At 45.3% G+C, this 288,358-nt stretch overlaps 2 protein-coding genes across 7 annotated transcripts; one reads left to right on the forward strand and one right to left on the reverse strand.

Annotated features, from left to right (window-relative positions):
- Positions 1-12,129: 12,129 nt before the first annotated feature.
- On the reverse strand, positions 12,130-177,121 carry ABHD4 (abhydrolase domain containing 4, N-acyl phospholipase B). 6 transcript variants are annotated; one of them, XM_069238256.1, is made up of 8 exons: positions 177,014-177,121; positions 66,103-66,141; positions 50,525-50,613; positions 49,336-49,708; positions 43,376-43,530; positions 42,930-43,041; positions 35,363-35,549; positions 12,130-15,122 (listed from the first exon to the last, which is right to left on the reverse strand). In XM_069238256.1, exons 3-8 carry the CDS (start codon positions 50,562-50,564, stop codon positions 15,033-15,035), a joined length of 957 nt encoding a protein of 318 aa, XP_069094357.1. In that variant the 5' UTR covers positions 50,565-50,613; positions 66,103-66,141; positions 177,014-177,121; the 3' UTR covers positions 12,130-15,032. The 6 variants fall into 6 exon arrangements, with proteins under 6 accessions (XP_069094357.1, XP_069094356.1, XP_069094354.1 ...); XM_069238255.1 differs by lacking the exons at positions 66,103-66,141; positions 177,014-177,121 and adding an exon at positions 56,672-57,509; XM_069238253.1 differs by lacking the exons at positions 66,103-66,141; positions 177,014-177,121 and adding an exon at positions 57,162-57,478.
- A 405-nt stretch (positions 177,122-177,526) lies between these two features.
- DAD1 (defender against cell death 1) lies at positions 177,527-209,016 on the forward strand. The gene is made up of 3 exons (XM_069238259.1): positions 177,527-177,830; positions 186,838-187,010; positions 208,878-209,016. The coding sequence occupies exons 1-2, from the start codon at positions 177,620-177,622 to the stop codon at positions 186,966-186,968; spliced, it is 342 nt and encodes a 113-aa protein (XP_069094360.1). The 5' UTR covers positions 177,527-177,619; the 3' UTR covers positions 186,969-187,010; positions 208,878-209,016.
- The last annotated feature ends 79,342 nt before the right edge of the window (positions 209,017-288,358 follow it).

Here is a 288,358-nt window from a genome sequence, read left to right on the forward strand (position 1 = left end):
AAATCCAGCACTAAACCTGAACCAAATTCAAACACTTGCCCTGGCCACACATATTCACTGTTGTATTTAACTTGTTGAACACTATGGAAGGAGTATTGGCCTTCAGTTATGTGCGCTTTATGTTAGATATGTATGCCCTTTTTCCTTTGCACACCTCATTCATCTACACATCTTCAATCCCATCTCTTTCCTCCTCAGCACCCTCTTTTCAATTTCCTTTGAATGCACTTCCTTGCACCTCCCTCACTTCACCACTCCCAAACATACACTGCACTCACTCACAGTTAAGTACTTTCTTTTATTTTCCTTTTCCTTGTACATATTTTGACATCTGTGTACACCCTTTACATACTTATACACAGAATTTCAAATGCAACTGGAATTTGTCTGTCTCTGAGCAACAGGACGAACATCTTCATTATTATGCAGTTTGATATTCATAGTCTTAAGCTTTCCTAAACCATGAAACAACAATGGGAATTGTCTTACTATTTCTTGGTAAGCATTCATGTTATAATTCACAGAAATCAGGCCTATGCTAGTAAAAGTTTGTTCCAAACAGAACATGTTTGCATTCCTGTCGGGAAAGCCTTTTACACGGGTAACTGATCATCAAGCTTTACATCTTTGCCAAACCAAAAGCCAAGATGCCTCCTCACACTGAACAATAGGGATTGATGTTGCAGGAGTACGATTATACAATTGTGCATCATCCAGGAAAGAATCAGCTTCATGCTACCTGCCTTTCGAGAGTGCCTAAACAAGGCCACAGTACCCAATTTAAGATGGCTGAAGCCTACATTTATTTAATTGGCAAGTGAAATATACCAGCTGCTATTTTCTTAGCCCAGATTATCACTGCCACAAGCCATGATAGTGACATGCTTAAGTTAAAAGACAATTATACATAACTCAGTAAAACAAACACACTCGACTTCTCACAAACAATGGTGAATATCAAAAATAGAAAAATGTCAAAGATGATTTGTCCATAACTCAGGAAGGAGTTATACTGTGAGGGTCGAGAATCCTTATTCCGGAGACCCTGTGACAGAAAGTGATTGAAGAGGCTCATGAAGGACATTGTGGTATCGTTGCCACAAAAAGCGCTCTCCAAGACTGAGGGGGTTATTACAACTTTGGAGGAGGTGTTAATCCGTCCCAAAAGTGACGGTAAAGTGACGGATATACCACCAGCCGTATTACGAGTTCCATAGGATATTATGGACTTGTAATACGGCTGGTGGTATATCCGTCACTTTACCGTCACTTTTGGGACGGATTAACACCACCTCCAAAGTTGTAATAACCCCCTGAGTCTGGTTCCCATACTTTAATGAAAGAGTTGAAAAGAAATTCAGGGCCTGTCATATATCCAACTGCCTTCCTACAAATGTTACTCCACATACTCTGAACATGTCTCCCTAAATATGCATGGCAGAGAACAGCCATTGACCTCTTTGGTCCATTTGATAATGGACATCACTTAATGTTGAGTGTTGATGAATACTCACCTTTCACGTTTGTTGAGGATATCTCATCTACACCTCACAAACGGGTCACTGAAAAGCTTGATGGCATATTTGTGACAAGGGGCATTCCAGCCATTGTGAAGTCTAAATCTCGCCCACCGTTTGGCAGCATGGAATTCAAAGAGTTACTAAAGCATCTAATCATAAAGCACCAAAATAGTACACCTTAATGCCACAGGTCAATGGACTTGTCAAGCATTTTAGGAGTACATTAAACAAAGCAGTGCACCATGTAACTCTTGAGAAGCTCAGTTTGAAAACAGTACTAAACTCTACTCTTATCGTTAACACCCCACTCAACCACAGATGAAAGTCCTGCTGGTTTCCTGTTCGGAAGAGTAATGACAACCAAGTTACCTCAATGGACCACCAAGAGAGACAACAGTTGAAAACATGATTCGTACAAGGGTCTTGGTTAACAAGCAGAAAATGAAAGTGCATGCAGACAAAAGGTGACATGTGAAGGACATCTCATTTAGAAAAGGATATCTGGTGATTGCCCGACAGATACAAGAGAAAATCTGATGCTCACTATAATGCCAAACCTTTCCAAGCGGTGTCCACCAAGGGACACATGGTGACTGCCCAGCACCCTGGGAACTCTGTTACGAGAGACTCTTCTCACTTCAGGCCTATGATTCATCAGTCTTCAACTCAAAATGGTGAAAGAAAGACTGACTTTGAACACTCAGTGACTGCTGCTACCTCTTTAATATCCTTGGCAATTTCAGACACTGAGGATGACAACTTCTAGCAACTAGATCAGGTCATATGATCAAAGCACCAAGAAGATCGATTAAAGAGATACAAGTGTATTTGTTTCTATGTAGATGTACAGATTTTATAAAAAAAAAAGAAAAAATTCATTTAACTGAGGGGGAGATGTGGAGTCTTGCATGTTTTAGGATGGAACCCTTTTGGCTCCAAATAGCCTCCGTATCAGTGTGACGTAATCGCTAGAATAGAATGTAATGAAAGCATTGTTTAGAATGTGGGACTACAAAGGTACACGCAGAGGAATAAAGAAGTGTGATTTACAGCTACTTGTGTGGACTAGTCATTGGTGGGTACCAGGCTGTGGAAGACACTACACTCCGGTGAAGGTGCAGGAATAAAATGTGGTTCAGCATCTTCCCTAGCTTAGGGGGAGACAGTGTGCTGTGAAGCTTTTCTGCTCTTTGTTGAGGAAAGAGTTTCCTTTAAGCCATGCCCAAAACTGCTGCAATTAATGCATGATATGATTAGTGAAATGTTTAAATATGAATAATGGGCAACCCTAGCACAAAGCCAAACATCTGATAAAAACAATCAGCGCTGAACAGAGGTTGAATGGTAGCATTAAAGTCTGGAAATTGTTCCCTAGTACCAAAAACCACAAGAACGTCCAGCCGAAAAGCCTTATAGGCATGTATATTTATGCATTTTAAAGATCTAATCAGAAGCAGCACTCTCACATTTAACAAGCTTGGAGGGTCTAAGCCATCTTGACATTTTATTACCTGAGAAACCTGTTAAAAAAACAGTTTAGGATAGACCATAGAAGTAAGACCACATTCCTTTAATTGTACCTTGATGTACCTGGAGGAGCAGCGCCTACCTAGTTCTCATACAGCGACTAGCTCCACAAACTCTTTGGTGTTTCTCATCTGTCATGAGTCTGATAAGGAGGCAGGGGTGTAGAAAACAGGTAGGGGATTCCTAGAAAATTCAGAGTACCCCATTCCTGATGAATGCCAAACATACTTCTCCGCACCAGAGGGGTACTGTGCATTTAGAAGAGAAGTCCCTTAAAACTATTTTGGATTTGGCCAAGTGTTCTTTATTGTTGGCTCTCTTCTGTGATCCTGCTTCGTACTGCTGTGGAGGTGTATCTGTATTAGACCCATTGGTCTGCTTTACTAACAAAATGTACTATATTATTCATGGAAGTGCCTCCTAGGAGACGCAAGTCGTACAAAATAGGCTGTGACCATGTTTTGCTTGAAATTCTTTAGGGGAACTTCAGCCTTCTCACTGCAGGCAGTTAGTCCAACCTGCTTTACACCAGAAAATCTCTATGGCCTCCTCAGTGCAGTGAGCTGAATGACTACTTCAGTGTCACTGGCCAGGCTACGGGTCTAGTGTTTCAAAATTAGTGTGATACATCTAAGATGTTATCCACCAACTGAGAAAGAGTGCTTCTTATGCTTCGGTAAGTGACTTGTGTCTGAGCCAACAATTCCCCAAAGCACATAGTCATACCTGGTGGGCAAACATAAGACACTACAGGCACAAAGAAACAAGCTGTCTAAGACAAAATATGTTTCCGCCTTTCACATGCACATACTTCAATGTCCTATTTTATAGCACCTGGGCACAACTTCGTTGAAGACGTTTACACACCCAAGCTCTTTTGAGTGGGTTGCACACTGAGGACCTTAGGATGTGCCAGGTGAGATTATGGGTCCCAACAGGCAACATCTAGCTGAAGAAAAGAGGATTTCTCCAATGTTGCCATAATTGGCTTAGTAAGGGGCAGCAGAGGACAGAGACCGAGATTCTCAGAAAGCAAAATGGACTTATTCACTGTGGTGGTAAGCGTAAGCGCAGTGTATTCTGCTTTTTCTTGACTACAACTTTCAAATAAACTATTACATGAGGAATCTGCAAGAGGAGGTGTCTACAGTCCAAATGTACAAATATATGGTCATAATATGCTGAACAATATTTTGCGACCAGTAGAGATTTTTAACTAACGACCTACATACTAATCCGAATCACACATACATTGTGACTATTAATGAGGCAGAATGCAAATTGCGACTCACTCCAATTAGAGGCCATCTCAGGGATGGTGGCCTGCTGGGGCCAGTGGACCACCATGTCTGTGATTCATTTTAAACAAAACAATGGGGGTCATTCTGACCCCGGCGGTCAAGGACCGCCGGTGCCGGGGTCGGCGGTAGCACCGCCAACAGGCTGGCGGTGCTCCGCCGGGCATTCTGACCGCGGCGGTACAGCCGCGGCCAGAAACGGAAAGTCGGCGGTGTACCGCCGACTTTCCGCTGCCCATGGGAATCCGCCATGGCGGCGCAGCTTGCTGCGCCGCCATGGGGATTCCGCCCCCCTCACCGCCATCCTGTTCCTGGCGGTTTCGCCCGCCAGGAACAGGATGGCGGTGAGGGGTATCGTGGGGCCCCCGTAAGAGGGCCCCACTTTGAATTTCAGTGTCTGCTCAGCAGACACTGAAATTTGCGACGGGTGCTACTGCACCCGTCGCACATCCTCCACTCCGCCGGCTCCATTCGGAGCCGGCATCCTCATGGAGGGGTGTTTCCCACTGGGCTGCCGGGCGGCCTTTTGGCGGTCGCCCGCCAGCCCAGTGGGAAACACAGAATACCCGCGGTGGTCTTTTGACCGCGCAGCGGTATTCTGGCGGTTCCCTCCAGGCGGGCAGCTCCCGCCGCCCGCCGGGGTCAGAATGACCCCCAATGTTTTTAATGTAATTTATTTTAAAAGTTTAATAGTTAGCAGTGGTCCCCTGGACACCTTTCTACTTTAAACAGACTTTTTTACATTCACAAACAAGAAGTGGTCCCTTCTGTGAATGCATTACCACCTCCTTTTAAGTGTTAGTGAATTTTTCATTGTTTGCAACCAGATTTATGTAACAAAACAATGATACATTAAGTTACCAATTCAGTATTTGGAAGGGACTCCTAAATTGTGCCCCTTCCAGATACCGAATCGGTATCCATATGAAATGCAATTTTAGGAGTCAGAAAAGCTTTTAGGCCTCCCTAAATGGGATTAATATATAGGACAAATCGTTTTTAAGATTGTTACTGCTGAAGTAGAACATTTGGCACCATTAAAATGTTTACTACATCTGGCCTTATGTTGCCATTTTAGATTTCAGTGCAAACTGAAAATCCTCATATTTCTGGAAAAAACATTAAGATGTAGAATCTGCTGTCTTGATTTCCACTAACTGTGGTGAAGGAAATTCAGTTGATTGATTCAGCTCTGCATTTACAATTTTCTTCAAAAATCTTAGGATTTTCAATTGCTACAAGACTGTGTATCAGGCCCTATATTTAACACCCAAAGAGAACTAAAAACGCAGAGGCAAACAGGGGGAAAAGCAAACAGGTTTGTACCCAGGGCACCCTGTCGCCAAAGCACGAATAAACACCTGGAGTGGTACTAGCAATTGGACGCACTATTACTGCCTGTGCCCACATTATGGGAACAAATGTGCTCTGCCCAGCACAAGCACAAACTCTGACACTTTGTGACTGACAAAAGAAGAGCAGATCAGTAAAAGACAGTTTGAAGCCATGGCTCGGTCCTTAACTGCCAGCAGAGCTGGATACATTTGCAAATGTGGTCATGTAGGTGGATGCCCAAGGTTACACTGACTGTGCGCCACTTTATATGTGGTGTGCAATCAGTTGCACCCATGCCATATGTCAGACCAGATTTGGAGCTACGGGATATGCAGAAGCTACTGGGCCCCAACTGTGGTAAATGAAGTTGCTTCCACAAGTTTCCTGGGGGTCCTACTTACGACGGCTCTGCAAACTATGCAAGTACACCCTTTCTGCACCAGACTCATGGTAGCAAGGGCGAGCTGTCATTGGTGTCTTAGGGAGCAGTGTGTGGTAAGAGCTCAGAACTCCGCAGTGGAGCAACAGACACAATATAATACATTCTCCGCCCCGTCCTCATTTTAGTAAAAGATAAAGTACTTTTGCAACAATGATGCCCAGTAGAGTAACCCACCCACTAGGGAGTCCTATCACCACACTAAGAGTTGGTATAGTGTCTATAGCCCTTCGATTTCAGTCCTAGGCACAGGTCGGGCACAAGGGCAGTTCCCTAGGTCTCCACTTACTTAGAGCAGTTTGTAGTTCAGTTTAAGAGTTCGTACCCAAACAGAACGGATTATTTAGGCAAAGGTAACTGCTCTTTTCGCAGAACATGGTCTGCAGGTCAACTTTAGTCTTTTGAGTGAGGCCCCGTTATCTGCTCACCTATCCATGGGCCAACGGTGTTGGTGGTCGCTCCTGGGGCCAGCACTCTCAGCAGTGTCTCTGCTGACGCAGGAAAGCAGTAGCAGTTTCCCATGGGGCTGTAGCCGTGGTGAGGGACGGGCATGGCAAGACTGCTCAGCAGGCACCTGATCAGGCAGATTTAGCTTCCAGGCTGAGATCAGGCTAGTGCTGGTTCTGAAGTTACAGCCCCAGGCCAACATCTGCACCTGTTTTGGCAGGGATGTTAGCACCTCGTAGGGATTTGCTTCATAGCTTGATTTCTGTACGAGGTGCACTGGGGCAGCCGCAATGCGAGATCTCTCATGACATGGGTCACCTCCACCTTTGCTCCCAAGTGAAGTCAGCGACTACTGGGTGCTGCTCACACCGGAAACACAACACAGTTGGCTTCCCCTCCGGAACATTCACTTCTCCTGCAGTGCAACACACAGGCAGCCCTTGGAGGATTGTAGGCACTTGGCAGATCATCTTCTCAGGTAAGATGTGCAGAGCACAGACGACTTTTCCCTCTATGAGACTGACTGTCAGGCAGACAACAGCCCCGGTCAGACAGCCACTCTTCAAAGACTCTGCTGAGCACTCCCTTCCTTGATCATGAAGACCTTGGACTTGGAAACAATTGGGCTAATTTGGGTCGCACTTTTTACACATTTTTCAAACACAGGATGTGGATTTTCTGCCTAAGGCTGCTGAACCAATTTGTAGTAGTTCTTTTTCAAATGTCTTTTTTTCGGCTATTCCTTAGACACAGCCTTTGTGCAAGGTGATAGTACTCATGGCAGGTAGCAACACCGCTGGCTCCCAGTAGGAGTTTCCAAAACATGGGAACAATTAGCTGTGAGATCTCTGAACCTCACTGTCATCCGCATTCCTGAAGCAGTAACCAGGGACACACAAAAGGGTAAGCCCTGCCGAGAAACAACAGAAAACACACTAGCCTAATCCTCCACCATCTATCAAATGCCAGTGCTCAGGCTTGAGACATGAACTATTCAACCAACTTTTGCTAACTTGGTCCTCCATTTGAACTTCTAAGGGAAATCTGGTCTCGATCCTCCCCAACTTCAGTGTCAGGGTCTCCATCCTCCATATACTTCTCTGTCCTCAACCTCCATATTGTGCCATGATAAACTAGGGACATCCAAATTATAGCCTGCGAGAAAGAGGTTTATTAGTTGGGGTGGATTGGTACCACCCACAAGTAATAAATGTCACTATTCTGTTAGGTCCAGTCAAAGGTTACAGTAATTTAAACTGGACCTTAACCCTAGTAGATACAGCACATTCAGACACGCTTAACTTAAAAGAAAATGTATAAGACATTTAGTACCAAACCATTTAAAAAGTTGAAAATACAGCATAGTAAAATACCACTCCAATTATTAAAAAAATAGAGTCAAATGTAATGAACAAAAGCATATCAAAACAATATAAACCCAATAAGGGGAACCGGATATATGATTTTTTTAAAGATGAAAGTGGAAAAAACATCAAGAAAAAGTAAAGTGCCAATGACAGTCAATGGTCACAGTAGACCAAGTCTAGAATACCATTACAAATTGACCACAACGAAGCCTGGGTGGGATAGCCCGAGTGAATTGGTTTCAGTGAAATTCTGGAAGTCAAAAAAGTTTCAACATGTTTTTAAGTCCCTCTGGTCTAGATGAAAAGTTTTCAAATGTTTCCAAACTTTATTCTGGTACCCAAACCACCATAGCAGAATACATTCAAGCCTCCAATACTTCAGGGGAGGCATTTAGAGACTCACAGGCTGCGAGGCAGAGGTCAGGAACAAGATCCAGTCCGTGCCCAGTTGCTACTAGTCAGCTGGGCACTTTGGGGAAAAGGCCTTTAGCAGCTTTTTGGGTACCTGTAAGCACACAGGAGGAAAGCCAGCCGAACCTCAGAGACCACCTCAGGGTACAAGTGGGAGCAGGTCAAACCCTTCAGGTCTCCAGATGTCTCAAACAGCAGGTGCCATTCTTCTTCTGTTCAACCACAAGTCTGGAAGGTGTTCTGAGAAAGTCTGGGTGAGGGTCTAGCTTTGCTGTTTTCACAAGCCTGTGAGCGAAGGACCCCAACATACTCCTAGACCCTCTCTGACTAATGGAGTAAATGCTTCCAGGCTGTGACCTTCCAACTTTTACGGTCGGTCCTGTTTGTCTACTGTACACAAACCCAAAATGCAATGTATCAGGGAAAATCTAAGATGGTCAGTCTTCAGCTACACCGAACTAGAGCTCTGAAGGTTTTGGTGCTTAGGGGAGTGAACTATGGAATTCACCACTGTACACCCACAACAAACCATAAGATAAAGGTCTGATAATCAAAGGGCAGGGTCCCTCATCCCTAAACAGGGGATACACAAGAATTGTCCAAGCTCTCTTTGAAGGGTGCAAAAGGCTTACATGTGCCTCAGACAGTCATGAGGAATTTGACACTAATATCAACAGGAGGGGCACAACAATTGCCCTTCTGCAGGGAACAAATGTGTCATCCCTGCCCATTTGGGGCAACCTGTCAATCGAAATGGTCTACTGTGCAGCTCCTGGAAGAAATGATTAAACCTCCTTCAAGCCAAGTGTAGGCTGACCAGCTGCAGAAGACTAAGGCAGGAAAATGGTAACTTTCTAAAAGTTACTTTTCTTTAATAGTGATTAAAAATCAGACATCACCATTGAATTAGATTTGTAATAACTTTTAAAAATAGCAACTTAAAATTCTGGTTCTCATAGGACAGTCAGAGCCTTCCATAGTGAAAACAGCTTTTGAGGTTTTGTCACTGTAGGGACACGGTCACATCAAATGTCTATGTGTCCTACTTTTAAATACTACATTGTGGGCTACACTGCCTTCATAAAATTGACTTGCTAATGTTCAAAAGGGTGTATTTTAGCTGCCAAAAGGTTGCACTGCAGGTTTTCACTGCAGCAGGCCATGTTTTCTTTGTCATGCTAACGAAAGTTATGTTATGTGAATTTGTGGAGTGTGACTAATCACCAGTGAGGTATCCAGGTGCTGAATAGGGCAGGCCAGAAGGGAGAGGAAGAGATCATGCCTGTATCATCTGGAAAAGCCCTGTCTTGATGTTCCTTCAAAAGTCCATGGGCGGGGGGTTTCTGAGGTATTGCGGGAGGACGTTCCAGGTCTTGGCTGTGAGTTATGAGAAGTAGTGTCCTCCACTTCTGGTCTTCTTGATGTGAGGGAGGTGTGCTCTTGCCAGGGGCACAGGTCAAATGTGTCTGGTGGGTTGGTAGGAGTTGAGGCAGTGGTTGAGGTACACTGGACTGGTGTTGTGGAGAGCTTTGTAGACATGGGTGAGTAGCTTAGACTTACATCTTTCTTGGACTGGGGGCCAGCGGATATTGTTGAGATGTCGAGAGATTTGGTTATTTCACGGGGTGTTCGGGATGACTCTGGCGGCAGCACTGTGGGTGGTTTGGAGTTAGCAAAGAACATTCCTAAGCAGAGGGTGTTTCTGTAGTCAAGTCTACTTGTAATAAGAGCTCTGGTGACTGTTCATCTGGTGTTAAGTGGGATCCACTTGAAAATCTTACGTAGCATTTGCAGGATGTGGAAGCATGATGAGGCGACAATGTTGATCTGTCTGCTCATGGAGAGCATGAGAGGAGTGTCCAGGATGATGGTAAGGTTCTTGGCATGGTCCACAGGGGAGGGGGAAGGTCCAGGTTTGGAGGGTCACCAAGAGGTGCCCCAGGGGGAGGGGCTGTTGCTATAGATAAAGACTTTAGTTTTGTCCGTTTTGAGCTGGAGGTATTCGTTTTTCATCCATGCAGCAACCTTGCTCATACAGTTGTTGAAGTTTGCTCTGGCGGTGCTGGGTGAGTCAGTAAGGGAGAGGATAAGCTCTGTTTCATCAGCGCAGGATATTATGTTGATGCACTGGATGATGTCCGCAAGGGGCATCATGTATATTTTGGAGTGATTGGCTGAGCAGATCCTGAAGGGACTTCGCATAGGGGTTTCTTGGGTTCTGAGGTGTAGGGAGACGTCCAATTCATTGAGTTCTGTCCGTGAGGAAGGGAGATATCCACGAGGGCCGGTTCATAGATACCTAAGTGCTGAAGCTTCCTGATGAGTTGTGGGAAACCATATCGAAAAATGAGGCAAGGTCAAGGAAGATGAGTGTGCCCGCAATGAGAGCTGTTACTGTGCTGTAGTAAGATGGGTGCGAAAACCAGATTGCGAGGTGTCTAAGAGTTGATGAAGTTCTAGGTGGTCTGCGAGTTGGGTACTGATGGCTTTCTCAAAGACATTAACTGGAAGAGGCAGGAGCAAGATGGGTCTGTAGCTACAGAGGGGGTCAGGCTCTGATATTGGTTTCAATAGGGTGTTGACCTCTGCATTTTTCCACCAAGATGGGAAGGTGCTGATGGTTATGGAGGTGTTGATGATAACGTTGAGTGTGAATGGCACAAGAAGTGCTACAGTCCTAATGTGACATTTAACCTTCTATGTCATAGGTATATTTTCTGCACAATAGATTGTGACTGTATAAGAAAATTAAATAGGCCAGTCGGGAACCAGCCAATTTATACATGTTTTAGCGGTCAGGGCACATACACTGGGCACTACCCTGCAGAGATCCAGAATGCAGAGTTTAAAAATCTGCAACAAAATTCAGCAATCAAAATGCAGGTGGCCACACAAAAAGGGCATTTTCTCACAGATCCCACTGGCCTCAGTACTACCATACATGTGGTGTACACACTGCACGTTCTGGGTCTGACATAACAGCAGAACTTTACACAAGAGGAGTTAGTTGGTTTGCCTCTCCCTGACACAGCACACCAATAATTAACTAAACACAGTACGCTGCCACCACCTCTTATGTGATGTAGCCACGGGGTTGACATTGTGACAGCAAGCTTGGTGCATACTTCTGTTTCACAGAACAGGTTCTAGACCTCATATTACCAGGAACAGGCCTATGTCTCTACATATATGTCAGATTTGCTGGATGCCAAGGTCCTTGTTAATGAAGGGAAAACAAAAGTTATAATAGAAACAAGATTTTTACACGTCACCTGCTATGACAGGCAAATTTGATATATGTGTTGGAAATAAGGTCATAAACAATAAGAAATATGCAACATAATATATTAGGAATTAATGTGGACATGTGTATAAAAGCACTGGTGTTTTGTTTCATTGCTCGTTTACTATAACATTAAAAATCTAATAAAGACATTTATTACAAAGAAAATATAAGTCAGGATGCCAGTTTTAATAAGCAGTCAAGAGCTCACGACACCCATTTACCATGCAGGTGGCATTCTCATCCCACACAACGTCAGTAAAATGCAGTGGATACAGGGGCCATGTTGTAGTAAGGACCCTGGATTGCAGTGATGGCAGCATTCTTGTCAATCTCTTTGAATCACTTGTTCACTTCTTTTAATCATGCATTGGCTGAGCTTCAGTTTTAGAAGCTTCTTGAAGCTGTGTCCACAGATGTGGGCCCATTTCTAAATGCCTGCTTTGGCAATATCCGCTGCCCAGTCCTTGCTGTCACCCAAAATAAGGCAAACACAAATTACTTTTTTTAAAGAACAAATGTTTTATTGAATTAGAAAACTTGGCATCTCGTGGTAGACAAAACACTGCCAGGGAGCAAGCTCTTTGAAAATAAAACTTACAAAAATAGTCACAAACTTCAGAACGTTTCCAAATATTCTTTATGAAACATGGAATACAAGTAGTAATAAATGTGAAAGGGGGGAAATGTCTTTCATGTTACTCAAAAGGCCTCATAACATAAGTTAGCAGCTGCTTTTATAGCATTACACAATATGTTTAACTCAGCACTAATTATTTCTTCCATAATTTTAGTACATTCAAGGACAGCAGGGGCTTCACTTAGAACAGACAACATAGTGGGACCTCCTCGCCCACCAGTAACAGAGCTGGACTGAAGACTTTGAAAGGTTTTAATCGGGTCAGAAGTGTAGAAGACACATCTTTTTAAAAAGCGCAGGGACCCTTAAGGTCATTGGACTCTGAAGCCCATGACTTACAACCTACTGTTTCACTCTAAGATCTGAAGAACGGATCCTTTTAGTGGGCTAATATATGAACATGCAATCTACAAAACCCTAATACAGGCTTATCTTAAAGAGCAATGCTTCAAGCACCTGCTGGTTTATTAGCTATTGTAAAAACCGAAACACAGCTCTTTCCTGGGTACTGATTGCCCTTCACACTCCTTCCTTTTTTGACATCCACAAGAGAGCTGTTATGATGAGCCTCTGTGCATAAGACCAACTCCAATGACTAAGTTGTGCGCAAGAGCAAAGCTCGTCTTTTCTCAGCGGTTTAACTGATGATACACAGATGAAAGGCCCACTTTATCAAAGTTCTGAAAGGATTTAATCTAAATTTTGAAGGGCGAATTGACCTACTGCAAGTCTCTAGTCTTACAGCAACTAAAACAAACTATAATAGAAACAAGGTTTTTACACATGGTAACTCCATAAATGCTTTGTCCCCAAGTTGATAGCACCCCTTAGAATCGGAGCAACTGAGAGTAGTTCTTAAAACAAAGATTTATTCGAACCTTGCATTGTTTGTGCAGCCTTCCAGACACTGCCTGGTATGCTATCTCCTTTACTTCCAAAGCCAGTAGTGCCAAAAGGCTAATCAGGTCACTATGTGTGCGCTTTATAACCCACAATACTTATGTGCATCTTTTTACATTGGCTATATTAATAATAATATTTATACTATTCACAATAATCCAACATAGGGAAGAATGCCATGCAAATGGGTCAATAAAAAAGTAATCATACAGAAGCATATTATGGCGTGACACAGGTTCCAATGAACAGCCGCCAAAAAGGTAAAAGAGCGGCCACCAGATCTTGCTTTTTTCACTCGCTTAGTTTTAGCAAGGGCAAGATTTGCAGACTTCTTGAGAGGTTGTAGAACTCCAGTTTGGATTACATAATTGAAATAAAACTGTTTTCTCTTCATTTTAAAAAAATGGTTTAAGGTTCAGGTGGCATCTCATTGATCTCAGTCAACGGAAACCCCTTGTGCACCTTTGCAAACAGTAAGTAGAGGCACTCTCTATTTTTATGAATAGAACATCTTTCCACAGTGAATATCACTGTGCAAATGTTATTCACCAAAAAATAAACGGTGCCCTATGCAATTTGGGATGGTTAATTATCACAAAAATGTAATACTTTACACAATCTCCAGGAAAATACATGAACAGCATATGTCATTTCTGCAGATATAATGCCCATCACAAAATGAAGATGTTTCAGATATAGTTATGATAAAAGGCGGATCTTAGTACCTTCAATTTTAAAGTTTGAGAGTGTTTCCCCTTAAATGAGTTTGTAAATCTCACTGCGCCCACTCATTCCAAGACCCAATATTCAGCCTGAATGGGCTCAGTTGATGATCCTTTATTCTGTTTCCCACAATGCAATAAATCTAAATACTTATAAAGGATCTTTCACCAGAGAAACAAGATATTTCACTACTGATTTGGATTGGACAATTGCACAGAAAGATAAGATTTGGTGCAAGAAGTGAATTCCCAAACACAGGGACTCAAAGACTAACCTGAGGACACAACCGCTGTGCTATATTGCCGTCCCCATGTTAAATCATCTTTATAAGGCTTACCCCTTTTCCTACCTTTTGGATGGCAGCATAGCTGTATTTTAAAAAAAATAATAAAAAAGAAAGAAAAAAAAAATCACACTGGTCTTTTTTTTAAAAATGGCAAATTTATCGCAAACTATCTTGCTAATGTCATAAGAACTGAAAATAATTTTGTCTAGTGCAAACCGTCATTGTTAACTGCTGACCAGTGGATGACAACAGTTACACATTGAGCTTTTTTGTGCTTCCTAACTTTGAGAATAATTAAACTGTCACAGAGGAGATAAGGGCATGGTATGACTTTATATCAGGAAGGATTTCAAGGGATAACTTCTTACACCTTTGCCTAATGTACATTTTTCCAAAGCCAGTTTTAGAGCAGAGATGTTAAAAACGATGGAGCAACTGCATAGAATTTGTTTTGAAGACAACTGGCATGAGAAAGGGAAATGAAATGCAAGTCCAAGGGGAGAATGTGCATCAAAACAGAAGCAAAAGATTTAATAAGAAGGGAGCCGCATTCCACTCAGGATCGTCCTGCCAGTGTCCCAGGAGATACACTATGAAATTTATGTTCATGTTGGGTAGAGTGGTTTCCTAAAAGCCCAGATCACCATCCCTCCCACACAGCTGGTTATGTGAATGTTTAGAGGAAAGTGACTAGAAAGGCTAGTTTGGGGATTCTTTCTTGTGCCCTGTGCTTTCAGGCGCCTCTACCATAAGGCAAATGTACCACCAACCCATAGACAGCATTTACAGGAAGCATTCTAGGTTTCTAAGTAGTTCCTGCTTGAATGTTTGCACTACTGTTGAATGGAATCCGGGGTCAGTCCACAGCCTCACAGATCTCCTCCACAACCTCATTAAATGCCTGTGGCTGGTCAGCATACACATGGTGGGAAGCTCCTTCAATGGCCTGAAAGGAGAGAGGTGAAGAAGGGCAGACCAGTCAAAACAAGACAAAATATTTTATGATACCAGAATGCACCAAAGCTAAACGCAAACACAACATCTAATAACCTGAGAAATCTAAGCACAACTTCACCACAATATACTGCTCCACAGAACCATTACAGGGTATCATTATTTGTGGGGCAAAAAGCAAAAGATGAAACGGTCACCTTGATCATTGTTAAGCATGAAGCCAAGAAAATGGCATGAAGCAAGGTTGAAGGCTTTCTGCAAAGAGAAACAATCACTGCTACCAATTGATGATTCGCCTGTGCCCCATCCAGACACTCCATCACTGCATTGTGTTAAATTTGTCTTTTACTGGTCTGTTTTGACTATTAAAAATAACAGTTTGATACCCAACCATAACAGCAGTGTTGCAGCTTGCAATGTGTTACAAACATCTTCTTTACATACTACTGACATGTATTAGTCATAACCCTAATAGTTTAAAATGCTTTTTAAACAATATGATAGTCTATAATCAAAACTATCATTTTCGATTCAGCTTTAATTGCAATCTCTCGTTTGTTTAAACTGAGCCTGGTCCATACCCGTGCGTCGTGGAGAATTTTAGAGGAATACATTAGACTCTATGGCTAGAACAAAATGCAAACCCTTGGTTAAATGCATCTAAAATACTTTTTAACAGTACCTTTGTTTTAACAAATTTTTCACTGAGGAGCAACCAGTACAAATTAAGAGTGCCAGTGGTACAAGCAAAACCTGATTGTCAGTCATCTTAATAAGCATAATATATGGGCTAAAGTATCTTTGCCATACATGAAAGATATTGCATGGAATAGTTCTGTGACTACATGGGAGTAACAAGACTGAATTCAGAGTTCCTTAATAAGGAACTAGAACCTCGAGGTGGCTTGCAGTATCATTTTAATATGCAGTACAGGGTATTTTATTCCGTATAATATATGTCATACATAACACTTCCCACAAACTGGTGCCTTGATCTTTTGTATGAAAGAGTTATTATATTTGCAGACATGAAGAATATAAGTAGCATCTGTAGTGAAAAATAAACAGATTAAAATCAGTTATTAATTTGTTGCAAAACATTATTTAAAATAAGTTAAAGATAATTCAGATTTTAAGAAATGCTGAATGTGTACAAATACTCGGAGATTACAGTGTTATTGTAATGCCCTATGTGGAAAAAAAAAAATATGTTACTATAAATATCTTGTTTCTGCTGGTCACTCTTCAATTGAGAAAAACGGATTGGAAGAATTAAAAAAGCCATGTCTCCTTTTCGTTGCTTAAAGTGCAACTGTAGCCTGCCTTTTACCTTGGCTGCTGGCTCTAACAGCAGACATCATGACGTCTCTAGTCAACTGTAATAACGTAAATGACAGTTCAGAATATATATTCTTACTTAAGGGACCTAGAGGCGTTACAACTCGACTCTAATAAGGAGAGACAGGCTTTTCTACAGGGATTGCTGGCCCCACATACAAGAATGTCAAGACCAGTGTTTTGAACAGATATGCACAGAATGACATTTTACCAATTTACATAGTTCGGCCTAACATTAGACATGTCCTCCTATCATAGAAAACGTCTGGCTTATTTTCGATTGAATCTATTCCCCTCCCCCACTTTTGTTAGGATGGCACAAGACGTCTGAGCTCCCTGTATGCTCTTGTGATTTGGCTCCTATTTTGCATGCATTGTTTTTATTTGTCCTTAATAACCAGGCTACAATAAGATTTTATTTGTCCGCTTTTATTACCAAAGAATTTCAGTCAAGTGCGGCCAGACTTATTGTTCTTGCAATTTTCATCCATACCAGATGTATGTTTAGGATTAAACACAAAGCGCTCCGTCCCTGCTGTTATCTCACTACAGGCTTATAACCACGCCCATGTCCTACCCATCAGTTTGGTTGGTTGGTTCGTCAGCTCGCCTTTAACAGTTCGCTTGATTTAATTAGTAAAAGACATGCAAACGTCATGCCTTTTCCAGTGTAGAGCCCGTCTTGAGTGCACCGCCCAACTACTTAAAACATACGAGGCTCCATGTTTTCCGTATGGTTTCAGAATGAATTTTTCTCTTTATTTAATAGGCAGCACGATCTCACTGAGCAGTAGTCGAGCGCTTTGCATGATGTCGACTTGGTTACATGGATAATTGTACTTTTGCCACATACATGGATAGCTGCATTTTTGCTGATAGGTTTCTCTGCGAGCAAACTTATGTTTCCTTTTGTGTGTTTGCTTTGCACTAATGGCGGCCGTCTGCTCACTTATGTGAAACTGTTTTACTTTTCAGCTTATGTGGCAAGAAAAGTACGGGTAGGAGTCTACAACGCTAATAAATTTAACTTGAGTAAATGCAAGACCCATTGCACTGCAAATGCTTGTTTTATCTGTTGTGGTTATCAAGTGTTTTAAATTCAAATTCTTGAGGGGGCATGGCCAAGATGGCGACCAGAGCGGACGTGTAGTACGAGAGCTCCGCTCACGCCAGCCAACTATTCATTTATCCTGTCACTGTGCGGCCCCAGGGGCCAGGCACGGCGACGCTGACCACCCCCCCCCCCAGACTCAGCGGTGAAAGCTTGAAACCTCGGCGAGCTCCGCTCTGCGGCCAGCAGTGCGAAGTGAATGGGATCCGTGCTTCGGTGGGTGGAGCCTCATATTAGTGTGACCGGCTAGGCCGTGTACGGCCCCAGGAGCCAAATACTGTGGTGCTGATCCCCCTCTCCTCCCCCCCCCCTCCCCTGGAGTCAGGAGGGGAAGCTGGACACCGGGGCAAGCTCTGCTCCGCAGCCGGCGCCGTGAAGCGACTGGGAGCTGTGCTGCGGTGGGCGGGGCTTCATATCAGTGAGATCGGTGTGGCCACTACAGTGTGATTGTGAATGCCAGGGGTTCGTATTTCTGGAACCCTGGAGGGTAGGCGACCCTCTTTACAGAAGATTCACGCAAGGTCTTCGCGTGGGCAGCAGACACATCAGGAGTAAGATAGAACGCAGATGGATTGAGCGTCCTGCCCAAATCCCAGAAGGAGCTGCTGTTGACGAAAATCGGCATCTTAGTGGACCCTCGAAGGTCCGATTGGTGAGTGGAGCAACGCTACTGGGCCCGACTAAACTGGAGGGGGGGGGGGCATCTTAGAATTTGCTGCCTGTTCTCCCCCCTTTGGTTGGGGAGGCCCTGCAATTTTAATAAAAATGGAGCCTCATATCAGTGAACTACTCCTGCAGCAGCAATCCTCCTTGCTCCAGTGTCAAAGAAACTGGAAGAAGCTGTGCTTTAAGGGCGCCCAGGAAAACAAAAAGACGTGTAGACCCCCTGCACGAGTACTTGACAGATTATTTGGAGTGCTGTGCCGGGGATGCCCTCCCAAGACAGTCGTTTGATAGCAGGGCCCTGGACTTTGCGGCTCTGATCCCTTTGTCCATGAGAAGATATCGGGTCCTCCAGTAGAACACAGCGCGTCCACTATAAATGCATCTCGCCACCTGCTCTTATAAAAACTTGCCATAAGCCCTGGGCTAAATCGTAGTCGCCCATTGCAGAGCGACACATGATGATCAGCACCAACTGCATAATATGCAACACCAGAACTATCTAACACATTCGCGGTGTGCGCAATAAATCTTTGATCTCAGAAAACTTCAATAGCTTTGTAAAGGGGCTTGCGGAGTCCGTGAATATTGTTATCGGTAGTCACCATGGTTAAACCCAAATCAACTAAAGTGGGCAGCACTGCAGAAGACAGTACGTCTTCTGCCGCGAGCATGCCAGTTGCGCAGTGTACAACTTTACTACAGGTTGGGGAAACATTACGCACTCATTCCCAACAGTTTGATAAATTACTGCAAGCAGTGTTGGACACTAAAACATCACTTGACGGGAAAATAGAGTCGGTGGCGCTGGAGGTCACATTGCTCCACGCGGACCACTGCAAATTGAAGGACAGGGTGGATGGCACAGAATTGGTGCTCAACACAGTTCAACCAGATATTGCCAATATGAAAAGTAAAATTCACTGGATGGAAGAAGAAATAACACAACTGCAGTGCAGGGCGGAGGATGCAGAAAGCCGTTCCCGGCACAATAATGTAAGATTTATGGGAATTCTGGAAAAAGCAGAAACATCTAAAGTTGAGATTTTTTGGGAAAGATAGCTGAAAGACATAATGAAGGAACAAGATATTTCCACAACACTGGTTGTGGAGAGAACACACAGAATCCCGGGCAGACCACCGAACCCTGGGACCACCGAACCCTGGGACACACCCACCCCCCCCCCCCCCCCATCCCTTGATCGCGCGGTCTCTTAATTACTGTGATAGAGACCAGGTCCTTCAATATTTTAGATCATCAGGTCCCGTGAGAATGGAAAACTGCAACATCACGGCTTACCCAGACTACACAGGTGGAGTTCAATGTAAGTGTGCATCTTTCATAAAGGTCAAACAGCTGCTCAGAGAAAATAATATAATTTACTCACTCCTCTTTCCTGCCTGCCTTCGTGTAGTGAATGGAGATAAATCCCTTATTTTCCCGACTCCAGAAGATGCTTGGACATGGCTACATGCAAAGGGCCTGGTTGCATCAACTTAGGAGGATGTGGCACAAGAGGAGTGGATTGCACCTTGATACCGTAGGGAAAAAAAAGGGGGGAGCAGCGGCGCGCCCATCTAAATTACAAGCTGCAAGTGTACAGGCGCACGCTGTGAAATAAATCAGCTTACTGGCAAGCCCGACATCAATCTCCCGCTGCAGATCTGACCCAGCAGAATCTGGCTCATTACACAGCAGTCGAGTTCACCCCCTCAACTCTGCAGTTAGGCCCGGACCTCACTCCGCGTGCAGCGGATGACCTATAAGCTTACTCGCTAGGGTGCTTGGCTCACATGGTTGGCTGTGGAAACAAGTGCATGGGAAAGTAGAAGTAGCCGTCCACAATCGTTCCAAAGAAATAATAAGAGGATCAGCTCAGTAATAGATATGACTGAAAACTTTATTGACAACAGAGATCTTACTCAAAGCGGCATTAGAGCATCTACAAATTAAGTTGACACAGGTCCTTCCGGGGTCGTACAGGCCTGTATGTTGGCTGAAGCGGGTCATAGCCAGTGGTCCACACAATACACTATTCACGCCCCCAAAACCCGAATGGGTCCCCGAATGGAACTAGTTGGAACGGATGGTCATTTAGGCACCGGTTGTGCCACTATGTTACAAGTTGGGCTCTGCCCAGTAAGATTTTTTTTTAGTTATATGTTTTTATTTTATTTCCAATTCATTTTCGAGTAATGATTTGTATATTTTGTTTTCTCTTTAATGTTTTCTTTATTGCTCTGTGGAGGAGATGGGAGGGAATTGGGGATTGTGAGATGGTAAAACCCCTGTCCACCTGGGCTGTGGATGACAGAGACGTAATGGCTTATGTAATATGATACTTTCGAATACATATAAATGATGGCCACATACAATGTTAAGGCCATGGCGAGTGTAGCTAAAAGAAATAGGATACATTCATACCTAAAACGCCACCATATACACACTGCAATATTACAAGAAACGCATCTCATTTTGGCAGACCTTAAAACAATTGAGTCAAGAAGGTCCGGATCAGTATATGGCACAGGGACATCCACATATGCCAGGGGAGTTATGATATGGATTGCCCGGGGGGTCCCCTATACAGTAACATGCAGTGTAATAGACAAAGCAGGGCGATACGTTAAATTAGAGGGCCTGCTAGACGGGGACCAGCTGGTGATAGTAGGACTGTATGCCCCAAATGTTCGACAAGGCGAATTCCTGTTGTCTACTACTACACGTTCGACAAGGGATCCTACCCTACCAAGCATATGGGGAGGGGATTTAAATTGTGTTCCACATGTGGATAAGGATAGATCTCACCCCCCACTAACAGATGCTCTTGTTTGTAAGATTTCCCAAACATTGCAATCATGGATGACAGACAGTAGCCTGGAAGATGTTTGGAGACATTTACATCCACATGATAGAGAGTATTCATTTTACTCCCCTGTACATTGTTTATATACCAGCATAGATTTAATACTTAGTTCTCCAGGACTGTTACACAAATTCAAGAGTGCCACATATATGGCACAGGTTATATCAGATCAATGACCCCTAATAGCAAATATTCTTTGGGGTAGACCGCACATGTGTATCCCAACCTGGCGCCTTCAACCAAGAGCATTATTAGACCCCCCAGTTTCGTAAGGAATTAGGTGACCAGATAACATCCTATTTTACACTTAACGGAAATAACTCATCTACTCGCGCCATCGAGTGGGACGCACACATGGTGGTGATAAGGGGAATATGTATATCATCGGCAGGAGGTGTGCGACGTACTTTGACGCTCGATCTCCAGAAATATGAACATGAGCTGCGTGAAGCGGAATGTGGAATCACAGAGGGTAGGTTGACGGACGAAGCTCTTGCGCAATTACGCACCCAATGGAACGAAGCAGATCTTAAGACTACGACATTACGATTATCGGCACCATATAGCTTGCATGCACGCAGAAGGGGACCGCTCAGGGAGACTGTTAGCATTGTTACTGAAAGGTAAAAACAGCGTCGTACACCCATAGGGGCCATTCGATTGGACACGGGGATCATAGTCAATACTCAGGTGGAGATTAATGACGCTTTCAAAGATTACTACAGTGTACTGTATAGGTCCCAACCTACCCCCACATTAGAACAATTCGAAGAGTTCTTTGCGGGGCTCCCGTTGACGAGACTCACGGAGACGCAGGTACAGACTTTGGAAGATACGATAAATCTTGAAGAAGTCCAGCGGACCCTGCGCCAGATGGCTCATGGCAGGACAGCTGGCAATGATGGCCTGCCAGCAGAGTACTACTGCATCTTTTAGGAGCAGACATTGGTGCCATACCTGGCAGTACTGATGGAGGCCTTTGAATTAGGACATCTACCAGAGTCCCAGCGAGAGGCAATCATAACGGTTTTACCCAAATCAGGACATGATCCACTAGATGTTAGGTCAGATCGACTGCTTCACTACAGAACGTAGATTGTACATTACTAGGAAAAGTGCTGGCTAACCGATTGCTCCCTTTGATGACGGATCTGGTGCATCCAGATCAATCGGGTTTTATACCTGGCCGTAACACTTTCATTAACATACGGGGCCTCTTAAGATTGGTGGCAGAAACTCCAGAAAGAGAATATACGAGGGTTGCAGTGTCATTAGACATTGACAAAGCATTTGACACTCTGGGATGGCCTTTTCTGCTGGAAACATTAAACCAAATGGGGTTCGGTAAGACATTCATTGGATGGGTGGAGGTCCTGTACTACCAACCATTAGCGAGAGTCAAAACAGGCGAAACACGATCCAATAGATTTACAATAGGTAGGGGCACAAGACAGGGTTGCCCATTATTGCCAATACTGTTCGCTCAGGCGACTGAACCACTAGTGGTACTGCTGCGAACCAGGGCCACCGAATGGGGTGTACTGGACGGCCATACACACCGTATAGTATCACTGTACGCAGACGACACTCTAATGTTTCTACGTAATTATAATGAGTCCTTATCGGGCTTGCTTAATCTGCTGAACTGGTTTGGCGACCTTTCTGGATTAAAGGTGAATTGGACAAAGTCCTGCTTATTCCAGAAGTGTGTGGTTCCGGAATCTCTTTGCACGGAACCTTTGGCTTGTGATCTTACATGGTGTTATACTACATTCAAGTACTTGGGCGTGAATATATTCCACACCCAGACGGACATCAGGGAAGGCAACTTGGGACGTGTGATTAGATCTGTTAGAGGTTCCTTATCCTTCTGGTGCTCGCTCCCGCTTTCACCTCCCACTGATTCTTCTCAGTGCTTTTTTAAAAACTTTGTCTAGTCTGTTGTCTGACCTAGTGTGGGGCAAGGCCGCAGATGGGTTGCATTCACAAATTTATACTAGACACTAGAATTGGGCGGGATGGGTGTACCTCAATTTGAATTATATTATGCTGCTCCGCAACTAAAATGGGTGTTACAATGGCTGAGTAACCCCACTAGCGCAGAGACTCAGATGGTAAATACTTGCCTGGGACATACTAATATATTACGCTGGCTATTGGCCAACGATAATTCGCGAAATGTGCACAATGTATTATTAAAAGTTGCCCATTGGGTATGGCACCGTTTTGTGCTTGTTGGTAATAAGACTCCCCTATATTCTCCTCGGATACTTTTGTTGGCTATTCCCACTGTAGAGAAGATTGCAGGACGACTGGGTTTAACAGTTTGGCACATAAAAGGTATACAATCGGTAGGAGACGTTTATGTGGAGGGGCACTTGGTGTCCTATGAGGCACTGTCTGGTTCTTACGATCTGGGACAAGGTCAATTTATAACATATGGCGCACTGCGACAGAGAATACGATCCACATGGAAATGTGGAGACACTGAACCCCTGATGGCCCGTATTCTCCATGACCTAATAAATGATCTAGAAACAGCCACTAGTATATCCAAGATATTCAAGACTCTTTTGACCCGCCCAGAACAAGCTCAGGATCAGGCCAAGAGAAGATGGGACGCAGTCCTGGCAACACCATTATCACAACAAGCATGGGGCGAAGCACTGTCGTTGATACAGGAGGTATTCCGTATCCCTAGAATGAGATATGCACAATTCAATTATATACACCAAACATATCTGTCTCCGCAAAGGCTTCCTAGCATGTTTCCTCAGGCATCACAGGATTGCCCTAGATGTGGTGCTTCAGACGCCACTTTTTTTTCATATGACCTGGGAATGCTTGCCAACATTGAGAAGATGGCATGATATAACGTCACAGGTTGCCGAATGGCTGGGCGTCCCCTTGTCTCCCACGCCTGAGTCCTGTCTGTTGGGGATCTGTCAAAGATCCAGGGGTAGTATACAGGCAGACAGATGTGTAGACTTAGCGTATGTCTTGTTCAAGAGGCTTATAGCAATGTATTGGAAGGCACCAAGCGTTCCATCCATGCACCAATGGCAGACGGAATTGTTACACTGGGCGCGAGCTAAAGTGCAGGTGCTACACTCACTCCAGGAAAAAGGAATTATGATCAAGGGAAAAGACATATGGAACACTTTCATTGTCAAACTGGAAATGAAGGATGATATGCGTCCCCCTTGAGAAACTAGTAGCCAGATGTTTTCATTATATGCAAGAGGGTACGAGACGCAGGAGGACGTGGGTGCTCTATGTGCGTTTAGCGAGCTCTTACAGTGTGTACAACTATATACTACTATCTTCCCAACATGGATGTGTCTGTTTTGGGAGCTGATGTGGGCAACCAAGATCGACATACCCAATTTACCTAGATAATGTGACAGATCAAAGGACGCTTTACGGACAATCACTCTAATTCCCCAAAATAAACAAGTAATACGCATGCCAAACATCATGGAATACACAGAACATACCACACTGGGTCTGTACATATTGTGGCAGTTCCCTCTCTACTCTTTTTCCCAACCCTCATTTCTACTGATTACCTCTCCTGTCTACTATCCATTAATCCTTCGTGCCTGGTCTTCTAGCACAAGCATTTTCATACATTATTTATTATAGATGGAGTGCTCCCCTTTATTGGAATGAGTAACTCACTGAGCAATGTTTGTTGGTTTGATTTATTTTCCTTTCTTCTTTATCTTGGTATATCTCATTGGTTTAAATTATACAGATACAATATCCAACAGTTTGTTCAAGAATTATTAGTTCACTACACAGGTCTAATGATGTGTAAAATGTATTCGGACAAGAAATACGAACTAAGCGTGTAACTAGGCGATTATATTTGGATATGTACCTGATATTCTTCTTTGTTGTTTACATAAAAAGCAATAAACAGAAAAAAGACGCTTTTGCAAATCACTGAAAAAAAAAAGTATAATAATTCAAATTCTTAAGATGTATTGATTCTGAAGGCCCAATTTTACAGTTTATCTTTTAAAGTCTAATGAAATGTCTGATTGTTCTTATGTACTTTTATGATTTGCTTTGATTAAATTGAATAAAGTAGCATTTAAGAATGCAGCTCTGGTCGTCTACACTCACATGCGTCTTTAGATTTTACAGCAATACTGTTGGCCAATAAGCAGCAAGTTTTAATACATTACAGAATCCATCTCAGATAGATTTCACATAGCTTTTACACAACACCATTGTTCCAAAAGCTATAAAACTGATTTTGAGCCCCTACTCTGATCAATCAGTGTTAGAGCTTTTCTTGCATTAAACACGTAGAGGCCTCCTTGTTATTTTGTTACTCATGTGAGATCTTCGACACAGTTAGCCAGTTTTACTCATGATCAATTTTGGAAGGCACATCAAGGTCAGATATATGATGAAGAGCAAAAATTCCACCAACAGCCAGATAAGCTCTGACAACAATGGTCGGAATGGAACAAGTCTCAACAATGAGAATCTATACACTTGTGGTAAGACTCTTTCTTCTAATGAACTCTGTGATTCAGTGGTAGAGGGAGACCTGAACCCAAACTGTTGCAAACAGATGATTGAACACGTGTTAGTCACTTACCTTTTTCATCAAATAAATGTAAAACAAAAATGTTGTTTTTACAAATCTTGGTCGAGTTTCCATTTGTAATATTCCTGGAGATTGTGACTCTTCAATGTGTTTACTCCTGACTGCAGCAATAACCTCTTCCGAACTCCCAAGCACCAGGAGGCCTTTCAACCTCTTTGGAGAGTTAAAGGGAATACATCGCTCGTAAACGTTGTGTAATGCATTGTTGTGGTGTTTTCCAATTTAATCCATATATTCTTCTCAGATTAAATGAATGGCTGTTATTAGGTGTCTGGTGCATCAAATTAACAATTACGTTTGTCTCACACCAACACAGGGCTGTTTAAAGATTTACAAGAAAGAGTTGCACTGTATTTTCCAGACTTGAACATTCACTGTTTGCATCACATCTACTGGTGCCCGACTACCTGTCAAGTACAAGAATGCCCGCAGAGCCAATACTTTTAACCGAAGAGCAGCCAGAACATTTTAGGCATTTCAATGTAAACCTCTCTCCTCAACCAATGGTACCTTTGATTATACATTAATGCATGTAAAAATATGATGGATGAAATGAAAAATCAAAGCATTTCTTGGGGTCACCACCCCACCATTTCTCTAGCCTTCCCCCCTACATTACAGCATTGTTTCTTTTCCTGCACCGTTGGGTGGTAATCTCAGAACGAATAAACTGATTTTGAGCTCTATTCATTCTGTTTTCATATCACTGATAGAGAATCAACCCAAACTAAAAACAATTTTTTTTCACATTGGTTCATGAGACTCAAGAAATGCATCTTCAGAAAAGGCAAAGAATGTTTAGCCACTTTAGGAGTTGATTAACTCACTTTGAGGTTGAGTTTCGGCCCTTTTCCTGCTTAAACAAATTCCTACTACAGAGAAATAAGAATTTTCAGGATAGCCTCATGGCACATTCCCCAGTTATCATTATCACTCAGTTTCCAAAACACTGCTGTGTTCCTGAACCACTGTCAGGGTGCCAGAGTTGCTCAAACATGTCTTTTGTTTGCTGCTTCACCTGCCTGCCTCATTGTTGACATTAGAGGGCAGGGTCTTCATAAAAGAGCCTGGATTCACTCAGGAAAGAATTAGGTTGTTTATTCCATGCTAGGCCCTTATGCTACAGTCACAGCAGGTCCTGTCAGGGCTCATTTGGGGCATAGTGACCAACACTCCTTCTTAAGTCACTGTTGAATGTATTACTGCCTGAAAGTCCGTGTCTCATTTTCAGAGTTTTGCTTACTGTAAATGGGATTTCCTGCACCTTCTCACTGTCTCCAGAGCATGGTCTCCACTGCGCTGTCGTTGTAACACTAACTCCATATCACTGTCCTTAAGGTCAGGACAGTACACTGGGACACGTTATCTTAGTTTCTAACTCCCCTCAGATAGTCCTTTGCCCTTGCCACACTTTACTCACCCTCCTCCCTGGGCTCCTGCTGCCCAGCATCCTGTGCTGATACCCACCTGCCTGTGGATTTAAAGGTGGGTTCCCCCAAGCTAGTCCTTTATGTTCACACAGTTCCTGTCCTTCTCAAGATGAGCCTTCTCACTATCCAAAATGGCTCTCAACTGCCACCAGAGTTTTGCTCCATTTGTGCACATGTCCTTAACACCTTGCGCCAAAATACTGAGGTTAGAAGGCAGGAAGTAGACACTCAGGAAGGAGGTTGTTCTTTATTTCATTTTAGTCCCTTAAGTTCACCACCACTAGGTAGGTCTTTTTAGGGCTCCATCCTGCCTCCAACTGTTCCCATCTCCAAGCTTTCACTTCACACAAAACACCAACATTTGATCACATCATTCACTTTCAGCTTTCAGTCTTCCAGACACCAACTTAGATACACAGGGAATAGGGACACACGGGTTATACCACACTTCACTTCTTACAAAGAACAGCCATTCCCTTGCACATAAAGTATTGAATCAACCATTTGCAATCACTCAATCTCAAAGATGTCTATCCTACATTTCCATCCAGCCACAACCTACTACATTCTGCAAAATCCATGCACACACACAAAGACAACAAACAGCAGTCACAGTACCTCTGCAATTTGTCAAGGCATAAGGCTCTCCACACCCCATGTCAAACAAATAAGACATCAACTGTTTTGTGACTACAATTACACAACAGTCCAAGATGTGCACCTCTTGCAAACTCCTCAGACAGAGTCACACCACCACATCTGCACACTCACTATGACACAATACATACTGCACACAAGCCATGTAGTTACAGACACTCAGTCAACTAACAACCACAGCACAGAACCCACCAACTTCCTTCAATGAGTTTCCCCATAATCCTTAAATCTACACATTCAAGGCAAACAACCCAAAAAAGGAATGTTTAACTATACATCACCTAGATTCAAAACTCCCTCGATCAGACTTCAACACAGCACTTTGCATCACAATATCCCCACATTCACCTCAGTTTACTGAACTACGCAGGGGACACAGACATAACAATTCTCACACTTTCTCCATCTTCCAAAAGCAACACACACAACCTCAGAAGGACAACACACTCCACCACACACTTACACAAAAGTGCGTCCAGCACTGCAGCATGCTTAACACCCAGTTACAGTAGCTGACCAGACCATAAAAACCAAGAACCAGGCTGAATAAAGTACTTAATCTGCACCCAAACAGGTCAAGATGTCTTGCGAACACAATTACAGCCTCCAGTAGTTGCATACTGAAATTATTGACAACACAACAATCAAACAGAAGCCATCAATACAATCATTAATACCACACCATGTCAGCAGGTAAAGAAGTACTTACCTACAGCACAATAGAGATGTTACCATTCAAACAACTTTGAGCAACACCTTTACATGCAAAAATACATAACACACACCAGAAGACAAATACAAACACTGCAGTACCACGCATCTGCCAAATTTTCCTATTCTTACAGAAAGATTAGTACCAGAGCACACTCTGTGTATTGAGACTGATAGTCTCAAACTTCGCCATAGTAGTACCCTTTCCCACATTTTCACTAAGAGGGGTAATTCCCTCTTGCAATCTCTAGCAACAAGGTACTTCTCGTCTCTTCTCTCACATCGCATCCATGGGGTACTCCCTTGCAGCTTCTGATGACAGGGTACTACACTTTCCCAACTTTGCATACCATTGGTTACTTCCCACATACAACCTACTCTACTCTTCTCCAAATCTGCATACCATGAGGTACTCCAACTTACATCCACTAGCAACATGGTACCACTTTTTCCCCAGTTTGTACCAACACACATGTACTACATTTGCATCTCTTGCAATGTGGTACTACTCTTCCCCATATTCGTGACTCTTGGACATACACAAAGCAGCATGTATCTACACAACTAACATGCAGATGGGTACTATATTCTCTTTCCCAAACTGATAACTAAACTTCATATGGAGTTGAAAGTAAATGTTCACACGGTACTCACACAACAATCTACAGGTTAGACGAGTTACAATTTAAGCTTTAAAACCTGCCTTGCAGTACTAAGCATTCAGAACACCACAACCATTAACAAACTGCAATTCCCAAACAACATTAAGTCAACTTACACAGAAAGTTACTAACCCAACATGCATTAAAAATAAGATGTATATAGCAGATGTCAAATACGTAGGAATCAACCAAACAGTTCCCCAGCCTAGTGAGCCCCACCAGATGGTGTGAACCAAAGCATATTTTTTAACAAAAACAGAAAGAAAAATGTGAACATAATGAATACCAAGGAGCCCCGCTGACTAATTGGATGTCATGATTTCACATTGCAATTGGACGAATGCCAATCAGGAGATGTTCAAACTACCATCAGAATGCAGTATACTCTCAAACAACAGTCTTATTTCTATCTTCGGTGTCTTTGGTGATAGTCTTACTTCTGTTTTTAACATAACCAGGATGCCTTGAGTAGTCTTTTCTCAACATCACCAGACCTGTCACAATTAAACATAGGCTTACTATCCTCCTTCATGATGTCAAAGTCTACATTGCCAGTACCTTCACTCTGTCACCCAGTTCTGGAATTCAAGACATCTCTATTGAGAAATTAGTGCTGCTATACCCCAATCACCACATCCTCTTCTTCGAGCACTGACTGACTTGCATTGGAGAGGATACTCCACATTTAATTTGTGCTGCACATTGTCACCAAACCTTTGTCCACCTCCTTGACACAGAGAACTTGCAGAAGATGTGCCATCTCTTCAGGTCACTCTGTGCTGAGTACCATGAAATATGTGCAAAACACACAGGACCCTTCAAAAGGCATTGACTATCTTGTGCCCAATCAACTTATTTGATTGATCAAATCGCACATTCACCAATACCTCTCCTTAAGTCACTATTGAATGTATCATTGTCTAACAAGCCATGCTCATTTCAGAGTTTTGCTTACTCAAAATGAGATTTCATACCTCTTCCTACTTTCTATAGAGCATTGTCTCTAGAGAGCTGTCCTTGTAACAATGTCTCCATATCATTGTCCTTAAGCTCAGGATAATACACTGGGACGCATCTTCTTAGTTTATAACTCCCTTCAGCTTGGTACCCCTTGCCCAATTTTGATGTATGCAGATGATGGAGTTTTATTGGCACGCATGTCCAGAGCACTGCAATCACTGGTCCAGTCATCTGGTGACTAATTATTCTAAATCCCAAAGCGTAGCCCATTAACAAGTATCTTCGTAGGAACAAATCACCTTTCCAATACTAATACATTTTCTTCCCTGGGAGGGGTGGGAGGTTTAGTTCCACCTGGTCATGGGCACCAATATATAGTTGGCCAGAGAACTCATTGTTTAGCCTCTCATCCCCTCCAGAGGGTGGGTCAAGTGTTTGCTCTTATGTTAAATATCTACTTCATGCAATGCTTATCATTTGCCACTTATAGGCAGGACTCTACAGCATTGGGGACCACTCAGCAATACAATTGGAGGAAATTGTTTCTGCCGAAAACTTCTATCTGTCCCTCGCTCCACATTCTATTTGTCATAGTGAGTTGGAACTAAGCTATGTAAATGGCATTGTTCAAATTTGCCCTCCGTTGTTATGGCTTTTGATTTGGAAAAATTAGGAGGTGTTACTAACAAGAGATATAACAAATACTTTTTAACCTGCAATAAAGACCTTAACATTCCTTGGTTAGTATTTGTTAAAAAAAAAAAAAATCTCTGGAATCTACTGGCCTACCCCAGGAATTTACCAATACCAAAAGATATGCTACGTTGGACAGGAAGCAAGTTAAATCATTATTGCTAACCTATGCTCAGGAGAAAAGGTTAAGTGCCGAAACCTTGAAAACACCTATCTCGACCTATTTGTTAGTCAATCATGTTAACACTCTTAGTAATTATTTATTTGCTGGGAGAGGAAGATGGAAATGTTCAATAAAAATAAAATACTTACTCTGCTTCCCGATAGGCTTTCAAAACACCTTCAATCGCTTGCATGCCCATGGAATAATAAGCTTTACCAGTCAATGCTACATTATATTTTCTTCTGCAGTTTTTAATCGGAAATATTCTAAAATGTTCTTAATGCCTTTAATTAAGTCTAGATAATTAACACATTGCACTCAGTCACTGCTCCTTTTACTACAACTGCATTATGATGAAACTTGTTTTATGTAAGTTTGTTTTTACGGGCTTCTGTAGGTTCTAGACAATCGATACACCTTGATTAAGTTGATGTGGTTTCAATTGCATGAGTGCACCCCAGAATGATGTATTGTAGTTGTGTTTTTGTTGCACTATATGTAAGTGTTAGACCTGACAGCCTTAGGGTAGTCATCTCCCAACTTTTTGCGTGCCTCCCTCCACTGTTCTGACACTGTTTTGATGGTTTTAGGACTCTGCATACTTTACCACTGCTAACCAGTGCTAAAGTGCATATGCTCTCTCCCTTAGACATGGTAACGCTGGTTCATTCCCAACTGGCATATTTGATTCACTTGTAGGGCCTGTAAATAAAATGCTACTAGTGGGCCTCCAGCACTGACATAAGTAGCCCCTTAACCATGTCTCAGGCCTGCCATCACAAGGCATGTGTGTGAAGTTTCACTGCCATTTAATAGTACTTGCCAAGCCTTAAATTCACCATTTTCTACATATAAGTCACCCGTAGGGCAGGGTGCTATGTAGGTAAAAGGCAGGACATGTACATGTGTGTTTTATATGTCCTAGTAGTGGAAAACTCCTAAATTTGTTTGCCCCTACTGTGAGGCCTGCCCCTTTCATAAGATAGCATTAGGAATACCCTCATATATTGTTTGAGTGGTCAATTCTGATCAGAAAGGGATATCCAGGTCATATTTAGTCTGGCCAGAACGGTAATAGAAAATCCTGCTTATTGGTGAGGTGGGATTTTATATTACTACTTTAGAAATGCCACTTTTAGAAAGTGAGCATTTCTCTACACTTAAAATCCATCTGTGCCTTACAGCCTGTCTCCAATCCACATCTGGGCTGGGCTGGTTGCTAGCTCCCTTGTGCATTTCACCCAAACAACCACAAACACAGGATACTCAATCACATCTGCACTCATCTGCATACTGAATGGGTCTTCTTGGGCTAGGAGGGTGGAGGGCTTCACACTTACATTTCAAAGACTAGTGGCCTGCCCTCACACAATGGACTGCCAAACCACTTGGGACCCTGGCAGACAGGATGGAACTGAAAGGGGATCTTGTGCACTTCAAAACCTCTCTTTATAGTTTCCCCTCACTTCAAAGGCACTTTGTGGTATATAAGCTGGGTCTCTGACCCCACCAACTCAGACACTTCTGGATCTGAACCTGTAACCTATCAAGAGGGACTGCCTGGCTGCCCAAAGGACTCATCTAGACTGATTTGCTGTGAAGGACTGCTGCCCTGCTGTTTCCCTTTGAGTTGGGAGGGAGGGGGTCTCTGGTGCTCTAAAAGTACCTGTGAGTCCTGCCACAACTGTCGATTGTCTGTTAGGTAACGACCTTGACCACACTACTTGGAAGGAAGTAGAGCTAAGGTCTCACTTGGAAATGTTGGGATTGCCTGAGTGGGTCTGTATACCTATAAGGTCCATAGCTGCCCGGGAGGGAAGTTAAGGGCATCTGGAGCCTGGAAGAATGGCCTGACAGCTGCCAAGGAGAGGAGCAAGGAGTGTGGGAAACCGGTACCAGAAGTTCCTGCGGTGGTTGACGGGGCTCCTGAGGAGGAGGCTTCTGAGCCAACCGGGGAAGACATTGCTGCCCTAGGTGACCTGAGTGGCAAGTTGAAGGTGGGCCCAGCAGGGAAGAATTCTGCAAAGTGCAGAAGGAGTGCCCACACTTGAAGAAGGTTTGAGGAAACAGGCCTCAAATCAAGCAGCAGGTGAAGCCTCTGGCGATCACCTTATATATTCGGAGAATGATCTCCTCTACAGTGAGTCTAAGGTACCGGAGGCTAGGGCAGCAAGTGTGCTGGTGGTCCCCCAGTGTTACTGGGCCTTCCTACTGGTTCTGGCTCACGACATCCCCCTGGCAGGGCTTTTAGGGCAAGACAAGGTCTCTGCCAGGCCTGGCACCCACTTTTATTGGCCCCGAATGTAGACATCCTCAGATGCATTCTGTAGGTCCTGTCCTACCTGCCAGGCCAGTGGGAAGACAGGGAAAAGGCTCAAGGCCCCCCTGATCCCACTCCGCGTCATTGGCATCCCCTTTGAAAGGGTGGGCATTGACGTCATTGGTCCATTGGACCCCAAAACTGTCCCAGGCAACAGGTTTATTCTGGTTTTCGTGGACCATTCCACCCGCTACCCAGAGACAATCCCATTGAGGATGGCGACTGCACCAGTGGTGAACAGAACTCTGATGAGGATATTTACCTGTGGGAGATTCCCAAAGGAGATTGTGTCTGACATACATGAAGTCCATGTGGGATGTGTGTGTGGGGTGACCTCTAAGTTCACCACACCCTAACATCCTAAATCCAAAGGTCCTGTGGAGAGATTCAACAAGATCGTGAAAGGCATGATCACAGACCTCCTTGAGGCCATGAGGCATAAGTGGAACGCCATCTTACCATGCCTTCTCTTTGCTTACAGAGAGGTACCCCAGAAGGGGGGTAGGGTTCACTCCCTTTGAGGTTCTCTATGGGTACCATGTCAGGGGACCCTTAAAAGAGGGGTGGAAGAAAGCACCCAAGGCACCCCCTCAGGATGTGGTTAGCTACATGCTAGCTGTCCGCAACCAGATGCAACGCATCTAGAAAAAGTCAAAGAGCAACCTTGAGGCCAGTCAAGAGGTTATGAAATGCTGGTATGACCAGAAGGCCACCCTGGTGGAGTTTCAGCCTGAAGACAAGGTTTGGTTAATGGAGCCAGTAGAGCCTAGAGCTCTCCAGGGCCGCTGGACTGGCCGATTTGAAATCACAGACCGTAAGGGGGAGGCCTCATACTTAGTGGACCTCCAGTCCCCTAGGAACCCCTTAAGAGTGCTCCATGTGAACCGACTAAAGCCTCATTTTTAGAGGACTGAGGACAGCACGCTTCTGGTGACAGATGAGGGTGTGGAGGAGAAAGGTGAACCTCTCCCCGACCTCCTCTCTGCCAAGGAAGGTGATGGGTCAGTGAAGGGTGTCAATCTCTCTGACTCCCTGACCCTGGATCAGAGAGGGGACTGCTACCAGTTACTCCTCCCTGTTTTCCCTCGCCCCTGGGCTCACACACTGTGTCCATGATGTTGATACGGGAGACATCCACTGTGTAAAGAACAAAATTTACAGATCGTCAGACAAAGTGAGGACTAGCATCAAGGAGGAAGTTGCCAAGATGCTGGCTCTTGGGGTGATTGAGAAGTCCAGCAGTCCATGGTCCAGCCCAGTGGTGCTGGTTCCCAAGGCTGCCGCTCCCAGTGCCAAGCCAGAACTTAGGTTCTGCATGGACAATCAGGATCTCAACTCTGTCACGAAGATAGAAGCTCACCCCATCCCTCAAGCTGATGAGCTCGTACACAGACTAGGCGCTGCCAAATTTCTCAGTACCTTTGATCTCACATTCCTCAGTACCTTTGATCTCACTGGCAGGTATTGAGGTTAGAGGGCAGGGTCTTCATACAAGAGGACTGAGCCACTCAGGTAGGTTCTTTATTTCATGTTAGCCCCTTAAGCCAAAACACCAGGTAGGTCCTGTCAGAAACGCATCCTCCCTCCAACTAGAAGGGGTATCAAGGAGACGGATGACAAAAAAAAAAAAACACAACTGTAATACAACACCACAAAACCTCTAGGGGTGAATGTGCACTTTACAAAATACATGTTATGTTAACCAGACATTTAATACCAAACCTAACCAATAAAAGATTGTCTGGAGAAAGTGTGCAGTTTCAGTTATAGGCAGGGCTCTACAGAGCATCCCAAAATGTTACATGTTAGATAATGATTTTTGATTAACTCTCTAGTTGACAGATGCACATGAATTATATAAATATCTAACATCTCTATGCTGCAGAACGCCTTTATCGTAAAAATAAACATGCAACCCTATGTTGTACCAGTTACAATTCAGATGAAAATTAGTGTATTTTTAAACGTTTTATCTTCTCACCCCAAACCCCATTTCCCCCTCACTATGTCTTTTTGACTCCCTTCAGACCTACCACAATATTGACATTGGACTCTGGCCTCTGCTGCTTGACTTTATCGCCTGTGGTCTGATCAATCCAAGTCTCAGCTCCATAGACAAACGCAATTGGCAAGTGCTTTGGGATCTGATTGATACGGTTCATCATGGGTCGCTTAGCCCAGCCAAACCTCTCCATCATGGTCTTGAAGGCTGTCTCCCCACTGTTGGAGAAAAAAGGGAAAATACGGGTAAGCAAACCTACACTTATCTGTAAATCGGAGCCAAACTGCCACTCACCTTCTTGCCCATGAGAGCAAATCACTCCAGCAAGCCAACTAATTAAAAACATTGGCAAAAAATAAGTGAATTTGGTAAACCAACGAGGAGCAGCTCTTGTAGTGGCACTATGCTCATGGTGAACACTGATTAACTCTTTCAGTCAATAGATCTTAGGTCCCAAGTGTTGTGTGGGATCAACATCTTTGAGAGCAGTGTCAGTGACATGACAAGTGGGAAATGGGTCCAAAGGAAAACTAGACATTCTTCCCCCAATTTCATTAGGCAAAAAACACACATATGCATGCTAGGGCTAAGGAATGGTTGTTTGGGAAAAAAATAAAATAAGAACAAAGGCAATCCAATACGCCTAGTAGGAACCTGGGCCAACACGTATATAAAAGTAACACTGGTTCTTTAAGGATTCATTTTTCTACCCAAATGAAGAACATTTATAGTGACGTAATTAATGATGCAATGAACTGAACACAGAAGGGCGAAACAAACAAAAAAAATCACTCATCACTGTCCACAGTGAATAATAAATAGTGAAAAACAATAAAATTGACTGTTGGTGTGTATTTGTACAAAAAATGATCTGGGGATCTGAATGGAAGCATATCTTGGTTTTGACACTAGGTTTCATTTGCACAAACATCAGTGAGAAACACCTGGGTAATAGGTCCTGCACACTGGGGAGTGTAATATGTGACTGGTTTGTAAAAGCACCAATTCGGTACAAGGAGGATAGGAAGTTGGCATATTTTTTGAAGATCTGTCAAAGAATAAAGACAGTTAGTTACTGCCCGAACCATCACTGTCCAGGGCTGCCTATAGGCACCATGACCTCCAATAAAGAGACTCCTCATACGTTTGATAGGTAGTTGTGTCTAGCTCTGAAATCCTATTTGCAGCAGAAAATGCATACATTTCACTGTATCAGCGAAAGTTCAGCATATTTTCGGTTAATTAAAAAATTAATAAAATGAACACTGTCAACTGCTCAGCCCTACATGGGAACAAACCAGATACCCGGCACACAGAAAACCACGAGGCGGGGATGCCTGGAGTCGAACCGACAAGGAGCAATGTCACGTTATTAGCAACTGCCAAATGAGCATGCATATGACTTGCGCGTGCAGGGAAGTTTCCGGATATTTTGTTCGGGATAAGTCTGATGAGCTGACATCCTTCCATTGGTAAAATACACAAAAAGAGATGGCAATGTGATGTTATGCCTAAAAACTAAACTGATTTCTGACAAACAAATCATTCTTATAATACGACAGACAAATGGTGTGCGGTTCGATCTAAAACCAGGAAATTCCACTTAACCAAAACAGCAAAGTCATGAGCAGATGGTGGCGCATCAATCACGGTATCTACCGTGAGGTATCTGTCACATTGAGAGCACTTGCAAACGGGCTGCACAGCCTTACTAGACTCTACAGGAAAATGCTATTATTGTTACTTTTAACCTAACTTTAGTTTCAGTCATTCTATGCCGTATTTGTAAAGCGCCAAACATAGCCAAAACAGTGGAGCCCTGTAAAGGGTCAAAGGTAAAGATACAGTCAACAAGTGATTAGAAGGGTTGCTGGATTCTGAGAACGGACTATTACCTCGTCATGATATAGTGCTCTTCGTGAACTCCCCACACAACGCATTTGCATGAGTATTTTCCTATGGTCCTGTACATTTGACAAGTCGGTCTCAGCGCCGTGACAATCTTTAAGTACGCAAAAAAGGGCAGAGAAGCAACGTGTTTTCCAGTTTGTATCCAAAGTTTTGTGTGTTTTGTATAGCTGTAACATGGCATCCCTCCAGCCACGCAAGAACACCTTGGAACGTGTAGAAACAGAAACCTTCACGAAACAAAGGAAAACACAGACCCAGAGTTTAACAAGCACTGGAAAAACCAATCGTTCTGGGTTTGATATGCTAACACATGCAAACAAAGGCATGCACGAAGGCTGTTTCCATTATTTCGACCATTAAATCGAGAGGTGCACAAGATCTCCAGGGTTTCTCAATGCTTCTTTTAGTATTTAATGAAGTGTAGATCTAACCTATCTGAGACTACCGTTTTACTGTACCAAAAGCATCTCCAGTGCCTCAAAGGTGAGGTATGAAGCACCACTCAAAAAATCTATATTAATATGAACCAGAGTGTGCTTGGGGATCAGTTCAACTCTATACAGAGAAACATGTCTGGGGGTTTTATGGCGCAGTTGTTTTTTTTGATTGTAAGTCACTACTGGAACCATCTGGCTGTGCAGAGGCTTCAGGTTCATTAACTAATGACTGGCAGCACAAAGCACACACTGGCACACCACAAGAAGATATGAGGAGAAGTCAGAGAAAAGCTGGCAGACAATTGCACACTTGTGGCTTGACTCTTGCACGTTTGCAGTCTCCTCTGGGCTGCAGGTGCAGTCCTTTGTGCACAAATATGAAACGTGCTCCCACTCCTTTACCCCCCTCCACTGCTGTAACAAAATCCCCTGCATGCTCTTTTTTACTATCTGAGGAGCACAGAGGTGTATCAGTTGGCCCATGTACAACAGTAGCAAAACTGAAGAGCTTCATGGGAGTAGTTTCAAGTTAGCAGATACTGATATTAGCTACCATTTAGGGACAGCTATCTGTCCATTTAGAAGTACAACTACAATATTGTTACGATATGTGTCATTATAACTTCAATGTACAATGAATGATACAATCAACCTGCATCTTTATTTCCAATGAGCAGTACTGCCTCCCTGAGGATAATGACAATTTAACAGGCAAAGCACCAATGTTTGAGCAAACTGGACATCCGGAGAATAAAAACAAATGCAAAACTATTAGTCGCAAATGTTATTTTTGCATAGCCTTATGAAACCAGTTCGGGTAAGAATTGGGGTGTATGCTGGGTCAGGTGCAGTACTGTATTTGTGGCTGGCAATTTCAAAGCCCGAAAATCGATGGGACAGAATAAAGTTACAATATTGAGGAGGGACAAAATATTGAAAGTAAATGCACAGAAGGACCAAGGAATTACTATTCTAAACTCCACAGCTATGTACCTTTAATATTATACATATATATATATATATATACACACACACATATATATATACACATATATTTTTTTTTCCACACTGAAAAAAGCAAAGGTTACAGGGACGGTGTAGTTAAGCTGACATTTTACCCCTACAAAACCACAGAAATTCAGCAGTTACAGTTATACTTATGTTAAGAAATTATAACTTGTGGCCTAAAGTTATATAACAGCATGAGTTATAGTTTCTTCAGATAAGTATAACTGCTGAATTTCTATGGTTTTGTATGAGTAAAATGTAAAACTATAACGTCCCTGTAACCTTTGTTTTTTTCAGCAAATTTCTTTTTTTTTTAATGCAAAGTAATACCTAATTACTGTATGTTAATACAACCTCCACCGCTGGTCTGTACCAAGGCCATGTTGCCAACCCCCCTTCCCCCCACCCCTAAATATAACCAAACTGCTCACCGCCTCTGGCTGTGCCCAGCGGATTCTGGTGTGTGTGTGGTTTTTTTTCATTGTCTTTTTGGATCTGAGGATTCTTCACGATCTTACACGGGGGATGCGGTGAGTGCCGCAGTGGATTGAATTGGCCTTCATCTCTGCTATGAGATCAGAATACCTGTATCCTAAACCCTTATGTCAGTTTTCTATTGTTTTTCCTCTCTTGGGTCTGATGTGAGAAACAAAATGGCAGACGCAAATTTCTTCTAAAGTTTCAAGCAGCCAATCTCGACCCTGCCTTTTCCTCGGATCCCCGTATCAACCACAGGTGGATCTGCAAACGATCCGCACCCCTAAACGTCTATATTTCTTTTCTTTAATAACTCCAAAACTACTGAAGGGATTTACTCCACATTATGAGAAGTTCTCTTTCTGGACCAAGATCTACCTTTCTGCCAAATTTGGTGTAATTCTATTCAGTGGTTAGGGCTGTATATCTATGGGAAATAATATGGGAATCACACACTTTTTGACCCGTTTTTCTTGGCACCCGAAACTTTCCATGAAGAACCAGACAAAGTAGGGCAAAATTTTTTTGAAAGTTTCATGAAGATTCATCAAACGGCACCAAAACTATAAGCAAACCAAAAAACGCTTATCCTATGGAAACTTGGTCCTACCTATAACTACCACTGCCAGTAGGATATATATATATATATATATATATATATATATATATATATATACACACACACCTCCAACTGGTCCACGCGTTCTCTGACAATTTGGCGTGTGGTAGCACGAGACTCACGCGGCAGGACCATACTGCTACAATACTTTCAGTTCTGTCACAGATTGATGTTAAAAATATCAGTTACACTCTGCAACGGAATTGAAAATATATATATTACCTACTGGTAGTTGCCAGTAGGTAGTTACAGTTAGGACCATTTTTCCACTGAAAAAGCATTTTTTTTTTTTTTAAACTTGCCTATATCTTTGGCGCCATTTGATGAATCTTCATGAAATTTTCCAAATAAAGTGTTCCCGAGAATCTTGTTGTACATTGGAAGTTTTGGGGTGATCCATTAAGTGGGGGCAGAGAAAATGGGGTTGAGGTGTCAAAAAAAGTGTGTTTCCTATTATAATTCCCATGGGGATATTAGACACGACTACAGCCCAAACCGCTGGATGGAATTACACCAAATTTGGCAGAAAGGTAGATATTAGTCCTGAAAGAGTGCTTTTTGTTATTTTGTGTAAGTCTGTTCAGTAGTTTTTGAGATATTAAAAGAAAAAGAAATATATGTAGAGGTGCAAAGGATTCAGAAATAATAACAAGCCCATGCAGGGAAATGCAGAGCTCTGACTGACTGCCAATACTTCAACCAGGAAGTGTTGGCAGCCATCTTTGGACTCCAGAAAAGAAGATTAAAAAAAAGAAAAAAAAAAAAAAGAAAAGGTGTCACAGTATGGATAACCTGACCCCTTAGCTCTGGTGCTGGGATCACAGACGGACCCCTGCCCCAGGCAAAAAAGCATTCTGTGCTTTGAATTTATGCCGCAAGTAGCAGAAGATCCACTTATGTGAAAATTCCCCCCCAAAAAATAAACAAAACAAGCAAGGATTTTTATGAAGCCCTCGAGTGGGCCAGGTCCCTGGGGAATTGAAATTTTAAATGAATGTGTGCCGTCCGAGCCCCCTGCAGCCCTAGGAACTGCCACCTCCACAGGGCAGAATATTTAGTGAAACACAGGGGTGCCGCCCCAAGGAGCGCCACCTCCCCGGGGGCTAAGATAGAATTAAATGCAGGGGCCATCCGACCCCCCCATCCCGCAGCCCAGAGTACCGCCACCTCCCTGGGGCTAAATTTAAATAAGATATGGGGTATATTTCAGACCCCGGGGACCACCACCTCCCTGGGGCTAACTGAAATGTTGGAGGGGGCCATGCAGCCCCCATCTTGGAGCCAATAATGACCCCTGCTTGCAGAAAGCTGAGTTTTTATCTGTTTCCCTGCATGCAAATATGTGTGCAGGAAAACAGATTAAAACATTGCTCCCGCAAGCAGACGGCTGCTTTTTAATGTAGACGCAGCGGATCCGTGGATCTGGTGAAAAATGTTTTTTGAAATGAAGCCCCAGGTGGGCCAGGGGCATTGAAATTTTGAATGCTGAGGGGCCACCCGATCACACAGCCCCCACCTCTCCCAAAGCCTCCGGGGCCAGCGCCTTCCCAGGGCAGAATATATATTGAAAGGGCCCGCACGCGGATATGTGTGCAGGGAAACGGATGAAAACATTGCTCCCACAAGCAGGGAGCTGCTTTTTAACCACCTGGGGTTAAGGTCTCAGACCCGTACACTGAATGTTGAGGGTTCAAGTGTATGTGTGTCTGTGCTCATTTCTCTGGATCCTCGGAGCCTAAATCAGCTGGAGTGCGGGGGGGGGGGGGGCAAAGGCTGTGCTCAGTGTGGGGTTGGTTGATTTAGGGGGGGTTAGATGCAGGGTCTGGCAACAGTCCAGGCCCTGCAACCAACCGCCACTGTGCATGGCTAGAGACCGTGTGCGGCAGTGGATGGATAAACATATATTAATAAAAATTACTTTGCGTTAAAAAAAAAAAACATAGAAATTCACTGAAAACATGTAAGGTTACAGGGGTGTTATAGTTAAGAAATAGATTTTTTTTTTTTTAATTAGAAATTCACTTAAAAAAACAAATGTTACAGGGACGTTATAGTTAGGCTCACATTTTAACCATACAAAACTATAGAAGTTCACCAGTTATAGTTAGAGTTAGTTGCCCTAAGGTAACTATGTCTCAGCCCTCACCATGCACTGGTAATTACCCCACAAATTACGGCACTCATGATATCTTTGATAACATCACTGATGTCAATATAATATTTGCAGTAAAATATATGACGGAAAAAAACGTGCATGGCGGGGGCATGTGCCTTGCTCCTTTCACTCTCTGATGCTCCACTCCTAGCAGCAGAGGACCATGACACAAGTACAGGCCTAGTGGAATACAGCATCAAAGGGGACCACATGCCTTGCTCCTTTTGCTCTCAGGAGCAACAATCACAGCAGCTTGGGCATGACCACCTACAGTCATTGCTTGGAGGTTTTCTGCCTTCTGTCCCATTAAAGCGCTTGATAAGCAGATAATGTTACAACATCAGGGATGCTGATGGACATTAACTATTTTTCCACAAGTCACACCCACCCAAAGAAAAGACAGTAAATGTAAACTTCTGTGAAATGCTCTGGGCTGGCCTGAAATGTGACCGGCTACCAATCCATTCTGAAGGGGCTCCCCCATATAAGCCAGTGGCTAATGAGGGCTGAATCAGAGATCTTTTCGGAATTATGTGTGTATGTTTAATATGTGTATGTGAATGTGAATGTTGTGCGGTCACATGAAGTACACCAAAATCAAAGCTGATTGAAGCCAGACCTGAAATGCTATTTATGATGATGCAATTAAGCCAGTCTGTCTTCGTCTGTTCTTTCATTTACGGTCTAGCTTAGTTTCCATTTTTCCCATGGATCCTCCCAAACCACACATTAAAAAAAATTAGCATTACTACAATACCAAATGATGCCCCTAACGTTGAGCAATGGAGCACGATTGTGTATATTCCTGTTATCTAGAGGGTATTTCAGATGTATTCAGTTGTGTATTTTCCTAAATGTTTTTCTTTACATTTAACCTGTTCTCCCGTACACAGAAGCCAAATGAAAACTGAATAATATTACACAGAGTTAAGATGTATTTGCCCAAGTTCCCTCCAGGTACAATCGATCTTAAGCCACGGTAGGTCCTCACCTTGGTGTTTGTGCATTGCAGTGGTAGATGTACTCAGATATTGTGTCATCTTCGAATAACTCCGCAAACTTCCGTTTAAAATCCGGCCGGAATTTCTGCACGAGTCCAGGTCCTGTACAGAGACATGATTAGTCTTTACTTGCATGCAAAACAAAATATAGAACATGACAGGATGCATGGAAACAAGACATGTACGGACATAAGGAGTAAAGCAATGAATGGCTGCACATGTCCTTGGACTGGTGGTGTGTACCTGGGAAATGCTAAGTCGCGGTGAAGAAAGAGACATCACCAAAAGTACATAAAAGCTTACAAAGAGTAAGTGTGCAAAGTAAGCGCATACTACAGGTACCTATTGAGAAGCAAAGCAGCACTACTGAAGGCAGTGGCTTCACTCACAAGCACTGTGGTAGAGCAAAACACAGAAAGATACAGATATGACTCACCCCAGGGGCCAGCTACTCTTAGAACTGCCAGCGGGTTGGATCGTGCCAGTACTGCTGCCACTGCTTTGACCCACCTGGGCGGGGACCGGATCTCATTTGGATCTGTTGGCAGCACAGGGAAGCCCCATGGATCCACGAGGATGAGATGCTTCACCCTGCACAGAAAACAAAATAGGAGGGTGGGATACAGTTAGAGAGCCTCCTTTGAAAGAAACAAGGATATGGAATGCCTAGATCCTCTGTCGATGGCTATGAAAATAGTGTACCCCGGAAACTGCACACATAGCCTGTGCCCAACGGCCTCTTTTGGTCCCTGCTACTCTCACTTCCCTCTGGTAGCTCTTCATGCATACCTGGTCTTCAATACTGTGCTCTCTGGGAAGCCTCCAAGCCTGCTGCAGGGGTACTGAACTGATGCCCAATAGGCCAGAAAAGATGGCACATCAAATCTAGACAGCTGTGGCTTGGTAGCCAAGTGTGTTTATGTATTGAGTTAAGGAGTATGTGTGTCGGTTGGATGAATGAACATCAATATATTTCTTGAATATTGGGCCACGTCCTCTTAGCAGGTAAGCAGCAAGTTAGTGCAGCTTCTGTACTGTGGATGAGTTTCATGCTGACTATCCTCCCAAAACTAAATTAGCTGTGTCCATCTGCAGTGTCAAATAAGAGCAGACCCTATTTTCTGTTTATTAGACCTGACAGCCTTAGGGTGGTCTTCCCCCAACATTTTTCTGCCTCCCTCCCTCCATTTTTCTGACCTTGTTTTCGCTGGTTTTAGGATTCTGAGCACTTCACCATTGCTGACCAGTGCTAAAGTGCCAGCGCTGCCCGCTCTGTGAGGAACTTCAATGCCGAGCGCTGACATCAACCAAAGCAACACGAGCCTCAGTGGCTCTAGAAAGATACTGATTTCCCAGCATGCTCGCACACTTGCAGGGCTCTGACTTTTCAGCTTGCGCCGGTCCCGTTGGACCTGTGCCAATCCTTCAACAGGTGCAATGTGCAGCAATCCATCCCTTATTGGAATCGAGGACACTTTGAAACCTACATTTTGCACTGTTATTCCCTTATGCATGACATATAACTGGAGAAATATTTATTGGATTTGTACTGTTGCTGATCTTACTTTACTGAGATAAACAACTACTATTTTTCTAACCTGGTGAGTTGTTTTATGGTGGGTTCACTGCATTATGGTGTGGGATATTGCACAAATACTTTACACATTGCCTTTTAAGTTATGTCTGTCTGCTCTGTGACAAGCCACCAGAAAGTGAGCACAGGATAATTTAGGTTGTGTTGTCATTTACTCTGACTAGAATAGTGGGCCCTACTTGACAGGGTGTATACCTCTGCCAACTAAAGACCGCAATTTCTAACACTTCTACACAGTAGGACTAGCACATTTTTTTGCAAGAATGAGTAGAGAAAGTAACAGTCTTCCTATTGTCAGAAAAAGTGATTCAAGCAATCAAGCTATGGTAGCATCTTTTCGCAAGTCTTTCCCCTGAAAGCATTTACAAAAACTTAAAACTCCTGGAGTATCTACTTCTGATAAAAGAATGGGGACATTCGCACAAGAGGGACAATGACAAGAAAATGGACTCAATCTAAAGAGTTGGTTTTGGCAGCCACCTCTCCTATAAGAAATGCAGAGGGATGGGCTTAGCTGGAGAGGTAGGACACCCAAACATCTGCCTATGAAAGAAAGTTTCCTATGGATACCTCGTCCTACCCACAAAACAGGAAACCAGATGAGAAAGCCACAGGATTAGGCTCAGAAAACAATACTGGGGTCTTCTGGAAAATTAAACTGGGCAATACAGAAACATACACATGAGAAGGGTCGAGCCATTTTTAACTTCCAGTTACATCTATTTGTACCTGTACAGGTGTATGGCAACAACATCTACCTAAAATATTTATCAGAAGCTATTTATCAATTATCAATGCCAAAATCTTTGATTGGTCATCCATCTACCTATGAAATTTAGTCCGTCAACCATTAAGCCTCAAAAGTATACAATTAAAACAGTGCGCAAATTGTATACATCTGCCAAATATTCAACCACAGGATCGACCGAAAAACCTCCATCTTCTAATCACCCACCCTCTCAGACACTCAATAATCTTTTAATTTGATACTTATCAGCACACCTATATAATAATCTATACCATTAGACTTTAGATGTTTAAGCCTGCCAAACAACAACTATCTTACAGCCATCATCCCCACACTCCTCCTTCCCTGCAGTTTGGATTATCCTAGTGAGAAGTCTTTGGTAATCTTTGTTATAATATGTGATCCATCTTGCTGCTTTCTTCTTCGTTTAGTACTCACACTTTTATGCTGTTTGTTCTCAAATTTCTACTTTGGTTTTCCTTTGCACCATTCTTTCAGAACACCATTTCAAACAGTTTTCATTGGTTACACTGCACAGATGACCTTCAACTCACTGCACCAAAAATCTCCTACTTAATAGAAATCTTGTTTTCCTTCATTTATCTTTTCACTGGTTGTACTTCTTCTAGCTCTTGTTGGCTCATACTTTCAATCTATTTTCTCCTCCCCCACTTGAAGATTTCAAATGTACTATTTATTTATAAAATCCACACATCTCATCTTTCATGGAACTAAACTTTTTATTCCTATTTATTTTTTTACACCTCAATTCTTTTACGCCTAATGTTGGTTGTCTTCCTTAAGCTCTCACCCCTTTCAGTTTATCTTTACTTGTCCTAGCCACCTTCTGTCTAAGTGCTAGTATCTCTTAGCATCTTGTTTGTTTTTCCTCTGGCACCCATTACCCCTATGTTTGCACAGTTTGTAAATGTATCTATAGTCTGGATCCTATGAATTTATCATCACAGGTCTTTATGCTCCTTGTCAGACATAGTGCTCCTCATCGCTGTCGCCTGGTCCCCAACCTGTGCCTCCCATATTGTGTCTTCTCTTCACTCTCATATTTGATTTTTGTTTTCATCTTGTTCTCAATCTTGTGCCATCTTTTGTTTTGCCTCATCACTTTTAAGACGAGATTTAAATTGTAACTACTCTTCTTTAATGTGGAGATGATCCTTTCAAATAAATATTGTTTTTGTAAAGTTGTAAAACTCTTACAAAGATGTTCTATTTGTATGAATAGTGAACGCTCCACTGCAAACACGCCTTGATTTGTCAGCAGTCCACCCCATACAAGCAGCCAACGTTTATACCATAAACTTTCACATGTAAAACATCCAACATTACCTCTTAGTCTACTAGATATAATTGTTGCATTCATACATATCCATTATAACCATCGCTTATACTCCTGCCTGCTACCCTTCAATAATCCTCCCAATACACACTGAAGAATACAGCTTTTTATAAGACACTGAGCCATGATCCAAGCTCTACTGCCAGGTCAAGAAAGGTATAAACATATGTTATGTGTTACAGAACCCCCTCCATGCATGCTTATCTGTGTAAAAGAAGTATCTGGCTTCCGGGGCTCTACTCTAGGAAAAACAAGCTAGCAGAAGCATGGCTCATTCCTTCTATGACATCAGCACTGCCCTTCACTGAGACGTATTTGTGAAAACACAATATGGTGAAAATGAATCCTTACTCACACCGCGCTGAAAGGGAAGGCTGTGCCCTAGCCCTAACCTTATTCAGTTTACATTTACCAAGCAAGACAAAGGCCCGCCTCCTAGAGGTCTAACCCCTTCCCAACACAAGGCTACAGCTCGTCATTCTGAGTGGACTAATCACAGAGAAAATAAATAAAGTCCAACTACAGAACCTGGCAGTGCCTCTCACCTTTTGTGCAACCAGATACATCACACCACAACTTATAGTATTTCATTCACTCTCCATTGTACACAAGACACCATTCAAACCTCTACACATCTACTGGATATTGGAAAATCAGACCATTATTATTATCCATACAAGTAAGAATCAACAAAAATCAACCAAGGAGGCAATTAGGATCAGAAGACAGAGCACTGGAGACCATTCTCAAATTTAAAAAAAAAACACGACAGTTAGAGGCACTTCATGGGCAGCTTCAAATCAACTCCCCCTGAGATCTATTTACCGTGGCACATGAGACTTACTTCAGATCCCAAACAGTTGAAGAAATTTTCTTCTCCCAGTTTATATCCAAGTTCATAAGCATTTTTATCTACTCCTGGTTTCTCTGCCATATTCGTTTCCCATCTTGATGAAATGTCAGAGTTTTTCTCTTATTGCAACTCAGCATGCAGAGGAATGAATAATATACAGTTCATATCAAGTATTGATGTTCACAGATCACTTAGGTCTCCATGACCAAATCTTAATTACGTAATGCGGCTGATATGTGAATGGAATCAATGAAGCCAAAACAAAGAACTGTGTTCAGCCACAACCTGAAAAGGCACTGGGAAAGTCAATAGATATAGGCTTGGGCAAAGGTTAATTTATTTTTTACTTTTTAATTATAAAATGAGCCGCAAAAGGAAAAAAGAAAAAAGAAAATATGGGGCCACCATGTACTTGCAATAAAAAGTTTATATTTAAACAAAATGTTCACTGATGTGGCCTTTCATGTGTGCTATTGGGCTGTATTATTATTTGTAAAGGAGACAATAATGAATCACTAGCTAATCAAGGACACAAATCGCAGGAAGCTATATTGTTACAATGCCAACTAAACACTTTATGACTTCAAAAATGAGAGAGAAATTAAATGACCATCTAACTGCACACTAGAAGGAATAGCTGCTGTTTAAACGTAATATTAAAAAAGAACTAAAATGAAAATACATACTTGGAATCAGGTTTAACTCTGAAGAGAAATTAACTATTTTTAAGTGAATGTGAACAATGTGCACAGATTTTGTGCAGTGACTCAAGTGAATGGAGCCAGTGGTTAAAGTGGGGTGACCCAATGCCCAGCGCTCATTGCTATGGTGGACAGAAGCAAAATATGAATGACAATTTAACTGACCAATGGATGAAGCCTGCTAACCTAAAGCTCCTATATGTATGCATATTATGTATGCTTTTTGTGAGGGGAAACAGCCTGGTGAGGCAGCTACAGTTGTGCCAAAGAACAGACATGAAAACACTTTGCTTATCCAGCTAACGTGATGCACAGTCATGACCAAATCTCATTCCTGGGCACGCTGCACTACTCCACTGAAAAACTAACAAAAAGGCATTGGCCAGTGCAGTCAAAGTCCAAGAACTCCTGCTTCTGATTTATTTCACTGGATAAACTGACAATAAAATGTAATGATGATCCGGTGCGCTGGTGTTCAGCTCAAACGACAGTATGCACCAAAGCCATCTAAGTCAGTGGTAGTGTATTGTTTTATTTCGTTTCCGGTTAGTCCAATAAATAACAAAACTGCATACGTTTAGAATCAGCTTCAGATACCAATGTTGCGTATCCTTTCTGACGCTCATCATACCCCACCCATCCAACTAAACTTGAAATGGGTGTCAGGAATCCAAGCAGAGCCCCTTGTAGTACTGCCATGAGCACGAAGCAGTAAATGAAGACTACAACACAAAGATCTCCTCGCCACAAAAACACATACACAACCGTGAAGGAGAAATTAACATTGCCATGTTTCTGATTACCTCATACCAATGTAGAGTTGCCTGCATTACCATGTGTTTTATAAATCTTATCAACTTAACAAATATTATGTCTAGACTAGAACAGAGATTTTAAACATATAATACAGGGAACAGTGGGGGTATGCGACTGCTTAGACCGAGTCCCCAACTTCGAATAATGAGTCATTGGGGGCCCCCGGATTCCAATAATGATTCAGCGAGGGTCCCTGGGTTTCAGTATTGATTAGGGGAGGTCCACAAAAGTCAAAATGTTAAGACCCACTAACCTACAATATTACCACCAGGCAGGCATCATATGCTTTAAATATTTGACAGGAGGCCACCTCCTTGCCCAGCTCACCTATCTGGATATTTGATGGTGTAGGCAGTGGCCAGGAAGCCTCCCATGCTGTGCCCCAAGAGGATCATGCTCTTGATGCCCATTGCTTCCCGCCACTTCTCAATCGATGACACAAACTCATCTTCGGCTCCTTCAGGATCCTGGGGGAATTTTGGCCGGGAGCTACGGCCAAATCCTAGCAGGTCAAAGGCATGAATGGTGCGTTGGGAGCTGAGGGAATCCAAGTTCTGGATCCAGAGGCCCACTCCCCCACCGAAGCCATGCAGCATTACCAAAGGGGTCTTCTTGTTCTGCTCGGGACTCACAGTGACTGTCCAGATCTTGTTCTGATCCGGAAGGGAGACAAAGCGGGATGAAAACTTGTTCTGGATACCTAGAGGGAGAGAAACAGTGAGAGAGTGGGAGAGAAGAGAAACAAGGAAAAATACTCCATTAATATGACCTATGTCAGTGATATCCCCGAGGGCAGGTACAGGAGTGTGTAATCTCTCCATCAACCCGATTGTGGCATTATTCCAGAAACCTGATGCCAAACTGATAAATCATTAAAATCAACCGAGTTCAGACAGTGGTATTACTTTAGGGATCTGAAATCTGGAATTGTATCAGATGAAGAGCTTGGCTTGATGCAAACTGTGACCTCAGAGCAGGAACTTACATAACTTCAGAAATCTGACATCAGACTGTGGCATCACTCATGGCTACGCCATCAGATTGTAACACCACTCTGGAAACCTTGGGTCAGTCAGTAACCTCATACCAAAAACGCAACATCAGGCTGTGACATCATAGCTTACAACTGATGGCAGTCTGTGACATCGCTACAGGAAGCCGTCATCAGATCGGGATCACTGTAGAAACCGGACGCTAGAATACAATATTGCTCTCAGAACCTGGAGGTGAACTCGGATATCAGCTTGACTGCATTATTAGTTTAAGGATAAGGCTCGACACTGATATCAACACAGTGTCCTCATTTCAGTGAGTAATTTCATGCAGAGCAATAGAAGTAACCGGAGGTCTCTGATAAATATTAACGTTTTTTTAAAGATAAAATAAAATATCATTGGCATACACAGTCTTTTTAAAAGTAATAAACCACACCAATAAAAAAACAAAAGCAATGCAGATAGGCGTTTCTGTCCTTTGCCATGATTTACATTGGGCCTTGTAGAAAACTGACACTTACACTGCAGGATACGGGTCTCAACGGCCTTCAGTTGCGTCATGGATGTTGGGCGCCAAGCAGGCAGCCAACCGGTGAACCAACCCTGTGACCTGTGGCAGACGGGGGGTGGAGAATTGATAGACATGTCAATTATCCTAGCTGAAGACAGTCACACCGCGAACTTGATGCAGTCGTGAAGGAGCAAATTTAAAGTAGTACAGTTATATATTTTCACGAAGTTTCAATTAAGTAATGAGCAAAGTTCGCTTAAATTATTTTTATTATTAGATCTAAAAATTTAACGACTGGAGTTTTTGTCTTCCCAGTAATACCCCGATTCCGGCCAACGACTACATTAAAAGACTAAATGATCTGCAACCAGTTGTGGATTGCCTAATTTAGTTTTTTTTTTTTTTTTTTTTTTTTTTAAACACAGCCAGGACTTCATGGTTCATTTTCCAGTACATTCTTCACTCACAAGCTTGCAAATTCTCACATTGCTAAAAGGAAAGTTCATTGGTCCTCGGGTGGCAAACAGATTAATTAATAGTACATGTTATTAATCTAAGGGCTCACATATCAAAGCCACAACGTGTAAGGACCAGATCTACGATGGATAAAAGCAAATTCCTTGTTCAGGTTTGTGGGCGTTTGGCACTTATGTGGAGTGAAAATCTACCTCATTACATATGGGCTCAGCGGACCTCAGGTCAGAGTCTTTGTATCTTGTGTGGACGTAGTTACAGGCTGAGGTTTGGGCATTTCAGAAAATCACACTTTGTTTCACTTTAATTTATTTCCACCTTGTAGAGTGCAGTAGTTGATTGTTTTATAGTATAGACGTTTTTTATACAAAGAATGTATTTATTCAAATGGACTCGTGAAGTTTATATACTGATACACTGTATAGGAAACGCACTGTAATCTACCTGGATGCACTTTATTTAAAAATAATATGGATTATAATGTAAATTTTATTTTATTGATTATGTATTGTATTATTTTAAATGTATTGTATTTCTTATGTGGACTTCCTAGCAGTTCCAAATCATGAATAAATAAATTTAAATAGTAAACAGTACAGTAAAGAGATGTAGAAGCTTTAAAATATCCCCTTAATATTGTCAAAGGATGGGACAAAAATGGTGTACACAAAGCAGTTGTGGCCAGCTGGAAGCAAGTGATGGGACTGGTTCAAATACTCCTGAGGGATGCCAGGCCGGTTCAAATCTGCGGGTCCACTATTAGTGTTGATGCACTTGGGAAAAGAACACAGAGCGGTAAAAAACAAAGGATGACTGAGGAGTGTGGCAGCCTTGTTGGAGGGTGTCAAATAGGTGAAAATGGAGGGATGCGAGGCTGACAACAGTACAGGGGTTAGAAATACTGGCCAGAGGGCTGAAAGATAAACAGAATAGCAAACCAAAGATGTAAAGAGTACCTATATGGACTTCGTATTGATGTGTGTAAAACAAATACATTAAAATATAAGCAGACAAATCAACACATCAGGATGGCCATAAAGGAAAGAGATTTGAATAGAAAAGGATGAATAAAAATAAAATGGCAATGCCCGTTGTGTGAGGACCAACTTTCTAAGATTAAAGATAGAACTAATAAGATTTTTCAGGAAACTAAGCATAAAAGTTTTTTTCTTAAAGAAGTCCATTTTGCCCCAGATCAGATGTCACTGACCTGTGACCACCATCCACATTTGCTCCCCAATCAGTGGTAGGCCTGCAGAGATATTAGCATTTGAGAAACTTGTACTGAAAGACATTCTAGACCTCCAAAGTAGAAACATCCTCACTCCATTAATAGTTCTTTACAGGACTGCACCAAGGAAATTCAAACTGACCACAGAAGCTAAGGAGTAGTAATGAATTACTATACCCTAATGTCAAAAATCCCAGAACACTTGTCTTATATACCTTCTGCAAGTTTCATAAAAAAACGTGGATGCTCCGCCTGGCAGACCAATTTCTACCAGGTGTGGTTCCATATTGGAGCCATTAGGACAATATTTTGATTTTTTTCACTAAATCCTCTTCTTCTCTGACAAAATAATTTATTTGTAGCAGCATGCATTTTATTACCTTGATTGAAACTACACCCTTTTCCCAATCAGATTGCCTGCTTGCCACCCTAGACACAGAATCAATGTAAACCAATATATACCGAAAACTGATGGCATCAATGCTATACTCACCTTTCTCAATACCAGGTCCACACTGCATCAAGTACTTACAAGTTTCAGTACTGCACTACCCAACCTTGCACTCACTTGGAATTTTTTCTGCTTTGACAAATACTTTTTTCCTATAGGTCAAGGGAACATTAACAGGGGCAATTTTTGCTCCAAAAATGTCAGTTTGGTACATGGATAACCTTGAATCTTCATTAATTTTGGCCCTTTCATAGACCCTTCAGAAACCATACCATACTCTGAAAAAGGTATATCGATGAGATTTTTCACATCCGGTAGGGGACCCATTCTCTCCTCACCCAATTTCAAAATTGGTTGAATCAATTTCGTAAGGGACTCAAATATACTATGTACAGCCACAACACAGAAATGTCCTTTCTGGACCTTACTGTCAGGGAAGAAAATGGTCTTCTCTCACCCTCTCTATCGCACATCACCTAAAAGAAATACCCTCCTGGCTTATTCGATCTACTGCTCCATTCAGCCAATTTCTGAGGATTAGATTCAATTGTAGACTAACAAACTATTGTCAACAGGTTATCCTATAAGCTTAGTAAGCTCTCACTGAAAAGAGGACAGTATTGCCCTAGAGGCACACTCTCGCAACCAAAGACCAAAAGAAAACACAGAGATTGATATGTGCCAGGACATTTTCCACAACATCCAACTCTGACTCTAAATGCATGACGAAACGCTAGAGAGTTTTGGAAGCCAGGGACCTTACACTGCATCCTCCTGTGTTTGCATACAAAAAAGCAAACATTTCAAAGACCACTTGGTTTGCACACAATTCCCACCCGAGAACAATTATCTCACTCTTAATGACCACTGCGGCCTACCACCCACAGTTGGACGTTATAAATGTGTGCACTTCAGCGTTTTCCCCTTCCAATTGAAACTTAATTATTTGCTTGTGGGAATACAAAAGTACTATTAAATTATAAAACTGCACCACGGACAATGTCATGTAGCACATATTATGTCCTTATGGTAAGCTTTACGTTAGCCAGACCACCCAAAATATTAATATTTGCTTCAGCCAACAGAGGAGTTGTCTCCTGTGTAAGGCCCTTACTGCTCCACTGGTTGAAAACGTCATTCAGTATAGGCACTCAAAAAAAGATTTAAAGTGCATTGCAGTCATATCAATCACTGAAAGAAGAGGCAGTGTGGAGCAACCCCTAAACAGAGATTTTCAAAATGGACACAATGAAACCAGGTTGAATCATCAAGAGGGCTGGACTTTTCTAGTCTAATATAAAGACTCCTCAATTTGGAACAATGGAATTCTTCTTCACCCATTGCTCAGGATGCTCATTGCCATTTTATTTCTGTTTGAGAGACTGCCCGTGTCACCGCCACAGACTACACCCAGGTGACCCCACTGCCATCAAACTACTGGACCCATCCATAACCTTTGACCTCGTATCCCAAGCTATCTTTATCCAACAATTGCACAACGTTGGCATTCAATGATCCCGCATGTTGCAGGATTTACTTCTTCCTGACATGCTGCACCCAGTCAGTCAGCCTGGACTCCTTCACTTCAGGTGGCATCAACCTCATCTGTGGGTTCCACAAGGATCCATACTCAGTCCCACTCTGTTCGACGTCTACATGACCCCATTCACCAGCATCATTCATACCCACAGAATCAACATCAAATCCTACACTGACGACACCCAACTCATAGCTCCCTCTCTCCGACAAGATGCCAAACACCCCACCAATTTCTCTGCCTGCATGACTGAAGTCACTAGAAGGATAAAAACCAACTGTCTCAAGCTCAACATGACAAGAAAGAAATAGTAATCTTCAGCAAATCAATAAAAAAAGGAATTTGTAAAGCGCACTACTCACCCGTGAGGGTCTCAAGGCACTGAGGGAAGGGGTGAGGGGGGAGGTGCTGCTACTGCTCGAACAGCCAGGTCTTGAGGAGCCTTGTGAAGGTAAGGAGGTCCTTCGTAAGGAGACAACTCAATCTGGGACTCCAACTGCTAGATTGTAAAACCCGAATCCACACACCCTTGCGGCAAACTCATGCAAAGATTCTCCAAATAATAATCAATAACCAACTCACCATGGCTGCCTAGTTGAACACAGTAGCCGTCTCTGCTTCCACACACTGAAGTTTTCAAATAGCTACCCTCCAACACTCTCACAACTGTCACCCAAACCCTCTTTCCATGAAGCTGGACTAAAGCAAACCCTCTATACTGAATCAATGCTCAACTGACCAGAAAACTCAAGGCCCTGCAAAGCTCAGCTGTCAGGCTCAACCTCCCATTCCACACTCACATCATCCTGCACCTCCAAGTGCTCCACTGGCTCCCAGTCCACAAACAAGTGCTCTTTAATCTCCCCATGCACACATCCAAAGCCTTACACAACATTAGCCCCACGTACCTCAACAACTGCATAAACTTTTACAGGCCTAGCAGACACCTCCACTTAGCTAGAATCCTACTCACAAACATCCACAGCACACGCAGAAAGAGATCGGGCAGTCATGCCTTCTCCTATTGCTCCCATAAAGCCTGGAACGACCTGCGCCTGCACATCACGGGCACGGCCTCAGTGCTTGAATTTCTTAAGAATCAGAGCTGGCTCTTCACCTAACGCCCCCAACCCTGATTTGGGCCATACACCGCCTGCTTCAGTGTCAGAGTACCCTCCTGGGTAATTTTGCGCTGAACAAATAAACATAACGGTGCTATTGAACACACTGTAAGAAGACTGTATTCTTGGTTGTAAGTAACATTCATTATTCTTTGCCGGTGTGGATAGTTACACATAAAGAAAGCGTGCATTATATGAGCTTTGTGTCGTTAATAAAACAAGAATTAAAGTGGATTACGCAGAAACACACAATGTTCTGGTGAAGCTAACCCTGAACACGCCCCATATCTGACGAATGAAAGTTGTCACACTAAATAACAACACGTGCATGTCTTTGTATGCCCTTGGATAATGCGCTACCCCCTTCAGTGGCCCTGTTCACCGGAATTCCTGGTTGTGTCCTTTCTACTTTTCCATTCGTTCTAAACTTGCCTCTCAGTTTAGAAAAATCGCATAAACAGATAAATACACGCACGCACGAAACAGGTAGCAACATGCCTGGGACGCTGAAATCGTCCTTTCTCTCCCTAGTCCCCAGCAGAGATCCAGCCTTCTTGAGTAGGAATTGCGTCACTCGAAAAAATGCTGACTCACTGTGACACGGGCCTTGTCACACCACGAAAAAAGACCGGGCGCCGGACAGAGCGGACTTCTGTGCACTCGCCCGGGCGAGCGGCCGCCCCCCCCCCCCCTACGAATGAGTCACCAGTAGGCCAAAGGTCCCGCCCCAACTCCTTACACACTCGTTCGACACTGTTCCAGATACAGACCATCCTCCTCTGTGACAATATCCCTGTCTGCCGTTCCCACCCCATTACTTCTACAACACTATCGCAACACATACTTCCCCGACCATTCTGCAATACTACTACACAACTGCCATTCAACGTTTGTGGAGGGGGCGTGGCCCACAACCAGCTCTGGTTTCACAGCCACCCCCATACTGGAGCACCTGTACTATCATGCTTGATGGTATAAGCTGTGCCGTTGTTATGAAGAAACTGAACTGATAAAAAAATAACCCTCGTGTAAATGGGCAATATTTTAATATAAGTTGAACGATAAGCACCTCCCATACCATAATCATATAACATTAAAGACTCCCACCCACTAGTATCTCACGTCACTATGACGCAACCGCACTCTGATTTCTATTCACCACACTATTACATGCACAGTGCAAGTCTCACTAGCTCCAAACACGTTATCATATGTATATATCGCCAACCCTTGGCCACTGCCATAGACAATACTGAGCCCACCCCCGGAAATCTAAAACGCTATTACAGACACAGAGCAGATTTGGAAGAACACAAAAGCAGGGTGTTTTGGAGTCAGCCTACCAGATCAGACAGACAAGGCTCGCCAGCAAAGCCAGGGAGATCCAATGGGAGCCTTCGGCAGCGACCAGGAAGGGTAGCCAGGGGAGACAAACAGGTGGAATTACACTGTAGCTTTTCAGTCATGTCCCTTGAGCCCTGCCCTCCCGGTCACACAGGCAAACGGGAACATCACCCCCCAACACCCATCCCCGAAACAAGCAATACACAGCTCTACAAATAAACAATAACAGAATATGACACCCGTGTTGTATAATAAGGGGTAGGGGTTGGGGAAAGGGATCTGACGTAAACAGGAAGTGAGACACAGACTACACTATGGTTATACATGTGTATATATTAATTGAGCCCCGCCCTTGTACTCCCATTTACATAATCAGCTGACATCTTGGTGGTCACTGCCCTCTCATGAAATTAAAAGCCCACCTTAATACACCCACAGATCAGAAATATGATATTGTTCACAATGGGGACGGTGAGGGGCGTAACTTACTGCTCCTCTTCCTGCGGCATGTCCTCAGCCATGGCCCCCACCTGGTCTCTTGGCATCTCCCTTCTCGGGGCTGAAGGAGGTGTCAGGCAAGCAAGTTACTGACTGGCCACAAGAGTAGTAGGTGGCAGAGACAGGAAAGAAGCGGGGACTATTGAATGCAGCAGGCCAGAAGAGCGTAATCCAGGCTAGGAACTACAGACAGTACCAGATAAGAGCCGCAGGTAGATACGGCAGCAGATGACAAAACTGGAGCCTTAATAGCAGCAGGATGCCCTCTGACAGGAGAGGGTGAGCAGCATCAAAATGAGAACAAGCACGGCTGAAGTTGTCAGAAGCATCATCAAGAACAGCTCGGAGGCGGGGTCATTGAAAACAGGCATGGCATTGGTAGGATGGGTGGCTGTGGGCAGAGATGGAACGCCCACACTTCGGGACAGAGGGTGGAGACAGAACGCAACTCGCCACACTCAACAGAGAGCGTCAGAGCCTGAAGCTATTAAGGGGCGGGGTTAACTCGTTGCGTCACAAAGGAAGAAAAAACTGGGTAGGACCACAAGTCATTGATGCTAACCGGAGAGGCGCGGTTTTTTCACATCCAGCTGAAGGGGGCCTGTCTTTAAGAAGTGGGTGTGGTTTTTTACTAACACTTATGCAACCTGTGTCTTTTTTTCTCTGACTATAACATATCTTCATGTTTGGCTCGAGAGCTACCAGCCAGACAATCACATTAATGCAATGGTCTGCTAAACGATTTTTTTAATCAATAAAGTCAGTTTCCTTTTTTTTTTTTTTTTTAATTCAGGTGCAGAGACGTGTTAGCGAGGGTGTTAGCCCGACCGAGCTCAAAAGTCGATCATTTATTTCAACTCATTTATTTTTCATGATGCAAGTTGGGTGAAAAGCCGCACAGCACTTTTTTCTGTAATATGTCAAATATCATCTGATGGGATTTCTTTTGCTGTCATCATCAGGTTAAAGGTCACGTGTTGCTGCTTCCGTTGATGTAATCGTTACGGTAATTAGTGTATTTGAAACAGCAAAACATTAAACATTATTTTGGTCGTACATTATTTGCTAAATAAATATAGGTACTCAGTGGTGTTAAAGAACAAGAAAAAACGTACCGCTTTTGGTCTTACAGTGCTGGTTAGTGCTGTGGAAGTTTTTTCTAATACATAGTTTTGGGTGACAAATTATTTTTGAACACTAGTGATTTTTAAGATGAATCTAGTTGTAACCAATGAATTAATATTGCACCTAAAACAATTTTGATATGTCATTTAGAAGTGTGTTTATTATTGTTGTTTAGTCGTGCCACATTTTAACCCCTTAGCTGCTGGGCCCTTTCACCCCCCAGTACTGAGCCCTTTTTTTTTGGCTATTTGGGGTAGTTTGCGCTTAGGCCGTCATAACTTTTTTGTCTACATAATCTATCCACACCTAGTTTGCGTCCTGTTTTACCAACATCATAGGGATTCAAAAGGTACGCAGAGTTTGTGGGTTCTCCTGGAGTAGTCCAAGAAATTAGCCAAAATTTCGGTTTTTTTCAGAAAAATGTGAAAAAGGGCTGCAGAAAATAGCATGTTTTTTCCCCCTGAAAATGGCATCAACAAAGGATCTGTCTGCGCTGCTAAAATAACCATCTTCCCAGCTTTCAGGAACAGGCAGACTTGAATCAGAAAACGACATTTTTCAACCAAATTTTGGCATTTCACTGGGACATACCCCATTTTTACTATTTTATGTGCTTTTATCCTCCTTCCAGTTAATGACAGAAATGGGTGTGAAACCAGTGCTGGATCCTGGACAGCTAAACATTTATGAAAAGTAGATAAAATTCTGAATTCAGCAAGGGGTCATTTGTGTAGATGTGGACAAGGTTTTGCTACAGAAAATAACAGCTGAAAAAAAAAAATTGTAATTGAGGTAAAAAAACAGCCATTTCTCCCCACGATTTTACTCTGTAACTTTTTCCTGCAATGTCAGATTTTCAAAAGCAATAAACCGTTACATCTGATTCCGGGGATATATAGGGCTTGTAGGTTCATCAAGAACCCTAGGTACCCAGAGCCAAGAAATGAGCTGCACCTTGCAATGGGTTTTCATTGTATACCGGGTATACAGCAGTTCATTTGGTGAAATATAAAGAGTCAAAAATAGGTATCAAGGAATCTTTTGAATTTCCAAAATGGGCACAAGAGAAGGTGTTGAAAAGCAGTGGTTATTTGCACATCTCTGAATTCGAGGGTACCCATACTGGCATGTGAATTACAGGGCATTTTTCAAATACACTTCTTTATTACACACTGTCTTACATTTGGAAGGAGAAAATGTAGAGAAAGACAATGGGCAGCAACACTTGTTCTTCTATAATGTGTTCCCGCACGTCTCCCGATAAAAATGGTACCTCACTTGTGTGGGTAGGCCTAGTGCTCGTAACAGGAAACGCAACATGGACACATCACATTTTTACATTGAAATCTGACCTGTTTTTTGGAAAGTGTCTAGTTGTGGATTTTGGCCCAGCCGGCACCTAGGAAGACCTACCAAACCTAAACATTTTTTAAAACTAGACGCCTAGGGGAAGTCAGAATGCGGTGACTTGTGGGGCTCTCACCAGGTTCTGTTACCCAGAATCCTTTGCAAACCTCAAAATATGTCGAAAAAAACACTTTTTTCCTCACATTTCGGTGACTGAAAGTTGAGAAATCTGAGAGGAGCCACAAATTTCCTTCTACCCAGCATTCCCCAAGTCTCCTGATAAAAATGGCACCTCACTTGTGTGGGTAGGCCTAGTGCCCGCGACAGGAAGAGCCCCAAAACACAACATGGACACATCACATTTTTACATTGAAATCTGATGTGTTTTTTCGAAAGTGGCTAGCTGTGGATTTTGGCCTCTAGCTCAGCTGGCACCTAGGGAAACCTACCAAACCTGTGCATTTTTTAAAACTAGATATCTAGGGGAATCCAGGATGAGGTGACTTGTGGGGCTGTTACCAGGTCCTGTTACCCAGAATCCTTTGCAAACCACAAAATGGGGCCAAAAAAACACGTTTCCCTCACATTTCAGTGATTGAAAGTTCAGGAATCTGAGAGGAGCCACAAACTTCCTTCCCCTCAGCATTTCCCCAAGTCTTCTGATAAAAATGGTACCTAACTTGTGAGGGTAGGCCTAGTGCCCGCGACAGGAAATGCCCCAAAACGCAACATGGACACATCACATTTTCCCAAAGAAAACTGACCTGTTTTTTGCAAAGTGCCTAGGTGTGGATTTTGGCCTCTAGCTCAGCCGTCACCTAGGGAAGCCTAGCAAACCTATACATTTTTGAAAACTAGACACCTAGGGAAATTCAGAGTGGGGTGACTTGTGGGGCTCTCGCCAGGTTCTGATACCCAGAATCCTTTGCAAACCTTACAATTTGGCAAAAAATCACTTTTTCCTCACATTTCGGTGATGGAAAGTTCTGGAATCTGAGGGGAGCCACAAACTTCCTTCCACCCGGCATTCCCCTCCAAGTCTCCCGATAAAAATGGTACCACACTTGTGTGGGTAGGCCTAGTGCCTGCAACAGGAAATTCCCCAAAACACAACGTGGACAAATCACATTTTTCCAATGAAAACGGACGTGTTTTTTCGAAAGTGGCTAGCTGTGGATTTTGGCCTCTAGCTCAGCCGGCACCTAGGGAAACCTACCAAACCTGTGCATTTTTTAAAACTAGATATCTAGGGGAATCCAGGATGAGGTGACTTGTGGGGCTGTTACCAGGTCCTGTTACCCAAAATCCTTTGCAAACCTCAAAATGGGGCCAAAAAAACACGTTTCCCTCACATTTCAGTGATTGAAAGTTCAGGAATCTGAGAGGAGCCACAAATTTCCTTCCACTCAGCATTTCCCCAAGTCTCCAGATATAAATGATATCTCACTTGTGAGGGTAGGCCTTGTGCCTGAGACAGGAAATGCCCCAAAACACAACATGGACACATCACATTTTCCCAAAGAAAATTTACCTGTTTTTTTGCAAAGTGCCTATCTGTGGATTTTGGCCTTTAGCTCAGCCGGCACCTAGGGAAACCTACCAAACCTATGCATTTTTGAAAACTAGACACCTAGGGGAATCCAGGATGGGGTAACTTGCGGGGCTCTCCCCAGGTTCTGATACCCAGAATCCTTTGCAAACTTAACAATTTGGCAAACAAAACACTTTTTCCTCACATTTCGGTGATAGAAAGTTCTGGAATCTGAGGGGAGCCACAAACTTCCTTCCTGCCAGCATTCCCGAAAACAATGGTACCTCACTTGTGTGAGTTTGCCTAGTGCCCACGACAGGGAACGCTCCTAAACGCAACATGGACACATCACATTTTTACATCGAAAACTGGTGTTTTTTTTGGAAAGTGCCTAGGTGTGGATTTTTGGCTGCAGCTCAGCAGATACTTAGGGAAACCTACCAAACCCACACATTTTTCAAAACTAGACACCTAAGGGAACCCAAGATGGGGTGACTTGTGGGGCTCTCACCAGGTTATGTTACCTAGAATCCTTTGCAAACTTCACAATTTGTAAAAAAAAAAAAAAAAAACATTTCCTCACATTTCGGTGATATAAAGTTCTGGAATCTGAGGGGAGCCACAAAATCCCTTCCACCCAGCATTCCCCCAAGTCTCCCGATAAAAGTGGTATCTCACTTGTGTGGGTAGGCTAGTGTCCGTGACAGGAATGGATCTCACAAGGGTCAATGGTAGTCCTTGCATGAGGGCTACTGTTAACTCTGGAGTGATCCATTCCTGAAGCAAGCACTAGGCACAGGCACACAAGTGGGGTTGTGTTTTTATCAGGACAACTGGGGCAAACTGGGTGGTAGGAATTTTGTGGATCCCTGCACATTCCTGTAGTTTCTGTGATGAAAAAGTAAGGAAAAATAGTGTTTTAAATCAACGTTTCACTTTTGCAGGATATTCTGGGCAAGAAAATGTTGTGGAATCCAAATATGCCAGACTTCTGTGGACTGCCCCGGGTGTGTAGTTTTCAGAAATGTGTGGGGTTGGTAGGTTTCCCTATATGGCCACCGAGCCCTCGACCATATACTCAGATGACTGTCTTACAAAACCAGGCCATTTTTGGTACGTCCCTGGTGCGATCATTTGCCACTCACTAAAGTGAGGCAATGTTTTTCTCCGAAGACTCCGAAGGAACGCTGGGTGGTAGAAAATTTGTGGCTACTTGCATATTCCAAGACTTCCCCTCACTGAAATGCAAGGCAAAAGTGTTTTTTAAGCAAGGTTTGTGATTTCAAAGGGAACCTGGGTGAAGGAAAACTGGTGAAAGCCACGCAAGTCCTGCACCCTTGGACTCCCCTGGTACTAGTATGTTAAAGTTAATGCACAACTCACACTGGTTGGTTTTAGCACCCCCAGAAATGATGGTTTCAAAGCATGAATACTTATCAAAGTATCTGAATATTGAAACCAAGCCTTCTGAAGATGGGCCATAAAGCCACGACCAGGCACCAACCTCTTTATGGTCCATTCACACATCATTCACGCACAACAAACAACCCTTTCATACTGCTGGCCACGGGCCCAATCCAACCAATCATTGCACTCACATTACCTTACCACTGCCAGACAAGGGCCCATCACATTCACAGGATGGAATAGGTTTGACTAAATGTTACCACCTATCAAGTAACCACCTCCTTCTTTCTGAACATTACCAAAGGCATGCGTAACAAACCTTTACTAAGGACTCCCATGACAGCCACGCGGGGCTCAGGAAGACATATTTTTCATGTGCCTTTAGCACTCTCACTGTGCTAAATCCAACTCCCTCCAGTTTGTGGATGCAAGTGGGGGTGTCCGAGTATGCCGTACAAAGCGATTCCTCGAACTGAGTGAGCATATCTACCTTTGAAGGCAGACATGCTGGGGAATGCTCCCGACGTTCCCTAAAGAGAAGGTCATAGGCTATGAAAAAGGGTAGTGTTTGGCACACAGGGGAGTCAATGAGAACGTAGCATATGTCCAAGTCAACATTATGTGCAGTGCTGTGACTGTAGTGCACTTATCATGCAGCAAATTGAACATCTACTAAGTTCTGATGGAGGATGAACATGAGAAGCAGGTCAAACAAAGACCCGTACGTCTCACTGGCCTTCTGTGCTGAGATGGCACCAATGGGTCTGAATCCATAGATGTAGATGATGTACATCTGTACTACCTTTACTATCTGCCTTCTACCTGTGCAATATCCCTGTAAAGGCACACCTACCATAAGCCTTCCTTTCCCATTCATGTCTCTGTCCTCATCAGAGTCTTGACTAATCCCGTATAATTGCCAAGTGAACCTATACTAGTTTGTGGATGCAAGTTATGGGTGTCTGAGTATGCCTTGGGAGGCCTGGTCCTCGAACTGATTGAGCATATCTACCATTGAAACTAAGGCAGACATGCTGGTGAATAAATCCTAAGGTTTCTAAAGTATAAAGTCAAATATCCTGTGGATCTCATTCACCAACACTTCTACTTTTGCTTTGAAAGTGAAGTTACAAATTGAGTTTGCACATTTTCAAACAAGTAGGAATGTTGGTGAATATGTCCAACAGGACATTTGTTTGACTTATTACACTTACTCTGGTTCTCGTTGGCAATCGTGATGGTCCTTGTGTTGCATACATAAGTTCCTTAAAAAGCACTTCAAAATTCAGTCATGCCTTTAACATTTTGCCACACAGGGTACTCCGTGACAATGTGTCATATGTTCTGTTGACTAGTATGTGCAGTATGGGGACTATAACACACATTAATTGAACAGAACACCTACCATGTTCTGATGGTAGATATAGGTCTCAAACAGGCCATAAGGAAGTCCATGATTTCCCAAAGTAGAAGAAGTAAAATTCTGTGGCTGCTTGCCTAACGATGCAGTGGCCCATGGATATTCGGTATCCATGCACAGCCACTGAAAAGATTACCCAATGGCAGCTCCACCTCAGTCGATTTCCCAAAACTTTGCTTTAGTATGATTAAATGTAAAGCAAGTAGGGACACAGAGGCCTGGTTGAGATGGGCACTGGGGACAGTAATACCGACTCTCCTGCTGCTTTCCATGCTTAGAGCACACTTTACAGCAAAGACAATGATGATCCTTTTTTGGTGCTTTAGGAATGCGATCAGCAAAGTGTCGCTCCTGCAGCCTTGCCACATCCTCCAGAACATATAAGGTGGAGGCCGCTGCTGCTTCTGTAACAGCAGTGTGGCTTTCAATTACGGACAACTGGAAGTCAAGGAAAGTAATGAGTCTTCCTGTGGTTGTCTGATGGTAAACAACATACGTATTGTATGTTGCCATCTGGATCAGGTGGGTAAACAGTTTCTTGTACCAAGTGCGAGTTTTACGACACGCATTGTATAGTTGAAGTACCTGGTCGTTCTTGTCCACTCCGCCCATGTACTTATTGTAATCAAGTATAAAGATGGCCTTGTGGACTTCGGCCATCTGATCCCAAACTGTGATGGGGAAGTGCTCTCATCATGAGTTGTAGTGAGCACGTATACATCACGCCTATCCAGGAAGCTGACTGCGAGCAGTTCGTTACAAGGCAACACAGTACTCTGGGATTTCTGGAGCTTCTTGCAAACAAGCTTGTGCGTGAATCCTTTACGGTTACAACAAACTGTACCGCAGGCCACTGTGCCAGCTTTGTAGAGCTCACTGAACAGCTCTTATCCTGTATAGAAGTTGTCCACATAAAGGTTATAACCTTTGTGAAGGAGTGCCTGGACAAGGTCCCATACAATCTTACCTGTAACCACTAACGTGGGAGGGCAACCTGCAGGGTTTAGGGTAGAGTCCTTCCCTGTATACACTCTCAAGCTGTACACATAGCCAGAAGAGCTCTCACAGAACACGTACAGCTTAATGCCATAGTGAGCTCTTTCGCTCACAATGTACTGTCTGAACAGCATCCGTCCTTTGTACAGGATCAAGTTCTCATCGACTACTAAATTCTTTCCAGGCGTATAGATCTCTGGAAACCTGGCAGACAACTGTTCCACGACAGGCCAAATTTTGAACAACCTGTCATGGTCTGGATGGTCCCGGGGCAATGCAGCAGAATTGTCATTGAAATGCAGCATGCGCTGCAGTAGCAAAAAACGTTCTTTGCTCATGTACGGTGCGAAGAAGGGGGTTACACAAACCATGCGAGTCGTCCAGTAGGACTGCAAGGTGGGTTTTTGCACTATCCCCATTTTTAGCATAAGGTCCAAAAATATCTTCAGCTCCGCCAGCGAAGTGGGAGTCTATTGGCGTACCCTAGAACTGGGCCCTAGAGTGCCTCCATGTTACCTCAGAAATTGGTCTGCAGGCAAATTTGTTTGCTTCACAATTTCCTGAAGAAAGTCAACATCCAAAAATAGATGGATGTAGTTGACTGGCAAAAAGTTGGCCGTATCGACTTTACATCCAGCGTCACCAGTAAAAGGTGGAATTTGGGGCTGAACTAAACAGGGGAGCTGCCAAGAGAGCACTCTCTCTGTGCTTGCGGCTGCATGTACATGCTCTCTGGGTTCGGCTAACCCAATGTTGTCCCACTGCACAGACTGTGCTTGCGAAGGGACAGCACAGCTGTCGTCATCGTCTCCTTCAGAATCACTGGAAGAGGTGTCGTCGGATGGGACTCCACCGACTGAAAAATCACTCCCAGATTCTGCCCCATTGTCCCCTCACTCAGATCCTGTCTCAGTCTCTGATCCTGCCTCAGAGCTATCTTCCATAACCTGAGTTAGGGCTTGAGCAGCAGTCATCCAATGAGACGCAATCTCTGCTACTGGCTAACCTGTCCCTCTGAAGTACTAGCCTAGGTAGAAGGCAGATAGAGCCACAAAATTGCTCGTGGGTGTGTGTGATGTGTCCAATAGTAAATATGGTCACCTTACCTCCGCTTCTTCTCTGATTCAGCAGATTCTCTGAAGACACTGAAAAAAACAAAAAACACACACTATTACTTCACCTTACCAAATACCCATCATCACAGCCTTTAGTGCTGGTGGCACCCAGTGCGACAGTCATTTTTGGTGCTCCGCCTCCCATGACCTCCTCTTCTAATTCCCTCCGTACCACCCAGCAAAAGTGCCCCTCATATCTCCATAGTCCCCCTCGCACATACATTTCATTTGTTTTAAAGCGCAGGTAACGCCTGACTTTACTAATCCACTCAGCTAAATACATATATATCCTTTGCAGCAGGCTTATAAACCGTCTGTGCTACTTTATGGCGTCAAAACTGCCACTAGTCAAAAGACAGATCTATATCTATCTATATCTATCTATCTATCTAACTATCTATCTATCTAGATATACATATGTACATACACATACATATCTATATAGAGATGTGTCTCATTAAATATATATATATATATATATATATATATATATATATATATATATATATATATATATATATACATACATATACATCAATATATATATATATACAGAGAGAGAGAGAGAGAGAGAGAGACTCACTCTCTACATCACCTCTCTTTTTTTTTTTATACATGTGTGCTTTCCCTGGGACCGATCGTGACCCCATGGCAAAGCACACATGTATAAAAAAAAAATGCCCCCATAGAGGGTCAGCCCAAGGGTTGACCCCAACATTTTCTTTCTTTTTTTTTAAATATTCCCTAGGGGGGGTGCGATCGTCCCCCAGGGAAAACTACTTCGACAAAATTACCCTTAGGGGTCGGCCTGTGTAGGAAGGGCCGGCCCCCCATTTAAAAAAAATATATACATCCCCAACTTTTTTTTTTAAATTTATGCCACCACCCGGGGGGGTGAGGGGGCTGTGGCCCACTTACACGGGGGCTGAGTCCCCCAAACAAGATCCCTGGTGCCTAGGTGCATTTCCTGGGGATGGATGAAAGCCGTGCTGCGATCCATGGCCAGGAAACGGTGCCAGGAAGGCATCAATGGAAAGGAGAGACTCTCCCCTTTCCATCAATACCTCCCTGGCATCTGGGGTGGCCGTTTTGGCCTTTTTTTCCTCCTCACTGGAGTGGGTAGAGGACGCTTACCTGTTCCTTGATCCTCTGGTGGGGAAAAAATGTGACGACAGAGTACACTTTTCCCATGTTAATTTGAAATTCAATTAAGGGTGAGATATTTAACCCTCCCAGTAATTACCAGATGCAGCAACCACCTAACTCTTAGTGGTAAATCCCATCAAACTTGTAATTCTGACCCCTGCGCAAAGACGTTTATGCAGCAGTCGATAAATATCAAACCACTTCTATTCAGGGACTCAGTAGCAGAACCTAATTCTGCTGAAAGGAGGTGCATCCAAACTGTATCCTCACCAGAGCTCATGGTAGGCACTGCTCCCACATACCAAGGTACAAGGAAAATGATAATCAAAAAACTACACTGTTCCAAAAACAAATATGGAGATTCCAAAGGTATCTAGAATGGAAATACATCAGAAGCAAGGGCCCTCAGGTCTCATCATCAGGCTTGCTCCATGCCAGACTGGTGCTGCAATGTCTGACGGGACCCTCAATGGGGCACTAAGCCAAACTTCTGTGCAGAACAGACAAAAACAGTGGAGAGAAAGAAAGGTGAAAATAAAATTGACTCAACTCTCCTCAGGAACTTCCTTAGGTAATTATAGAGAACGCTGGTCAAGGTTAAAAACAACAAAGAGAGTCTAAGGGAAATAATGACCCTTTACTCTTGCAGCAATGTGGTTGAGAATGCTGCTTCTGACACCACCAAGTCCAAGAAGCACAGAATAGTCCAGAGAAAACAGGAGTCCCTGCTAACCCAGATGGAGGTGAAGAACAACAGTCAGTACTGCACCCAAGAAGATGGATGAAGGTTCCTGGTTGGTAGAGATGATGTCCCACGCCGGATGGATGATTGCAGTCTGGTTTGCGTCGCTGTATCTGCCAAAAAGCCTTGGCAGACGTAAAGCTCGTGGTTGTGGAAAATGGCACTGCCCAGGACCAGGAGGGACCTGGTGGACTCTACTCAGGAGGGGTAGTCAGAGGGGGCTCTCAGCAACTGAGAGAGCCCCCAGAGGACCAGGCAGCACGCACAGGAGTCCCACAGCACGGGGAGAAAGAAGGTGCAAAAGTGGCGCCATGCAACACTATGCAACACTACAACAAAGGGTCCCACGCCGCCGGAGAACCACGCAGGAAGCTGTGCTTTGCAGGAAGGAGTGCTGGGGGCCAGAGCTGCACAGTGCACGAAGAACTTCATGGGAGGATGCCAAAAAGCATGGCAACTGCAAAACATGCAGCTCAAGGGAGTACTGTCTTGTGTGGGAAGGCAAGCTCTTACCTCCACCAATGTTGTACAGTTGGATGTCAGGACCATCAGGATCACTTCAGTCCACCACCCGTGATGCAGGATCCAATCAGCTCATTAGGAGATGGGTCACACAAAACAGGTTGTTGATGCAGAGAGGTGCCTGCTGAAGCAGGGGAGTTACTTCTTCACTCCAAGGGATATTCCTTTGTTCTTCTGGTGCAGGCTGAAGACAGTCTGTCCTCTGAGGATGTACGACCGGGAAACAGTTGCAGTTGCTGGCAGGAGCTGACGATACAAAGTTGCAGAGGTCAGCTTTGCTTCTGTGTTGCAGTTGTAGAGTTCCTGAGGGGCCAGATGCAGTTTTTTCAGTAAGAAGGTGAAGTAAAGGATGCAGAGGATTCCTGCTCGAGCCTTGTAGGCTGAATCTGAAGAACCACCCAAGAGAGAGACCCTAAATAGCCCTGAAAGGGGGACTGGTCAGCTAAACAGGGAAGCACCTATCAGGGGAGGGCTCTGACGTCACCTCCTGCCACTGGCCATTCAGATGCTCCCAGAGTGCCCTGCCTACTTCAAATCTAAGATGGCAAAACCTAGGGACCCTCTGGAGGAGCTCTGAGCACCACCCCTAGGGACCCCTTTGTCCAGTTTTGCATCAGAGCAGGGACTGGGGGGTCCCTGAACCAGTGTAGACTGGATTATGCAAGGAGGGCACCAAATGCACCCTTCAAAGCATTTCCTGTGGCTTGGGGAGGCTACCCCTCCCAAGCCTGAAACACCTATTTACAAAGGGAGAGGGTATAACACACCTCTCCCAAAGGAAATCCTTTGTTCTGCCTTCCTGGGCTTGAGCTGGGGCTGGCTGGAAAACCTCAGAAGGCTGGAATGGCAATACTGTGGGTCCTCTAAGGAGCCCCCAGGGTACATTGAATCATACAACCAATGCTTGCAAAAGCATTGGGTTATGATTCCAACATGTTTGATTCCAAACATGCCTATGTTCGGAGTTATTATTATGTAGCTGGGCATAGGTAGTGACCTATGTCCAGTACACGTGTAAAATGGCATACCCACACTCACAAAGTCTGAGGAAATGGTCCTGAAGGTCGTGGGGGCACCTCTGCTAGTGCAGGGGTGCCTTCACACACAGGTACTTTGCACCCTGCCCTCAGGGCTGTAAGACCTGCTATAGAGCTTATAAGTGACCTGGTGCAGTGTAAATGGCAGTGAAAGGATGCATGCACCTTTTCACACAGGCTGCAATGGCAGTCCTTTAGAAGCCTTTGCATGGGCTCCCTATGGGTGGCAAAAGATATGCTGCAGCCCATAGGGATCCCCTAGAACCCCAATGCCCTGTGTACCTAAGTACTATTTACTTGGGACTTATAAGGGGGCACCAGTATGCCAATTGTGGGTGAAATACTGGGTTACCAGTATGCAATAACCATAATTTAAGGGAGAGAACATAACTACTGGGGTCCTGATTAGCAGGATCCCAGTAGGCACAGTCAAACACACTGACAAACAGGCCAAAAGTGGGGGTAACCAAGCTAGAAAGAGGCTACCTTCCAACAGTGACACAATACATATACAAAGCAGTGATGGATGGAATGCTTCATATAATCTCAGCCACTGGTAATCACTTAGAGCAACATCCCAAACCAATTATTTTGCACACCAGGTCACCTCAGTTTAGACCCAGCTATTGATTATGTAAATCAGTCGTGATCCTGCTTAAAAAGGAACACTCCAGCCCAAACTGCCAAGCCAGGTCCTACCTGAACCGGAACACAAGCAACCCAAGACCGGGCCTTGCAGGGATACAGCCCATGTGACTGCCATTAGCTGAGATTAAATCAAGCAGTCCATCCATCACTATGTTGATTATGCATTTGATGCCCTAAGTGCACCGAGTATGCCCAGACGTGGGTCCCGGGCTCACTGTGCCACTGGAACCAAGCTATACCTAGCTGAAGAGCCCTAACTAAGGCACAACCGGTTCTAGGTTAGTTGTGTTCTGGTTCAGGGAGGACCTGGCCTGGCAGTTTGGGCTGGATTGTCAAATAAGGAGCAGGGACAAGACTGGTTTGCATATGGGTGGGTCTAAACTTAGGTGGCATCGTGGGCAAAAATAATGGATTGGAATGCAGCCTGAGTGATTGCTAGTAACTGAGATTAATTCAAGCATTCAATCCATCACTCTATTGTTTTTTCATTTTACGCTCTAACTGTTCCAGAATGTCCAGATGTGGATCCAGGGCTCAGTGTGCCACTGGAACCAAGCTATGCTTGGCTGAAGAGCCCTAACTAGGGAAAAAACAGTCCTAGGTTGGTTGTGTTCCGGTTTAAGGAGGACCTGACCTGGCATTTTGTACTGGACTGTTCCAATAAGGAGCAGGGTCACGACTGATTTAAACATGGCAGGGTCCAAACTGAGGTGACATGGTGGGTAAAAAACGATGGACTGGGAAGCAGCCCTGAGGGATTGCCAGTAGCTGAGATTCATTCAAGCATTCAGTCCATCACCTTTTTTGTGTGCATTTCTTGTCCCTTTGGGACACCAATATCTGAGCTGCAAAAGATGATATTTTTCCAGTGGCATGTATCTACCTGCAAATGTTTTGTTTATTGTCCCTTCTATTAGTCTAAGGTTGTATGGGGGCCAGGGGTGGAATCCTCATCCCTACCTTGAAATACAGTCTTTCTACCCTCCACTGACACTCCTCTCTCTGTTATCCAGACTGTCTCCTGGTAACCCAATCACATGGTGACCCAAGCAGTATAGCACAATTTTGTCTACGAATGTGACTGTTTCTGACCAGCCTCATCTTTTTCCTTCCACTTGAAAAGGTCTGCAAAAAGCAGGATACAGAACAAACATTGATTATCTCATGATTTTGTCAATTCCCCCAAAGAACACACCCTTGAAACAGTAAATGAAGCTTACCCTAACTTTCACACAATTCAGTAACCAAGTGTAGAGGACAGATAACATATATGGAGCCCTTGCAGGGGGCCTTTTTTCTTGAGGGCTGGGAGCAAGCCCTGGTTTCAGAAGACCAACTTTTCTTCTGTGACCTGCAGAAAGGAGGCAGCTGTGATGGCCATCTATGAGTGAAACAGCCCTTAGAAGAAAACCAACATAAGGCCTACTGTGGAGAACACTATACTGAAGTCACAGAAGAGTCATGAGATCTTTATAGTAGTTCAGATGGCCAGAATCATCAATACTTATTCAAGAATTACCAGGTGTTGAGAAGCTGCAAAGGCACACTCAGAATGACAGATGACTACCCTTGACATTTTGGAGCCCCCCCCCGCCGCAACCAGCTCTAAGGTGACACAGTTTTTCTTCTTCCCACTGCTTCAAACCTCCAGGATGTGAGGCATTGTATCAGGTTTGCAGATAGATAACCGCGATGAGACAGGATACACAGAGAATGTGGAAAGCAAGACTGTTGGACCTGACGGCCTTAGGGTGGTCATCCCCCTGCCTCACTCCATTTTTCTTAACCTGTTTTTGCTGGTTTTAGGAATCTGCGCACTTTACCACTGCTGCCCATTGCTAAAGTTCATTTGCTCTCTCCCCTAAATATGGTAACATTGGTTCCTACCTAATTCACATATTTAATTTACCTGTAAGTCCGTAGTAAAGTGCACTACATGTGCACAGGGCCTGTAATCTAAATGCAACTGGTGGGTCTACAGCACTGATTGTGCCACCCTTAAAACATGTCTCAGGCCTGCCATTGCAAGACCTGTGTGTGCAGTTTCACTGTCACTTCAGCTTGGCAATTAAAACTACTTACCAAGCCATAAGCTCCCCTTTTTCTACATATAAGTCACCTCTAAGGTAGGCCCTAGGTAAACCATAGGACAGGGTGCTATGTACGTAAAAGGCAGGACATGTACGTATGTGTTTTACATATCCTGGTAGTGAAAAACTCACAAATTCTTTTTTCACTACTGTGAGGCCTGCTCCCCTCACAGACTAGCGTTAGAACTGCCCTCATATACTTTTGAGTGGTAGATTCTGATCTAGAAGGAGTAACCATGTCAAATTTAGCAAAGCCAGAATGGTAATAGGAAATCCATTATTACTATTTTAGAAATGCCACTTTCAGAAAGTGGGCATTCCTCTGCACTTACTAACATCTGGGCCTTACAGCCTGTTTCCAATCCACGTCTGGTCTGTGCTGGTTGACAGCTCCCCTTTTGCATTCCACCCAGACAGCCATAAACACAAGACTCTCAGGGGGTCATTACAACCCTGGCGGACGGTGTTAAAGGTGCGGTAATACCGCAAACAGGACGGCAGACAAAAAAAGGGAATCATGACAGTGGCGGAAACCGCCAACATAGACAGCCACTTTAACACTCCGACCGCCACGGCGGTACAGACAAGCAGCGCGGCAGTCACCGCCAACAGACAGGCGGAAGACAATGTACCACCCACAGTATCACAATCCGCCAATCCGCCACCTTTTCCCGGGGCAGATTCACCGTGGATAAAAACACGGCGGAAACAGCTTTTGCAATGGGAAAACGCTCACCTTAACACACTCCACAAGGAAGGAGGACACCATGGAGCCGGAATTACAAATCCTACCTGCCCTTGTCTTCCTGCTCATTTATGAACACCAGCAACAGCGGCGGCGAAGACAACGGTGAGTACTGCACCTACGACATAGGGGTGGGGGGAGGCAAAAGTCAGGGGGACACACACGAAACACCCCCACCCTCGCACATTATAACACACACAGCTATGCATGTCAAAACATCACAGTAACAACCCACAACGCCCCCGGAAGAATGCAAAGACCAAAGGAAATCAGTCGAAAAATTGTAATGTATCAAAATACAGTTACCAAATATATACAGATATATATATACACATTCAAAAGTATATACATTACAAGAAGCAGTGCAGGTATGCACCTATCAATGTCCGTGCACCACTGGTCCAAAAATGCATGGGCGAGGCCCACAATAGATACCTGTCCACAAACGGAGAGAACACTGCTGGGGCATCAGATCGAAATACAACAGGCACCTCATGGGGAAGGGAGAAGGGGGGGCACCTCAGCCGGATTACAGCACCACGCCAGATCCACGACGGGGCTCCATGCCCATCGATGTATCCTGGGGAGTGCAAAGCCACAGTCTCTCAAGTCTCTACAGTGGTTGGTTTGCCCACTGAACAATCCTGGGGAGTGCAAAGCCACAGTCTCTCAAGTCTCTACAGTGGGTGGGTTGCCCACTGAACAATCCTGGGGAGTGCAAAGCCACAGTCTCTCAAGTGGATAACAGTCTCCACTGGTTCTGGAGGGGGAATGGTGCCCACACTGCATTTAGCTCCCCGTGACGGTTCCTGTACCGTCACAGTCCCAGCTGTACATGGGATAACGATGCTTGATGTGGCGGTGTTTCCTTGTTCAGCGGTGCTTTGCCATGGCGGTCTCTGATCTGTTCAGCGGTTCTCTGCCCTGTTCAGCGGTGCTGTGCCCTGTTCAGCGGTCTTCACCATGGCTGTGATTCCCTTGTTCAGCGGGGCTTTGCCATGGCGGTCTCTGATCTGTTCAGCGGTTCTCTGCCCTGTTCAGCGGTGCTGTGCCCTGTTCAGCGGTCTTCACCATGGCTGTGATTCCCTTGTTCAGCGGGGCTTTGCCATGGCGGTCTCTGATCTGTTCAGCGGTTCTCTGCCCTGTTCAGCGGTGTTGTGCCCTGTTCAGCGGTCTTCACCATGGCGGTGATTCCCTTGTTCAGCGGGGCTTTGCCATGGCGGTCTCTGACCTGTGCATTGGTGTGTGGCATGACGGTCCCTCATTTTCCAGCGGGGCTGTGGCAGCCGGGGCCCTCCTGGGCACTGACTCCGGCGGTGGTCTCCTGACCAGTGACAATACTCGTGCCCTCCTGGGCACTGACTCTGGCGGTGGACTCCTGACCAGTGACGATACTCGTGCCCTCCTGGGCAATGACTCTGGCGGTGGTCTCCTGACCAGTGACGATACTCCTGCCCTCCTGGGCAATTACTCTGGCGGTGGTCTCCTGACCAGTGACGATACTCGTGCCCTCCTGGGCACTGACTCTGGCGGTGGTCTCCTGACCAGTGACGATACTCGTGCCCTCCTGGGCAATGACTCTGGCGGTGGTCTCCTGACCAGTGACGACGGTGCTGGCGGTGGCGTCCCGGCCGCCGGGAAGGATGGCGCCCTTCTCTGCTGTGCTTCTCTCACCAGACTGTGCAGACTTCCTCTGGCCCTTCACCACCTTTGGAGGAGTCACAGCTGACTCTGCAATCCCCCTAGCACCCTTGTGAGCAGTTTTGCCGCCCGGAGTCTTCACCCTGTCCCGTCGGCCACTTTCCAACTTGAGATGCTTTACAGGGGTGGACTGGCAGTGCTTTGGCTCCGTGTCACACTGCCTGCCCTGGTGGCCGGTGCACTCCACACACCTGTAACACGCACCACTGGTACTGGAGCCTTTTTGGCTGAGGTGCTACTACGGGACTTATGAATTGGAGGAGTGGGGATGGGGGCAAAGAGGTCAACGTTGCTGAGGGAGAGTTTATGACGAACACTGGGATGGGTAGCTGGAGGGGGTCTGGGAGTGGAGGAAGAGGAGGTGGTTGTAGGAGGTGTCACTTTAGGTGTTTTGGGTGCAGGTGCAGGTACTGGAGGCTGTCGTGAGGTGGATGGATGTTGGGTGTGTGGGTGCCCGCATTTGTGTACTTTGGGAGGGGGCGTCACAGACACACTGGGAGAGGACACAGGGGACGTGTAAATGGGAGTGGGGGGTGGTGAGTGCAGGTGAGCGGGGTGTGGTGCTGGGTGTTCTGGTGCGAGTCCTAGTGCCTGTAGATGTAGTGCATGCAGGTGAGAGTGTAGACGACACTGGGAGGGAGGAGGGAGACGATGAGGAGGGAGGGGGACACAGTGGAGGCAGTGGATGTTGCTGTGTCTGTATGTGTCTGATGCTTGTGTGAGTGCCTGTGGAATGTGTGGTGCCTATGTTTGCCTAAGCTACTTTTGTGTGTTGAGGTGTGTGCATGCTTGTCTGTTGGTGTGCTTGGGATAGGCTGGGGTACAGGGGCTTGGGTCTGGCTGGAGGAAGTTGGAGGGGGAAGGCTAGACACAGAGACAATGGCTGCCATCAGTGCTGAGGCCAAAGATTGCAGGGTTCGATGAAGGGCAGCCTGACCAGAATGAATACCCTTCAGGAATGCATTACCGTGTTGCAACTCCCTTTCTACACCCTGGATGGCATTCACAATGGTAGACTGCCCAACAGTGAGTGACCTGAGGAGGTCAATGGCCTCCTCACTGAGGGCAGCAGGGGTGGCAGGGGCTGAGGTGCCTGGGGCGAAGGTGATGCCCACCCTTCTGGGTGAGCGGGCACGGAGCGAATGCTGAGGGGCTGCTGGGAGGGCGGTGCTGGTAGGGGAGGTGGCGGCTGTACCTGTAGAAGTGTGGGGCACAGATGGTGCCGCCACCACAAGGGAGCTCCCATCGGCGGACGAGTCCGTGTCGCTGGTTGGTGATCCGGTGCCCGACGTGAAGCTCCCCTCACCCTCCGTCCCACTGTTGCATTCTGAGTCTGTGGTGTGGCCCTCCATGGCCATGTGGGATGCAGCTCCCTCGTGCTCCGGTGCCACTGTACCTCCGCCTGATGATGCTGATGCACAAAAGAACATGGAGAGCAGAAAAAGGGGGGGTGGACGACAGAAGAAAGACAGGTTGAGTGCATGGCATACCGCTACCGTTGGCGGACAATACAGACACAGCAGCCCCCTGCACTACGCCGTGCTCCTGGCCTCTACAAATGCAATTCCTGGGATATGGCCTACATCGCTATGGTGGACATCTGCACACATGGATGCCACAGGGGCATGTATACCTGTACTTGCCACTCTACTGCGGTGGGGTGGAGTGCCACATGGCCTGCATTACGGAGGGGCCTAGCCTATGGAAGTCGCCCTGGCCTAGGGAAACCCACAGCCCTCCTCCCACACCTAGACCCCTCAACTGCGCGCAAAGTCCCCAGAATGATTGTGTACTCACCCCCTTGTGCCTGCTGAGATGCCCTCAAGCGCCCATCCAACTCAAGGTAGGCCACCGCCAGGATCCGGAACATCAGGGAGGTCATGGGGCGACGGGCACCCCTCCCACGTTGGGAGGCCATCCCCAGCTGAGCCTCCGCCGTCTTCTTGCTCCAGCGGCGAATGTCCTCCCATCTTTTACGGCAGTGGGTGCCCCGTCTCTGGTGGACCCCCAGGGTCCGGACGTCCTTGGCGATGGCACGCCAAATGTCCTTCTTCTGGTGGGCGCTGACCTACATGACATGCACAGGGGAAGAAGAGAAGTCATTAGCAAGAGCACCGTCGAAGTGAGTGGCCCCCATCCCTGCCCTTGCCATGTGGCACATGCATTCACAGTCCTTCATGTTCACTGCACTCTGCCCCCTTCCCTCTTACAACCAGCCGTCTCCACCCAGGCATAGCCCATACAACGTTCTCCCTGTGTACTTACCTGTTGGTCTGGAGGACCGTAGAGTAGCGTGTACTGGGGGAGGACCCCGTCCACGAGCTTCTCCAACTCCTGAGCAGTGAAGGCAGGGGCCCTTTCCCCAGATGCAGCAGCCATTGTCTCTTCCACACCGAGGTCACAGCAGCACTTGCAGTGTAGGTCCTCTCCTGTCGAAGATCAGGTATCAAGTGATTGAACAGATAGAAAATGGCGGTCACGTCTGTGGCGGTGACGTCCGTGGCGGTGCGTCTCATCACCGCCGGCACACTTCATCATTGGCTCCTGAGACCCATAGGGTCCAATGTTAACCAATGCAGCTTTGCGCCGCGGTCTTCGACCGCCTACCGCGACGGTGTACAACGCCAGTGCAGTTACCTCACATCCCGCTGTCCCAGTTTAGAGGTCAGGCAGCCGCCATTTCAGGGGCGCACATGGCTTAATTTGCAACTGCGTCACACATACCTGGGCCTACACTCGACACACATACAGGAAGATTTTTGTCTTTGGTGTCGTGTTCTGTGTATCTGTGGGTACATACCTGGGATTTTGGTGACTCTGTGGTCGCTGTTGTCCTTCCTAGGCACCGTCAGCTTGGACATTTGAGGAGATGGCGGAATCCTCTGGTGTACCGACCGCTGGTGGACCTGTTGACAATGGAGGAGCGACATTTACTCATCACCTACAGGTTTGACCGTGCCACTATCCAGGAACTATGTACCCAGTTGGAGCCAGACCTGATGTCACCAATCTGCCATCCCACAGGAATCCCTCCTCAAGTGCAGGTGCTGTCAGTGCTCCTTTTCCTTGCAAGTGGATCGTTTCAGACAACAGTGGCCATGGCATCAGGGATGTCCCAGCCTATGTTTTCCAACGTGTTGTCCAGAGTGTTGTCTGCCCTGCTGAAACACGTAAGGAGCTACATCGTTTTCCCTCAGGTGGAGGATTTGCCAACAGTGAAAGGTGACTTCTATGCCCTTGGACATATCCCCAACATCATAGGTGCTATTGATGGGACCCATGTAGCTCTGGTCCCCCCCCACAGGAGTGAACAGGTGTACAGGAACCGGAAGAGTTATCATTTCATGAATGTACAGATGGTATGTTTGGCAGACCAGTACATCTCGCAGGTAAATGCTATGTTCCCTGGATCAGTGCATGACGCCTACATCCTGCGCAATAGCAGCATCCCTTATATGATGGGTCAACTCCAGAGGTACCGGGTGTGGCTATTGGGGGACTCTGGTTACCCCAACCTGTCCTGGCTATTGACCCCAGTGAGGAATCCCAGGACCAGGGCAGAGGAACGCTACAATGAGGGTGATCGAACGCACCTTCGGCCTCCTGAAGGCCAGGTTCAGGTGCCTGCATATGAAAGGTGGTTCCCTATTCTACTCACCAAGGAAGGTGTGCCAGATCATCATCGCCTGCTCGATGCTTCACAATCTTGCTTTGCGACACCAGGTGCCTTTTCTGCAGGAGGATGGTCCAGATGGCGGTGTTGTGGCAGCTGTGGAGCCTGTGTAGCCTGTGGACAGTGATGAGGAGGACGCTGAGGAAGAAGACATAGACAACAGGGAGTCAGTCATACGGCAATATTTCCAGTGACACACAGGTGAGAACAGTTTTCTTTTTACCATTACATTCACTTTCACACTTCTACCTCTATCCTGTGTCAGTTCATAGCAGTATTTGGTCACTGAGTTGTACCTTTCCATTACGGTTTCACAGGTGTGGTTAGCAACGTGTGTCATCTGCTTGCATCCTTCAAGGACTTGTGATGTGTGACATAGGTATGTTGGCTATAAAATTGGAAAGCATGTTGACACTGTCATTGATTATACATATTTACCAAATCACAGACTGACTCCAGATTGTTTTGTGGTTCAAGGGTGTTTATTTCAGTGCTCAAAAATGGAGGGGGGTAGTGATATGGTGATGGGGGACGGTGGAGGAATGTCCATGGCAGAGTCCAGTCCATTAGTCACACAGGTGCACTGCCCATATGGGCATAGGAAGTGGAGATGGGGCAGTTAAAGTATGGACAGAGTAACAAAGTGGGACAGTGGTAGGACAATCAGGGTGGTCTCATTTCCTGGCGGGGGTCTTGCCATCTTGCTCTGTCCTGTTCCTGGATCTCAGGGACCGCTTGCGGGGTGGTTGTCCGTCTGCAGGCGTTGGGGTGCTGGTGTGCTGGTCCTGTGGCGGGGCGTCCTGTCCACTAGCGCCGGCGGAGGTGGTGGGCAGTTCATCGTCCATGCTAGTGTCAGGGGCCCCTTGGAGTGCCACGGTGTCCCTCATGGTCTTTTGTATGTCCTTCAGCACCCCTACGATGGTGCCCAGGGCGGAGCTGATGGTTCTGAGCTCCTCCCTGTACCCCAAATACAGTCCGTCCTGCAGGCGCTGGGTCTCCAGAAACTTGGCCAGTACCCTCGCATCGTCTCCTGGGAGTGGTGGTATGCTCCCATGATGGAGGAGAGGGCCTCGTGGAGGGTGGGTTCCCTTGGCTTGTCCGCCCCCTGTCGCACAGCAGCCCTCCCAGTTCCCCTGTGTTCCTGTGCCTCCGTCCCCTGGACCGTGTGCCCACTACCACTGCCCCCAGGTCCCTGTTGTTGTTGGGGTGGTGGGTTTTCCTGGGTTCCCTGTAGTGGTGGACACACCGCTGATTGACGTGTCCTGGGTACGGAGGTATGGGCCCGCTGGGTGGGTGCTGTGCTGGTGTTACCAGAGGGTGGAAGGTCAGTGTTGGGCTGTGCCTGTGCAAGGGGAACCGACTGTCCCGAGGCCCATGATGGTCCGGGCTTGTCATCAGGATCCAGTAGGTCAGAGCTGCTGTTGTCACTGTGGGCCTCTTTTGTGGGTGGAGTGGAGTTGTCTGGACCCTCCGGTGTGGTGACATTCCGTAGTGGTCCTGCAGGGATATAGGAGCATGATTAGGGCATGTGTGTGAGTAATAGTGTGCAATGGGTGGGTGTTTGTGTACCCCAGTGCAAGCATTCCTGTGTGTGGGTTTGTGTGATGATGGTTAGGGGGTTGTTATGGGTATGTGCAGTGAGCATGCTTTGGTGAGGGCTGACCATGCTTTGTTTTTCCATGCGGGGCTTGGTATTGGGATGGGTGGTTTGTGTTATGAGTACATTAGTGAGGAGTTGGAGTGATAGGGGAGGGGGTGAGGGTGGGGGTGTGTGATGGCATGCAGGTAGGGTGGGGGATATATTAGTTGAGATTTAACTTACCAGTGTCCATTCCTCCACCGACTCCTCCGAGGGCCTCTGGATGCATGATGGTCAAGACTTGCTCCTCCCATGTTGTTAGTTGTGGGGGAGGAGGTGGGGGTCTGTCACCAGTCCGCTGTACCGCGATGTTGTGCCTGGATACCACTGAACGCACCTTCCCCCGTAGGTCGTTCCACCTCTTCCTGATGTCCTCCCGATTTCTTGGATGCTGTCCCACTGCGTTGACCCTGTCCACGATTCTTTGCCATAACTCCATCTTCCTGGCTATGGATGTGTGCTGCACCTGTGAGCCAAATAGCTGTGGCTCTACCCGTAGGATTTCCTCCACCATGACCCTGAGCTCCTCCTCGGAAAACCTGGGGTGTCTTTGGCGTGACATGAGGTGGTGTGGGTGATGTGTCGGGTGGTGTAAGTGTTGATGTGTGTGGTGATGTGTAGTGGTGTGTGGTGTATTGTGCATGTAATGTTGTATGAATGATGGTGTTGTGTGCCTCTGTGTGGTGGGGTTCTCAGTTGCTGTGCTCTCTGTCTATCTGGCCTTCGTCTCTGATTTGTGGTTGTAGGGGTTTGTGGGTGATGTGGGTGTGTGTTTTATATTGTGTTGGGTGTGTGGGAGTGGTGTTTGTATGTGCATCAGGTGTGTGTATTTCGAATTGTCCAATGTGGTGGTGTTTTGGAGATGTGTGTGTATTTTGAGCGCTGCGGTGTGTACCGCCAATGGAATACCGCGGTTGAAAGACCGCTGGGTGGATTCGTGTGTCGTGATAGCATGGGCGTGTTTCTGTTGGCGTGACGGTGGAGGTTTTGTTTTCGCCAGTTTATCACTGACCTTTGGTGTGGCGGTCTTGTGTGGGTGTCTGAATTTCGGCGGATTCCGAGATGTGGGTCATAATAGCTGTGGCGGAATTCCACGTCCGCGGCGGTGTTTTGGCGGTCTTCTGCACGGCGGTAAGTGCCTTTTACCGCCAATGTTGTAATGAGGGCCTCAGTCACATCTGCATATTGACTGGGTCTCCCTGGGTAGGAAGGGTGGAGTAGCTCTCTCTTACATTTCAAAGGCCAGTGGCCTGCCCTCACACAAAGGACTGATAACACCCCACAGGGATCCTAGCAGACAGGACTGGGCTGAAAGGGGAACTTGTGCACTTCAAAACCACTCTTTAACCCCTTCGCTGCCAGGCCTTTTCTCCCTCAGATGCCAGGCCTTTCTTTGGCTATTTGGGGCAGGGTGAGCTTAGGCCCTCATAACTTTTTGTCCACATAAGCTACCCACGCCAAATTTGCGTCCTTTTTTTCCAACATCCTAGGGATTCTAGAGGTACCCAGAGTTTGTGGGTTCCCCTGAAGGAGACCAAGGAAATAGCCAAAATACAGTAAACATTTCATTTTTTTAAAAACAATTGGAAAAAAGGGCTGCAGAAGAAGGCTTGTGGTTTTCCCCCTGAAATTGGCATCAACAAAGGGTTTGCAGTGCTAAAATCACCAGCTTCCCAGATTTCAGGAACAGACAGACTTGAATAAAAAAAAACAATTTTTCAACACAATTTTGGCAGTGACAGAAATGGGTGTGAAACCAATGCTGGATCCCAGAAACCTAAACATTTCTGGAAAGTAGACAAAATTCTGAATTCAGCAATGGGTAATTTGTGTAGATCCTACAAGGGTTTCCTACAGAAAATAACAATTGAAATAAACAAATATTGAAATTGAGGTGAAAAAAACTGCCATTTTTCTCTACGTTTTACTCTGTAACTTTTTCCTGTAATGTCAGATTTTTTAAAGCAATATACCGTTACATCTGCTGGACTCTTCTGGTTACGGGGATAGATAGGGCTTGTAGGTTCATCAAGAACCCTAGGTACCCAGAGCAAATAAATGAGCTGCACTTTGCAGTGGGTTTTCATTCTATACCGGGTATACAGCAATTCATATGCTGAAATATAAAGAGTGAAAAATAGGTATCAAGAAAACCTTTGTATTTCCAAAATAGGCACAAGATAAGGTGTTGAGGAGCAGTGGTTATTTGCTCATCTCTGAATTCTGGGGTGCCCATACTAGCATGTGAATTACAGGGCATTTCTCAAATGGACGTCTTTTTTTACACACTGTCTTATATTTGGAAGGAAAAAATGTAGAGAAAGACAAGGGGCAATAACACTTGTTTTGCTATTCTATGTTCCCCTAAATCTCCCGATAAAAATGGTACCTCACTTGTGTGGGTAAGCCTAGCGCCCGCGACAGGAAATGCCTTAAAAGGCAAAGTGGACACATCACATTTTCTCAAAGAAAACAGAGGTGTTTTTTGCAAAGTGCCTATCTGTGGATTTTGGCCTCTAGCTCAGCCACCACCTAGGGAAACCTACCAAACCTGTGCATTTTTTTTAAACTAGAGACCTAGGGGAATCCAAGACGGGGTGACTTGTGGGGCTCTCACCAGGTTCTGTTACCCAGAATCCTTTGCAAACCTAAAAATGTGGCTAAAAAAATACTTTTTCCTCACATTTCGGTGACAGAAAGTTCTGGAATCTGAGAGGAGCCACAAATTTCCTTCCACCCAGCGTTTCCCCAAGACTCCCGATAAAAATGGTACCTCACTTGTGTGGGTAGGCCTAGTGCCCACGACAGGAAATGCCACAAAACACAAAGTGGACACATCACATTTTCTCAAAGAAAACAGAGGTGTTTTTTGCAAAGTGCCTACCTGTGGATTTTGGCCTCTAGCTCAGCCGCCACCTAGGGAAACCTACCAAACCTGTGCATTTTTTAAAACTAGAGACCTAGGGGAATCCAAGATGGGGTGACTTGTGGGGCTCTCACCAGGTTCTGTTACCTAGAATCCTTTGCAAACCTACAAATGTGGCTAAAAAAACATTTTTTCCTCACATTTTGGTGACAGAAAGTTCTGGAATCTGAGAGGAGCCACAAATTTCCTTCCACCCAGCGTCCCCCCAAGTCTCCTGATAAAAATGGTACCTCACTTGTGTGGGTAGGCCTAGTGCCCACGACAGAAAATGCCCCAAAACACAAAGTGGACACATCACATTTTCTCAAAGAAAACAGAGGTGTTTTTTGCAAAGTGCCTACCTGTGGATTTTGGCCTCTAGCTCAGCCGCCACCTAGGGAAACCTACCAAACCTGTGCATTTTTGAAAACTAGAGACCTAGGGGAATCCAAGATGGGGTGACTTGTTGGGCTCTCACCAGGTTCTGTTACCTAGAATCCTTTGCAAACCCAAAAATGTGGCTAAAAAAACATTTTTTCCTCACATTTTGGTGACAGAAAGTTCTGGAATCTGAGAGGAGCCACAAATTTCCTTCCACCCAGCGTCCCCCCAAGTCTCCCGATAAAAATGGTACCTCACTTGTGTGGGTAGGCCTAGTGCCCGCGACAGGAAATGCCCCAAAACACAAAGTGGAAACATCAAATTTTCTCAAAGAAAACAGAGGTGTTTTTTGAAAAGTGCCTACCTGTGGATTTTGGCCTCTAGCTCAGCCGCCATCTAGGGAAACCTACCAAACCTGTGCATTGTTGAAAACTAGAGACCTAGGGGAATCCAAGATGGGGTGATTTGTGGGGCTGTCACTAGGTTCTGTTACCTAGAATCCTTTGCAAACCTCAAAATGTGGCTAAAAAACATTTTTTCCTCACATTTCGGTGACAGAAAGTTCTGGAATCTGAGAGGAGCCACAAATTTCCTTCTACCCAGCGTTCCCCCAAGTCTCCCGATAAAAATGGTACCTCACTTGTGTGGGTAGGCCTAGTGCCCGCGACAGGAAATGCCCCAAAACACAAAGTGGACACATCACATTTTCTCAAAGAAAACAGAGGTGTTTTTCGCAAAGTGTCTACCTGTGGATTTTGGCCTATAGCTCAGCCACAGGAAATGCCCCAAAACACTATCTGGACACATCAAAATTATCAAATAGAAAACTACCTGTTTTTGCGGGGGGCACCTGCATTTTTGGTCCTGTGCTCAGCAGCCATCTAGGGAAACCTACCAAACTCAGACATTTCTGAAAACTAGGCACCCGAGGGATTCAAGGGAGGTGTGACTTGTGTGGATCCCCCAATGTTTTCTTACCCAGAATCCTCAGTAAACCTCAAATTTAGCTAAAAAAATCTGATTTTTCCCACATTTCTGTGTGGGATCACTGCACCGGGATGAATTTCCTACCACCCAACGTTCCCCTTAGTCTCCCGGTAAAAATGATACCTCACTTGTGTAGGTGGGCCAAGTGTTTGTGACAGGGAAGAGCCAAAAACACATTGAAATTGAGGGGGAACCAAAGTGGGACCAAAAGGGCAGTTTTGAAACAAAATATTTTTAGGCTGACAAGTGCAGCAGAAATGTTATCGGTATAGATGAGACAATGCTGGGTGGTAGGACTTTTGTGGATTCCTGCAGATTCCGGAAGGTCCCATCACAAAAATGTGGGAAAAATGTGTGCTTTCCAGCAGAGTTGCAGGTTTGCAGGGCATTGTGGGTAAGGAAATGGTGTGGGGTGCATGTGAAGCACACCACCCTGGAATCAACTAGATGTTTAGTTTTCAGATGTGTCTAGGTCTTGTGGATTTTTCTACATGGCAGCGTCCCAAAGTAAAAAAAAAGTGCAGCCCTCACCATTCCAAGTGGGACGATTTTGAGAGTTACCAAGCTCTCATGGCCCGAATGTAAAACAAAAACCAAAAATATCAAATGTCCTCTTGCTTGTCATGGGATAAGATGTTTTAGTGTGCGGGGGAGAGCTGAATGACTGTTAGCCCCTTCAGTTTGGGTGAGAGCATAACCAGGCCCATACTGGTTGGTAGTCACTACCCCACTATTTTTGTATTTTTTATTTCATGGCATCTAGTAGACTTTCTGCCCCCGGGGTGTGGATCGGGGTAATTGCCCCATCTGCCCACTGGTGGGCAGAACAACTTTGGCCCCATTTATTTGGGGTGGGGGTATGGCCATAACCCCACCCTCTTATTTTGAAAATAAAATCTTCCCCGGTCTCTGGTAAGCTTTCTGCCCCCCTTGGGGACAGATGGGCCTTCCAAAAATAGGCCATATGGCCAACAGTAATGTGTCCCCATGGGGAGCGACCCTTGCCCAAGGGGACTGCCCCCCCAAACAAAACACACACATACACACACACCACTCCCTGGTGTCTAGTGGTTTCTGCCCCCCTTGGGGCCAGATTGGCCTAACAAAAATAGGCCGATCTGCCCCCAAGGGGTCAGAAATGGCCTAAATACAATTTGCCCCTCCAGGGGAGCGACCCTTGCCTAAGGGGTCGCTCCCCATCTGTAAAACAACAACAACAACAAAAATCCCCGGTGCCTAAATGGCCTAAAATAAATTTGCCCCCAGGGGAACGACCCTTGCCTAAGGGGTCGCTCCCGTTACGTGAAATTCACGAACAAAAATAAAAACTCCCTGGTGTCTAGTGGTTTCTGTCCCCCTTGGGGGCAGATTGGCCTCATAAAAATAGGCCAATCTGCCCCCAAGGGGGGCAGAAATGGCCTAAATACAGTTTGCCCCCCAGGGGAGCGACCCTTGCCTGAGGGGTCACTCCTCATACATAAAAACATAAAGTAAATAAAAATATATATATATCCCTGGTGCCTCGAGGTTTCTGCCCCCCTGCCTCCAGGGGCCGCTCCCTTTATTAGAAATCACAAAAAAAAAATCCCTGGTGTGTAGTAGGCATTTCTGCCCCCCCGGGGGCAGATTGGCCTAATTATATTAGGCCAATCTGCCCCCAGGGGGGGCAGAAATGGCCTAAACACAATTTGGCCCCTCAGGGAGCGACACTTGCCTAAGGGGTCGCTCCCTGCACATAAAAGAAAAAAAAAAAAATCCCTGGTGTCTAGTGGGCATTTCTGATTATATTAGGCCGATCTGCCCCCGGGGGGGCAGAAATGGCCTAAACACAATTTGGCCTCCCAGGGAGCGACCCTTGCCTAAGGGGTCGCTCCCTGCACATAAAAAAAATAATAATAATTCCCTGGTGTCTAGTGGGCATTTCTGCTCAAATGCTCAAAACGACATCGAAAGAAAGGAAAAGCCTTTCCTTTCTTCCGATGTCTCTCCCGCCTCCTCCTCCTGAGCGGAAGAGAAATGCTTAGGCGACCTCTGATGAGGTCACGTCATCAGACGTCACTGGGGGGAGGGTGGGGGGGCTCGGGGGTGAAAGGGGAAGCCATTCCCCTTTCATCCCTGATGGCGGGTTTAGGTGGGGGCCTCACGGGGGAAGCGCTAGCACTTCCCCCGTTGGCCCGGTGCAGGACGAGGTGTTCTCGTCCCAGGCACACGGGAACCATGTGCTGGGACGAGACCACCTTGTCCAAGGCACCGAGGGGGTTAAAGTGCTCCCCACTTCAAAGGCATTTTTGGGTATATAAACTGGGTCCCTGACCCCACAAACTCAGATACTTCTAGATATACACCTGAACTCTGTCAGAGGAGCTTCCTGGCTTCCCAAAGGACTCATCTGGACTGCTTTGCTGAGAAGGACTGCTGCCCTGCTTTTGCCCTGCTGCCATGCTGGCCTCTGACTTTGCTGGAAAGACTCTGCCTTCCCCAGGAGTGCTCTCCAAGGGCTTGGATTGAGCTTGCTTCCTGTTCCGAAGTTTAAAGGCCAACAAAGACTACGCCAGCTAGCTTTTAGCTAGTTTTCAAACTTTAGCGATGCCAGCACTGATGCCGCAGCCTGCTCCCGATCCGTGGACATCGCTGCATGCAACGACTGCAGCCTGCAACACAAGTCCAATGTTGCTGCGACACCGCTGACGTCACGCAGGGTCAATGTGACACTGTGAATTCGACACATCACGTCTTGACAGACTGGATCCATCGAGCCTGCTGAGTCACAAGGAACTGACACGTCGCCACCAACGCCGCACTAGCACCTCCTGCAACATGACAGAACTGACACTTCATCTTCCCCTGCCTCGCAGTGCAGAACCAACACCTCATCTCCCCGGATGCCATAAGGAACTGGCTCCGCACCGGCCCCTGCGACTCCTCATCTCCCTGACTCCATGCAATGTCTTTGCTTCTTTGTTTCCAAAAGGTACTGTGCCTGGGGGTCCGTGCGACTCTGTGACTAGCGCCTATGGCATCAGATTATTGGGAACGACTCCGTTAATGATGCCGTGATAGCCCCCATTGGAGCTATTGTGTTTCTAAGCGCTTTAGTGGGATTTAATCGTTAAAAATTCATAACTTTGCTTGTGTACATTGGATTTTCATAGTTCTGACATTATTTTATTCTGATAAATATTATCTATATTTTGAAAAATGTGTGGTGTGTTTTTGTGGTGTTTTCACTGTGTCACTGTATGAGTTATTGCACAAATACTTTACACATTGCCTTCTAAGTTAAGCCTGCCTGCTCTGTGCCAAACTACCAGAGGGTGAGCACAGGATAATTTAGGTTGTGTTGTGACTTACCCTGACTAGGACTGTGGTCCCTACTTGGACAAGGGGGTATACCTCTGACAACTAGAAACCCAATTCCTAACAGGGACAATAGGAAATAAGGAATTAAATTTCCAGAACTGCAACTCACACACAGACCAGTCACAGGTGGGACATTCCCCACATGTATACGTTTGGGTTGTTAGAGACAGAGCGTATATAAGACCTCACAAGTAAATATGCAAGTTGTCTGGCAACATTGGTTGTTGTGACTCTCTCAACGCTCACTAGCGTTCACACCTGGTTATTCCACTCCTCTTCCTTTATTGTTTTCTCCCTATTCAGCCCCCTTGGTCCTCATGTGTTTCTTTGAGTTGTGTCCTACCTGTTTCCTGCATCATGGCATTGTGTGTCAGTTGTCTTCCCTCTACCGGGCTCTTTCCTTCCTGGTGCTGCTGCGACATTCCATCCTTGTTCTGTTCCTGAGAGGGACTCCAGGTGCAACAGGGAACTAGTTACAGGTTATCTCCTGCTTGCACCGGATAAGTCCATATGTTCATCCTCTGACCTAAAGGTGGAGACCTGGTCCACTCTCAATTTTAATCTAGGCCCTTGTATATTTCATCCAGTCCAACAACCAACCTTCAGGAGCATATCTCTCCTTCTTTCTCCTAACCTGTTTTTCCCCAAGCCTTGATTGTTTTTTTACCACCTTTGAAACCTTACAGGGGTCAGGTGGATTCCAAAGGCAGAGAAGGAGAGATTGGATTGACCTTGACACATCAGAGCTCTGAGGTCAAAACGCATTGCCTGTAGTCAGGGACCCTAAAAAAGGATCAATTAAAACATCTTCATAGCCCAATGAGTTCTGAAGATATTGATGTTTGAAGGTGGGGATGGGTGTTCCCAGAGTTTGGGAGCAACGTCACACTGAGCTGGAAAGTCAGGGGGATGTCTGGGGACCTAGGCAAAGTGGTGGAAAGTGACAGCTGGTACATCTAGGTTATTGACTTTTGTCCTCAAATGTTGCTGTCATAAACTTTAGGAATTCCATCTTCTGGGCAGATGTTATCGCAAGCCTTTCCAAAGCACCAGGGTTCCCAGGTCCTGCAGGGTGTCCTATGGGGTTAATTTGCTCTGACACAAGAAATTCATTTCATTCAACTTAAAATCATTCTTGCAAAATCACTGAAAAAGTAAAGCATGAAGTAGTAGGTTGCATGGATACAGGAAAGTTCACAAATGACAGTACCCACAATTCCAAGATTGACAATAGCTGGAAAGGCTCAAATGCATACCCAGAAAGAGAAATGACAATCCCCTGGCATATTAGAAACACAGGGGAGTTGGGCGAGTTGTGAGTTATATAGAGTAAAATACACTACGAGTGCAAATTCTGCTCCACGTTCAATAACCCTGCCCTTTCTGGCTTTTTTCAGAAAAATGCTTGAAATCACAATCAGGCAAAAAGTATTACAGATTCCAGCTGTACCGCCATAGACAACTCTAAGCAAAGTACAAATACTCTAGCAGAGGGTACAAGCAGATCTTCAGGAAAATTGCTGCTATTTAACTGAATGTGGGATCTGTGGATACATTACCTCCTACCCATGAATACAATCACAAAAGAATAGTGGCAGGGTGGGAGGGCTTAAAACATCAAGAAAAGGATGACAAATAACAACCTCTGAAAAAACAAAACCTTGGATTGAAGCTTAAGGACCACAGAAAGGAACATAAGGATATTTTCAGGGCCATAAACTGATTTCAGCCAACGGTAGGCTCACACTAAAGAAATGTAGAATGCTGCCATGATGTCCATGTTGCCTGCTGGTATTGGTCCCTAAGTCTACACATAGTAAAATGAGACATAAAATAGTGCTGCTAATGGTATTGCTGGCAAAAAGGTGTATTAGAATACCTGTATAGTACCTTTAGTGCCACAGGTTGGCACTGCTGACAGATGTGGAAAAATGATCAAGGGCAAAGATGTACATATGTGTAAAAATGGATCGATGACAAACTGTGAGATGGCATATCCGGCTCAAAATCATACATTAGTGTCCTTTGGTTTTGACCAAATTTAAGACTGGTCTCTGGGAGCTGCAGTCTGGTCATACAACTAGCAAAATCAGTCTGCCATTTGTATCACCACACAAGACTTCTTGATGGAACCCAAGATGATGCTCTTATCATCGAGATGGTCATCAAGATGTTCATTAGGACTTTTGGAAACCAGCAAGAGAGTTTGTTCATCACTAATGCCTCTGGGTGGGGTTCTGAAGCAACCTTATTTCTTTCTCTTATTTCCAACTAATAACCCTGGAGTAGGGTGGACACTGTGAATGTAGTGTTCCCATTGGCTAGAAAATTATCCGTGTGTCCAGACATGTTCCACTTGCTATGTCACATGGTTGCTCCAGGATCCGTTACCCTCGTGCTTTGGTGGAAGATGAAATGTTGATCTAGCTTAAAAGTCTGCTACAGGCACCTGTCACTTTCCCTCTTGTCAAGGTTCTCAGCAGGATTAGGGAAGGCTGGGCTGTTGAGATGCTAATAGTTATTTTGAGGCTTCATGTATGCAGACTAATGTTTCTATCTATAGAACAAATTGTTATTTTCTCAAAAATGTACCCTACATTCACAATTTACGAACCAACAGAGGCCATGGACTCTTTGGGACACTTGTAGGTAGCAGCAGGGGGAGGGGGTGTCCATTGCTTGATTGACAGAGAGCTAGGTTTCAGCATTACACATCCATGTACTGGGAGATCCCTGGGATAAGGCAGGTAGACGCAGTTTAAGTTGCAAACAATACAAAGAATCAGTGGCTGGCAACATCTTGAGGTTGTTGTGGTTTGCCCACACTTCACTCTACTTTAACCCAGCCTTTACTCCCTGCACCTTTATTTGTTTTACCTTCCAGTTACCTTTAGGTTATTACTGTAAATAGCTTTTTCTCCTGCCGCTCTTGGTCTTATTGGCTCTCCAGTCTTCGCAGATGTTAGGTTGGACTCCTAGTTTTCCACAACATTCATTACCACATTTGCAAATACAGGATGTGGGAAACTGGCACTTGGATGCAGTACCTACCCCAACTTGTTGCCTGGCTTCTGGATGCAACTTGGACTGGAGTGCACTGGAATCCTGCTAACCAGGTTCCCAGTGCCAGCATTCTTTCCTTAAAATTGCAAAGGTAATTGGCAACACCTTTAGCTGCCACTAAAAGTCCCTAGTGAATTGTACTTACGTACCCAGGGTATGGGGTACTAAGGGTAGGACCCTGAGGGCAGCAGCACTGATTGTACCTCCCTCTAGGGCCATGCATCCAGATGCACCCAGCACTGCCATAGCAGGCTGAGTGTCCTGGTGCAATCCTAAAGTGTAAACTCGACCTGGCACACTGCCTGTGCACCCTGTCCACTATACACTGCATCCCATATAGGTAAGTAACTCCTCTGGCAGGCCTTTCAGCCCTAAGGAAGGGTGCACTATATTGTATGTGAGGGCATAGCTACATGAGCAATATGCCCCCACGCTGTCCTTGCCAAACCTGGGATATAGTGAGTAAATAGAGCAGCAATTTTAAATGCATGTGCTGGACACTGGTCAGTACGAGTTTCAAAGCTACATGATGGCTACCCTGAACCCTGGGTTGTTTGTTATCAAATAACTCAGAATGATAAATTCAAACTGGTATCAGTACTTGATTTATTATAAAATGTACCTAGGGGTCACCTTAGAGGTGCCCCCTGTGAAAGCTAACTACCCTGGCATGGTTGCTGGCCAGTCCCTACCAGCTTGCCACCTCCAGACACAAGTCTGAACCCCTGGGGTGAGAGCTCCTGCTCTCTGGGATTCTGAACAATGCCCTTCCTGGGTGGGGGTGCTAACAACCTTCCCTCAGGAATGTGCACTGCCCTGCTGGTGAGCTTCACAGGGCTTACTGCCTTTGAAAGTTAACCCTCAGGCCTGCTGCTAGCAGCAGATGGCCTCCCCTGTTGCAAACCCCCACTTTTGGCGAGAGCAACAGCGGAAAAAACAAAGAGTAGGAGGAGTGGCCCCACCTGCCTGGCATGCACCACCCCTAAGGTGTTGCCTGCGACTTGGAACCTCATTTCATTTTCCTCCATCTTGGATGGAAAGAAAATAGCCAATCAGGTATAGGGAAGTGACCCCTCCCCACAGAAAGTGGTCAATTAGTGGGTGTAGCCACCCTAAGGTAGATGACCCATTAGTCACTACCATGTTCCCCCTAAACACCCACTAAATACAGTATTTAGTGGGCATCCCTGGACCAGGAAATCAGACTTGATGGACAAAAGAAGATCAGCATCAAGAAGATTCAAGGCACGAGAACTGTGGACCTACTGCAACAATGAAAAGGCGCCAAACCCTACCTGCTGCACCCTGGACTAGAACATCACTGCTGAGAAGCTGCTGGACAACTGGAAAAACTCTAAAGAACTCCAGAGGACCTCCAAGTTTCAAAAATCACTATAGAGCTCCCTCCAGAGTGGAGGTACCACGCTACATCAGCAAGAAACCTGCAAAGGTCACTTCAAAGATCAGCTGCTAACTCCCGAACCGGACATTGCAGCTGGACCAAATGACACACCAACGACCATGAGGACAAACCCTGCAAGTGTGCCACGTTTGATGGCACTGTGCCCTCCAGTGGTCAAACTGTACCAATACCCTGGGTATTGGTCAGCTAACACCAGACACCAAGAAAACCAGCCCGACAGGGGCTGAAAAAGGACCAGGAGAAAGCCCCAGTTGAGCAACTTCTGGAACACCCCGGACCTCCCGCCAGAGTGCCCTGTTATCTTGCAAACAACTCTTTATCCAACTTACTTCCTGCTCCAGAGGGCATCCTTGCGCACAGCTCCTGGTTCACTGATTCACTCTGCACCCAGCCGCCCTGTGCTCTGCAACAAAGAACCTGCTGTGCCCTAAGGTCCCCCTAACCCCTTGCTACCTCAACGCTCCAAGGGGGCCCCAAGGAACCATCTTTAAACTTACCTGTGCAGTGCTTTTCCAAGTGGTCCTCCACAGTGGTCCTACACTAACTCCAGAGACCTATCAGCTCAACCAAGCTACCTTAAAAATGAGAGCATTAGGTGATCTACTTTTACCCCTGTAAACCAACCTGCGGTTACCTGGACCCCATGCCCAGTGTGCTTAGCTTTGCACACTAGATAGAGGGACAGCCTCCTACACAGGAGCTGTATGCGCACAAGAAATAAGTGAGGCTGGTCACAGCTTTGAGACAAAAAGTGTCAGCAAGAAGTTGTGTCCGGTGTCTGTTCTCTCCTCCCTTTTGAAATTGATACTTCTTTTTGAGTATCGCGGACCTCAGGGAGTTTTTTTTATTGAGTTTCTGAACATAACCAACAAAACAGAGTCATGAGAAGGTCATCCGAAGTACATCATAGTATAGCTCAGGTTCATTTTCTAAGGCATCTGCAAATGGTTGTACATCAACAGTATTTTCGATGTATAAAAGAAAATCAGCAGGCAAGGTACATAATAGAACAAGCGATGACATAGTAATTCACATACTTCTGGCGTGCAAACCCAGGTATGTGGTGAATGGTGCCCAGATATCTTTGGGTCGAGATCAGATTAGGATCAGGGCCCAGTACTCCTCTAGTTGCTCCTGACAGTATACACCATCCTTTAACCAGCATTTCACTCGGAGAGAGGTCCCATGGCCTCAGTGAATCACTACTCTTTGTTTACCCAATAGGAGCATCATGGCAGTGAGTCATCACACTCCAACCGGGACTTCTTAACGTAGCCCAGTAATGCTATGAGTGAGGTTTGTTGAATGGAATTTCCAGTAACTTTGTATACCACATCAAATATCAATGACCAGAATTCAGCCACCCTTGGGCGTAGTCATGCTGAAACCATATAATCAGCATTATCAGCACCACGGCATGCACAAAGTTAATGGTTCAGCAGACCCATTCTGTGTGCAATATATTTTATGGAGATATTTCATGTGTATCAGTCATAGCCGGTAGTAAGGTGATAGTGCACCAGTTTGGGTACAACAAGAACACCATTAGTCATCCGAAGGTGCAAGTTCCAGATCTAGGTGCCACACTCGTAGGGTGAATATAGATGCTTTGTAATGCCTGCTAAAATATAATTGTGTAATCAGTTTCTTAGCAGAAGAGAAGCCAGTATTACAACTAGCACATGCAACTGAGAGGGGGAGGATGGGGCAATATGCCAAGCAACTCCTCACGTGACATGAAACCAATAGTAAAGGAACACGTCAAGTGGTGTTGCCATAAAGGTGTTTTGTAGTGTCTGAAGTGTAAGGGACTGATTATCAGGATATAAATCTCCCATTGTAGTCAATCGCATGCGCCTCAGTTGTAGGTACACTCAGAAGTAAGTTGTAAGAGGCAAAGCCAGATTCGGATCTATAGTGAGTCAACTTGGATATAAACAGTCAAGCTTCATGCAAGGGCAAAGTAAGTTCCAGGCCTACATTGTACATTCAACAATGTTAGTCTAAAATTTAGGAAGTGGGTCAGCATTGTTGGTCTCAATCGAGATTTGTGACTGAAACGGCACTGGGTGAAAACAAAGGTGTGCAAAGTGGGCTTGTGCGCAATAGTAAAAGATATTGAGTCCGGGCACACATAGCCTACCCTTTTCATACAGCAGGATAAGCATTTCACAGGAAATCCTATGCTGTTTTCCCATGCAAGTCAGCCCAATCCTGGAGGATTTAACCTTGTCAAAAAGGTGCCTCTTTAACAGTACCGGAATATTGACAAAAAGGGAGAAAAATTAAGGTAGGACCACCATTTTTGCAATGGCGATCCTAACAGCCACATACAGTGGCAACCTGGCCTATATTGGCACTCTCGTCTTCAACCATGCAATCGCTGCATGACACACTCAGTACTTCATCAAGATCCATACTAATCTATAGTTACCAGTAGCAGAAGCCCATCTTAGAGTGACCTCTGAATAAAATTCAGTCATAACTAGAATTAGAGGTGAAACAACTGAATTAGACCAGTTAATGTTTATCCCAGTGAGTCTGCCAAATGTAAGGAATTCTAGCAATTGGTGGGAGATTTGTCTCTGGATCTCTAGAATAGGCAATAAAGTAGTCAGCATACATTGGTACTACCAGTCTCCTGGCTATGTAGTTCAGGTCTCAATCAGAGTGGTGCTGCCGCAGCAGAGTGGCCACAAGTTCCATTGTGATTGCAAATGATATGGGTGATAAAGGAGGCTCCTGCCGAGTGCTCTGAGTGATTGATAAAGAGAGGGACACTGTACCATTAACGTGTATTTGGGAAGTGTGCTGTTCATATAATAGTTTGATCCACTGGTTGAAGTGTCTGCTAACTCCAATCTGCTTCAATAGTAGGATCAAACAAGTCCATTCCAAGGAACTTAAATGCCTTAGTGACATCAAGGAAAATAGCCACTGCCTTCAGTTCTGGGTTTATCAAGTAGAGCAATGGCAATATAGCATGTAAATTGTACACAGTAGAGTGTCCCAGTACAAACCTAAAATGATCAGGTCTAACAATGCTAGTAAGTAGAGGAAGTACCTACCGGCAATCAGTTTAGTCAGAATTGTGTTGTATATGTTGATCAAAGAGAGAGGTATGTAGCAATCACAGATGTCCAGGGACTTGTCAGGTTTTAAAATTGTGACAATCAGGGCTTTCTTGTACACCTCAAGCAGGCGAAGGGCACACATGCATGCATACTCCTTATAAAACTGAATAGGGAGGCTGCCTGATCCAGGAATACTTTGGATTACCTGCACAATGTGCTCAGCCATAAAAGGCACACACAGATATTGCTTCTGGGTGTCTTCCAGCTACATCAAGTGGACAGAGCTGAATAGTGGTTAAATGGCCTTGAGGTCAGCATCCAGTGTAGAGCTGTACAAAGTACTATAATAGTTTAAGACAGACTGCATAATGTCTTTTGTGCAGTGCAGACCTCACTCTTGTCCAAGAGTTCAATGATATAACAGCTTGCCGGTGATTTGTTCAAGAGCTCAGCTAGCTTTTTTCAACTCTGTCTCACTGACCATATCTCCTGGAAGTAGCCTCCTTGTGGAGGTAGTGGGGTTCTCTAATAGTGGCCTTGTAACATTCTCCAAGTTTGTTCTCAATTTGAGCTAAGAGGTATGTATCTTTAGATGTGAAGTATTGCATGTCATGTGCACAAATATTTGCCTCATATATATTAAGTTACACCCCTTGTGTTCACAGTATCCCAAATTGCTTGGCAACACATGTACCATGTTCCAACTTTAAGTGCCTCCCATGATATGCAGATAGAGTCTATGGCTTGTAAACAGATTGAGGCATTTTCTAGGATTTCCATTTTGATTTTCTTTTGAAACATCTGATCTCTGAGTGTGTCTCGTGGAAACCACTATGTAAATGCATGATGTCTGACATCTGAGGGGCAAGTTCTATTAGTACAGATGCATAGTGAGAGAGTGTTCTAGGGAGGTGTTCCACATTAGTGGTGCAAGCAGCAGTGTATTTAGTCATAAGCCAATAGTCAATTCTGGACCAAGCATTCCAAGAGGCGGTAATCCATGTGAAGTTACTGACATCTGTATGTCAAGCGTGCCAGATGTCAAAATAGTAGTCCAGCATAATGGTCTGTAGTTACTGAACTGCTTTGGGTACACCTTCTAGTTAATTGGAATTTATCAACAGAAATTGGGATTTATCAACAGCAGGGTCTAGAACAACAACAAAAACCCCTCCCCCAGATAATGTTTAAGGGCCCGCTTTTAGTCTCCATTTTAGATTTCCTTTTAGATTTACATCTTTTTCTAATGATGACTTTTTACACACTTTTCAGCTAACACATGAATGTGCTGCTTATGCCTTTCTGGTAGGCATTGACACCTGATAGTCTGCACAGTTTGTTCCAGGGTCGTACACTAAGAACGCAATGCCATTGTATTTCTTTCTTTCTGTGCTTGTTAGGAAACACCTTGTTTTAGCTAGATGAAGCCACTGAGCTGTTCTGCACCTCTGACACAGAGTGATAACTACAGTATTTTATTATATAAACTTTTGTGCTGAGCTGAGTGAGAGAATCACTTCGCACTATTATCATGCAACCACTAAGAACTGCGACTGAGATGCAGTCTTGCTGACTGCGACCTCCGTCCTGTGAAGGAAGATAGCCTGAAAACGTAGACCAGCTTTCTGACACAGAAGAGCCAAGTATGGGGGTTTGACTGTCCCAATAAGATCTGCCAGAGGGTACTCCTGCTAGGCTCTCTTTAGTGTAGTATTATTGGCAGAATCAGAGTAAGGAAATATTGTAACAATTAGCAAGGCTGAATTGTTCATATTTTTCACAATCCTAAGAATGCCTATTACAATTGTATTATCATTGCAGCTCACGTTTTCTGTGCAAGAATCCATTGTTTCAATAATGTGTTGAAAATGCTTTTTGAATCTTGCTTCTTTAAACCTTGCGCTTGCACGAGTAACAAACGAAAGGGTGTAGATCTGTTATCACGAATCCTTGGGACGGATATCCTGTCCGCCAAAATCTAAATCCCATGGGATATAATGGGATTTAGATTTCAGCGGACAATATATCCATCACTGTTGTGACGGACTAACCCAGCCGCTGAGTTCTAAATCAGGGCCATACTCTCTATATTGTGAAGACCTTGTTGGTCTAGTATACCGTCCTGCTGGATTTGTAGGAATGGGATAACAATAACAGCTGTGTGCCTAAACAATCTTTTGCCAGACTTTTCGAAACATTTCAACGCAGTCTGTATTAAGAACATATACACAAGCAAAAATAACATTTTCAACTAGTAGACTTCTGTCAAAATGACATATCTGCCTTCTATATTGCATATAGAGTGCAGCGTTCATCAATGTATCTCACCTAGCATATGCTGAATATGAGGCTACATGTGGTTCCGCAATCCAGCCAGCATCCACCCTGACTGTAGTGCATTCTGTGTAGTGCATTTCTTGAAGAGGCCCAATGTCGATTTTGCGCCTTTTGACGTAAGCAATGGCAAGGAGTCCTTGTGCGGTTCGTATATATCACATGTTACACCTGCCATCCCTGGCGTGGTCTCCCCTAATTTTTTGCCTCTACTTCCCAGGTTGTTACTGTGTGCTGGACTTTGTTTTTGCTGTTTTTGTTACTCTGCGCACTTCATCAGTGCTGACCAGTGCTAAAGTGCAAGTGCTCACTATGTGAATTGTATGTGTAATAACTTTTCCACAATTGGCATCTTTGATTTACTACTAAGTCCCTAGTAAAGTGCACTAGAGGTGACTAGGGTCTGCAAATCAAATTATACTAGTACACCTGCAGCACCGATTGTGCCACCCACATGAGTAGCCCTGTAAACATGGCTCAGACCTGCCACTGCAGTGTCTGTGGGTGCAGTTTTAAACTGCCCATTCGCCTTTGCAAGTGTACCCACTTGCCAGGCCTAAACCTTTCTTTTTTATACATGTAAGGCATCCCTAAGGTAGGCCCTATGTAGCCCCATGGGCAGGGTGCAGCGTATGTTAAAGCTGGGACATGTACTGATGTGTTTTACATGTCCTAACAGTGAAATAATGCCAAATTTGTTTTTCACTGTTGGAAGACCTATCTCTCTTATAGGTTAATATAGGGCCTGCCTTTAAATATCCTTAAAGTGCAGTTTCCCTTTCAGAGCAGATAGAAATATGAAGTTTGGCATTTCAGAACTCACAATTTAAAAATATATCTTTTAGTGAAGTTGGTTTTTAGACTGTTAGTTTGAAAACGCCACTTTTAGAAAGTAGGCATTTTCTTGCTTAAAACATTCTGTGACTCTGCCTGTTTGTGGATTCCCTATCTGCTTCAGATTGACAGTTGGGCTGTTTGTTAATCTCCTCTAGATAGTGACACAAAGGCAGAAACGGGCATAAGTATTGGATCCAAAACTCCAGACTCTAGATCACTTCTGGATTCAAGAGAAACCTGCGCAAAGGAGAAGAGCTAAAGAGCTGAGGAGAAGTGCTGCCCCTGACTGTGACTGTGCTTTGTTGGGCTATCCTGCAGTTGCTGCTTCTGCCTGTAAAAGGGGAGAAAGACTGGACTTTGATGTGCAATCCTGCTTGAGAAGATTCTCCAAGGGCTTGGACTGAGCTTGCCTCCTGTTTCAAAGTCACAGGGCCATCAAAGACTTCCTCTGCCAGCACCTGGATCCTCAGCTGAGTCTCCTGCCCTGCCAAGTGGTACCCCTTTCAGTCCCTGGGCGCCTGAAAGGCGAAGTTGGCAGGACAATGACTGAACTCCATGCAGAGAACACTGTGCGGGGAAATTTTCCATGCACCGCCTGCAACGAGGCTGAAAAACGATGCACCACCCGATTAGTGGCTAGAATCAACGCTCCACCTGCATTGCGGCTGGGAGATCGACGCATCGCGGCTGGAGAAACAACACAACACCCACTTGCGGCTGCTGATAACGACGCAATCCCCAAGCAGCGCAGTTTTCTAACACTGTGCAACTGTGCAACCGGATTTCTCATGCATCGTCGCTGGGCGTCAAAGTCATCATGAACCTGCACGGATCAGAGGTGCCCTATCCGGAAAGAGACGCATCACTCTTTTGTGAGGGAGAAAAATTTCACATCGCCTACCTGACCGGAGCAGAAACGACGCACGGCCTCACTTGCATGTAAGGAATCAAGGCATTGCTGACTTTTCCGATGCACGCTCACCCGTGCAGCTTTATTTTTTACGCAAACCAGGTACGTTGTATAAAATCAATGTTTCCATTGTTTTCTATGGAGTAAGATTCATATTCTTTTGAAAATTCATATCTTGACTTGTGTATGTTGGATTTTTGTCATTTTGGTCTTCTTGATTAAGATAAATAATACCTATTTTTCTAAACTGGTGTGGTGTCCATTTTGTAGTCTTTTCACTGAATCAATATGTGTATTGGCACAAATACTTTACACATTGCCTTTGAGATAAGCCTGACTGCTTGTGACAAACAACCAAGGGGGTAAGCAGGGGTAATCTAAGTGTGTATCTCCATTGCCCTGACTAGAGTGAGGGTCCCTACTTGGACACAGTGCAAACTGACTGCGAACCAGAGACCCCATTTCTAACACCACATATATTACAAGTTAACAGTTTAATAACATGATTCGATCAGCATCATAATCATAGGGCCAGGTATGTGTGTGGAAAAAGGTGTAACCCAGTGGGTCAATCCCTCACTTCCACAGGAACCATCACCAAATCATGAACTAAGGTAAACCCCCATTGTGATCTCTTGACATACCAGTCAAACATACGAACAAAAAAGCCTACCCTTCGCCCACTCTAAGTCCCGTAACATATTAAAGGAACAAAACCTATCCTACTACCCCAAGATCCAACTGTTAGCAAGACTCCAGAAATAGTAAATTGGATTCATCCTGGGGTGTATCAAAAACTCCAGGTAGACTGCTCATTTCACAATAAGATGGGTGGCCAGAAAATATGCAAAATTAGAATATTCATGTATCAAACTAAAACATTCCTGTGCACAGATGCAAGTGTGCCCATGCGGCAGGCAACAGCTGAAGTTCTTCAGAATACACTGCTAAAGCAAAGACACAATTCTTTAGCGCCCCCTTAACATATTCAATATCATCAGTCATTAATGGTGAAATTACCTTTGGGACTCCCACCAGTTGCTCTTTCTTCCCCTGATGCAATCTGGGCATGTCTGCTGCAAATTTGGTAGCTAGTTTAAGAGTGTTTTCAGTTAATAATGAAATGGAGCTTACCTGGGTAGATCAGAGCAAATGATATTCCAAGCTTCAGGATTGTGCTCTTGGCTGTGAGGAACTCCCTATGGATCGCTTGCACCAATAGAGTAAAATCCGGTTATATAGAGATCCAATTTCTTTAGTGTTGTAATTGACCTTCCTCTTTCACCAGTTTCACTTTAGTGTCCTGATCTTTATAATTCAGGAGTTGGGCAATATTAGGACACACACACACTTCTGGCATGGGGTGCGGACCTAAGTAGCAGTGCACATGTTCCACTAAGAACATAGATGTGAGGTGTCCTTCAAAAATATTTTGTAGCATAGTCCCAATGTACTATACTATTGTGCATAGCATCAGATTCCAATAGACCTAATATTAATATGTTGTTCCACTTGGAGAATGTTTCCAAGTCTTGGGGCCTCATTTGGACCTCAGCGTTTTTTTCGCAAGACCGCCGAGGTACCGCCGTGCTGAGGACCGCCAGAGCAGGCGGTTTTCTGCACAGCGTATCATGACTGCTGGCAGCCCTCTGCCCTTTTCCGGATGGAGAGTCGCCAGCAGCCATACTGTCAGTCAGCGGTGAAGTGGAGGCTGCTCCACCTCCACCTCCACGTCATCAGAACACTGCCTACCAAATCACGTCCCATGATTCGGCGTGGCGGTGTTCTGGTGACGGGGAGCTGGCGGCAGAGCAGCCCCCATGGATCCCGTTCCCTCACGGAGGATCACCGGACCAGGTAAGGTGATCGTCCGTTAGGGGAGCGGGGTGGGTGGGTGTTCTGTGTATGGAAAATGTGTGCGTTTATGTCTGTGTGTATGTGTGCGTGTATGTGTAGTTGTGTGAGTGTGTGTGTAGGGGTGTGTGTGTGTCAATGTTTGGAGGGGTGTGGTAGGGGGGTCATGGGTTTGGGGGGGACTCTGGAGAGGGGGAGGGGGGCGGGGGAAACCCCTATCAGTGCCAGGGAACGTATTCTCTGGCACTGAGAGTGCCTACCGCCATGGATTTTGTGGCAGTACAGAACCCCACAAAATCCATGGCGGTTTGCGGGGTCGTGATACCGCCGGCGGTGTAGTGAAGGCCGCCGGACTGGAGACCGAAGTCTCCAGCCCAGCGGTCGTTACCACCCTTGCGGTCGGAGTAGAGAAGTGGCAGTTTTACATGGCGGTCACCACCATGCTTGTAATTTCATTTTTTTTACCGCCCACCTGTTTGCGGTATTACCGACACTTCTCCACCTACCACCAGGGTTGTAATGAGGGCCTTGGCCCTTTGCCTTTATGACCTCTAGGACTTTCTCCATAAGTAGTAACTATACGTTGCATACATTAGCACCATCTTCAGTGTCAGGCAGTGTCCACGCAGCCTTGTTAACTCACAGTGGCGATGAGTAGTCAGGGCATGGAGGTGCAGCCAAGGCCAAGCAGGCCGCCATTCCTGCCTGCCCAATCTCCATGGCCCAGCACCATACCAGGCCCCACAGTTCAAGCACCACAACCTAAAGGATTCGAGGCCCCTGGGCTGCTTGGAACAGTTCACACACAAGTAATATTAGGCCCTCGATGGGCAGTAGATTTCGACAGCCCTCAACTCAATAGTGAATTTGCATGCACCCTCCGTAACCAGCAGGACTCAGCAGAGGCAGTGCTGTACCGGCCCTCGAAGCCGGGCCCACAGTCAGGTGCACAGATTGAGCTACCTCCCCAGGAAGCCTCGCTTGCACTCTCTTCCGCCAGCCCACAAATTTGAGGAAATTACGCCTAATGCATGTCTTGCACGAGTGGCAAAGGTAATTTCATTGATTATGTGCAGATATAAGCTCCTTGAAAGCAGATTAATAACCGGTTTACATCCTAACCGGCAGAGCCTCACACAGTGTTGGTAATCTTGTATCCTGTCCTCAGGAAGAGGATGAGCGAAGATATCGGCATCTCTAGAGGTTCCCTTTACACTTTTGGGTGAATCCTGACACTTTCACTGCATCATCATTGACCCCAGTGAGAGCCATTTATAAACAGTGGCACATGCCATCACCACAATCTAACAGAATTTCAACACCGCAAGGCAAGAATGCACCTTTCACCTAGACATATACTAAAGCATTAATCCCCCACTCCTGTATGGGTAGTATGTCCCTGAAATTGGATAAGGGATTCACAGGCAACTACTACCACCATACCATAACAAGGGAATCCAATGCTCTAATGCAGCCTCAGTAATGGAAATCATTGATCTTTCAAGCACCTCTATACTAGCCTTAGCACCACCCGATGAGTAAAAGGGGAATTTTAGGTCATTTCATATTTTTCTAGTGCAATTATAATTCCACTTTTTAGCTTAATCACAGCAGTTTCTGAATGATGCAACAAAACTCGCTTTTGTACTCTCTTACTTTAAGAATAATGCAATGGCATGTCTAGCTCTCTTTTGTTGACCTGTTCATTATCTTATTCAAGATCAACTTTGGTGAAAGACAGGTTACACAGTCTGCTCTTAATGGCTTGTTAAACCTCTGAAAAGGTAAGTATGAACAGATAACTTACATCAGCGAGTTCCAATAAATAATACTAGAGGTACCATGAACAGATGAAGCAGGGGAAGCTGGATCTTATGCAGAACTACACCAGTATTTCAAAGATGCCTCATACTATTTGACCTTCATTAACTGATCTCACCTAGCAGAATGATACGCAACAGAAAAATCACCAAGAGGAAATGCATAGATATCATCAACACATTTGGAGTTCAAGTGTTTAGGAGGCTTCCAAAACATCTACATAAACTTTTCACTAAAGAAGAAAAGAAACATTGTCGTAAAGCACGGTTTTGCATGTATTGTAACAGGAGGGGACATTATGTATGTGATTGTCCCTTTTTACTTCCAAACACATCTGCTCGGTCTTAGATGACAGATGTAAGTCAAGCATTGTTACTACATCACAGGCCCAAAATAGGCATGCTGAAACTTGGTTTTTGCTATAATCGCAGCCCCACCCTTTTCCCATTGTACTTGTGTTTGACCTCTGCATCCTTAGGGTGGTATCACCCCAGACATTGCCTTTTACCTCCTGTTTTTGCTGTATCTTTTTGTTGGCCTTAGGACTCTGACCACGTTACCATTGCTGACCAGTGCTAAAGTGCATGTGCTTCTCCCCTAAACATGGTAATACTGGTGTATCCACAACTGCCCTATTTAATTCACACCTAAGTCCTTTGTAATGTGGTATACTATATACCCAGGGTCTGTAAATTAAATGCTACTAGTGGGCCTGCAGAACTAAATGTGACACCCACTTAGGTAGCCCTGTAAACATGTCTCAGGCCTGCCACTGCAGAGCCTGCGTGTGCAGTTTCACTGCCACTTCAACTTGGCATTTAAAACCTCTTACCAATCCTGAATCTTCCCTTTTATTACATATATGTCACCCATAATGTAGGCCATAGGTAGCCCAAAGGACAGGGTGCTGTGTAGGTAAAAGGCAGGACATGTACTTTTACGTTTTACATGTTCTGGTAGTGAAACACTCCCAAAGCTGTTTTTCACTACTGTGAGGCCTACTCCTCTCAGAGGCCAGTATTGGGAATTTTCTAATATACTTTTAAGCTGTTATTCCTGATCAGAAAGAAGTAGCTACATCATGTTTCATATAATTAGAATGGTAATGATACAACCTCTTTACTGGTGAACTCGAATTTAACATTACTCTTTCAGAAATGCCACTTTAAGAAAGTGGGCATTTCTCTGCTCTTACTGCTCTGTGTGGCTTGCAGCCTGCCTTTAAGGGAAACAACCTGAACAACTACTTTGGAACAACGACTTGCCTGAACAACGAATCCTGAAAACCTACTAGGTCTTTTCAACGAAGTACAGAACAACTACTGCCTTAACAACGATTTTGCCTTAACAACGAATGGCAGAACAACGAATTTTGAGGTAAGTTTTTTTTTATTGTTTTTTTATTTGTTTAGATTTTAATTATTATGTGTTTATATATATATATATATATATATATACACATGTATTTTAAATATTTATATTATTGTATATATTGTATTTATTAATGTATGTTTATTGTATATATTAATGTATATATGTATAATGTATAATTATTTAATATATTAATGTATACATGGATATATATATTTTTTTATATCTTTATATATATATTTTAAATATGTGGTATGCAGGGGTTATGTGTCTGGTATGTGTATTGATATTCAAGTATTTATTTTAAACTGGGTTGTTTTTGTGTAGTTTTTCAGAAAGATGTAGCACAATTATGTGCGGTTTGTATGGGATGTTGGTTTTATGGGTGGGGAAGTGTCTTAATACTGTGGTAGTAATTTTAATGGTTGAGTATTTTTTTTTAAGTTAGGGATGTTTATTTGTGATTATTTTTTTTATTTTTTGGGGGGGGGTGTTCATATTTGTTACTACGAGATTTTAGTAAAATGTACTGGGATAAGGGGTGATATATATGGGATGGTGGTGTTATTGGTGGGGTAATGTATTATTATTCAGGTAATATTTTAAATACTTCAGTAATTTTTTTGTTAATTTTAAAAAAATGCAGTGGAATAAGGGGCGGGATATTTGGGATGTAGGGGTTATGGGTGGGGAAGTGTATTAATACTCAGGTATTGCGTGGCCACGGGCGTCAAGACGGCAGTCGCACTCTAAGAGTGCTCCGGACCCCTCCGTCATCCGCCCAAATCCACTGCCATAATCGATCCTGCTTTGTCCCAACCGGGACCCGAGGGGTGTCTTGGTGGCCCCCTGACTCCGGGACCACAAAAATCCGAAGCTCGGGAGTGCTTGCGGCCTTCGGGGAGCGACACCGGCTCGGGAGCCGGGCCGTGCCCGAGGCAGGAACCGCCCTCCGGCCGAGACCGCCGAGCGAACGGCATACAGACCCTGGCCGGCGGGGCCCGACCGGGGCTCCCGGAGCCGCGCCTGGGGGCGCCACACCATCCAGCGCGCCCGAGAGGGGGGCCCGGCGGACGACCGCACGCGCGGTCGGCGGCACCGAGATTGAGCGTCTCCGAGTCAGACAGGCCCCGTGGTTCAGCGGACCAGACACCGGGAGCCCGAACACCGGCGCACTGACTCGGGCAGCGCGACCTCAGAAGGTAGGAGGCATAAAGGGACGCGCACTGGAGATCCGCACCCTCGGAGCCCCGGGAGACAATACTGCGCACCACTAAATGGTCGAAGACTGGCCCTGCAATCCGGAACCCGGGGCCTGCTGGACTTTAAACAGCGAACCGGGGATGTCCCCCCCCCCACCTCAGAAGACCATCCACCGGCTCCGCCCCCCAAACCGCGAAGCTCCGAAAACGCACCTGCTCCGGCGCGGGAACGAGAGTGGAGGAGCGATTGGAAGCAGGGGTGACGAACAAACACGACGAGGGCCCTGACCCACGTGGTCCCACAAACCGAAGTCCCGAAACCTGCCCTCGGGGGGAAATCAGCCCACCGAAGGGTGAGACCGACCTGGCACAATAACAACTCCGTGGGGAAAACAGTGGGGCCAGTGGTTCCCCATCGCCTGGGGTCCGCGGAGACTCAGGCCCCGGGGGAAGTTGGCCTTGGAGCGGCCCTGGGTCAACGATGTCCCGTGCCTATGGGGGCACCGAACGCCATGGGCATGCCATGAGGGCGCCAAGATAACAACTGGACTGCTGCCCCGGAAGATTCCGACAATTTAGACGCTTCCATGGCTCCGGACCTGTAGAGGGGTGAGTCCCTTTCCCTGCTGACCGAATCCTGGGACACACCACGAGGGGGACAGGTGACCCCACCCCCTCCTGCGGACCCAGTGAAATACCTTGTTGCCGTCCTCTGCACGGCCCCTGGCTGAAACCCCCTCCCCGTGGTGGCCACCCCAGATCGGACCCACCCGGACAAGAGACATGCGACCCTTGTCACGGATACGCACTGCTCCCTCTAGATCATATCTGCACTTCCTTGGCCCTTCGGACAGCATGGGTAAGGATAGAGCCGCCAGGCAGGCGCAGCCATCCCAGCAGAGGATCGACCAATTTACCACGCCAACGGTCCCCCGAACCGGAGGTGACGCTCCAGTTAACGTACAGACTGCAGACGGGGTCAGTACTATCCTCCTCGCAATTCAGACTTCGCAACAGGCAGTGGAAACCAAGATTGGAGAGGTGAGGGAAGAGATGGGCCTCGTAAGACAAGATCTCAGAAATGCAGTGGGCCGTATTACGGAGGTGGAGAACCGTGTCTTACAGACAGAGGGCGACGTGGCCGACCTTAGAACCAAGGTGGCTCAGCTACAGGCTCGGACCGGCGAGCTCCATCACAGAGCAGAGGACGCAGAGAACCGCTCCAGACGCAACAACCTACGCTTCGTGGGCGTCCCGGAGGGCGCGGAGGATGGCAAAGCTACTGAGTTTCTAGAGAACTGGATTAAATCCTGGATGCTGAAGAACTCTCTTTCACCTTGGTTCGCGATTGAAAGAGCGCATAGAGCCCTGGCCCCGCAGCCCCCCCCGGGCGGCCCCCGAAGACCCATGTTAGCGCGCTTTTTCAATTTTAAAGACCGTGATGCGATCCTCAGAGAAGCCAGGCGCTCCCCTGACCTCCTCTGGGACAATCAGAAAATGTTGGTCTTCCCAGACTACACTCGAGAAGTCCAAACCAAACGCCGATCGTATGAGCAGGTGAAACAAAAACTGAGAGCGATGCAGCTCTCCTACATGCTCCTCTTCCCAGCTCGCCTGAAAGTAATCCTGGCCAGCAAGGCGCACTTCTTCGAGTCACCTGAGGAGGCGTGGGACTGGCTGACGGAGGAGGGTATCGGAAACCGAAGGGGTCCAATTGATTCGTCTGGAGGCCCACGGGTGACACACCCGGGCACGCAAGCGATCATGCAGAGAGGTCAGAAGCGCACCAGATCCAGGAAAGGGAGGCTGAGGAACTCCAATGCCCAAACAGTCGAGGATAACTATCCGAACCTGGTCCCCACACCGGGGGAGAGACCAATGGTACACCCTGGAGACCAGACCTCGAAAGAAGAGCAACGAGTGGACCGTTTAAGCCAATCTCCCGAACTTGGTTGACACTGGCCCCACATGTACTGAGCTCCTTCTGCAATGGGCCACACCAGCGGAACTAGATGGCGCTCACGTGATTGGTGCAATGCACACCCATGACGGCATTACTCCGAGCACCCCAACAACTTTATTGCAGGTAGGGGTTTTTCGTTAATCAACTGCAACTGATCCGACATACAGGAGGGGTCCACCACTCCACTCGATGGCAGTCTACACAGCTGTGTTGCCCCCGTTGGGCATTGGGGCGACAGATGCTTCAAAGGTAGAAGTATGGGGTGGGGGGGAGTTGGGGAGTTTAAAGCTCACGTTAGGGCTTAGTGAAATGGTTGTGATAAGTTACTATAGCAATACATACACCCGCTGCATAGATCCCTTCCATTCGACGTGCCTATCTCTGGACCCCTGGTCAGGTCCCCGAATCCCCGTAACACAATCATGGCACACACGGTCCCCGCACTGACACAGATTCTCTCATGGAACGTTAATGGCCTCCTAGATAAAATCAAAAGCTCTGCAGTGTTCAACACCCTGCGCAGGTATGCCCCTTCAGTGGTCCTCTTAGAGGAGACCCACCTATTGGGAACCAAATGCCCTATCCTAGCGCGGGGAGGGTTTGACAAAGCTTTCCACGCGGGTTTCTCGAGAGGTTCCAGGGGGGTGGCCATCTTATTCCATCGCTCACTGCCCATAGTGGTTACAGCCACGCAGTCAGACCCACAGGGTAGATTTGTAGCAGTGACCGGTATACTAAACGGGTCACCGATAAATTTCGTATGTGTGTACGCTCCCCCAGCTGGCTTCGACACCTTCTTATCAACTCTCCGCCGGATGATTATAGGCCTCCCACAGGGACTCACACTTATTGGAGGGGACTTTAATTCAGTCCTGGATCCTAAAGTAGACGTATCCGGACCTATTTAATCTACCCGAGTAGGGAGAGCAACCAAATTAAATGGTTGGATAACAAGCCTAGCCCTGTGTGAGGTATGGAGGACATGGCACCCCAAAACACGACAATACACACACCCTTCAGCGGCTCACCACTCTCAGGCAAAAATTGATCTTGTGCTCATGCCCGCCCTGGACGTCCCTAGAGTCACTGGCGCTGAGATATTACCTCGGGGAGTCTCGGATCACTCTCCAGTCCGAATCCGGATAGGAGACATAGCCCCAAATCAACGTCCCATGTGGCGCATGAATGCATTGTACCTACAAAATAACTACTTCACTCTCGAAATAAGGGACCACCTCACCCTGTACTTTGAGCAAAATCTGGGATCCGTACAATCCCCGGGCACAGTCTGGGCGGCATGTAAAGCTACACTTAGAGGCTATGCCAAGTACCGTGTGCGCGCCCGCGAACGGGCACGAGACTTACAGGTGACAACCCTCGAAGCCAGAGCTCTAGCCCTGGAGCAGTCTGAAACTACCGTGGCATCAGCATCTGCTTTGAGGCGTTTAACAGTGATTAGAGAAGAAATAAGACAGCTGGTGTTTGAGGCCGCAAAGCACACATGGAGGGCATCGGCGGCTCGCGTGTATGGATGGGGCGATAAAAATGGCAAACTCCTGCATTGGTTGGCCTCACGGCCGCTAGCCGACAGAGTTATCCCAGAGGTCGTGGACGAGGCAGGCTCAATAGCGAAGACCCCTCGGGAAATTGCTACGAGCTTCGCTTCATACTACGCCCAACTATACGCTGAGCGCCCCCGCCCGCAAATTGAAAGGGAATCTCCCCTTCTAGATGACATAATCCTCCCTAAAATCCCACAGGCAACCAAGGAGATCCTGGAGGAACCCATAACCCTGGCCGAAATAACAACGGCCATGTCCGGGCTAGCATCAGGCAAAACTCCTGGGCCGGATGGCTTTCCATCCGAGCTCTATAACAGATGCGGAGACATTTTGTGTCCCCATCTACTCAACATGTTTAACGAAGCAGCAGAAACGGGACGTTTCCACACAGGAATAGACCAAGCCACAATAGTGGTGATTCCGAAGACCTGCCCGCCAGCGTCCGACCGCTCAGCCTATAGACCCATCTCCCTGCTAAACGCGGAGATTAAAGTGCTCTCAACATTACTGGCTACCAGGCTGAGGGAAGTGCTCCCCTCGCTGATACATCCAGACCAGTGCGGCTTCATGCCCTCACGTAGCACCAGACATTGCATTAGAAGGTTGCATAATGCCCTAGCTCGCCGTGGCACCTTGTCCAGGTCCCCTCTTGCCCTCCTACTAATAGACTTTGAAAAAGCCTTTGACACTGTGGATTGGACGTACTTAGAACACGTTTTAAAGAAAAACGGTTTTGGACCCAAATTCCGAAACCTAATAAAACTGCTTTATTCCAACCCGACAGCTCGTATTCAGGTGAACGGAGTGACATCCGATCCATTCCCCATCCGTCGCGGGACCCGCCAGGATTGCCCCCTATCACTGTTACTCTTCGCCCTGGCAGTTGAGCCTCTGGCAAAACTGCTGAGAGAAGACCCACTAATAACAGGCTGGGCATGGCCTGCGGGACCGGAGGACAGGGTGGCACTGTACGCTGACGACCTTCTCCTTTACCTCTCCAACCCAGCAATGAGCGGCCGGCGGGTCCTAGAACTCCTAGAGCTCTTCTCACAAGCCTCGGGGCTTACCCTAAACTCTAGCAAATCCTTACTGATCCCACTACACCCCTCGAGAGACTGTGTAAACTGGCAGGAAAACATCCCAATCCGTCGCAATAGTTTTAAATATCTGGGCGTTCACATAGTTCTGCTCCCTGAGCTAGCTTGGGAACTGAATATCACACCGCTCCTTAAAAACTCCAGGAAAGACCTTCAACGCTGGCGGAATTTACCACTCAATACGCTGGGGAGAATAGCTCTATACAAAATGATGGTACTCCCCAGATTCCTATACCAACTACAAAACTTCCCGCACCTAATCCCTCGGAAATGGTTCAACAAAGTTGAGACTATGGCACGCCAATTCCTATGGCACGGCTCGCGCCCCAAACTAGCTCTAGCCACGTGTCAAAGAAACGTCTATGAAGGGGGACTGGGGATGTCCAACATTCATTTTTACTACCTAGCCATGCGCCTACTGGTGATTAACGACTGGCTAACAGGGGGTTGGACCGACCCCGCGTACAGACTGGAACTTCAGGAGATGGGTTACAACGGGGTTTTCAATGCCCTGTATGGAGGCGTGATTCCACAATCCACCCCAGAGGTGACCAAGCTGGTCTTCACGGGATGGCGCGCAGCACAGAGAGCCACGGGGTGGTGGGCTCGCCTAACTCTTCAGACACCTCTCTGGCAGGGGAAATGGCTAAAGGAAGTCTCCACACTGGAGGGCTTTCGGAAGTGGGACAATATTGGGATAACTACGCTCGGCGACATCTGGGGCAACTCGCACATTCGACCCTATGAGGAGCTTCAGAAAACATACTCTCTACACAACACCCAGTTTCACAAATATCTACAGCTCAGACATGCTCTACGGGTACACGTACGACCAGGAGACAGCATCCCAGAGTATAGCCCGCTGGAAGCTAAGATTATGATGGGACACCTAAACAAAGGAGGAACCTCCCAAATATACCGCTCCATCCTCACTAACACATCCCCTCCCCTCGAGGAACTTCGCCGGAAATGGGAGGGCTGGGTGGGTCCCATGGAGGATTTAGACTGGAGAGAGGCACTAATGGCTCCACGAACACTGGCCATATCCACACGGTTTCAATTGCTACAGACCCTCTACCTACACGCAGCTTACCTTACCCCTAAGAGGCTCCACCGGGCGAGTCTTTGGCCCACAGACGAGTGCCCCCAGTGCTCTGAGCCAGGAGCTGATTTTTTCCACATGGTTTGGGCCTGCCCAGTTATAGAGTCATATTGGAGGGCGGTTATAGAGGAGGTTTCCGAAGTACTGCAGTCTACGGTGGAGGTATCCCCGACACCACTTTTACTGGGGGCATTAGGCGAGATAGGACTAAATAGATCGAGTCGTACATTCCTGGGAGTGGCCTGCTTGGTGGCAAAAAGGGACATTATGTCGGAATGGAAGGACGTAAAAGCGCTGATCCTTAACAAATGGAGACGAGGAGTGGATTGGTGCGCAGGATGCGAAAGACTGGTGTACGAAGCGAGGGGTTGTCCTGAAAAATACAATAGAATATGGGGGAGTTGGGTGGGTCTGTTGGCTGATTGAATAAATTAAGATGGCAGGAAGCTCCATACACCCCGAAGTAAAAGTCACCCAACGTCCATGGGGCAGTAACAGCTGAAATCCTTGCTCTGTGTGTGGGAGGGACCGAACATAGGCCACAAAAGTTAGAGAGCAAACTGATCTCCCTCGGACACGGTATCAAGAGGGGTCAGCCACCTATTCTAATGTCATAAAGACTGGACCAAAATCTACAGAATCCTTAAAAACTAAAACTTATTTCAGACCACATGGAGGCCGTGAGCCTACCAGGTCCCTGGGTCCCACAGGACGAATGAGACAGAGATGGCAGATGCTACATCGTGAAGAGGGTGCTATGGTATTGATATCTGTATATTTATTTTTTTTGTTTTTTTTTAGGTATTGCTATAATGTATTTTTGTTGTGTATTTCTTTTTTTGTTCTACAAAATAAAATAAAAATCTTTATAAAAAAAAAATACTCAGGTATTAAATTATGACCTTGAGTATTTTTCTTCTTCATTTTTTTAAAAGACATGCTGTGGATTAAGGGACAGGATATATGGGATGTAGGGGTTATGGGTGGGGAAGTGTATTTATGATTAGGTATTAATTTATATACTTGTTTTTTTTTTTGTTTTTTTTTAAATCATTCTGTGGATTTAGGGGTGGGATATATGGGATGCAGGGGTTATGAGTGGGGATGTGTATTAGTACTCGGGTATTAAATCATGACCGTGAGTATTTTTTTTCTTTTTTTTAAAAGACATGCTGTGGATTAAGGGACGGGATATATGGGATGTAGGGTTATGGGTGGGGAAGTGTATTAATACTTGGGTATTAATTTATACAGTTGGGTATTTTTTTTTTTTTTTTAAATCATGCTGTGGATTTAGGGGCGGGATATATGGGATGTAGGGGTTATGGGTGGGGAAGTGTATTAATACTCAGGTATTTAATTATTACCCTGAGTACTTTTTTATATTTTTTTAAGGACATGCTGTGGATTAAGGGATGGGATGTATGGGATGTAGAGGTTATGGATGGGGAAGTGTATTAATGCCTAGGTATTAATTTATACACTTGTTTTTTTGGTTTTTTTAAAAATCATGCTGTGGATTTAGGGGCGGGATATATGGGATGCAATGGTTATGGGTGGGGAAGTGTATTAATACTCAGGAATTAATTTATACACTTGGGTAAATTTTTATTCCATTTTTAAAAACATGCTGCGGGATAAGGGACGGGATATATGGGATGCAGGGGTTATGGGTGGGGAAGTGTATTAGTACTTAGGTATTTATTTATACACTTGGGTAATTTTTTATTGATTTTTTAAAAACAAGCTGCGGGATAAGGGGCAAGATATATGGGATGCAGGGGTTGTGGGTGGGAAAGTGTATTAATACTGAGGTATTAATTTATACAATTGGGATTATTATTATTATTTATTTTAAACATGCTGTGGATTTAGGGGCAGGATATATGGGATGCAGGGGTTATGGGTGGGGAAGTGTATTACTATGTAAGTGTTTATTTATAGACTTGGGTAATTTTTTATTCGTTTTAAAAAAATAAGCTGTGGGAGAAGGGGCGAGATATATGGGATGCAGGGGTTATGGGTGGTGAAGTGTATTAATATTTAGGTATTAATTTATGCACTTAGGTATTATTTTTTTTTTAAATCATGCTATGGATTTAGGGGCAGGATATATGGGATGCAGGGGTTAGGGTGGGGAAGTGCATCAATACTCAGGTATTAATTTATACACTTGGGTACATTTTTATTCCATTTTTAAAAACATGCTGCGGGATAAGGGACGGGATATATGGGGTGCAGGGGTTATGGGTGGGGAAGTGTATTAATACTGAGGTATTAATTTATACACTTGAGTACTTTTTTATTCCATTTTTTAAAACATGCTGCGGGATAAGGGGCAGGATATATGGGATGAAGGGGTTATGGGTGGGGAAGCGTATTAGTATGTAAGTGTTTATTTACACACTTAGGTAATTTTTTATTCGTTTTTTAAAAATAAGCTGTGGGATAATGGGCGGCATATATGGGATGCAGGGGTTATGGGTGGGGAAGTGTATTAAGATTTAGGTATTAATTTATGCACTTCGGTATTATTATTTATTTTTTTAAATCATGCTGTGGACTTAGGGGCGGGAAATATGGGATGCAGCGGTTATGGGTGGGGAAGTTTATTAGTGGTTGGGTATTAATTTACACACTTGGGTAATTTTTTATTGTTTTTTTAAAAACAAGCTGCGGGATAAGGGCAGGATATTTGGGACACAGGGGTTATTAATGGGGAAGTGTATTAATACTTAGGTATTAATTTATACACTTGGGTAATTTTTTATTCTTTTTTAAAAACAAGCTAAGGGACGGGATATATGGTATGCAGGGGTTATGGGTGGGGAAGTTTATTAATACTTCGGTGTTAATTTACACACTGGGGTACTTTTTGTATTATTTTTGAAAACATGCTGTGGTATTAGGGATCGGATATATGGGATGCAGGGGTTATGGGTGGGGACGTATATTAATACTCAGGTATTAATGTATACACTTGGGTAATTTTTTATTGTTTTTTCAAAAACGAGCGGAATTAGGGGCGGGATATAGGGGATGCAGGGGTTATGCGTGGGGAAGTGTATTAGTACTCAGGTATTTATTTATACACTTGGGTATTTTTTTATTTTTTTAAAACATGTTTCGGAATAAGGTGTGAGATATTGGGGATGCATGGGTTATGGGTGGGGGAGTGTATTAATACTTAGGTATTAATTTATAGACTAAGGTAATTTTTTTTACTTTTTTGCAACATGCAGTGGAATAAGGGGTGGGACATAGGGGATGCAGGGGCTATGGGCAGTAAAGTGTATTAATATTCATGTATTATTTTAGCACTTGAGTAATTTTTTTATTAGTGTAAGCCTTTTTTTAGGGATGGGATAGTGTGAATTGAGGGATAATGAGTCGGGAGTGTATTAATACTGAAATTTTATTTTTAATAGCAGTGAACTCATTTTTTTTGTTTTTTGCTTTTCAGTGTTAAAAATGTTTATTATTTAAATTTAAAATAGTTATGTATTAATTTTATATTCAAATATTTATTATAATTGTAGAGTAGAATATTGATTTTAAATATGTACATTTTTATTATTTTCAATTATTATTTTTTTTATTTTATTGATTGTACTTTGTTTTCTTTATTTTTAAAAATTGTTACAATTTAAAAAAAAAAATATTTGGGAAATGTTAGATTTTTTTCTGGTAATATAAAATTAATATGAATATTTTATTTCTTTAAAATTATATTTTTGGAAGTATAATTATAAATATATATTTAATTGAAATATATATATATTTTTTAAATTTTATTATTTAATTTAAAAATCCCAGAAAATATATAGATATTTGTTTTAAATTCTGAAATTTGTTTCACCAACAAAAAACAATTCTCACATGCAAACATAATTTGTAAATAATAAAAACATTTTTTTTTTTTAATTTTAATTTTGTACATAATATATTTTTAAAAATGCAAAAAATAATATTTATTTATTATTTAATATTTACATATTTTTGTACATTTTTTAAAAATGTATTTACATTTATTTAACCATTTTGAGTGGTATTTCCTTTTTTTTCCTATTATATCCTATGAGAGAAATAGTCTGTTTTCTATTTTTAGTGCTCTTCTCTGTTTATGTTGTTTGACGTCTTTTTTTTTTCAGTCGGAGCAGCGTCGCGGTCAAGACTGGATGGAAGCAGAGACCTCGTTCGGGTAAGTCGAATTATAATTCTTTTTACAGTATGTTTTAGGGTCTTTTTATTGCAGATATAGATATCGGAGGTACTTCTAAGGTAGGGAGTAGATTTTCGATGTTTGGAATGTTTGTTATGTTTAATTTTTTGTTCCCCTACAGGTTTGCATTCGATACTGGTATCGGTTTAAAAAAAATAATGTGTAGCAGTGTTTTACTTTTTAAACAATCGTACTGCTTTTTTAATAAATACGAAAAATTGTTTTTTTGCCTGTAATTATTTTATTTTAGGTGTCGATGAACAAGGCAATTGTTCGGTTTTTAAAAAGAATATTTAGTGTATTGTAACAGCCTTCATAATTATTTATTTTTTGTATTAATAGTGTCCTTTGTTTCGTTTTCATGTCTTTTTGTTGATTATTAATTCTTTGTTTAATGCTGTTGCTTTGGTAAGTATGTGATTCACATTTTTTCTTTTCTTGGGTATAAAATGTTTTTGGGGTGCTTTTAATATTGTTTTTTTTTTTTAATTTGTAGTTTGGCAAAATGTTATGTTTCCTTTTTTTCAAGTTTCTATCGTATATAGAGTTGTTTTATTCATCATCCATTTTGTATGACCAATTTGAATTTTTTTCAGGATGATTAATTGTTTTTTTAAATGTATTTTGCTGTGTAAAATGCTTCTTCTATATTAATGAAGATTTCTTCAGCAACAGGTATTTGCATAAAGACATGAAAACTTCAAAGGTAGGAACTGTTTTGGTTGGATTAATTTAGTTTAAAAATAATTAAAAAATGTCAATTTAATTCATGTTTTTTTTTTAAACTGGCAAGTAATGGTGAGTAGGTTAGTGGTTGCTAGAAATGTAGTATATATGCTAGACTGTCAAGGTAGTCTGAAGCCGCCATTGTATGAAATTCTTGTATTTTTGCCAAAATTCTTTCTGTCATTTCTTTGCTTTTTTGACTTGTGCGTGGGTTCAGGCTACCTGAGAGTGACTGAGCAAGCCTCATTTCTTGGAAACTTTGCTCCTTCTTAAAAATTTTCATGAAATGATATAGGTTTGGATGGGGTTTTCCTATTGCTTTGTTGAAGGAGTTGTGCCATCCCTCTATGGCATTATTAGTCTTTGCACCACCTTCTAAACAGGTCTGGTAGCAGTTCCACCACTCTATTGGAAATCTTGGCTTTCTTCTGCGACCTGATCTGCTTAGGTGTCCAATCCAGGTTTCTTCAAAGTAATTTAGTAAGGTTGCCAATTTGTCTTCATTTACCGTATAATAATTAGAATCTGTGATACTTGTGTAATACTTGTCTACTTTTTCTGGTGGTACAAAGCATAATGCTGTTAGTTTCCTTAATTCAAATTGCAGTATGCAGTCTGAGAAATATTCACTACTTAATGATGATTTTTGAATTCTACGCCAATATACCTGTGAAAAGTGGAAAAAGCATCCTTGTATTTGGGTTTCTGGATATATTTTTAGTATTGTGTTTATCATTGACAATTCAAAATCCAGTATTACTTTTCTAGGTCTTTTACTCAGTGTTTTGTTTCTGATTGCTGATAAAAATTCAGTGTAAGTAGAGGAATGTTTGTCAGGCAATAATGCATACACTAGTGGGACTGTAGTGTTATTTTTTGTTGCATGTATAGTGTAAATTTGAGTGAATGGATGGGGTGTAGATTTAAATGTTCCATCCATCATCCAAATTTCACCATTCTCTAGGATTAGTAAGTTGCGGGTTGTGCTAAATATTAAAATTCTTTTTTCAGGGTTTTCATTTTCATGCATGAGAAAAGTTTCATTGGAGAAGGTGATTTTTAGCTCTGGGGGATGTTAATGTCTTCATAGGATCGCGGTGTTACATGTTGGGGTTACTTGCCAGTTTTTCTTGTTGAAACATTCGTCTAAGGTTAGGTATTGAAGGCATGCTACCTGCAATCTGTACGGGAATACTTTGTACTACCTCACTTAGAACCTGTACACAGGAGTCATTGGAGGTGGGTGCAAAATGTTTTATTTTTTGTACATTTTCTTTTATCTCTATTTCCATTGCAGAGGCAGAGTGGTTGTGCTCTGTTGTCCTAACAACAGTATCTTCCAGAGTAACAGCTCTGCCTCTGCAACGTGAAGAGCAGAATTGTACACACCTCCAATGACTCCTGAGATCGACAACGTTATCTCTGCAATAAAGATACCCTTCAAATTTTAGTAGCTGGTGTCCTGTTCGTGAGATCACGTAACTTGCTACACCATGTGACGCCATTCTTAAAATATCTTTAAATAATAAAAAAAAAATAGATTATAAAAACGTTTTAGTTTTTAATTGTAAATATGTGGTGGAATTACTTGCTAAATTAGTAAATTAAAGTGTAGTACATGCTCTTTCTAAGTGTTCGGTGTAGTTGGAATACTACATTTCATATTTGTTGACTGTGTATCACCTGCCCTGAGGTAAGTAATTCATGGATTTGGAATAGTAAATGTGGCCCTAGTCAGTGACCAGCATCTGTTCTGAGGTCAGTACTTTTTGTAGTTGAGATAGTAAATTTCATCTATGTTCACTATCCAGTACCTGAGGTGACGTAAATATGCAGTGGAGTTGGAATAGTAAATTTGGCATTTATTCACTGTCTTTTAGCTGCCCTGAGGTAAGTGCTTGGCGGTGTTGCATTAGTGAATTTGGCTCTATTGAGTGTTGAGCACCTAGTGTATTGTAAGTAGTTGGTGGAGTTGTAATACTGAATTTCCCCTATAGTAACTGTCTGGCAACTGTTCTCATGTAAGTATGTGGTGGAGTTAGAATAGTAAATTTGGGAGCTATTTACTGTCTATCACCTGCGCTGTGGTAAGTACTTGGTGGAGTTGGAATACTAAATTTGGCTCCATTTGGAGCTTATCATCTGCTCTATAGTAAGTACCTGGTAGAATTGTAATAGTAGATTTTCCCTGTAGCAACTGTTTAGCATCTGACCTCACGCAAGTATCCAGTGGAGTTGGTATAGTACATTTTGCATATATTGACTGTCTATCACCTGCTCTGAGGTAAGTACTTAGATTACTCGTATTAGTTAATTTGTTTTATTTAGTATCAAGCACCTGCTCTAAGGTAAGTACTTGGTGGAGGTTTAATAGTAAATGTTACTTTGTATGTAAAGTCCATACTTAGGCTGTGTTAAATTGTTGATCTATATTTTATTTATATTTATTGTATAATTTCTTTTTCTTTAATATTATACTTAATTAGCTTTTTTTGCTCGGCTTCTTTGTTTTGAAGTTTTTTTTTCTCAGATTTTTCATGTCCTTCAGTGGTTATTTTGTTGGTTGGAGTCTAAAAAAATTGTAAAGAGTGTAGTATTTAGTTTTTTTTTTTATTATTAATGTTCGTACTTTCAATACTTGTGATCGGGTTAGTATTCAGTGCAGTTATACTATTAATTTTTGGCTTTTAGTCACTGTTTTCCACCTGGTCTCAAGTGAGTATTAGGTGCTGTTTGAATACTTAAATTGGCATTTACGGATTGTTTATAACCTGTCCTTAGGTAAGTACTTGGTGGACTTGGAGTAGCTAATTTGCCCCTATTGAGTGTGTAGCACTTGTAGTAAGGTAAGTAGTTGGTGGAGTTTTAATACTAAATTTGCTGGCTTCTCACTGTCCAGCAATTGCTCTCACATAAGTATTCAGTGGAGTTGAAATCGTAAAATTGGCTGTTGTTGACTGTGTATTACCTGCCCTGAGGTAAGTACTTGGTGGAGTTGGAATCGTAAATTTGGTTCTATTTAGTGTCCAGCACCTGCCCTGAGGTAAGTACTTGGTGGAGTTGTAATGGTACATTTCTCTTATACTCACTATCCAGCACCTACCCTCATGTAAGTATGCGGGGAATGGTAAATTTGGCATGTACTGAATGTTTGTTATCTGCCCTCAGGTAAGTAGTTGGTGGAGTTGGAATAGTAATGTTGGTCCTATTCAGTTTCCAGCACCTGCCATGAGGTAAGTACTTGGTGGAGTTGCAATAGTACATTTCTCTTATACTCACTGTCCAGCACCTATCCTCACGTAAGTATGTGGGGAAGTTGGAATGGTAAATTTGGCATGTACTGAATGTCTATTCTCTACCCTGAGGTAAGTACTTGGTGGAGTTGGAATAGTAATTTTGGTCCTATTCAGTGTCAAGCACCTGCTCTGAGGTAAGTACTTGGTGGAGTTGTAATAGTACATTTCTCTTATACTCACTGTCCAGCACCTACCCTCATGTAAGTATGCAGGAAAGTTGGAATGGTAAATTTGACATGTACTGAATGTCTGTCATCTGCCCTGAGGTAAGTACTTGGTAGAGTTGGAATAGTAAATTTGGTTCTATTTAGTGTCCAGCACCTGCCCTGAGGTAAGTACTTGGTGGAGTTGTAATAGTACATTTCTGTTATACTCACTGTCCAGCACCTACCCTCACGTAAGTATGCAGGGAAGTTGGAATGGTAAATTTGGCATGTACTGAATGTCTGTCATCTGCCCTGAGATAAGTACTTGGTGGAGTTGAATAGTAAATGTGGTTCTATTTAGAGTGCAGCATCTGCCCTGACGTAAGTAGTTTGTGGAGTTGTAATAGTTCATTTTGTCTATACTCACTATCCAGCAGCTGTCCTTACGTAAGTATCCGCTGGAGTTGTATTAGAAAATTTGAGTGTATTTATTGTGCAGTACCTGCTTTAAGGTTAGTACTTGGGTGGAGGTTTAATAGTACATCTTACCTTTTATGTAGAGTCCACACCTGGCCTGTGGTAAAATCTTTATCCATGTATAGATTACAGTTATTGTATTTTATAATTTGTTTTTCTTTAATATTATACTTACTTTTTTTTTTTTTTTTGCTCAGCTTCTTTTTTTTCAAGTTCTTTTTTTTCAAAATGTTCCCGTCCTCCAGTGTTTTTTTTGTTCCTTGGAGTCTAAAAGAAATAGTAAAGGGTGTATCATTTTGTTTTTTATTTTGTATTATTAATGTTCTTTTTTTTAATACTTTCGATCGTGTAAGTACTGAGTGCAGTTATACTATTAATTTTTGGCTTTCAGTCACTGTTTTCCATCTGTTCTCAAGTAAGTATTAGCTGGTGTTTGAATAGTTAAATTGGCATTAACTGATTGTTTTTAAGCTGCCCTGAGGTAAGTACTTGGTGGATTTGGAATAGTTAATTTGCGCCTATTCAGTGTCCAGTATTTTAAGGTAAGTAGTTTGTGGAGTTTGAATAGTAAATTAACTTTCTTCTCAATATCCATTACTTGCTCTTACAAAAGTATTCTCCGGAGTTGGAATCATAAATTTGGCTGTTTTTGTTTGTTTATCACCTGCCCTGAGGTAAGTACTTGATGGAGTTGGAATAGTAAATTTGGTGTTATTTAGTGTCTAGCACCTGCTCTGATGTAAGTACTTGGTGGAGTTGGAATAGTAAATTTGGTGTTATTTAGTGTCTAGCCCCTGCCCTGAGGTAAGTACTTGGTGGAGTTGGAATAGTAAATTTGGTGTAATTTAGTGTCTAGCACCTGCCCTCATGTAAGTACCTGGTGGAGTTGTAATAGTATTTACTTTATACTAACTGTGCAGCACCTCCCTCATGTAAGTATCTGGTGGAGTTTGAATAGTAAATTTGTCATTTACTGGTTGTCTATCACTTGCTGTGACGTAAGTACTTGGTGGAGTTGGATTAGTAAATTTGGCATTTATTTACTATTCATCATCTGTCCTGAGGTAAGTAGTTAGTAGATTTGGAATAGTAAATTTGGTTTTATTTAGAGTCTAGCACCTGTCCTGAGGTAAGTATTTGGTGGAGTTCTACTAGTAAATTTGCCCCTATTTTGTGACCAGCTCCTGCTCTGTGGTAAGTACTTAGTGGAGTTGGAATAGTAAGTTGTGTCTATAGTCATTGTCTACCACATGCTGTCATGTAAGTATGCAGTGGAGTTGCAGTAGTACATTTAGCTTTTAGTCACTGTGTATTAGCTGTCCAGAGGTAAGTTCTTTGTGGACTTGGAATAGTACATTTCATGTTTACTCACTGGCGAGCATCTGCCCTCATGTAAGTATTTATCTTGTATGAGGTTAATTCTTAACTTTCTATAAAGATTTATGCTACCTTTAGTTGCTATTTTGCACTTGCAGTGAGGTAATTACTCACTAGATTTTTATTACTAATTTCCTCTCACTGGTTCTTATTTCTCATATCCTGTGAGGTAAGTACCTTTTCAAATGACACTAGTAATATTTCAGAAGTTCATTTGTTCTACTTGATTCAGGTATGTACTTAGCTTAATTTAATATTTTCTTTTTTTGTATGTTTTTTCTCTAGCCTTCAATTTTGAGGTAAGTAATATCTTGCCTTTGAATTACATTTACTAGGTGAAATCATTTATTTTTTATTTTTTCGCAGATGAATTCCTTCACAGATGAATTTCATTTGCATTTTAATTTTTTTACTAATCTAATCATAATCATTTTTTAACATATTTTTTTTACATAATTTTTAACGCTTTATTCAAACTCTTTTTGAGGAATAGAAATCATTTACCTTTTTATTAGAAAGATGTCCTATTATTTTTTTGGTCACTTTCTTGAAATATATCTCTGTAATGTAAAAGAGTCAAATTACTTTATTTATTTGGTTTTTTTTAGCTGTCCTATATATATTTATATCTATTTTAAGTATATTTTACCTTGGAATGTCAGTAGATGGCGCTGGTGGATGAAATATAGATAACTTTCTCTCCGTACTGCTTCACACGTCCTCTTTGTAAGCTGTTTGGTATAATACCCCCTTCCCTGCCAGGCCTTTTCCCCCTCCTGTGCCGAGCCTTTTTTTGGCTATTTGGGGCAGTTTGCGCTTAGCCCCTCATAACTTTTTGTTCACATAAGCTACCCACGCCAAATTTGCGTCCTTTTTTTCCAACATCCTAGGGATTCTAGAGGTACCCAGACTTTGTGGGTTCCCCAGAAGGAGGCCAAGAAATTAGCCAAAATACAGTGAAAATTTCGTTTTTTTAAAAAAAATGGGAAAAAGGGGCTGCAGAAGAAGGCTTGTGGTTTTTTCCCTGAAAATGGAATCAACAAAGGATTTGCGGTGCTAAAATCACCAGCTTCCCAGCTTTCAGGAACAGGCAAACTTGAATCAGAAAACCCAATTTTTCAACACAATTTTGGCATTTTACTGGGACATACCCCATTTTTATGATTTTTTGTGCTTTCAGCCTCCTTCTAGTCAGTTACAGAAATGGGCCTGAAACCAATGCTGGATCCCAAAAACCGAAACATTTCTAAAAAGTAGACAAAATTCTGAATTCAGCAAGGGGTAATTTGTGTAGATCCTACAAGGGTTTCCTACAGAAAATAACAACTGAAAAACAAAAATATTGAAATTGAGGTGAAAAAAACTGCAATTTTTCTCTATGTTTTACTCTGTAACTTTTTCCTGCAATGTCAGATTTTTGAAAGCAATATACCGTTATGTCTGCTGGACTCTTCCGGTTGCGGGGATATATAGGGCTTGTAGGTTCATCAAGAACTCTAGGTACCCAGAGCCAATAAATGACCTGCACCCTGCAGTGGGTTTTCATTTTATACCGGGTATACAGCAATATATTTGCTGAAATATAAAGAGTAAAAAATAGCTATCAAGAAAACCTTTGTAGTTCCAAAATGGGCACAAGATAAGGTGTTGAGGAGCAGTGGTTTTTTGCACATCTCTGAATTCCGGGGTGCCCATACTAGCATGTGAATTACAGGGCATTTCTCAAATAGATGTCTTTTTTACACACTCTCTTATATTTGGAAGGAAAAAATGTAGAGAAAGACAAGGGGCAATAACACTTGTTTTGCTATTCTATGTTCCCCCAAGTCTCCCGATAAAAATGATACCTCACTTGTGTGGGTAGGCCTAGCGCCCGCGACAGGAAATGCCCCAAAACACAACGTGGACACATCCCATTTTTTGACAGAAAACAGAGGTGTTTTTTGCAAAGTGCCTACCTGTAGATTTTGGCCTCTAGCTCAGCCGGCACCTAGGGAAACCTACCAAACCTGTGCATTTTTTAAAACTAGAGACCTAGGGGAATCCAAGATGGGGTGACTTGTGGGGCTCTGTCCAGGTTCTGTTACCCAGAATCCTTTGCAAACCTCAAAATTTGGCTAAAAAAAACACATTTTCCTCACATTTCGGTGACAGAAAGTTCTGGAATCTGAGAGGAGCCACAAATTTCCTTCCACCCAGCGTTCCCCCAAGTCTCCCGATACAAATGGTACCTCACTTGTGCGGGTGGGCCTAGAGCCGACAAAAGGAAATGGTCCACGAAAACGTGGACAGATCACATTTTTTCACAGAAAACAGAGGTGTTTTTTGAAAAGTGCCTACCTGTGAATTTTGGCCTCTAGCTCATCCGGCCCCGGGGGGGGCAGAAATGGCCTAAAATAAATTTGTCCCCCCAAACTCCCAGGAAGCGACCCTTGGCTAGGGGGTCGCTCCCCTTGCGTGACGGAGCAAAAAAAAAGATCCCCGGTGCCTAGTGGTTTCTGCCCCCCTTTGTGGCAGATTGACCTAAAATCGGCCGATTTGCCCCGAAGGGGGGCAGAAATGGTCTAAATACAATTCGCCTCTCCAGGGGAGCGACCCTTGCATAAGGGGTTGCTCCCCATCTCTAAAAAAAAAAAAAAAAAAAAACACACATTTTTTTTTAGCCCTGGCGCCTAGAGGTTTCTGCCCCCGTGGGGGACAGAAACCTTTAGGCACCAGGGATAATTTTTTTGTTTTTGTTTTGTTTTTTGTTTTAGAGGTGGGGAGCGACCCTTTAGGCAAGGGTCGCTCCCATAAGGGGCAAATTATATTTAGGCCATTTCTGCCCTCCTTAGTGCTCCCTCTGGGCTTTGTGCCCAGGACGTAATGGTTACGTCCTGGGCACAGCAGCACTGTGCCTCAGGACGTACCTGGGCACAGAAGGGGATACTGAACACAAAATGGAGGTCGTCTCTATATATATATATATATATATATATATATATATATATATATATATATATATATATAAATATATATATATATATATATTTTTTTTTTAAGAGTAATGCTATAATTCTAAATAAAATATGTTTTAGACTTTTTTTTTATTCTAAACTTATTTCTGACAGAACTTATAATAATAGCGTACATTGCATTTGTTTTCCCTGTTACTCGTCGTTTCTTGAGGAGAGGAAATACTTCCTGGGTTATGCAGAAACTGTTGTAGGACTAAGGTTTTATACAGTGTTATTTTTGTTACTGTTCTACCTTATTTCTTATTGTTTTAAAACGATTTATTTTTTGTTAAAAATCTGTTTACATGCTTTCGATTTGTGCTGATGTTTTAATTGTTTTCTGTAGGCAAAATATCGTAGTTTTTATTTTCGCTGTTTTCCTAAGGTACTATTGTAGTGGTTCCCGTATTCGTTGTATAGGATGTCGTTGTTTAGGCATATTTCTGTTTAATCGTTTTTTTCGTTGTTTAGACGTTGTTGTTAAAAATTTGGTGCTTTAGGCGGTTGATGGTGTTGAGCAGTAGTGGTTTATGCGGTCGTTGTTTAGGCGGTAGTTGTTGAGTCGTATATTCTGCCTCCAATACACATCTGGGCTAGGTGACAGCTACACTTTGTAAATTCCCTCTAGACAACCACAAACAATGGAAGGGTGGGTGTGACAAAGAACTTATCTGCATTCATCTGCATTCTGATGGGCCTTTCTGGGCAGGAAGGGTGAAATGGAGTTGACACTTACACTTGAATAGGGAAGTGCCTGTCCCTGCACAAAGGGCTGATTACCCCCTATTGGTAGTCTGGAGCTAGGGCTAAGAAGAAAGGATCTCTGTGTACTTCACAGACCCTTCTTTGAAGTCACCCCCACTTTAAAGGCACATTAGGAGATATGTACTGGGGCTCTGACCCCACCAAATCAGATCACTATTAAACCTGGGAAGAAGTTTGGTGGAGAAAAGACTGCTGTGCTGTAAGCATTGCAACTTTGCCTGGATTGACTGTTCTGAGGAACTGCTCCTCTACTTTGCTGAGCTGCCCTGCTGCCTGTTGATCTCTGCCGTGCTGAAGACAAGGACTGGACCCATCTCACTTGAACCCAGAGTGACTCTAAAGACTTGCTGGCTTGCCCCCTGTTCTCCTGCAGTCACAGGGACAATAAAGACTGCCTGTAACTCTCCTGGTGCTGCTGGACTCTGCCATCTGTAAGTCCTACCCTATCCTCAGGTAGCCACTCCAGTCCTGGGCCTCAGAAGTGGGTTTATGCAGCTTTTCCCACCTCGACATTGACGCATCAGGGACTTTGCACCGACTGGATCCACTGTATCGTCCTCAGATGCCGAAGCAGGGACTACTAGAAGACATCGCCTCGACGGACAGCACGGCTTGACAATGACGCAGCACCTGCATCATAAAGCGGTTCAATGCCAGAGCCTTCATCGACTGTGTGGATCGGCGTCAATGCTTCACTCTCACCTAAGAGATCAACAATGATGCGGCACCTCCCCGACGGCTCACATCAAGTCTTCAACGCGTGCTCCACCCAAAGTACTTTGTCAGAAGGACTTGTCTGAGTCCTGTAACCAGCCTGAACTTTGGATTGGTACCAGTCCTTTGTGACCTCAAGTAGCCTTTTGAATGCTAGTGACATCTAAACACTACTTTTCATTTAATCTTTAAAAATTCATATTTCAATTTTTACTGATTTGATTTTTGTCGTTTTGGTCTTGTACTCAGCTACATATTCTCTATTTTTCTAAACCTGTGTGGACTGGGGCATAGCCCGGATGCTGATCAAGATGGCCGCGACTCTGTAGTGCTCAGCATGGCTCCAGCAGCATTTCAAAGAAACAAGGGGGACACACATCTTCAGCTGCCCTTCTCCCACCGCATGTAATACGTAGGTCAGCTGCCACAAAACTATATTTTCATTCTATCCCTACATGCGGTCTGACATGCCTTTCTTATCTCTGTGAGACATGCGTTTTGGAGGCATTAGCGCGGCTGAGGTAACTTTACTCACTCTCAACGTTCCATGCATTCCTGAGCCTGTCAAGGGAAGCTTTGGACAACCCTGCATGAGACTCTTCAAAGTCAGCAATTCAGACGGCTTTTATAAGACAACTGGAGGACACCATGGTGGTTGCTGTATTGGCCTGAGGTAAATGTCAATTCCTCACAGCGAATAGATGCTCTAATGGCTGGGTCACTAACTTTCAGAGATATCCATTTGTGAAATATAAATTTATATAGACAAAGTGACTTATTTTGGGCACATGTAATTTTCCAAATATCCTTATCCTCTTTGCGCATTTATTAATGACAAAGACCTAGCAGTTTTCTTTGCATATTTTTGAGGCTACAATTTTCTGGTGACTTTCCCTTGAACCTTTATTAATCAATACATTGTTCTCCTCCAGGCTGCTACTGACTTGGTATATTTTTTCTGTATATAACTGGGAATGTATATCTTTATCTGAAAGTCTTGAAAAGGGCAAACTTATAACTCAATCAGCCCTTGTAAACCTGCCTCTTCATTACATATCCAGCACACCCAACCACCCAAGTCTAACTCTCTGGTCAACATGGAGAAAGCCTCGGATTTCTTATGAGACTGCACTACTTTATTTTAGCATCTGCTACCATTCCTAAGACATCTAACACCAGTGCCTCCGTCAAGCGATCAAAAACAAAAACCTTGATTCGCCTACAAAATCGTCTACTCCTCTGACCCTGGATGATGCCATGGCAGAATTAAGGGCTTAGAAGCCCTTTATGATAGACACAAATGCCTCTTCCCAACGCATTGAAGAAAAGTGAACCCTGAGCGATCAGCGTATTTCAACTCTGAAACACAGACGCACTCATTACAACCCTGGCAGTAAATCCTGCTTACCGCCGTGCAGAAGACCGCCAACATACTGCTGCGGCCGCAGAATTCCGCTACAGGTATTACGACCCACAGCTCGGAATCCGCCACAATACAGACACCCACACAAGTCTGCCACACCAAAGGTCAGTGCTAAACTGGTGCTAACAAAACCAACACCGTCACGCCAACAAGAATACACCCACACTATCACGACCCACGAATCAACGCAGCGGTCTTTCAACCACGGTAAACCATTGGCGGTACACACCGCCACGCTCAAAATACTCACACATTTACAAAACACAACCACATTGGACAATTCAAAATACACACACCTGATACACACACACACACACACACACACACCACACTCACACCACTATAAAACACACACCCACATTACCCACAAACCCTTACTACCAGAAATTTGAAAGCAGGCCAGAGAGAGACACTACCTAAAACAACACCAGCATCCACAGACACACAACACCATAACTTACACAACATCCACGCACCTCAAACAAAACACACAAACACATCCCCTCACACATCACAACAGACACCACCTCACACATCACCCACACCACATCGTGGCATCTCAAAGACACCCCAAGTTCTCTGAGGAGGAGCTCAGGGTCATGGTGGAGGAAATCATCTGGGTAGAGCCACAGCAATTCGGATCACAGGTGCAGCAGACATCCGTTCAAAGGAAGATGGAGCTATGGCGAAGAATTGTCAACGGGGTAAACACAGTGGGACAGCATCCTAGAACATGGGATGACATCAGGAAGAGGTGGAACGACCTACGGGGGAAGGTGCGTTCCGTGGTATCCAGACACCAGATTGCTGTACAGAGGAGTGGCCGTGGACCCCCACCTCCTTCCCCACAACTAACAACATGGGAGGAGCAGGTCTTGGCAATGCTGCATCCTGAGGGCCTCGCAGGAGTAGCAGGTGGACTGGACTCTGGTAAGGCAAATCTTTACTACCTTATCCCCCCCACCCCACCTGCATGCCATCACATACTCCCACCCTTACCCTCCCACCCATTACCCCAACAACCCACAGATAGCCCACCAACACAACCCACACATCCCAAAACCAAGCCCTGCATGTAACACCAATGCATGGACACCCATCACCCAAGCACGTCCAGTACAGAGACTCACTCATGCCCCAAAATCACCAATCACACAAGGACCAAGCCAATAATGCAAGCACTGGAGTAGAGGGTCACTCACCCATTGCACACAATAGCACACACAGATACAATAACTATGCATTTACACCTCAAAAGGACCACTACCCAACATCACCGGACAGGAGGTGCCAGACATATCCAGTCCCCCCACAGAAGAGGCCCACAGTGATGATAGCAGCTCTGCACGCCTGGATCAAGATGACCAGCCCGGCCCATCTGGGACCTCGGGACAGTCGGTTCCCCTGCCACTGTCACAAGCCACCACAGAGCCTCCCCCCTCAGGAAACACCAGCACAGCACCCACTCAGCGGGCCCATCCCTCTGTCCCCAGGACACGTCAATCAGCAGTGTGTCCACCACTACAGGGAACCCAGGCAAACCCACTAACACAGGACGATCAGGGACATGGGGGCAGTGGCAGTGGGCATACGGTTCAGGGGAACAGAGGCACAGGATAACAGGGAAACTCGGAGGACTGCTGTGCGACAGGGCGGGACAGGCCCAGGGAATCGACACTCCACGAGGCACTCTCCAACATTATGGGAGCTTACCATCATTCCCAGGAGACCATGGCAACGGTACTGGCCAAGTTTCAGGAGACCCAGCGACTGCAGGAGGAACACTACCTTGGGAACAGGGAGGACTTGAAGTCCATCAACACCACCCTGGTCACCATTGCAGGGGTGCTGGCAGACCTTCTCAACACCAGGAAGGACACAGTGGCACAGCAAGGGGCCCCTGACACTAGCCTGGACGATGAACAGCCCTCCACCTCCGCCGGCGCTAGTGGACAGGAGGCACCGCCACAGGAACAACAGAACAACAGGAGCAGACAGCAGTGACAGATGGGAGCTCTGATGGGAGCTCCCTTGCGGTGGCGGGCACCTCTGTGCCCACCGCATCAACATGTACAGCCGCCACCCCCCCCTACCAGCACTGCCCTCCCAGCAGCCCCTCAGCCTGTATCTATGCCTGCTCACCCGGGAGGGTGGGCATCTCCTTCGCCCCAGGCACCTCAGGCCCTGCCCCAGTCAGCCCTGCTGCCCTCAGTGAGGAGGCTATTGACCTCCTGAGATACCTCACTGTTGGGCAATCTACCATTGTGAATGCCATCCAGGGTGTAGAGAGGCATTTGCAACAAACAAACGCATACCTGGAGGGCATTCATTCTGGGCAGGCAGCCCAATAGAGAGCATTTCAGGCTCTGGCATCAGCACTGATGGCAGCCATTGTCCCTGTGTCCAGCCTCCCCCCTCCACCCAGACCCAATCCCCTCGACACACAAGAGTGGACATGGCAAACATAAGCACTACACATCCCACAGGCACTCATACAAGCACCATCCCCATGCAGACACAGCAACATCCACTGCTTCCACTGTGTCCTCCTCCTCCACGTCCTCATCCTCCCTCCCTGTCTCATCTCCACTCACACCTGCATGCACTACATCCTCAGCCACTACCTCCATCACCAGCACGCCCATCTCCACACACCGCTCACGTGCACTCACCACCCCCACTACCATTCACACATCCCCAGTGTCCTCTCCCAGTGTGTCAGTGAGCCCTCCTCCCAAAGTACACAAACGCAGGCACATACCCACCCAACAGCCATCCACCTCACAGCAGCCTCCGGCCCATGCACCTTCACCCAAATTCAGAAGACTTACACCTCCTACAACCACTGCCTCTACCTTTACTCCCAAACCCCCTCCATCTTCCCATCCCAGTGTGTCTAAAAAACTCTTCCTGGCTGACATTGACCTCTTCCCTACACCTCCCCCCCCATCCTTCAGCGAGGGCCAGGCTTTCCAGGTCCCAGCCCAGCACCTCAACCATCATATCCCCAGGCACAGTGGTGCCAGCAACTGCAGGGTCATCGAGTGTGCCACCCATCATGGCTGCCAGTGTGCCACGTAGCGAGGACAAGGACATTCCGCCACCTGCCAAGGTGAAAAAGGTGCCCACATCCCGGAGGGAGAAGCCGAAACTACCAGCCACCAAGGGCTCAGCAAAATCAAAAGGGGATAGTGGCAAGACAAATGCGGCACCATCAGAGTTGGGGAAGGGCCAATAGCAGAAGAGCAGGTCAGGAGAGGGCATGGTGGCACCGACTGAAGGACCAGTGTCACACCTTCTGTCCACGACCACGCCAACCTGTACGGCGGCGAACACCGCTAGCTGCCCCGCCACCACAACCGCCACCTGCACCACCACCTGCACTGCCCCGGCACGTCTACAGCCTCAATCCCCATCCTATTCCCCAGTGGGCAGCCATCCGAGGCTGCAGGAGACGTCCTGCTTTGTCCCTCAGCAGGTGCTGATCCATGTACCGCCGCCACAGACGCCGCTACACGCACCGCCACCGGCCCGCAGCATCTTCGGACACTGGCACCACCGCTGACATGGCTACCATCCCCAGTGGTCAGTCGTCTGAGGCTAGAGGAGAGTTCCTGGACCCTGGGCAGCTTCCATGAGGCATGACTTCCATCACTGTTTGCACCTGCAGGTGGAATGGGAAGCCGCAGCAGTGTGGGGTATGTCGCTGCCTCTGTGGCGTATCATTCTACCTGAACCTCGCCAATCTCATGGTACGCACACCCAGGTGAGGGAATTGTACCAGCCACACTGCACGTGGAGCACTCTGGGTACCATGCCCCCTCCAGAACCAGTGGAGTATCACTTCCACTACCTCAGTCCTTGGCAGGATGTAGCACTCTGGGCACCAGGCCCCCTCCAGAACCAGTGGAGAATGACATCCGCTAACCCAGTCCTTAGCAGGATGAAGCACTCTGGGCACCAGGCCCCCTCCAGAACCAGTGGAGAATGACATCCACTACCTCAGTCCTTGGCAGGATGAAGCCCTCTGGGCACCAGGCCCCCTCCAGAACCAGTGGAGAATGACATTCACTACCTCAGTCCTTGGCAGGATGAAGCACTCTGGGCACCAGGCCCCCTCCAGAACCAGTGGGGTATCACATCCACTACCTCAGTCCTTGGCAGGATGAAGCACTCTGGGCACCAGGCCCCCTCCAGAACCAGTGGAGTATCACATGCACTACCTCAGTCCTTGGCAGGATGAAGCACTCTGGGCACCAGGCCCCCTCCAGAAACAGTGGAGAATGACATCCACTAACCCAGTCCTTAGCAGGATGAAGCACTCTGGGCACCAAGCCCCCTCCAGAACCAGTGGAGAATGACATCCACTACCTCAGTCCTTGGCAGGATGAAACACTCTGGGCACCAGGCCCCCTCCAGAACCAGTGGAGAATGACATCCACTACCTCAGTCCTTGTCCGGATGAAGCACTCTGGGCACCAGGCCCCCTCCAGAACCAGTGGAGAATGAATCACATCCACTACCTCAGTCCTTGGCAGGATGAAGCACTCTGGGCACCAGGCCCCCTCCAGAACCAGTGGAGACTGTTATCCACTTGAGAGACTGTGGCTTTGCACTCCCCAGGATAAAGCAGTGGGCAAACCACCCACTGGAGAGACTTGAGAGACTGTGGCTTTGCACTCCCCAGGATAGAGCAGTGGGCAAACCACCCACTGGAGAGACTTGAGAGACTGTGGCTTTGCACTCCCCAGGATAGAGCAGTGGGCAAACCACCCACTGGGGAGACTTAAGAGACAGTGGCGTTGCACTCCCCAGGATAGAGCAGTGGGCAAACCACCCACTGGAAAGACTTGAGAGTCTGTGGCTTTGCATTCCCCAGGATAGAGCTGTGGGCAAACCACCCACTGGAGAGACTTGAGAGACAGTGGCTTTGCACTCCCCAGGATAGAGCAGTGGGCAAACTACCCACTGGAGAGACTTGAGAGACTGTGGCTTTGCACTCGCCAGGATACAGCAATGGGCATGGAGCCCCCTTGTACAGCAGTGGCGTCGTACGTTCGTCAGGCTGAGGTGCCCCCCTCCCCCTGAGGTGCCTGTGTGTTTTCGATCTGATGCCCCAGCAGTGATCTCTCCGTTTCGAGTCAGGCATCATGTGTGGGCTTCGCCCATGCATTTTGGGCCCAGTGGTCCACAGACAATGATTGGTACACTATCCGAACTTGAGTAGTTGGTGTACATATTTGTATATACTGAATTTTGACTAATGGATTTTTAATGATTACAATCGTTACAATCATTTCCTTTTGTCTATGCGTTCTTCCAGGGGGTGGGGGTGTATATGTAATGTTGCTGCATGTATTTGTGTGTATGTTGTTGGGTGTGAGGGTGAGGGTGGGAGTGTTGTGTGTTGCGTGTGTGTGTCACTCTCTTTCCTCCCCCCTCCCCTGTGTTGTAGGTGCAATACTCACCGCATTCGCCGCCGCCGCCATTCGTACTCCTGGTAGAAGAGGAGGTAAACCAACATAGGTAACACCTGAAGTTCGGGCTCCATGGCGTCCTGGTTCCTCGTTGGGTGTCGAGAGGTGACTGGTTTCCCTTCTGTGTACTGTTTCCGCCGTGCTTTTGATAGCGTTGGTTCCACCCCGGAAAAGGTGGTGGATAGGCGTCTTGAAATACGGTGGGCGGTACTTTGTCTTACGCCTGTCTGTTGGCGGTTACCGCTGCGGTGTTTGTTTCTACCGCTATGACGGTCGAAGGGTTAAAGTGGCTGTCTATGTTGGCGGTTTCTGCCACGGTCGTAATCCCATTTTTTTCCGCCGGCCTGTCTGCGGTATTACCGCCGCTTTAACGCCGACCGCCAGGGTTGGAATAAGGGCCAGAGTGAGCAATTTTGAGGATCTGTCTCCTATTACTTCCCAAATCAAAGACCTCGGCCAACTCAAACATCTTACAGAGAATTAGGAAAATAGGAATAGGAGAAATAATCTTTGCCTATATGGTATTCCTGAGAGCTCAGAAGGTCCTAACATGATTACATTCTTGCAATCGCGATTCCCTCCATTTTAAATATTCATTCCTCCCCTCCTCCAGCCATTCAATGAGCCCACCATCTTGGCCCACGTCCATCTTCAGGCACTAACTCTCGCCCTAGAGGAATCTTAATACAGTTTCTATAATTTTCGGACCTAATGCATTTTTTCTCTGTTGCTAAGAAGGCCAAATTTCTACAGTAGTCAGGACATAAGGTATTTTTCACACAGGATTTCTCCCCTTCAACTGCAGCTGGTCAAAAATAATTTCTTGAGCTTCGTCTTCAACTGAGATTCATGGATATTCGCTATGGTCTACTACACCCTGTCTCTTCAAAATCGCCTTAAAGGACAAGTCCTATTCTTTTGAAGAACCTGCAGGCTTGCAAGCCTTAATCAACCATCATATATCAGACCCCATGGATGTGGGGGCATCGCCTATAACATGACTCTTCTTATATTTCAAATTTGAGATGCGTATTTTGCTTGTTCTTGAATAGGATTTTAGGGCATTTCATGTGTACCACTGTCTTTCTTTTCCACTTCTATTCTTATATTTTCTTACAGATAATCTTGGTGTACATGATAATGTCTACAGATGATTATTTACTTAATGCTAGATAAATATTTTCCATGTTCCCTTTCCCTTGTTCTAGTCGAATCCCTTTGTGGATTCCTTGTGTTGTCTTCTCCCTCTCGTCTGCTCATATCATGCTATATGTTATCCTTCCTGTGTTTATTGCTAAGTGTGATTTTTTTTCAGTCATTTACATTTAACAGAGTTTTGACAATGTTGCTCTTCAGTATATACGCATATAGATTTATTTACTTGCTTCTTCTGTCCTGTTTCCATAAATATTCTTCTTCTCTCACTGTTTATGAGTCGCTGGTGCTATGCCAATCCTCTCAGGTGTTCCGCTATCTCTTTCCCTATGGGATATCTGTGGAACTTGGTCCTTGTGCTGCTATATTTATGTATATCCTATTTTTCGAAAGTTTTGTGCCTTCATGGTTCTCTTTTTTCTCCACCTCTCCTCTGTTTCCCCTTTTATATTTCCTTTTTTCTGAAAGATATACTTTGCCTTGAAAAAATTCTTAATTTACAACTGTATATTTTTTTTTAATTTAATGAAACTTAGAACAGTTTCTTGGAATGTAAAGGGGCTTAAAAACCCTGTTAAATGCTAGTGTGTCTTATCTCATCCTGCTTGTTTGAAATGTCGTATTGCCTTGTTACAGAAAGCTCATCTCAGTGACCCAGAAGCAGATAAACTAAAGAAGCAATAGGTTGGTAATGTCTTTGTATCCCCCTCCCAAACCAACTAAAACGGAGTTATAACTTTATGCCACAAATCTTTACATCCCATTGTACACTCTCAACACCACGACTCAGAAGGAATATGGTTAAAAGCTACACTTACAATTGACAACATCAAACTCTCAATACTCAATAAGTATGGTCCTACGCACGCAGATCCAATTTCTGGAAACACATAAACTCACGTCTCTGACAATTTGTTAGTTGGAGGGGACTTAATTGAAGTGAGTGATCCCTCTTTAGATAGACATTCTATTTCCTGCTTCATTCCTTATGCCTCAAATAAATCCTTCAAAACCCTAATCTCCAAGCATTCACTCTGTGATTCAGGGCGTCTATATAATCCTGATTTACTATAATATTAATTTTATTCTCCTTCGCATCAATCTTAATCGTGCCTGGATTATATCTTTCTGAGCAAAAGTTTAATACAACTTGTAATCAACTCGGAGATAGGATCTATACTAATTTCATATCACGCTCCAGTGTTAACTGATCCTGACATTCTTTCCAGCAAACCTAACAAATCCTCTTGGAGCTTTAATAATTTGTCACCCTCTGACACTGTTTTCCTTAAATCTTTTACTGCTTTCATCAATGAATTCTTTCATTTTAATGACAATGGTCAGACTCCATTTCTTTCAGTCTGGGACGCATTTAAGGCTGCCTTGAGAGGCTTCATTCATTCTCAGAAGAAAAACAATCCACAGGAATCTGCTTCTATTTTGGCTCATATTAAATCTGTAGAACATAAGAACTATACTAGTAAAAATAACAAATCGGACATTTATGCCTTCATTAATGCTAAGGTTGAGTTTGACAAATTTTCAACAGAACAGGCTAGTGGTACTCTTTTAAAAATGTATTCCAAATATTATGGAGGCAACAATAGAGCTGGTTCCCTCCTTACCCGTTACTTAAAGACAGACAGGAAAAATCAGCAATCAAATCCATCACTGCACAGAGAGGAAGACAGGTGTTCAGAGACTCAGATATTGCAGCATGTTTTGCCTCTTACTACCACAAAGCTCTATATTCCCCATAACATACACCATCAGGAGTCATAGATTTCTACAATCTTAACCCAGAAACTACACCCATCCAGAGATCTTTCCGTTCTAGAACAGCCACTTCAAACTGAAGAAAAGCATCAGATGCCCAATCTCTTCCACAAGATAAAGCTCCTGCTCAAGATGGCTTCACAATAGAATGTTATCTCTGTTTTGCTAAGCTTTTAGTTCCTAAAATCTTCAAGCTCTTGACATACTTCATTAAGTCCAATTAAGCTTCTGGTTCTTTTTCGGAGGCTGCCATTTTCATAATTCCTAAAAGGGTCTGTGACCCATTTCCTTAATAACAGAGATTGCAATTTGTTTTCCAACGTTCTTGCCTTGCATCTACTTCCCTTTATTCTAATCCTATTAATGTTCATCAATCCAGCTTCATTCCCAACAGAAATGTAGCAGACAATTCTAGAACCTTCTTAAATAGCATTAATAAAGTCCACAAGGTACAGGAATCCCTACCAGCATTATCCCTTGATGCAAAAAAAGTGTTTGCTAGGGTTAACTGGGCATTCTTAATGAAGGCCTTACAATGGCATGGTATTGGATCAAACTTCCTTCAGCTCATTTTGTTGCTTTATTCTTCTCCTCAATCTTCGGTGCTCATCAGTGGTAGAGAATCTTCTTACTTCCCTCTACAAAGAGGCACAAGTCAATGGTGCCCTTTATCACCTTTACTATTTGTTTTAGCACTATAACCTTTTTTTCACCAATTGAGAAACTCTGCACATTTTACCGGTTTCCAAGTCAATGATACTCATATCAATTCATGGCCTACGCTGATGACATTCTTCTCTTAATGTCCCACCCTGAAAGAGCTCTTCCTGCTTTCCTTCATGAACTTGCTCTCTACTCTGCAGTATCAAGCTATAATTTAAACATGGATAAAACTGTTGTGTAACTCTTAAATAAATACTGCTCTAAAGCTATGAAGAAGCAGGTCTCTCCTGGAACTGTACCAAGATTAAACGCTTAGGAATAAGGTACAGAAACACTCTTAAGGATACAGTTAAAGGTAACTCAGAAATCCTATCAGAAAGACTATTGACTCTTTTCAGAAATGGTCTCCATTATAGCTTTCCTGGTGGGGTCATCTAGACACCATCAAAATTATGCTGCTCCCTATTATCAATTTTTACCTTATAATGCGCCTTGTTCATTTATCTAAAAATTGTTTGTCGCAATTCAAAAGATTCTTTCCAAGTTCCTCTGGCATGGCAGATCTTCTAGAGTCGCAATATCAAGGTTAAAGCTTAAAAAATCTAGTGGGGCTGTTAATTTCCCTGACCTGGTCAATTATTGCAAAGCTTCTGGCATCAAGCAACTCCAACCTTATCTGTCACAACTGACTGACACCCATCTGAAACTATGGGTATCATTGGAACAACCACACCTTTTTCATACAAGCATATCCTTTTTATGTCCAATCCTCCTAAATATTGAATTCCCAACACCATTTCTCATGCATGTACTCCTTTCAAACCGTATGATATTTTCACTTTATCTCCTATTGACCAATTCCTTAATATCCCTATTTGGCATATTATTTTTTTTGTAAAAGGGAGAACTTTATTCTGCAAGACCTGGCTTAACAAAGGCATCTTGCTGATTTCTCAACTCTATAGTACAGGTACTCCTATCCCTTTTTCCAAATTATCTTCCCTTTTACAATCTAAATTCCTATATGCACATGAATTTTTTAATCTGATTCACAAACCTTTTTCAGAACAATTCCCTTCAGATATAGCTCATTCATGCTCCCCTTCTCACCCTATCACCAAGTCGATCCACTGTAAAACAGCCTACATCCATAAGCTTCTGACCACACCAGACCTTAACAGATCCAAAACCCATAGTGAGACATTATGGGAAACTGATTTTTGTATCTCTTGGCCTGTTGATACTTGGGATAATATCTGGACAAAAATTCACTCCACTGCAGGCACAGCTGGTCTAATGCAAACGCTTTACTTTTTAAACAACAGACCTTTTTATACTCCTGCCCATCTCTTTAAACTCAAAATTACACAACATGACACTTGCTGGTGTTGTCATACTCAATCAGGTACAGAATTTCATACGTTATTTCATGCCCAACTCTGTTTACATTCTGTCTCTCAATATGGCAACGCATTACTGATATTACTCAAATGCACATCCATTTTACACATAGTCTACCTTTCTTATGTAGTGCTCATGTATTTTGGAGTTTGGACAAGATAGTTGGTAAACTACTTGATATGCTGCTATCTATACCTACTTCTGTAATCTCCGGACAAGCATAATCTTCTAACATGGTGGAATTTAGTTTGTTATCACCACAGACTAGATAGCTATAAGACCAATTCATTAAGTTATGTTTCAAACATACCCAGTTATGAATGCCACTTACTACTTACTTATCACGCTCTGTTAAGGGATACGTGACTATGTGTAACATGTTGTATACCCCTTAAAAACACATTTCTTACAAGTTCTATATGTTAATGTTTTGAACACAGTTCATATCTTTAAAAATGACAAACTTTGCTATTCAATGCATATTGCTTCTACTTTACATTCTCTCACGGCCATATGTAATTATTTTTCTTTATATTTGTTCACCCCTTCTCTTATCTTTTTCTTTCTTCTCTCCTTTTTATCATAAAAATTACAGTCTTTAACTTTACATTGCATTGTGAATATGCTCTCTTACTTATCTGTAGTAAATTATTTTTAGTATTTCTTTTGTATTATTATATATTATCCTTTATCTGATACTGCAATGCTCATAAATTTATAACTTCTTGCGATTTAATAACATTTATTTGAAAAAAAATAAACCTGTTTGGAGTCTTTTTGTAGTGTTTTCATTGTGTTACTGTGTGTGTTGCACAAATACTTAACACATTGCTTCTTAAGTTAAGCCTGCCTGCTCTGTGCCAAGCTACCAGAGGGTGAGCACAGTTTAGTTTAAAGTGTGTGTCTGACTTACCCTGACCAAAGTGGTGGTTCCTGCTTGTACAGGGTGCATACTATGGCAACCAAAAACCCCATTTATAACATTGGTGATCAGCGGTGAGGATAGGACTTGTGTTTGTGCAATGCCATATAGTAATTCAGTGTTCACTACAACTCTATACTTAAGATCAATGGCGGCCTTTTTCAATTCTCCTTGTTCTGACATCTTTCGATTTTTCTAAAATCCTATCACCCAAGTCCCATTTTTTTCTGCACTGAGTGAGGTCCTGCCAGGCAATAGGGAATTCGAGCTGGTCAACCTGCATAGCATACATAGTGGCATACATAGTGGCCTAACTCAAGGGGTTTTGCACATTACTAGGGACTTACTAGTAAATCAAATATTCCAAATATGCCAATTATGAATAAACCAATCACCAACACAAGTGGTTCTGCCAGGAGAGAAGGGTGCTCCATAGGGGAAGTGCCAAGAAGGCAGAGCTTCAAAAAGCCTGAGCATAGGGAGCAGCCCATCCTGAAGGAGAAATAGTTGAGGATGAGGAATCTGTTTCTGAGGATGGATCAGAGTGGGACCTGGCAGAGAATCATGCAATGCAGCCTTCAGAAGGGGGGAGCAATCTTCTCTCAGGATTAGGAGTCCACTCTAGACCATGCAGCAGTGTGTCTTCAGGGAGCTGGAGGACAGGATGGAGGAGAGAAAGCTGAAACTAGAGCTGGCAAAGGTGAAACTGAAGCAGGAGCAGGCCCTTGCTAGGAATGGAGAAAGAACAAGCTCTAAGGGAGAAAAGTTGGTAATGGAGGAGAGAAAAGTGACCCATGTGTTCAGCATGAGATAGCTGGATATCAGAGCCCTGAGAGAGAGAGGCCCAGCAACAGTAATGGTAGCAGCATACCTGCAGTGTCATCAAAGGAGTCCAGATTTCATATCCCACAGATATGGTGCTCAGTTATTGAGCGGGGACAACATGGATAAATGGCTGGCAGCCTACGAAGTGTCTTTAAAAGCGCACAGGGTCCCAGAGGAGGTCTGGGGCGTAGTCTTTGGTGGTACATGCCCAATGTGGGTAGCGAGACACTCCTTCCATTAGAGGTGATGGACCAGACCAACTACACTGCCATGAAGACCATGTTAGTCAGAAAGCTTGGATTGATACCTGAGAAGTATAGGTGACGGTTCAGGGCTATAATTTGGAAGGCTGGTGCAACTTATTTTTGAAGGAGCACATTCTTGATAATTGTTTTCCAGAGCTACCCCAACAGCTGGTATATAGCAAGCTGACTGATTCTAGGAAGCTTGCTGAGGGTGCAGACATGTAGATCAGCACCAGAGTGTCCAAGAAGGTATCTGGGGGGGGACTCCCAAAAGGGTGGTCAGTGTTTCCAACAGAAGAAAGGGTGGGGGGTGAGATAAAAAGAAGGATTTCTTGAAAGACCTCCAAAACAACTCACATGGGAAAGAATCAGGACCTCATTCCCAATATGGCCACCAGAAGCAAAACTACCCTGACAAACATCAGCAGCCCAAAACTCCCAAGTGCGGCAAGTATGGAAACTACAGAGGGCATCCAGGTGTCCAAAAAGAGCACACCCTCTTACAGGAGGTAAGAACCCAGGGGTGGCTCGCACAGTGCTGGGTAAAGAGTTTGTCCTAGTTAATGAAGCGGAGATTAGCAGGGTTAACCTAGTGTCCCTGGGTGACACTGAGATGGTTCCTAAGATCCATGTGATCCTCAAGTATTACTAAGTATAGGCAATGGGTCACCATCAATGGGCAAGGTGTTGAGGCTTTGAGGGATGTAGGTGCCAGCATGACAATGGTAAGGAGTCAGCTGGTGTCCCCAGAGCAGGTGATTCCACATGCATTCCACCATGAGGTGCTGGCTGAAAATCCTGTGCCCAATGTTCCATTTGAGAGAGGGGGGTTCAGGACTTCTGAAGGTTGCTGTGAGCCCTGCAATGCCTGTAGACTGTTTGTTGGGTAATGACCTGGGGTCCACTATCCGGAAAGAAGTGGAGCTCAAGGCTCATGTGGAGATGTTGGGGTTACTTGATTGGATCTCTGCAACAACAAGGACCATGGCTGCCCGGGGAGGGAGTCAAAAAGGGCTAGAGCCTCAGATAATGGCCCAGCCAGCTGCTACAAAAGGAGAAAGGCAGAGGGTGTGTGAAACCAGCCCCTGAGTGTACCCCCAGTGAGATGTATGGAGTATCTGAGGTAGCCTCCACGTAGTCCACTGAGGTGGGCACTACTTCCTTTGGTGACCTGCCTACACCTGCTGATTGTCATGTAGAAACGGGGCCCACCAAGGAGGAATTTTGTAGGGCACAGAGGGAGTGCCCAACCTGAGAAGGCATGAGGAAACAGGCAGAAGCCCAAACAGCAGTTGATGTCTCTGGGAGCTATCACATTTACTGGAAGGACAACCTCCTTTACAGTGACCCTATGCATGGGACAACACGGACCCTGGTGGTCCCCCATCACTACAGGCCTTACTATTCAGGCTGGCTCGCAAGATTCCCCTGGCAGCACACTTGGGTCAAGACAAGACCTTTCAAAGGCTTGTTTGTAGGAGGCTGTCCTGGCTTATACAGTAGTGGGCACCTAATGTTACTTACACCTTGTGCTAGGTCCAGGTATCCCTTATTAGTAGATTAGTAGTGTTCTATCAGCTTAGGCTGATAGAGGTAGCTATAGCAGAGCAGCTTAGGCTGAACTAGGAGACATGCAAAGCTCCTACTATACCACTTATATCATATAGCACTATATCATAAGAAACACAATACTCAGAGTTACTAAAAATAAAGGTACTTTATTTTAGTGACAATATGCCAAAAGTGTCTCAGAGGATATACTCCGTTAGGAGGTAAGTAAAATACACAAAATATACACACAAACCAAAATCAGGTAAGTAAACAGTTAGAAAAGTAGTGCAAACTCTAATAATATACTCCAAAAGTGAAATGCGAACCACAAATGGACCCCAGGCCTAGTGTAGTGTGTAGAGGGTCGCTGGGAGTGTAAGAAAACACTAAGGGTGTCCAAGATACCCCACCCCAAGACCCTGAAAAGTAGGAGTAAAGTTACCCTACTACCCCAGAAAGACAGTAAAGTAGAGATAGGGGATTCTGCAAAGGCAACAACTGACTGCAAAGCACTGAAGACAGATTCCTGGACCTGAGGACCTGCAAAGAAAGGGGACCAAGTCCAAGAGTTATGCAAGTGTCCATGGGGGGCAGGAGCCCACTAAACCCCGGATGAAGGTGCAAAAGGGCTGGTTCCGGGTGGAAGAAGCCGAAGATTCTGCAACAACAGAAGGTGCCAGGAACTTCTCCTTTGGTCAGAAGATGTCTCACGGCGTGCTGGAGGATGCAGAGTTGTTTCCACGCAGAAGGACCGCAAACAAGCCTTGCTTGCTGCAAGAGTCACAGTTTAAAACATGGGTGCTGCCCGTGCCCAGGAAGTACCAGGAGGTCGTCCCTTGGAGGAGGAGACAGAGGGGGCGCTGAGCAGCACAGAGAGCCCACACAGAAGCAGGCAGCACCCGCAGAAGCACTTGAGCAGGCGTTCAAGAAATCTGAGCAAGGCTGTCATCTCAACACAACAAAAGAGGGTCCCACGATGTCGGTGGTCAACTCAGCGAGTTGAGCAATGCAGGACGGAGTGCTGGGGACCTGGGCTGTGCTGTGCACGAAGGATTCCTTGCAAAAGTGCACAGAAGCCCTAGCAGCTGCAGATCACGCAGTACACAGGATTACTGTCTGGCATGGGGAGGCAAGGACTTACCTCCACCAAATTTGGACAGAAGGACCACTGGACTGTCGGGGTCACTTGGATCCAGCTCCTGTGTTGCAGGGAGCATGCTCGTCAGGATGAGAGGGGACCCAGAGGACCGGTGATGCAGAAGTTTGGTGCCTGCATTAGCGGGGGAAGATTCCGTCGACCCATGGGAGATTTATTTTTGGCTTCAAGTGCAGGGTGAAGGCAGACAGCCCTCAGAGCATGCATCATCAGGAAACAGTCGAGAAAGATGGCAGGTTTAGGCGCTACAATGTTGCTGGTAGTCGTCTTGCTACTTCATTGCAGTTTTGCAGGCGTCCTGGAACAGTCAGCGGTCGATCCTTGGCAGAAGTTGAAGAGAGAGCTGCAGAGGAACTCTGGTGAGCTCTTGCATTCGTTATCTGAAGAGAAACCCACAGGAGAGACTCTAAATAGCCCTCAAAGGAGGATTGGCCACCTAATCCAGGTAAGCACCTATCAGGAGAGGTCTCTGACGTCACCTGCTGGCACTGGCCACTCAGAGGCCTCCACTGTGCCCTCACACCTCTGCATTCAAGATGGCAGGGGTCTGGGACACACTGGAGGAGCTCTGGGCACCACCCCTCGAGGGATGATGGACAGGGGAGTGGTCACTCCCCTTTCCTTTGTCCAGTTTCGCGCCAGAGCAGGGGCTGAGGGATCTCTGAACCGGTGTAGACTGGCTTATACAAGGAGGGCATCATCTGTGCCCTTCAAAGCATTTCCAGAGGCTGGGGGAGGCTACTCCTCCCCAGCCCTTAACACCTGTGTCCAAAGGGAGAGGATTTAACACCCTCTCTCAGAGGAAATCCTTTGTTCTGCCTTCCTGGGACTGGGCTGCCCAGACCCCAGGAGGGCAGAAACCTGTCTGAGGGTTGGCAGCAGCAGCAGCTGCAGAGAAAACCCCAGAGAGCTAGTTTGGCAGTACCCGTGGTCCATGCTGGAGCCCCGGGGATGCATGGGATTGGCACCCCAATACCAGATTTGGCATGGGGACAATTCCATGATCTTAGACATGTTACATGGCCATATTGAGAGTTACCATGGTGAAGCTACATATTGGTATTGACCTATACGTAGTGCACTCGTGTAATGGTGACCCGCATTCACAAAGTCTGGGGAAATTGCCCTGAACAATGTGGGGGCACTTTGGCTAGTGCCAGGGTGCCCTCAAACTTAGTAGCTTTGCACCTAACCTTCACTAAATGAGGGTTAGACATATAGGTGACTTATAAGTTACTTAAGTGCAGTGTAAAATGGCTGTGAAATAACGTGGACGTTATTTCACTCAGGCTGCAGTGGCAGTCCTGTGTAAGAATTGTCTGAGCTCCCTATGGGTGGCAAAAGAAATGCTGCAGCCCATTGGGATCTCTTGGAACCCCAATACCCTGGGTACCTAGGTACCATATACTAGGTAATTATAAGGGTGTACCAATGTGCCAATCAGAATTGGTGAAAATGGTCACTAGCCTGCAGTGATAATTTTAAAAAGAGAGAGCATAAACACTGAGGTTCTGGTTAGCAGAGCCTCAGTGATACAGTTAGGCACCACACAGGGAACACATATAGGCCACAAACTATGAGCACTGGGGTCCTGGCTAGCAGGATCCCAGTGACACAGGCAAAAACAAACTGACACACAAGTAAAAATGGGGGTAACATGCCAGGCATGATGGTACTTTCCTACACAACCCCCCCCCCCAAATGAGGGACAATAAGGCTAACCTTGCCCAGATGAGTCTTCATTGTCTAAATGGAAATATCTGGAGAGTCCATCTGCATTGGAGTAGGTACTCCCAGGTCTATTTTCCACTGTATAGTCCATTCCCTGTAGGGAGATGGACCACCTCAACAATTTAGGGTTTTCACCTTTTATTTGTTTTAGCCATAGTAGAGGTTTGTGGTCTGTCTGAACAATAAAGTGAGTACCAAACAAGTCTGGTCTCAACTTTTTCAGTGCCCAGACCACAGCAAAGGCCTCCCTCTCTATGGCAGACCAACGCTTTTCTCTACGGGTGAACCTTCTGCTGATAAAAGCAACAGGTTGACCCTGGCCCTCAGTATTAAGCTGTGATACCACTGCCCCAACCCCCAATTCAGAAGCATCAGTCTGGACTATGAACTTTTTGGAGTAGCAAGGGCTTTTTAGGACAGGTGCAGAGCACATGGCCTGTTTGAGCTCATCAAAAGCTTTTTGACAGCTAGCTGTCCACAATACCTTTTTAGGCATCTTTTTACTAGTGAGGTCATCAAGAGGAGCTGCAATGGAGCCATAATTCTTGATGAACCTCCTATAGTACCCTGTGAGGTCTAAAAAGGCTCTCACCTGGGTTTGAATTGTAGGGGGAGCCCATTCCATAATGGTCTGGATATTCCCCTGTAGTGGTACAATCTGTTCCCCACCTACCAGGTGTCCCAGATAAACCACTTTCCCCTGCCCTATCTGACACTTTGAAGCCTTGATAGTGAGGCCTGCCTGTTGCAGGGCCTCCAAAACTTTCCAAGGTGGACCAGGTGATCATCCCTGGTGGAGCTAAAGAGAGCTATATCATCCAGCTATGCTGAACTAATAGCTTCCAACCCTTGCAGGACTGTGTTCACCAACCTTTGAAAAGTGGCAGGTGCATTTTTCAGATCAAAGGGCATTACAGTGAATTGATAGCGCCCTCCAATTGTTGAAAATGCAGTTTTAGGTTTAGCATCTTCTAATAATTTAATCTGCCAATACCCTGAAGTTAAATCAAAAGTGCTTAGATACTTGGCAGAAGCCAGTGTATCTATTAGCTCATCTGCCCTGGGTATCGGGTGAGCATCTGTCTTGGTTACTTGGTTGAGCCCTCTACAGTCAACACAAAACCTAATTTCTCTTTTACCATCCTTACTGTGAGGTTTTGGGACAAGCACCACTGGGCTAGCCCAGGGGCTTTCTGAAGGCTCAATCACTCCTAACTCTAGCATTTTCTGAACCTCTTGTTTAATGCAGTCCCTGACATGGTCAGGCTGCCTATAAATCTTACTTTTGACAGGTAAACTGTTTCCAGTATTGATTGTATGCTCACACCAGGTAGTTGTACCTGGTGTCAGTGAGAAGAGTTCAGAAAATTGACTTAGGAGATTTACACAGTTGTCCTTCTGCTCAGCAGTAAGGCAATCTGCAAGTACTACTCCCTCCACTAAGCCATCAGCTTCAGTGGTGGAGAAGAGATCAGGGAGAGGGTCACTCTCTTCTTCCTGTCCCTCATCAGCTGCCATGAGCAGGGTGAGATCAGCCCTGTCATAGTAGGGTTTTAGGCGGTTGACATGTAATACCCTAAGGGGACTCCTGGCAGTGCCCAGGTCTACCAAGTAGGTAACCTCACCCTTTTTCTCAACAATGAGATGGGGTCCACTCCATTTGTCCTGGAGTGCTCTTGGGGCCACAGGCTCCAATACCCACACCTTCTGTCCTGGGTGGTACTGGGTCAGGACACCCTTCTGGTCATGCCATCGCTTTTGCAGCTCCTGGCTGGCCTGGCGGTTTTTACTGGCCTTTTTCATGTACTCAGCCATTCTTGATCTTGTGCCAAGTACATAGTCCACAATGCCCTGTTTAGGAGCTTTTAAAGGTTGTTCCCAACCCTCCTTAACAAGTGCAAGGGGACCTCTCACAGGGTGCCCAAAGAGGAGTTCAAAGGGGCTAAAGCCCACTCCTTTCTGTGGTACCTCCCTTTAAGCAAAAAGGAGGCAAGGTAATAGGACATCCCATCTCCTTCTGAGTTTTTAAGGGAGTCCCATTATCATACCTTTGAGAGTTTTATTAAACCTCTCAACCAGACCATTTGTTTGTGGATGATAAGGAGTAGTGAACTTGTATGTTACACCACACTCCTTCCACATTGCTTTGAGGTATGCAGACATAAAGTTACTACCTCTGTCTGACACCACTTCCTTAGGGAAGCCCACTCTGGAAAAGATTCCCCGGAGGGCCTTTGCCACTGCAGGAGCTGTAGTGGTCCTTAAGGGAATTGCTTCAGGATACCTAGTGGCATGGTCCACTACCACAAGAATAAGCCTATTTCCTGAACCTTTTGGAGGGTCAAGGGGGTCAACTATGTCAACCCCTACCCTTTCAAAGGGTACCCCAACCACAGGAAGTAGAATTAAGGGGGCCTTTGGTGTTCCAGCAGTCTTGCCACTGGCTTGGCAGGTCGCACAAGAGTGACAAAACTCTTTAGTGTCCTCTGACATACAACGCCAGTTAAACAGGGGAACAAGCCTGTCCCAAGTTTTACTCTGGCCCAAATGCCCAGCGAAAGGATTGTCATGTGCCAAGGTTAAAAGAAACTCCCTATAATGCAAAGGGATGACCAATCTCCTGGCAGCTCCAGGTTTAGGGTCCCTTGACTCAGTATACAGGAGGTTGTCTTCCCATCACACCTTATAGCTATCACTGACATCCCCAGTCTGCTGTTTGATAGCTTGCTGTCTCAAACCCTCTAGTGTGGGACAGGTCTGCTGTGCCACACTCAGCTCTTCCCTAGCAGACCCCCTTGCACCCAAAAGCTCAGGAGTGTCTGCTGCCAGCTCCTCTGGTGTAGGTTCTGCACAGGGAGAGGATTCCTCTTCCTCAAAAGGGGAATCTTCTGGTGAGGGAGGGATAGTGGGCAAGGATTTACCATTACTACCCCTAGATTGTGGGAGCACTTGGTCCATTGTTCCAGGATCCAAGTTTCCCTGTCCTTTTTGCTTTTTGGCCTGAGCCCTTGTCAAAGCAGAAATATGCCCAGGAATGCCCAGCATTGCTGCATGAGCCTCCAACTCCACTTCAGCCCAAGCTGATGTCTCCAAATCATTGCCTAGTAAGCAATCTACAGGTAATTCACTGGCTACCACAACTTCCTTTGGACCAGTAACCACCTCACCCCCAGTTGAGATTCACAACAGCCATGGGGTGGCTAAGTGTGTTATTGTGAGCATCAGTCACTTGGTACTGCTGACCCAGTAGGTGTTGATCAGGGTGAACCAGTTTCTCTATCACCATAGTTACACTGGCTCCTGTGTCCCTGTAGGCCTTAACCTCAACACCATTTATTAGGGGAAGTTGCTTGTACTTCCCCATATTAAGGGGACAAGCAGCCAAGGTGGCAAAATCATTGCCACCATCAGAGACTAAAACAGCCTCTGTTGTCTCCCTAACAAGACCAACCCCAACTACACTACCAATGGTGAGCCCAGCTACACCCTTAGATTGGCTATTTGTAGTAGACTTCCCACCACCACTGCTATTACTAGGGGCACTAGATGTTGCAGGTGGGGTTGTGGTAGTGGGAGCCTTCGTGGTTTTCTTTGGACAAGTGGAACCACTTGCCCAATGGCCTTTTACTTTACATAAATAACACAATGGCTTTTTCTGATTGTGAGAAGAGGATTTGGACCCACCACCCCCAGAGGATTTTTGTGGGCCTGATGAAGACTCAGAATGTTTTTTATCTTTCTCCCCACCCTTGTCAGAAGTCTTACCATCCTTCTTCTTGCCATCCTTGTCACCCCCTGTATGAAATTTTCTGCTCACTCTTGTTCTGACCCATTTGTCTGCATTCTTTCCCAATTCTTGGGGAGAGGTCAGATCTGAGTCTACCCAGTATTGGTGCAACAAATCAGACACACAATTGTTCCAAATATGCTTTCTCAGGATTATATTATACAGGCATTCATAGTCAGTCACCTTACTGCCATGTAACCAACCCTCCAAGGTCTTCACTGAACAGTCTACAAAGTCTGTCCAGTCTTGAGAGGACTCTTTTCTGGTGTCTCTGAGCTTAATCCTGTATTGTTCAGTGGTTAAGCCAAATCCATCCAAGAGTGCATCTTTCAAAACTTTGTAGTTATTAGCATCACTTTCTCTGACAGTAAGGAGCCTATCCCTACCCTTACCAGTGAACGATAGCCACAAGATAGCAGCCCACTGCCTTTGAGGGGCCAACTGTACCATACATGCCCTCTCAAGTGCAGCAAACCACTTATTAATGTAATCCCCCTCCTTGTAAGGGGGAACTATCTTATGCAGGTTTCTGGAATATTGTTCTCTCACAGGATTACTATAAAAAACACTGCTGCTGCCACCATGGGGGACTTATCCCAGCCTCTGCCTTTGCCTCTCTACATCCAGAGATTCTCTGTCTAAGGCCAGCTGCTGCTGTTTTAGCTTCAGCCTGGCCTCTTCCAACCTCAGCTTTCTGAGTTCCCTTTCCATCAGGTTATCCTCAGGGTGGGAGGCTTGGGAATTGTGAGACACAGAAGAAATGTGGGAATTCGCCGGTGAGACCTGTCCCTAACTGGCTAGACTCTAGTAACGTGGCCTTTAGGAGTGAAAGGTGCCCTACTAGTGTGTGACCCCCTCCCACTACCAGTGTCACTAGATGACCTGTTAGCTGGCAGGTCCTTGGAAGAACCCTCCCCAACATCCTCAGGGGACTCCTCTGAGTCTGGCTGGGTACCCCCCTCCTCTACCTCCTGATCCTGGGATGGGCCAGACTGGTTCTGGTCACTTCCTAGGAGAAGGCTAAGGAGAAGATCTTTTGTAGGATTCTTATCAATGCTTAAACCTCTTTCAATGCAGAGACCCCTCAAACTTTTAAAGTTTAAACTACCATATGTTGCCTGGACAACTGTGGGAGTGAGTTCTACTGCAGACATGATTGCTAGAAAGGGTTTAGGACAGTGAGAAAAAAAGTGTAGAAACTTTTAGAGAAAAGAGAAAAACTTTTTTTTAACTTTTCAAAACTTTTGAAAACGTTTCTAAAACATTTAAAAAGTTTTAAAAAAGAAAGTTAAACTGTTAAGGTTAACTGTATATATTCTGAAGTATTTGGTATATGTTTTTCCTATGAAAAGCACCAATGACAAAGTGGTAAAGCAGTTACCAGTACTTAACCCACCGCTGCACCACCAATATAGGAGGCTGGCCTGGCATATAGTGGGTACCTAATGGTACTTACACCTTGTTCTAGGTCCAGGTATCCCTTATTAGTAGATTAGTAGTGTTCTAGCAGCTTAGGCTGATAGCGGTAGCTATAGCAAAGCAGCTTAGGCTGAACTAGTAGACATGCAAAGCTCCTACTATACCACTTATATCATATAGCACTATATCATAAGAAACACAATACTCAGAGTTACTAAAAATAAAGGTACTTTATTTTAGTGATAATATGCCAAAAGTGTCTCAGAGGATATACTCCTTTAGGAGGTAAGTAAAATACACAACATATACACACAAACCAAAATCAGGTAAGTAAACAGTTAGAAAAGTAGTCTAACACTGTAGAATACAATAGGATGCAATAGGAGACAATAGGCCTAGGGGCAACACAAACCATATACTCCAAAAGTGGAATGCGAACCACGAATGGACCCCAGGCCTAGTGTAGAGGGTCGCTGGGAGTGTAAGAAAACACTAAGGGTGTCCAAGATACCCCACCCCAAGACCCTGAAATGTAGGAGTAAAGTTACCCTACTACCCCAAAAAGACAATAAAGTCGAGATAGGGGACTCTGCAAAGGCAACAACTGACTACAAAGCACTGAAGACGGATTCCTGGACCTGAGGACCTGCAAAGGAAGGGGACCAAGTCCAAGAGTCACGCAAGTGTCCGGGGGGCAGGAGCCCACTAACCCCCGGATGAAGGTGCAAAAGGTCTGCCTCGAGGTGGAAGAAGCCGAAGATTCTGAAACAACGGAAGGTGCCAGGAACTTCTCCTTTGGTCAGGAGATGTCCCATGGCGTGCTGGAGGATGCAGAGTTGTTTCCACGCAGAAAGACCGCAACCAAGCCTTGCTAGCTGCAAGAGTCGCGGTTGAAGAAAAAGGGTGCTGCCCAGGCCCAGGAAGGACTGGAGAGGGGGGCGCTCAGTAGCACAGAGAGCCCATGCAGAAGCACTTGAACAGGCGTTCAAGAAATCTGAGCACAGCGGTCATCTCAACACAACAAAAGAGGGTCCCACGAAGTCGGTGGTCAACTCAGCGAGTTGAGCAATGCAGGACGGAGTGCTGGGGACCTGGGCTGTGCTGTGCACGAAGGATTCCTTGCAAAAGTGCACAGAAGCCCTAGTAGCTGCAGATCACTCAGTACACAGGATTACTGTCTGGTGTGGGAAGGCAAGGACTTACCTCCACCAAATTTGGACAGAAGGACCACTGGACTGTCGGGGACACTTGGATCCAGCTCCTGTGTTCCAGGGACCACACTCAAGATGAGAGGGGACCCAGAGGACCGGTGATGCATAGGTTTGGTGCCTGCGTTAGCAGGGGGAAGATTCCGTCGACCCACAGGAGATTTCTTCTTGGCTTCCAGTGCAGGGTGAAGGCAGACAGCCCTCACAGCATGCACCCCCAGGAAATAGTTGAGAAAGCCGGCAGGATTAGGCTACAATGTTGCTGGTAGTCGTCTTGCTACTTTGTTGCGGTTTTGCAGGCGTCCTGGAGCAGTCAGCGGTCGATCCTTGGTAGAAGTTGAAGAGAGAGATGCAGAGTAAGCTCTTGCATTCGTTATCTGAAGAGAAACCCACAGGAGACACCCTAAATAGCCCTCAAAGTAGGATTGGCCACCTCATCCAGGTAAGCACCTTTCGGGAGGGGTCTCTGACATCACCTGCAGGCACTGGCCACTCAGAGGCCTCCACTGTGCCCTCACACCTCTGCATTTAAGATGGCAGGGGTCTGGGACACACTGGAGGAGCTATGGGCACCACCCCTGGGGTGGTGATGGAGAGGGGAGTGGTCACTCCTCTTTCCTTTGTCCAGTTTCACGCCAGAGCAGGGGCTGGGGGGATCCCTGAACCGGTGTAGACTGGCATATGCAAGGAGGGCACCATCTGTGCCCTTCAAAGCATTTCCAGAGGCTGGGGGAGGCTTCTCCTCCCCAGCCCTTAACACCTATTTCCAAAGGGAGAGGGTGTAACACCCTCTCTCAGAGGAAATATTTTGTTCTGCCTTCCTGGGACTGGGCTGCCCAGACCCCAGGAGGGCAGAAACCTGTCTGAGGGTTGGCAGCAGCGGTAGCTACAGAGAAAACCCCAGAGAGCTAGTTTGGCAGTACCCGGGGTCCATGCTGGAGCCCCGGGGATGCATGGGATTGGCACCCCAATACCAGATTTGGCATGGGGGGGACAATTCCATGACCTTAGACATATTACATGGCCATATTCGGAGTTACCATGGTGAAGCTACATATAGGTATTGACCTATATGTTGTGCATGCGTGTAATGGTGTCCCCGCACTCACAAAGTCTGGGGAAATTGCCCTGAACAATCTGGGGGCACCTGGCTAGCAGGATCCCAGTGAGACAGGCAAAAACAAAATAGGTAGTCTTCTTGCTACTTTGTTGCAGTTTTACAGGCGTACTGGAGCAGTCAGCGGTCAATCCTTGGCAGAAGTCGAAGAGAGAGGTGCAGAGGAACTCTGGTGAATTCTTGCAAGTCGTTTTCTGAGGAAAAGCCCACATTAATTATTTTACTGATCACTTTATTTGAGACCAATCATTAGAGTGATTGATTGGGTGATATAGTGTGTGTTGTATTTGAGAACAGTCATTGGAGTGAAACGGTGTATTGATTAGTTATCATTTCCTCCGGGGACTTTTTCTCTTTTTGCTGTGTCTTTTCAGTTAAGCCTGCCGGCTCTGTGCCAGGCTACCACAGGATGATCACAGGTGTGTATCTGACTTACCTTGACTAGAGTGGTGGTTCCTGCTTTTACAGGGTGCATACTCCCCAATTGGGCTACACAGGAGATCATCTCAATTCACTCTGTTTTCAAACTCACTGTTAACCTGTACTAGGGTTTAACCAGACACATTTAGTGCATTATCTATGCATGGCAGGCTAAAAGAATGACGTCTTACTCTTGTTGTTCATCAAAGCTCTCTTGTGTAAGCTCTCTCACACCTAATCACCATTGTCACGGCCTCCGGCATCTTCCCAGAAGCTGTCTAGATCAGAAAGATACTCACACTCTTAGAGATACCTACACTAGAGCTTGATGACCTCACCAACTACCAGCTCATCAGGAAAATCATCAAAATAGCAGACTATAATCAACTCCAAGATCACACTTAAACTAACCCGCTCCTGCATGACTATCAATCTGGCTTCAGAATACACTGCAGCACGAAGACCACTTCCTTACACATCATAGATAATGCCTCCTGATATTGATTGACCTCTCAGTTGCCTTCAACACAGATGGCTATCCCACCCTCATTCACACTGTGGAGTCTCAAATGGGATTTATTGGCAATCCCCATCACAAGTTCTCCTCCTAAATTTACAAAAAGATCCCCACCTCATGTAGCAACCCCAGGTTTCCATACTGTGCCCTGCCATTTTTAACCTCTACAATGTGCCCTTTGGGTAACTACTGACAGAAAACAGCATAACAATTCACCAATATGCATACAAAAGAAGGAGAGTTTGTGGTGAACTCTCCTTCACTACAGAAATCTAACCCTTCCAAATAATGCCTGCACATGTTTTAGAACAAAATGTTTTCGGCTGCAAAAGGACTCTGTATCAGTGTGACGTAATCGCTAGAATAGAAATGAAAGCTTGGCTTAGAACGTTGGAGTTCACAGATACATGCAGAGAAATAAAGATGTGTGAGTTATAGCTGCGTGTGTGGCGTAGCCATTGGTGGGTACCAGGCTGGGGATGAAAGCTACAACTGGTGACGAGATAGGGGATAAGTCATTTGCAGAACAGTGCTCTCCTGCAGAGTTTGCAGTGGTCCAAGCAAACTGCTTGTCTGTGCCAGGTGTGCCTTCGTCAAAGTGACCAATCAGCGGTTGGCACATGTGGAGTCAAAGAGTACCTCCAGCCATGAAGCATTTGAATATAAAGAAAGCTTCACTGAGAAGTTTATATATCGCACGTCAAGAAGCTACGACCAAGACCATACTAAAAGGTTCTGCGCTGCCATCCAAAGTAAAAGTATACATTGTACGGAGTGTTAGTGCTAAAATAGAATACAACCAGGTTTACAAAATATTGCACAACAGAGATCAACTAGGTGTCAAAAGCAAACTAACATATAAAAAGGAGGAAAAAAATAACTTATGGGGCACGTTAAAGAGAGTCATTGTGCCACAGTGTTTGACAGAGTGGCTCAAGGAGAAGTGCCCAGGGCTGTGCTTACAGAGCTGTCCACAGTCATCAATCAATCAGTACATTTGCAGAGCGCGCTACTCACCAGTGATGGTCTCAAGGCGCTTGAGGGAGGGGGCGGAGGGTGGGGGAGCTGCTACTGCTCGAACAGCCAGGTCTTGACGTATCTCCTGAAGGTTAGCAGGTCCTTGGTCTGCCGTAAGTGGATGGGGAGGGTGTTCCAGGTCTTGGTGGCGAGGTAGGAGAATGATCTGCCGCCAGTTGTTGTCCTGTGGATGCGTGGAATGGTGGGGAAGGCAAGGTCGGTGGAGCGGAGCTGTCGGTTCGGGGGTGTAGATGGTGAGTCATTCAATGAGGTATGCTGGTCTGGCGTTGTGGAGTGTTTTGTGGGCATGGATGAGGAGTTTGAAGGTGATCCTCTTGTTGACGGGGAGCCAGTGTAAGTCTCTCAGGTCGGCTATGATGTGGCTGCAGCGGGGATATCGAGGATGAGGCATGCAGAGGCGTTCTGTATGCGTTGCAGTCTTTTTTGGAGATTGGCCTTGGTTCCCGCGTAGAGGGTGTTGCCGTAGTCCAATCTGCTGCTGACAAGGACCTGGGTGACCGTCCTTCTGATTTCGGTGGGGATCCACCTGTATATCTTGCTGAGCATGTGGAGGGTGCTGAAGCAGGAGGATGAGACGGCGTAGACTTGTTGGGTCATGGAGAGCGAAGAGTCTAGGATGAAATCCAAGTTGCGTGCGTGGTTGGTGGGCGTCGGTGCGGCTCCCAGTGTGGTCGGACACCAGGAGTCGTCCCAGGTGGAGGGGATGGGGTCGAGGATGAGGGCCTCGGTCTTGTCCAAGTTCAGTTTTAGGCAACTGTTCTCCATCCAGTTGGCAACAGCCTTCATTCCTTCGTGGAGATTGGTTTAGGTGGTGGCGGGGTCCTTGGTGAGGGAGAGGATCAGCTGGGTGTCGTCGGCGTATGAGACGATATTGAGGTTGTGAGATCGGACGATGTTGGCGAGCAGTGCCATGTAGATGTTGAAGAGGGTCGGGCTGAGGGAAGATCCTTGGGGTACGCCGCAGATGGTCTTAGTGGCTTCAGACTGGTAAGGAGGGAGGCGGACTCTCTGGGTTCTGCCGGTGAGGAAGGAGGTGATCTAATCCAGAGCTTTGTCATGGATCCCTGCTTCACGGAGGCATGTCCGTAGAGTGTGGTGGCAGACAGTGTCAAAGGCGGCCGAGAGGTCCAGGAGGATGAGGGCAGCGGTTTCGCTCTGTCCAGCAAGGTCCTGATGTCATCGGTGGTGGTGATGAGGGCGGTCTTGGTGCTGTGGTTGCTGCGAAAACTGGATTGGGACAGGTCCAGAGTGTTGTTTTTCTCAAGGAGGTGGGTCAGTTGCCTGTTGACGATCTTCTTGATGACCTTCGCCGGGAACGGGAGCAGGGAGATGGGCCAGTAGTTTTTGAGGTCCTTTGGGTCCGCCTTGGATTTCTTGAGTAAGCTGTTGATCTCGGCGTGCTTCCAGCTTTCCGTGAAGGTGGTGTCTCGACGGAGCTGTTGATGATCATTCGGAGTTGGGGGCGATGATGGAGCTTGCTTTGTTGAAGATGTGGTGCGGGCAGGGGTCAGATGGTGAGCCGGAGCGAATGGTGTTCATGACTTTGGTGGTGTCATCGTCGCTGACGTGGGTCCAGGAGAGCAGGAGGTTGGTGTGGCTGGGGGGCGGTGAGTCTGAGGTGTTGGCGATTGCCAGTGGGATCTTGGTGTTGAAGCTGTCGTGGATGTCTGCGATCTTGCGGTGAACGAAGGTGGCAAGGGAGTCGCAGAGGTCTTGCGAAGGTGGGATGCCGTTGATGATGGGGTTGGAGAGTTCCTTCACAATGTTGAAGAGCTCTTTGCTGTTGTGCGCGTTGTTGTCGATGCGTTCCTTGAGGGAGGATCTCTTGGTAGTCCGAATGAGCTGGTGGTGCTTGCGGATGGCATTCTTGAGGGCCATGTGGGTAGCCGGTGTCTGTTCTTGGCGCCACTTCTTCTGGAGTTTTCAGCAAGTCTGTTTGGAGGTCCGGAGGTCGGCGGTGAACCAGGTGGCCTTTCTGACAAGGCGGTTGTAGAAGGGTTTCTTGATCGGGGCGAGAGCATTGGCGCAGTCGTCGATCCATTGCTTGAGGTTCCGTGTAGCTGTGTCGGTGTTGGTGGTATCAGCTGGTAGGGCTCCTGCGAGGGTGGAGATCAGCTGGTTGTTGGTGACCTTGTTCCATGTGCGGTGGGGGAATCCATTGTGGGTGGTGGTGTGTGGTGGGTTTTTCGAAGGTGAAGTGGATGCAGCAGTGGTTGGTCCAGTGGAGTTCGATGGTGAGGCTTAAGGTGACGTGGCTACTGGTGGAGAAGATGGGGTCGAGCGTGTGTCCAGCGGAGTGGGTGGGTGACATGACGAGATGTTTAGTCCGAGGTTGTCGAGGTTGTCGAGCACAGCGGTGGAGCTGCTGTCATTGGTGTTCTCGAGGTGGAAGTTCAGGTCTCCGAGGGGGATGTAGTCTGTAGAAGGGCTTGAGTGCTGACGGCATCGGCGATGGAGTCACTGAACTGTGGTCGAGGTCTGGGGGTCTGTAGATGAGGGTTCCTCTGAAGGTGGTCTTGGGGTCGATGTGGATTTGGAAGTGCATGTGTTCGGGGGTGCTGAGGGTGTCTTCGGTGTTGGTCGAGATTCTGATATGTTCCTGTGGACGATGGCGATCCCTCCCCCCGGTCTGTTGGTGCTGCCTTTGCGGGTGATCATGCAGCCGTCCGGGATGGCTATGGTGATGTCGGGTGCCGAGGATGGGTTCATCCAGGTCTCCGTCAGGAAGGCGACGTCCGGGGAGGATGAGTCAAGAAAGTCCCAGAGTTCGATGGCGTGCCTGTGGACTGAGCGGGTGTTGAGAAGGATGCATCTGAGGTGGTTGCGTCCGACTCTGGCGGGAGGGCGGGGCGGCTTGGGAGCAGGTGAAGCTGCAGCTCCAGCAGGAGAAATGTCCGTGGATGAGCTTTGGTGAGGTGGCTGATCGGCCGGTGTTGAGGGTGTGGAGAGTGTTGGCGTCATAGTAGCGTCGGGAGACGTGGCGGTCACGGGGGCCAGATGGTCTGGCGCTGGGCTCAGAACAACTTCATAGGTCATCAAAGAGCAAAGAGTTAAAGGAAACTGTTGGAGTTCTGAAATTTGAGGATGGCGGCTAAGAGAGAAAGTACCTTTTCCAATTAAAGTCAAAGACCATCCTGACACTCACACGTCAAAAGTCTTGGGAGAAAGTTTGCATAAACAAGATAATCAAGCAGCGTCAGAGAGCATGTTACTCTCAACGTTAGTAGGGTCCACACTAGTTTACAATGCTGCTGCCTTCTTGAAACCACCACCACCTTTCAATATAGCCAAAAAGCTAAATATTGGTGATAGATGGGCTGCGGGGAAAGAGACAATTTAAGATTTCATTTATGCACTTGAAGAGTCTGATAACAGAAAGATGATCAAGTATCTCAAAAATCTTGCTGGTGATGGTGTGAAAGAAGTCATAAAGAAAATGCTGAGAACTGACGAAGACATCATGTACCGTCAGATTAAAAATGCTTTGAATCTCAAGTTCAATCCAGTACCAAATGTTGATTACGCACTTAGGCCCTCATTACAACCCTGGCGGTCGGTGGTAAAGCAGCGGTAACACCGCCAACAGGCCAGCGGTAAAAAAAAATGGAATTATGACCATGGCGGAAACTGCCAACATAGACAGCCACTATAACACTCCGACCGCCCCGGCGGTACAAACAAACAGCATGGCGGTCACCACCAACAGACAGGCGGAAGGCAATGTACCACCCACACTATTATGAGAGGCCAACCCGCAACCTTTTCCGGGGCTGATTCAAAGCAAACAAAAACATGGCGGAAACAGGACTTGGAAGTGGAAACACTCACCTTTACACATTCCTCGAGGAACCAGGACGCCATGGAGCCTGAACTCCAAATACTCCCTGCGATTGTCTTCCTGCTCCTCTACCAGGAGCACGACCGACGGCGGCGACGACCACAGTGAGTACTGCACCTACGACACAGGGGAGGGAAAAGAGAGTGGCACACACACGCAACACCCCCACCCCAACCCTCACCCACAACAAGACACACACCAATATATGCTGAAACATTACATTTACACCCCCCAACCACCCTGGAAGAACGCAAGGACAAAAGGAAATGAGTTGAACGATTGTAATCATGTAAAATCCATTAATCAAAATTTTATATACACTATAAACAAATATTTACACCAACAATTAAAGTCCAGGTACTGCACCAGTATAGTCCGTGGACCACTGGGCCCAAAATACATGGGCGAAGCCCACACAAGATACCCGATCGAAACGGAGAGAACACTGCAGGGGCATCAGATCGAAAAAAACACAGGCACCTCAGGGGGAAGAGTAGGGGGGGCACCTCAGCCGGATGAGTGCACGACGCCAGCTCCACGAGTGGGCTCCATGCCCACTGATGTATCCCTGGGAGTGCAAAGCCACAGTCTCTCAAGTCTCTCCAGTGGGTGGTTTGCCCACTGCTTTATCCTGGGGAGTGCAAAGCCACAGTCTCTCAAGTCTCTCCAGTGGGTGGATTGCCCACTGCTTTATCCTGGGGAGTGCAAAGCCACAGTCTCTCAAGTCTTTCCAGTGGGTGGTTTGCCCGCTGATTTATCCTGGGGAGTGCAAAGCCACAGTCTCTGAAGTGGATAACAGTCTCCACTGGTTCTAGAGGGGGCTTTGTGCCCAGAGTGCTTGCTCCTGCCAAGGAAAGAGGTAGTGGATGTGATACTCCACTGGTTCTGGAGGGGGCTTTGTGTCCAGAGTGCTTCATCATGCCAAGGACAGAGGTAGTGGATGCCTTTCTCCACTGGTTCTGGAGGGGGCTTTGTGCCTAGAATGCTTCATCCTGCCAAGGACAGAGGTAGTGGATGCCTTTCTCCACTGGTTCTGGAGGGGGCTTTGTCCCCAGAGTGCTTCATCCTGCCAAGGACAGAGGTAGTGGATGCCTTTCTCCACTGGTTCTGGAGGGGGCTTTGTGCCCAGCGTGCTTCATCCTGCCAAGGACAGAGGTAGTGGATATGGTACTCCACTGGTTCTGGAGGGGGCTTTGTGCCCAGAGTGTTTCATCCTGCCAAGGACAGAGGTAGTGGATGCCTTTTTCCATTGGTTCTGGAGGGGGCTTTGTGCCCAGAGTGCTTCATCCTGCCAAGGACTGAGGTAGTGGATGCCTTTCTCCACTGGTTCTGGAGGAGCCTTTGTGCCCAGAGTGCTTCATCCTGCCAAAGACTGAGGTAGTGGATGTGACACTCCACTGACGATGGTGCAACATGCAAGCTGGTCAGGCCCCTGGAACTAACCATCAGCCTCGTACGAATGACAAGTGGGGATGGCAGCCATGTCTGAGGTGATGCCACTGGCTCAGGATGTGGCGTGGCTGCTGGCGGTGCTGGCGGCGAGCTCAGTAGCGGCGATGCTTGCGGCGCTCATTGGGCAGCCGTGCTGGTGGGGGGCTCACTGACCTTGGTGCTGGCGGCGATGTCCTGAGCGGCGGTGCTGGTGGGGGGCTCACTGACCTTGGTGCTGCTGAAGGGCACAGTGTCTGCAGTGCAGGTGAAGGGCTCAGTATCTTGGGTGCTGGCAGCGGTGCCTGTGGCGGTCTTGTCCGCCGTGCAGGTTGGCGGCGACGTTGACTTGCCTTTCTTTTTCAGGCCCTTCCCGACCTTGGATGGTGGTGCATTGGTGGCAGGTGTTTTGGCCTTCTCCCTCCGGTATGTGGGCAGCTTCTTCTGTTTTGGAGGTAGGGGAATGTCCTTGGTCTCGCTCCTTGGGACACTGGCAGCCCTGCTGCTTGGCGCACTCCAGAATCCGGTTACTGCTGGCACTACTGTGCCCGGTGATGTGGTGACTGAGGTGCTGGGTTGGGACCTGGAAAGGCGGGCCCTAGGGGACGGAAGGGGTGGGGGAGGTGAAGGGAAGAGGTCATGGTTTGACAGGAAAAGTTTTTTAGACACACTGGTACGGGTAGATGGAGAGGGTTTGGGAGTGGAGTAAGAGGTAGTGGTTGTAGGTGTTCGTTTGCTGACTTTGGGTGAAGGTGCATAGGCTGGAGGCTGTTGTGAAGTGGATGGCTGTTGGGTGGGTGTGTGACTGCGTTTGTGTACTTTGGGAGGAGGGCTCACAGACACACTGGTAGAGGACACAGGGGATGTGTGAATGGTAGTGGGGTGGTGATTACACATGAGCAGTGTGAGGTGATGGGCGTGCTGGTAATGGAGGTAGTGGCTAAGGATGTAGTGCATGCAGGTGTGAGTGGAGACGTGACAGGGAGGGAGGAGGGAGACGTGGAGGAGGGGGACACAGTGGAGGCAGTGGATGTTGGTATGTGTGCATGGGTATGATGCTTGTGTGAGTGCCTGTAGGATGTGTGGTGCTTATGTTTGCCAGAGCTACCCTTGTGTGTTGAGGTGTGTGCATGCTGGTCTGATGGTGTGCTTGGGATAGGCTGAGGTACTGGGGATTGGGTCTGGGTGGAGGAAGTTGGAGGGGGGGGTTGGACACAGGGACAATGGCTGCCATCAGTGCTGAGGCCAGAGTCTGAAATGCTCGCTGTTGGGCTGCCTGGCCAGAATGAACGCCCTCCAGGTATGCATTTGTCTGTTGTAACTGCCTCTCTACACCGTGGATAGCATTCAGAATGGTAGACTGCCCAACAGTGTGGGATCTCAGAAGGTCAATGGCCTCCTCACTGAGGGCAGCAGGGCTGACTGGGGCAGGGGCTGAGGTGCCTGGGGCGAAGGAGATGCCCACCCTCCTGGGTGAGCGGCCACAGGGCACACGCTGAGGGGCTGCTGGGAGGGCAGTGCTGGTAGGGGTGGCGGCAGCTGTACCTGTAGATGCGGGGGGCACAGAGGGGCCCACCACCGCAAGGGAGCTCCCATCAGAGGAGGAGTCGGTGTCACTGGTCTATGCTCCAGTCCCCACCGTGGAGCTCCCCTCACCCTCCGTCCCACTAGTGAATTCTGACTCTGTAGTGTCGCCCTCCAGGGCCATGTGGGATGCAGCTCCCTCCTGCTCCAGTGGCACAGCTCCTCCGCCTGATGATGCTAATGCACACAAGATCAGGGAGACCACAAAAAGGGGGGGAAGAAAGTAGAAAGACATGTTCAGTACATGCAATACCGCTACCGTTGGTGGACACTACAGACACAGCAGCCCTCTGCACAACGCCATGCACTTAGAGTTCCCTAATTCCTCACAGGGACATGGGGTACATGGCCTATGCCCGATTGCCTCACACATGGAAGTCACAGGAGCCTGACTAGGTGTAGATGGCTCTTACTACTGGTGGGGTTGGAGTGCCACTTAGCCTGCCACCCAAAGGGTCCTTGCCTACAAGGCTCGCCCTAACCTAGGGAAACCCACAGCCCACCTACCACACCCAGACACCTCCAATGCGCGCAGAGTCAGATGGATGTGACTGTACTCACCCCCTTGTGGCTGCTGTGATGCCCTCAAGCGCCCATCCAACTCCGGATACACCACCGCCCTGATCCGGAACATCAGGGGGGTCATAAAACTGTAAACTTCGCACTTGTATAGCGCACTACTCACCCGTTAGGGTCTCAAGGCGCTGTACACATACCGCTGTGGAACGCCTCCTGCCTTTTTCCCTGTGAGGCACCCACTCCTGGACAGCCCCAGGGTGAAGCCAGGCATCCAAGCGATGTGAGGGCTATTGTGGAGATTAAGTAAGCTATTGCCCAGAGTTACAGAGTGGGACCCATTAATTAGATTAGGCACCGAGGCGAGAGAATTATCTGGTCCAAGGGAATTGAGCCCAAGACCTGCCGAGGTGGGAATTGAACCCTGGTCCCGGGGCAGATCTCTGCATCAGGGTCTGCTGCTCTAACCATTGTGCCACACTTCTCCGCCAGGATCCGGAACATCAGGGGGGTCATGGTGCGACGGGCACCCCTCCCACGTTGGGAGGCCATCCCCAGCTGGGCCTCCGCCGTCTTCTTGCTCCAGCGGCGAATGTCCTCCGATCTTTTACAGCAGTGGGTGCTCTGTCTGTGGTGAACCCCCAGGGCCTGGACGTCCTAGGCGATGGCACGCCAAATATCCTTCTTCTGGTGGGCGCTGACCTACAGGAATAGTACAGGGGAAAAGTTACAACATTAATCGTCCGGACCGTCACAGTCATTGGCCCACATTCCCACCCTTGCCCTGACGCACATACACTCACCGTCGGATCATGCACGCCTCATCCCCCCATCTCCCATCCACACCACTCCAAACAGGCATTGCCCATACAGCATGCTCACTGTGTACTCACCTGTTTGTCTGGAGGACCGTAGAGTAGCGTGTACTGGGGGAGGACCCCATCCACTAGTTTATCCAACTCCTCCGATGTGAAGGCAGGGGCCCTTTCCCCAGACACATGAGCCATCGTCGCTTCCAGACTGAGGTCACAGCAGCACTTGCACTGTAGGTCCTCTCCTGTTGAATATTAGGTATCAAGTGAGTGAAAAGAAAGAAAATGTCAGTCACGTCCGCGGCGGTGCGCACTGTCACCGCCGGTGTACATCGTCATTGGCTCCTGGGACCCATAGGGTCCAATGTTAACCAATGCAGGATTGTGCCGCTGTCTTCGACTGCCTACTGTGACGGTGTACAACGCCAGCGCAGTTACCTCATATCCACGTGTCCTACATTACAGGTCAGGGGGCCACATGTCATTATTTTTAAATGCGTCTCACATATCTAGGCCTTGCATACACACTAAGACAGGCACATAGCAGATTGGCAAATATGTGCAATAAAGTTGTTGTTTTAGTACCTCAGTGTTGGCTGACCCTCTGCTTGCTGTTCTAATCCATAGAGCACGTCTGCTGGGGCAGGTGATGAGATGGCGGCATCCTCCGGTGTACAGACCGCTGGTGGACCTGTCGACAATGGAAGAGCGACATGTAATTGTCACCTACACACTTGATCGTGCCACAATCCAGGAACTGTGTGCCCAGTTGGAGCTAGACCTGATGTCAGCTATCCGCCATCCCACAGGAATCCCCCCTCTAGTGCAGGTCCTGTCAGTACTCCATTTCATGGCAAGTGGGTCTTTTCAAACTACAGTGGCCATAGCATCAGGGATGTCTTAGCCTATGTTCTCAAACGTGTTGTCCAGAGTGTTGTCTGCCCTGCTGAAACACATGCGCAGCTACATCGTTTTCCCTCAGGTGGAGGATTTGCCTACAGTGAAAGGTGACTTCTATGCCCTGGGACATATCCCCAACATCATAGGTGCCATTGATGGGACACATGTGGCCTTGGTACCCCCCGCAGGAGTGAACAGGTGTACAGAAACCGGAAGAGCTACCATTCGATGAATGTGCAGATGGTGTGTTTGGCCGACCAGTACATCTCCCATGTGAATGCCAAATTTCCTGGCTCAGTGCATGACGCTTACATTCTGAGGAATAGCAGCATCCCTTATGTGATGTTGCAACTCCAGAGGCACAGTGTGTGGCTATTAGGTGAGGACAAGGACCCTATACAGTGTGAATATTTGTCTGGGTCTGGGGTTGTCCCTAAGGGTTAGTTGGTGTTTAACAGCGGTCTCTCGACATTTGCAGGTGACTCTGGCTACCCCAACCTGTCATGGCTACTGACCCCAGTGAGGAATCCCAGGACAAGGGCAGAGGAACGCTACAATGAGGCACATGGGCAAACTAGGAGGGTTATAGAGAGGACCTTTGGCCTCCTGAAGGCCAGGTTCCGGTGCCTCCATATGACAGGTGGTTCCCTATACTACTCAGCAAAGAAGGTGTGCCAGATCATCGTGGCCTGCTGTATGCTGCACAACTTGGCTTTGCGACGACAGGTGCCTTTACTGCAGGAGGATGGTCCAGAAAGAGGTCTTGTGGCAGCTGTGGAGCCTGTGGACAGTGAAGAAGAGGAGGCAGAAGAAGAGGACATAGACAACAGAAACACCTTGATCCAGCAATACTTCCAGTGAGACACAGGTAAGAAGACATCACTGCCTCCTACATCTGATAAAATTGTTCGACCTATCATCTGTCTGTCACATTCACTCAGTGTATGGACCATAATTTGTCACTTTCCCTTTCGATTTCACAGATGTGGGTCCCACTGTGTGACCTTTGCTATGTTACCTCATGGACTAGACCTATGTGACATAGGTATGTTGACAATACAATGGACATTGCTATTTCCCTCAGTTATTGCAAATACACATTTGTGAAAGCACAGACTGACTCCAGATTTTTTGTGATTCAAGGGTGTTTATTTAAGTGCTAAATAGTGGAGGGGGTAGCAAAATGGTCGGGGTGATGGTGGAGGAATGTCCATGGCAGAGTCCAGTTATTAGTCTCACAGGTGCATTGTCCAAAGGGGCGTAGGAAGTGGAGCTAGGGCAGTTTAAGGATGGACAGGGTGACAAAGTGGGACAGAAGGATGACATTCAGGGTGGTCTCATTTCTTGGCGGGGGTCTTGGCATTGTTCTCTGTCTTTGTCCTGAATCTCAGGGACCACTTGTGGGGTGATTCTCCATCTGCAGGGGGTGGGGTGCTGGTGTCGTGGTCCTGTGGCGGTGCCTCCTGTCCACTAGCGCCGGCGGAGGTGGTAGGCAGTTCATCGTCCAGGCTAGTGTCAGGGGCCCCTTGTTGTGCCACAGTGTCCCTCCTGGTATTCACGAGGTCCTTCAGCACCCCTACAATGGTGCCAGGGTGGTGTTGATGGACTGGAGTTCCTCCCTGAACCCCAAATACTGTTCCTCCTGCAGCCACTGGGTCTCCTGAAACTTGGCCAGTACCATTGCCATTGTCTCCTGGGAATGATGGTACGCTCCCATGATGTTGGAGAGGGCCTCGTAGAGAGTGGGTTCCCTGGGCCTGTCCTCCCCCTGTCGCACAGCAGACCTCCCAGTTCCCCGGTTTTCCTGGGCCTGTGTCCCCTGAACCGTGTGCCCACTGCCACTGCCCCCAGGTCCATGCTGTTCTTGGGGTGGTGAGTTAGCCTGGGTTCCCTGTAGTGGTGGACACACTGCTGCTTGACGTGTCCTGGGGACAGAGGTATGGGCCCGCTGGGTGGGTGCTGTGCTGGTGTTTCCTGAGGGGGGAGGCTCTGTGGTGGCCTGTGACTGTGTGAGGGGAACCGACTTTCCCGAGGTCCCAGATGGGCCGGGCTGGTCATCTAGATCCAGTTGGACAGAGCTGTTGTCATCACTGTGGGCCTCATCTGTGGGGGGAGTGGACATGTCTGGAACCTCCTGTCCGGTGACGTTGGGTAGGAGTGCTGCAGGGGTGTAAAGGCATGATTATTGCATCTGTGTGTGCCATGGTGTGCAATGGGTGGGTGACCCTGTACCTCAGTGCTTACATTCTTGTGTATGACCTTGTGTGATAATTGTTTAGGGGTCTGTGTAGTTATGTGTGGTGGACATGCATGGGTGATGGGTGTCCATGCTTTGTTGTTGCATGCAGGGCTTGGTGTTGGGATGTGTGGTTTGTGATAGTGGGACATATGTGAGGAGTTGGAGTGATGGGGGTTAGGGCGAGGGTGGGGGTATGTGATAGCATGCAGGTAGGGTGGGGGATGAAGTAGTTAAAGATTTGACTTACCAGAGTCCATTCCTCCAGCTACTCCTGCAAGGCCCTCAGGATGCATTATAGCCAAGACCTGCTCCTCCCATGTTGTTAGTTGTGGGGGAGGAGGTGGGGGTCCGCCGCCAGTCCTCTGAACCACAATGTGGTGTCTTGAGACCACGGAATGCACCTTCCCCCATAGATCGTTCCACCTCTTCCTGATGTCATCCCGTGTTCTTGGGTGCTGTCCCACTGCGTTGACCCTGTCCACGATTCTGCGCCATAGCTCCATCTTCCTAGCTATGGAGGTGTGCTGCACCTGTATCCGAATAGCTGTGGCTCTACCCGGATGATTTCCTCCACTATGACCCTGAGCTCCTCCTCAGAAAACCTGGGGTGTCTTTGCGGTGCCATGGGGTGTTGTGGGTGATGTGTGAGGTGGTGTGTGTGGTGATGTGTGGGGTGATGTTTAGGGGTGTGTGTTGTTTTGTGCGTGGATGTGTAAGAGTGATGGTGTTGTGTGCCTCCGTATGCTGGTGTGGTCTTTGCTTTGCTGTCTCTCTGCTTCCTCCAAATTGTTGGTAGTAAGGGTTTGTGGGTAATGTGGGTGGGTGTTTTATATTGTATTGGGTGTGTGGGAGTGGTGTGTGTATTTCGAATTGTCCAATGTGGTTGTGTTTTGTAAAAGTGTGTGTATTTTGAGCGCGGTGGTGTGTACCGCCAATGGAATACCGCAGTTGAAAGACCGCCGCGTGGATTCGTGGGTCGTGATAGTGTGGGCGTATTCCTGTTGGCGTGATGGTTGAGGTTTTGTTATCGGCAGTTTATCACTTACCTTTGGTGTGGCGGACCTGTGGGTGTCTAGGTTTTGGCGGATTCTGAGCTGTGGGTCGTAATAGCTGTGGCGGAATTCCGCGGCCGCGGCGGTGTGTTGGCGGTCTTCTGTACGGCGGTAAACGGGATTTACCATCAATGTTGTAATGAGGGCCATAATGATCTATCTCCATTGCTGTGGCTCACGCCATTGAAGACCAAAGTGTATATTTGGACTGCATTGACGCCTATAAAAAGTCATGGTTCATTTGTATTGACAGTGAAACATTAGAAAATAAAGGTACAAGCACTGATCCATGTGTTTCAAGATACAGAGTCAAGTGCCTATTTACTCAGTTTCAACACAGCTGCTGATATGGGACTGATATCTGTGAATTACAACATATATGTTCACCACTAACTAGTAAGTCAATTTCCTTTGTTGTTTCATGGTTTAGGAAAGCTTAAGACTATGGAAGTAAAAGCTGAATTTTGATGAGGATGTCTGTCCTGTTGCTCAGGGACGTAAACTAACTGTTTTTCATTTACTGGAAGCTGTTGAAAAAATACCTGAATCATTACTTAAGCATGATATTATTGAGCATTTCACTGGTCCAACGCCATGGATTTCTTCTATAGTAGTGGTGCCCAAAAAAGAAAGTGAAGGAGCTGTACGCATCTGCATTGACATGCATCAGACAAACAAGGCTTAAGACCCATATATTTGGCCTCAACGACGATATTCAGTGGACTAGTTTTATCCACTAAGAACCACATCGTTTTGTATTTTTCTTTTATATAGGAATTCCTTTCCTCCACTAATATATTTTTTTGACATAGATCTAACCTCATCATTAGGATGAGGGTGGGGACTTTGACCTCTCTAATAGATGGTGTAGCAGACATCATTTGTATGGACCCCCTTTAAGAAGGCCGACAAAGTGTGACATTCTTTTTCTCCATCTTCCCTACGAGTCCTTTTTCTATCTCTGTTCTCTCCTCCCTCCTTTTAATGGCTGTGTAAATCACTTATCCCCCAGAGTTCCGGGGATCAACAGCAGGCGTAGGTGGTCCAGTACCCTGGTCTCCACATTAAGTTAGTGCTCTTTTCTGAGCTTTTGGATGTTTGTATAATTACTTTCCTCTAGACGCAGTTTTAACTTTTTACCTGCGTCTTTGTAAATTGAACTACCTTGGTGTTTACAGCGTAACGCTTCCCGCGTTTATATACGGGCCTCAACAGGGACACTATGGGATCCCTAGTTTAGCAGCGCGCTAAATGTCCAGCATGTGCACCGTTCACATTCCGTTTTTTTGGAATGAAGATGAGACGCGTTCGGTCTTCTACGCGCTCGCTCTTCTTCTAATTTTTCCTTTAACGAACTGGGAGCGCGTATTATTTCTCGCTGTCTCCCAGCTCGTACAACTGAACTCTAGCATGGTTCTGGATTTAATGTCCGGATGAGCAGGCACGCACTGTGCACTGACTCATCCGGTATTGATTTGTTAAACGAGTCTAGACACGCTGCGATTTCCGTGTATTCGCTCGTTTATTATTGTCTATTATTTCAAGCTACTATGCTATGCACTATGAGTTTTACGCCCACCCTGCTTAAAGTGAAAGGGAGCGATAGGTATGGACATATGTTCTTACTTTATGCACATCTGTGGCTGTATGTAAAACCTTTTTAGTGACGGCCTTTATTCTGTTTTCCATGTATATTTTATGTCCTTATACATACTCTTGTGCCTTATGCATATTTTTAAAGACAGTAGTGACACTTCCTGCCAAAATGTGATATAGCCATTGCATTTGTTTTTTTTATACTTCTCTCCTTGGAACATTGTTTCCTTCTCCCAATCAATATCCATACTTATATGCATGGAGTTTGACACAGTGATTCTCTGTTTCTTTTACTTTATGAGTGCACCAGGAGCATCCACCAGCCCCCATGCTCTTTTTCCTTTCACTGTAACCTGCTTTGAGATGTTAAGAGGCTGTGTAATAGTCTCCGGTGATAGAATTTGTTTGTTTTTGATAACTCTCCATGCCTGTTATGATCTTCAAATTGCACTACGCGAGCAGATCCCTTATTGAACTAATGTATCATCGATGGATCTTATGTTCTCTGTGTACTAATTTAGACCATAGTGGATTTTCAAAGCCTGAAGTCTCCCCAATGAGGCCCTACCTTAATATTTGGAGGGTTTTTACTAAATGAGCCTTTTTTTTACTTCACTAATATTGTATTTCCGTCACATGGCACCGTGTGGGATTCCTCACAAGTGTATGGGATAATTTCTCTGGATATGGTGAATATTCCAACTCTGACTACTGCGAGCTGCTTTGACTTTGGTTTCTTTCTTTCCTGTTTTTACTAGGTTTCTGGATTTCCGTACTGTGGAAGTCCTGATTACTTAAAGGATTAGGTATGTACTGTGGTCCTGGAGAATCGCATTAAGATCATTTTTTTACTTTAAAAAAAGGCGAGAAACATGTTGACCGATGATATCGAGTAACACAGGGGATCCTGTGTTTACTTCCCTCTTTTTACTACTCTCGATTGTGAGAATTAGTACTTTATTTATATGGGGAGTGTAGGCATTAATCTACCGTATCCCTACGTTTTGTTTTTAATCATGCCAGAGGTTCCAGCATTCGAATAAACTTGCATAACTGTTACCTCTAGTCATTTTTAATTATTCTTCCACCAATCCTTCATAGACATTTTTTTGATCGGTTGTACATCACTTCAAAAAGATCTCCGGCAAAGAGCCCCTGTGTGGGGCCCGTCAGGCATTGCAGTGCCGGTCTGACGAGGAGCTTGGCCCTATGATGAAGCATGTCACCGGAAGGTGAATGAGGGCTCTTGCTTCGATCATTTTTTGGTTCCCATCAAATGCTGAACCATTAAGTGTGAAAGAAACCTTCTGGCGTTTTTTGGAACCGTGTGTACCTTTTTTGATTCATTATCTGTAGGGGGAGCTCTACACACGGGACCAGGAGTATTTTCTCCGAATCTCCCACGTTTGCCCCTCCCTTTTGTTGTTTTTTTAATTAAATGAGAGCAACATCCATATCCACACATTGCTGGCATTATAATGCAATTGAATGATGCAAAGGTCTTTTCTCACCTTTATTTAAATAAAGGCTATCATCAGTTTGAATTTGGAGAAAGCTGCAGGTACATTACAATATTTTCTACACATTGGTTTGTTTCAATACAAAAGACATAGCGCCTGATTCAGAGTTTGGCAGAGTACTCTGTCACAATGGTGAGGGATATCCCGTCCACCGATATATAAACCCCATTATATCCTATGGGATTTATATTTCGGCAGATGGAATATTTGTCACCGTTGTGATGCATTAACCCCTCTGCCAAACTCTAAATGAGGCCCTACGTTTTGGTGTGTCATCGGCTACAGACATTTTTCAAAATGTCATTCAATGTACAATACAGCCTGTTGTAAATGCATTCAATTATAACACTGACGTATTCGTTTTTGGAGCTACACAGAAGGAGCACGAAAACTCGCACATAAGTATGTTGTTTACTCAGAGATGCAGGGTTGACTTAAAATGCACACGAGTGTGAGTTTAACGAGACACCTTGCCTGCCTACATTGCTAAGCTTGATGCTTTTGCTGTGTTTAACAAAATCACTGAAAACATGGCATTTCTCACCCTAAGTTGTAGTGCCTGGTTTTCATTATAGAGTTCAGCTTGGCTTAGCGCTTAGATAAGCTCGGGTTTAATGCACTTTATAAATGCTCGTTTCATTTCACTTCAAGACTTTGCCACTGTAAGTGCTCCATTACGAGGTGTGACCACTTTTCATGAGTCTGCCTAGTTCTGATCATACTTATGTGGCTAAACTGTTTTTAAATGCAAACTGCTTATTTTCTTACATTCCCTAGTGGCCAATTTACAAAATGCTCAATCACACAAAAAACAATAAATCTGACTGGCCCATAGGTCTTTACAAAGAGACAATCACCAGTGCCTTTCTTAATTCACTGGAAGAACCTCCAAGGTTCCCATGTACAGTAGCCTTCAAGCACTGTTAGGTAAAAAATGGTGTTACTATCGTAACGTGTATGTAAAAACCACCTATTCTATGTCAGGACCAGAGTCGAGGATTATGCAGATCTTTCTTCACTTTTTATTTAACAGCAAGTTCAAAGTTCATTAAGAAAAAACAGTAAGAACCACAACTCCCATGAGGTTGTTCCCATAGCAACCAATGTCCAATCAGCCGTCATTCCGACTAAGTGTATATATGTCCCTGTCGGCGTCATTCTTCCTCTTTCTTCACTGGTGTCAGTGCCAGTTAAGTTGCCCTTTACTGCCTCTGAGTGCTTGTGTTTTTCTACAAATTGTCTTAATAAGAGTGTTGTTGCACGTTTGCTTTTGAACTGCTGTGTGTATTGTCTCACTTGTCGCTAAGGACACGTACCGCGAGCGCAGCAGGGTTTCTTTGCCCGAGCGCAGTTTCTAGACGTGGTGACGCATCAGACCCTCTAGAGGGCGCTCTCACGCACCGCTGTAAGAAATCAGAGCGTTTTTCGAGCGCTCGAGTCGCGTTGCACTTGGTGCTCCGATTTAATGCGCGATAGGGTTTTTTTGAGCCTAGGCTCTTGTTAACCCCTGCAACCCCCACTATTACACTGCATTTTGCTGTTGACTAACACCCTTATCGGTAGAACCGGTAATGGCTATTACACGCAGCGCGACCCCGTTGGCACGTTTTTCAAGCCTTGGCTTTCCAATATCTTGCCGTTTAGTGACAGAAGTGTGGGGGGCTACCCTTATTATTTTTAGGGTGTTCTTCTGTCAAACTTTTCCCCTGGGTCCCATGATGCAGTCCGCGCAGGACCATGAGTCTTATCCCAACATGTCCCCAGGAGAAGGCCCTTCTCATCGCATTCTACCTCCTGGAGTAGATGTGTTTCTCTCGCAGGCTATCGCCCAGGCTCTAGCCCCTATTAAGCAGAGCGTGGCGCAGCTTGCAGAGCAGGTGTCCAACGGGTCGGGCATGTTTGGGGGGACGGGTGCTGAATTTAGGACTTCTGAAATACCAGCTCCAAGGAAATCACACGATGCGGGGCACCTTGAAGATGTTGAGCATCTTGCTGATGTCTTCCGGGAGGGTTCTCTAACCAGAGTAACCGGTGAAAAGCTTCACCACATAGTGGGCCCTGACGTGGGGTCACCAAAATGCATCGCGGAGGACTCAGATGAGGATTCCTCCTCTGTGGAGGATCATGACTCTCGCTGCCCCTGGCGCCCTGGGGCCTCTCTGCCAGATCCACAGGAGCAGGATGACTCCTGCTCCGATATGTTTGAACCTGAGGGGATCTATCACCCTCGTTCATTTGAGTGGCAGCCGAGCAGAAAGTAGCCGACTACCTGGCTAGTAAAATTTGTAGCCTCTCGACAAGGAGGTACGGGCTCGCCTGAAGGCAGAATGCCTGCGCCCTACCTTGCCTGATAGAGTAGCGGCTACTCCGGATATAGATCCGAAGATGTGTACCTTCTTTGTGAAGTACACCAAGGACCCCAAGAAGTGTATTGGCTTGTCCTGGAGGGTGTGCCAGGATAATCTCCTTGACGTGTTAGGTCCCCTAACACAGATCATTCAACTGGCTGAACGTGCAAAACAATCTAACACCCCCTACCTATGAACGTCGTAGCCGGGTAGGCCCAGAGGGCAGTTTGTCTACTGGGCAATGCTAGTTGCACCATTTCGGCCAAGAGGCGCCAGTCTTTGCTTATTAAGATAGACCCCAAATTAGGGGAGCAGTCTACTTCGGAGGCAGGGGCGGTCGCCCAAGGTAATTTATTCGGCGATCCATTTGTCAAGGAGTTGGGCAAATTCGTCGCCACCTTTTCTGCGCTGGGCAAGGTGCAGTCTTCTATCAAGAAGATCTTCCTGGACAAGGTTTTTGGAGGGGCCGGACGAGGCAGGGGTCGCTCCTCCGGCCGCCCGTATCAACAAGCCCCTGCCTCCTCCAGAAACAACGGATGGCGAGGCGGTCACCAAGGAGCCTTCTTCCCTAATAGAGGCAGAGGGAAAGGCAGAGCGAACAGGATCGCCCGGGGAGGAGCCAACGCTCCAGGAGGCCCTTCTGGTAAGTATTACCCCTTCTTCCCCTCGAAAAATTGGAGGGAGGTTAGGCTTATTCAGGCACAATTGGGCGCACATAACCTCCGATGCCTGGGTGTTGCAGATGGTGACTGGGTTTCACATCGAATTCCGGGAAACTCCGATTCAGGAGAGTCTTCCGAAACCCTTAGTTTTTTCGGCAGCGGATTCCGCTCTTGTAGACTCAGAGGTCCAAGAACTTCTTTGGAAAGGTGCCATATGCAAGTCTGTCCTCCATCCCAGTGGATTTGTGAGCAATCTTTTCCTTGTAGAAAAGAAGGACAAGGGCTTTTGCCCAGTCATCAATCTCCGATCATCCAACGAGTGGGTGATCTACAGACACTTCAAAATGGAGGGTATTCCTGTTACTGGGAGATTGGATGGTCCGTCTGGACCTCAAGGACGCTTACCTGACGATTCCAATTTTTCCCCCTCATCGCAAGTTCCTGCAATTTCTGTGGAGGGATCAGGTGTTCGAATTCACCTCTCTCCCTTTCGGACTGTCGTCAGCACAGTGGTGCTTTAGCAAACTACTCAAACCAGTGGTGGAATTCCTTCACTCTCGAGGGGTCCGCCTCATCCTTTACCTGGACGATCTCCACCTGATGGGTCAATCCAGGTCCCAACTTATATCCAATGCGAGCATGACTATTGTACTACTACAGGATTTGGGGTTTGTGATCAACCAACAGAAATCGGAGATTCTGCCCTCGCAGTTGATGATTTTTCTGGGGATTCTCATAGATTCCCAATATGCATCCCTCAGTCTCCCGAGCCCGAAGATTTCCAAGATCAAGATGGAATTAAGGAAGGTTCTGAGACGCAACAGGATCTCACTAAGGCAATTTGGTGGGACTGCTCTCCTCATCGATTCAAGACTTTTTTCCGGGCCCCCTTCACTACAGGGATCTCCAGCGCCTGAAGGCCTATAACCTTCAACGCGGTTTAATGTATTCCAAACTCGTCTCTCTTTCCCAGGAGGCGAGAACGGAGCTGCAATGGTGGCTAGACCACATGGAAGCATGGAATGGCAGGGCCATTTTCGGAGCCTCCCCAGACCTTGTCATAAAGTCGGACGCCAGTCGCCAGGGATGGGAAGCCCGATGCAGGGACGTCTCGTTCAGGGGACGCTGGACCCCTTGGGAGCTCAGTATGCACATCAACTGTCTGGAACGCCTTGCGGGTTCCTTTGCGATCAAATCCCTGACTCGGGACAGGATCTCCTGTGTTGTTGTTCTTCGGATGGACAACGTATCGGCAATACAATATATAAAATGCCTAGGGGGGCACACGCTCAAAAGCCCTGGTGGAGTTGGCGAAGGATTTTTGGCACTTCTGCCTTCAACATCATATCTCAGTGACAGCGGAGTATCTTCCTGGTTCCCAGAACACTCTGCCGGACTGGAATTCCAGATTTCTGCCAGACTCCAGTGATTGGCAGCTGGACCAGGTAATATTTCAGGTGATCATGGGAGGCTGGGGTCCTTGTTCAGTGGATCTATTTGCATCCAGATGGAACCCCCAACTATTGACGTATTTCAGCTGGCACCCGGATCCGGGAGCAGCAGCGGTGGATGTGTTCTTGGAGGACTGGGGACCACATCAGGGGTATGCGTTTCCTCCGTTCCTTCTGATCCCGAGAGTATCAGCCCAGGTACGTCGTCAGGAAGCAACAGTGGTTCTAATAACCCCTCTGTGGAGGTCCCAGGCATGGTTCCCGTCGCTTCTGGAACTCTTGTGCCATTTTCCGATCCGCCTTCCGGACTCTCCCGCAATTCTCCGGGACCCTGCGGGACACTTTCATCCCCTGGTCCTTCAAGGCCACCTATCTCTGGTGGCTTGGAAGATTTCCGGACTCGCTGGCAGGACTGCCGGCTTTCACAGGATACTAAGAAATTCATAGCACAGGCATGTGCTCCAGGAACAGTTAAGAGGTACAGGTCCGCATGGAATAGATGGGCTCGCTGGTGTGTGAACAGTTGGACAAATCCCATGGGGGCCCAAATTACGGATATCATGAATTTTCTTGCGGAGCTGGCGGAGTCTGGCTTGTCTTATTGTTCCATAAATTCCTTTAGATCGGCCATCTCAGCAGGCCACCCCCCTCTGGATAATCGCCCGGTCGGAGAACACCCTTGGGTATGCAAACTACTTAAAGGTGTCAGGCTCTCCAAACCTCCGGAACCCAGGTATTCGGAGTTATGGGATGTCAATCATGTTCTTCGACTGTTATCCTCATGGCAGGATAATCAATATCTTTCAAGGAAGGAGCTGTCAGCTAAGCTGGCTATGTTATTGTGTCTTATATCGTGCCAAAGGGTATTGGATGTTAGGGCCCTGGACGTTTTGGATAGAGTGTTCTCCCCAGAAGGGGTAACTTTCACTGCTCCAGGAGGACTAAATGTAATATCAGGTCAGTATCCTATCCTGCTTTGCTCATGCTCCTAAATTATGTGTGGTAAGATGCTTAAAGGTTTATGAGGAGGTGACAGCTGAGCTTCGACCTCCTGGAGAACGTCAATTGTTGATTTTGTTGAAGAAACCTTTTAAGGCAGTTTCCTCCCCTTCGATAGCCAGGTGGATCAGATGGATCTTGACAGAAGCAGGTATCAAAGGTACGGGTTTTTGGGGCACATTCCACTCTGGGTGCCATGGCCTCCAAGGCCATCCACATGGGTGGCAGGTTGGAAGACATTATGAATGCTGCGGATTGGTCATCTGAGTCTATTTTCAAAAAAATTATATTTTAAACCTATACATGAAGCAGCATCCTTGGTGGTAAGTAAGCTTTAAACTTGCATAATCCTCGCCTCCGGTCCTGACATAGAATGAGAAGTTTCCTAGCTAGCGTGAAGAAAAGTTTCAATTCTATTAAGGACACAGAGGCGAGGATTATCCCACCCTACACTGGATATGTGTTTCCACCCCAGAAGCTTTATGGAGCTAATACTGAGGTGGTAAATATATACTTATATAATTGCTTACGTTACATGTAGGAGTATTTTTGGCTGGTTTCCCTTCCTGCGCTTTCTTTAACTCATGGTTTAATATGGTTTACATATACAGTGCATTTATAAAGCATGCTATTTTTCAGGTATGGTTTGGTGTTTTGACTATGATCCTGCACGGACTTAATCACTGATGTTTTTTCCTTAGGATCAGAGGCGTCGGGAACTTGAGAATTCATGGATCCCCTTCCGCAGTGAAGTCAGGAAGAATGACGCCGATAGGGACATATATACACTTAGTCGGAATGACTGCTGATAGGACATTGGTTGCTATGGGAACAGCCTCATGGGAGTTGTAGTTCTTATTGTTTTTTCTTAATGAACTTTGAACTTGCTGTTAAATAAAGAAAGATCTACATAATCCTCGCCTCCGTGTCCTTAATAGAATTGAAACTTTCCTTCACGCTATCTAGGAAATTTCTCATTTTCCACATGTACTGGTGCAAAGTACACTGCACAGTAGGCTCTCAACTTTGGCTAAACCTTTTTTCATGCATAATAATTGTTTTTGGCTTTTATAGTTTGCCAATGAGAAGGAGAGCTACTATTAATTGTTTAATCTGTTTTTTTTAATTTGAAATATAGTCAACTTTAACAGTAGATTTCTAAACACAGTCATCAAGCGAAAACACACAAACCCCTGTGGGATAATGTTTAGTTCTGGCGTGAAATTACAGCTGTTCCTGAAGACATATTTTTATCAATTCTTTACAATATATTTAAAGTGGGCTTTAGTTCCACCCAGGAATGTTACTATCTCACTTCATAATACCCCTTATTCGGTGTATCATTTTGCATACTGAAGTGCTTCTACTGGCATACATGAGGAACTATTTGACATCCGAAAAGTATACTCTGGCATTACAGCCATACCTTTTAGCTTTCTTTAGCAATATTTACTACATCCTGGCAAGTGCTGACCAATACGACCAGTACAGTGTATGTTAAAAAAGTGTTTGCTAGTAATCTTCTTGAAAATTATGTTGGGGCAAAAGTACAACTCTTTGCTCCCACCACTGTCACACGTCCCCTGCTCGTTGCTTCTTTTTTACAACCTATTAATTACCGATCAGTGTGACTGTCCAAAATGCCACCCATGTTTCATCTAGATCCTCTCAATATCAGAAAGATCTCTCAGGTGGACGACAATTTACTTTATATTCAACTTGTAATTTTTCTAAACCCCTTGCACATCCGTTCTCACACGGGGACGAAGTAACATCTACCGCCACGAAACCAGAAAAAAAAAAATACTACGCCCTTTAACCATGCTTGTGAAATCCACCGAATCTACAACAGGAGAAAATGGAACAGTGTACTTCCGCCTTCAGAGACTTTGCAAAAAACTGAAGAAAGCCTACAGTAGTCCAGCAGCGGAAATAGCCACTAAATCATCACAAATAAAAAAGCCGTTTCTGGGCCGCAACATTAACGGTACAACTAATGAGATCTAAAATTAGATTCTTATTTTTTTTTTGTGTGCTTTTTGTTGGTAGTATAATAGTATTCCACTCCAGTCTGCTACTAAGGTAAAACCTTGTAAATATTTAGTAAGTAGTGTTCTACGCTATAATATGACATTGGAAAGACTGTTAGAGTTTTTGAATGTCATTATTACAATTGATATTTTGTCTTTGCCTTTGTGAGTCGCGCAGTCTCGCTTACCTCTGGGCAGTTTATTAGGGCACTTTGAAATGGCGGGGCTGCTGTTCTCATTTTCTATTTCGTTGGTTTAGTTCCACGTCTCTCCGTCCATACACGCCACGTCACTCTAACTTCAATGTACATAAATATTAAAAAGGAAAGAAAGACTACACGTATAATCCCCTATTCTTTCGGTATGTATCAACCAATGCGGACTCAGCGAACAAACGTACTTCCAATGCACTTTATTAATAAATAGTAATAGTTTTTAACTGAGAACTTTGTTGCATTATTATATATGGGTACAGTGCCCATTAATTTACAATCCATTGTTATATATATTCTCTTTCGATTTTTGCTTTTTCTAAGTATAAGTGAAACTTAATTAAATCTCTTGTTCGAAGTACCATATTTAAATAACAAATATCATGAACACAACACAGTCGCTTAGGAAACGAATAGCAACTGGTATATGTCAAAGATGGCGCCCTCCGTCCGACGTACATCGCCATCCTCTCTAGTCAAGCGACTGGTCTGTGCGCCAAAGCGTCGCCTTCCCCTGCTGCTGTTTGCTGGTGTGTGGTGTGTCTCTGTACCTGTGAGTACCCTGTGAAGTAACGACCAGGCATGTCGACCTCCGTGCTGTCAGTAGTGTCCCGCTTCCTGGAGGAGTATCTGAGCACCACCTCGCAACGGCTGAAGCTGCTGGATGCTTTTTTGCTGTACATCCTGCTGACAGGGGGCATGCAATTTGTGTACTGTCTTCTGGTGGGCACCTTTCCTTTCAACTCATTCCTCTCCGGGTTCAGCTCATGCGTAGGCTCCTTTATTCTGGGTGGTAAGTATACTCCCTTTCCAACCACATTTGTCTTGTTATTCAAAGCCATATCCAGCCAGTCCATCAGCCACAGTCGGGCTGCCTGGGCCACCACTACCAGCATGTTGAATGATTTCACAGTCTTCCGAAGCACTTTAAACAATGTAGTAATATAGATTAAAGGCGTAATATGTGGCATATTATACCATGAGTAGTATATTACAGAACATAATCTGTGGCATTAATGTGGAGTACACCGGTACAAAAAGGATGCAAGTGCTATTCATAACGTGTAGATTTCTTAAGAAAGAAAACTATACAGATTTAACATATCCTATATGAAATGTTTTCCACCAACACTAAAACGTTCTATTTTGCATTGAAGCACAGAAATGTCAGTTTATTAACGGTATCCTTTTCAACTCCCGGAGAAAAACAGGTGATTTAGCACATCAATAATGTACTTAGCAGAACACAAGCCTAATCGTGCAAACGTATTTTAATATAAGGTGCGCCTCTTTTTCTTGATGCAACCCAGTTATAATCCTAAAGGTGTTTTCAGTTTCAATTTAACTTCTGTTCACACTACATGAACTCTGGGACCAGGTCTTTCTCTTAAGAATGTACCCTGAAGAACATTATAATACATTTTGTATCTGTTGTGAATAAGTTTCAGAAAGCACATTTGTAGTTAAGACTGCCCTCTTGAAATGATTTGTGCTTTGAGAACACCATGATGTGTACATGAACTTAAGTGAGTAGTTGTTAGTAAGGGGTTATGCATCTAAGCTAGGCAGAACCCACCACTCTAGTCTGGGTCAGTCAGATAGACACCTAAGATAACCTATGCTCACCCTCTGGTAACGTGGTGCAGAGCAGGCAGGCTTATCAAAAGTGGCAATGTGTAAAGTATTTGTACAGTACAAGAGTTACAGTAACACAGTGAAAACACCGTAAAACAACCACACCAGATTAGAAAAATAATCTTTTATAATACTTATATATGAACAAAACAACAAAATCCAATAAGTACTTCTGAATCTATCACTACAAATTGCTCAGTGCTCAGTCACACTTCAAGGAGATATGTGTTTGGTTAGTTTAACTACATCCAAGGCTACCAGTGCTAGCACATAAAACAAAAAGTTTTTTTGCTGAGTAGCACTTGGTAAACAATGAAATGGTGTACTGCCCAATGCTAGCAGTTCTAGGGTATGTTCGATGAAAGCAACGGTAGGGAGTTAGGCATTTTCTTACAGATCAAGCAAGTTTTTCCTCCAACAACAGGGAGTCGATTACTAGCAGCGCTAGCACACGTTGTGACGCAGCAGCACTGTATATCTCAATGCGGTTCGCACAGGACCAGGCGGTCCAGGGAACGGCCCTAGTTTGAAACTTAAGACCCACTTTCCCCAGGACCTGGTCCTCTGTGCAAAGTTCTTGTGATCAGTGTTCACGCTCCACAACACGGAGGCCTCCTGAGCTAGAGGTATGGGTTACGGGGGATAGGCTGTGTCTGTACCTGGTTGACAGCTGTGATGGCACCCTGGAGACTCCGGGTGCGGCAGTCCTTCCCTTCGGTTTGCTTGTACATGGGGGAATGCTTCGGCAGTGCCGACGTCTGCACCCAGGGACAGAATCACGTGACGAGGGCTGATGATACTTCAGAGGAGCCACAGAATCACCTGGCCAATGTGGCGGTCACACCCTCGGGCTTCTCTCAGCACTGCAGCATCTTTTGGTGCACAAAAACAGCATTTTGATCAGCATTTCTGCACAGTCGTTCAGGAGTGAATATTTGTGGATCAGACAGTATTTTGTTTGACCTTTGTAGTTCCATTTTGCAGTCAGGAGGGGATGGGAGTCTTTTATTGTCTTGAGACTCCGTCACACGTGCAAGCCAACAAGCCCCTGGAGTTCTTAGGTGAAGCAGAGGTTGTAGAGAGCAGGTTCAGTCGTTCCTCACTGCAGAGTGCAAAGTGGCAGTCCCTCCTGGCAGCACAGCAATCGGCATGCAGCAGGCCGACGCACCAAAGCAAGTGGCAGTCCCTCCTGGCAGCACAGTCCTCTTAGAAGCAGTGTCTACTCAGGACCCTAAAGTGAACTGATTTGGTTGGGTTTGGAGTCCAATACATATACCAAAATGTGTCTTTGAAGTGGGGGAAGGCATTTGAAGATCACAGTGTCCCTGCACTTCCCTTCCTGGGTCCAGACACTCTACAGGGTGTTATGCATCTTTTTGTGTGAGGAGAGGCACAGCCCTATTTAGGTGTGTCAGCTCCTTCCTCCCCATTTAGCCCAGGAAGAGCCATCAGGCTGGTGATGGATCATCAGGATGCAATGTTGGACCCCAGCTTCCTTTGTTTGTGACTGTCTAGAGGGAATGCTCAAAGCCCAGCTGTCATCTACCCCAGACGTGCATTCAGAGTCAGGCAGATGTACTGAATGGTTAAAGTAAGAAAATGCCAACATTTTACAAGTGGCATTTTAAGACTTGCAATGTAAAATACAACTTCACCATCATCTGTGATCTTAAATTGTGAGTCCAGAGTCACCAAACTCCACATTTGTATCTTTTCCCGATTGGGAATTACACTTAAAAGATTCTTTAAGGTAATCCCAGCGTTATCTCTGGGAGAGATAGGCCTTGCAATAGTGAAAAACAATTTTACAAGTTTTTCACTACCTGGACATGGTAAACCTAAAAGTACATATCCAACTTTTTAAATACCCTGCCCTTGGGGCTAACTAGGGCCTACCTTAGGGATGGCTTATATGTATTAAAAAGGAAGGTTGGGGCCTGGCAAGTGGGTACACTTTCCAAGATGAAATGGCAGTGCTGCAGGCCTACTAGTTGTATTTAATTTACATGCCCTGGGCACATGTGCATTTTAATAGGGGGTTGCAAGTAAATTAAATATGCCAATTGTGGCAAAGCCAGTGTTACCATGTTTAGTGTACAGAGCACCTGCACTGTAGTACTGGTCAACAGTGGTAAAGTGCACATAAGCATAAAGCCGGCTAAAATGAAGTCTGAAAACCAAGAGGTCAGAAGGCAAAAAGTTAGGGGAAACCACACCAAAGATGCCAGGTCTAACACTAGTGAAACAAAACATTTTTCATGACAAAAGGGGAATAATTGGTTTCAGCGTTTTTGAATTCTTTGGTCGAGTATAACAGCTGATCCCTGCTTCTTCTCTTTCACCCTTTCCCTTCTCAATTTTTAGCGGGACCAGCAGTTGCAGTTTGCTGCCAGATTGAGAAAGCTACAATTAGAAGCAAACTACAAAGAGGAGTGTGAGCGATTGAAAAGACAGCAAATATGTCACATTCCAATAGGTTCTCAAGTTTCTGTGTTGCACTGCAGCCTATTAAGGAAGGCTTCTAAGTCAGTGTTTTGAATCAAAATTATGTTAACATTTATTTCATTGGTTTTGGTTATGGTGGGAATGAAACAACAAAAAAAGCGGAGAACATAGAAATGTCTATTAGCCATGTAAGATAAGAATGTGCTAGATCTGTGTCATCCTAAATTCTCAAAAGACTTCCCTAAGGGCAGACATGTAATAAATGCTTTGTCTTCATTTGGATAAAGGTGAAAACTGAAAATATCGCTTTGCTTCTGTTGTCAGTATCACAGTAAACACCTGCATGCTATATCCTTTAGTTGGCAGTTGTGGAGTCCAAAATCTGTTATACAAATACGAAACTAAGCTGGTCATGAAGTGACTTTGAAAAGAATGCTTTGGATTTAGACATGGAAAGAAAATGTGCTCTCTGGCTGGGAATACTCCAAATATTAATTAATTCTGAAGCTCATTACCACATTTTCATCTACTTGAAAATTGCTAGCATCCCCTACTGGCCAGCAGGATAACAGCTCACACCTGAAAACTGTGATGGGCCTTCCAGAAGTTCCAGTTCGAGCAAGGCCATTTCATACATCCAATTGTAATAAACCGAGTTCTACTGAAGTCGGTCATAGGTATATACATCACGTAGAATCTGCTGAAAATCGATGTATGCAAACATCTAATTATTACTGTGCAAAAGGTATGGGTCCAACATGTTTAATTCGCATAAAATATGTTAATCTTACTTCCATTTACTTGAACTAATGATATGTTCACAGCAACAGTTATGCATGTTGTAAGAGACAATTTGTCATCTTTTGTTATTTAAAATATTTTGTTGCTTCTGTGCTATTTATTTGGTTCTCATTTAGGTTACCATGCTAAGTTTCATGAACATGTCAGCATTTTTTTCGAGTTTTAATTCCTCCATGAATTCGCCTGGCTGTGTTAAATGGTTGGTTTCCTGCAAGTGCTATCACTCTAGCGAGAATTATAGGCTCAAAAACAGTTCTGGAACTAGGTTACTTTCCCAGATATTATGTATAGATTAGGGTTCACCAATACAAATCATTTTTAGGTTGAGCTTAGGTTGCAAAAGACCTGTTGTGAACTTAGAGTTTGTTTAGAGTGTGCTCCCTGTTACCATTGCTTAGCTTTATTGTCACTCAGCTTGCTTTTTATTTGTTGTCTTATGTGGGCCTGTCTTCCTCTTCTGTGTTTGTGCTCCCCTAGATCATTGTCTCTTGATTTTTGTCTTTCCACTTCTTACTTTTCTGGGACTGTATTTTTCTTTTTAGTTAAGCAATCCATGAAACTGCATGTCTTTTCCAGCTGTCTCCCTTGTGTACTTTTCTTCTCCCCTCTCTGCTTTGCTCCATGTTGCTCATTGTTGCCTGTGTGCTTCAACCCTGTCCCTCCATGTTGCACTTGCCCTCATATGCTTCTTCTCTCAATATGCTTTCTTCCTCATGTGCTTTCCCCTGCTTTTGCAAATTTCTGCTGGACTGCCAGCCTTAAAAGAACTATTGCCCAACCTCTACCAATCCTTCTTGGAAAAAAAGTCACTAGCATCATTTTATAGGCATGCATGTGTAATAGAGCTTGCTGGTCCATACAAAATGACCTGATTGCTCCATAGTGCCTTTTTATTGTAATCTTTTCACCATTCTGTACAGCATGGCTAAAAAGCCTTCACAAAGCCAATAGGTCCCAAAGTCAAGATGTATCTGTTGGTAAGTAAGGAACAGTTACTTATCTTTAATGGTAGCTTTCTAATGAGAGTACTCTCCCGTTGAGTCATACATGACTAACTTGTCCTCTGCTTATTGGATGTTAGTTGATTACTTAAATACTAAAGAATGAGCAGCCGGCAGCCGTCTGTAACTGAACTCTGACAAGACGGAGGTCCTCATCCTAGGGCCCACCTCCTCTGCCTGGGACGACTCGTGGTGGCCAGCCTCGCTGGGTACCCCACCGACCAACCACATACGCAACCTTGGATTCGTCCTCGACTCATCCCTCTCCATGGCAAATCAGGTCAACGCCATCTCCTCCTCCTGCTACAACACCCTCCGCATGCTCCGCAGGATCTACAAGTGGATCCCGACCGAAACAAGAAGAACAGTGACACAGGCCCTCGTCAGCAGAAGCCTAGACTACGACAAAGTACTCTACGCAGGTATTCCGACCAAATAACTGCAACACCTCCGACGCATCCAAAACGCCTCCGCCCGACTAATCCTCAACATGCCCCGCCGCAACCACATCACCCCCCACCTGAGAGACCTTCACTGGCTCCCCGTCGACAAGAGGATCACCTTCAAGCTCCTCACCCACGCACACAAAGCACTCCACAACGCTGGACTAGCCTACCTGAACAACAGACTCAGCTTCTACACCCCCACCCGACAGCTCTGCTCCGGCAACCTCGCCCTCTCCGTCGTCCCCTGCATCCAACGAATGTCCTCCGGCGGCAGATCCTTCTCGTACCTCGCCGTCAAGACCTGGAAACACCCTCCCGACCAACCTAAGACAGACCCAAGACCTGCTCACCTTCAGAAGACACCTCAAGACCTGGCTCTTCGAGTAGTAGCAGCACCCCCCTCCCCCCCAGCGCCTTGAGACCCTCGCGGGTAAGTAGTGCGCTTTATAAATACAATGATTGATTGATTGAATGAGCGGAGGCTAAACTGTTCCTTTTAGGGCTGAGCTTTGTGAGTTAACATGGGCTCCATTGACAAGTTAAACTGAAATAAAACTAGCAGTTCCCCAGCACCCACACCCACTTTTTAGGTCTTGCACACATATAACTTAAGCAGTCTGTTGTTGACAGACATAACATGGGGGATTAACAATACTTAAGCAATGAGCTGACCCAGATTCTACCTTATCATTGATATGCATTCTTGCCAGTTACATTTGCTTGGCTTTTCAAAGGCTTTCCTTCCTTATCTTGTATTTGTTCATTCCTCTTCAGCGCAGCCTCCTTACCGTCCTTTTGATTGCATGGTTTGCATCCTCATATAAAGAGAATTACTATATTTTCCTTTTAGCACTCCATGGGGAGTGCATGTGATCTGTTGCTCTCTCCTCATTCCCCCTTATTGTTGTTTCCATCTCCACAATCCCTGCCCCACCCCACACTTTCTTTGTTACGCTCCACCAGTTTGATCATTGTTTTCCCCTGTGCTTCCTTGTCCTGCATGGCTTTTATTATTATTTTTATTTTGTAACCAAAGAACTAGAGAAAGTGATTCTCCAGCTTTCAAAGCATTGAGAGGGTGTTCTACAGAGATGGTCCTTGCACATGAAGGTTTCTAGCTCCAATTTTCTTGTAACAGAATGGATAGTAAATTGTGGATTGCAGATCTTAATCATCTGGATAAATGGAAGGACGAACAGTTTTTCTAAATAATCTGTTGAACGTCTGTGTACAACAATATGTTCGCGACATATCGATTTGAAATTCACTGTTTTCTTCATTAGGGCCCAGTGGGTGGCTTCAGAGCAGGTGTTATATGGTCTTAGCACACAGAACTCTGTGTTTAAATAGTGCTCCCCTGTTTTTAGGTTGAGTGCGCAAGCGCTTTGACCTGTTGTAAGTATTGTGGGCTTTTAACCATGCCCATGTCATGCCCATCACTTTCACTCGTTCGTGGGCTTGGCTTTCAGAAATCACTTGATGTCATTGGTAAATGCTTTATGTTTGTCCTGCCTTGAGGCTGTTTTGTCACACCTTGCAAGACTGCCCCTGTTACATGGATTATTGCAGGATTGCCGATATAACAGCGTGGGCAAACTGTTTATTTCGTCTCTCCTCTTCATGCTGCTTGGCAGCCATGGCACTCACACCGTGAACAGGCACTCACAGCGTGAACTCAGTCGGCAGTATTGGAGCACTGGTTACATTGTTCAGTTACCTAATCAGAGTAATTTCTCGTGGTTTACCCCTTAAAACACTTGAAATTGGTGAATGCTTTACCTGAAACAGAAATCCTCAACGTGAAAACGGCTCTCCCGCCACAGGTGGAGAGCCGATACTAAAATATTCACTGCACTCAGAAAATATGTTTTTAAAAATGAAGGTATTTTTAAAGTTAAGTTGTGCAGTACACCCTAGGTATTTCCTTTCTTTAACTTAAATTCACCTTAAATAAATGTTTGCCTGTTTATTTAACATCTTTGTAATGTTAGTGCTGAGTCGAGTAAAGGGAAGCCCAGTGCTGCTTTTATCCAGGGGGCCGCATGTAAATATCAGGAGGGTTGCATGCTGTTCCCGGGCTGTACTATGAGTATTACTGATTTGTACTAATCCCCGTGTTGGCTCTTTTGTTTTAATATTCTGTGTTGGGCAGTCTCCAAGGCCGCGGACCAGTTCCATAACCTATCAACTAGACTCAAGCCCCTAACACCCCTCTCTAGGTCTTTGTAGATTCTACTTTCACTCCTGATTGAGTATCCAGGCACCAATTCTCTATGAATTTGACTAGTAGTTATCTTGCTGGTGTATCCTAAGGAACACCAGTGCCTCACCGGCCTTAGCTACTCTGTGGCTTTAACAGACTGCTGCCTCACCCCACCACCACATACAACCAGGAAGGGCCAGGCCACACACACATACTTCACTGTCCAAAGCCTAGTAGGTGATTTCTTCCTGTCTGGGCTTAGTTCTTCTGACAGCCTGCCTCAGTCAGTTCTGCAGATTATTGAAGGAGGCCAAAGGCAGTAAGTGCTCATGTCATCTAGGGCATTGGGGAGCATTCGCAGTGAGCATCTGCCAAATCAGACATTGCCACCAAGTGTGCCATCCAGCAGAGCAACACAAATCATTTTCTTGCGGGGACTTGACGGCGCATGTTAAGTGCCGTATAATGTTAAAACCATGTCAGAATTTTGGCATAATTGTTGGAGCTCTTTCATTATCGGACCGTCGTAACAGCTGTCCAGACCACACCACATGGTATCAACTTTTGGTCAAAATGTTTCCAGTCTCCACCTCCTATTTCCAATATGTTTCCACATGAATTTAAGTCACCTCTTCCTCCTTCTCCCTAATGTATAACATAATGGCCTCTGTGTATCCCTGTCCTTTCTTCACAGCTCCATGTGTTCCCCGCTGTGAAAACAACAGCTCACGCTTCCTGACAAGTCATAGCAAGAGTATAACTCTGAAATATAGCGTTGTTTGGTTATTGACACTATTGTGTGTATTCAGCTGACAATTAACGGGAAGACCTTTTGTTCTTATCACTGGTTTTGCCTGTGATCCCAACTTTCTTTGTATTTAATCTTGCCTGTTCTGATTATTGGATTCCTTTATATCTGGAGCACAAAATTAATTTGAACCAGCTCACAACTCTTGGATCCCAAGTGCTGGCACTGTTGAATGAGCTTAGACACCATGCTCAAAATATAGGTGAATATCATTGTAAGTTTACATTTAGTTTTATATACAATGTAACTTCAGTCATAGGGAGCTAAAGTAAGTTGTCTACGGCCATACAGTATGCTCCAGAGCAGAAGATGGGATTAAAATAGTGGTTACCTTGGTTCAATAGATGACATATTAAGCACTGGACTATCTCATTTCCCATAGCAGTTCTTTCGTTCAGCAGATCTTTCCATCCCACCTAGGATGTATTTTGATGCTTCTTATTTTCTTTATCCACTTGCAGTGTGCCTCCGGATCCAAATCAACCCTCAGAACAAAGCTGATTTCCAGGGCATCTCACCTGAACGTGCCTTCGCTGACTTCCTCTTTGCCAACACCATCCTGCATTTGGTTGTTATCAATTTTGTTGGCTGATCCTTCAGTGCCCCGGCAATAACAATTGAAGAATAACAAATGGTATGAAGACAGTTAGAGTGATTTAGAAATCCTACTTGTGAGACGTCACTTTTCACATGTGACGTATGTTCTTGCCTGTGCTGCGGTGTCGGCCAAGAGTGAAAGAGCAACTGGTAATGTCGCTGACAATTTGCGTTGGTTCTTCTGCAAATACTCGCTGATGACAAGAACTGCTCAATCCATGTATCCTGCTGATTCTTCCTTCTGTTACTTTAGAGCAGGGGTCTGCAAACTACGAGTGGTAGGTCCCCCTAGGGTGACCTCAAATAATGCCAGGGGCAGCACCAGGCTCTGGCCAAGAGAAGCATTATGCTGAAAAGAGGGCTTTGTTTTAAGCTGAAAAAAATAAACAGCAGTAAACTGCTCTATAATGGGGCATCAATAACACGTTTTGTCATTTATATCCACGTTGGGAGTATGTATCAAAATGGCAGGGACTCCAAATACTCTTCAAAACTATCACCCCACCCCTATTTCTAATAATCACACTATAGATTCTTTTACATGTTAGTTAAGGCCTGCCTGACCAGAATAATATGTTTGGCATCATGTATTCGATTGCATTTTTAAAACTGTTACAGAACCTAACTGCAATGTTTAAATAAGGCTAGACATATTTAAACATTGCCAGTTTAATAGAATCATTTGGGGGGGGGGGAAGGGAAGGGGTGATTTGTTCCGTCACTAGGGAGGTGGCGCAGCATTAAAAAGCTTGAAGACCACTGCACTAGAGACATCACCTAAATTTCAAGCTGATGCTCTGCTCTTACCTACTGTTCTATCCCCACTGTCTGTCACATACCTTGTTATATATTTTTTACTGATGCTTTTGCCCATCATTCTATAAAGAAATTCTAAAATTTAGAAACCCTTTTTTGTAAAGAACTTCCTCTAGATTTTCTCTCCTGACCCCTGGGTCTTGAGGCTATAGTTCAGCTGGAATTTGTTCAACCTCTAGACTACTTATATAATAGCTATTTATTTATCAATATATTTACTTTTCTTAGAGGGAGGCATCCTTCTTAGATCGAGAAAGAAACAGGGCAGGGTTCCGGCTTATCTAGGGCAAGAGTAGGGGAGAAAAAGGAGTGAAATTAAACCCCCAAAAAGCTCAAGTTCCTCTTATTATCTTCTACATCTCTCATTTATCCTCTGCAGTAGTTAATCATGCAGTAGTCTGAACTTGACATTTCAACTACTTTGGTTTGTGATATTGGTTAACTGGAATACATCATTAATCATATCCACACGGGAGCATGTTAATCACCTTTGTAAGTCTATACACTTTGCTTTTTAGGGGGCCTAAATGAATTTTTACCAAGTCCATGGCTTGTCAGTTTGCTGACCGTTTTATCATTTTGGATAGACTGAGATAGCAGTTTCGGTAAGGGCCCCACAATCCTTGATTGTTCTGTCTAGAACGGCAATGCATTCTGGTACCCAGTTGTTAGTAGAGGCTGGAAATAAGGATCACATCACTACGGTTATGTGTTTGATCCCTTGGCTTCTTATGGAGCTCAGATTCCTGATTAAAATTCGGTGCCTGTCTTATACACTGTGCTGTCGTACCCAGGGAACAGTAGATGACCACATTGGACCCACACAGGATTGATTACATTGTGAAAAAGGGAAGGAAATGTATGCAGCAAGAGTAGTAAAATTCTTAACAATATTTACGTTTATACTGCAAATTATAAGACGTCTTTATCTATTTTCACATTTTTATACTTATTAATTAAAAAAAAAAGAAGCCAAAGCTAAAACAGTACATCGATTGGATGCCTTCTATGCACTTTCCTGAGTTGAATACGTTGTGTAGAAAATAAAATGTTGCACTCAGCTGAAAGAAGCCTACGTGTACCCGCATTTTGTAGTGAAAGCTCTGCCTCATTAATTCATAGTATTTTTATGTTCTACAACTTATCTTTAGATTGGGGTTTACTATGTGCTCAAAAACACAGGGTCACTGGAAACTTTGCACCATCAGAACAGTATAGTGCATTTCCCACTCAGAAATTGTGATATTGCTGCCAGATAGGGGCGCTGAATGTTTTTTTTGGTAATTTGAGTGATAAGGAGCAGAAGTGGGTTGCTCCACAATAATTTTTCATTGGAGGAAAAACTGTTTAATGGCAACACTGTTTTTTTACTCCCTCTCGTGTTCAATTTCCTAGATATTAGGGTCAATCAGGACTGAAGTGACTTGTGTCTTTCTCTCCGCTTCTCCCCTCGGATCTCTCTTCAGTGGCACCATCTTGAGGTAGCTGCCATGAGGAAGAGTGACTAGCTTTGTTCCTTACCCACACCAGTCATGCCCACAATGTGTGCTGTTTCCAGCCTATTTAACCTTTAAGATTGTGATGTTGCTGCCGGAGGTGAGCTCTGGTTGTTATATGTGGTAACTAGACTGATAGGATGCATGCTGTCTTACCTTGATTTCAAAGGGCAAGAACTGTTTGGTTCACATATTTTAGTGTGCATTTGTGTTTGCTTTTGGCATTGTTTTTTACTTTCCACAAATGCCCTACTTCCTAGATCCAGGCACTAATTAGGGTTTACCTAACCTGGGCATTTTTTGGTTGCCGCCTTCAACAAATACGGCCACTCCTCTGTTGCACAAGAATTCACCAACATTTTTAGATCTCACCTATCAGACACTACAAGCTGTCTGCTGACGAAAATACTTTTTCTCAGCTTACAGTTGACTTTGGGCCCACCCACTGCTTACCATTGTTTTGCTTTACTAACTCTCTTTTGCTTCCTTTTTATTTGTTAGCTTGTGTGGGCTTTCTTTCTTCTTATGTTTTTCCCACCCCTGGAGCATAGATGCATTACTTGTGTTTTTTCACAGCTTGCTTTTTAATGTTTTTCCCACCCCTGGAGCATGGATGCATTACTTGTTTTTCACAGCTTGCTTTTGAATGCTTTTCCCACCCCTGGAGCATGGATACATTACTTGTGTCTTTTCACAGCTTGCTTTTTAAAGCAGTACTTTTCTCTTTTGGGTTAAGCGATTAATGCAAAGTGTTTTGCAGCTGTTGTCTTCGTGTACTACTCTCCCCTGGCCACATTCCTGTTGTTCTCTGTCACCCATATGCTCCTCCCCTGCCCCCTGCATGTTGCACTCACCCTTGGGTACATCCTCCCTCCCCCATTACTTTCTCAGCTGTGGACTGTCCCCATCTCACCCATTGCTTCTCCCTCCCACCCCTATATATTGTTTTCCTTCTCTGTGGTGCTTCCCCCACCATCCGTGCCCTTTGTGTTGCTCCCCCTACTCAAGCTTTAAAAATAATGATTTGTTGCTACTGATTATTTTTCAAACCACATATGCTAAAAGAGCGTTTGCCTTGTTTTGTAGACATGCACATTTGTAGTGCGTATACCTACAAAATGATATGACCATTGCATCGTAGAACCTGTCTGTTTCCTTTAGCCATGTTTCAGAGCTTCATGGAGTGCTATACAACATGACTAAAATTCATTGATAAAGTCAGTAGGTCCAAAAAGTGAGACATATTGGCTTTGCAAATGCTTTATTGGTCTTATATTGCTCATGACTATAAAGCATTTATAATGAGGGTCTGTAGCTTATTCATGAGTATATCCACTCTCTTCTCGCTTCTGGGTACAAACTGAGGAGCCTATACTTTATTTATACTTTGTTTGACTATAGCCAGTGTACTCTTAGGGTCTTGCCTCTGTCACTCTCCTGGTTAGTTCTTAAAGACCAGTTACTAGTGTGAAATTTCTCCTATGCATAACTAGAGGTTAGTTCTTGTGGACTGTGCAGGGGTGTGGAATTTAATAAAATATCTACTTGTCCATGGGACTGGTGCTTCTTAAATCGACTTGCCCTGTAAAAAAATCTACTTGTCCTTTGGTGCCATGTAGTGCGGTGACAAATTATGGTATCAATCTCATTATGTAAGATCTCTGATAATAGCCACACTGATTATACCAGGGCTACTACTATAGCAGGGCTTGAATACTTGTAATTTCAATCCCTACTACTACAGTTGCCTTATTTTGCCATGTTTCGGCAGATCTACATACTGGGGATGAATGAAGCAGTAAGCAATAGTTCCAGGTTTGGAATGTCTTTGAGTCTGCAAACCTACTAACGTGCATGTTTTAAGGATTTTCACCAGCTCTTCTCTAATCTTTTCTCATAACGAGAAAGGTTGGAAATTTACTCCTGACAATGGCAAAAATAGAAGTTCTTCCAGGGTTGGGATAAAAGTGGATGGATGGAAAGTGAACTTGTAAATGATCAGTAGATTTTCACATTAGTAGATTTACTCATGTGTGTTTGCTCGTGGCAAAATACAGTTCCCAAATATTTTCTAGGAGTTCGATTTCCTGGTCGACTTCTGTAAGCTCATGTGAATTAATGAAAGCCACAAATTCAATACCATAGGTGCACTTTTGTGACTTTCTTTAAGAATTGGGTCCCTAATTAGGTCTGGCATTAACAAAGACATTTTGTTTTTATTAAACTTTTATTGCTCTCTCTATCGGCTGGCTTTACTGTGAGTAATCGCATTCTGCTCTTCCACAAGGACCGTATTGGCACACAAAGTAGTTTTAACTACTGTGGCAATCAGTGGGGTAACAAAACTGGAAGCCCCTCCCCCCCTGCAAAGTACCTGGAGGGCAACCCCTGCAGATTCACTCAGGGCAGGTACTGTGCAGAGGGGCCCCCCTGAGGGGGGGCTGTGGGACCTTTGTTACACCACTGGTGGCAATGTTTTCTTTTTGAGACCAAAAACATTTTTTTCTCTTTGCCAGTGTTTGTTACAATGGTGAGGGCCTGGCAGCTCCCACAACAATAATGTGTTACAAAAGCCATGTCAAAACAAGACACGCATTGACAAAATCAAAAGACGTGCAAAAAAAATGTCAGATTGGTTGGCTTTGCCAGTGCTTGTTTATTTTCATGCTTCCCATAATCTTGTTGAAGATGATTACACAGATTTTCCATTAGGAATATATTTTGACATACTAGCATGCATCAACACATTTTACTGAATGACACTTCAAAGAAATAGCACCTAAAATTTCATTGTAGCAAAGTGTTATTTTTCCTACTTACATTTTTTTCTGAACATTTTATTTTGAAAGCAAAGAATCATCACTTTTGCTTACTGGTTTCTGCAAACATTTACATCTAATCAGAGAGCATTCTGGGAGCATTCTACTTTGCCTCATATTGGCAAGCATTTCAAACGTTTGTACACTTTTTTTTTTTTTTTTTTCTCACTGGAACCAGTGTCAGTAGTGCAGTGTGACCTTAAAACATTTACTTACAGGGCTCACCCTAATAATGAAAGCTTTTCATTAATGAACCATAAACACAAGTTTGAACAGCATTAACATATGAACACACACATTACCTCTGCTGCAGTCAGTTCCCTTCTTTATAGACTGGCAACCAAATGGTTTGGGATGCACTGGGTCGGGCCTACTTGTCCCAAGGACAAAATAAACATGAAAACTTGTTGCCCTTGACCCTAAACAATATGTCCCGGGCGTCGGGCGATAGGAATTTCACATCCCTGACTGTGATTTACATAGATCATTTACCGTGCGCTCATCCATATTATGTTTTCACTTTTAATCGGTATCCTAATCTATTTTTGTTCCATGAAAAAAATAAAGTTGCGTCTCCTTTTTTACACATTTACTTATGTGAAAATGTCTACACTGTTTCCTTTGTTGTGTGCCTTCTGTATTAAGAAGACATATTCATGCAGCAATACATTTTTTTTTTATTGTTGTTCTTAAACAGTCTTTATGATGTTTATTGAATTACTATGTAGCTTAACCCCAAACATAGGCTAACACAGCCAGTGTTGGTGATGATATGAATGTGTCAGAGTCACCAGATCCTCGGGGTCTGGGCACGTTCCCAACACTTCCACCACTGAACAGCTCCAAGACTCTGATAGATGAATCACAGAGGCTGAGAGAGTTCAAGAGGGGATTAGGAAGGGGACAGCTGGGAAGGAGACCTGTGGGAAACAAAAGATTAAACAACACAACATCAGATTCAAAACCACATTTAGATTCATAAAAACTCTCTGTTGAATCTAGGGTTCAGTGATACTTGAAACATGAAATAACACACTGTTGAGTCTAGAGTTCAGTGATACTCGGAACATGAAATAACACACTGTTGAGTCTAGAGTTCTGTGATACTTGGAACATGAAATAATACCTAAAACTAAAGAAACATGAATGGCCTAGAACTAGACTCTAATTAGGCCTCATTAAATCTAGGTTAGTACAATGTTTCATATGGAATTTTCATGAATTGAAAACATACTGTTCTAAGAATACAAGAACAATGTCCCAGAACAAACACGGCCTTATTACATGAGGATAAAGGCCATCCAAACATTGCTTGGAAAACAATAGGAATTGTACTAAAGACCTTACATGGACATAAAATATAATATCCAGAATTCTAGCACTTTAGATTCTTAGAATGCAAGAACACGAATTGCAGATTTCCACAAGTTTGTAAATACCATGAAATAGTTTCGCACAATGAATAACATGAATTAAGCATAAGTAAAGAATTGCGCGTCTTGCCGATTCGAATGTGTAAGGAAATGCCTCCTTGGCATGGTTGCCCCCTGACTTTTTGCCTTTGCTGATGCTATGTTTACAATTGAAAGTGTGCTGAGGCCTGCTAACCAGGCCCCAGCACCAGTGTTCTTTCCCTAACCTGTACTTTTGTATCCACAATTGGCAGACCCTGGCATCCAGATAAGTCCCTTGTAACTGGTACTTCTAGTACCAAGGGCCCTGATGCCAAGGAAGGTCTCTAAGGGCTGCAGCATGTCTTATGCCACCCTGGAGACCCCTCACTCAGCACAGACACACTGCTTGCCAGCTTGTGTGTGCTAGTGAGGACAAAACGAGTAAGTCGACATGGCACTCCCCTCAGGGTGCCATGCCAGCCTCTCACTGCCTATGCAGTATAGGTAAGACACCCCTCTAGCAGGCCTTACAGCCCTAAGGCAGGGTGCACTATACCATAGGTGAGGGTACCAGTGCATGAGCATGGTACCCCTACAGTGTCTAAACAAAACCTTAGACATTGTAAGTGCAGGGTAGCCATAAGAGTATATGGTCTGGGAGTCTGTCAAACACGAACTCCACAGCACCATAATGGCTACACTGAAAACTGGGAAGTTTGGTATCAAACTTCTCAGCACAATAAATGCACACTGATGCCAGTGTACATTTTATTGTAAAATACACCACAGAGGGCACCTTAGAGGTGCCCCCTGAAACTTAACCGACTATCTGTGTAGGCTGACTAGTTTTAGCAGCCTGCCACAAACCGAGACATGTTGCTGGCCCCATGGGGAGAGTGCCTTTGTCACTCTGAGGCCAGTAACAAAGCCTGCACTGGGTGGAGATGCTAACACCTCTCCCAGGCAGGAATTGTCACACCTGGCGGTGAGCCTCAAAGGCTCACCTCCTTTGTGCCAACCCAGCAGGACACTCCAGCTAGTGGAGTTGCCCGCCCCCTCCGGCCAGGCCCCACTTTTGGCGGCAAGGCCGGAGAAAATAATGAGAATAACAAGGAGGAGTCACTGGCCAGTCAGGACAGCCCCTAAGGTGTCCTGAGCTGAGGTGACTCTAACTTTTAGAAATCCTCCATCTTGCAGATGGAGGATTCCCCCAATAGGATTAGGGATGTGACCCCCTCCCCTTGGGAGGAGGCACAAAGAGGGTGTACCCACCCTCAGGGCTAGTGGCCATTGGCTACTAACCCCCCAGACCTAAACACGCCCTTAAATTTAGTATTTAAGGGCTACCCTGAACCCTAGAAAATTAGATTCCTGCAACTACAAGAAGAAGGACTGCCTAGCTGAAAACCCCTGCAGAGGAAGACCAGAAGACGACAACTGCCTTGGCTCCAGAAACTCACCGGCCTGTCTCCTGCCTTCCAAAGATCCTGCTCCAGCGACGCCTTCCAAAGGGACCAGCGACCTCGACATCCTCTGAGGACTGCCCCTGCTTCGAAAAGACAAGAAACTCCCGAGGACAGCGGACCTGCTCCAAGAAAAGCTGCAACTTTGTTTCCAGCAGCTTTAAAGAACCCTGCAAGCTCCCCGCAAGAAGCGTGAGACTTGCAACACTGCACCCGGCGACCCCGACTCGGCTGGTGGCGATCCAACACCTCAGGAGGGACCCCAGGACTACTCTGATACTGTGAGTACCAAAACCTGTCCCCCCTGAGCCCCCACAGCGCCGCCTGCAGAGGGAATCCCGAGGCTTCCCCTGACCGCGACTCTTTGAACCTAAAGTCCCGACGCCTGGGAGAGACCCTGCACCCGCAGCCCCCAGGACCTGAAGGACCGGACTTTCACTGGAGAAGTGACCCCCAGGAGTCCCTCTCCCTTGCCCAAGTGGAGGTTTCCCCGAGGAATCCCCCCCTTGCCTGCCTGCAGCGCTGAAGCGATCCCGAGATCTCTCATAGACTAACATTGCGAACCCGACGCTTGTTTCTACACTGCACCCGGCCGCCCCCGCGCCGCTGAGGGTGAAATTTCTGTGTGGACCTGTGTCCCCCCCGGTGCCCTACAAAACCCCCCTGGTCTGCCCTCCGAAGACGCGGGTACTTACCTGCAAGCAGACCGGAACCGGGGCACCCCCTTCTCTCCATTCTAGCCTATGTGTTTTGGGCACCACTTGGAACTCTGCACCTGACCGGCCCTGAGCTGCTGGTGTGGTGACTTTGGGGTTGCTCTGAACCCCCAACGGTGGGCTACCTTGGACCAAGAACTGAACCCTGTAAGTGTCCTACTTACCTGGTAAAACTAACAAAAACTTACCTCCCCCAGGAACTGTGAAAATTGCACTAAGTGTCCACTTTTAAAACAGCTATTTGTCAATAACTTGAAAAGTATACATGCAATTTTGATGATTTGAAGTTCCTAAAGTACTTACCTGCAATACCTTTCGAATGAGCTATTACATGTAGAATTTGAACCTGTGGTTCTTAAAATAAACTAAGAAAAGATATTTTTCTATATAAAAACCTATTGGCTGGATTTGTCTCTGAGTGTGTGTACCTCATTTATTGTCTATGTGTATGTACAACAAATGCTTAACACTACTCCTTGGATAAGCCTACTGCTCGACCACACTACCACAAAATAGAGCATTAGTATTATCTATTTTTACCACTATTTTACCTCTAAGGGGAACCCTTGGACTCTGTGCATGCTATTCCTTACTTTGAAATAGCACATACAGAGCCAACTTCCTACATTGGTGGATCAGCGGTGGGGTACAAGACTTTGCATTTGCTGGACTACTCAGCCAATACCTGATCACACGACAAATTCCAAAATTGTCATTAGAAATTGATTTTTGCAATTTGAAAAGTTTTCTAAATTCTTAAAAGACCTGCTAGGGCCTTGTGTTAGATCCTGTTTAGCATTTCTTTTAGAGTTTAAAAGTTTGTTAAAAGTTTGAATTAGATTCTAGAATCAGTTTTAGTTTCTTAAAAAGTATTCCAACTTTTAGAAGCATAATGTCTAGCACAGATGTGAATGTGGTGGAACTCGACACCACACCTTACCTCCATCTACAGATGAGAGAGCTAAGGTCACTCTGTAAACTAAAGAAAATAACAATGGGCCCCAAACCTACCAAAATACAGCTCCAGGAGCTTTTGGCAGAGTTTGAAAAGGCCAACCCCTCTGAGGGTGGCAACTCAGAGGAAGAGGATAGTGACTTGGAGGACAATTCCCCCCTACCAGTCCTATCTAGGGAGAACAGGGTCCCTCAAACCCTGACTCCTAAAATAATAATCAGAGATGCTGGTTCCCTCACAGGAGAGACCAACACCTCTGAAATCACTGAGGATAGCCCCAGTGAAGAGGACATCCAGTTAGCCAGGATGGCCAAAAGATTGGCTTTGGAAAGACAGATCCTAGCCATAGAGAGGGAAAGACAAGAGATGGGCCTAGGACCCATCAATGGTGGCAGCAACATAAATAGGGTCAGAGATTCTCCTGACATGTTGAAAATCCCCAAAGGGATTGTAACTAAATATGAAGATGGTGATGACATCACCAAATGGTTCACAGCTTTTGAGAGGGCTTGTGTAACCAGAAAAGTGAACAGATCTCACTGGGGTGCTCTCCTTTGGGAAATGTTCACAGGAAAGTGTAGGGATAGACTCCTCACACTCTCTGGACAAGATGCAGAATCTTATGACCTCATGAAGGGTACCCTGATTGAGGGCTTTGGATTCTCCACTGAGGAGTACAGGATTAGGTTCAGGGGGGCTCAAAAATCCTCGAGCCAGACCTGGGTTGACTTTGTTGACTACTCAGTGAAAACACTAGATGGTTGGATTCAAGGCAGTGGTGTAAGTAATTATGATGGGCTGTACAATTTATTTGTGAAAGAACACCTGTTAAGTAATTGTTTCAATGATAAACTGCATCAGCATCTGGTAGACCTAGGACCAATTTCTCCCCAAGAATTGGGAAAGGCGGCGGACCATTGGGTCAAGACAAGGGTGTCCAAGACTTCAACAGGGGGTGACCAAAAGAAAGGGGTCACAAAGACTCCCCAGCAGAAGGGTGATGAGACAACCAAAACTAAAAATAGTAAAGAGTCTTCTACAGGCCCCCAAAAACCTGCACAGGAGGGTGGGCCCAGAGCCTCTTCACAAAACAATGGGTACAAGGGTAAAAACTTTGATCCCAAAAAGGCCTGGTGTCATAGCTGTAAACAGCATGGACACCAAACTGGAGACAAGGCCTGTCCCAAGAAAGGTTCCACTCCAAACTCCCATCCAGGTAACACTGGTATGGCTAGTCTCCAAGTGGGATCAACAGTGTGCCCAGAGCAAATCAGGGTTCACACTGAAGCTACTCTAGTTTCTGAGGGTGGGGTGGATTTAGCCACACTAGCTGTCTGGCCGCCTAACATGCAAAAATACAGACAACAACTCTTAATTAATGGGACTAGAATAGAGGGCCTGAGGGATACAGGTGCCAGTGTCACCATGGTGACAGAGAAACTGGTTTCCCCTGGCCAATACCTGACTGGAAAAACTTACACAGTCACCAACGCTGACAATCAGAGAAAAGTACATCCCATGGCAATGGTTACTTTAGAATGGGGAGGGGTCAATGGCCTGAAACAGGTGGTGGTCTCCTCAAATATCCCAGTGGACTGTCTGCTTGGAAATGACCTGGAGTCCTCAGCATGGGCTGAGGTAGAGCTAAAAACCCATGCAGCAATGCTGGGTATCCCTGAACTGGTGTGTGTGAAAACAAGAGCACAATGCAAGGCACAGGGTGAAAAAGTAGAGCTGGAGTCTGGAAAAATGGCCCAGCCTACCAAGAGAACAGGAAAGTCAGTTGGGAAACCAACTGCAACACAGCAAAAGAAAGGGAACCTCTCTTCTCAGGAAGAAGTTCTGCCCTCTGAGGGAACTGAGCCTTTGGAGCTTGAACCTTATCAGGTTGAGCTCTTAGGCCCAGGGGGACCCTCAAGGGAAGAGCTGTGTAAGGGACAAGAAACCTGTCCCTCTCTTGAAGGCCTTAGGCAGCAAGCTGCTGAAGAGTCCAAAGGCAAGAAAAATGGAACACATAGGGTCTATTGGGAAGATGGGCTCCTGTACACTGAGGCCAGAGACCCCAAACCTGGTGCCACTAGGAGAGTGGTAGTGCCTCAACTGTTCAGAGAGTTCATCCTAACATTGGCCCATGACATTCCCCTTGCTGGACATTTGGGACAAACCAAGACGTGGGAGAGGTTAGTCAACCACTTCTACTGGCCCAATATGTCCAACATGGTTAAGGAGTTTTGCCTCTCCTGCCCCACCTGTCAAGCCAGTGGTAAGACAGGTGGGCATCCAAAGGCCCCCCTCATTCCACTTCCAGTGGTGGGGGTGCCCTTTGAAAGAGTGGGTGTGGACATAGTTGGTCCACTGGAACCTCCCACAGCCTCAGGAAATATGTATATCCTGGTAGTAGTGGATCATGCTACCAGGTATCCTGAAGCTATTCCCCTTAGGTCGACTACTGCCCCTGCAGTAGCCAAGGCCCTCATTGGTATCTTTACCAGAGTGGGTTTCCCTAAGGAGGTGGTGTCTGACAGAGGTACCAACTTCATGTCAGCATACCTAAAGCACATGTGGAATGAGTGTGGAGTGACTTATAAATTCACTACACCATACCATCCACAAACTAATGGCTTGGTTGAGAGATTCAACAAGACATTAAAAGGCATGATCATGGGGCTCCCGGAAAAGCTCAAAAGGAGATGGGATGTCCTCTTGCCATGTCTGCTTTTCGCTTACAGAGAGGTGCCACAGAAGGGAGTAGGATTCTCACCCTTTGAACTTCTGTTTGGTCATCCTGTAAGGGGACCACTTGCCCTTGTTAAAGAAGGCTGGGAGAGACCTCTCCACGAGCCTAAACAGGACATAGTGGACTATGTGCTTGGCCTTCGCTCTAGAATGGCAGAGTACATGGAAAAGGCAACCAAAAACCTTGAGGCCAGCCAACAGCTCCAGAAGTTTTGGTATGACCAAAAGGCTGCACTGGTTGAGTTCCAACCAGGGCAGAAAGTCTGGGTTCTGGAGCCTGTGGCTCCCAGGGCACTCCAGGACAAATGGAGTGGCCCTTACCCAGTACTAGAAAGGAAGAGTCAGGTCACCTACTTGGTGGACCTGGGCACAAGCAGGAGCCCCAAGAGGGTGATCCATGTAAACCGCCTTAAGCTCTTCCACGACAGGGCTGATGTCAATCTGTTGATGGTAACAGATGAGGATCAGGAGGCAGAGAGTGAACCTCTCCCTGATCTTCTGTCATCAGACCCAAAAGATGGTACAGTAGATGGAGTGATCTACTCAGACACCCTCTCTGGCCAACAGCAAGCTGATTGTAGGAGAGTCCTACAACAGTTTCCTGAGCTTTTCTCCCTAACCCCTGGTCAGACACCCCTGTGTACCCATGATGTGGACACAGGAGACAGCATGCCTGTCAAAAACAAAATCTTCAGACAGTCTGACCATGTTAAGGAAAGCATCAAGGTGGAAGTCCACAAGATGCTGGAATTGGGAGTAATTGAGCGCTCTGACAGCCCCTGGGCCAGCCCAGTGGTCTTAGTCCCCAAACCTCACACCAAAGATGGAAAGAAAGAGATGAGGTTTTGTGTGGACTACAGAGGGCTCAATTCTGTCACCAAGACAGATGCCCATCCAATTCCAAGAGCTGATGAGCTCATTGATAAATTAGGTGCTGCCAAATTTCTAAGTACCTTTGACTTGACAGCAGGGTACTGGCAAATAAAAATGGCACCTGGAGCAAAAGAAAAGACAGCATTCTCCACACCTGATGGGCATTATCAGTTTACTGTTATGCCCTTTGGTTTAAAGAATGCCCCTGCCACCTTCCAAAGGTTGGTGAATCAAGTCCTTGCTGGCTTGGAGTCCTTTAGCACAGCTTATCTTGATGATATTGCTGTCTTTAGCTCCACCTGGCAGGATCACCTGGTCCACCTGAGGAAGGTTTTGAAGGCTCTGCAATCTGCAGGCCTCTCTATCAAGGCATCCAAATGCCAGATAGGGCAGGGAACTGTGGTTTACTTGGGCCACCTTGTAGGTGGAGGCCAAGTTCAGCCACTCCAACCCAAGATCCAGACCATTCTGGACTGGGTAGCTCCAAAAACCCAGACTCAAGTCAGGGCATTCCTTGGCTTGACTGGGTACTACAGGAGGTTTGTGAAGGGATATGGATCCATTGTGACAGCCCTCACTGAGCTCACCTCCAAGAAAATGCCCAAGAAAGTGAACTGGACTGTGGACTGCCAACAGGCCTTTGACACCCTGAAACAAGCAATGTGCTCAGCACCAGTTCTCAAAGCTCCAGATTATTCTAAGCAGTTCATTGTGCAGACTGATGCCTCTGAACATGGGATAGGGGCAGTTTTGTCCCAAACAAATGATGATGGCCTTGACCAGCCTGTTGCTTTCATTAGCAGGAGGTTACTCCCCAGGGAGCAGCGTTGGAGTGCCATTGAGAGGGAGGCCTTTGCTGTGGTTTGGTCCCTGAAGAAGCTGAGACCATACCTCTTTGGGACTCACTTCCTAGTTCAAACTGACCACAGACCTCTCAAATGGCTGATGCAAATGAAAGGTGAAAATCCTAAACTGTTGAGGTGGTCCATCTCCCTACAGGGAATGGACTTTATAGTGGAACACAGACCTGGGACTGCCCATGCCAATGCAGATGGCCTTTCCAGGTTCTTCCACTTAGAAAATGAAGACTCTCTTGGGAAAGGTTAGTCTCATCCTCTTTCGTTTGGGGGGGGGTTGTGTAAGGAAATGCCTCCTTGGCATGGTTGCCCCCTGACTTTTTGCCTTTGCTGATGCTATGTTTACAATTGAAAGTGTGCTGAGGCCTGCTAACCAGGCCCCAGCACCAGTGTTCTTTCCCTAACCTGTACTTTTGTATCCACAATTGGCAGACCCTGGCATCCAGATAAGTCCCTTGTAACTGGTACTTCTAGTACCAAGGGCCCTGATGCCAAGGAAGGTCTCTAAGGGCTGCAGCATGTCTTATGCCACCCTGGAGACCCCTCACTCAGCACAGACACACTGCTTGCCAGCTTGTGTGTGCTAGTGAGGACAAAACGAGTAAGTCGACATGGCACTCCCCTCAGGGTGCCATGCCAGCCTCTCACTGCCTATGCAGTATAGGTAAGACACCCCTCTAGCAGGCCTTACAGCCCTAAGGCAGGGTGCACTATACCATAGGTGAGGGTACCAGTGCATGAGCATGGTACCCCTACAGTGTCTAAACAAAACCTTAGACATTGTAAGTGCAGGGTAGCCATAAGAGTATATGGTCTGGGAGTCTGTCAAACACGAACTCCACAGCACCATAATGGCTACACTGAAAACTGGGAAGTTTGGTATCAAACTTCTCAGCACAATAAATGCACACTGATGCCAGTGTACATTTTATTGTAAAATACACCACAGAGGGCACCTTAGAGGTGCCCCCTGAAACTTAACCGACTATCTGTGTAGGCTGACTAGTTTTAGCAGCCTGCCACAAACCGAGACATGTTGCTGGCCCCATGGGGAGAGTGCCTTTGTCACTCTGAGGCCAGTAACAAAGCCTGCACTGGGTGGAGATGCTAACACCTCTCCCAGGCAGGAATTGTCACACCTGGCGGTGAGCCTCAAAGGCTCACCTCCTTTGTGCCAACCCAGCAGGACACTCCAGCTAGTGGAGTTGCCCGCCCCCTCCGGCCAGGCCCCACTTTTGGCGGCAAGGCCGGAGAAAATAATGAGAATAACAAGGAGGAGTCACTGGCCAGTCAGGACAGCCCCTAAGGTGTCCTGAGCTGAGGTGACTCTAACTTTTAGAAATCCTCCATCTTGCAGATGGAGGATTCCCCCAATAGGATTAGGGATGTGACCCCCTCCCCTTGGGAGGAGGCACAAAGAGGGTGTACCCACCCTCAGGGCTAGTGGCCATTGGCTACTAACCCCCCAGACCTAAACACGCCCTTAAATTTAGTATTTAAGGGCTACCCTGAACCCTAGAAAATTAGATTCCTGCAACTACAAGAAGAAGGACTGCCTAGCTGAAAACCCCTGCAGAGGAAGACCAGAAGACGACAACTGCCTTGGCTCCAGAAACTCACCGGCCTGTCTCCTGCCTTCCAAAGATCCTGCTCCAGCGACGCCTTCCAAAGGGACCAGCGACCTCGACATCCTCTGAGGACTGCCCCTGCTTCGAAAAGACAAGAAACTCCCGAGGACAGCGGACCTGCTCCAAGAAAAGCTGCAACTTTGTTTCCAGCAGCTTTAAAGAACCCTGCAAGCTCCCCGCAAGAAGCGTGAGACTTGCAACACTGCACCCGGCGACCCCGACTCGGCTGGTGGCGATCCAACACCTCAGGAGGGACCCCAGGACTACTCTGATACTGTGAGTACCAAAACCTGTCCCCCCTGAGCCCCCACAGCGCCGCCTGCAGAGGGAATCCCGAGGCTTCCCCTGACCGCGACTCTTTGAACCTAAAGTCCCGACGCCTGGGAGAGACCCTGCACCCGCAGCCCCCAGGACCTGAAGGACCGGACTTTCACTGGAGAAGTGACCCCCAGGAGTCCCTCTCCCTTGCCCAAGTGGAGGTTTCCCCGAGGAATCCCCCCCTTGCCTGCCTGCAGCGCTGAAGCGATCCCGAGATCTCTCATAGACTAACATTGCGAACCCGACGCTTGTTTCTACACTGCACCCGGCCGCCCCCGCGCCGCTGAGGGTGAAATTTCTGTGTGGACCTGTGTCCCCCCCGGTGCCCTACAAAACCCCCCTGGTCTGCCCTCCGAAGACGCGGGTACTTACCTGCAAGCAGACCGGAACCGGGGCACCCCCTTCTCTCCATTCTAGCCTATGTGTTTTGGGCACCACTTGGAACTCTGCACCTGACCGGCCCTGAGCTGCTGGTGTGGTGACTTTGGGGTTGCTCTGAACCCCCAACGGTGGGCTACCTTGGACCAAGAACTGAACCCTGTAAGTGTCCTACTTACCTGGTAAAACTAACAAAAACTTACCTCCCCCAGGAACTGTGAAAATTGCACTAAGTGTCCACTTTTAAAACAGCTATTTGTCAATAACTTGAAAAGTATACATGCAATTTTGATGATTTGAAGTTCCTAAAGTACTTACCTGCAATACCTTTCGAATGAGCTATTACATGTAGAATTTGAACCTGTGGTTCTTAAAATAAACTAAGAAAAGATATTTTTCTATATAAAAACCTATTGGCTGGATTTGTCTCTGAGTGTGTGTACCTCATTTATTGTCTATGTGTATGTACAACAAATGCTTAACACTACTCCTTGGATAAGCCTACTGCTCGACCACACTACCACAAAATAGAGCATTAGTATTATCTATTTTTACCACTATTTTACCTCTAAGGGGAACCCTTGGACTCTGTGCATGCTATTCCTTACTTTGAAATAGCACATACAGAGCCAACTTCCTACAGAATGCAACATTGTAAATGTCAGAAAATGGTTGCGCACAATAAATATCTAGATTTGTACACGAGGAAAGAATCGCGCGTCTTGCCGATTCGAATGCAACCTTGTAAATGTCAGAAAATGGTTGCGCACAATAAATATCTAGATTTTAACACGAGGAAAGAATCGCGCGTCTTGCCGATTTGAATGCAACCTTGTAAATGTCAGAAAATGGTCGCGCACAATGAATATCTAGATTTGTACATGAGGAAAGAATCGCGCGTCTAGCCGATTCAAATGCTATTAAATATTAAGCGCACTTTCACATGCACAAGAGCACAATAGATTTATCATACTAATAGGCCCAAGAACTCGAAATCCTTCGAGAACGGGATCGGGGGCCCAGCCCGACCTCCGTCTTACCGCCCTGATCAAGAATCACCCAGCCAAGTGAAAAGGGCGAGGCCTGGAAGATCAAAGTAGGCCTCCGGAACAGGAGCTCAGGAAGTTGCTGCTGCTCTGCACCGGGACCTCTGAATAGTGAGCATGTGGAGCTGGGCTGGCTCCCTTATATAGAGTCTTGGCCCAGCCCACAAACCACACCCAGGCATGCTGCAGAGGAAGTTTCTACAAGGCCCTAGAAAGGGACCACATCCTGACACACTCTGAAAGCCTGCAGCAATACATTGCAAATGAACAGTATTTACAAGCACCTTGAATATAAATCTTCAGGATTAAACTCTGCAATGCAAAAGGTTAAACAACAGCATATCAACATAATGCATGAATTACGTCATCTCATAAGTGCTGAGTTTTTGCATTCCAGTCGCCCGCAGAGCGCGCCCTGCCCAGATGTTGACAGAATGTTGCCATATTAAGAGAACTGTAACAAACCACACTCCTGGAAGACTTAACAAAGACATGACCAGTTAATCAAAGCATGTTTATCCATTTTAGAAATAAATCCAGACAGGGAATAGGAAGGTTATCTGTATATGATCTCCAAAAGCTGTCAACCCCAATAACCAAGAACCTTATTTATAACGCCATGGTGCTATAAAGGTGGACTTTGTGCTTCTTAAGAAGGCTGCAAAATTTCACAAGCAGAAAATACTTAAAACTTTTTTTCCATGATGGGAATACTTATGCATCTTGAGCCGTCCAAAACAATTTACATTTTAGTTATAATAAATTGGAGGGTCATATGGGCAATTGTTTTGTAGTTTTCTCAGTGGTAAACTGTTGTATATGTGAGTTTGAGATGTTTTACTGATGTTTTTTGTATACAAATTATAGATTTTGTATGCTTCCGTGGCATGTTACAATTCTCCAACACCGCTGGTCTAATCCCCACTTTAAAGATTTGCAAATAAGTTAATTGAAAATTAGCCAAAGTGTAGCGGCAGGAGTTTGGATGTGGAGGGGGCATGTAAAGAGAGAGAATATTTATTTATTTATTTATGCATTTTTATAGAGCACTGACATTGCCCAAAGGTGCTAGAGCACTTTACATTAAAAACATAGATTGTTACATGAGGTTAACAGAAGGTTCGACATTACAAAACATCTAGTAGTTTTATAAGGCACAGAGTTACAGTTGTTCTAAGAAGAAGGTAGTAGAATTGGAGGTAGTGAACAGGTTGTCAACTGGTGGGGTCTAATAAGAGAAAATAATTCCAAGGCTGTGGTCAGAGGCTAAGCTAAGGATGCAGGAGTGCACACACCCACTAAAGAGATTGGCTGAGATACTAATAGTAAAGATGTCTTTGAAAAATAAGAGCTTTCAACTCTGTTTTGAAAATTGTCAGCAAGGTGGTGGTGCATAGATTTAGAAGTAATTGGTTCTATATTGTGGTTGCATTTCCTGAGAAAGATTGTGCAATCAGTCGTTCCTTTTTAAAGGTTGAAGGTTCTAGCAACAGAACCTCTGCATTTGGTGATGGTCTAGAGCCTCCAAATAGCTTAAATGTGTGTGCTGGGTAGCAATGAGTGGACATGTGCAGGGCCTTCTCGATAATACAAGCCGTCTTGTATGTGGTCCTGGCTTCAGTTGGCAGCCAGCGGAGGGTGACCAGCGTAGGGACCCAATTGATGATGCATACTGCTAAATGTAGAATAGATTGCAGACGGGTGAGATAGATGTTTGGTAGAGCAATCAAGAGAGAGTTACTATAGTTGATCCTAGAGATCACTAGTGAGTGAACAAAGATAGTAAAGAAAAAAACAAAGATGCCAATAAAACAAATTCCCACAGAGAACGGGTCTAAAAAGCTAAAGTTAACGTGTGTTTTAGCTCGCAGAGCATACCATAGGTTTATTGTACTTTTGGAATCTCCAGGGAGAATTGAGATGGAGAGTCATCTTGAGAACTGCAGAATATCAGTGGCTCAGCCGTTACTTGGAGTATTGTGACACAGTGGAGAAAACAAAGTGTGAGAATAACGCTTGCCTGCATGGAAAGTAACTATCAATTATGTTTTCGAAGCAGTATCTGTACTTCGTTGTTTTGTGGTTTGTGCACACTGTAAGGCGTCTCAGTTTTGAGCCAGGATATGATGGCTATGCAGTAAAATCTGCCAGTCAATTAGTGTGACTAAAAAGCTTTTGGATACAAAAGTAGTATAGTCACCTTGTGTGATATTTGATGATTTATTTATTTTTTCAGTGGTCAGGTGAGGCAGGCTAACATTTTATGCTTAAGAAAAGATAAGTGGCTAGGGAAAATAGTTTTATTGTAACATTGTACTGGTGATGTTATGATTTTGTATCTCTTTGATTATGTAACTGTCCTTGTTGTTTTAGATATAATTTGATAGATACATACATACATTGATAGATAGATATATATCTCAATCAAAACAAAAGGTCATGGTCCAGACACTGCGCACTCCAGCTGCCGGTGCCAGTGGTAGGAGGTAGACCAATCCTCCTCAATATGTAAATCCAAAAGAAAAAAAAACCTCTGCAATTCGTATCTCCAGAAAAAATTACTAGTATTGTAATCCATGCCAACAAAAATCAACCAAGGCGTTTCAACTCTGAAGAGTCTTGTTCACGGCTCTGAACAAGACTCTTCGGAGTTGAAATGTGTTGGTTGTTTTTGTTGGCATGGATTACAATACTAGTAATCATTTCTGGGGAAACGGACTGCATTGGTTTCTTTCTTTTGGATATATATATATATAATATATATTACCTACTGTCGGTCACCACTAAGTAGTTATAGTTAGGTCTGCTTTTCCATAAAAAGAGCGTTTTTGGTTTTGCTAATAACTTTGGCCCAGTCAGACGAACCTTCACAAAACATTGCAAAAAATAGCTCATCCACCTCAGCTTTTTCCTGCCAAGTTTTGGGGTTATTTGTCAAGCGGGAGTCGAGAAAAAAGTGGGATCCCAAAACACAAAATCCCTATGCATTTCCATAGACATCTGTAGACAAGACTACATCAAAAACTGCTGAAAGGAATTACACCAAAATTTGGCAGGAAGCTAGATCTTGGTCTGCAGATTGTGCTTTTTAGGTCAAGCATAAGCATTCGACCTTGTGTATACTTTTAGTATACTTCTGATGGCTTAAAGCGATTTTGTTTGTTAGTTGCAGTGTCCTTTACAAATTCTTGCTTGCTAGTGGTCAGTTCTTCCTTTTTCTCCCTCCCTTTTCTCTTTCAGAGCAGTGACCAACTACTGTATTATTCCACTTTGGTTTCTCTATCTTTTGCTGTGACAAACAATTTTTGTTATTCCTTTGGTGCTCCCCTTTCACTGTGGGTGTTTTAGGCTGGTAGTTGCCTGTGTTTAATTGCAGAAATCCGTTCCTTCCGCCTTCTCCCATGTGGCTGACGTTTGTTATGGCTTCATTCCAGCGCTGTCCTCATTTACCTCTGGCTCCTAAAATAAGCTTACTTTACAAAAGCACTCGGTCATTTAGCTCACTGCTCACATAAGTCATTATATGCTCTTTCTGGTAGAATGTAGCTAAACCTAGAAGCAAAAATGTGAAACTTGCTTAGCATCGCATCGAGAGACTCTTTCCAGGGCCCCTCCCTGCCAGTAGTCGCAACATTGCACACAGGGCATTGCTTATCTCCTTTATTGGGGCCATAAATCTTCAGGCTGCTCTGCTCATTGGCATGTGCAGCAAGAATACTTGCAAGACTTTTCATTCTGTTAAAATAAAAATAAAATACTTATCCAGTAGTGCAGTCATCTTGTCTCTCCTCATGGGCTTGTTTGTGATTTATTGTCCCTAAACTATACCACCCTTCAAGAGTAATTCATGACTCCTCTGTCTTTCTACTCCATGCATGTCGAGGTCAGAATAGGAATTTCTTGACATTCAGTGAGCTGTACAGTAGTATCTAGCCCTCTGCCACCACAAGATTATAGGCAGTACTTGTCACAAGGATTGGCCAGCAGCTCTGTGCCTCGGGATCTGACTAACTGGCCTACCAGCATTAGGAGGGGCTTTGGTGTGGTATCTGACAGCTTTGATTGGTTTAATTGTTTTCCTCAACAGTAGTTCATTTCGGTGTTAAATTTGTGTATTGTTGTGTGTCTTGTGGGCCTGAGTGTTACAAAGTCTTTGGGTTTCTGAGATTTGCGCTTTCTTTATCTTCTTAGGTTTACAGATGGGTGCTTTGCTGATATGGCATTCTTGAGTGTACCAGCGAGCAGCTGGTTTTGGTTTGAGTTTCTGAATACAAATATTTGCATATTTATTTTTATTGTGCAATGTCATTAACAGGCTCTATTAATGCTCGTGTACAGGAACTTGTTTATTTTTCTGGTGTTAATTATTTATTTATTTTCTTTTATTTCCCATTTCCCATATCTTACAGGTTCTCCCAGGAAGATAATCGGGTGCCTCCAGCAGACAGTAGTGTCACCTCGACCTCATTGTAGCTGCTTTTTCAGTTGACTGTTTGAATAAAATAGGAACATTTGTCTTTTCCAATAATAAAAAGTGTGTTTTTTACAGCTTTGTTTCAAACTATTTTTTAAACAAAGAAGTCCATCCAAATGGATTAAGGTCTCTTTAGCGAATTAATCGGTTTCACAAGTGGGGCAGTCACTATTTGAAGGGATTTAAAATGGCCTCTCAGGTAACGGGAAAATACTAGTATTTTCAACATATTGCCTGTTATTGCACAGGAAGACCTTTGTTAGTCTTAGTTTTACCCATCTGTTAATAGTGGGAATTTAGACATTCTGGTGGCTTACCAACACATCCCATTGTTACAATTAGTGCAGCTGAATTGGTACTATTTAAATGTGATGGTGATGTTAGGGGCTGTGGCAAGCTGCATGCATCACAACAAAGACACATCAGGCCCACATTAGGGGCCTCATCCTGCAGTCACCATACAGGTCATAAATACATGTATCCTGTTTATAGAAATTAGATAGCAGCACTGGCAACTTTTTTTTTTTTTTTTGTCTCAATCATGCCATCTCCATGAACAGAACATTATTTTCCATGGTCTGAGAACATGAAATGCTTGGTTATGGGAGGTAGCGTGGTATAGGCTCCACTTACAGTACAAGCGGATTGTTGCATATGTTCAAGGTGGATATCAATGTCTGTTCCATGGAATTCTTGCAAACCGTATTCTTCTAGAGGCTTACACGCTCACACGGAGCCAACGTGTGCACAATATTGTCACACCTGGTGAAGGTTTATTATCACTCAGTGAGTGCAAAGTGAGCTCGAATGCTGCACAGAGAAATCCTGGTCAGTAACAAAGTTGTAAAACGACCTTCCATCATCAGCGAAGGGAAAAGAGGAATGTGTAGCTATGCAACATAAGAACTACCTAAATGCCAACTCACTGTTATCACGAATGAGATTCAGAGCGGACCTTAGCACAAAAATGGCCATTCTAAAAACCCTCTACAACATTAATTGAATCCTGGCTGAAGGTGTGATTTACCTGTTGGTTTTCTTAGACCTTTTGGCGGCAATTGACACAGTTGACCACGACACCCTACTGAAAAAATCTAGAAAACGGAATGGGTTTCAGGGATAAAGTATTCTAGTGTCTCAGATCATTTCTGTATGGTCGCCGTCAATTAGTTAAACTAGGTAACCGTACATTGCAAGCACGATATGTAACAAGCGTTGTGTCACAAGGCTCTGATTTATCACCAGTGCTATTCTACCTGCTTCAAAATACATTTTGAAAAACGTTGGCATACGTTGACTTATTAAAGAACTCCAATATCCAATTACATCATTCTGACCATACACCACCCTCCCTAAAACTGTGATCAATATAAGACGTCTGACAAAGTGGCCTGAGAAATCACAAAAAAGATGACTTCCAATCATCTCAAACTAAACCCTTAGAAAATGAAAATTATGTTGACCTCTTCTAATTGCAACTTCAAAAATCGGACCCTAATCTAATCTCGAAGCTAAAGGTGAAAGGTTTCTTACTGACACTTTCCATCAGTGATATCATTTGGGTTCTGCATAGACACCCCACTGGCATAATCAGTAAACCTCCATCTTGAAGAAAGAAAAAAAAAAAAGCACTTTTTCTCTCCAGTGCAACTGAAGACAGTGGGACCTGTGCTGTTATCTTCAGGATTGATGTTGGCAGCTCCAGTTTGGCGTTTTCCCAGCGAATCTACTGATGCCTTTCAAAGTAATACACCCCATATTGCTTATCTTGATTTCAGAGAAAAAAAGATTCATTTGTTTCGCCCCCGTTTTGAGGGATCTATACTGGCTTTCTTTGGAAGCTTGGCTAAAACCTGAAATCAGTTCTCTCTCACTTAAGGAACTACACACAGAGACCAAGATAAATAGCTGATCCTGTGAGGATTCAGACGGCTGAAAAGAATCCAGGACAAAGAACACTATCCATCTGGAAGCACAGTAATTCTGACTATCTCAAGCTTTAATGCAACCTGTGAGACAGTGAATTATTAGAGTGGTTGTGAGACCACATCAAGTAATGTCACTGTTCCATATCAGGTCCAGTTAGGTTTCTGTAAAAAAAAAAAACTGTAACTCAGTCCTAGGTTGCTCTGGCACAGAGCAATAAATCTGATGAAGCAAAACCAGAGTTATGATTTTTGCAAGGTTTTAAAATATCATTGAAATTCATTCAAAGTTTTATAAATCACTGCTTTTCACTTTTAGTAGTAAATGAACCTAGAAAGCGATGCTCATGTAAAAGTTTTGGGACAACCGCTGTGGAGCGCCAGTCAGATGCAGAGACCAGGTTTACTAGCTCTTGGAGTCCACTAACTGTTCCTTGGCTCAGCGTTCTGCAGCTGTTAGCCAGGGGTGCCTGATTTATGCCAATTTTGAGTTTGTGGGTGGAGAGGATTTCCTAACCAATGCGAATAAAATTCCCACAGGCAACCCTATCGTCTTATATTTTGCTTCCTGGGGAATTGGCATGAAACAGTCCCACAGTGCATCTCCCTGCCCATATCCAATATGTCAGTAGCTTCTTCCTTGTGTCAAAGCTATGGGCATACCCTTGAGGTTTGCCCAATGTAATGAGCAACCTCTCCTGAAAAAATGGTTTTGCAACAGGTTTTTCCTCTCTGGGGGGGAAGATGCCAGCCTGTCTACCTCAACAAAGTAAAAGACAGGCTACAGTGTGACCCTCATCTGCCTATCAAATGAGGGTGCCCCTTTGAAGCTGGGACATCTGTGGCCACAGCCCTCTGGCCATCCTGTCAGGAGGTGGTCACACCTCATTCCACCAAACCAGAATTTTGTTCCCCTTTCTTTTGGAGCCATGCGCACCTTGGGGCAGGGGTGCAGCAGGCTATCTCAGGTGACCATTGCTGTAGTGAGTCGGAAACAGCTACTAGAACGTGGTCAAGAAAGTGGTGACTTTTTCAACTCCCCTCTATATTAAAAGTTAGCTTAAATCAGACTTCAACAATAAGTCAGGTTTAATAGAACAAGTAAATTGATACATTGAAGTACTGTATTTGGTGGTCCCAAAAGCTAGTTAGCACATAGCGGTTGAGCTGGTGTAACCCCTTGTTAGCCAATGGGAATACCAGCCTTGCTTCAGTGAAAACGACAATGATGAGTTTTCACTTTCAGGACTTGTAAAAACATAAGTAACCCATCTCCCTTTTTTATATTTTGCACCCTGCCTTAGGAGCTTCTACGGCCATCCCTAGGGTTTACTAATCAATATTAACAAGCATTGGCAAAGCCAATAGGTCTCGCGCTGGCCGCTAGCTTTTTGTCTTTGACAATTCTGCGCTGTCATGGGGTTTGCAAAACCTTATTGGTGAGGAGGCTGCTGAGCCATCATTATAAAAAAATCATTGACTAAAGCCACATGTTTTTTTGTTTGTTGGTTTTAACATTTAAAAAAAGACACATTGCCATAGTAACCCCCTAACAGGGAAGGGGGCAGCTTTGTGTGTGGATGTGCTCCTTGTGAAAGTGCAACATGCTGTAATTCAAAGTGAAATCAGTGCTAACCCACTGCCCGACGATGCATGCTGCATTGGCTGGAAGGGGTATGTGAATGACACAACTACACACCAATGGATGGAGTTTGGCTTAAAATCCACATAAGTAACTGTTGTACACGTACTTGTTGTATAGAGAAGTTCAGTTACAAATGTACTTCATTGAGTACTAAAGCAACAAGCATTGGCAAAACACATAGATTTTTCCTATATGAGAGCTATTGGCTTTGCCAATGTCTTTTAGCCTTGCTGTACAGCAGCGTGGAGTGGAATGGCATAGAGTGGCATAGCGTAGAGTAGAATGGTATAGAACTGAGTGGCATACAGTGGAGTGGAGTGGCAAACTATGTTGACGTAAGGTTCTGATTGTTGTCTGTGAGCAGGGTGACACCCTTTGGACCCCACAACATAACTTAAAGAAATATATACCCAATTCTTTCTTAGACACCTTCAAAACACTAGTTTGAGGGGGAAACACTGGCTCCCTTTGTGTCCCGCGGTGGATATGCCTATTGCTGAATTCTGCTCAGAGTTACTTATTTTTCTTATTACAATCCCAGTTGGACTTTACTATGTGGGGGGTTGGGACCACAGTCCTGGTGGGATTGGACCACCAGTGTGGGAGAGAGTAAGGGACTCATTCAATTGGAAATATACCTTCACCACTTGTGACAAGACGCTACATGTGTAGATGAAATGTGCAAATGACATATGGCATCGCTCACTCCAAGTCTTAATTTCTACATATAGCACATGGAGATAGTACATTAACAAACAATACAATATTAAGCTTGACCTGGAATGTTCAGGGACTTATAGCCCCCTAAAACCAGACAGGTCCTCGCATATCTTGAAGGGTGCCATGTTAATATTTGACTACAGCAGGAGAGAGATCTCACTTCCCTTCAGACAGTAATTTTGCAGAAAGACAGGCATCCTGCTGTTTATTTTGTTATACTCCTTTAATGCTCAAGTATTGGTCATCTTAATACAAAATGGTCCACAGTTCACTTTGTGACTAGCAAAGTTTCTATGCTATTATGTGTGTCAGACATACTCATGCTAGGCCCCCATAATTAACTGGTATGGATCAAATACTGATTTAATTTAGGTGAAGCTGCACTTTACAGAGCCTCAGTCAATAATCTGAAGAGCCTTCAATAGCATTTTGCAGGACTGTCTGGATAGATCCCATGTGCCAAAACCAGCAAGACACTACGAAATCGCCAAGGATTCTCCAACCCGACTGGCAGCAAAAACAACATCACACCTTCACAAAAGCTATGTGAAGACCTTGTGGACTTCTTCCACGACAAGATTGCAACCATATATAGGAACTTTAAACTCCAACCCACACCCATGGACTTCCTCGACAGATACTTGTAGAGATCTTATCAACAGAATAGTGGGGCAGTGAGGTTCCAGTTCCCGGTGTAGAATCTGGAACTTTAGAGACAGGGCAGTTCATGTTGGGACGTTATGGTGAGAGGAATAAAAGATTGGAGCTCACCTACTTGATGTCATCTTCCTTTCAGTGGCGACGAGCGGGTTCAAGGAATCTTGCCAGCACAAATATCCCAAAGATCTCTCAATTGTGTTTGGTGTCAAGATAGTTGCACTAAGATGCGCAGCAGGCAAAAAGACTTGAGCGGCTTGTGGAGGGGCCGCAGTAAGATCTGTTGAGCCGTATAAAACCAGGCTGCTAACTGGTGAGGCACTCTGTGCTGGGGTAGCAGAGGGATTTCTCCACCTACTGAGGATGAGCAGCAGTTCATCAAGTCGCAACATCAAAGAGAATGTGTGAGTCCAGCCAACACACATGCCTGGCAGCCATATTGGACGGTTGGGAAGCATTGGAAAAAGGCTCAACCATCTTCAGTAAGCAGAGTACCACGCATGTCTGATTGCCATGTTGGCTGGTTGGGAAGCTTTTCACAAACGTGCCCAACCAACTTATGAAACAAATGCGACGGACGAGTAAAATGAACTCGCAGTGAACTCAAAGTGATATATTCTAAACAGCAATCCCTTGCCTGCACTTTATGGTGACAGGCACACCCTTCAAGCACCATTACTGACACAGTAACATTAAAGAAATGTACTGAATAGTCCTCTTGTTTTTAATAGTCAAGAACAGTTGTTAATAAATTTTACGGCAAGTCACCCACGCAGGGCACTTAATGGAAAGGATACTCGCACCTGTACCATGCAGAACAAGCGCTAGCACGAAGAATACAATGTAACAAACGGTTAAGATGATTGAAAAGAACTACTTGGATTCTGATGAAGAAGACAACGTTATTCTCATGCTCTGCTCTAGTACTCTAGAATGGAGCGGAATTGTTAACATATCCATGATGGAGACACACAAAAGAAAACCACCATCTTGTGTACTTTCAGTGAACAATAAGAATGTGAAAGTCCTAGCGGATTCAGGTTCCCCATTCACATTAATGAATATGACAGATTTTGAAGATATTGATAATATGCTAATGCATATATCCCGTGTAAAAAGTTTCACTTGGTGGAAAGAAGGTAGAAGTGATCAGTAAATTTGAGGCTAATTTGCAAGTCAATGAGAACTGTGCAGTGGGAACTGTGTATATTATGAAGGATGGGGCAGACGTGTTGGGTTGGGATGAGCATGGGGAATTGGGAATCATCCAGGACCCAAATGAAATGGTGCTGTAAAAAACGGAGTAGTATATACTAGATTAATATGGGGGTAAATAATGATTGCATCAAAGATTAGCCAGAAATATTTGCAGAGAAATTGGGAGAACTCAAAGGGTTTCAAAATTGCATAATATTAAAACAAGGTGCCAGAGCTGTATAGCTCATAAGGTGTGCAAAGTACCATGAGGCTTACACACTGAATTAAAGCGAGAATTAGAAAAATTGTGTTCTTTGGGCATAATTGAGCCAATTGAGGGGTCGGAATGGTTGGCGTAAGGCTGACAATCCTTAAGACTTTGCTGAAATTTGAGAGACGTAAACGCCAATATTCAGGTTGATCGCCAACCATTACCAAATATTAATGAAATGTTGGCAACTTTGAAAGGAGTTAATTTTTGTACTTCTCTTGACATATCCTCTGCCTACCATCAGATAGAGTTGAGTAGGGATTCTAGACATTACACGTCATTTGAGACTCCTGAAGGAGCGTACATGTATGTCTGTATGCCGTTTGGACTGGCATCTGCAGTATTTCAACGACTGATGAACTAATTGTTTGATAACAAAAAAGGAGCCATGTATTTTCAAGATGACATTTTGATATTTAGTGAAAATGATTTGGTACATGATGAAAGAGCGAGGAATGTGTTGGAAATTATCAAAACAATTGGGATGACTTTAAGGAAAGACAAATGTAAGTTTATGCAAAAAGGCGTGTATTACTTGAGACATCATGTATCAGAAAAGTGTGTTGGACCCAAATAATTTTTTTTAGATGTTATTCAACATGCACCAACACCTACCGATAAAGATGAACTTCGGTCATTTCTTGGCTTAGCAAAATACTTTCGAAATTTGTTTGCAATTTTTCTGACATGACAGCATGTTTACGTAACCTTCTGAAGAAAATCGTCAAGTATATGTGGGACAATGAATGTAGCAAGAGTTTTGAAAAATTTCAAAATAATATTACAGATCCACATCCCCTCAAGGCTTTTGAAATCAATGATACATGTATAATTTCCACCGATGCTAGTAATATAGGTCTCGTGCTATACTTAGGCAACAAAGGATGATGCAAAAGAAGAAACCATTGCATTTGTGTTGAGAACCTTGAGGGGGGCTGAATCTACATACGTTACAATTGGAAAAGAAGCCGTAGCTATGTGGTGGGGTCTACAACATTTTAAGAATTTTCTGAAGGGGAAAGAGTTCATTTTTATAACCGGCCACAAGCCATTGGTGGACCTATTCACCACAAAGGGAGAGGGCAAAGCTACTCCCCACAATGCAAAATGGCAATATAGACTACAGGAATTTAATTATAAAATAGAGTATATGCTGGGTGTGAAGAATCGGGTGACTGATTATCTTTCCAGATTACCCCTGAAAGAGAGTGAAGACAAACTGGGTGTTGTAGATGATTTAGAAATGTGTGTGTAGTGAGTTCTGTTGGTGAAATGTCAAAGGGAGCTTTGATGGAGCAGGAGTGGATAGATGCATAATTGAATGATGAAGAATTGCAGGAGGTCAGGAACTTTCTCACAAGGGGATGGCTTATCATGAAGAACACCCCAGAAGCATTAATTCCCTTCAAAAGAATTGAAGAGGTGTTGTCCATTGTTGGGAACATAATGCACAGAATGAATCCCTGGCAGTTTTACGTAAAAGAGTGTTAGACTTGGCACACGAGGGGCATCTTGGAGTCTGTGCAATGAAGCGTAGAGTAAGAGAAGATTTCTGGTGGCCTGAAGTACATAGAGCAATTGAACATTATGTCCGTGACTCTTGCATGTGTGTGTTGAGCGATAAATCACAGGTAACACATAATTCCCCTGTGAACCCGATTGAGGTAAAAAATGTGCCACGGTCTAAGGTGGCATTTGATATCTCAGGACCTTTTGGAGTAATAGGAAGTTCACCAAAGTATGCCCTAGTGAGGGTAGACTATATGACCAAGTGGCCTGAAATAAAATTTTTAGATAATATAATCACTGATTCAGTCATTACATTTTTTAAGGAAGTGTTTCTGAGGGAAGGTTTCCCAGAAGAAATTGTAACCGATAATGTACACAACTAAGGTCAAGAGAGACTGCAGATTTTTTTTTAGCTATCTCGGGCATAAAGCATATTCTGTTGTCCCTTTACCATCCCACATAACAATGGGTTAGTGGAGAGGCTGAACCTTGTTATAAAAGACAATTTGCAGTTGGTTCTTGTCAATGGATTACATTGGAAAGAAGCCGTTCAAGATTTATTATGGGGAATAAGAACCGTTCGCCATATAAGCACGGGGATATCCCCTTTCACACTACTAAGAGATAGAGTAGCTGGCTCTGATATTAAATAAGGGATAGATGGCTAGAAATAATGTTGACATGGATAAAATGGGAAGCGTAGTTTATGTGAGATCTGCAGTGCAGGAGAAATATAGAACTAAGGAAAAGCAGCACAGAGGTTTAGCTGTTCAGGAAGGTGATTGGGTGAGAATTAAAAGACCAGGTTTTGTGCAGACGAGGTTGTTTTTATTGTCACTCCTCAGTTTCATATTCATTACTGTGAAGGAAGGGGGGGTGCAAAGATGTTATCAATAGAATGGTGGGGCAGCAAGGTTCCAGTTCCCAGCATGGAATCTGGAACATTAGAGAGAGGGCAGTTACTGTCAGGATGTTATGGTGAAAGGAATAAAAGATTGGAGCTCACCCACTTGATGTCGTCTTCCTTTCAATACGCTTCCACTACAACACAGCAACAGACACAAACCACAGACTGACCATCTGGAACCACCTTTCCACCCAGGACACCACCTCCATCATGAAATCAATCAACTCAAGAGCTCCCAGAGACCTATGCCTGCACCTTATCTGCAAGCTCAGGAAACCAAAGGATTGGCCAGAAACTCACCACGCTTCTCAACACCTCAATTACCATGCAATTTTCCCAGACACATGCCAAAGTTAGAGCACTACTCAAAAAATGCACCACCGACCCCAGAAAACTCCAAAATGTACACTTTATATCCTTGTTCCCATTCTCAGCCAAGGTGCTGGAAAAGGCCATCAACAAACAAATCACGACACAACTGGAGCAGAACCAACTACTCAGCACCTCCCAATCTGGCTTCCACAGCAATCACGGTACTGAAACTGCCCTGATCATGGCCACTGACGACATCTGAACCCTCAGCCATGGAGAAATAGCAGCTCTTATCCTCCTCGACCCCTCAGCACTGTATCCCACCACACACTGATTGAAATACTCCACCACATCGTCATCCAAGGGGATGCTCTCAGATGGATCACCCCCTTCCTCACTGGAAGAACACAGAGGGTCCTCCTGCCTCCTTTCACCTCCAAACCCAAGGATATTGGCTGTGGTGTTCTCCCAGGACTCATCCCTCAGCCCCATGCTCTTCAATGTTTACATGACTCCTCAGGCCGACATCGTCCGATCTCGTGGTTTCAACTTAATATCCTACGCAAACTACACCCAACTCATCCTCTTACTCACCGATGACCCTAACACCACCAGGACCAACTTCCTCAGTATTCGATGAAAAACTACTCCCTGAAGCTGAACACAGACAAGACTGAAGTTCCTGATCTGCGGCAACAACAGGAATCCATGGAAGAAGCACAGGTGGCTAACAGACCTTGGACCCACACCCACGACCATGCCAGAAACTTCAAAAGCATAATTGATAACAAGCTCACCATGAAATCACAGATCAATGCCATCTCCTCTGCCTGCATTGTCACCCTGCGCATGCCACATAAGCTCTTCAATTGGCTATCCCTTCACACTAGATGCACAGTGACACAGGCCCTCCTCACCAGTTAACTGGAGTATGACAATGGTCTCTAAGCTGGAATCGCCACACACCTCCTACAGAGACTTTAAACGATACAAAATGCCACTGCCAGACCCGGTCCCGACCACCCCTGATGAACCCACATCACACCCCACCTCAGGCTACTCCAAAGAGTTGCCAGTTCAAGCTGTTGACCCATGCATACAAGGCTGTACCTGTACACAACCAAGAGCCCGCCTACATTAGCCACTGTCTGAATTTCCACCAACCGACAAGAAGATTACACTCCACCTCCCTTTCCCTCTCACATTCCCCTCATCCACCGAAGCAAAATTGGAGGACACACCTTTTCATATGTCGCAGTAGAGACCTAGAACAACCTGCCCACCCAACACCGGACCATCACCTCACTTCTGGAGTCCTGAAGGGCCCTCAAAACCTGGCTGTTTGACTGAGCCTCTGGGGCCTGCAATTGCTTGTATACCAAGTCGGGGATTAGTTGCACTATATAAATCCTGATTGATTAATGTTACAAATAGCTGAAGAATGGCAGCAGCCAATAACTTGAGGGCAATAATGCATGATAACAACCTGAAAGATATTTGAAGGCAATGGAACCCACAGCTAAAAAAGGCACCTATTACTCCAATGTACCTGGTGCATGGTCACAGCTAGATCACAGGTTGGTACTGAAAGATGAAGGTCCCTAGGTCAGTGAAGTTAAATACCCGATGTGCACACTCTCTGACCATGCCCCGGTGCTCTTTTCCTTGATAATAGCTGGGATGTTCCTGCCAAGATATAATTGTTTGAATCCTGAGGCACCCATAGAGAGGGTAATGCAGAGGAATGTGGGAAGAAAATAAAAGCATTCTTTGAGCTTAATTTGGGGACAGTGGACTTTATATGTGCAGTCTGGGAGGCCTTTACTGTTACTATTAGAGGCTAATGCATAGGTAAACATAATGGAGTGCTGAGGGCACTCCTAGCACACTTGGAACTCCTGGATAGTGAATTCAAGGAACTAGAGAACAAATACATGGGATGATGATTGGCCAATACTAGAACAGATCAAGGCTAAACGCACTCAATTTAATGGTGTTGTTGATAGAGAATGTCAACATTGCGACAAACATGCATGGGCCTGGGCATGTAGTGAGGGGAAGCAGCCTGGAAGATTCCTAGCCACCATGCTCAAACATCTATGGACAGCAAACAATTTTATAGAAGTAGAGGACATGCAAGGTAACTCCCACTGGGATACTACCAAGATTCTCTTCCTATTCTCAGTCTATTTCAGGAGGCTGTATACTACTCCTGGATCTAGGTCCCGAATCCATAATACTGAGTATCTACAACAGAGATCTTCAGACTGTGGTGGGATGAGCCCCCTTGATGGTCCGTGAGTGCAGTTACTGTGAGGAGGGAGGAAAGGTTAGCAAATGTCTCTGCAAGAACTTGTAAATAAGGATGGCCTGGAAGCACAACCTTGTTTTTTTTACATGTTTCTTGGCTGTTTTCGTTTATATGCAGAAGATGAAATAGAGTAAAAGTGTGAAACTGTAATTTTGATTGCCCTGTGGGCACAGTCACTGAGAAGGTAAGAGGGGTGGTGAAATCAAAGATGTGGTGAAAAAAAAACAAAATTCAAAATTTTGCTAGTTTTGTTACAATCAGGAAACTGTACATAATAGAAAAACACTCACATCTAAATTAAAAATAAATGCAAGTTAACCAATCGGTAGAAAATGTCTTCTTGTACGTTATGAATAGTGACTTATGTATTTATAATGTTACGAGGTCCCAGCCTGTGGCAAAAAGCACTGTTCATATGTAAATCATTTATATGATTTGATATGATTTTTAATTGATAAAGTAAACAGTTACCCGAAGGTGTTCTAGAGCTAAAGTGAGAATGAAACTCTGGTGTTCTGGAATTACTGAGCGTATTCTGGAGCAATCACGGGATCTTGAATCTTACCAGAGTGGCCATGTAGCACCCTGTGGAAGGTGAAGCTTAATGTTCTTATGATGAGAGGTTAAGTGAGAATCAATCTGTAGATCCACAGAATCAATCTGCAAGACCACAGAATCAATATCAAAGACTGCAATGCACAAAGAAAAGGCCATTATGGTTGCAAGATTATGTTTGAAATGTTGTGGATATTTACGTGGTATGTCTTACCACTTTGACTTGTATTTTATTGTAAATAGATTCTACCTTCCAGTGATTTAGAAAATTTTTAAGTTGTAGAAAGACTCCAAACTCCCTATGGTGAAAAGGTCAATTCCTTTATTAAGTATGGTATAATGTAGACCCCTTCCATGAACAGCCTACAACGGTCAGCTCAGGTCCAGTCCTTTTCATTCTCAACTTCCCTCATTTTTCCTAAATTGTGTCCCGATCTGCAATATTTTGCAAAATGACTCTTCTTTCCGCAGTGCTTGCAAACTATTTTTCGCTAGGAACAGGCCTTAAAGTTTGCATCTACCCATGGGGAGGCTACTATCCTGGAGATGAAAAAAAGATTGGAAAAGGGTCCTTTTGAAATTCTTCTGGTCAATGCTAAACCGGTTGAAATGTTATTTGACATGGGTGCCAAGGTGACATAAATACAAAATTTTATTTTTAGCAAAATCTGAAAGGCACAGTGAACCTATTCAAATCAGAAATAAGACCAAGACGATGCATAGATTAAGTAATTGAGTTACTGGGGTACTTTTGGGGATAATCAAATTCAAGAGTAGAATCATACAGATTGATTCTCACCTAACCACTCGTCATGAGAACATAAAGCTTCACCATTCACCGGGTCATACCTGGCCACTGATTGTGCCACCCACTTCAGTGGCCCTTCAAACATGCCATTAAAGAGCCTGTGTGTGCAGTTTCGCTGATACTTCAACTTGACATTTACACTCCCTTGCCAATCCTTTAACTCCCCTTTTGTTACATCTAAGTCATCCCTAAGGTAGGTTTTAGATAGACCATAGGACAGGGTGCTATGTAAGTAAAAGGTAGGACATGTACTTTTCAGTTTAGCATTTCCTGGTACTGAAAAACTCCCAAAGTCATTTTTCACTACTGTGAGACCTACTCCCCTCTTAGACCAGCATTGGGAATTCCTTAATACACTTCTAAGCTGTAATTCCTGATCAAAAAGGAGTAGTGCCATCATATTTCACATCTGTGGAATGGTAATGATAAATCCTCTTTACTGGAAAAGTTGGAATTAACATTACATTTTTAGAAATGCCACTTTTAAAAAGTGTTTGTTTCTCTGCTCTTACTATTCGGTGCATCTTGCAGCCTGTCCCCAATACATGTCTGGGGTAGGTGACAGCTACACTTTGTGCATTCACTCTTGACAGCCACAATCACAGGAAGGTTAAGTGTGTGTGAGCATTCATCTACATTCTGATGGGCCTTCCTGGGCAGGAAGGATGGAGGGGGGCTGACACACATGAATAGGGAAGTGCCTGTCCCGACACAAAGGGCTGATTACCCTCTACTGATTGTCTGGAGCCAGGGATGGGATAAAAGGGGGCCTGTGCACTTCAAGGAGCTGCTTTGCAGTCACCCCTACTTCAAAGGCACATTTGGGTATAGAAACTGGGGCTCTGACCCTCCCAAATCAGGACACTCCTGGATCTAGGAAGAACTCTGCTAGAGCAAAGACTGCTGTGCTGTATGGATTGACACTTTGTCTGGATTGACTGTTCTGAGAAACTGCTTCTCTGGTTTGCTGAGCTGCCCTGCTGCCTGCTGAACTATGCCCTGCGGAGACAAGGACTGGACCTGTCTCACTTGAAACCCAGGGTGACTCTAAGGGCTTACTTGTTTTCCTCTTGTTTACTGAAGTCTCAAGGACATAAAAGACTTCCTGGAAATCTCCTGGAGCTGCTGGACTCTACCATCTGTGAGTCCTACCCTTGCTGGAGGTGCCCCATACAGTGCTGGGCCTCAAACATGGATTCTGCGGCTATTTTCTGCAAAAACCGAAGCATTGCCACCAGTGCACCAGTCAGAACTTATGCATCGCCCTTTGACGCAAACGCAGAGGCTGTTCAACAACAGTGGTTTCACAGCTTGCATGGCCCAATGACAATGCTCTGCCATCTCAACAATGACACATTGCCTATATTCCGCTGGAGCCCGACGATGACGCAGTGACCCGACTGCATGGAAAAGATTGACACACAGTGTCCTCAATGCTGACACTCTGCTCCATCAAAAGTAATTTTTCAGCAGGCCTTGCATGGGTTCTCTAGCTGGCCTACCCTCCATTGTGGTCAGCCTGAGCTATGAATTTGCAGCAGTTCCTCGTGACCTCAAGTAACTTTTCATCGCTAGTGACTTCTAAGCAATATTATTAGTTTATTCCTTAAAAATTCATATCTCTACTTCTACTTGCTATATTTTTGTCGATTTGGTCTTGTTTTACTCAGATAAATATTCTCTATTTTCCAGAACTTGTGTGGAGTCTTTTTGTGGTGTTTTCATTGTGTTACTGTGTGTGTTGCACAAATACTTTGCCTTTTAAGTTAAGCCTGCTTCTCTGTGCCAAGCTACCAGAGGTAGAGCACATGTTAATTTAAAGTTTGTATCTGACTTACCCTGACTAGCATGAGTGTTCTTGCTTGTACAGGGTGCATAGGCTGACAACCAGAAACTCCATTTTAAACAACTTGTGTCTGCAAAAACAAGCCCCACAGCAACTGACATGACTTACATATACAATAAATAATATTTTCTGAAGGATCACATTTCCAATTCAAATAAAGTGTTGAAGTCCCTGTACATTACAAAGAGTGAATGGCGGCTGTGATTGCAGACAAATGTTGTCCAGTTAGGACATAGGCGCGACCAAAATCATTTGTGTGAAATCTACATGTCAGCAGTTTTGCACAGTTATGAATCCTTTGGGTTTATTTTTATTAGCGTACAGAACAATCTTGAGTGCTGTTGTCCTAGATAGTGTGTAAAGTATGGTTGTAGTTTATGGCTCAACCCTCTCTTATCATTACAGCCATCTTACTATTAGGGTGGCAGTTCAGTGTGCCAGCCATCATCAGTAGGATGAAGTTGTGTATAGTCTTTTATCTGTACTCACGAGCAAATTTTGTGGTCAGGATGAAAGATCCAAAAGGTGTTGTACTCTGTCTTGATATATATAAAGATCAAACCTTCTTGTGATCATACATGATTAATGGCCAGGTACTTTCCTAGTTGCAATTGCATTGAAAGCAACACCCTCAAGGTGCAATTGTTGCTGACATGTGACATCTGGAATGTGAAATGAATCTGAAGCAATATGTATGACATCAACAATGGAACCAAAATAGCACCAATATAGTTTTGTCTCTTAACCGTGACTGTCAGTGGACCTGCATTTAAGATGCAAACAACTGCCTGTGAGGACTTTTGCCTGTGTTAATATGTTGGGACGTTCCATCAGCATGGACACTGTTAGAAATGGGGTTTTTGGTTGGCAGTCAGGTTGCCCTCTGTCCAAGCAAGAACCCTCACTCTAGTCAGGGTAAGTCACACACAATCCAAAATCAGCCTGTGCTCACCCTCCGGTACCTTGGCACGAGCAGTCAGGCTTAACTTAGAAGGCAATGTGTAAAGCATTTGTGCAATAAATCATACAACACCATAGCATAACACCACAAAAATACACCACACAGTGTTTAGAAAAATATATAATATTTATCTGGGTATCTTCAGGTCAAAACGATCAAAGTTGCAATACGAATTTGTAAAGATATCACTGAAAAGTGATAGAGAGTGTCTTAAGTCTTTAGAAAGTAAACAAAGTCTCTTTCAAACACAAAGTACCTGGTTTCTGGTGGAAAATCTCCTCAGAGGGCCACAGGAGAAGAGGTGCGTGGAAAACTGGTGTGCGCGTCGATTTCTCCTCAGCACACACAGACTTGCGTCGTTATTTTCCACGCGGGGAGTCGGGCGTCGTCTTCCGGCGCGCGGACAGTCTCTTACTGTGCTTTGCGGGGAGTACCAGATGTCCCGGGTCTGTGCGTGGATTTTCCTGCTTGTTTTCCGGCTGCACGTCGTTCTGCGGGGCTGTGCGTCGAAGTTTCGATCTCACGGCAGGCGTCGCGTCGATTTCTCCTGCGGAGTCGGGCGGCGTTGTCCTTGCGAGGCCGTGCGTCAAAGTTTTGATCTCACGCAGGCGTCGCGTCGATTTCTCCTGGAAAGTCGGGCGGCGTTGTCCTTGCGAGGCCGTGCGTCAAAGTTTTGATCTCACGGCAGGCGTCACGTCGATTTCTCCCGGGATGTCGGGCGGCGTTGTCCTTGCGAGGCCGTGCGTCAAAGTTTCGGTCGTCCCAAAGACGTCGCGTTGATCAGCGTCGGTGTGCAGCGTTTTTCTTGCCGCGGAACAAGCTGTGCGTTGAAAAATTCGGCGCACGGAGCGTCCAAGAGGAAGAGAGAAGTCTTTTTGGTCCTGAGACTTCAGGGAACAGGAGGCAAGCTCTATCCAAGCCCTTGGAGAGCACTTTTACAGCCAGACAAGAGTTCAGCAAGGCAGCAGGCCAACAGCAAGGCAGCAGTCCTTTGTAGAAAAGCAGACAGGTGAGTCCTTTCAGCAGCCAGGCAGTTCTTCTTGGCAGGATGTAGTTTCTGGTTCAGGTTTCTTCTCCAGCAAGTGTCTGATGAGGTAGGGCAGAGGCCCTGTTTTATACTAAGTTGTGCCTTTGAAGTGGGGGTGACTTCAAAGAGTCTCTAAGAAATGCACCAAGCTCCCTTTCAGTTCAATCCTGTCTGCCAGAGTCCCAGTAGGGGGTGTGGCAGTCCTTTGTGTGAGGGCAGGCCCTCCACCCTCCCAGCCCAGGAAGACCCATTCAAAATGCAGATGTATGCAAGTGAGGCTGAGTACCCTGTGTTTGGTGTGTGTCTGAGTGAATGCACAAGGAGCTGTCAACTAAACCGAGCCAGACGTGGATTGAAGGGCACAACAAGATTTTAGTGCAAAGAAATGCTCACTTTCTAAAAGTGGCATTTCTAGAATAGTAATATTAAATCTGACTTCACCAGTCAGCAGGATTTTGTATTACCATTCTGGCCATACTAAATATGACCTTCCTGCTCCTTTCAGATCAGCAGCTGCCACTTCAACAGTGTATGAGGGCAGCCCCAATGTTAGCCTATGAAAGGAGCAGGCCTCAAAGTAGTGTAAAAACGAATTTAGGAGTTTTACACTACCAGGACATATAACTACACAGGTACATGTCCTGCCTTTTACCTACACAGCACCCTGCTCTAGGGGTTACCTAGGGCACACATTAGGGGTGACTTATGTATAGAAAAAGGGGAGTTCTAGGCTTGGCAAGTACCTTTAAATGCCAAGTCGAGGTGGCAGTGAAACTGCACACACAGGCCTTGCAATGGTTAAGGAGCTACTGAGGTGGGTGGCACAACCAGTGCTGCAGGCCCACTAGTAGCATTTAATCTACCTGCCCTAGGCACATGTAGTGCACTCTACCAGGGACTTACAAGTAAATTAAATAGTCAATCATGGATAAACCAATCAGTAGTACAATTTACACAGAGAGCATATGCACTTTAGCACTGGTTAGCAGTGGTAAAGTGCCCAGAGGTCAAAAGCCAACAACAACAGGTCAGAAAAAATAGGAGGAAGGAGGCAAAAAGTTTGGGGATGTCCCTGTCAAAAAGCCAGGTCCAACAGACACCCAGATCCTCGTTTCATTTTTGTAGGTAACCCTTGACGTACACTGTCTGGCAAGCAGAAGTGTGGTTCATTTGGATGCCCATGATATACTGAAGTCAGAGGATACACTGGTGTTATTGTGTTAGTTTCAATTGTAAATTTCCTCCCACATGAAGTATTTCAAAGATGGTATTTAAAGAGTAGAAGCAAAGTTCAGAAGCAGGGGAGTGGTGTACAAGGTTGAAGGCAGAGATACAATCAGAGAGAACATTTTAGCAAACTGTGTACAATTACCATTGTAACATGTATAACTACATAACACTCCTCTGGGTTGATACAAAATGTGAAAGACAATTCAAACAAGTAATAGCGATAGAGAGCCTACACAAAGCTCATTCTATATATTTGTGTGCACTGATGATAAGAGCTCTGGAAGAAAGAGACAACTGTTTCTGTCCAGTAAGTAAAAAATCACAATGAAAAAGTGTTCCAAAGGGAACCATTCAAGACCGTATATAAACATAGGTGGACATTTGTTTCACTCATAAACAGTGTATCAAGAGATATATTTACAAGTTTATGATGATTGGATTAAGAAATACTCCTCATATGACAATGACAATACATAACAATGTGCTAAAAGTGACGGCATAGTGCAAAGTTGGTTAATTGCAATGATGCGATTGATCATGTACAGTGCACAACACACGAAGGATATAAGATATACTGACAACAACCAATATCAACCATAAGTCTCCTATCAGAAAGAAAGAAATCACGTATTTACACAATGCTGAAAGTGCTTTCATTAAATGAATGTGGCTGGTGAAACAGTCAATGTTTCAACTCGGTAAAAAGTAATTTAGAAAGGGTCTAATTCAGTACATATGTTGACGTAGCAAGAGGCGATATCACTCAGCTGAGAGGATATGAGGAAATAGGAAGATCATCTAAATGGATCCACAATAATGGGATTAATTAATTTTTCAGACAACTTCAGAAGTACACTGAGACCTTAGAGAAAGACGGCAACTTTAAGCTCTGGCTGGCCCCTTGTATTATTCAGGACTGGCGTTCAACATTCAGGCTTTTATTTTGGATCCATTTAGATGATCTTCCCATCTTCTCATATCCTCACTACCTCACCTATTGATAGGCCAGGTAGCTCCCTGTGTTCTGAAGACTACTGTTTCTGAATCACTTTTCATAAAGTTGAAACGTTGTTTTTTTCATCAACCACATATTAATCTAATGAAAGGACTTTCAGTATTGTGTAATTGTGATTCCATATTCTTGGATATGCAACGTATGTCATTTTGGTGGATGTCAGTATATATTATATCCTTCGAGATGTGCACTGTACAGAATCCATCACATCATCACACTTGATCACCTTTGCACTGCGCCGTCACTTGTAGCACCGTGTAAATGTATTAGAATTGCCATATGAGGAGTATTTAATATGATTAATCTAATTATTCTAAACTTGTAAAGATTTCTCTTGACACACTGTGTATGAGTAATTTTATTCCCACCCATGTTTCTATATGGTCTTGAATGGTAGCCTCTGGAACACTTTTTGATTATAATGGCTTTATCACCCTAGTTCCATTAGAGTGTATTGATTTTCTCACAGGGTTATTGACCAGTAAATAAAATATAACAATACTTAAAAACACTATTCTAACAACAAGACCTCCCACTGGCAAAAGAACTGGTTTCAATGTGACGTTTAGATGACTCAATGTCTTATGACCAGTGTCTGGTTAGGCGCACAGATGAGTTCCTGGGACGTTTCCCGGGATCCTATTAAGAGCTGCTTTTCTTTACTTTGACCCAGTTACCTTCTGCATGGTCTCAAAGGTGCCTTAAGTTCTGGTAACTCAATGTAAAAATCAACCCCTCATGATCAGCAGTTTCTGGTGGCAGGACACGCACAAGTGGCTACTGGGTAAGAAAGAGTCAGCTTGGACTACATCCACAACTGATGGTATCTCCAGAACATGCAGGGCTAGAACAGTGATTGAAATGGTTCCAGAATGATGGTGACCTCCAAGGCCAGTTGAGTAGGGCCCTATGCCAGGGGATTGAATATTGACTTTATCCAGGTCTCGTCAAGTCAAAACTGAGGAAAGAATACCCTATAACAGAGTACTTCAAACAATGGGATGGGTCCACTTGTGGATATTAATTGATCTCACAGGATGGGGGACAGACTTTGGCCAAGAGGAGCATTCAGCCAGGGACCAGATGTGGACACCATGGTCTAAACAGTACTGTGATTTTAGTGAAAGAAAACAGCGTGGCCATCAGTCACTCTGTAATGGGACATCAGTAACATATTTTGACCACTCATATCCTGGCTGGTTGTAAATGTCAAAGTGGGATGAATCAGAGAAGGCTCAAAATAACCTTCAAAGTTCCATTCCAATATTTCGGATGATGGATCACACTGTGAATAGTTTTAGACTTTTAGAGAGAAATGGCTGAATATAGAATGTTAGCAATCATGGCCCTAGGCAGTTTCAGTCCACTGAGCTGTCCTCATTAGGTACAATCCGTGAGTCTTGTGCAGGACTACCCAGGAATCAGTCACTCCTCCAGGCTAGCAGCTTTCTTCTCTTCCCAAGTCATAGCAACATTATGACTATGCACTATTTTCCAGACTTAGGCCAGCTAGACAGTGGATCTCATACAGCTGAGATTCTACTTCTAGTCCTGTTGGCTTTTCTTCTGTATGCCACATCTCAGTTTCAAAACTACATCAATGAAACAAGAAGTGGTTGAGTGGTGCAGTACTTATTCACCTTTCATGACCAAGGCAGGGTACCAGAGCCAACCAGAAAGTCTTCCAGTATAAAAATTGGTTGAGCTCCTGCAATCCTGCTAACATCGTGGTGCTGTTGGACATTTTGTAAATGGAAACCCGTTCTTGAATAAAAAGTATTCACGTGGCAGTTTGCTGTGTTGCCATTGCCAATGGGGGTAGACACAGCACAGGAAATGACGGGTGGACGAGTTTCAACTTTGGAAGAGAAACTTCCACAGGGCTGCAAACCTCCCCGACATACCTGGCACACTAGGCTTGAGAGTGAGAACAGGGAGTGTGTACAGACAGCCTTGGACATCACAAGCTTAACACAAAGAGTACAGGATGAAGGCAAAAATCACGGAGACTGAACTGACCTTTATTAGATGAAATTGGTAGTCAGCCTCACTACAAGGGAAAGAATTTAATTGGGACAGCTAAAATGGTTACCCCTTCCTCTTGATTTTTAAACTGCCGTCACTGTGTTAGAACACCCCTTTCAAATTAAATTGCGTTTTATCATTTTATACTCTTTGTTTTTATTTGTCAACTATTTAAATGCTTCATTGGTAATTCCAGTGAAGTATTGATAGTGAAAAAACATGAAAATATCAGGATGTCTGATGATGTTCATATAAAGTGTGGAAGAGCTGAACATTTTGTTCATTGTCATCAGGGTGTTTCAACAAATTTGAGATTTTATGTCATTGATACAGCACAAAACACTGTAAGGGGGTGGGGAATTATGGATTACATAAAGCAGACTTGAAAGTAAACAGATACTGAAACAGAGGTAGCTACCGCAGATATAAAGGGGACGGGTGGGGTGCAACCTGGATGACGGGGAGGAATAAATGAAACTTAAAAAGAAAAAAACGTACAGTTCGTTGCTGTCGCCATCCTCTCCTGCCACCTCGCTCATCCTCTTTTCCTGTTCTGGTGTACCAGCATTTGCTCAGGCACAACCCTGGGGCTTGTGCAGTTTCTCCAGCCCGACTGTGTATATTTCATACCGATCAGACTCTTCAATGTTTTTGTTTTGGAGTTTTGTTATTTGTTAGTTTTTTTGTATTATTGAATTGTGTTGGTTTGTTTCCACTTAGCCTTTGAATTATTTGGCTCCTTTGCTAAAGTGCAATTTATTGTAATGTACAAGATATATTAGCTAGATTGACTAAACAAAATCGAAGAAACGTTTGTCCTCCCAGAGGATTCCTCAATCAATTTTGATTTTCATACTTGTATAGCAACTAATGTTTGTGTAGTGGTAAGATTTCTTAATTTCATATTTTTTTGTTGGCTTTGGCATGAGTTATTATTAGTTAATGGGTTAAATTTTTAGCCATGAAAATAGTTACCTTTAGGTGAGCCAAAATAATACCATCTAACAGATAGAGAGAGGGGCAATGTCTCAGCTGTCTTCAGCCATTGGTTCTGGGAAGTGTTTCACATATAGTCTATTGGCATAAGTGTCTTTCAGACTACAGTCCTTTGGTGTTGGAAGTGCCGTATGGAGTTTTGCCTCTTGTAAAAGCAGCGCCCAATTGTAAATAGCATTACCATGGTCCAGTCACTGAAAGCCAGAAGCATTAGACAGTGTCACGAGTCCCAGACCACACCCTTCCAAATTGATTTTCATCTAATCAATCTTTAATTAATCCAAGTGCCATGACAAGGTCAGACACAAGAGGAAATGTACATAACTGAAAACTGTCTATAATATCAATTATTAGATAGAATGGGAAATGTATTTAACCATGAAATGTCAGTTCCAATCGTTATTTTAATATACTAAAATTCGTCTAAAAATGTATGTTCATCCTCCATGTAATTATTAATTTGATGCAATTTATCCCTTCCCTTGTAAATACTCACTCCTCTTATTCAATTGTATAAAACTGTCTGATGTCCTAACGACAGAATTTCACTACACAAACTTGCATATAATATAACATTATAGCCCATTGTTATGGACAAACCAGCTATTAAAGGCCCTCTTCAGCGTTAAAAGCCATAGTTGAAGGACAGGGCCTTTAACAAGGGATGAAGCCTTTAATGTCTGGTATGGCCTGCTATGGCGGGCTATGAGGCTATAAGAACATTCCATCCCCTGGCAGAATGCCCTCATTAAAAAACAAAGGCCTGTTGGAGCCTAAGGGGGCTGAACACCACAGCTCCACCCCATTGTTCTGAAGCCTTTGTGTCACATCTGTTGCTGTGAATGTCAAACAGATAACAGCACATGCAGGGCCAAGGCTGTTAGCTGGTAACCATTCACAGCAATAGTTGGAAAGGAGGCTTAAGTCAGACCCTGGTTCTCCCTAGGCTTGGCTAAACTGCTTTTCCGTGTTCAGTCGAACCAGGGAGACCCAGGAGCTACACAGCATTACCCTCCCTCCTTCAAAGGCTTCAGTGACACTGTGAGCTAGTGAAGGAGGAAGTGGCAGGCTTCTGTGTGCCATCCACCACATGTTCTGTTTTTTACTATCCTCTGCCCAATCCATATATTTTGGAGAGGCAGGGGAAAGAGAGAGGCAGATGCTGTGTATTAGGACATTGTAATGTTGAGAGTAGGAGGTGTATACCAGTTTATATAGGCTGCTGTTAGTCTGCTATATTCAATGGTGCTGTTAATATTCTTTTTGTTTTTATTTGAGTTCAATAAGAACAATTAAAAATAGCCAAACAATAATTTATATGTGATATGAATAAAATAGAACAAGAGTGGTGAGCATAGAATACAAACATAAATGATATTGATAAATATATATATATATATATATATATATATATATATATATATATATATATATATATATATATATAAATGAAAGAATATAAAAAAAAAATGCTGTAAAAACAACTTTTAAATACATAAGGAAAATGGGGGCAAATTAGAGAGAACACTACTAAGCTGCATTTTATGAATTAGAAAAATGATAACATCAAGGAACTGTACACATTATAATAGAAAAAAAATTCAACATCATATATAAGTTTATGAAATCGTAAACAAATCTAATAGTGTAATAAAAGCAGTAGGGTAATATTCATGGCAGTTTTCTTCATCTGACATAGCAATAGTTTTGTTAACAGGGGAGGAAAAGTGGGATAAATATGTTGTTAGTGGAAGCCATAAGAGATCTCGCTTTATAGCTAAAGATATAGGAGAGAACTAGTTGGTATCTAGTCTGTGATGAAATCAAATAGCATTCCACCAGGATATGAAGGTTACATTCTGAGCTTCTTTCCAATTTGATGTTATTGCGTGGGAAGCAACAGGCTTATGTGAGGCCACTAAGGCGCCAAACTACCTAAAATGATCTTAGATAGGGAAAGCGGAATAGCAACTTTAAAAATCTTAATAATTTGAGACCAAACCATTTTCCAAAACTGGTGAATAGGAGGACACTCAATTGACATATGCTTTAAATCAGCAATTGGGCACGGGCAAGACCAGCAAGAAGACTTTGCAGCTGGAGAGAAGGATTTTATTGTTGCAGGGGTAAATAAGAGACAGTGATAGAGAATGTAAAGGGTTTGTTTAGTATTCACAGCTTGTGTAGTTTTGTGAGATTTATGCCATGTTATCCCAGAAAGTAGTATGCCCACATTCTATCAAATCCTTTTCTCAAGTTAATTCAGTTTTTGACTAATCTGTGTTTGAAGTTATTGGTAAAGATTTATAAATAGCAGGTGCTGATGGATTAGTGTGTATTAATAGGAAAAGTACACTGGATATGGAAAGAGGGAGGGATGTAGATGGTAGTGTGGAAACATATTGATTAAGGGAAGTACATAAGAGTTCATATTGTGTTGTAGATGGTAAAAAGAATTTTGTTTGGAGATCAGTGAAGGATACAAATTGACCATCTGTAAGAAGTTGTGATATCCAGCACAAACCCCTAACTTGCCAGGGCTTCCAATATATACACAATTCTTAATTCATAGAGACTCATAATGCAAAATAGGTTGTTGCTGATGAGTAGCAACCAAGGGGCATGTTGATGGAAGAAGAGGTATCAAGAGCTTACAGGAATGGAAAATAACGAGAGAGTATGATTGAGAAATATTAATTGTGAAAGCAAGGATTTCCTTAAAATCAAAAGGAGTGATAAGGGATTTCTCCAACTGTAGCCATAGAGGAGGATATAGGGGAAGATCAGAAGAAAGCCATCATGCAGGTTGTTTTAAAAAGAAAGCATAATGATATTTTTTTAAGTCTGGGACTTAAGGCCTCCGTTAGGTTTATCCTTCCTTAAGAAGGGTAAAGCTATGTGAGGAGATTTACCTATCCAGAGAAATTTTAATAAGAGAGAGTTTATTTTTTAAGCTAATAGTCAGGGATGTGGACTCATAGCAAGAACATATAGTATCAGGGGAGTGAGCACCATGTTAATAGAGTCAGTTCTACTCCACCAAGAAAGAAAGAGTGGGTGCCATCGGGCGATATTATCATTTAGGGTCTGATTATGAGTCTGGGGGCCACAGCTGTGGCGCTCCAACAACCACATTCGAGTTTGGCGGGCAGACCTGCCAACAGACTCAACAGATTGCCGTCTCCACCAGGATCCAAGATCCCGACGAGCTGACGGCGGTCCTGGTTGTAATGAGCCAGGGCAGCGCTGAACTCAGCTCCAACCTGATGATTACAACCTTGTTCTCCGCCAGCCTTTTTGTGGTGGTTTCCCCCCCATGAAAAGGCTGGCGGAGAACAAGTGCTGGGGCCACAGGGGGGCCCCTGTGCTGCCCATGCCAGTGCAGGGGCCACCATGCCCAGCACCCTCAGAATGCGTCTCATTCTGAGGGTGCTCGTCGACCCCCTCTGTGCTACGAGATAGCACTTTGCTACTTTAAGGGAGCCGAGTGCTATCTCGTAGCACTGTTCCCGCCAGTCTGACCAGGAGGAATGCTCTATTTCAAAGTTTCTGCTGGTCAGCCAGGTCAGAATGGTGGAAATCTTGTCATGGCGGTGGCGTCCTTCCCGCGCGTTTCGCAGTCGCGTGTTGTAATGTAATCACAATTTAATTTTAAAATTTCTTAATCATTGAGAAAACCCAGTACCAAATACTTTATTTAAGAGCGCAGTCAAGCAAAACCCATTTGATCAAAAAGTTGTTTATGACATAAGATATTTAAGGGAATACCTTAAATTTATTAGTGTTAAGCTGATAGCCTGATAATTGAGGGAAGGTGGTAACTTGCTGTATAATGGAGGAAGGGAAGCTGTAGGGTTGGAGCAGTATAGCGGAATGTCATCAGCATAAATTCACATCTTACTTGGTAAGCCCTTGTTTGGAAACCTGAGATACATGTATCTTGTCGGATTTTGGTTAGAAAGGGCTCAATTGCAATAATAAACAAAAGAGGTGATAGTGGACAAACTTGGCATACTCCTCTGGACAAAGAAAAATAATCTGAGAGTATACAGTTAAAAATTGCAGCTTTAGGGCCTGTGTATAGCAAAGAGATCAAAGCAATCAGTTTGAGTCAGAGACCAATCCATTTTAAAGCCTGAAACATAAACTCCCAACTCTTCCTATCAAAAGCTTTTTCTGCATCCAACGCAACAGCAGCGATACGTTGGTCCAATGTAGAGTTCTTGTCTAGGACATTAAAAAAGACTCAAGCATTATCAGAAGCGAATCGACCCTTAACAAAACCGATCAGGTCGTTTTAGATCATGCATTATAGGGTAGATGCATAGTGCTAAAACCTTCGCAAAACTTTTGTTAAATGTATTAGCTAAAGAAAGATGGTAATTATTGCATTGTGAGAGATCTTTATTATCCTATGGAATTAAACAAATCATGGCATCTGGGAAAGAGCCTTTAAAAGCACCTCTAGTGCCAAATGATTTAAAAAGAAGTAAAAGGTTGGGAAGAAGAAGCTCTGCAAAATGGTTATAAAATTCAATAGAAAAGCCATCAGACCCAGGAGCTTTCCCTCTACGTAGTGGAGAGATGGCATGAGAGATTTCTGAAAGTGAGATAGCTGCCTCTACTGGAGTGAAATCAATGTGATGTGAGAGAGGGGAAGCAATGCTTTGAAAATATTTAAGAAAGTTTGATTGTAATTGTTGTCTTTCTAGTTATAAAAGTTAACAAATTAATTTAGGGTGTCTTTGTCTTTAACCCCTTGGGTGCCTTGGACGAGCGCTCCCCCTGTGGGCCTCCCACCCACACACCCATGTCAGGGATGGAAAAGGATCCGCTTCCCCTTCCACCCTGACCCCCCCCGGGCAATCTGATGACAGTGCGCGCACAGCGTGCCAACGTCATCAAATGTATGACGTATGTATTAGGGCAGCGATCCCTTAGGCAAGGGTCGCAGCCGTGGGGGCAATCTTTTTGATATGTTTTGCCCCCGGGGCTAGATGTTTCGACCCCCCGGGGGCTTTTCGGCCGATCTCGCCCCCGGGGGGAGGTCGAAACCTACTAGGCCCCAGAGATTGTGTTGTGTGTGTGTGTTTTTTGTGTCTTTGGGGCACCCCTTGGGCAAGGGTCGCACCCCCAAACATTAGTGTTGGCCATTTGTGCCCCCTTTTGGGACAATCCGGCCTATTCTTTTTAGGCCCATCTGCCCCCAAGGGGGGCAGAAGCCATCAAGGCACCAAGGATTTATTTTTGTTCCCCTTTGTTTTTTTTGTGAGGGGGGGGCATCCCTTTTGACAAGGGTCTTCCCCCCAAAGGGGGCACAGAACTGTTGGCCATTTATGCCCTCCTTGGGGGCAGATCAGCCTATTTTTTTAGGCCCATCTGCCCCCAAAGGGGGTTGAATCTACTTTGGCACCAGGGATCTTGTGTGTGTGTTTTGTGTGGGGGCGGCCCCTTTGGCAAGGGTGGCCCCCCCAAAGGGGGCACATTACTGATGGCCATTTCTGCCATCTTTGGGGGCAGATTGACCTATTTCTTTTGGCCCAGGTGCCCCCTAGGGGTGCAGAAGCCACCACAACACCAGGGAATTGTTTTTTGTTCCCCTTTGTTTTGTTTTGTGCTGGGGGGCACCCCCTTTGGCAAGGGTCACCCCATAAAGGGGGCACAGAACTGTTGGCTATTTCTGCCCCCCTGGGGGGAAGATCAACCTATTTGTTTAGGCCCCTCTGCCCCCAAAGGGGTGCATAATCCACTTAGGAACTAGGGATCTTGTGTGTATTTATGTGTGTGTGTTTAGTGTGGTGGGGGCGGCCCCTTTGGCAAGGGTCCCTCCCCAAAAGGGGCACATTACTGATTACTGATGGCCATTCATATTTTTTGTAGGCCCATCTGCCCCAAGGGGGGCAGTATCCTCTTAAGCACCAGGGAAAATTTGTTAAATGCTTGGTGGCGAGGTGTTTGTCAACTGGCGAAGTATTTGTGATTATAACAGTTTATTTCTCCTTTTTGTTCTAGTTCAAAGCTTTTGCTTCCTTTGCTATGGATCCTTGCAGTTTTGGCAGTAGTTGACCTGCGGTTTGCGTAGTTGCATGTTTTAGATAAGTAAAAGCAATTTACTCCAAAGGAATATTGTTGACATACATGAATGACATGTTTCTAGGTGGTGTATTAAATGCAGGATTGTGTGTGAAATTGTCCTTAGATTTGTGCACAATATATTTGTGTTGTCTTATGTCTAATTTGCTTTTCTTTTTTTTCTTTTTAGTGGGATATCATTGGTGATTGCTGTGTCTGTGCAGAGTAGTTGCTGGTGAGTAGCCTTTTCAGGCAAGTGATTGGTATCGTCTGTAGCACATAACTCTTTGTGATAAAGCCACACTTTGTTTATTACTTATTTTAGACAGTGCTGGTTGTTGTTGGCAATCCATTTGTTGTTAGAAAGGATCATGGCTAGCTGCAGAGTGACGACTTAGCAGGTTGTTGGTATGCTTTTTGAGTCATGTTCTCACCATGATTATGAGACTGACTCTGCATCTGAGGCAGAGGAGGCAGTGAGAGATTCTGGCAGTGAGTTTTCTGTCCAAGAGGATTCTTCTGATGAGGAAGCCTCTCTCAGTGCAGATGAAGGGCCTGTTTTAGAGGAGTACATTGATGGGCCAAGAGTGCAGCAGCCTGGGGCTAAAGGGTTTCCCATTAGAAGACCTGACACCTGGATTGCCCCAAACATGGTGCAGCCACAGTTGCCTGCCTTTACTGGTCTCCCAGGGTGTAGAGTCAATACGCAAAACTTTTTGCCTTTCAATTTCTTTCAGTTGTTTATGGATGATGTATTTTTGGAAGTGATTGTTGAGCAGACTAATTTGTATGCGGAGCAGTATTTGAGGGACAACGCTGCCAGACTTAGGCCTCAGTCTAGAGTTACCCAGTGGATTCCCACAAATCTGGAAGAGTTTAAAAAGTTCCTGGGTTTGACTTTTTTGATGGGGCTGATAAGGAAGCCATCGCTGGCTTCTTATTGGTCTACTAGTCCCTTGATGGCAACGGCTATATTTCCGCAACCATGACTCGTAATCGGTAGTTGCATCTTCTTCGGATGTGGCGTTTTGTTGACAATGCTTTAGCCTTGCCACAAGATCACCCTGATTGTGACCGTCTTTTTAAGATTAGGCCTGTCCCTGATCATTTTGTAGATCGTTTTTCAGAGGTTTATGTTCCAGGGAAAGAAATATCTTTAGATGTGTCTTTGGTCCTTTTCCAGGGGCATTGGTTTTTTAAGCAGTACATTCCTAGCAAGAGGGCACGGTATGGAATTAAGATGTATATGCTATCTGAAAGTAGTACAGGATATGTGTATAATTTCCTGGTCTACGCTGGTAGGGATTCCAGTATTGACCCACCCTGGATGTCCGCCCACTTTCTGAGTTTATGAGAAAATTGTGTGGGAACTTGGTAGACGGCTGTTTAACAAAGGTCACCATTTGTATGTAGATAACTTCTATACTGGAGTGCAGTTGTTCAAGGAATTGTTCAGAGTGGACATTGTTGTGTGTGGCACAATCCGCTCTAACTGAAAAGGCTATCCAAGGGAACTTGTCTGTAAAAAACATGAGAGGGGACAGTGTAGTGCCTTGTGGCATGATGAGCTGCTAGCTCTGAAATTTGCAGACAGAAGGGATGTATACATGTTAACTACCATACAAGATGGGAGTACTTCGCCCGTGGCTATTTGGGGTCAAGTTGCTGAAGTGCGCAAACCAGTGTGCATTTTAGACTACAATAAGCCCATAGGTGGTGTTGATAGAGTAGATCAGAGGTTGGAACCTTACACTGCTATTCGTTAGCCTTACGTTTGGTATAAAACGTTGGCCATCCATTTGTTTCATTTAGCAACTTTTAATGCTCTTATTGTGTTCAAGGATTGTTTCCCTGAGTCACAAGATCAAATTAGTTAAATTTCAGGAGTCAGTGATAGACAGCCTTAATGTGGTGGAATAGGCAAGAGTTCCTAGAGTAGCAGTGGTGGAGGATGTGGCTAGATTGAAAGGTCGCCACTTTCCTGATCACATTCCTCCCACTCCCAAAAAAGACTTTCCCACTAAGAAATGTAGAGTCTGTGCCCGAAGAGGGATCCGGAGGGAGACTCAGGACTACTGCTCTGATTGTCCTTCTAAGCCTGGGCTGTGTGTGGCGGGCTGTTTTAGAAGTTACCACACCCAAAAGTATTATTGGGAACTACCATGAGGGAAAGCTGCCTGTTCTGTCTTGTTTTATATTTTTTATTCTGTTTCACGGTTGGCATTACTGTCATGCATTTAGTTACAGCTTTTGAGTTTGTAGTTTTGTACCTATTTGTAATTAGTTAGTGGTCCCATTTTTTGTTTTAAAAAAGGGACACCGGTGTGCGTGGAGTGGCGCTTGGCTGGCAGTGTAAATAGTGACTTGCTGTTGACCATTGCAACACACTGCCAGCAAAAACACCAGTACACACACTCCCATCAGCTTGTGTGATTGCTGTATCAGGAATGTGGCCGTATGAAAGTGATGGGCCCTTGAATGGAGCTGTCTGCTGATGTAAGTGTTGTAATGTGCTGGGCCGCGGCTGGCGGTGTGAATGGTCTTGTGCATGTCATGTATGAAAGGTGTGTGAATGGACTGTATAGCAGTTGGTGTCTTAAAGCAGCTTTACAGCTCACAAGCTGTGAGTCATTGGTTCAGTTTTTTGGCCTTTCAGTTATTAACAGTGAATTTCATTTTTGTGAAATCTCTTGTAATTAAGATTTGATCTGCTGAACTATCAATCACACTCATGCAGAATCCAACCAGTATGTGTGGTAAAAATGACAAAACCTGCTCCGCTGTAATCAGGCATCGGAGCACACCTGTGACATGCTAGATGTCTCGGTGGAACCCCCATGATGAAGCATGCCACAACTGTGTTGGTGGGTGAGAGGTCTTCCTAACATAACTTACATGCATTTCTTTTCACAGCTTTAGTGTTTGGAACATCACAGAAGGACGTGGACACATCAAAATGATCTATTACAACACTCCCTGTTTTTCTGGGGGGTCACCTGCGATTTTGGTCCCGGGTGCGGCGGTCATCTAGGGAAACCTAGCAAACCCAGACATTTTTGAAAACTAGACACTCAGAGAAGGACAGGGAGGTGTGGCTTACATGGATCCCCCAAGATTTTCTTACCCAGACTCCTCTGCAAACTTCAAAATTTGCTTAAAAAAACATTTTTTCCTCACTTTTCTTTGTACGATCACCGCGCTGGCACAACGTTTCTACCACCCAGCATTCCCCTCAGTCTCCCATGTAAAATGATACCTCACTTGTGTGGGTCCCCAAAGCAGAGTCAGCCTGTAAATATATAAACAAAAACATTGTGCTTATTAACTTGCTGTGCTATCCCCTCAATCTCTACACATTTTTGGCCTTTTCCTGTTGCAGGCACCTGGGCCACCCACGCAAGTGAAGTATCATTTTTATTGGGAGACCTGGAGGAATGATAGGTAGAGGGAAGTTTGTGGCTTCTCTCAGATTCCAGAACCTTCCATCATCGAAATGTGAGGAAAACGTGTTTTTTTGCCAAATGCTGAGGTTTGCAAAGGATTCTGAGTAATAGAACCTGGTGAGAGCCCCACAAGTCACCCCATTCTGGATTCCCCTAGGTGTCTTCTTTACATAAATGTATAGGTTTGGTAAGTTTCCCTAGGAGCCAGCTGAGCTAGAGGCCAAAATCCACAGCTAGGCACTTTTAAAAAAACTGCTCAGTTTTCTTTTGGAAAATGTGATGGACCATGCTTTGTTTTAGGGCATTTCCTGTTGCGGGACCTAGGCCTACCCACACAAGTGAGGTACCATTTTTATCTGGAGACTATGGGGTATGCTGGGTGGAAAGACATTTGTGGATCCTCTCAGATCGCAGAACTTTTTATCACCGAAATGGGAGGAAAAAGTGTGTTTTTTGCTAATTTTTGAGGTTTGCAAAGGATTCTGGGTAACAGAACCTGGCGAGAGCCCTGGATTCCCCTAGGTATCTAGTTTTTAAAAATACACAGGTTTGGTAGATTTCCCTAGGTGCCTGCTGATCTAGAGGCCAAAATTCTCAGCTATGCACTTTCCGAAAAACACATCAGATTTCAATGTAAAAATGTGATGTGTCCATGTCGCGCTTCCTGTCACGGGCATTAGGCCTACGCACCCAAGTGAGGTACTATTTTTATTGGGAGACTTTGGGGAATACAGAATAGTAGAACAAGTGTTATTGCCCCTTGTCTTTCTCTACATTTTTTCTTTCCAAATGTAGGAGAGTATGTAAAAAAGCCGTGAGAAATGCCCTGTAATTCACATGCTAGTATGGGGACTCTGGAATTCAGAGATGTGCAACTAACGACTGCTTCTCAACACCTTATCTTGTGCCCATTTTGGAAATACAAAGGTTTCCTTGATACCTATTTTTCACTTTTTATATTTCACCAAATGAATTGCTGTATACCCGGTATACAATAAAAACCCATTGCATGGTGCAGCCCCTTTATTGGTTCTGGGTACCTAGGGTTCTTGATGAACCTACAAGCCCTATATATTCCCGCAATTAGAAGAGTCCAGCTGATGTAATGGTATATTGCTTTAAAAAATCTGCCATAGCTGGACAAAGTTATAGAAGATAACGTGGAGGGAAATGGCTCTTTCTTACCTCAATTGCAATATTTTGTTATTTTAGCTGTTACTTTCTATAGAAAAACCTTGAAGGATCTACACAAATTACCCCTTGCTGAATTTAGAATGTTGTCTACTTTTCAGAAATGTTTAGCTTTCTGGGATCCAGCATTGGTTTCACACCTATTCCTGTCACTAACTGGAAGGAGTCTAAAAACATGAAAAATATGAAAAATGGGTTATGTCCCAGTAAAGTGCCACAATTGTGTTGAAAAATGTGTTTTTCTTATTCAAGTCTGTGCCTGTTCCTGAAAGCTGGGAAGCTGGTGATTTTGGCACTGAAAACCATTTGTTGATGCCATTTTCAGGGCAAAGACCACAAGCTTTCTTCTGCAGCCTTTTTTCCCCATTTTATTTTAAAAATATATATTTTGTTGCTGTATTTTTGCTAATTTCTTGGTCTCCTCCAGGGGAACCCCCAAACTCTGGCTACCTCTAGAATACCTAGGATGTTGGAAAAAAAGGACGCAATTTTTTGAGTGGGTAGCTGTAGGAAAGTACCATCTTGCCTGGCATGTTACCCCCATTTTTCACTGTATATATGTTGTTTTAGTTGTATGTGTCACTGGGACCCTGCCAGCCAGGGCCCCAGTGCTCATAAGTGTGCCTGAATGTGTTACCTGTGTTATGACTAACTGTCTCACTGAGGCTCTGCTAATCAGAACCTCAGTGGTTATGCTCTCTCATTTCTTTCAAATTGTCACTAACAGGCTAGTGACCAATTTTATCAATTTACATTGGCTTACTGGAACACCCTTATAATTCCCTAGTATATGGTACTGAGGTACCCAGGGTATTGGGGTTCCAGGAGATCCCTATGGACTGCAGCATTTCTTTTGCCACCCATCGGGAGCTCTGACAAATCTTACACAGGCCTGCCACTGCAGCCTGAGTGAAATAACGTCCACGTTATTTCACAGCCATTTTACACTGCACTTAAGTAACTTATAAGTCACCTATATGTCTAACCTTTACCTGGTAAAGGTTGGGTGCTAAGTTACTTAGTGTGTGGGCACCCTGGCACTAGCCAAGGTGCCCCCACATTGTTCAGGGCCTATTCCCCGGACTTTGTGAGTGCGGGGACACCATTACATGCGTGCACTACATATAGGTCACTACCTATATGTAGCTTCACAATGGTAACTCCGAATATGGCCATGTAACATGTCTAAGATTATGGAATTGCCCCCTCTTTGCCATCCTGGCATTGTTGGTGCAATCCCATGATCCCACGGGTCTCTAGCACAGACCCTGGCACTGCCAAACTGCCTATCCCGGGGTTTCACTGCAGCTGCTGCTGCTGCCAACCCCTCAGACAGGTTTCTGCCCTCCTGGGGTCCAGCCAGGCTTGGCCCAGGATGGCAGAACAAAAGACTTCCTCTGAGAGAGGGTGTTACACCCTCTCCCTTTGGAAAATGGTGTGAAGGCAGGGGAGGAGTAGCCTCCCCCAGCCTCTGGAAATGCTTTCATGGGCACACATGGTGCCCATTTCTGCATAAGCCAGTCTACACCGGTTCAGGGACCCCTCAGCCCTGATCTGGCGCGAAACTGGACAAAGGAAAGGGGAATGACCACTCCCCTGACCTGTACCTCCCCTGGGGGGTGCCCAGAGCTCCTCCAGTGTGCTCCAGACCTCTGCCATCTTGGAAACAGAGGTGCTGCTGGCACACTGGACTGCTCTGAGTGGCCAGTGCCAGCAGGTGACGTCAGAGACTCCTTCTGATAGGCTCCTTCAGGTGTTGCTAGCCTATCCTCTCTCCTAGGTAGCCAAACCCTCTTTTCTGGCTATTTAGGGTCTCTGTCTTTGGGGATTACTTAGATAACGAATGCAAGAGCTCATCCGAGTTCCTCTGCATCTCTCTCTTCACCTTCTGCCAAGGAATCGACTGCTGACCGCGCTGGAAGCCTGCAAAACTGCAACAAAGTAGCAAAGACGACTACTGCAACTCTGTAACGCTGATCCTGCCGCCTTCTCGACTGCTTTCCTGGTGGTGCATGCTGTGGGGGTAGTCTGCCTCCTCTCTGCACTAGAAGCTCCGAAGAAATCTCCCGTGGGTCGACGGAATCGTCCCCCTGCAACCGCAGGCACCAAAGAACTGCATCACCGGTACCCTGGGTCTCCTCTCAGCACGACGAGCGAGGTCCCTTGAATCCAGCAACTCTGTCCAAATGACTCCCACAGTCCAGTGACTCTTCAGTCCAAGTTGGGTGGAGGTAAGTCCTTGCCTCCCCAGGCCAGACTGCATTGCTGGGAACAGCGACTTTTGCAGCTACTCCGGCCTCCGTGCACTTTCGGCAGAAATCCTTTGTGCACAGTCCAGCCTGGGTCCACAGCACTCTAACCTGCATTGCTTGACCTCCTAAGTTGTCCTCCGGCAACGTGGGACTCCTTTGTGCGACTTCGGGTGACCACCGTTTCACTCCACTTTGTAGTGCCTGTTCCGGCACTTCTGCGGGTGCTGCCTGCTTCTGAGAGGGCTCCTTGTCTTGCTCGACGCCACCTCTGTCCCCAGACGCAATTGGCGACATCCTGGTCCCTCCTGGGCCACAGCAGCATCCAAAAACCCTAACTGCATGATTTGCAGCTAGCAAGGCTTGTTGGCGGTCTTTCTTCAGGAAAACACTTCTGGACGACTCTCCACGGCGTGAGGGATCCGTTCTCCAAAGGGGAAGTTCCTAGCCCTTGTCGTTCCTGCAGAATCTTCAGCTTCTACTGTCCAGTAGCAGCTTCTTTGCACCCACAGCTGGCATTTCCTGGGCATCTGCCCATCTCCGACTTGCTTGTGACTTTTGGACTTGGTCCCCTTGGTCCCCTTGGTCCCCTTGTTCCACAGGTACCCTCGTTTGGAAATCCATCGTTGTTGCATTGCTGATTTGTGTCTTTCCTGCAGAATTCCCCTATCACGACTTCTATGTCCTTTGGGGAACTTTAGTGCACTTTGCACTCACTTTTCAGGGTCTTGGGTGGGCTATTTTTCTAACCCTAACTGTTTTCTTACAGTCCCAGCGACCCTCTACAAGGTCACATAGGTTTGGGGTCCATTCGTGGTTCGCATTCCACTTTTGGAATATATGGTTTGTGTTGCCCCTATCCCTATGTGTCCCCATTGCATCCTATTGTAACTATACATTGTTTGCACTGTTTTCTAAGACTATTACTGCATATTTTGGTAGTGTGTACATATATCTTGTGTATATTTGCTATCCTCATACTGAGGGTACTCACTGAGATACTTTTGGCATATTGTCATAAAAATAAAGTACCTTTATTTTTAGTATATCTGTGTATTGTGTTTTCTTATGATATTGTGCATATGACACTAGTGGTACTGTAGGAGCTTCACTCGTCTCCTAGTTCAGCCTAAGCTGCTCTGCTAAGCTACCATTTTCTATCAGCCTAAGCTGCTAGACACCCTATACACTAATAAGGGATACCTGGGCCTGGTGCAAGGTGTAAGTACCCCTTGGTACTCACTACAAGCCAGTCCAGCCTCCTACAGTAGCTTATGTGGACAAAACTTTATGAGGCCTTAAGAGCGAACTGCTCCAAATAGCCAAAAAAAGGCGTGGCACCTGAGGGGAAAAGGCCTGACAACGAAGGGGTTACAAAGAGTACGTCTTTTTATTGGTTTGCAAGGATTCTATCCTAGTTCTGTCTCTTTTGGCTTTTAAATAGTTTGCAAGCAAGTTTTGATCCCCATAATAAGATGTACTACTCTTTAATAAATAAGAGGAGTCAGCATTTGAAGTTAATCTATTTAAAGTGAGTTTAGATTCTATTGGGAGGTTTCGTATTAAGAGTGATAATAGGTATATTCCAACTTTATAATTTTATCAAGTAAGTGATTGGATTGGGCTTCCATAAGTTTTTCTTTTGTGTGATAAACATTATTATAAAACCTTTTGCTACTGCTTTAAAGTAATCCCAAATTAATCTAAAGAAGAATCAGGAGTCGAACTGATAACAAAAAATTTAGAAGCAAAAGCTTCAAACTGGGTTGTGAATTTAGTATCCAAAAGTAGTGAATTGTTAAAGCTCCATCTACAAGCATGTGGTGAAAAGGGTATAAGATCAAGGTTAAGCTATACTGGTGCATGGCCTGATATTAAAATAGATCCTATATTAGACTGAAGTACATGTTGAGGAAATGACTTACTGAGAAATAGGTAGTCTTTGCGGGACTGTGAGTAATGTGGGGCTGAGTAAAAGCATATTCCCAGAGATCTGGGTGGCATGACCTTCAAATGTCAACTAATGATTTATGTTGGATGGCGGATTTGAATTGTGGGTGCATTTTTAGTCAGAGTAAATTTGGCTGTTGCATTTCTATTCAGTATAGGATCATGGATTTGATTGAAGTCACCACCAAAAATAATATAATCACCAGTACATGACTGGAAGTAGACAGTTGGCTCCGAGCCTTTGGTGTCCTCCAGTAGTCCAAATATGCGTAGGTTATTTCTGTGATTACGATTTTAAAGATCCTCTGTGTGTTTTTTGAGAAGAGATATTTCCCACTTCAGATTAGTGATATGTGAAGTCACAAGCTGAAAGCCTTCTGTTTTTTGTTCAACCATTGAGACTCGTAATTCCAGAGACAACCATTTATCATCAAAATGTTGCAACATTTTAGTAGACTTTTACATAAAGGGTTTCAATGCTCAGATTTCCTCAGGTGTCACAACCATAGATGCTGCTCTCAATTTCACTAAAGATCCTTTTTAGGTATTTTGTTTGATCTCATCAGCAAATTACTTAATGTGGAAGTTTTGGGGATGGTGCCTGAATGAGATTCAACTTTCTGTGGAGTAGCATCATCCATATTGTTCTGAGAAGTATCTGAGTCTGACATAATAATGTTGTTGAAAGTATTATAAAGTTTTAGGTTTCTTATTTTCCCCATATAGAGTAAGAAGCTGGAGAAAAAAAGCGAGAAATTCCAGGGAGCTGTAGAATCTCCACAGATTCAGAAATAAAAACACACTTGAGGCTTATACTATAAATTGAAAACCGGAAACATGTACACTTTGACTAAAATAATCCTGAGTACTGAATATAATGTCATTAAATCTTTTATGAAGAAGACAATTTTTTTAAGGAAAACAGATTAATAAGCCAAAGAACTGATAAAAAACACTCAGAAAAAGGCTCTGAAAATGATGTGTAAGACATCAGAGCATTTGGAGGAACCCCATATTAGAATTTGGTAGTCAGTAATGTAATCCAGGGATCAGTGAAGGAAAGCTGAAGGAAGCGTTGTGATGAGGCAACATTTTGATGAATAAAAAGAAAGCTTCCAGAGCGCTTGCCTTCCACTGAAACAACTGAAGTTCCATTAGGAAAACTCATTAAGCAGGGGCTAGGCTGGGGATAACTTTAATATGCTCAGTTGAGTGATATCACGAAGTGCGACTGGAATTCGGTGTTCTGTGAGAAAACACGCCCACTGCTGGCAAAATAGTGGGTGCGACCATTCACTCTGTGAAAAAATCCCTCGGGCCGGCTTCACACCAAGACGAAGTTATACAAGTCTAAAATTGGCTCCTGCGACTCACCAGTATTTCAGGAGGAGACCCATTTCTGTTCCCTCTGTCAGGCAAGCGTTGGAGCAGTCCAATGAATAGAAAGTCTCCCATGTCTGTCAGAACTCCTTGTGACGCCTCCATCTTAGTTAGCGCTGAAACTATGCCGCGCAGCTGTCAACATTCTAATGTTCTAATTTTTATTTATATGTGAGTTTGTAACTCTGAAAGGCCTTTGCATTTTTTAACTAGGGCATTCTGACCTCATGGGGCAGAATGTTCTAATAGCCTTATATAGCCTGCCATAGCGGGCTACACATGGGCATTAAAGGCTTGCTCCCTTGTTAAAGGTCTGCTCCTTCAGCTCGGGACTTTAAGACAGGAGCAGGCCTTTAATGGTCAGTATAGCCTGCTACGGCAGGCTTTAAGACTAAAATAAATAAATGGATCTCAAGTCCTACAAGGCCTGTGATAAATGCCACTAACCCATAGCGACTGCTTGGTGTAAAATGCATTAGTGACCAATATGAGCGACGTCAAAAGATGTTTAACTGAAATCCTGAGGAGAATGTGACAGAAAGAATGAAGAAGGTAAAATAAATCAACAAGGCAAGGAAGAAAGAAGTTAGGGAGTTCACTTGTTTTTATAAGCAAATGTATATCAAATTTGTGAGTTCACAACTGCCCTTCAGATATCCTGCATTTTATCAATTTGAAGGTGTTTCCTTACTACTGTGTCATGACATCTGCCTGAGATGCAGGTAGATAAAGTGATTTGTCCTGTAGCATGTAGTATGTATTGACTCACTGAGGAATCATCCTTCATTATCAGAGATTCGGTCTCTTGGGTCTGCTTTCAGTAGCTTGCTGGTTAGGTAACATCTGCTAGGCTACATCCCCGCCCCTCCAAGACTGCTGTTACAAAGGCCTCTTCTAGTTCATATTCAGCCAGAAACATACAGAACCCTCAAGTGTAGGCCACAGGTCTCTGGTGTGTTGTGTATTACAAATGTTAGACTGAGGTTGACATTTTCTCTGCAAACAGCCACCTTTCTAGTTCCCATGATAGCAAGCGTCCATCACAACCTGCTACCTTCACGCCTCCCCCCTGCATATTTCCTGTGTTACCTGAAGCAGACACATTTTGTAGCAGTTTGATACTTAACTAGCTGAATTATTATGAACGAATATTAACGGTTTTCAATACAATTTATGTAATTTTTTCCCATGAAGCCTTCCATTCCTAGTTCAAAAATAATAATAATTATAACAACAATAAAAATAATAATCAGTTAACCCCTTCACTGCAATGCCTTCCCCCCAGTGCTAAGCCTTTTTTTGGCTATTTGGGGTAGTTTGCGCTTAGGCCTTCATAAAGTTATGTGCACATAAGCTATCCACGCCAAATTTTGTCCTTTTTTTCCAACATCCTGCAGATTATAAAGGTACCCAGGGTTTGTGGATTCCCTTGGAGGGGACCGAGAAATTAGCCAAAATACAGCTACTTTTTGTTTTTTTTGCTCAAAATGGGATAAAAGTGCTGCAGAAGAAAGCATCAGTTTTCCCCCTGCAAATTACATCAACGAAGGGTTTGTGGTGCTAAAATCACCATCTTTCTGGCTTTCAGGGATAGGAAGACTCGAGTCAGAAAATAAAATGTTTCAACACCTGTTTTGGCTTTTTACTGGGGCATAGCTAATTTCTCCTATCCTGTGCTTTCAAACTCCTTTTGGTTAGTGTTAGATCATGGATCCTTGACAGATATACATTTCTGAAAAGTAGACAAAATTCTGAACTCTGCAAGGGGTCAGTTGTGTAGATCCTTTAAAGTTTTCCTAAAGAAAGTAATAGTTGGAATGAAAATATATTTAAACTGAGTTTTAAAAAAAACAGGAACTTGTGTCTAGTTTTTTATCTGTAACTTCTAACTATGGCAGATATTTTAAAGCAATATAGCGTTACATCTGCTGGACCCTTCTGGTTGTGGGGATATACAGGGCTTGTAGGTTTACCAGAACCCGAGGTACCCAGAGCCAATACTTGAGCTTCACCTTGCAATGTTTTTTTATTGTGTACCGGGTATGCAACAATTAATTCAGTAAAATATACAGAGTGAAAAATAGGTATCAAGGAAACGTATGCATTTCTGAAATGGGCACAATATATGGAGTTTAGAAGCAGTGGTCATTTGCACATTTCTGAATTTGTGGGTACCCATACTAGCATGTGAATTGGAGGGCATTTCTCAAAATGATTTCTTCTTTACACGCTGTTTTACATCTCGAAGGTGCAAATGCAGAGACAGACAATTGGAAATAACACTTTTTTTCTACTATATTGTGTTCCTCTAAATCTCCCAATGAAAATGGTACTTCACTTGTGTGGGTAGGTCTAGTGCCTGCGACAGTAAAAGGCCCAAAACACAACATGGACATATCACATTTTTCCACCCAAAACTGGCCCTTTATTTGTATTGTCCTTAGCTCAGCCAGCACCTAGTGAAACCTAGCAAACCTGTACTTTTCTAAAAACTAGACACCCAGGGGAATCCAGGATGGGGTGTCTTGTGTGGCTCTCACCAGATTAATTTAACCAGAGCCCCTTGCAAACCTTGAAACCTGTCTAAAAAAACACATTTTCCTCACATTTCTGTGATGGAAAGTTCTGGCATCCGAGGGGAGCCACAAACTTCCTTTCACCTAACATTCCCTCAAAATGATCTATCACAAAACGACCTGGTTTTGCAAGTGGGTAACCTGGCTCGGGGGTCATCTACGGAAACCTGCCAAACCCAGACATTTCTGAAAACTAGACACCTGGTGTGGTGGAGTCCAGAGAGGTGCAACTTGCATAGATCCTCCAACGTTTTCTTACCCAGAATCCCTTGCAAGTATTAAATTTAGCTAAAAAAAACATATTTTCCTCACATTTCTGTGTGGGATCACAACGCCAACACAAATATCTGACCCCCCATCGCTCTACCCGGTCCCCCGATAAAAATTATACCACACTTGTGTGGGTGGGCCAAGTGCCTGCGACAGGGATGGGCCAAAACATGTAGAGATTGAGGGGGCACCAAAGTGTGTTCATAAGCGCAGTTTTTCCTAATACGTTCTTAGGCTGACTCTGCCTTGGGCACCCACCTAAGTGAGGTATCATTGCCTGCAGCAATCCCCAGGTAGGGATCCATTAGGGAAGGGTATCATTAAGAAGGGGACAATCTCCCCTTTCTAATGATAACTCTCCCATCTGCCTAGGTGCTCGGGGACTAAGACAGTCCCCTGAGCACTGAGGCACTGAAAGTGAAGTGAGTTGATCGGCTCATTTCACTTTCATTTCATTGAAATTATGTCAACACAGTGTGTGCACTGCTTGTCATTTCATTGAAAATTTACCCCCAGAGTGCCTGCGGCGAGCTGGTCTCGTCCAGGCACATGGTTCCCTCCCACACCCCCCAGTCAGGAATGGAATGGGAATCGATTCCCCTTCCACCTCGACCTCCCCTCGGCAATCTGATGATGTCAGCACGCTCAGAGCGAGCCAACGTCATCAGAAACTGCAGAGGATGCGCTGGAAGCCATTTGCTTCCAGCGCGTCGAGAGAGAGAGGACCATCCTAAGGAAAGTCCTTCTCTTTTTGGGGGTTTTGGCGTAAAAACAGACACAGGGGAAAGGAACGTTTTTCCTTTCCCCCTGTGCCCGTTTTCAATGAATTCCTGCTCCATGATCGCGGGCAGGGCCCTGTGATCGTGGAGCAGGAATCCCCACTAGGCACCAGGGATTTACTTTCAATATTATTTTGAGGAGCGACCCCTTGTGCAAGGGTCGCTCCCCTGTGGGGCAAAACTAAATCCTGTTTCGGCCCACCCTGGGGGCAGATCGGCCGTTTTTTGGGTCGAAACCCACTAGACAACCACATATTTTTTTTATTGAAGTATTTGGGCAGCAACCCTTTAGGCAAGGGTCGCTGCCCCAGGGGCAATATTTTTTTATATGTTTTGGCCCCCCCGGGGCTTGATTGGCCATGTTTTTGGCTGATCTCGCACCCAGGGGGTCGAAACCCACTAGGCCCCAGGGATTGTATGGTGTGTGTGTTTTGTGTATTGCGGGCACCCCTTCGACAAGGCCCAAAGGGGAGAAATTAATGTTGGCCATTTCTGCCCCCCTTGGGGGCAGATGGGCCTATTTCTTTTAGGCCCTTCTGCCCGGCAGAATCCACCAATACGCCAGGTTATTATTTTTTTTGTTCCCCTTTTTTTGTTTTGTGCTGGGGTACCCCCTTTTGCCCCCTTTGGCAAGGGTAGCCGCCTAAAGGGGGCACAGAGCTGTTGGTCATTTCTACCCTCTTTGGGGGCAGATCGGCCTATTTTTTTTTATGCCCCTCTGCCCCCAATGGGGGGGCAAATCCATTTATGCACCAGGGATCCTGTGTGTGTGTTTTGTATGGGGGGTGGCACCTTTGTCAAGGGTCGCCCCCAAAGGGGGCATGTTACTGATGGCCATTTCTGCCCCCCTTGAGGGGCGCAGAAGGGACAGAGATGTCAGGGAATTTTTCTTTTTTTTGGTTCCCTTTTCTTGTGTGCTGGGGCGCCCCTTTGACAAAGGTCGCCCCCCCGAAGGGGGCACAGAGCTGTTGGCCATTTCTGCCCCCCTTGGGGTTAGATTGGCCTATTGTTTTCAGGCCCATCTGCCCCCAAGGGGGGCAGAATCCACTTAGGCACCAGGGATTTCGCGTGTGTGTTTTGCGTGGGGGGGTGGCCCCTTTGGCAAGGGTCACCCCCCAAAGGGTGGCACATTACTGATGGCCATTTCTGCTCCCATTGGAGGCAGATCTGCCTATTTTTTTTTAGGCCCATCTGCCCCCAAGGGGGGCAGAAGCCACTTAGGCACCAGGGACAATTTCTAAGTTCTTGGTGGTGGGGTTTTTGTCAACTGGGAAAGTATTTGTATTTGTGATTATAACAGTTTATTTCTTCTTTTTGTTCTAGTTCAAAGCTTTTGTTTCCTTTGCTGTGGATCCTTGCGGTTTTGGCAGTAAGGGCCAGATGTAGGAAACACTTTGCGACTCGCAAACGGCAAAATTTGCCGTTTGCGACTCGCAAATGCGTGTTTCCTATGCAGAAATGCATTTTGCGAGTCAGGACCGACTCGCAAAATGCATTTCCGAATCACAAATAGGAAGGGGTGTTCCCTTCCTATTTGCGATTCGCAGTGGTATGCAATACCATTTAATGGTGTCGCAGTTACCATCCACTTGAAGTGGATGGTAACCCACTCGCAAATTGGAAGGGGTCCCCATGGGACCCCTTCCCCTTTGTGAATGGACCAAAAATTATTTTTTCAGGGCAGGTAGTGGTCCAAGGGACCACTACCTGCCCTGAAAAAATACCGAAACTAAAGGTTTCGGATTTTTTTTTAAGTGCAGCTCGTTTTCCTTTAAGGAAAATGGGCTACACTTAACTGCTTTATTTATAAGCAGTCACGAACATGGAGGTCTGCTGACTACAGCAGGCCTCCATGTTTGCGAGTGCCCATAGTCGCTATGGGGCCGCAATTTGCGACCCACCTCATTAATATTAATGAGGTGGGTCTTTGCGACCCCATACCGACTCGCAGACGGTGTCTGAGACACCGTTCTGCATACCAATTTGCGAGTTGCAAATTGCGAGTCGGAAGGACTCGCAATTTGCAACTCGCAAATTGGATTTTTGCTACATCTGGCCCTAGTTGTCCAGCGGTTTGCATAGTTGCATGTTTTAGGTAAGTAAAAGCAATTTACTCCAAAGGAGTACTGTTGACATGCATGAATTACATGTTTGTAGGTGGTGTACTAAATGCAGGATTGTGTGTGAAATTGTCCTTAGATTTGAGCACAATGATATTTGTGTTGTCATATGTCTAATTTTCTTTTTTCTTTTTAGTGGGATATCATTGATGATTGCTGTGTCTGTGCAGAGTAGTTCCTGGTGAGTAGCTTTTTCAGGCAAGTGAGTGGTATAGCTTTTTAGTACATAACTCTTTGTGATGAAGCTACACTTTGTTTATTACTTATTTTAGTGCTGGTTGTTGTTGGCAATCCATTTGTTGTTAGAAAGGATCATGGCTAGCTGCAGAGTGACCGCTCAGTAGGTTGTTGGCATGCTTTTTGAGTCGTGTTCTGACCATGATTAAGAGACTTACTCTGCATCTGAGGCAGAGAAGCAAGTGAGAGATTCTGGCAGTGAGTTTTCTGTCCGAGAGGATTCTTCTGATGAGGAAGCCACTCTCAGTGCAGATGAAGGGCCTGTTTTAGAGGAGTACATTGATGTGTCAAGAGTGCAGCAGCCTGGAGCTGAAGGGTTTCCCATTAGAAGACCTGACACCTGGATTGCCCCAAACATGGAGCAGCCACAGTTATCTGCATTTACTGGTCTCCCAGGGTGTAGAGTCAATACGGAAAACATTTTTCCCGTCAATTTCCTTCACTTGTTTATGGGCGAAGTATTTTTGGAAGAGATTGTTGAGCAGACTAATTTGTATGCGGAGCAATATTTGAGGGACACTGCTGCCAGACCTAGGCCTCAGTCTTGAGCTTCTCAGTGGGTTCCCACATATCTGGAAGAGATGAAAAAGTTTTTAGGTTTGACTTTTTTGATGGGGTTGAAAAGGAAGCTGTCAATGGCTTCTTATTGGTCTACTAGTCCCTTGATGACAATGACTATATTTCCTGCAACTATGACTCGTAATCGCTATTTGCTTCTTCTTCGTATGCTGCATTTTGTAGACAATGCTTTAGCCTTGCCACGAGATCACCCTGGTTTTGACAGTCTTTTTAAGATTAGGCCTGTCCTTGATCATTTTGTAGATCGGTTTTCAGAGGTCTATGTTCCAGGCAAAGAGATAAGTGTGGATGAGTCCTTGGTCCTTTTCAATGGGTGTTTAGTTTTTAAGCAGTACATTCCTAGTAAGAGGGCACAGTATGGAACTTAATGAAAGTAGTACAGGATATGTGTATAATTTCCGGGTCTACACTGGTAGGGATTCAAGTATTGACCCTCCTGGTTGTCTGCCCACTTTTGGAGTTAGCAAGAAAATTGTGTGGGAACTTGGTAGACGACTGTTTAACAAAGGTCACCATTTGTATGTTTCTACACTGGAGTGCAGTTGTTCAAGGGGTTGTTTAGAGTAGACACTGTTGCTTGTGGCACAATCCGTACTAACTGCAAAGGCTATCCAAGGGAGCTTGTCTGTAAAAAAGTGAGAGGGGACAGTGCAGTGCTTTGCGGAATAATGAGCTGCTAGCTCTGAAATTTTCAGATAGGAGGGATGTGTACATGCTATCTACCATCCATGATGAGAGTACTTCCCCTGTGACTGTTTTTGGTCATGTTGCCGAAGTGTGCAAACCTGCATGCATTTTGGACTACAATAGGCACATGGGTGGTGTTGATAGAGTAGATCAGAAGTTGGAACCATACACTGCTCTTCGTAAGCCTTGCCTGTGGTATAAAAAGTTTGCCCTACATTTATTTCATTTGGCAACTTTTAATGCTTTTATTGTGTTCAAGCATTGTTCACCATAGTCAAGGATGAAAGTTGTTGAATTTCAGGAGTCAATGATAGAGAACCTTATTGTGGTGGAACAGGCAAGAGTTCCTAGGGTAGCAGTGGTGGAGGATGTGGCTAGATTTTGAAGATCGCCACTTTCCAGAGCACATTCTCCCTACTCCCAAAAAAGACTTGCCCACTAAGAAATGTAGAGTATGTGCCCGAAGAGGTATCCGGAGGGGGAGAGCAGGATGTACTGCCCCGATTGCACTTCAAAGTCTGGGCTGTGTGTGGCCGGCTGTTTCAGGAGTTACCACACCAAAAACATTTTTGGGGAAATACTGTGAGCGTAAACTGGCTATTTTATATTTTCATATTTTCAGTTTCACGGTTGGCATTACTGTCATGTATTTAGTTAGAGCTTTTGTGTTTGTAGTTTTGTACTTATTTTATAATTAGTTAGTGGTTTCTTTGTTGTTGATAAATTTTAAAAAAGTGTTGGCTGTGTCCGTGGGGTGGCACTTGGCTGGTGGTGTGCGTGGGGTGGCGCTTGGCTGGCGGTGTGCGTGGGTTGGCGCTTGGCTGGTGGTGTGCGTGGGGTGTCACTTGGCTGGTTGTGTGTGTGGGGTGGTGCTTGGCTGGCGGTGTGTGTGGGTTGGCGCTTGGCTGGTGGTGTGTGTGGAGTGGCCCTTGGCTGGCGGTGTGCGTGTAGTGGCGCTTGGCTGGCAGTGTGTGTGGAGTGGCGCTTGGCTGGCAGTGCCAGCCAAACATCAGTCCACACACTCCCATCAGCTCATGTGATTGTTGTATCAGGCATGTGGGCGTATGTAAGTGATGGGCCCTTGAGTGGTGCTGTCTGTCAATGCGAGTGTTATAATGTGCTGGGCCCGTGGCTAGGGGCGTGAATGGTCTTGTGCATGTCATGTATGAAAGGTGTGTGAATGGACTGTAAAACGGTTGGCACCTTGACGCGGCTTTACAGCTCACGAGCTGTGAGTCATTGGTTCAGTTTTTTGGCCTTTCATTTATTAACAGTGCATTTCACTTTTGTGAAATCTCTTGTTAATAAAATTTGATCTACTGAACCATCACTCACCCTCGTGCCAAATCCAACTAGTATGTGTGGTAAAAATGACAAAACCTGCAATCAGGCGTCACAGCACACTTGTGACACGCTAGGTGTCTCAGGTTGGACCCCGATGATGAAGCATGCCACCAACGTGGTCGGTGGGTGAGGGGTCTTTTTCACATACACTAAGTGTGTTTCTTTTCCCAATTTTAGTGTTTGGCACATCATAGACGTGCGTTCACACATCAAAATGAAATATTTCAAAACTACCTGTGTTTGAGGGGGCACCTATGTTTTTGGTCCTGGGTGCGGCCTTCATCCAGGGAAACCTACCAAAACCAGACATTTATTAAAACTAGACACCCAAAGGCGTCCAGGGAGGTGTGGCTTGTGTGGATCCCCCAAAAGTTTCTTACCCAGACTCCTCTGCAAACCTCAAAATTTGCTTAAAAAGCATATATTCCTGACTTTTCTTTGTAAGATCACCGCTCCGGCACATAATTCCTACTCCCCAGCGTTCCCCTCAGTCTCCCAAGTAAAATGACACCTCACTTGTGTGGGTCTCCAAAGCAGAGTCAGCCTAAAGATGTATAAAATAAAAATATGTGCTTCCCCTCAATCTCTACAGGTTTTTGGCCTTTTTCTGTTGCAGGCACCTGGCCCACCCCCACAATTGAGGTATAATTTTTATCAGGAGACTTGGGGGGACGCTGGATGGAAGGAAATGTGTGGCTCCTCTCAGGTTCCAGAACTTTCTGTCACCAAAATGTGAAGAAAAAGTGTTTTTTAGCCAAATTTTGATGTTTGCAATGGATTCTGGGTAAGAAAACACTGGGGAATCAATGCAAGTCACACCTCCCTGGGCTCCCTCGGGTGTCTAGTTTTCAGAAATGTTTGGGTTTGTAGGTTTCCCTATATGGCTACTGAGCCCAGGACCAAAAATACAGGTCCCCACCCCCCCCAAAACCAGTTAGTTTTTTTGTGATAATTTTGATGTGTCCACGTTGTGTTTTGGGGCATTTCCTGTCGCAGGAACTAGGCCTACCCACACAAGTGAGGTATAATTTTTATCCAGAGACTTGGGGGAATGCTGGGTGGAAGGAAATTTGTGGCTCCTCTCAGATTCCAGAACTTTCTGTCACCGAAATATGAGGAAAAAGTGTTTTTTTAGCCAAATTTTGAGGTTTGCAAAGGATTCTGGGTAACAGAACCTGGTGAGAGCCACACAAGTCACCCCATCTTGGATTCCCCTAGGTGTCTAGTTTTTAAAAATGCACAGGTTTGGTAGGTTTCCCTAGGTGCCGGCTGAGCTAGAGGCCAAATTCCACAGGTAGGCACTTTGCAAAAAAACACCTCTGTTTTCTTTGGGAAAATGTGATGTGTCCACGTTGTGTTTTGTGGTATTTCCTTTCGCGGGCACTAGGCCTTCCCACACAAGTGAGGTATCCTTTTTATCGGGAGACTTGAGGGAATGCTTGGTAGAAGGAAATGTGTGGCTCTTTTCAGATTCCAGAACTGTCTGTCACTGAAATGTGAGGAAAAAGTGTTTTTTTAACCAAATTTTGAGGTTTGCAAAGGATTCTGGGTAACAGAACCTGGTGAGAGCCCACACGTCACCCCATCTTGGATTCCCCTACTTGTCTAGTTTGCAAAAATGCACAGGTTTGGTAGGTTTCCCTAGGTGCCGGCTGAGCTAGAGGCCAAAATCCACAGGTAGGCACCTTGCAAAAAACACCTCTGTTTTCTTTGGGAAAATGTGATGTGTCCACGTTGTGCTTTGGGGCATTTCCTGTTGTGGGCGCTAGGCCTACCCACACAAGTGAGGTATAATTTGTATCTGGACACTTGGGGGAACGCTGGGTGGAAGGAAATTTGTGACACCTCTCAGATTCCAGAACTTTCTGTCACTGAAATGTGAGGAAAAACTGTTTTTTTAGCTAAATTTTGAGGTTTGCAAAGGATTCTGGGTAACAGAACCTGGTGAGAGCCCCACAAGTCACCCCATCTTGGATTCCCCTAGGTGTCTAGTTTTGCACAGGTTTGGTAGATTTCCCTAGGTGCCAGCTGAACTAGAGGCCAAAATCCACAGGTAGGCACTTTGCAAAAAACACCTCTGTTTTCTTTGGGAAAATGTGATGTGTCTGAGTTGTGCTTTGGGGAATTTGCTGTCACAGGCACTAGGCCTACTGTAGTATAATTCATGCAGGGACCAGGAATGATATTAATGTTTATTTCTGCAGTACATAACAGCTGTAGCGCTCGTCTTGACTCTCCGTTGACTTCCCTTCGTCGTTCTCCTCTCCGCATTGCGTTCCCCCCGTCATTCTAAATTCCTACAGGACGCGAAGGAGCTTGCACCGTCCTTAACATTTTCTCAGCACTCACACATACACCACACTCCCTGACAGTCCTCTCCGACATCTTATCCATGCCTGGCCACCAAAAGGAAGTACGTATCAACATTTTCATGGATGACATACTCGGAGGTCCTGCATGAGCCAATTTCAAAATGATAGATTGCATGCCTTTAGGGGGCACACACTTCCCTTTCTCAAATACTAGATCATTCTCGATCTCCAGTTCATCTTTTACTTTAAAGAAAGGCACAACCTCTACTTTCTTTCCTCAGCTAACCAGACCTCACATAATTCCTGACTTCTTGTAAAATCAAATCCTCTTGGTCCTTTTCAAACCATTCTTTTTCCTCAATGGCCTTGAACTCATCAGCAATAAATTCAGACACCACAGACACAATGTCCAAATCACCAGATGCACATCCATCCAACTTATCTGAAGCTTCCTGAGGAAGTCGTGACAGACAGTCAGCCACAGAATTACTTTTTCCTGGCACATATTCAATTTGAAAGGAATGCTCCTGCGATCTCGAGACTAATCTTGCAATACGGGCTGTCGCATTCCAACCACCACCCGGAGATAGAATGCCCACCAAAGGTTTATGATCAGTCCGATGAACAAATTGTGAACCCCATATATAATTACGAAAGTGTTCAATAGCCCAAACACAAGCCACTAACTCCTTCTCGATAACCTCATATCTCCTTTCCGCATCATTCAAGGTACCAGAAGCGAAAGTAACATTCCATTCGTCTCTGCCACATCTTTGAGACAGTACACCCCCAACACCATACATACTGGCATCAACTGTCACTATACACTGGGCTCTAATGTTAAAAGGTTTGAAAGTAGGTGCACATGCAATTTCCCTTTTGATAGATTCAAATGCACTCTCCTGCCTTTCAGACCACACATACTCCACATTTTTCCGGGTTAATACTCTTAAAGGTTCCATCTTAGTTGTAACATTTTCAATGAACTTGCTATAGTATTCACACAATCCTGCAAAGGGCAAAAGTTTTTCCCGATTACCAGGCGTAGGTGCACCGATAATGGCTTTGACAAGGGAACTTTTAGGTACCACTCCATCACCCGAGACAGTATGTCCCAAATAATCAACGGATTTGGCAAAAAAGTGACATTCCTTGATTTCAAGGTTAACCCATTCCTGTTGAACACTTCGCATACTTTAATTAAATGATTTTTGCGTTCTTCTTCATCTATGGAATAGACCAACACATCATCTTGAAAACACTTTACAAATTTGTCCATATCTTTGAACAATATAAACATTGCTCTCTGAAAACACTGATGCTGCAGATGCCAACCCAAAGGGCATACGTTTAAATTGGAATAGTCCTTGTGGCATGATGAACGCAGTGAGATGACGGGAATCTTCAGTGAGTTCAATTTGGTGATATACCGATCTCAAATCTAACGTAGAGAAAATGTTTGCTCCATCCAGCATACTAACAACTTCATTTATGTTAGGTAAAGGGTGACAGTTGATTATAATACTTGCATTCAATGCCCTCAAATCCACACACAGCCTCAACGATTTATCAGGTTTACAAGCTAAAACAATGGGTGAAACCCACTCAGAGGATTCTACTTCTTCAATAACTCCCTCTTTAACCATCTCCACCAAGATATCTTTCAACTCCTCATGCACACCAATAGGAACGTTCCTTAATTTTTGCACAACCGGTTTAGCATTCTCCTTCAGTCTAATCTTATAGCTGTAATTCCTTAACTTACCCAAGGTTTCAGAAAACACCTGCGGAAATTTGGAGACAATCCAATTAGTCTTTTCACCCTCTCCAACCAACATCACAGGTTCACAAGACCTAGGATTCAAAATTATTCCTAGTTCCGCTTGGTCTCTCCACCCCAGAACATTAACTCCTTTTTCAGCCACATCCATTTTGATTTCCGCAGCACGTTCTTTAAAACATACAACAGTTTTTACATACCTCATAATATTGATTGCTGTGCCATTAAAACCTTCCGCCACAATATCAGAATATGCTAAGTCGGATACACTCCAAACCAGCTTAAATTTCTCAACAAAATAATCACAGGTGATGATTGTCCAAGGAGAACCAGAATCAGCCATGAGTTCCAGTTCCTGACCTTCAATAAGTACTGTACATCTAGGCTGCTTCACTTCCCTCCCACTTTTATTAATAGAATCATTCTTAATGGACAATACTACACCTTTCTCTCTCTCCTCATACATGTATGAGACTTTCCCTTTATCACCGCCATCACCTCCTTTAACATCCTTACAAACTCTCGCAAAGTGTCTTAATTTTCCACATTTTTTGCATTCTTTTCCAATTGCAGGACACAGTGGAGAATTAGCAATATGACCTAAACTCCCACATCGATAACATGACATTCTATCAGTTTTCTTATTTTTTTTCATCTTTCTTATTCCCTGTAGTACTCCTTGACGTAAATCTATTGCAGACACCCCTACTCCCAACAGCTCCAACAACTTCCCAGTCCGACATTTTACTTTTCTCAGTGTCTTGTACCGTCTTCATCCATTTTTCTGATTGTTCCAAAGCCTATTTATTACATCCTGTAATTTTGGATCACCCATCATCCACAATTGTTCCTGAATTCTTCTGCTTCTCACATGTACAATGATCTGATCTCTGATCATCTCATCGGTGATAGGTCCAAAATTGCAGTGCATGGACAGACTACGTAGTCCTGTCAAAAATTCATCAAATGTTTCATTTTCTTGTTGAACTCTAGTATAAAATTTAAATCTGTTCAAAGCTATACTTGTAGTCGGTTTAAATCTATTTTCCAGTTTACACAGGGCATCTTTAAAAACATACATTTCTTCATCTTGAATGGTCCCTTGCGGTAGAGTCCTAAAAATGAGTTGCCCTTCAGAGCCCAAGCAATGTAATAAAATATTATTTTTTCTTTCTTGTGACATTCCATCTTCATCAATAGCCTTCAAATAAGTTAAAAAATCCTCCTTCCACCTAGACCATGGTATAGGTGGGTCTCCTTTGAGTTGTAGACATTTTGCAGGAGGCTCGAATTGCATATTCCTTATTATTATTATTATTCTTTTAATTGTAAGGATAATAACAATAACTTTCCTTTATTACAAGCAACGGAAAGAAAAAAAAACTACAACTGTAATGGAGAAAAGACTAATAATCTTTTCTCTGCTAAGGGACAGGAAGTAGGGAGGAGAAAAAACTTGACTGGTAGTGTGCTGCTCTGTAAAAAAATCCTTTGTTCTTCGGTTTCACAAGAAAGAAACCATTTCTAAACTTGTAGAGCATGCTGGCTCCGTTAAATACAGCGAGCGTTTTCCGAAATGTGATCGTGATTATGTGCGCATCTGCTAAGCAACAGTAACAGACCTCTGTGAAAAGCTTTTACAGAGGAAATAGGCAGAAACTCAACCGGGCAATGAGTATATACTTGCCTGGGTGGTTCCGTCAACATCGAATGCGCTCTTCCCTCCCGATAATTCTTTCATCGTGAAACGTTGTTCCAATCGCCGGTTCAGCGTTTTTAAGACCGGAACAACACTGACTACGGCAACACCACCAAGCAGGATTCCAGCGCATGGGAATGGTCCTCCCAAGTCCTTTGTCGCCAAATTTGTAGTATAATTCACGCAGGGACCAGGAATGATATTAATGTTTATTTCCGCAGTACATAACAGGTCTAGCTCTCGTCTTGACTCTCCTTTGACTTCCCTTCGTCGTTCTCCTCTCCGCATTCCATTCCCCCGGGATTCTAAATTCCTACTTAACAATTCCTTAAAGAGATCCTCCAACAATTAAACAACCTAAATACAACACCTACCCACACAAGTGAGGTATCATTTTTATCGGGAGACTTGGGGGAACGCTGGGAGGAAGGAAATTTGTGGCTTCTCTCAGATTCCAGAACTTTATGTCACCAAAATATGAGGAAAAAGTGTTTTTTTAGCCAAATTTTGAGGTTTGCAAAGGATTCTGGGTAACAGAACCTGGTGAGAGCCCCACAAGTCACCCATCTTGGATTTCCCTAGGTGTCTAGTGTTAAAAAATGCACAGGTTTGGTAGGTTTCCCTAGGTGCCGGCTGAGCTAGACGCCAAAATCCACAGGTAGGCACTTTGCAAAAAACACCTCTGTTTTCTTTGGGAAAATGTGATGTGTTCACGTTGTGCTTTGTGGCATTTCCTGTCACGGGAACTAGGCCTACCCACACAAGTGAGGTATCATTTGTATCGGGACACTTGGGGGAACGCTGGGTGGAAGGAACTTTGTGACTCCTCTCAGATTCCAGAACGTTCTGTCACCGAAATGTGAGAAAAAAGTGTTTTTTTAGCCAAAGTTTGAGGTTTGCAAAAGATTCTGGGTAATAGAACCTGGTGAGAGCCCCACAAGTCACCCCATCTTGGATTCCCCTAGGTGTTTAGTTTTCAGAAATGCATAGGTTTGGTAGGTCTCCCTAGGTGCCAGCTGAGCTAGAGGCCAAAATCCACAGGTAGGCACTTTGCAAAAAACACCTCTGTTTTCTTTGGGAAAATGTGATGTGCCCACGTTGTGTTTTGGGACATTTCCTGTCGCGGGCACTAGGCCTACCCACACAAGTGAGGTACCATTTTTATCAGGAGACTTGGGGGAACATAGAATAGCAAAACAAGTGTTAATGCCCTTTGTCTTTCTCTACATTTTTTCCTTCCAAATGTAAGACAGTGTGTAAAAAAGACATCTTTTTTAGAAATGCTCTGTAATTCACATGCTACTATGAGCACCCCGGAATTCATAGATGTGCAAAGAACCACTGCTTCTCAACACCTTATCTTGTGCCCATTTTGGAAATACAAAGGTTTTCTTGATACCTATTTTTCACTCTTTATATTTCAGCTAATGAATTGCTGTATTATCGGTATAGAATGAAGTCCCACTGCAAGGTGCAGCTCATTTATTGGCTCTGGATACATATGGTTCTTGATGAACCTACAAGCCCTATATATTCCCACAACCAGAAGAGTCTAGCAGACGTAACGGTATATTGCTTTAAAAAATCTGACATCGCAGGAAAAAGTTAGAGTAAAACGTAGAGAAAAATTGTTGTTTTTTTCACCTTCATTTTTTTTTATTTTTTTTATTTCAGTTGTTATTTTCTGTATGAAACCCTTGTAGGATCTACACAAATTACCCATTGCTGCATTGAGAATATTGTCTACTTTTCAGAAATGTTTAGCTTTCTGGGATCCAGCATTGATTTCACACCCATTTCTGTCGCTGAACATTCAGCATGTTGTTAATGGTGCACAAAAATATAAACCCACAAAAATCTTCCACAGCTTTTACTGGGAAGTGAAACACCAGCAAATAGTAAAGCATGGGAGTGCAGCCAGAGGTTAATGGCTGAAGTGGAACTACCATGAGAGAAGCCAGCATCTTCTCCTACATCACCTTGACAGTGCAGAGGGGCATGCAGGCAGGGCCTTGCTGCTTGCTGCAGTGGCCTCTTGCATTGTGAGTGAGCTGGTCAAGCCCACTCTTGCATGAATGTAGAAGCTAGTTAGGAAGAGCAGGACTGCAAACCAGAAGGAAAGGTGACTGATGAAGCCTTTGTTAGATTATTAGCGCAGATGTCCACAATACACTTAGAACGTATGATTCTGGCTAGATGCTGCCTCATAGTTCAGGCTATGTTCAGACATGGGTCCCATGCTCCCTATGTCACCAGATTCAAGGTAACCTGGCTGATGAGGGGGTGACACCTCAAAACCCGTCCCAGGATGCTTGTTTCCGGTCCAGGGAAGAACTGGCCTGGCAGTTCAGGTTGGACCGTTCCCATGGAGAGAAGGGTCAAACCCGATTTTCACATGGCTGGGCCCAAATTTAGCATGTTAATCTGAAGATTAGCATGGTTATCTCTACTTTACATGCTGAGGAAGTGTGTAAACTGACGGGGAAAATTTAGTTATATTATGTTAACAGAAGGTCTACCCTAAGGCAACTGTTAGCTGACACCTGTGCAGGACCCTTCTGTATTCTCCCCAGCCAGGCAGTATCCAATCACAGTTTGGAGGGAGCTGCACCCAGCACTGGCTTGAAGTGTCCACAGAGGAAGGCCACACCTCTCGGCTGTGCATACTGGCTCTCCACAAGGGGAAAAGGGTTATGCCATCTTGGGTTTAGGTAGAGAAAGATACTGTGGGATTGTTTGCTGTAGTGCACACAGGAAATGCTGAATAAGTGGTTATGATTACCCTGGGAACTTTTGCCCTATTGGTTAAGGCATCACCTAGACCCACAAGCTGGTGCTAGGCATAAATGTAGCTTCCTGAGTAACCTCCTCAGAACACTACTGGACCTGTGGAAGAATCAGAAGAGGACTGATCCTGCTGTCTGTGACCTGAGAATACCCCTGAAGGACTGGGCCCTCTTTCCCTTGTAACCAGGGCTAAGAAATGAGTCCAAGGTTCGGTTACCTGTCCTCTTGTTTAAGCTACAAGGATGCAACAAGTTAGAAGAAGCCTTTTCCTGCAACTGCACAACTGACCAGTTCTAACTGGACCTCCCCTAGACCCTCTTGCTAGCCTCTGTTGGAGCGAGCATTAACCCTCAAGTGCTGTCACCAAAGCCCTGGACCCTTGTGGGTTGTCAAAGTGTACTCTTCTTGTCACCACTGAAAACCTGGGACTTAGAAACTTGACTCCAAAGACCAAAGACTGGGACAAACCTGCCAAGCCCATACGATGAAGGTGCTGACCTCCTGAGCTGAAGGTCCTGGTTTTTCTACTCTACAGCAACTAATCCGGTTCAGTTGAACCATGCAGATAATGTATTTGGCCTCATGGAGCCCTCTTCACCTACATTCTGCAGCCTTGCCCCTGTGGAGGAATCCAAGCTCCCAAAAATGGACTAGTTATGAACGTGGAAATCTTCACCGGGTGAAAGCACGAAAAGTATCTGGCTGGCTAGGGATATTCTCTTGATGTGAAATTCAAATTTCTCCTGCTCTGAACTTTCCAGCCAAAATTCAACAACTTCACAGGAACCTCATCCAATGGCTATCTGACATTGTGAAGTCTTCCTCAGCTACAGCCTACTGTCTTACCCTGCTGAAGATTTTTGACTTCCATTGGAGGAACTAAGGACTTAATTTAGAGTTCAGCGGATGTGTTAGTCCATCGCAAACATGACAGATATCACATCCGCTGTATTACAAATTTATTATATCAAGTGGCATAGAGGGAATATTCGTGGTGGAGTAACCCATCCACCAAACTCTAAATCAGGCCATAAGTCCAAAGGTAAAACATCAGACTGTGCCGAACCTGGTTTCTATATCTGATTGGCGCATCACTGCGGTCCGCTTTAATTCACACCTTTGTATGGGTCAAGTGCAACCAGAAGACTGCAATTGAAGCTTAACAATTTTTGGCACTATTTCTTTATCTAAAATTTACCAGTTCATATCTTCAGTTTCCCTCATTGTTTTTTTGTCATTTTATTTATCAAAATAGTTTGTATTTTTCTAGATTGGGTTGTAATTTTTCTTGTTTTGTATTTTAACTCTATTACCATTATAATACTGTATACTTTACACCTTGCCCCTAAGTTAAACCTATCTGTTTAGTGCAAAAGCTACAAGGGGGTTAAGCTCAGATGTATTCAGTGACTTTAATAGTTTATCCTAACAAGGATTGTGAGTAATACTTGATGAGGTGAGTGCTTATCCCCCTTAAATAATATCTCACTTTTTTGCAACTTCTGTTGTCAGAGGATCCAGATTTGAAGACTGCTCTGAATTTGGCCAGGGGCATAGAACATTTAGAAATTTAAATGAAAGAAATTTCAATGTTGGGAACTGCAGTAGAAGTCAGGGAAGTCAAATCTACTCTCAAAAGTAACACCAAAAAACTTGCTGAAAAGACTAGTGGGTAAGGTTAGTGCAGCGACCGAAAATATCCAGGTCAAAGAATGGACGTGATTGTAATGTGAATGGGTGTTTCCCTTGTAGAAGCAGAGCACACATGGGTAATTTTAAACAATGCCCTGCACAGAACCAAATATGTTTCAATGTAATAAAAGGGGCCATTGTGTGTGTGTGTGTGTGTATTTGTGTGTGTGTGTGTGTGTGTAATACGATTAGAAAATCTAATCGTTATCAAACAACCAAGGTATTGGAGAATGATTCTAGCAAGAACAGTGAGAGTTATGTGTTGATGCTAACTGATGACGTGTTAGGTGATAGAGATCAAATTTTACTAATATATTATTATATTATATTAGTGGCATAGCAGTCAGCATATAGTGATTTATAAACCTTGATTTAGAAGCCTAACAGAGAAATTAACCGGAAATGTAAAATGTGGACGTTTGAATTATGGTCGACAAGGTGACAAGGTGACTTCCATTCTTATTTGACATTGTGTTTTAGCATGAAAGATATTGTGCACTTCTATTTGAGTAGTGGAGTGAATTACTATTGTGAATAAGTAGTATTTTTAGAGAAATAGTAGAAATGAAGTGTATTATCAGTATCAAGAGGGCATAAATTAATCTCCTTTATATTGATTTAAATGACTTTATTAACTAGAGTTACATGTGTGCAGAAAAATAAATGTACATTTAAATTGTGCTCTAACATGTAAATTATGGTTGCAATTAATGAATTTGGTTTGCATATTTGGTTCAAATTGTAAGGTGTGCAATAGGTTTCATATGTATTAAATTGCATTAGAATGTATTTAGACTTTCTTAGCTTGACTAGGCTTGAAGATTCATTTTTGCGGTAGTAGAGCAAAATTACTTATTATATTCTGTTTCCCTCTTACCTGAATTATTTCCTATGTTGTCGATGTGACGTTAAATGTCTTATTGTATTAAAGACTGAGAACATGTTTCGATGTCAACAAAGTAACTGTATTTGTTCTAGCTGTCGAACAAGACAAGGAGCCTTATTAATTTAGTGTGAGAATTGTTCAACTCATCCTGTGTACCGTACGAAAGGATCCCAAAGTTACAATGAACTAGAAAATTTAATATTTTGGCGGACTGTATGAACTCATCGAGATGATCATGCGTTTTCTCTGAGAAAATCGGTAATAGTTGCAAACTTGATGGTGTCAGCAGCTACCATTAGATGCTGATTCTTGTGCGCAAGATGGGCCCACCTGGAGAACCAATCAGAAACACCTGGACATCTCCAGTTAGGGAGAGACTTTTGAAACTTTTAGTCATTCTTGACATGCTGGACATCCTGGCCGTGGTGCTGCTCTTTCTTCTCCTTAATCCCTATGACCCTTAGAATTCTTCTAAAAAATTAAAGTTATCTTTTCTAACTGCCCTACTTGCTTATGCTGTTCAGTACTGTTAGAAATTGGGTCTCTAGTTGGCAGAGGTATACACCCTTGTCCAAGTAGGGATGACAACCCTAGTCAGGCTAAGTTACAACACAGCACAAATTATCCTGTGTGCACCCTCTGGTAGCTTGGCACAGAACAGGCAGGTTTAACTTAGAAGGCAATGTATAAAGTATTTGTGCAATAACTCATACAGTAACACAGTGAAAACACCACAACAATACACCACACAGGATAAGAAAAATAGATAATATTTATCTGAATAAAATAATGTCAAAAGAAAAATCCACTAAGCACAAGTTGAAAAGAGTCTCAATCCTTAGGAGTCAATGGTTGTGTCTCTGTATCACACAGTACCTGGGATGCATCACCAATTACGACGCAGAGGAGATGAGTGCAAAGGTTTTATGTCAGAATTTCCGGCATGGCACAGACGATGCATTGTTTCTTTCCACACTGCAAGGTGATGCATCGAATTTCAGGAGATCAGCTTTGGCTCCTTACTACGATGCAGTGATTTTTGCGTTGAAAATGCTTGACACGCTCGTAGAAGGAGCAGGCACTGCATCGATCCTGTAGGTGATGCTGTAAAATTTCAGCCGTTAGGCGGTCGCTGCATTGGTTTCCATCTGTGGGTCCTGAGCTGTGTCGTTCTTGTCGGCGGTGCGGCGATTTTCCAGCTTTGAGGCAGGCATTGTGGGGATTTCTGCAGCCGTTGCATTGGTTTTTCGATGCACGAGGATTTCTTCAAGGGGTGCACTCTTTATTGGCCATGAGACTGGAGAGCACTTTAGGAGGAAAGCAGAATTCTTCCAACAGAGTCAGGAGCACTAGGCAACAGGGTAACAAGCAGGAAAGTGGCCCTGCAGCAAAGCAGTCCAGGTGAGTCCTTTGGGCTGCCAGGCAGTCTCTCTGACAGAGTTCAGGTGTAGGTCCAGAAGTGTCTGATTTGGTGGGGTCAGAGACCCAGTTTATATACCCAAAAATACCTTTGAAGTGGTTTTGAAGTGCACAAGTTCCCCTTTCAGCCCAGTTCTGACTGCCAGGATCCCTGTGGGGGGGCTATTATTCCTTTGTGTGAGGGAAGGCCAATTGTCTTTGAAATGTAAGAGAAAGCCCCTCTACCATTCCTGCCCAGGGAGACCGATTCAGTATGCAGATGAATGTAGATGTGACTGAGTCCATTGTCGACAGGTCCACCAGCGGTCTGTACACCGGAGGATGCCGCCGTCTCCTCACATGCCCCAGCGGGCGGTGCCTATGGAGGAGAACAGCGAGCACAGAGTCAACCAACTCTGAGGTACGTAAACACAGCTTACTCTGAAAATATTCATAAATCGAAATTTGCCTGTATGAGTGTTTAGGCAAGGCCTAGGTATGTGTGACGCAGTGAAAAATAATGCCATGTGGGCCCCTGAAATGGCGGCTGTCTGACCTGTAAGGTGGGACAAGGGGATATGAGGTAACTGCGCTGGCGTTGTACACCGTCGCGGTAGGCGGTCGAAGACCGCGGTGCAATTCTGCATTGGTTAACATTGGACCCTATGGGTCCCAGGAGCCAATGACGATGTACACCGGCGGTGACGGTACGCACCGCCGTAGACGTGTCCGCCATTTTCTCTCTGTTCAATCACTCGATACCTGATCTTCGGCAGGAGAGGACCTACACTGCAAGTGCTGCTGTGATCTCAGTCTGGAAGACACAATGGCTCGTGTGTCTGGGGAAAGGGCCCCTGCCTTCAGCACGGAGGAGTTGGAGAAACTCGTGGATGGGGTCCTCCTCCATTACACGTTACTCTACGGTCCTCCAGACAAACAGGTAAGTACACTGTGAGCATGCTGTATGGGCAATGCCTGTGTGGAGTGGGGTGGATGAAAGATAGGGGGGGTGAGAATGAGGCGTGCATGAAACGACGGTGAGTGCATGTGCGTCATGGCAAGGGTAGGGATGCGGGCCAATGACTGTGATGGTGCAGTTGGTAATTACTTCTCTTTTTCTCCTCTACAATTCCTGTAGGTCAGCGCCCACCAGAAGAAGGACATCTGGCGTGCAAGGAAGTCTGGACCCTATGGGTCTACCACAGACAGAGCACCCACTGTTGGAAAATATGGGAGGACATTCGCCGCTGGAGCAAGAAGACGGCGGAGGCCCAGCTGGGGATGGCCTCCCAACGTGGGAGGGGTGCCAGTCGCACCATGACCCACTGATGTTCTGGATCCTGGGGGTGGCGTACCCGGAGTTGGATGGGCGCTTGAGGGCATCACAGCAGCAACAAGGGGGTGAGTACACTCTCATTCTGCTGATTCAGCACGCATTGCAGGTGTCTGGGTGGGGGAGGTGGGCTGTGGGTTCCCCTAGGTCAGGCCGAGTTTGGTAGTTAAGTTCCCTTCTTCAGACAGGCCCTGTGGCACCCTACCGGACCTGTGCACAGTACCAACTACACCTAGTCAGGCTCCTGTGACATCCATGTGTGCAGAAATCAGCCATAGCCTTGTAAGCCATGTCCCAGGGATTGAATAGTGGACCCCAAGTGCGCGGCGTAGTGCAGGGGGCTTCTGTGTCTGTCGTGTCTGCCAACGGTAGCGGTATTGCATGCACTGAACATGTCTTTCTTCTGTCTCCCCCCCCTTTTTGTGGTCTCCCTGTTCTTGTGTGCATTACCATCATCAGGCGGAGGAGCAGTGGCACCGGAACAGGAGGGAGCTGCATCCCACATGGCCCTGGAGGGTGACAGTATGCTCTCTGAATTCACCAGTGGGACGGAGGGCGAGCTCCACGGCGGGGACAGGAGCTGACACCAGCGATACGGACTCCTCCTCTGATGGGAGCTCCCTTGCGGTGGCGGCCCCATCTGTGCCTCCCGCATCTACAGGTACAGCCGCCACCCCCCCACCAGCACCGCCCTCCCAGCAGCCCCTCAGCGTTTGCCCCGTGCCCACTCACCCAGGAGGGTGGGCATCACCTTCGCCCCAGGCAACTGAGGCCCTGCCCCAGTCACCCCTGCTGCCCTCAGTGAGGAGGCCATTGACCTCCTCAGGTCCCTCACTGTTGGGCAGTCTACCATTTTGAATGCCATCCAGGGTGTTGAGAGGCAGTTGCAACAAACCAATGCATACCTGGAGGGCATTCACTCTGGTCAGGCAGCCCTTCAGCGAGCTTTTCGGACTCTGGCCTCAGCACTGATGGCAGCCATTGTCCCTGTCTCTAGCCTCCCCCCTCCAACTTCCTCCACCCAGACCCACACCCCGGTACCTCAGCTAATCCCAAGCACACCATCAGACCAGCATGCACACACCTCAACACACAAGGGAAGCTCTGGCAAACATAAGCACCACACATCCCACAGGCACTCACGCAAGCATGACACACATGCAGACACAACAACATCCACTGCCTCCACTGGGTCCCCCTCCTCCTCGTCTCCCTCCTCCATCCCAGTCTCATCTCCACTCACACCTGCATGCACTACATCCTCAGCCACTACCTCCATCACCAGCACACACACCACCACACCCCCCCCACGTGCAGTCACCACCCCCACTACCATTCACACATCCCCTGTGTCCTCTCTCAGTGTGTCTGTGAGGCCACCTCCCAAGGTACACAAACGCAGCCACACACCCACCCAACAGCTATCCACCTCACGACAGCCTCCAGCCCATGCACCTTCACCCAAAGTCAGCAAACGTACACCTCCTACAACCACAACCTCTTCCTCCACTTCAAACCCCCTCCAGCTACCCATCCCAGTGTTCCTAAGAAACGTTTCCTGGCCAGCCTTGACCTCTTTCCCTCCCCTCCCCTACCCTTTCAGTCTCATAGGGCCCGACTCTCCAGGTCCCAACCTAGCACCTCAGCCACAACATCGGCGGGACCAGTGGTGCCAGTAGTAACCGGATTATGGAGTGCACCAGGCAGCAGGGCAGCCAGTGTGGCAAGGAGCCACAGCACGGACAGTCCCCCACCTGTCAAGCATAAAAAGTTGGACAGTGCCCGGCGGGAGAGGGGAAAGAAATCAGCCACCAAAGCCGCTCCCAGGGGTACAGTTGGGAGTGTGGAGACAGCTGCGACACCATCCAAGGTGGGGAAGGGGCACAGTAAAACCGGCAAGTCTGGGAAGATCAGCACAGCGGACAAGACCGCCAGCAGCCCCGCTGCCCAGGAGACGACCGCCAGCAGCCCCGCTGCCAAAGACAGGACCGCCAGCAGCAGCCCCACTGCCCAGGAGACGACCGCCAGCAGCCCCGCTGCCAAAGACAGGACCGCCAGCAGCAGCCCCGCTGCCCAGGAGACTACCACCAGCAGCCCGCTGCCAAAGACAGGACCGCCAGCAGCTGAACTGCTGCCCAGGACACCGCCACCAGCTGAACCGCTGGCGGGGACACCGCCGCCAGCAGCAACGCAGGCAAGGACAAGACCGCCACCAACTGAACCGCTTCCCAGGACACCGCCGCCAGGAGCACCGCTGGCCAGTGAGCGCCAATGATTCCGACACTACTGAGTCCCCCACGGGCAGGATGAAGCAGTCTGGGGATAAAGCCCCGTCCAGAACCAGTGGAGAGATACATCCACTACCTCTGTCCCTGGCAGGATGAAGCACTCTTGGCACAAAGCTCCCCCCAGAACCAGTGGAGAAAGGCATCCACTACCTCAGTCCTTGGCAGGATGAAGTACTCCGGGCACAAAGCCCCCTCCAGAAGCAGTGGAGAGATACATCCACTACCTCAGTCCTTGTCAGGATGAAACACTCTGAGCACAAAGCTCCCTCCAGAACCAGTGGAGAGATACATCCACTACCTCTGTCCTTGGCAGGATGAAGCACTCTGGGCACAAAGCCCCCTCCAGAACCAGTTGAGAACTGTTATCCACTTGAGAGAATGTGGCTTTGCACTCCCCAGGATACAGCAGTGGGCAAACCACCCATTGTAGAGACTTGAGAGACTGTGGCTTTGCACTCTCCAGGATTGAACAGTGGGCAAACCACCCACTGTAGAGACTTGTGAGACTGTGGCTTTGCACTCCCCAGGATTAAACAGTGGGCAAACCACCCACTGTAGAGACTTGTGAGACTGTGACTTTGCACTCCCCAGGATTGAACAGTGGGCAAACCACCCACTGTAGAGACTTGTGAGACTGTGGCTTTGCACTCCCCAGGATTGAACAGTGGGCAACCCACCCACTGTAGAGACTTGAGAGACTGTGGCTTTGCACTCCCCAGGATTGAACTGTGGGCATGGAGCCCCCTCGTGGATCTGGTGTCCTGCACTCATCCGGCTGAGGTGCCCCCCGCTTCCCTTCCCCCTGAGGTGCCTGTTTTATTTCTAACTGATGCCCCTGCAGTGTTCTCTCCATCTTGTTCGGGTATTGAGTGTGGGCCTCGCCCATGCCTTTTGGGCCCAGTAATCCACGGACTATGATGGTGGAATCACTTGGACTTGTGTTCTTGGTGTATATAATTGTATATGGTATAAATGTATATATTTGTAAATATTTTTGATGTATACAATTGAATATATCACAATCATTCGACTCATTTCCTTTTGTCCTTGCATTCTTCCAGGGGGGGTTGAGGTGTGTAACTGTTATGTATCAATATGTATTAGCATGTGTGTTGTAGTGGGTGAGGGTGGGGGTGTTGCGTGTTGTGTGTGTGTGTCACAGTTTTTTTCCTCCCCTGTGTCGTAGGTGCAAGACTCACCGTGGTCTTCGCCGCCGGCGTTCGTGCTCCTGGTAGAGCAGCAGGAAGATAAAGGCTGGCAGAATCTGAAGCTCGGGTTCCATGGCGTCCTGATTCCTCGTGGGGTATGTAGAGGTGAGCATTTTCCCTTTGAAGTCCTGTTTCCGCCGTGTTTTTGTTCACTGTGAATCCGCCCTGGAAAAGGCGGCGGATTGGTGGGTTGTAATATTGTGGGCGGTACATTGTCCTCCGCCTGTCTGTTGGCGGTTACCGCCGCGGTGTTTGTTTGTACCGCCGTGGCGGTCAGAGTGTTAAAGTGGCTGTGTATGTTGGCGGTTTCCACCACGGTCGTGATTCCATTTTTTTTTCCACTGGCCTGTTGGCGGTTTTACCGCCGCTTTAACACCGACCGCCAGGGTTGTAATGACCATCAATATGCCAAAAGTATCTCAGAGGATATACTCCCTTAGGAGGTAAGTAATATACACACAATATACACAAAAAACTAAATCAGGTAATTAAACACTTAGAAAAGTAGTGCAAACACTGTAGAACACAATAGAATGTAGTAGGAGAAAATAGGCCTAGGGGAAACACAAACCATATACTCCAAAAGTGGAATGCGAACCACAAATGGACCCCAGGCCTAGTGTAGTGTGCAGAGGGTCGCTGGGAGTGTAAGAAAACACTAAGGATGTCAAAGATACCCCACCCCAAGACCCTGAAAAGTAGGAGTAAAGTTACACTACTACCCCATAAAGACAGTAAAGTCGAGATAGGGAATTCTGCAAAGGCAACAACTGACTGCAAAGCACTGAAGATGGATTCCTGGACCTGAGGACCTGTAAAGGAAGGGGACCAAGTCCAAGAGTCACGCAAGTGTCCAGGGGGGGCAGGAGCCCACTAAACCCCGGATGAAGGTGCAAAACAGCTGCCTCAGGGTGGAAGAAGCCAAAGATTCTGCAACAACAGAAGGTGCCAGGAACTTTTCCTTTGGTCAGAAGATGTCCCACGGCGTGTTGGAGGATGCAGAGTTGTTCCCACACAGAAAGACCGCAAACAAGCCTTGCTAGCTGCAAGAGTCGTGGTTGAAGATTTTCAGTGCTGCCAGGGCCCAGGAAGGACCAGGAGGTTGTCCCTTGGAGGAGGAGACAGAGGGGGTGCTCAGCAACAGAGAGAGCCTATGCAGAAGCAGGCAGCACCTGCACACGCACCTGAACAGGCGTTCAGAAAATTTGAGCACAGTGGTCATCTCAGCACAACAAAAGAGGGTCCCACGAAGTCAGAGGCCAACTCAGCGAGTTTGGCAATGCAGGACGGAGTGCTGGGGACCTGGGCTGTGCTGTGTACGAAGGAAGTCTTGCAAAACTGCACAGAAGCCCTAGCAGCTGCAGATCACACAGTACACAGGATTACTGTCTGGCATGGGGAGGCAAGGACTTACCTCCACCAAATCTGGACAGAAGGACCACTGGACTGTCGGGGTCACTTGGATCCAGCTCCTGTGGTCCAGGGACCACGCTCGTCAAGACGAGAGGGGACCCAGAGGACCGGCGATACAGAAATTTGGTGCCAGCGTTGGCAGGGGGAAGATTCCGTCGACCCACAGGAGATTTCTTCTTGGCTTCTAGTGCAGGGTGAAGGCAGACAGTCTTCAGAGCATGCACCACCAGGAAACAGTCAAGAAAGCCGGCAAGATGAAGCGCTACTATGTTGCTGGCAGTCTTCTTGCTACTTTGTTGTGGTTTTGCAGGTGTCCTGGAGCAGTCAGCAGTCGATCCTTGGCAGAAGTCGAAGAGAGAAGTGCAGTCGACTCACGGGAGATTTCTTCTTGGCCTCCACTGCAGGGTAGAGGCAGACAGCCTCCAGAGCATGCACCACCAGGAAACAGTCGAGAAAGCCATCAGGATTAGGCACTACAATGTCGTTGGTAGTCTTCTTGCTACTTTGTTGCAGTTTTGCAGGCGTCCTGGAGCAGTCAGCAGTCAATCCTTGGCAGAAGTCGAAGAGGGTGATGCAGAGGAACTCTGGTGAGCTCTTGCATTCGTTATCTGACGAGAAACCCACTGGAGAGACCCTAAATAGCCCTCAGAGGAGGATTGGCTACCTAACCAAGTAAGATCCTATCAGGAGGGGTCTCTGACGTCACCTGCTGGCACTGGCCACTAAGAGGTCTCCATTGTGCCCTCACACCTCTTCATTCAAGATGGCAGAGACCTGGAACACCCTGGAGGAGCTCTGGGCACCACCCCTGGGGTGGTGATGGACAGGGGAATGGTCACTCCCCTTTCCTTTGTCCAGTTTCACGCCAGAGCAGGTGCTGGGGGCTGACTGAACAGGTGTAGACTGGCTTATGCAAGGAGGGCACCATCTATGCCCTTCAAAGCATTTCCAGAGGCTGGGGGAGGCTACTCCTCCCCAGCCCTTATCACCTATTTCCAAGGGAGAGGGTGTAACACCCTCTCTCAGAGGAAATCCTTTGTTCTGCCTTCCTGGGACTGGGCTGCCCAGACTCCAGGAGGGCAGAAACCTGTCTGAGGGTTGGCAGCAGTGGTAGTTGCAGAGAAAACCCCAGAGAGCTAGTTTGGTAGTACCCGGGGTCCATTCTGGAGGCCCGGGATGCATGGGATTGTCACCCCAGTACCAGATTGGTATTGGGGGGACAATTCCATGATCTTAGACATGTTACATGGCCATGTTCAGAGTTACCATTGGGAAGCTACACATAGGTGTTGATCTATATGTAGTTCACGCGTGTAATGGTGTCCCTGCACTCACAAAGTCCGGGGAAATTGCCGTGAACTATGTGGGGGCACCTTGGCTAGTGCCAGGGTGCCTTTACATTAGTATCTTTGAACCTAGCCTTCACTAAGTGAGGGTTAGACATATAGGTGACTTATAAATTACTTAATTGCAGTGTAAAATGGCTGTGAAATAACGTGGACGTTATTTCACTCAGGCTGCAGTGGCAGTCCTGTGTAAGGATTGTCTGAGCTCCCTATGGGCGGCAAAAGAAATGCTGCAGCCCATAGGGATCTCCTGGAACCCCAATACCCTGGGTACCTAGGTGCCATATACTAGGGAATTATTAGGGTGTTCCAGTGTGCCAATCAGAATTGGTAAAATTAGTCACTAGCCTGCAGTGACAATTTTAAAAGCATAGAGAGCATAAACACTGAGGTTCTGGTTAGCAGAGCCTCAGTGATACAGTTAGGCACCACACAGGGAACACATATAGGCCACAAACGTATGAGCACTGGGGTCCTGGCTATCAGGATCCCAGTGACATATATCAAACACACTGACAACATAAGGTTTTCACTATGAGCACTGGGTCCTGGCTAGCAGGATCCCAGTGAGACAGTAAAAACACCCTGACATATACTCACAAACAGTCCAAAAGTGGGGGTAACAAGGCTAGAAAGAGGCTACCTTCCTACAGTGGAACACCTCAAGAGTTTAGGATGTTCCCACCTCTTCTGCATGCGCCATCTGAGGGCCTGAACCCAGAAGTGAGTGGCAAACAGGTATGGTCTCAGCTTCTTCAGTGCCCAGACCACAGCAAATGCTTCTCTTTCAATGGCACTCCACTTCTATTCTAGTGGAAGTAGCCTCTGCTAATGAAGGCTACTGGTTGGTCTAGGCCCTCCTCATTCAGCTGTGCTAACTGCCCCTTTGCCATGCTTTGAAACATCTGTCTGCACTATGAATTCCTTGGAGTAATCAGGGGCCCTGAGCACAGGTGCTCTCTCTCCTTCCTCCTTTCCTCTGCGGTCAGGCCGTGACTTGAGACACTGCTCCCTTGTTTAGCAGGGGGCCAGATCCTGGGGTGCCCCCCAACTGCTATTTGCAAATCCTCTGGATAACACTCCTCTTGCTCTCCCAACTCAACATGTTCTTGTGTACAGGCTTCTACCCAGGCCCTCAGCGCCTTTTGGTACTCCTCCTTCTTGGAGGCTCCCCAGGTAGGTACTTCATCCCCTTGCAGAACCCTTTCAGCTGGCTGACAGTGTATGTCTACAGCTTGGCTTGGTCAAACTCCCCAGCTCCTCCTTGAGACCCAGCCAGAGACATGTTGTATAGGATTAGATAAAAATGTCAAGCAGGAACATTGCAGCAAAAAGAGAAAAAATTAAATTGACCTTTACTGTGGGTAGGTGGTGTACACAAAGCTTTTGTATGTCTCAGCAAAAAACACGAGTCCTATCCTCACAGCTGATCACCAGTGTTAGAAGGGGGGTCTCTAGCTGGTCCAAGTATACACCTTTGTCCAAGTAGGGACCACATCCCTAGTCAGGGTAAGTCACACTCCAAATTATCCTGTGCCCACCCTTTGGCACCTTGGCACTGAGCAGTCATGCAATGTGTAATGTATTTGTGCAATAAGTCATACAGTAACACAGTGAAAACACTACAAAATTACACCACACAGGATTAGAAAAATAGATTATATTTATCTGAATAGAATAAGGTCAAAACGATAAAGATTCAATAAGCACAAGTTGAAATATCACTTTTGCAAGATTAAAAAGAGACTTAAATCTTAGAAATCAACAGTTGTCTCTTGATTACAGAAAGTACCTAGTTTGCATAAAAAGGAACACACACAGAGACCGAAGAGGAGGAGATGCATGGAAACATAGGGTGTGTGTTGGATTTTCCGTTGCAGCACAGACAATATGTTGTTTCTTTCCATGCTACAAGGGGCTTGCGTCGTTTTTTGGTGCACAGTCTTGGTTCTTCACTGCGATGCAGGCATCTTTTTGATGCCCAGGGACGATGCAGGGAAATCCTGGATGCGCTGGAAGAAGTCACAGGCGTTGCGTCGATGTGGTAGGATGCTGCATTGAATTTTCTGTAGCAAGGCAGATGGTGCATCAATTTTCCACTCGAGGAATCAGCTACATCATTCTGGTTCGGCTGTGCGGCAATCTGGTAGGGTGGTGCATCGATTTTCAGTCGCATGGCAGGCGCTGCATCGGATTTCCACTCTTGAAGTCAGGCTGCGTCATTCTGGTATGGCTGTGCAGCAATTTCTCAGTCGCAAGGCAGGCTGTGTGTCATTTCCGGCAGGCTGTGCGTCGATTTTCAGCACACAAGAAGTTTCCTCAAGAGATTAAAGTGGTCATTATGACCTTGGCGATCAGGTGACCGTCACGCTGGCGATGATGGTAGTACGAGTCGCCAGGTAATGACCGCTAAACAGTGACCATGGCGGTTATCCCTCCCATAGGCAGCCAATGTACCACACTAACCGCCAGCGCGGTACGGCCACTGAACATGGCGGTAGCCACCTACAGGCAGTCAGAAGACAAGGATATTATTACATAGCACACAGCCAGGATTTCTGGGGCGGTAGCAACACCACCAAAAGCCTGGTGGAAACACATCATATAAAAGGAGACACTCACCTCCAGGGACACAGAGGAGTCCACGGCAGCCATGGAACCTGAAATGCAAGTCTTCCCAATACTGTACCACGCCATGGCGGTCCTGAAGCACCAACGCTGATGAAGACGGCGATGGTGAGTACTGCCACCTAGCACACAAAGGAAGGAGGGAGGGAGGGGAGAGTGACACACACACACCATATACACACACCACACACTCAGAACCAGCTGCAGAGTAAATTGACGGTAACAGTACCCAGGAGCAAAGAAAGTCAGGACACATACCTCTGTTCCAACCACTGTAATCCTGTTGGATGAAAAGCCCAAATCCAAAAACATACACAACTGCATATTTACATATAGGCCCAAAGGCCAGTTCAAAGTCTCTAATGCCCACAGTGCAAAGTCCAACCCCAACTTCACTCCTGACAACATCGGGACTCAACTATTTAGGGGCATCATGTTGGAAATGGGCAGGCACCTCATGGGGCAGGGGGGTGGGGTGGTTGTTGGGGGGCTTCTCATTGGAAGGGGGCTCGTTTTCCACTGGTTCTGGAGGGGGCTCCTTGCCCTCTGGTGATAGAGGGGGCTCCTAGCCCACTGGCTCTGGAGAGGGCTCCCTGCACACTGGTTCTGGAGGGGGCACCTTGCCCATTGGTTCTGGAGGGGGCACCTTGCCCTCTGGTTCTGGAGGAGGCTCCTTGGCCTCTAGTTCGGTATGGGACTCCTTCGCCTTAGTTTTGGGAGGAACCTCCTTGGCCTTAGTTTTGGGAGGGGTCTCCTTGGCCTTTGTTGTGGGATGGGGCTCCTTCGCCATAGTTTTGGGAGGGGGCCTCCTTGGCCTTTGTTTTTAAAAGGTGCCCTTGGCCTTTGTTTTTGGAGGGGTGTAGGAAAGTACCATCTTGCCTGACATGTTACCCCCAATTTTTACTTGTGTGGCAGTTTGTTTTTGCCTGTCTCACTGGGATCCTGCTAGCCAGGACCCCAGTGCTCATAGTTAGGGCCTGAATGTTTTCCCTGTGTGGTGCCTAACTGTATCACTGAGGCTCTGCAATTCAGAACCTCAGTGCTTATGCTCTCTCTGCTTTTAAAATTGTCACTGCAGGCTAGTGACCATTTTTACCAATTCTCATTGCCACATTGGAACACCTTTATAATTCCCTAGTATATGGTGCCTAGGTACCCAGGGTATTGGGGTTCCAGGAGATCCCTATGGGCTGCAGCATTTCTTTTGCACCCAAAGGGAGCTCAGACAATTCTTACACAGGACTGCCACTGCAGCCTGAGTGAAATAACGTCCATGTTATTTTACAGCCATTTTACACAGCACTTAAGTAACTTATAAGTCACCTATATGTCTAACCCTCACTTAGTGAAGGCTAGGTTCAAAGTTACTAATGTAAAGGTACCCTGGCACTAGCCAAGGTGCCCCCACATAGTTCAGGGCAATTTCCCCCGACTTTGTGAGTGCGGGGACACCATTATACGTGTGCACTACATATAGGTCAATACCTATATGTAGCCTCACAATGGTAACTCCGAATATGGCCACGTAACATGCCTAAGAGCATGGAATTGTCCCCCCAAGCCAAATCTGGTATTGGGGTGCCAATCCCATGCATCCCCAGGGCTCCAGCATGGACCCCGGGTACTGCCAAACCAGCCCTCTGGGGTTTTCACTGCAGCTACCGCTGCTGCCAACCCACAGACAGGCTTTGGAAATAGGTGTTAAGGGCTGGGGAGGAGTAGCCTCCCACAGCCTCTGGAAATGCTTTGAAGGGCACAGATGGTACCCTCCTTGCATAAGCCAGTCTACACTGGTTCAGGGATCTCCCAGCCCCTGCTCTGGTGTGAAACTCGACAAAGGAAAGGGGAGTGACCACTCCCCTGTCTATCACCACCCCAGGGGTGGTGCCCAGAGCTCCTCCAGTGTGTCCCAGACATCTGCCATCTTGAATGCAGAGGTGTAAGGGCACAATGGAGGCCTCTGAGTGGTCAGTGTCAGCAGGTGATGTCAGAGACCCCTCCTGAAAGGTGCTTACCTGACTAGCTGGCAATTCTCCTCTGAGGGCTATTTAGGGTCTCTCCTGTGGGCTTCTCTTCAGATAACGAATGCAAGAGCTCACCAGAGTTCCTCTGCATCTCCCTCTTCGACTTCTGCCAAGGATCGAATGCTGACTGCTCCAGGACGCCTGCAAAACTGCAACAAAGTAGCAAGAAGACTACCAACGACATTGTAGCGCCTAATCCTGCCGGCTTTCTCAACTGTTTCCTGGTGGTGCATGCTCTGGGGGCTGTCTGCCTTCACCCTGCAGTGGAGGCCAAGAAAAAATCTCCTGTGAGTCGACTGAATCTTCCCAATGCTAACATGGGCACCAAACGTCTGCTTCACAGGTCCTCTGGGTCCCCTGTCATCGTGACGAGCGTGGTCCCTGGAACACAGGAGCTGGATCCAAGTGACCCCGACAGTCCAGTGGTCCATCTGTCCAAATTTGGTGGAGGCAAGTCCTTGCCTCCCCACGCCAGACAGTAATCCTCTGTACTGTGTGAATTGCAGCTGCTAGGCCTTCTGTGCACTTTTGCAAGGAATCCTTCGTGAACAGCACAGCCCAGGTCCCCAGTACTCCGTCCTGCATTGCTGAGTTGACCAGCGGCTTCGTGGGACCCTCCTTTGTAGTGTTGAGATGACCGCCGTGCTCAGTTTTCTTGAACCCGTGTTCAAGTACTTCTGTGGGTGCTGCCTGCTTCTGCGTGGGCTCTTTGTGATGCTGAGCACCCCCTCTGTCTCCTCCTCCAAGAGGTGACCTCCTGGTCCTTCCTGGGCCCTGGCAGCACCCATTTTCTTCAACCGCGACCTTTGCAGCTAGCAAGGCTTGTTTGTGGTCTTGCTGCAAGGAAACAACTCTGCATCCTCCAGCACACTGTGGGACATCTTCTGTGCAAAGGAGAAGTTCCTGGCATCTTCCGTTGTTGCAGAATCTTCAGCCTCTTCCACCCGGAGGCAGCCATTTTGCACCTTCATCTGGGGTTTAGTGGGCTCCTGGCCCCCCTGGACACTTTTGTGACTCTTGGGCTTAATCCCCTTCCTTTGCAGGTCCTCAGGTCCAGGAATCCGTCTTCAGTGCTTTGCAGTCAGTTGGTACTGCCAAACTAGCTCTCTGGGGTTTTCCCTGCAGCTACTGCTGCTGCCAACCCACAGACAGAGTTCTGCCCTCCTGGGGTCTGGGCAGCCCAGTCCCAGGAAGGCAGAACAAAGAATTTCCTCTGAGAGAGAGTGTTACCCCCTCTCCCTTTGGAAATAGGTGTTAAGGGCAGGGGAGGAGGCACCTCCCCCAGCCTCTGGAAATGCTTTGAAGGGCACAGATGGTGCCCTCCTTGCATAAGCCAGTCTACACCGGTTCAGGGAACCCCCAGTCTTTGCTCTGGCGCAAAACTGGACAAAAGAAAGGGGAGTGACCACTCACCTGTCCATCACCACCCCAGGGGCAGTGCCCAGAGCTCCTTCAGTGTGTCCCAGACCTCTGCCATCTTGGATCCAGAGGTGTGAGGCACTTTGGAGACCTCTGAGTGGCCAGTGCCAGCAGGTGACATCAAAGAACCCTCCTGATAGGTGCTTACCTGACTAGGTGGCCAATCCTCCTCTGAGGGCTATTTCCGGTCTCTCAAGTGGGCTTCTCCCTCAGATAACGACTTGCAAGAATTCACCAGAGTTCCTCTGCACCTCTCTCTTCGACTTCTGCCAAGAATCGACCACTGACTGCTCCAGGACGCCTGCAAAACTGCAACAAAGTAGCAAGAAGACTGCCAGCGACATTGTAGCGCCTAATCCTGTCGGCTTTCTCAACTGTTTCCTGGTGGTGAATGCTTTGGGGGCTACCTGCCTTCATCCTGCACTGGAAGGCACGAATAAATCTCCTGTGGGTCGACGGAATCTTCCCCCCGCTCCAGCAGCCACCAAACTTCAGCATCACTGGTACTCTTGGACCCCTCTCATCCTGACGTCTGTGGCCCCTGGAACAGAGATGGTCGACCCAAGTGACCCAGACTGTCCAGTGGTCCAACTGTCCAAATTTGGAGGAGGTAAGTCCTTGCCTCCCCTCTCCAGGCAGTAATCATGTGCACCATGTGAACTGCAGCTGCTAGGGCTCCTGTGCACATTTCCAAGGAATCCTTCATGCACAGCCAAGCCCAGGTCCCCAGCACTCTGCCCTGCATTGCTCATCTCCCTGAGTTGACCTCCGGCTTCGTGGGACCCTCTTTTGTAGTGGACAGAGAGGATTGGCCACCTATCCAGGTAAGCACCTATCAGGAGGGGTCTCTGACGTCACCTGCTGGCACTGGCCACTCAGAGGCCTCCATTGTGCCCTCACACCTCTGCATTCAAGATGGCAGAGGTCTGGGAAACACTGGAGGAGCTCTGGGCACCAACCCTGGGGTGGTGATGGACAGGGGAGTTGTCAATCCCCTTTTCTTTGTCCAGTTTCACGCCAGAGCAGGGGCTGGGGGATCCCTGAACTGGTGTAGTCTGGTTTATGCAAGGAGGGCTCCATCTGTGCCCTTCAAAGCATTCCCAGAGGCCTGTAGAGGCTACTCCTCTCAGTCTCTTAAAACTTATTTCCAAAGGGAGAGGGTGTAACATCCTCTCTCAGAGGAAATCCTTTGTTCTGCCTTCCTGGAACTGGGCTGCCCAGACCCCAGGAGGGCAGAAGCCTATCTGTGGGTTGGCAGCAGCGGTTGCTGCATTGAAAACCCCAGAGAGCTAGTTTGGCAGTACCCAGGGGCCATTCTGGAGCCCCGAGGATGCATGGGATTGGCACCCCAATACCATATTTGGCATGGGGGACAATTCCATGATCTTAGACATGTTACCTGGCCATATTCAGAGTTACTATTGTGAAGCTACAAATAGGTATTGACCTATATGTAGTGCCCCCACTCACAAAGTCCGGGGAAATGGCCCAGAACTATGTTGGGGCACCTTTGCTAGTGCAAGGGTGCTCTCACACTTAGTAACTTTGCACCTAACCTTCAGCAAGTGAAGGGTAGACATATAGGTGACTTATAAGTTACTTAAGTTCACTGAAAATGGCTGTGAAATAACGTGTGAGTTATTTCACTCAGGCTGCAGTGGCAGTCCTGTGTAAAATTTGTCTGAGCTCCCTATGGGTGGCAAAAGAAATGCTGCAGCCCATAGGGATCTCCTGGAAACCCAATACCCTGGGTACCTAGGTACCATATACTAGGGAATTATAAGGGTGTTCTAGTGTGCCAATTAGAATTGGTAAAAATGGTCACTAGCCTATAGTGACAATTTTAAAGGCAGAGAGAGCAGAAGCACTGAGGTTCTGGTTAGCAGAGCCTCAGTGACACACTTAGTCACTACACATGTACACACATTCAGGCCACAAACCATGAGCACTGGGGTCCTGGCTAGCAGGTTCCCAGTGAGACAGGCAAAAGCAAACTTACATACATGTAAAAATGAGGGTAACATGCCAGGCAAGATGGTACTTTCCTACAGTGTCCCTCACTTCTTGCAGGTGATTCCGGCTACCCAAACCTGTCCTGGTTCCTGACTCCTGTTAGGAATCTGAAAACAAGGGCTGAAAATAGCTACAATGATGCTCATGAGCGTACCAGGAGGATTGTTGAAAGGACCTTCGGTCTCTTGAAGGCCAGGTTCAGGTGCCTCCCCTCAGCTACTCCCCTGAGAAGGTCTGCAGGATTGTTGTTGTGTGCTGCATGCTGCACAATTTGGCCCTCAGACACCATGTGCCCTATCTTCAGGAGGAGCGGGGTGACAATGCAGCTCTGACAGCAGTGGACACTGTGGACATTGAGTAGGAGGTAGAGGAGGAGGATGTGGACAACAGTACACATATGATACAGCCGTACATCCAATGACACTCAGGTAAGACTGTTGAACTAACATTTCTCCATGTCAGTGTTGTGTTGTGTGGCTGTAGCATAATGCCAGTCATAAACTTTGCATCCCATTTGACTGTCACCTATGCCTTCCCTTATTGCAGATGTCGCTGTGGTTACAACAGTGTAATGCTGTGATGTGTACAGACTGCTGAGACACATTTGTAGGATGGATCAACATATTACTGGACATTTATACAGGATCATGCAGTTCATTACAGTTCAATACATTGTACATTACCTTCAGATAAAGCACTATTACTCAAGTTGTGTCCAAGGTTGTTTATTGAAATATTGTATACAATGCAAACTGCAATGGAGTGGGGTGATGGTTGGGGATAGCCCAGTGTAGTGGGCCAGTCTGTTTGTAGCACAGGTCCAGTGTCCAAGGGCCCATAGGAAGGGGAGCAATGGCAGTTCAAAGTGGACAAGGTGACACATTGGAACACAAGGAAGACATTGAGGAGGGGCTCATTTCCTGGCGGTGGTCTTGGTCTTAGCAACTGTCTCTGGTGTCTGTCTGGGTCACAGGGACCGTTTGCGGTATGGTTCACCTTCTGCAGGTGGAGGGGTGCTGGTGACCTGTGGGTCCTGTAATTGGGCCTCCTGTCCACTAGCTGCAGCAGATGTGGAGGGCTGGTCAGTACACCTGGTAGTGGAAGGGGCCCGCTGGTGTGCTGTGTAGTCTCTCATGATGTTGGCCATGTCACCCAGCACCCCTGCAATGGAGACCATGGTGCTGTTCAGGGCCTGCAATTCTTGCTTGATCTCCTGGTGGTGTTCCCCCTGCAGCCGCTGGTTCTCCTGCACGATGTTTATCACCTGACCCATCTTGTCCTGGGATTGTTGGAAAGCCCCCAGGACATTAGTAAGTGCCTCCTGGGCAATCGGTTCCCTGGGCCTGTCCTCCCCCTGGCGCACAGCTGTCCTCTGACTGTCCCTGGCTCCCTGTGCCTGTGTCCCCTAAACGGTGTGCCCATTCCCACTGACCCCAGGACCCTCATTGTCTTGCCTGTGAGGTGTGGAATGGGGTCCCTGTACAGGTGGGCACACTACTGATTGACGTGCCCAGGGAACTGAGGTCTGGGAACGTTGGGTGACTGCTGTGGTGTTGGATTCTGAGGGGGAAGGCTCTGTAGTGGACTGGGTGTGGTCCCTGATGGGCCAGGGAGTTCATCCAGATCCAGAGCTCCAGAGTTGCTGTCATCACTGGGGCATCTTCTGGTGATGGACTGGATAGCTGTGGTACTTCCTTGCAGCTGAGATTGGCTGTGGCACCTGTGGGGATGTAAGTGGTGTATTATGCTACATGTCTGTGACATATTCTGCCATATATTAATGCTGTTGCCCTGCCACCCTTGTTTGTGTATGGTGATGGATTGTGGGATTGTTAGTTCTCTATGCTGTGCATGCATTGGTGGTGGGTGTACATGCAGGGCTGGAAGTGATGTGCATGCAATGGGTATGGCATGCAGGGCTTGTTATTTCATTTTGGTAATTGAGGTGGTGCAGTGTGTGGCACGGAGTGGGGTGATGGGTGTCAGGAGTTGTGGTGGCATACAGATATGGGGGGGTGATAGGTAGTAAATGTTGACTCACCAGTGTCCAGTCCTCCGGCTACTCCAGTGAGTCCCTCAGAATGCAGGATTGCCAAGGCTTGCTCCTCCCATACTGTCAGCTGTAGGGGAGGAGGTGGGGTCCACCGTTAGCTCTCTGGATAGCGAGCTAGCTGGTGCCTTGCTGCAATGGAACGCACTTTTCCCTGTAGGATGTTCCACCTCTTCCTTATGTCGTCCCTTGTGCGTGGATGTAGTCCCACGGCGTTCACCCTGTCCACAATCCTCGGCCATAGCTCCATCTTCCTGGCAATGGATATCTGCTGGACCTGTGCTCCAAACAGCTGTGGCTCTACCCTGACTATTTCCTCAACCATGACCCGCAATTCTTCATCAGTGAAATGGGGGTGCCTTTGTGGGTACATTGGTGTTGTGTGGTGTGTACACATTGTGGAGAGGGTGTTGTGTGATGTGGTGGAGTGTGTGGTGTGTGGTGCGTGTCGGATGAATTGGTGGCTGTGATAAGTGTAGCCATCTTCTTGTTTTAGCAAACGATTGTGGGTGATGTTGGTGTGTGTTTTATAGTGCTGTTGGTGTGTGTGTGGGGTGTGTGTATTTGTGTCAGGTGTGGGTTTTGTGTTCTGGTTAATGTCTTGTTCTGTAATTTGGGTGGCCATATCTTTTGCAGCGGTGTTCACCACCAATGGTTTACCGCCGTTGAATGTTGTGGTTGTGGCTGTTTTCTGTCGGTTTTGTATGTATGTGTCATTATCCGGCAGTCAGCGCGGTGATATTCGGTATTTAGCGCCAAGGTCATAATGAGGGCCTAAGTCTTTTTGGCCTTGATACATTAGAAAACTGGAGGCAAGCTTAATCCAAGCCCTTGGAGAGCACTTCTCAGCAAAGTCAGAGGACAGCAGGGCAGCAGGGCAACAGCAGGGCAGCAGTCCTTCTCAGCAAAGCAGTTCCAATGATTCCTTTGGGCAGCCAGGCAGTTCCTCTTGATAGGTTTCAGTTTCAGGTCCAGAAGTGTCTGAGTTGGTGGGGTCAGGGATCGAGTTTATATACCCTAAAATACCTTTGAAGTGGCAGAGACTTTAAAGGGTGGTTTTGAAGAGCACAAGGTCACCTTTCAGTACAGGTCTGTCTGCCAGGGTCCCAGTAGGGGGTTTGGCAGTCCATTGTGTGAGGACAATCCACTAGCCTCTGATATGCAATTGTCAGGCCCTCTACCCTTCCAGCCCAGGAAGACCCGTTCAGTATGCAGATGAGTGCAGGTGTGACTGAGTGTCCTGTGTTTGTGGTTGTCTGGGCGAAATAAACAAGGAAGCTGTCAACCAGCCCAGCCCAGACACTGATTGGAAACAGGCTGTAAGGCACAGCTGGTTTTTAAGTAGAGAGAAATGCTCACTTTCTAAAAGTGGCATTTCTAAAATAATAATATAAAATGCAACCTCACCAATAAGCAGAATGTTCTATTACCATTCTGGCCATACTAAGTATGACCTGGTTACCCCTTTCTGATCAGAAACTATCACTCAAACAGTATATGAGTGTAGTCCTAATGCTATCCTATGAAAGGAGCAAGCCTCACAGTAGTGGAAAATGAATGTAGGAGTTTTCCACGACCAGGACATATAAAACACACATGTACATGTCCTGATTTTTACTTACATGGCACCTTGACCTATGGGTTACTTAGGGGTGGCGTATATGTAGAAAAAGGGGAGTTTATGACTTGGTAAGTACTTTTGAATGCCAAGTCAAAGTGGCAGTGAAACTGCACACACATGCCTTGAAATGGCAGGCCTGAGACATGGTTGTGGGGCTACTTAGGTGGGTGGCACAATCAGTGCTGCAGGCCCACTATTAGCATTTAGTTTACAGGCCGTGGGCATATTTGGTGCACTTTACTATGGACTTACAAGTAAATCAAATATGCCAATTAGGAATGAACCAATGTTCCCATGCTTAAGGGAGAGAGCATATGCACTTAACCACTGGTTAGCAGTGGTAAAGTGCACAGAGTCCTAAAACCAGCAAAAACAATATCAGAAAAGTGGAGGGAGGCAGGGAAAAGAGTTGGGGGATGTCCACCCTAAGGCTGTCAGGTCTAACAGACATACAGACCCACTCACACAATCCCATCATCTCCAAATGAGATCTTAACTCTCCCTCCCTCCAGGTAGTGTGATCTAGGTCATTTGCTAACAGACAATCTTCAGGCATGGCAGGACTCACAGCTACTTTCAGAGTATCAGAGATCCCTCCCACTCAAAGGGAACCAGAGCCACCAGTAGATGGTTCTTGTGATTCTCAGTGACTATGACTTGGTGGAATGTGTTTAGTAGGACCTGCTCTGCTAACATCATCTGACCCTTGACAGTAGTCATGCTGG

The sequence above is a fragment of the Pleurodeles waltl genome, chromosome 6 (assembly GCF_031143425.1).
Source record: "Pleurodeles waltl isolate 20211129_DDA chromosome 6, aPleWal1.hap1.20221129, whole genome shotgun sequence".
NCBI classification, from domain to species: Eukaryota; Metazoa; Chordata; class Amphibia; order Caudata; family Salamandridae; genus Pleurodeles; species Pleurodeles waltl.

Bases quoted from the DNA above. Each gene is read 5' to 3' on its own strand.
- ABHD4 (XM_069238253.1), bottom strand. From the start codon at position 57,217: ATGCCAAGAGACCAGGTGGGGGCCATGGCTGAGGACATGCCGCAGGAA. The intron at 50,614-57,161 runs GTAAGTTACGCC...CGTCTGCCACAG, and splicing joins ATGCCGCAGGAAGAGGAGCA to GTCACAGGGTTGGTTCACCG. The intron at 43,042-43,375 runs GTGAGTCATATC...GTCTCTGTACAG, and splicing joins AAGAGTAGCTGGCCCCTGGG to GACCTGGACTCGTGCAGAAA.
- DAD1 (XM_069238259.1), top strand. From the start codon at position 177,620: ATGTCGACCTCCGTGCTGTCAGTAGTGTCCCGCTTCCTGGAGGAGTAT. The intron at 177,831-186,837 runs GTAAGTATACTC...ATCCACTTGCAG, and splicing joins AGGCTCCTTTATTCTGGGTG to TGTGCCTCCGGATCCAAATC.